General features: G+C 51.6%; 5 protein-coding genes across 7 annotated transcripts; 1 reads left to right on the top strand and 4 right to left on the bottom strand.

Moving 5' to 3' along the window:
- Nucleotides 1-16440: 16440 nt before the first annotated feature.
- On the bottom strand, nucleotides 16441-33335 carry LOC122386490 (mucin-5AC-like). The gene is made up of 4 exons (XM_043375733.1): nucleotides 33242-33335; nucleotides 27824-30995; nucleotides 20339-20452; nucleotides 16441-17672 (listed from the first exon to the last, which is right to left on the bottom strand). Exons 1-4 carry the CDS (start codon nucleotides 33261-33263, stop codon nucleotides 17486-17488), a joined length of 3495 nt encoding a protein of 1164 aa, XP_043231668.1. The 5' UTR covers nucleotides 33264-33335; the 3' UTR covers nucleotides 16441-17485.
- Nucleotides 33336-64225: 30890 nt separating this feature from the next.
- LOC122386489 (protein roadkill-like) lies at nucleotides 64226-84560 on the top strand. Of its 3 annotated transcripts, none has more exons than XM_043375732.1 (7): nucleotides 64226-64501; nucleotides 65750-65882; nucleotides 79006-79127; nucleotides 82105-82256; nucleotides 82524-82651; nucleotides 82881-83237; nucleotides 83535-84560. In XM_043375732.1, exons 2-7 carry the CDS (start codon nucleotides 65757-65759, stop codon nucleotides 83823-83825), a joined length of 1176 nt encoding a protein of 391 aa, XP_043231667.1. In that variant the 5' UTR covers nucleotides 64226-64501; nucleotides 65750-65756; the 3' UTR covers nucleotides 83826-84560. The 3 variants fall into 3 exon arrangements, with proteins under 3 accessions (XP_043231667.1, XP_043231665.1, XP_043231666.1); XM_043375730.1 differs by lacking the exon at nucleotides 64226-64501 and adding an exon at nucleotides 64622-64852; XM_043375731.1 differs by lacking the exon at nucleotides 64226-64501 and adding an exon at nucleotides 64693-65052.
- A 175-nt stretch (nucleotides 84561-84735) lies between these two features.
- LOC122386488 lies at nucleotides 84736-95594 on the bottom strand. The gene is made up of 3 exons (XM_043375729.1): nucleotides 95488-95594; nucleotides 86355-87632; nucleotides 84736-85677 (listed from the first exon to the last, which is right to left on the bottom strand). Exons 1-3 carry the CDS (start codon nucleotides 95555-95557, stop codon nucleotides 85466-85468), a joined length of 1560 nt encoding a protein of 519 aa, XP_043231664.1. The 5' UTR covers nucleotides 95558-95594; the 3' UTR covers nucleotides 84736-85465.
- An 805-nt stretch (nucleotides 95595-96399) lies between these two features.
- Nucleotides 96400-117252, bottom strand: LOC122386487 (serine proteinase stubble-like). Its single transcript, XM_043375727.1, has 7 exons — nucleotides 116958-117252; nucleotides 108167-108376; nucleotides 104952-106481; nucleotides 104441-104645; nucleotides 103900-104197; nucleotides 102365-102490; nucleotides 96400-97426 (listed from the first exon to the last, which is right to left on the bottom strand). The coding sequence occupies exons 1-7, from the start codon at nucleotides 116983-116985 to the stop codon at nucleotides 97262-97264; spliced, it is 2562 nt and encodes an 853-aa protein (XP_043231662.1). The 5' UTR covers nucleotides 116986-117252; the 3' UTR covers nucleotides 96400-97261.
- A 6897-nt stretch (nucleotides 117253-124149) lies between these two features.
- On the bottom strand, nucleotides 124150-260674 carry LOC122386486 (neural-cadherin-like). The gene is made up of 33 exons (XM_043375726.1): nucleotides 260315-260674; nucleotides 219647-219762; nucleotides 202249-202402; nucleotides 200180-200287; nucleotides 188082-188185; nucleotides 185685-185835; nucleotides 180643-180734; nucleotides 178074-178199; nucleotides 163630-163779; nucleotides 158199-158390; nucleotides 155499-155701; nucleotides 151080-151266; nucleotides 148622-148798; nucleotides 146310-146502; nucleotides 145244-145390; nucleotides 143483-143598; nucleotides 141335-141493; nucleotides 139301-139435; nucleotides 135036-135185; nucleotides 134306-134477; nucleotides 133309-133511; nucleotides 131380-131565; nucleotides 130826-130972; nucleotides 130204-130392; nucleotides 129735-129882; nucleotides 128865-128964; nucleotides 128508-128704; nucleotides 128051-128187; nucleotides 126868-127086; nucleotides 126422-126557; nucleotides 125979-126149; nucleotides 125552-125722; nucleotides 124150-125394 (listed from the first exon to the last, which is right to left on the bottom strand). Exons 1-33 carry the CDS (start codon nucleotides 260394-260396, stop codon nucleotides 125225-125227), a joined length of 5088 nt encoding a protein of 1695 aa, XP_043231661.1. The 5' UTR covers nucleotides 260397-260674; the 3' UTR covers nucleotides 124150-125224.
- Nucleotides 260675-288358: the final 27684 nt, after the last annotated feature.

Below are 288358 nucleotides of genomic sequence, written 5' to 3'. Positions count from 1 at the left end.
TGGTACAGAGGTCAGGAACGGTACCAGTGAGCGTTGTGCACGTCTCAGTCTGGTGCAGGTGGGCGCTGATAAGAGGCAGAGACGAGCGTGAAGTCAGTCACTATAACATGTGATGAATAATTATTTAGGCTTTCTCAACCTCTGGGCAGTGTCTAAGAGATCATAGAAGAGGCTACTTTACTGACCCTCGCCGCATCAAGAGGGTTGATGCAGTCCCCCTCTCCTACAGTTTTCGCAGATATCGTAAACACGGCTTCGGACTTTTAGTCAACCACACATAAAGACAGTCTTTACTCGTATGTGACAGAAGACAAGGTTTATTAGTCCGGATGAGTACCGGTCAATGCCATGTCAGGTCAGGTCAGGTAAGAACAGCCAAAAAGAGCCACCAATGTGCATACAATCACATGAAGCGTTTTTACCGCGATGACATACTCAGTGCACACTCCGTACACTCCGTAAAAAACAAAAATACTTATAAGAAATCTTAGCATAAAGATGTAAAAAAAAAACAAGAGCTCATATCAACAGATGACCTGAGTGGTCATTTCACAGAGCCAAAAAATGAGTTCCTAGTTTTTCACAACTAACTTCTGAAAAACGCTCGTTCGTTCGTAGCACTGAGATGATGATACCAACATGATTGTTGCGTCAAGGCGCGTAGAATGATTGATTATTATGCCCTCGAATGACCTTAGATATGAATGGTTATGATCCGTCATATGACATTAAGTAGCCATGGTTGTTGATAACGAATCTGGCATCCATTCCATTTTGCTGAACTTGGTAATATTTCAAAACATGTGGAAATCGGTACCTAGATATATAACCCGAGCACCGACGACGTGGGTCCGCGCCAACTTAGAACCGACGGGGGAGGGGGGATATCTTCTCCCCATGAGGGTAGGCAGACAACTGAACCAGTGATAACTGAACCAGGGACAACTGAACCAGTGAAACTGAACCAGGGACAACTGAACCAGTGACAACTGAACCAGCGACAACTGAACCAGCGACAACTGAACCAGTGACAACTGAACCACTGACAACTGAACCAGCGACAACTGAACCAGTGACAACTGAACCAGGGACAACTGAACCAGTATGACAACTGAACCAGTGGACAACTGAACCAGTAGACAACTGAACCAGTGACAACTGAACCAGTGACAACTGAACCAGTGACAACTGAGCCAGTGACAACTGAGCCAGTGACAACTGAGCCAGTGACAACTGAACCAGTGACAACTGAACCAGTGACAACTGAACCAGTGGACAACTGAACCAGTAGACAACTGAACCAGTGACAACTGAACCAGTGACAACTGAACCAGTGGACAACTGAACCAGTGGACAACTGAACCAGTGGACAACTGAACCAGTGACGACTGAACCAGCGATCAACTGAACCAGTGGACAACTGAACCAGTGACAACTGAGCCAGTGGACATGACTGAACCAGTGGACAACTGAACCAGTGGACAACTGAACCAGTGGACATGACTGAACCAGTGGACAACTGAACCAGTGGACAGCTGAACCAGTGGACAACTGAACCAGAAACAGTTCTAATGTCGAACTGCACTGTATAGGTATAAGGTAGCGCGTGGCTGGACGGACGGACTGTACCAATCTGCCGGTCTGCCAATTGATCTGTGTCCGATCTATTTAACCCGCGCACCGACGGGGGGGCGGATATCCGCCCCCCTGAGGTTTTTCGCGAATAGCGGGAAAACCGCGGCGCGTAGCGCCGCGAAATTTGGTATGACTATAACTTCATCAATTTTACACATGGTGTGCAAGTTTGAACCTCCTACCTTTTAAGGTCAGGTCACCAGGTCACTTTGAATGACCCAACCTCAAGTCACTTTTTTGCAACTTTGTCACCGTGCCAGAGCTACAGTAGATGTCGGAGGCCTTTGAAAGTCGCAGGATATTATTAGGTCATTAGTAGCTACAATTTGTATATCTCGGAATTTTGATATCGGTGACCTAAGGTCAGGTCAATTTCGCGACCTCCCCATTATAAGTCAATGGGGGAAAAATCAACTCCCTGTTTTTACCACTAAAACGGGTCGGAATGGCCCCATATACCATACATGACTTCATATACGATCAACCTTCACTATCTTGAGGTCTGTTTTGCTGTTGGGCAGCTGTGAGGTCATGTGACGTCATCAAAGGTCACCAAAGGTTTTTGGCCAATAACTCCGTACAGGAACAAGATACAGACGCGTGGATGGTCTCATTGTGTTCAGCTCGTCAAGACGCATCGAATGATATACATGATGACCTCGAGGTCACGTGACCTGAGGTCAACCTTTGACCTTGACCTTTCGAGGTGAACATATATATCATTCGATGCGAATTGATGAGAGGATCACGATGATGCCCTTAGTTTGTTCCTATCTTGACTAATTCGAACGTTATTCGAGAAAAACTCTCCATATGTAGCGCCGCCATTTTGACTTTTTCGACCCCTGTGACGTCATCTTTGACCTGACCTGAAAATGACCTTTGCAAAAATTGTAGATTTTGGCCGTGCGTATCCGATGCCGTTTACCGCTTGTCGCTATCTTGCTTCGTTCTCGAGATCTCAGGGGGGGGGGGGTCATCCGCCCCCCCCCCGTCGGTGCGAAGTTGGCGCAGACCCCCGTCGGTGCGCGGGTTAAGTGTCCGTCCGAGAGCCGTACCACCAACGATGGCTGACAGGGCTGACAGAGCCTGGTGTTCGCGAGCTGGTGTGGTAGCCGTTACGCCCACCTGGGACGCCGAATAGTTAGCAACGTATAAATAATATTGACTTTGATGGCGTAACTCGGGACAGACAGGGCATGTAGCGTGGGCTTGGCAGAGTTCAGCCAGCCTGGGCCCAGAGGAATCTCCGGTATTTAAATGGATTGACTGCTCGGGCTTACATCGGGCTTGCGCCAAACGTCGCACAACTAGGGCGTAACTACGGCTGTCCTGAGCTCGCCGAGCGCACATACCTCCGGCGGAGCATTGGCTTTAGTCAGCGTTTTTGAGTCATACGCCGACTGCCCAAACGCGGGCAAGCCTCACTTCAGCCTGTTAGGGCCCGGAGTAAAATTGCTGGCTGGGCTATTGGTTCAGTTGTCACTGGTTCAGATGTCTCTGGTTCAGATGTCTCTGGTTCAGTTGTCACTGGTTCAGTTGTCACTGGTTCAGTTGTCACTGGTTCAGTTGTCACTGGTTCAGTTGTCACTGGTTCAGTTGTCACTGGTTCAGTTGTCCACTGGTTCAGTTGTCACTGGTTCAGTTGACACTGGTTCAGTTGTCACTGGTTCAGTTGTCACTGGTTCAGTTGTCTACTGGTTCAGTTGTCTACTGGTTCAGTTGTCCACTGGTTCGGTTGTCCACTGGTTCAGTTGTCACTGGTTCAGTTGTCCTGGTTCAGTTGTCACTGGTTCAGTTGTCATGGAACCCCCCCATGAGATCTCGAGAACGAAGCAAGATAGCGACAAGCGATAAACGGCACGAGGTACACACGGACAAGCTCTACAATTTTCACAAAGGTCATCTTCAGGTCAGTTCAAAAATGAAGCCACAGGGGTCTAACAAGTCAAAATGGCGGTAGGTACTAGATATGAAGAGAGTTTCTCTCGAACTACGTTCGAAATAGCCAAGTTAGGAAAAATCAGTAGCACCATCGTGATCCTCTCGTCGATCTGCATCGAAACATATTCATGGTGACCTCGAAAGGTCAAGGTCAAAGATTGACATTTTGTCACGTGATCTTAAGGTAATTATGTATATCATTCGATGCGCCTTGAGGAGCTGAACACAATGAGACCATCTCCGCGGCTGCATCTCATTCCTGTAAGGAGTTATAAGCAAAAAACTATTGTTGACCTGTGATGACGTCAGACGTCACATGATCTTACAGCTGCCCAACAGCAAAACAGGCCTCAAGGTAGTGAAGGCTTATCGTGTATGAAGTCATTCACGGTATATTAGGCTAGACGCGTTTTAGTGGAAATAAAGCAGCTGATTTTTCCCCGATTGGCTTAAATGGGGAGGTCAAGAAATTGACCTGACCTTAGGTCATCGATATCAAAATTCCGAGGCGAAGAAACTGTAGCTACCAATGGCCTCATTACATCCTGCGACTTTCAAAGGCCTCCGTCATTTACTGCTCTGACACGGTGACAAAGTTGCAAAAAAGTGATTTGAAGCTGGGTCATTCGAAGTAACCTGGTGACCTGACCTTGGAGGGTAGTAGGTTCAGACTTGCACGCCATATGTAAAGTTGATGAGGAAATAGTCATACTAAATTTCGCGGCGCTACGTGCCGCGGTTTTTCGCTATTCATGAAAAACCTCGGGAGGGGGAGGGGCGGATATCCGCCCCCGTCGCGTCGGTACGCGGGATAAGATACACGAAAAAGCGCAAAGTTCATGGTAAACTTTGACCATGAGCTTGATCATTACCTTTACCTTTGAGCGCAGTCCACCATTACATTCCTCAGGATGCCTTCTTAATTTCTTATGCTACCAACCAGTTTTGCCAATTTTGTACACCCTGTTATATGCGCATAGAGCACATAGGTTCAAATCGCCACACGTCTGCTGGTTGTAATCTTTGACCTTGACTCCTTGTAACTTGAGCTGAGATTTAATATTTAAACTTTTTGGAGTCGCCGCTTTATGACCCCTTGATTTGGTATCGCTTTCAGTTCCGTAGCTTCCTTATTTATGGAGTTAGACGGGGAGAGGGAGGGGCTAAAGTTGTTCCTCGGGCGCGGGTGCTCGTGATTATCCCCGGATCCGGCAAAGGAAAGAGCCATACTATCTCAGAAACGGTGAACTGTCATTGGAAAGTCATCGTCAGTCCTCAGTCCTTTCCACTGTTTGCGGGAGTGGTGGGTCCGGTCCACCTACACCCAGTGCTGAGTGGCTAGTTATAGTGCGTCACCACGTCACCACGTCACACCTGCAGCCCCGACCTTGTCTTCAATGTGACCCGCCGACAGCCGAGGTGACGTTTCAACATGGCGTCCCCGAGCCGCGCCCGGTCCAGTGGGATATCGGCCGACAGAATTACGCGAGCTACCGTTATTTCACACGACGGGTTGGAGCAGCCCGCGGCCAAACCTACTGACCCAGTGGCAATAGGGTGGCTGTGGTGCGCCAGCCATAAGCCAATGGGAAGTTTAGACCAGAAAAAGTAGCCGCACCGATTTAAATCGTCCTTTGGCTGCAATGGCCTGTAAAACTCCCAGCGGTCGGTTAGGCGGTAACCGCTGAGATGGGGTGGGAGCTGAGCTGTGGAGTGTGTGGGCGGCTCTACTACAAGCTGGTTTGGACTGAGCCCTCCGAGAGCGGCCTCTCCTGGCCACTGATCCCTGCGAGAGCGGGCCTCTCCGGGCCACGTCAGAAGCTGCGTCACGCGTCACGCAGACGACCAGTCCGTATCAGCTGGTGCCTGGCGCGGCAGCTGCGAATCTTGACTCGCGCTGCAAACGCGGTACCTATGTTGAATATTGGGTATCTTAGATACGGCGCATATTTTACTGAGTCAGAGAGCCTGAGGCGTATTTTATTACTTCTAGATGCTTCAGCGATGCATGATAAACATGCCAGTGAAAGTTTAATTTCAAATATAGATTTCGGAGTCTTACTTCCCTTTGTGCTTTTTGTTGTTCCATCTTTGTGCTTTTTGTTGTTCCATCTTCAGGTATACCATCTCAACATGCAAATGCACATTTATCGATAAAAGCACCAAAACAATAAAATAAAGGTAGGTAGTGACAACCTCCACTGGTACACTTTGTTGACCCATGGGTAGAGTTTCTACCCATGGATACCCATATCTACCGTAGAGATATTGGTACAGGAGTGCATTTAATGGACTGGAACATCGTGCCAACATGTCACATTCTTTCCAAGATGTATGGTGAAGACGGCAGAGAGCTGCACGCTGCACAGTGCATGCAGGTATTGTATGCTTTGCCGCATTTTGGTCAGTGAAAGGCCATTTGTTTTCATTTGACATCCGACACATGAGCCACGCGCTATTACCGGGCTTTGCTAATTTGTCGTCTTTGCGGTGTTTGATAAATCGTTCCGCTCATGAAGTATGACGAACAAAGTTGTGTCTTTTCCGTCTACAATTATTACTGGTTTGCCAGAATGTTGGTTGGAGAGTCGTGTGCAAAGGAGACACATAACCCAGCCATCACATGCTACGTTAACCCTCGCCGGCCGAGGGGGTGGGGTGGGTGCCGCCCCCCCCCCCATAGGGTTTTTTTCGCGATAGCTCCGAACACGCTGGCGATAGAGAGCTGAAACTTGGCATACCTGACCTTTGATCCAAGCCGGATCTTTTGACACCAACCGTATTTTTGGGTCAGGTCAGGTCACTGACCTATGACGTCATAAGTGAACCTCTGCACGGTCTTCAGATGTCGCAACTTCGCAACGCCCTCACTGCCAGAGGAGATGTCACAGGGAAATGAAACTTGCAGGATCTAGTATCCATTATGAGTCCCACAACTTTTATATCTCGGATTTTTCCTAAAGGTCATATGAGGTCAGGTCATTTTCGTGACCTCACCATTATAAGTCAATGGGGAAAAATGAAAACTGCTATTCTGGCGCCGGGAACGATCTCCAACTATCTCAAGCACACAGAATCGTGATTTGATGCACTCCTTGCAAGGTTAGATGCGTCACTTTTGCAATGTTGACCTTGCGTGACGTCATTTATGACGTCATCAAGGTCATATTAGTTTTTCGTCAATAACTCTTGATCAAATTGAGCTAGCGAGTCGGGAAAGCCACCAATGGACTCAGGAAGACCTGCCGAATCGAATGATATGCGACATGACCTCTTTCGACCAACTTCGTGACCTGGGGGTGCTGACCTGACCTTGACCTGAGGTCAACACCCAAAGTTGACCTGACCCGGACAAAAAGTATATCATTCGACGCGCCTGAGCGAGACGAACACGATGCTGCCAAAATCGGCGCTCTGCGGCCGTTTTTTGCGAAGTTATTCACCAAAAACTGACCGTACCTTGGGGCACTTGACCTGACCTCAGAGGCCACCGGTTGACCTAGGACCTTAAAATCGGGTGCCAATCTCTGCGTCTCGTAACGGCGCACACGCTCGTTTTTTCGGCGACGCGCTAGCTCCACCAGGGGCGAAACGGCGAGGGGGGTCGTACCCGCCCCCCCCCCGGCCGGCGCGTATGTAGAAAACCAATAGGTCCGGCGAGGGTTAAAGTAAAATTTAAGCTGAAGTATACGTGCGTAACAATCTGCAACTTTTTCTACATAGAATGATGGATTTGTGCGACTTAATGTTAAGAAAGAAAATGATTTAGGAAATAATCATTTAGAAGAGAGGAATAAACTTTTTTTATAATTTGGACTTTTCTGTATATTGAACATTTGCCATTTTCACATAACACTTCCATCTCTGAAATGGAATGACGTATCAAAATGATGTCAAAATCCATATCGAAGTGGTACAATATACAGTTTATTTTTGCGTTGCAGTGTAACTATCACTTCTTAGTTCTGCTCCCTGGATACTTTTTATCATGCTCTGGCTCGGATTCATTTGTCGGCTGAGGTATTCGTGTTTAGCCTTCATCACTTATTCATTAATGACAGTTGGAACGTTTGCAGAATTTCTCATGAGCGTGTTATTTTATGCAGCGATCTGGTTCCCCTTCCATTAGTGTGGTTCACACCGTCACTCTGTCGACGTCCGTCGTCACGGGTCGACGAACGTCCTTCAGTAATTGTGACTGCGGCCTCATATCACCACTACCGCGGCAAACCAACACATAAATCATCATCCCAAGTAGACGCCCGGACCATAAATTCACAAATATCTCTGCATTCTGCAATCTCGCATAGATAATGGCCGCGCACAGCCGGTGTTATTCAATAGTCAGCTCCACCCCATCTCAATGGCGCACCTGGCCTGAATTTTCCCCGCGACCGCACCTCGGCGTGAGAAGGCCTCTGGGTCTGCCACTCAACGCCAATTCAAATAACCGACCTTCACAGAGTCGAGCTATAATGGACGCACGCATTTGGTCACATTATCCATGTGTGTTGTGCAGTGTGCACACAATCACATGCAATGAAGACCGAGAAGAATGCATTCCCGGATAATTCTGGAAGCAGCTGACGATTTTCGCTATAATCTCCACGCACCAAAACTAAGCGTGCAGACTATGCACATGCGGCTTCTCGGTATTCCGATCTGAGTGGAATGTTCTGCGGTGGTAAAAACCATCCAGTGAACCACTTAATCCTCTGTAATCCTGTTTATTCTCATTCATGTATGCGAACTCCGCTGTCATTGAACCTACGCCGCCAGCCGCAAAGATTACTTTACTATAGCGCATCTGCAGAATCCGGCACTGATCCGGCACACATGTGTGCCTTGTATTTAGGCGCCTACAATGCTACACTTGTATGTTGTAACTACAATGCTGCTGTAAAACAATGCATAATTTTTATCAGTGAGCGGAGGAACGCACCGAACACTTTTACCGGTCACGTTGAAATACGATAGTGAGCGCTGTGTACCTAATGTACAATGTCCATGCTTATGGCGCCGAACGGCGTTCGAAATTGAATTGCATTTCAACATAAATATGACAGATGGGTTGTAATAAAAAACAAAGGAGCGATTAGCATTGGAAAACTTCTGAAACAAAAGAAATTGATAAATTTTACAGATGTTTAGGTGTGTTATACGATTTGTTCCTATAGGAACTCGTCAATCAACATGCGATTCACATTCAATAAATGCTTATCCAATATCCATGTACCTAATTGGTATGTATGTACTATGTATAGCATATGCTTACGCATAACATATGTTCGTTCCTGTTCTTTTGGTACCTACAGGTAAATGAACAAGTATTTGAGGTCTACAAGGAGGAAGCATGTGCCGTAAGCGTGCGTTTATGTTTGTAAACGTACATATTTGCACATTTTTAAGATGCCTGCAATGCAACATGCAATTGCCAATAAGTTATCCTATTAAACATCTGAGGATGAATACCAAAAGCTCGCAGTCTGCGCTCGGCACCACATGCATTCAAACATGTACACTGCACACACAAACATTCATGCGCACTGCGCGGCGCCCTCATTGTGACATAATGCTCGCTCATGCACCGCTGATGACAAAGCCGCCTCCTCGCTCCAATAAGCTGTCTATAGCCAGCTGAGAAATCCCGTCCGCGATATCACCAGCCGATTACGCTCGCGTGCCGCCCTCTTCCTCCCCCCTCCCGCCGGGATCGGCTCTCTGCTCTCGGCTCTCTGCCGAGCCCCGGGCGGCAGATGCCGCTCTCAGGCCAGTGCGCAGAGGCCGCCATAAATTGCGTTGGGACACCAGTGTCCGGCCGAGTGGCCATTCGCCTCACGTGGGGCCACTGCGGCCAGCCCATCGTCCGGTGACCAATGCAGATCGCTCGCCGCTGGGCCCGGCGCAAGGTCGCGACACTTTCACGCGCGGGCGCCGGCCGATGGACGCCCGGGCGCGTCCGGGTCTGCCAGGACGGTGATGGGTGGACTGGAGGGTCAGGGGTGATTCGGGACCGGGTCCGACCAGGTGTGAGAGCTGGTCCCGTGGGAATTGCAGCCAGTGAACAGCATCACAGCCTCGTGGGTTTGAATGGTAAGGATGAGAATTAGCGCCCAATTGCTCTAATCTCATCAGTGCTTTCGGCAGAGAGAAAGTCTAAGGCTGAGCTTTCAACTCGTGGCATTCTAGCACCTTTCAGATGCTTCCCACAGGTGTACTCGAACACAAGGAAGCTGAAATCGGATTTGGTCGGCGCCCATTTTAGGGAACTATCGGCATCTTTAATAAAGGCATTCTTAACAGCTTAGACATATTCTTTTTGGTCACTGCAGCCCATAAAGTTGAAATAACATATCATTTGCCAATCAGGAAAACAAATGAAACTTTTTCCCTAACCCGCGCGGGGCTGGGGGGGGGGGGGTAAATTTTACCCCCCCTCGCGAATTTTTGCGATATCTCAAAAACGGCGGCGCGCAGCGCCGCCAAACTTTCGGTACCTTTTCTTACATCAATTTGACACGTTCCCTGACAATTTGAGCGAAATCCGTCGGAAATTTTTTGAGAAATTGCCGTTTTAGTGACGTCATGTTCGCCATTTTCGCCTCAAAAACGGCAAAAGTTCAAACGCCGCTAACATCTTCATTTTTAAAGGAATCAAGACGTAACAAAAAAGGTTATACGTAATTTTACTTTGTCTATCAAATGGCTATCTCGGTTTTTTGAAAATTTTGGATTTTGGCCTAAATTTTTTCAAAAAACTGACTTTTTTGGGAAAATCATTATAAAATCCAAAATTTTGAGTCTATCGAAAAAACCGGAATATATGTCAGAGAAGTGGTCTATGTGCACCTACATACCAAATTCTAGAAGAAATCGGTTCAAAAATGTGGGAGTTATTCAAAATTTTATGACGTCACGACACACAAAGTTTTTGAAAAATGACTTTTTTGGAAGTTCTAGAACTCGTACGGAAACAAAAATAGCACCATTCGATTCGCCGTGAAAAACTGCATCAGATAGACACCTTTCTAGGCCTTAACCCTCGCCCGCACATGCCATTTTCCCATCCTAGAACGCACATGTATGTATGTATGTATGTATGTATTGACGATCAAGAGCAATCCACAATGGTGGTTGCCACCCCCCCCCGCGCCATTTCGTTCCTGTTGGAGATAGAGCTTAGCAGTAAGACCAAAAAGATTCTTTGGGAAGAGACGAATCCAATGATACCCAGTTTTACCTTCTCAGGTCAGTCATTGACCTTCCAGGTCAGGTCAAACTAAAAAATGTTGCTGTTTTGGGTCACCGTTGGATATCAAGTGCGCTGCTTATCAAATACCGATGACGATGCTGTTTTCTGGTGCCAAGCCAGCTAGAACCTCTTTGTCACACTATCCGACCAGAATTTTGCTGCTGAGGTCATTTCAGGTCAAGTTAGGTCAAGGTCAATCATATGTGTTTGTATGTCTGTGTGTGTCTGTGTGTATACTGATGTGTGCATCGATTGTTTTTGGGTCCATATCACATGAAATCATGATCTGAGAAGCTTTTACCAAAAATGCAGTCAAAAAACTTCACAAAAAGTAAATTCAGCTTGCCTAAAACGCAATTATCTTAGATGACCTAGGTTGACCTTGACCCTGACCTTGACCCCTGTACATCGTCGAACAACATGTTCCATGATAGGTGGGAGGTAAGACTGGCAAAAAAGGCCGAAATCAGGGTGTCAAAAGCTCACAAGGCCCATGGCAAACGCAAGATGTTGAGAATTGGCCATTTGGGTCATGACATGACCTGAAAAACAAGGTCATGTCTCCGAAACCAAAAATCACAGAAACTTGAAATTTTCAGTGGACATCAAGAAAGGATAGACGAGCAGCTATACGAAAAATCAGCCTTCTAGCTCTAAAAATGTTGAGTGCAGAGCAGAAAGACTGCCTGGGGGGGTGGCAACCACCCCCCCCATGTGCGGGCGAGGGTTAACAACCAACTTCAAAATTTGACCTCACTTGACCTGACCTTGACCTGACCTCGACCTGAAATTCATCCAGAGGTGGTCCATATCACTTATTGAGTGTGCCTGTTGAATTCTATGAGTAAAATGACCCATAAAACATGTGTCGCACATGCCCTTTTCTATATTTTGTTTTTTGGTGACCTGACCTGGCCTGACCTGACCTTGACCTTGACCTCTGAATGATATTGTATGCAACGAATATTGTCTTGGTAGCCTAAGAACACGTTTTGGGCGATCAGTCTCAGTCCATGACTCCATTCTTCGGCAACTACGGTGCAAGGCCGATACTGTAGAAACTTGCAAATTGTACCCTTGACCTGACCTTGACCTTGACCTCAAACTTTAGCTTAAGTACATGTTTTTAGTAGTTCGTGATGAGAGCTTTCGATTGGCGCTTGAATTTTCCAAATCGGACCATTAGTTCGGGAGATAACAGGGGGGGGGGGGTAAAATTTACCCCCCCAGCCCCGCGCGTTCGGCTGGAGACCCCAGCCCCGCGCGGGCTAAATAAGCACATTTGAATATAAGGAGTAGAGGCTCACCAGTTAGAGAGCATAGTCCAACATAAGTAATACCTATTTCCACCATAATTGCAATCAATCAGTTTTATTCTGCGCGACTCGTGGCACCGAGGCCCATTGACTCTCGTTCCTACTCTCTGCTGTCACGTGCTTTAAACCAGGGCTTTTAACATCTTTCTACTCAAACATCCGTTTTTGACATTTTTATGATTTTAGTCTGTTGTGATCCGCTCGTACTTATTCCTTCTATCATCTAGCTTTGTACCTATAATTGTTTTTGAGCAAACAACAACGATATTTTATATAGATCTTTGATGCTTTGTGTGGTGTCGCGAGCTGCTCCCCCCCCTGCCCGGGGGCCTGGCGACGCCACTTGCTCCCCCCTGCCCGGGGGCCCGGCGACGCCACTGGCGGCGCAGACGCGGGGTTCGAGAGGAGTCCAGGCCCATGTCGTCCCCTATCTCCGCGTGTGTCCACTAACACGAATGACGTCACGCATGTGGGCGGAGCTATGGGCGGAGCCTAACGCACGCGGCAGTCCAAGCCGCCATATTTGAATTTATATTTTAAAAGAATCTTGCCGATATTTTGGGTGAAGTCAATTTATATGGATAGCTTGGTGACAGTTTAGCTATACGAATAATAATTTATTATGGATGTGCGTATATTCAGCTTGGAATTGCAATTAAAGTTCCGCACCGCATAGATTCGAACTCGGGACCTTTGGAATACTGCGCGGGCACGCTAACCACTACACTACCGCGACCGCGCGGCGGCCGGCGGCAGGGAGGCTGCGGAGACATAGGGGGACATTTTACGCTTTTGTGAAAAAAGCAAAAGATTTAGCGAAAAACACGTAATAGATAACTTGCAGAAAATTGTCTGCTCTTTCAGATAAGATACTTAGGTTTGATATATCTTGTGCAGACTTCATTCTACAGTGTTTCGAAAATCGCTCATTTACATGGGGATTGAACGGGGCTTCGAGACTTGACTCCAAATGACGTCACGAGCTGACGTCACGAAAAGGTAGAATCGCCGGACGACCCTACCTGGTATATAGGGCCTTGGGCCGGCGGCCGACTCCTCCAAGGAGGAGTCGGCCGCCGGCCCGCGCGGAGTGCGGTTGCTGCAGGAGCGATCGGTGTTTGGCGCTCTGGGAAGTTTCACGCTATGCGGCTTTGGTTGTGAATAAAGAACTCACGTTACAACATCCTGGCGACAAGGATGACATGCAGCGGACATGCCAGACGTCAGTTGTGACTGTGAGTCGCGCGGTGGTGATGGCCGGGATTCGGGCGCGAGCGAGTGGGCACTGAGGACGGACGGTAAGATGCGGAGCGAAACGGTTGCTAAATTGAAATGCTTAGTGCGGCTTAGTGCTTAGTTTTTTTTTTCGCTGCTGCATGTGTTCGTTGGTTTGCCCGTCGCCCGGCGGCGATACGCGTGCGGCGCACTGGCGGATCCAGGGGGGGGCCACGGGGGCCATGGCCCCCCCAAAGGCCTAAAGTGGCCGGTTTGGCCCCCCCCAAAACGTCCGAAAAAATGCTAAGAAAATATACCTTGATGGAGGTTTTTAGCCACTTGGTGAAGTAAAGCTTTCCACAGCATAATATGGAAGCAATATGGTAGCAGTGAGGGTCAGTCAAAAGTTGCGCGAGAGGAGTCGACCTTAAAAAAAGACTGTTGTTGGCACGTGTTTATGGCGCGGCAGCTGGTAGTTGGCGGTGTTTCGCGTGGTGTGGCATCACTGGCCGATCCAGGGGGGGGGGGGGGGGGCACGGGAGCCTGAGGTGCCCCTGACAGGTCCATGGTGCCCTTGCTAGGCCTGTGGTGCCCCTGGACCCTGGCAGGCCTGTGGTGGCTCTGGCGGGCCTAGGGTGCCCCTGCTAGGCTGCTGATGCCCCTGGGACCTGACAGGACTGCGGTGCCCCTGACAAGCCTAAAGCGCCCCCAACAGGCCCGTGATGTCCCCGACAGGCCCAAGGTGCCCCTGCGTGATGCCGTGATGCCTGCGAGGCCGGCAGGGCCCCTGACAGGACCATGGTGCCCCTGCGAGGCCGGTGGTGCCCCTGGCAGGTCTCTGGTGTCCCTGACAGACCTGGGGTGCCCCTGACAAGCCTGTGGGCCCCTCACAGGCCCGTGGTGCCCTTGCTAGGCCTGTGGTGCCCCTGGCGGGCTGGTGGTGCCCCTGCTAGGCCGGTGGTGCCCCTGACAGGCACCACCCGGGCACCAAGGGGGGTCATGACCCATGTGGCCCCCCTTGGATCTGCCACTGATACATAATATATTGATTTGTAAAGGCTAGACCGGTGGTGCCCCTGGCAGGCCTGTGGTGCCCCTGCTAGGCCCCTGGTGCCCCTGGGCCCTGACAGGACTGTGGTGCCCCTGCTAGGCCTCTGGTGCCCCTGCAAGGCCGGTGGTGCCCCTGTAAGGCCTGTGGTACCCCTGCTAGGCCTCTGGTGCCCCTAACAGGCCCATGGTGCCCCTGCGAGGCCGGTGGTGCCCCTGGCAGGTCTCTGGTGTCCCTGACAGACCTGGGGTGTCCCTGACAAGCCTGTGGGACCTGTCACAGGCCCGTGGTGCCCTTGCTAGGCCTGTGGTGCCCCTGGCGGGCTGGTGGTGCCCCTGCTAGGCCGGTGGTGCCCCTGCTTGGCCGGTGGTGCCCCCGGGCACCAAGGGGGGTCATGACCCATGTGGCCCCCCTTGTATCTGCCACTGATACATAATATATTGATTTGTAAAGGCGTTATGGCTTATGCAATATGCAATTGCAGGCACTTGGTATCCCTCACTTATCCCTCATTGGGGGCTCTGGCGGGCTCCTGAGGGCCCACGTCTATCTCCATTCTCCGGGAGCCCTAGACGGGCTCCTTTGGGTCCTTTCAGTCCACTACAGCATAAGAGGTCTCCACGCAAGTCCTATACATCTGAGGGCGTACCCTGACGTCTGAGGTACCCAACTGCAGCTCCAATGGTGTCTTACACTGGCGGATCCAGGGAGGGGGCATTTAGGGCCATGCCCCTTTCCCAGAGGCCTAAAGTGGCCCGTTTGCCCCTCCCCCAATCGATAATGAAACATAGTTCAATCAGTGCGTGGCCCAGGAGCCGAGTTAGACTGGGGGTGTTTTACCACCTCCCGGCCCGCAAAGGGACCCAAGAACTGACTCGAAGCGGGTTAACTGGTCGACAAAAGCAATGGTAAGTGTTCACAAAGTAATATAAAGGCATGGGTCGGGTGGACTACCATTTATATATTTTTCTTTTTAGTTAAAAAAAATATTAATAGTGTCAGAGCTGTGACGAAAAATAAGTGGCCTAAATCCGATGAGAAAACAGGATTTGGGGGTACCCTAGGTTTGGCTCCGCATGAGTTGGCCCCCCCCAAAACGCAAGCCTGGATCCGCCAGTGGTGCGGCGTGCCAGTTTTTTGCCCGATGGCCGATCGTGGTGGCAGCCATGTTGCGCAGCGGACGGCGGCGCTGGCGTTGGCGGGCCGCACTGTGATTGGACCGGCCGGTGGTGACGTCAGACGGGCACGGCGCGGTGATTGGCCGGGACTCTCCACTCGGTGACGTGATTGTGGCGTCACAGTCACGTGACTCCCCCGCTCGGGAAAGCGCGGGAAACCGTTGCGGCGGCCCCGGCGGCGGCAGTAGTGCCGGTGACCTCAGCGGCGGCGGTGATGTCGTCAGCGGCGGCGGTAGTGCCGGTGACCTCGGCGGCGGCGGTGATACCGGTGACCTCAGCGGCTACAGTCACACCGGCGGTGGCGGTGATGGCGGTGACGGCGGCGGAAGGGGCGGCGGGGACACTGAGGGCCCCTCGCAACGCCGTTCCGCTCGGCGCCGGAGGTGCCCGAGGCGACTGATCGCCGAGGTTTAAAATGTGTTTGTTTCCACGTTCCGGTTTAAAATGTGTTCCGTTTTAAGGGCGGCAGGGTGTGGTGTCGCGAGCTGCTCCCCCCTGCCCGGGGGCCTGGCGACGCCACTTGCTCCCCCCTGCCCGGGGGCCCGGCGACGCCACTGGCGGCGCAGACGCGGGGTTCGAGAGGAGTCGGCCGCCGGCCCGCGCGGAGTGCGGTTGCTGCAGGAGCGATCGGTGTTTGGCGCTCTGGGAAGTTTCACGCTATGCGGCTTTGGTTGTGAATAAAGAACTCACGTTACAACACTTTGCGTTTCATGACCTCTACACTTCGTAGTTTGTATGTGAATTGTGTGCCTCTGTAATCGGTAGTCAGAGGTTCAGCAATGTGAAGCGGCGTCCTGCATTGCTCCATCAGGCTCAGAAGACAAAGCCAGTCATCAAAATGCAAACACACGGTTCATGCAGCTATATTTATTGAACATGCCTCTTGATGCGGAGCGATCACTCATCCATATCCATTATCCATACGTTTACGCAATACGGACAGCATACACATGAAGCGCGCACATTGCAGCAAAACGGAGTGGGTTCTGGGGCAAGCATTCAATTATATTACATTTGATCTTACAAGTGAAGCACACATCCAAGACATGAACCAATTGGACACGCTTTGTCTGTACGAGGTCACTTTACAGGAAGTCTAATTTTCAACGGTTTGAAGCGTCCTGCAATATGTCAACAAAATTTATAGGTGTAGCTTTATGTAGCTTCACTGTAGCCATTCCATTACAAAATGAAAAACCGGTCCAAAATTGTGACTTCCACGACAGTCGTCACTCGTTGCATCTATAATAGTTTCATCTGCCTCCTCGATGCATGGTTCAATAGCACACACATTACAACGCACACCGCTCGAATATCACATCCCACTCGCGTCCATGGCATGTAGCGCACCCAAGCGCACCACAGTCACGGCTGTCCCATTCCGTGTGAGCTCGTGCTCGGACGCTCTCCGTCACCACACACTCTGTCCAACACAGTCACCTGTCCCACTCCGTGTGAGCTCGTGCTCGGACGCTCTCCGTCCCCACACAATCAGTCCAACACAGTCACGCGGATCATATTGCCCGTCTGACTCTGCTTACGGACGCGCTATTTGCCAGTGTTGCCTCTGCCGTTCACGCTCCCTGACAGGCAGTGTTATCATCACATCTGATGAGTCAAACGTCACACATGTGACGGCACCGGTGAGCCATACGTCACATACGTCACATGCGATAAGTCCAGCACGTCACACATCACGCGGGTCACGGGGCCTGTGAGTCACGTCACACCGTTCGCCTAATGGTCCTGTCGCGTGGCGTGACGACCCCTGGTGACCTCTGTTCACCTCCGGTGACCTCTGTGACCTGAGGTGACCCCGTTGACGTCAGGTGATCTCTGGCGATCTCGGGCGAATCCCTGTGACCCTCGGCGACCTCAGATGACCGCTGTGGGGCCATCAGACGACGGCCGGCGTGCCCTGCACCTCATCCTTGAACCTCTGCTCGTTCGAGCGCTTCTCCTGAATTCCGAACTCGTCGTTACGGAAAAGCCAGCTGGCCGACTCTGAGCACGGCATGGCGTCGTCCTTGTGTAGACACGAGAGCTTGGACTGGTCGAAACGGGTCTCCGCGCCGCAGAAGAAGCTGCGGGACACACAGAAAGAGCGTTACACACACACACAGTGTTTTAGGGGGGAAATGTCTGCTAGATGTCCGACACCGCGTATATGCGCTGCAGTGGACGAGTACCTGCCAAAACAATTGTAATGCTGACACTCTCAGGAGAATAACAGAATGAAGTCGAACCTGTGTAAAACTGCCGACCGTACCCACAGATCACGTATACTATCTATGTAGAATGTAGATGTTAGCTTGGCGTTCGTGATGTGACTTGATTTTTTTTTCGAAGCAAATATGCAGGCACAGGGCGATAGTATTTCCAGAATGCATTGAGACGTGCCACGTTGTTTATTGTTTACGGTCGGAAACACCTTCACACACCAAGACAATACTGGTTATTCGCCTACTGACAATGGAACTTCTGTTGGATTCGCCCACACCTATCAGCGCAATAACAAATCCGGTTTCTAGACGAACAAAACCTATTCATGGGGCGTTCCGAAGGTTGTGCTATGATGGTGTGGGTGTCAGCTCCCGGTGCCACCCTGGGCGTAAAAAGGTCAAACACCTGGGATAAACACCCGGAAAACAATTTACAGTCTGGGAACAAATGAGGTAATTGGCAGGCCCCTCCCATTTCAGTCCTCCGCGAGCAGCTTGCCGAACAGCAATGGTTGTAACACAGCTCGAACGGAAGCCTCTGGCTTCCCGCCGCGCTGCGCGCTCTGACGGATTGACGTTCCTCTGCGCAGCCGTGAGATCATCCTGTTATGGGCACGGCTCGGGGGCTGGGGAGGGATCTCGGCGGGCTGCGCAGACCGGTTCCGCAGGGACGACCCATCACGCGAGTGAGCGGCCCGGCGCCGCGGCGAACCGCGCCCCCAGCCGGCATCGTGATCAGCCCTGTTGCACGTTGGCTCCGAGTTAGCATCCCGACAGACCCCCCTCACTTCTGTCGCAAGCCACACGGCAGCTCCGTATGCACTGTGGTGACCGGGGAGCGGGAGACAGCCGCCGAGACTGTCCCAGACGCCGCGGGCGGGCTCCTACGATGGTGATCCATTGCAGACTGCTGACAGGGATGCCAGGTGGACAGTCTCTCTGGAACATTCTTCGCTGATTCAGACGTGCTCCTGCCGTCACAGTCAACGCCCAATGTCCATCTCAATCAAAAGCTGCGCCTGTTTCTGTGAATTACGTCACGCACTGCTGGGGAGCGGAGAGCGCAGTGAGCCGCTCCCCCGTAATCTCCAGTGTCATAGGTGCGTTCCGCCCACGCAGCAGTGGCCCGACCAGAGCGTATCTGCAGAACCCTCAGCCGCCGGGTCCATGGCTGCAGTAGCTGCCGGCGGCGGCCGGAGTGGGGCGGCTCCCGCTCTGACCCAGTTGGGTGGGACAGCCGGCCCGCGTCAGCCACCAAACGCACCGATCCGAGCCGTGCGTATTAGTCCGACTGCAGAGCCGTAAAATCACCGGCTGGGCCGCTGCCGACGACGGCCGAGTGGCGTAACACAGACGTCCGCTTGGGTGTGTGCGCAGCACGGCGGGCCGACCGCCCCTGAGACCCACCGCGTGACCCTGACCGTGAGCCGAGGTACAGTGTCGTGTCAGCCCCCAGGGCCGAACGACCGTGGCCGTGACTGGGCCTCGGGCGGTCACTGGGTCGGTATCCCCAGAGAACCCGGGCTGTCTCTGGGTCAGGTCAGGCCGCGGGAGCCGGTCAGACCGCGGTCGGCCGCTGACCGCCGCCCCGGGGCCGGTCAGTCTCAGCGGTCAGCCCTGACCGGCCGCTGACCGCCAGTCTGCACCGGACGTGTCGGCCCAGTGGCCGCGGTGAGGCAACACAAATCGACACAATTCAGCCGGGCGTGGCTGCCTCCGGTGGAATCTGTGCCGGCTCGGTGGGGTGTGGTTTGGCCAGACAACAGCGCTGCAGAATAGCGCTCTCTGCCAGCGAGCGGCGGCAGGGAAGACCGTCAGCCCTGGGAAAGAATATCCACCGCAAGTGGGTATTTCATGCTGCCGCCACGGTTATGCTCCATGAAGAGTGAAAACAGCAGGTGAGGAGCCAACTCCATGTGAAACAAATCATCTTGCTGTAACGGTACGACGTGAAAGGAAAAGTCCGGCGGCGCAAGGGAGATAATTGGACGTTTGCTCGATGCGTACTCAATAGCGCACCGCATAATTATACACGTGAGCAGGCCTATGCGTGGGAATCGCCGCTGGGCAGACGCACCACGCCATTACTGTCCTTGCAGCGTGATTTACCTATTTGCACATCGCAGATGGTAATGCCGGGAGATGACATGATGGATGCAAAATCTGCTGGAAGGGCTAGGCATCTGGTATTTCAATCGAATTACAAGAAAACCACTAGCTTTTTTGCTGGTTTGTAGGTCTTGGGCTTGGAAGTTGGAAACATTGACATCAATCGCTTCTCCTCCACAGAATATACATATCATAGCATCGGAAAAATACGGGCCATAGCTAATAGGAATTCCAGAATGTTGCGGTTTAGATACACATTCCTTTGTCAGGTGCACAGCTGGATTCTTTTCCATATTTTGGTCCGTATTTCTGTCTCGGTTGTCGGACATGGACACATTTCTATACCGGCTAGGTCTTCTTATCATATTAATTTTGCGGCTTGCCTGAATTTTGTGAGATTTTTGCCCACATTGACATACCTGTAACGAGTGTAGAACTTGCTGACGCTGGAGACGTCCACGGGCTGGCAGATGTGGAAGATGCTGCAGTCGTTGGCCTCGTCGGCGTAGTACCCGTACGGCCTGCCCTCACACCTGCAGTACGGAGACGGGCGGCGGGGTCAGCCAGATGCCGCCAGCAGGTGCAGGGACTGGGAGGACTAAGGAGTGCGCACGGGATTACGGGGTACTTGGGGGCCTACCTACGGGGTATTGTTGACCGTGCGGTGATGGGGTGCCACAGGAGCTGAACTTATCGGTCGTGTGGAAAGTTAGAGGACAGATCTTGTTTATGTCGAGGCTAAACTTTTGTTCGACATTTAATATATAACGCGGGGGCTAGGCAACAGATATAGTGAAAGGAGAAGGGAAGAAAGTTCCAAAGCCGGTGATGAGTTTTGGGCAGGGTGTTGATCTACGTCAGCTAATAAAACACGCAATTCGTGCACTCCCGTATGGCTAAAGTCTCATCATAATTATACCTGTCCATTGGTATTCCGAGGACTGCCGAACGGCAGTGTATGGACGCCGTACCCGAGCCGAATCATGGCGCAAGAGGCACATCACTGGCCTTACATCTCACGTTGATGATGCACACCTCTGCTATTATCATAGTGAGCAGCCATTCACGCTCTGCGATGGCAAATGAATGCTGAAACGAAGACGGATGCGCCGGGTATATTCTTTGGAAAGGACGTCAGTACCTGTCAACGCCCGCTAATAAAGCTTACATTCATGACCATCACTGTTCGCTAGGACACGCGTCCTGTATGTACACAGACCACGTTTTACGGCGTTCGAACGTTCATAGCCTGAGGCTGATGATGCTCTCGAGCCTAGTGATTAGCAACTCTGCCTGACGGTGGGCATCATCAACTACCCAGCGGAACACTGACTCGGCGCGGGCATCTTGACACTTTACACTCACTGACCATCAATTTGTATTCATTTCCCTTTCCCTACTCGTATAAAGCCGGCTTGAGCAACAGCAGGAACCGGCCCAGGCGGCCAAGCCCTATGCTATAACGTGTCTGTCGCAATGGGCGACCCCCAGCGCCGCTGTCAGAGATAGACAGTGATGCGGCATCGCAGTCTCCTTTCCGTCTGTCCACTCCCGTCCCTGCCCGTCCCTTCCGAGCCATCCGGCTCTGTCGCACTGTGTCCCATCCCGTCTCGTCCCTCTTGACTTGTCCCTGCCAGTGGAATGGTGTGGGCTATCTGATACAACGCGCCTCCACCGGCAGACGGCCAGATCCTGTGCCATGTCTTATACATCTGCTGCACTGCAAAGCCAACCTCTTCTCTGATTTGCATGGAACGCACCAAATCTGATGGCTGCTGAATGGAAGGGCTTCTCTTGCAATATGTGTGAAGGTGTTTTGTAACTCAATTTGGTAGTCAAATTTGGGAATAGGATTGTGACGAAACTTGTCTGGTACTCAAGCATGAATTTATTGTTCGTTGGCGAGACGAAGTAAATTGAACAAGCATTTGATCCCCCGCTATATAAATAGGTAGAGAACACCGCGCCAAACAGAAGCGAGAAATGTCATTTATAGAAGTGGAAATGTCAAAAGAATTATTGCATTTTATCCCATATTCGCTCAAATCGTATTCTCATATAAAGTCAGGCACATTCCTTGACGATATTTCTCATTTCAATTAAACTTCACTTCAAGGTTCAAAACAGTTATTCTATAAAACATGCATCATGCAAGGTATGAACAAATATGATGTTTGAAATGGCAAGTGCAATCTTCAAAATTCTAGATTGGCAACTATGCTAAAGCCGATGACTTCAACCAGCAAATTAGAGATTAATCAGCTCATAGAATTCATGATTTGGCCATTAACTGAGAGCACAGCCCACCAGATACCGTAAAACCAATTAGTCGCCTCCTTTCTCAGTCAGATTTTGATCTTATGACGTCACAGGATCCACGACCGGCATCACGGTACCGCACTGAGGGAGTTCGTGTCCCATAAAGGAACAGGCAGTGGAACGGAGGGTTCGGCTGAAGGCCACTGCTCGGCTGGGTTCTGTGAGAGAGCCAAGGGCAACAGCTTGTCTTTAGCCTAGAGGCGAGCACGAATATTCACAATGGGACTGTCCTAGAAGGTAAAATCAGCAATTATAGTAAAGCTTGCATGATTTTCATTCTCTTTAACGATAGCTGTGCTTTGACCTGCTTTCATGACAAACTAGGCTAACAGGAACCGACAAATGTGTTAAATTACCGCACGCAAGAGCGAAGAGAGGCCGTCATAGCGTGTGGCCGCCAGACGCAATAAGTCTTATCTGACCTGTGATTTCATCTTGGAGCATGATTTGTATAATTCTACAGTTTCCGCCGGCTGCGTTACGCAACCAGTGTGCCGCGTGGTTCGATGTGCATGCCAGTCTCATGGTAATCGACTGCCCCCCGCCGCCATACCGACGAACGCAAAACGGAAACTGACGCACGTGAGCGACTGTGTTTCGACACCACTCTGTGGTTACACATTATCTGTAAGATTAGTGGCTGCGTGTCCACCTACAGGCTCGTGCCGTCAAATCCAGCCGTGAAGAGTCCCCACCGCACGGCAGGGGCCTTCCAGCGACAAGCCCTCTCTAAGACCGGGACCTCACGAACAATGTGTCGGCATTCAGCTACTGCCGAGTGACTGGAGCTTCAGGACAAGCAACGACCCAGGATTTATCTGATGAGATATGTGAATAGCGTGCCGCGGTTTTACTCAGTGAAATATGTAAGGAGTGCGGCGTGCGCTGTCGAGTGGCTCTCTTCATCACACAGGCTCGTGAATGCACATATTCGCTCAAAGGGCTAAAGGCGGTGAATCGATTCATGTGGGAGTGGTGGAGATGACTCAGCCTTTGACAGAGCCCATGGAACCCGGCTTCCGAGGGCATTGAGGCACACCTTTTTAGACAACGCAGATAACTTCAACCCGCTACTTTGGCGATAAGATGTTCGAGAGGCAACTGTTGGAGCGGACTGTTCGAACCAGTCTTCATAGATAAGGATGGGCCTTCGGAAAGTCGGGACACCGATAACTGATCGATGCACCGTTTGTTCTGTCCTCAACAATGCCGATTACCATTTAAGGCCACCTCTCAGGGCTGATGGGAGCCTTCTCACGAGACCGGAGACGGACGGACAACCGATCACCCCCGGCCTGAGTCGTGACCGATTGCTTGAAGAAAGCACTACAGATGTCACGATAATTAACGGTCACGAATGATAGATTCAGCCCCAGGTTGACCAATCGATAAATAACGCCGCCAAGGGTCCTCACACATTCTTAATTAGGAGACAGGATCACACCCAGACACACGTCACCAATTCCTGAGCCTCCGTCATAGCTCGGCGCTGTTCTGATATACAGGCCGTTGTCTCGCGACTATAGGAGCGGCGCGAGCCAGTGAAAGTGCTGTCTGCAAGAAGAGGTCGGCAGTGGGCATGGCTCGGTGTCAACCCGCGCCCCTTATGCAGCCGTCCACCCACACGGACGTCGCTGTCGGGGTGGCCAGTTTGGCAATGGCGGGGAATTGCACATAGATATGAAAGGTAGAATTTCCGGCAATGTTGGCAAAAAACGCACGCTCAAATAAACATTCACATCATAACATGGGCATGATAAAAGAAACAGCCTTAGATATATTTAAACAGAATGCTTTGTTTTCTCTGTCATGTTTTCATATGGCTAAAAACACATGGATATTAAGATCATATTGATATCAATATTTTTTTTCGAAGCATTGTTCTAGAAAGTATTTCTAAAAAGTTTTTTTTTTTAAATGTCATGAACCACAAAATAAGCAAATTATCATATAAATGCTCAGACTGCGGCCGACCTGGACACTGGGTCAGGTCAGGCCAGCCGTCACAGCCCGTTATGGGCCGGCCGTCACGGGTAGTGACGCTCCCACGTCTGCCGCGTGTCACAGTGCAGGTGCCGGTGTGACACGCCAGTGACGAAATCTGCCCTCCGGCCCTGCAGTGTGGCCAGCCTGCCATGGCTAATGATCAGGGCAGCGCGGACGCCAGCGCGTTTAATCACGCCCGCCATATGCAGATAGGTGCATTATGCGGCAAGTATTTTTTAGCGGTTCTTGCGCTGAATGTGACACTATGTTACAGGCACCAATAAAACAGAGCTTAATGCATTGTGTGAGACTAATGAAATTGCTTGTTCAGGAATTGAAGTTGAATGGAGCTGCGTTTGGAGAGTGGCAAAGACGCGCACCTGGGGACCTTCGTTTGTCATGTTACGACATCCGGCAAAGGACAACCTGTCCGTACCACCTCCATAATCAGCCTGTGGGCTTTGCTCGCTGGCCAGCCGATCAAAGAAGTATAATCAGCAGCGAATTACTGGCCTCAAGAAGCTCCGGCATTAATAAATGGGCATCCGCAGACAGCCAGCCATTTACGGACTAATGGTGTTAGGGAAAATAAACAGTCGAGTAGAGGTGCGTTATGAAATACCGAAACGGTTCTCTTAGAGTGCACACGAATGCCTGTTTCTTTGGAAACGTATTATTTACCTTTACAAGACTAAACATTACCCACTTATAATTCTGCACAAGACATAACGTATGGCAACAAGGGAAGACAAAGTCCGTTCTAGGTTAGCAACGATTTTTAAAGTGATGAAACAAATACTATTATTTGCTCACCTTGGTAAATGTTGCGCACTCGATCGCCTATGTGTTACAGCCACCAAGCATAAAAGGCCTTTAACTTCCATGGAGGTTAACCACGAATTCGGTGCAAGCAGCGTTGATTTCATGTGTAGTTCGTACCTACGACTAATGCGTACCTTTTTGTGAACGTTGACATTAATAAAACAATAATCATCATCATCAATTAATTATTCGTCATTATCAGTCGAAAGTTAATAAGGCCAATTATTAGGAAGCAATACATAACCAGAAAAGTTCAGCATCTGCTAAAATCTTGCTTATATCAACTGAGGCGCTGACGTCTTCTGACTCATTTTACCGCGAGGTAGAAACCCGCCGATGACACCGACTCCCACCAGCCCCCAGTCGTTCCGGGTGATTTGCAGACCGCGCCGCGGGCAAACGGCGCGGCCGCGGCGTTTGGCGGTCGGCACCCAGTGTGACGTTACCAACTCACACCCCGTCGCCGCCGGTCGGAGATGACGGCGTGCGAAACTCGCCTAACCACACTGTGGTGACACGGACTCTGCCACAAAGTGTTCGTCGCCCGAGCGGGACCGAACTGCCGGCGAAACCGTCCCCAGCCGTCACAGAGCGACCCCGCAGCTGCACCGCGCGTGCCGCGTGCCGCCGTCCGACGCTCGAGAAAGACATGTCAACGGGTGACAGCGAGAGGGACAGCGAGCGACAGGGCGGTGTGCACTGTGTCGAGGACGATGCCGCAACAGCTGACTTGTTTGTTTCTCTTCCGTCGCCGGTTTCGCTCGTAATTAAGAGGTCTGATGCAAAGCTGTCCACGAGCGTCAGTGTGAAATGCATTGCAGATGGTATTGTCTGCGACGCTAAGAGGTGACAGCAACCATGCATCTCACTTGGATTATGTATGTTCGTGGTCAGAACCGAGACGACGCACGCAATAGGAACAACGCAGCGCGAAAGAAAGCAGCCCTTCGCGACTGTCAGCACACCGTGTTAGCAAGTGGAAGGGGCGGAAACGACGCAGGGCCGCTGACGTGGCCTTTTCGCCCACGAGGAGAGAGAAGGGTGGCATCAGTAACGCCGTGACACACCCCTGGTGACGTCATATGGAAGGTGACGTCACCAGTCGGAACCGGATGGGCCGCGGGCCGCGGCGCCCTTGTGTCCAGGCTGACCTGTGACCCAGCGACCTTCACCAATGGTGAGCTGGTGTCGGTCCGACCAGGTCTGAGTCTGAGCTACTGCCCCTGCCCCCCGGTACCGACAGAGCTCCCAACTGGGCTCGCCGCTCACCGGACCGGGCCCTTACCGGATCTGACTCATATGGACCGTCCCGACCGTCTTACAGGGTAGGTAAAAACTGCCCTCGCCTTCCACCGCGCCAGTCCGCCTCCTTCCCTTCTGACCAGAGCACTCATGGCAAGACCGAGCCGACCTCCTCGACCGGGTCCGTCAGACCAAGGTCGGGCCGCCGGTGCCATCCCCAGCGCGCACCTGGCGTCCGCCGGCGGGCAGAGATGCCGGCTCCATGAGCGGCGGAGATAAACGGCAGACGGTCAGACGCGGCCTCTCGGCAGTTTCCGCCGCTCCCCAGGCCCGTCTGGGACGGGGGCTGGCTGCTCTGAAGGCCGCCGTACCATCCGGAGCCTCCCTCGGACTGTTCCGCGAGGACCGGTATCACAAGCGGCCTCGGTCCGCGCCAGCCGAGAGGGACCGCAGCGGGACCCTCCGGCAGACCACCAGCGCAGCTCATGTGCATGCGCTTCCGCCGAGAGGGGAGGTCAGCCAGACCATGACTCACTCGAACGTCGGAACCGTCTATAAAACAATATGTTTAACATTTGCTCGAATGTGGAAAATAAAACAAAACTAGCATCAATCAATTTTTAAAAGGAAATTTTAGTGAAAATAATGCACTGTATCCTTTCTGGCCTAGAATAGCAACAGACACAGATAACAGTAGTACTACTGTTATCTGTGCAACAGAGATTTGATATGTTCTCATTTTGCCATTACATCTGTTCATTTATTCCCCAGCTCGCTCCCAGGGTATGCTCCATTGGACCTCAGCCAGCCGTTCCGATTGGAAGGCCTCGATGACAATACCGATGAATCCTGCGGTGGGGGTAATTGGGATGCCGTCCTCGCCTCGCAGGCACAGGGTCGCGCAGTGCCGAGTGCTGAAAACTATTGTGGTGAACGTAATGGGCTGCTGATATGGAGGGAGGAATCCGTTGAATGTAAGAAAGAATGTTTCGATAGCGGAACGACGATAAAGCTAATAATAAATGATTTAATTGACATCCCACTTCATTACCAAAACCGCCAAGGCTAGGACCAACGTGAGCGTTGTGCATCATCTTGTCAATATTCGGAACGAGGCTTGCATATTCCAATCATTGTTTAGTTCCTATAGTTTCCGGAAACATACACAGGTAATATTGAGGGATGGGGATTTCACAACGAGACTAAACAATTAAGCATTTACCCAATCCTACAAATACCTATCTACGATAAATCCATGGAACAATCTAAACGGACTTAGGTGGTATCTTAGTGGCGGCTCAAGATTCGGTCACTTTCAGCAGCAGTAGACGAGCGCAGCCACGTCTACGATGATAATTACCTAACTAACATGTTGACGAAAATAACCGTTAAACAATCACTTAACACTAGTAATGAATAAAACAAACCAGTTTGATAAATGATCAGCCGCCCACCACCAAAGGTCCCAGCCACCCATCACCAAAGTTCAGCTATAACGACACGGACTGGTGCGTCCATGATCGATGTGTACTCACGTGAATCCAGGCTTGATGTCCTTGCTGCTGAACACCGGGTCGCTGATGACCACGTTCTCGTGGAACGCCGGCAGCCGGGTGTCGAAGCCACGCAGGTGTGACGAGCGTGTGATGACGCCGCCCTCCTGCTGGAACTCGAAGCCTCTCACACCGCCGGTGCGGAAGAAGGTGTTGGTGCCCGAGGAGGAGCCGAAGCTGCGGCCAGAGCCTGCCGAACGGCCCGAGTCCAAACTGTTCTGGGAGGAGGATGACGAGAAAGTTGAGGAGGATGAGGACTTTTTGGAGGAAGGCTGCTTTTGCGGGACCCGGGATTTTTCCTGAAGGCTGTTACCGACGGGGCCCTGCTGTTGGCTGTGGGAGAAGGTTTGTCCGCCGCTCAGAGATGTGTGGCTGGTTGGCGGCTCGGCAGCAGGACTGGTCTGCGGCCACTCGGTGACAGAGGCGAAGCTCTTCGGCCACTCGGTGACAGAGGGGAAACTCTGGGGCCACTCGGTGGCCGGCGGCAGCGTCTCCGGCCGGCTGGTGGTGGTGGTGGCCGGCGGGGCCGGACTGGTGGCCACAGACTGGACCAGCGTGCTCGCGCCCGTCACTGCCCTGCCAAACGAGAAGCTGCCGGAGCTGGAGGCGGGAGCCGGGTGATCTACAGTCTGACTGAACGTCGATACCGAGCCTCCGGACGAGCTGGCCGGCCCGAAGTTGGTCTGGACTGTCGGACCCGTCTGCAATCCAAAGAAGCGGGCCGCCTCAGTGAGGACAGCTGGCACCCGCGCCTGAGAGGATGGGCGTGTAACTCCGAAGGAGCTTGTGAACGGCCTGCCCGTCGGTAGCTCGGGTCGCGGTGTGGTGACCCGCTGACTGAAGTCGGAACCGGGGACTGAAGGGTTAGCCACTCCAGTACCGAAACTGAAGGCGCCGTTGGAAGAGATACGCACGTTGGTGTCGGTGTTGAAAGCCGGTGCAGGGTGGCGTGTGGTGAAAGAAATGGGTCTGAAGCCACCTGTGGTGACACTTGACTGGGAGCCGAATCTTCCTTCATTAGAGAAGCCGAATGTGGTAGTATCAGGCTCCGCCGTTGTAGTCCGGAACGTGGGTCGTGCAGTGACAGGGACGCTGTTGAAGGAAGGAGTACGGCCGAAGCTGCTACTGCTGACAGAGTTGGCTCCAAAGGAGAAGCTTCCAAAGCCAGGTCGTCCCGAACCTGCGCCCTGCGAGTTCGCTGAGGAGAAGAACGTCACCGGCTCTGACGCGGGCGTGGGACGGAAGTCGTTCTCACTGATGGTGTTGCCAAACACAGTAGTGGTCACGGGTGTAGTCTGACCAAAGTTCCTGTTTCCGAAACTGCCATCGAAGAACTGGGCGGGAACAGCCGGGGTCGTTGGACCGAATGCAGGTGCAAACGTGGTTGACGATACCGGCCGCGGGGTGACGCCGAACCGTGTAGCCTCTCCTGACCCGAACCGGAAGCTGCTAGATGACGTTACGGGCTGGAATCTACCGAATGAGGTCACCGGCGACACCGTCGGGAATGGCGTGCCAGTCACAGACCCAGAATTAAACGCAACCTGGCCTGGTCCTGGTGGAGAGCTTTCCAGACTGTTGGGGAACGCTAGACCATCTTTTCCATACGTTAGCTGGGTAGTCGGACTATCGATGCCTGTTGTGGTGGCGTCGTTGTTGGTGATGGTTGTGGCAGCGGTAGTGGTCGTGGTAGTAGCTGCAGTGCTCGTAGTGATGGCGTTGGCGGCCGCGCTGGCGGATGGACGCCGGCGTCGGGCGAACTGGCGCCTAGAGGTGCTGCTGCTGCTACTCGTGGCACTGCTGCTAGACACTCTCTGACGCCCAGAGCCTCGTGCGCGTCCTCGGCCAGATCCTCGCGAGACGCCCTGGCTGCCGCGGGTTCGGGTGAAGGCGGAACTGGCGCGGACCGATCCGCGAGATATCGGCCTGCGAACAGTCTTGGTCACAACCGCTCCTTCAGAACGCACTTCGTTCTCTGTTGATGATGACTCTACTTCGTTTGTAGAGCTGTCACCATTTAGGCTAGAGCCAGAAGACGACTGAGAGCTTGATGCGACTGCAGTTTCGGACTCGGACGTCGAAACTGAAGCAGAAGAAGATGACGACGAAGAAGTGTTAGATAACTTTCCTCCCGCTGTAGAGGTAATTCTGGTAAACGCAGTACCGGGACTTGCTTCACTGTTAACCTCCTTGTCGTCTGCTGTCTTGGTATCGTCCACCTCATTGTCATCCAGCGGGAAGGGCTCAAACGGACTGCTGGTCTGGATGATCACGGTGGGGACAGTGGTCGGGTCGGGGGTGGTCGCCTCAGTCGGGGGTTGAGCGGCCGGGGTTACAACACGGCGCCTGCTGGCGAACTGACGCCTGGAGCCGCTGCCTCGGCGGGGACTGCCCTGGCGGAAGATCTTCTTCTGCCGCCTCAGAATGATAGGACTCAGTGTGGTGGTGCTTGTCGCTTCAGGTGAGGCTTCAGTAGACTCAGATGGCTTCTCGGTCACTGTTTCGGACTTCTGCAGCTCATTTGCCGCTTCATCCTCCTCATCCTCATCCTCGTCTTTATCTTCATCTTCACCGGGGTGGATAATCCTTCTGATCTTCTTAACACGACGGCCTCTAAAGCGCCTCTTCGGCTGTTGTGCCTGTTTCTTCAGCTCCTCCACCTGCTGTCGCAGCAGTGACAGGGTGGTCGTTTCGGTCGCCCTCGACGTAGTGCGACGCCTGGCCGGTCTGGCCGTGGTGGAAGTGCCAGCCTCGGCCACCTCGGGGACCTTCGCCACGTCGGGCACCGTGACCTCCGCCGCCTGGACGCGAGTGGGCCTGCGTCGCCGGACAGAGGTGCGTGTCCTCTGAGGCTGGCGTCTAGGTGCCGCCGGTGCCTTCGGAGTCTGTGCCTGTTCCTCCTTGGCAGCCGAGACGGCGCCGAAGCCGTCGTCGATGTCATTCTCTCCGAGTCGCGGCTGCGGCGTGGTGCGTCGCCGGCTGGTGCCACGTCGGCCAGCAGAGAGCGGCCAGGCGGCCGGCTGGCCGGACCACGGCTGAGGCGTCGTACGGCTGGACGGTACGAACCCCCAGTCCTGACCCTCCAGGAATGGGGATGGTGTGAAGCGGCGCGAGCCGCGGTTCTGGCCGTGCGCCACGGCCAGAGCGCAGAGGACTGAAACACAGGCGACACAATTGTCAGATCGCGTGCATAGGCATTAGGTGCCTAGTTGTCATGATAGGAAGCAATACCAGCAAGCAAATCAAAGGCTTTGTCTGTCCTAATATACTTGTACCGTGTCTATACTTCACGCATTTTTATTATAAGTTCTAAATTTGAAGTCAACGGACTGCTTTGACCCTAAAGTGATAACAACATACTTTTGGCTAGTGGTGCTCGTTCATGTTCTTAGAATAAGTAGTGCGTTCACCCCAACATTCCTAGTTTCTTCTGTTTAAGTCCCCAATCGGCTAACAAAGGTTAAGAACTCATTATGAAAATCGGCTTAGCGGGGGAACTGACTTGAAGTGGTGCTGCGAAGCCATCGCCTCATTGCATAAAAAACGAGCAGATAGGCAACTTTCTTCTACACCGAATATTTTTAAGGTTATGCGTGGGTCACATGCGGAAACAGCGCATATGTGAACGAACTCTACCGACACCTTACAGCTCTCATCTAGAGGTTCATTAATTAAGAAGCTACGGATGTAAGCACGCAAGCAGAATCCGGTCACGACAGGTTCGTAAGGTTGTTAATTTTTAAACTTTCGTGCCAGTGGCAGTGAAGTGCATTTTGACCCATTAAAGAAATTGCTGATGCGAAACTAAATTCGTAGTTAAGTCGATTCTGCTTAGCGATATATGAGACGCCGGCGTCAAACCGAGACTTGTTCCCGCTCCACCGCGTCTCACACCAATAAAGTGCCCGGTAAAGCCACCGCTCCCTCCATCCGAGAAGAGACGTTTCAGGCATGGTTTGAGACAGCCGCACCGGGAAAGTGATAACGCGTGAGTTACTTTTGGTTCCATCTTTCAATGTTTTTTTTTCTAATTTTGTTTACTTACATAATTGTGGTAGGCAAGTGAATCAAACCGCCAAACTCACATTCAGGTGAGTGCATGCATGCATTGGCATATTTGAAATATGTACATACATATCTTATGCGAATTGTTACCGTAAACTGTCAAGTTCTTGCAACAATATATCCCGGTGACAAACTGCTCCGGTTGTTTTCCAATAGTGAAAACACAATTCTAACGAATAGTGTTTGTCTTTTCAAACAACCTGTGGTTAAATCAGGATCACTGAATCTAAGCGTCACCAAATCAGAAATCAGTTAAAGATGTTCCTAATGTTACAACTGAACCATAACAGTTGAACTGTTTTAAGCTCAGACGCCAGCTTTAACCGAAGGTTTGTCTCTTATGGTTTAAAACACTTCTCATTAGAATTGTGTTTGTCTATTAAAAAAAAACTATGCTTCCGGATAATTTTGCAGAACCTGCCTGAAATCAATTTCTTCATATCGACTGGGAGAAAGCCGCAATTTATTCAGCATAGGTTTGTTGCATACGTGTAATTTTGACGATTTTTCGAATATTTTACGTTTATTTCATTTTCATATCAATGTATATACTGACAACTGACAAGTGTACATTTTGACAGGAAAAAGGGCACTATATACAGCTTATAGCATTATTGCAATACGCGAAATTCGCGTAATGTTCGACGATTACGCGTAGATTCGACTTTTTCACGAATTCTCGTCAAACAACGGTGCAATCGTTCTCACAGCGCTGGCAAGCGTATGGCAAAGAAAATACACATCAATATGACAGTTGCAGCTGATGCTCCATTCAAAAACCACTGGTGCCTTATGCACATCCGTTTTGTCGGACATATGATGAGCATAAATGCATACGATATACATAGTCCAATCTTACGTGCATCGCACTAATGTAAACATTAGTGTTATCCAATTAAGTATCATAATTGTTATGGGAGTCGAAGATTTCGGGGGTTTATCAAGTGTTACGGTTTATCAAAACTCGCTATTCCAAAAACTGACGAATGCATTGCAACCAATCATATGAATTTCGGGTTCTTTCATCGATCGATTTACATAAAGAGGCATTCACCGTTCTGATTTTGCTCGCGCGAATTCCCTAAACCAAGATCTGTCGATAACTATTAACCGTAAATTATACCTAAAGCGCATCGTGAACCGGCGAGTGATATACATATGATAGATGTTATCCGAAATGCGGACTAAATGCCTTCAAATATTCGTAAACTTGGTGATTAATAAATAACGGAAAATGAATACTTTATTTTCACTATCTTTGAACTTTGTTCTTGCATAATCGATCTCATGTTACCCCAGATAGCCCACACAAGGCAATGCCTGAGTCGTACTCACCGACGAGCAGTATCCTCCTCATGTTTGAGCTCAAGTGTCTCCGACACTAGGCACCTGAACACTCGGCGGGGCGGCGGGCCGACGCGCCGTATATGAAACCTCGGTATCCGCCGTCAGCAGCGTGCACCGGAGCAGCCGCCGGGCGTCGGCGAAGTGCACCGGGACGGCCGTGAGTGAGAGTGGTTTATGGATCAAGCGGTTTGGGGCTCAGCTATCGGCGCGCCTACAAATGTCTCATTGTGGCACATTACCGGCGGGAGTTTGCTCTGTCCGCCACTTGTCTGTGTGAACTTCCCAGCGAATTGGACGATATTGTGCGAGATACATACCTGTGTATGGCGCAATGCCTGCTAACGGTGTCAGGCGCACTTTTGGGAGCATTAGCTGCCCTGCACCAGGGCGTCTATTCAGTTCGATGCAGGTATGAGTGATAATGTAGGGGAAGTTGGGGGAACGCCGAAGACTTTTTTTCTGACGCCCGTAGCACGCAAGGTAGACAACATACGCTATTCTTGTTGGCGTCAGTCGAGAGGCCAGTCTTTTGCCTTTCAAACATACCAGGCGCATTTGATGAATTCGCATACCGTTAAGCGCACAAACTAAAAATATCAAAGAAGTGACTTTTTCGGCGTTGCCCCGGACTGCGGGGAAAGCCGAAAATGGGAGAAATGATCTACGGGGAATGCCGACATTGATGTTTTGCCATTTTATCTCAAACTTTATCCAGAATTCATCAAAGCTGACACACGTTTCAAGAGCTTGAGGACGCGGTGCACACTGGAAGTTATAATTGTGTGATATAATAAGAAAATGCCAGGTAAATCGTTCCTTATAGGTAACAGGCCGTTGTGTCGGTTGAAAGTGTAATTTGTGTGACTAAAAATACGCGTTGCTATTCTACAGCAGTAAAGTCCACGTAGCGTGCTTTTAACACGTGCGTAATCGCACGTTTTCGGCATTACCCCAGCCAGCCATTCTTTCATTTGCAGGCCCATAACTTTTCAACGTGCTGTATAAATTTCAAATAGGCAGCACACTTATGCAAAGACATGCTAAAGATTACTTGACCGAATTGGCCAGACAAACGGTAGCATAATGAGTAAAAAATGCAGCTTCAAAGGCGCATGTAGTACAAGGGAAACGTACCTTGAAAACGCTCTTGGCGCCCTCACAGTCGAAGTATTCCGAATGACGACTCGTAACAAACATGCGATAATTGTAGTCACTTAAGCTTCAGAGCATCACTGACAGGTGGCATCCATGTCTTACGGTTTTCGAAATATCTCGAATTTCGGCTTTGCCCCTACTCCGGCATTGCCCCAACTTCCCCTAATGATGCAAACACATTGCAAGCAGAGCGCACTCTTTCACATAACTTTGCCCGTCACTTAGCTTGATAATGATTATCGGATTAATCGGTTGAATGATTATTAGCTTTGGTCAATGATGACGTATTTAGTATTTACCCTCGCCCGGCGAGGGGGGTTGATGAGACCCCCTAAGGTTTTTCGCAGGCCGCCAAATTTGGCATACCCTCTTGGGCAGCCTTTTGGTATTTATCCTGAAAATGTCAGGTCTCAGACTTACAGGTCAGGTCACCAGGTCACAAATACCGGAACAAGGTCAGGGGGAAATTGGACTACATATGTAGTTTATCGGCAACGGTGTGACAGAGTATTTCGTCGATAGCGTGAGTGCAATGGCACGTAGCCCTACCAAATTTCAGACGCGGCTTGGGGCATCTATGTGTCCCATGACCTGCCAGTTTTAAGTTCCAGTGACTTTAGGTCAGGTCACAAGGTTACAAAACCGGTGCCTTGTCAAAATGGCACTTAACCCTATTCCTGGCGGGGGGGGGGGGGGGCTCAGGAGCCCCCCCCCTGAGGTTTTTTGGTTATTTCTCCCAAACGCGTTGAGCTAGGAAGCTCAAATTTTCTGACTTTTCCTTAAAGGCTTCTACGCAACATGTCTGAAAATTTTGAGTTGATCTGACCTCAGGTCAGGTCACCAGAGGCGGTTTGGTGACCCTACCTCAGAAAAGTTTGCAATCACGCCAGAGCTAGAGTTTTTGACCGATCAATTTCTTCTCTTCAGGCTTTAGTTAGGGTACCAGTATGTGCAATTTGTATGTCTCGGAATTTTGATATCGGTGACCTAAGGTCAGGTCAGTTTCGCGACCTCCCCATTATAAGTCAATGGGGGAAAAATCAACTCCCTGTTTTTACCACTAAAACGGGTCGGAATAGCCCCATATACCATACATGACTTCATATACGATCAACCTTCACTACCTTGAGGTCTGTTTTGCTGTTGGGCAGCTGTGAGGTCATGTGACGTCATCAAAGGTCACCAAAGGGTTTTGGCCAATAACTCCGTACAGGAACAAGATACAGACGCATGGATGGTCTCATTGTGTTCAGCTCGTCAAGACGCATCGAATGATATGCATGATGACCTCGAGGTCACGTGACCTGAGGTCAACCTTTGACCTTGACCTTTCGAGGTCAACATATATATCATTCGATGCGGATTGACGAGAGGATCACGATGATGCCCTTAGTTTGTTCCTATCTTGACTAATTCGAAAGTTATTCGAGAAAAACTCTCTCCATATCTAGCGCCGCCATTTTGACTTTTTCGACCCCTGTGACGTCATCTTTGACCTGACCTGAAAATGACCTTTGTAAAAGTTGTAGATCTTGACCGTGCGTATCCGATGCCGTTTACCGTTTGTCGCTGCGATGTGTAGTTTTTGAGATCTGAAGGGGGGGCCGAATCGGCCCCCCCCCCCCCGCCAGTTTCTTGTCCCGGCGGAGCCCGCCAGGAATAGGGTTAAAACGCATTATTCAGTTCATGAAAACTACAGGTCTTCATCGATTTGATTCAAGCTTGCAGATTATACTTAGCTCATCGAGTGCCATCATCTGCATCACAGTTTTTTTTTTCAAATTCGGTTGACCTGAGTTCATCTAAAGGCCATGACAAATGTTAAGAAAACTTGCGCGAATGGGTTTAAATATGTATAGATGACATATTGGTGCTCCATTTCAAAGTTTTTGTGTTTTATTACCTTGATTTACATCTATTTGGTGTTTGCAAGCTACAAGAACGCTAGTGTCGTCGGGTCAACTTAGGTCATCTACGGTCAAACTACTTTTTTGCTAATAACTTGGCACACAATGAGGCTAGAGCTTCACAAATAGTGTCATTATAGTTCTGGTGATGAGCCGATTCGAATGATATGCGATATTATGCACTTTGATTAACTTGAACTTAATTACTTAGGTACTTAACCCGGCAGGCGGTGGGCCTCCCGGCTTCCTTCCGCGCGGTGGGGAGGGAGGGGGGGGGGGCACTTTTTGCCCCCCCCCCCGTATCTTCGAAACTACTGGACGGATCCTTAAAATTCGAGCGGCGTTCGATAGTCCTGCCAAATTTGTTGAGGGAAATCAAATTTTATTGACCTCAGGGTCACCAATGACGTCACAGGTCAGGTCAAAGATAAAATGTTTAACCGTTTACGGGTCTTATAGGGAATGCGCTATAATATCGAGTAAAACGCATTTTCTCGAAAATCAGGGATAGGGCGTAAGCTGCCTAGTACATAAGTTGCTATTAGAGGTCACTGATAATACCAGGTCAGGTCACAGGTCAGGTCACCAAGGCTCAGCACATGAACCGAACTTTTTCGTCGTGACCTCTAGATGACCTCAGGTCATCCGAAATTTAAAAACCTGAATGAATGTTATACAGCTCGGTGAGCTTAGAATATCCTGCTAGTTTTAATCAAATCGATGAGCAACTCTAGATTTAATTGACAAAAGAGCACATTTTCAATGCCATTTTGACCATGTACCGGTTTTTGTGACCTTGTGACCTGACCTGAGGTCACTGGAATACAAAACTCCTAGGACACGTGTCAAATGGCTGCCCCAAGTTGTGTCTGAAATTAAGTGCTCCCAAGTCTCACGGTTCTTACGCAATTAACGATAGGTAAACTTAGCGATTCCGTTGCCGCTAATATAGTTCAATTTACCCTGGCATTGTACCGGTTTTGGTGACCTGGTGACCTGACCTGAAATGGCAGAAACCTTAGGGAAGGTGCCAAAAGGCTGCTCCAGAGGGTGTGCCAAATTTGGTGGCGTTACACGCCGCCGTTTTTACGTTATTTGTGAAAAACCTTAGGGGGTTGCATCAAACTCCCTGGCCCGGCGAGGCTTAATTCACTTAATTTTTTTTTCAGAACATTAAACCCTCGCCCTGGCAGGGGGTCCGGATGCGACCCCCCCCCCCTAAGGTTTTTCGAAGATAGCGTAAAAACGGCGGCGCGCAGCGCCGCCAACTTTGCAGTATCATTAGGAGTTTGGATGACATGGATGTCATCGGAGTCAAACCAGGGCGGGAACTTAGCTTTCAATGTCACTGTCGGAACAAAATCAGCAACAGCTGCCTCTACCCAGGAGTTTGATTTAGGAGTTTGGAGTTTAGGAGTTTGATTAGGAGTTTGGATTAAAAGTATCGTCATTAGGAGTATCATTAGTGCCATGGACAACTTGTGTGTCGGCAATCGTCCTCTGCTGTTGTTGGGCGATTTTAATTTGCCCGAGATTGTATGGACAGGCGCCAACAACTACCCTGTATTCCAGCGTAGGACAGCCCGTGCTTTGTCATTTTGTGATATGCTTGCCCACCATGGATTGAGGCAACATGTTTGTGAGCCGACTCGTGATGATGCAATGCTCGATTTAGTGATCTCAAATTTGAATCACTGTGAGTGCGAGGTGGATGCTGGTCTGTTTGAGTCAGACCACATGCAGACCGTAGTATCACTCTCTATCCCACGTCAGATTCCTGTACGTGTTACCCGTAGCACGGCGCTCAACTATCGCCGAGCGGACTTCCCTGGACTAAAGGAGTGTTTGCGTCTTTTACCATGGAACGTGTTGGATGACATGGATGTGGATGACGCTGCAGGGCTATTTTATCAGTGGGTAGAGGCAGCTGTTGCTGATTTTGTTCCGACAGTGACATTGAAAGCTAAGTTCCCGCCCTGGTTTGACTCCGATGTTAAACGTGCTCTGCGTGAGAAGGAGTCCGCCCACCGCCAGAAGAAAAGGGCGCCCACAGCGGACAATTTAGCACTTTTTTCCGATCGCAGGGCGCGCTTCAAAAGTATCGTCTCGTCGAAGTACAGGCAGTATATTTTACACTTAGTGGACGATTTTAAAAGTAACTCGAAACGTTTTTGGTCGCTTCTTAAGTCCATCAAGTCCGCGGGGCGTGGTGTACCGGCCTTGAAATGTGACGGTCGCATCGTGACTGACGACACTGAGCGTGCTGAATGTTTTAGCCGGTCATTCGCTGCCAAATTTTCTGACCCGCGTGTGCATGTATTCCCCGACTGTGTATCGTATGACATTGACAATCTCGATCGTTTTACTGTGATGCATGAGACGGTGCGCGGTATTCTTTTATCATTAGACGTACACAAGGCATGCGGGCCGGACGGTCTTAGTGCACGAATTTTATCAGAGTGTGCAGACGAATTTTCAGTGCCATTAACCAAGCTCTGTACTTTGTCTTTTGCCCAGGGAAAGTTCCCCTTGGTCTGGAAACGGGCTAATGTGGTGCCGATTTTTAAGAAAGGTGACAGGAAAGACCCGGCCAATTACCGCCCTGTGTCACTTTTGTCAATTTGCTCCAAACTTCTCGAGCGAGTAGTGTGTGACCAGTTACTTGTGCACGTGGCCCCTGTGTTGTCTCCGGCTCAGCACGGGTTCCTGGCCGGACGCTCCTGTGAGACCAACCTGACCTGCCTCGTCAAGCAGTTGTGGGACGCTATCGCCTCGGGCCATCAGACTGATGTTATTTACACCGATTACTCCTCTGCCTTTACCAGCGTTAACCATTCTCTTCTCCTGCACAAACTTCGTCACTCCTATCATCTTTCCGGTTCTGCCCTGCGGTGGTTCGAGTCTTACCTCTGTGGGAGAGAGCAGCGAGTGGTGGTCAACGGGAAGACGTCTGGCTGGGCCCGTGTTGGGTCGGGCGTGCCGGAAGGCAGCATATGTGGGCCGATCTTGTTTATTTTATTCTGCAACGATTTACCATCTTACCTGAACTCGTCGTGCCTCATGTATGCTGATGACATGAAACTGCTCCGCCCGGTTCGCACGCTTGATGACGCTGTCGCCCTTCAAAACGATATAGGTACATAAATTCTGTACATGGTCAACTACTTGGAAGCTGCAATTGAATCCCACAAAATGTAAACAGATTACATTCACTCTCCGCACTAAACCAGTCCATTTCGACTACTCCATCCATGGGATCACCTTAGATCGTGTATCTGTGATGCGCGATCTGGGTGTGCTCATGGACTCAAAATTAACTTTTGGGCCTCACGTCGACGGAGTCGTCAGGAGTGCGAACCGGGCGCTTGGCGTGTACTTGCGCTCGCTGCAGACCTCTCGTGCTGCGAGGGGGAGACGGTTTCGACCTGAGCCTCTTATCACTGCTTTTAATGCCCACGTTCGCTCTGTGATAGAATTCGGTAGCATAGTATGGGCTGGGGCCTCAAAAACACATATACAGCGTCTGGAACGGATCCAGCATAAGATGCTCATCTGGCTGGCAACTCATTCCACACGGCCCTCTCAGTCTCTCGATTACCATCAGCTTCTGTCTCATTTTGGTGTGAGTTGTATTCGGGCAAGGTTGGTGCAGCGCGATCTCACTTTTCTTCATTCGGTGTTCTCTGGTCGCATTAGGTCCACCGATATTGTTGGGATGTTTGGATTGTGTGTTCCATGTAGGCGGACTCGAGGACGGGCGATACTGCACGAACCCACCGCAAGGGTGGAAACGATAAGGGCCGGAATGTTTTGTCGCTTACCGAGACAAGTGAACGGCATGTACGAACATGTGGCATCTGCGGACCTATTCGCCAGTCGAGGAACTTTTATGAAGTCTCTTAGAGCCTTCTTAATCCCTCTGACATGACTATACGTACCTATATTTGACAACCCATGAGCACATGTATTTATAGGTTTTAGTATCGGACTGCGTCTGTAAATGGGTGTCATACCTGTGGGCGTTCAAATAAATACATACATACATACACAGCCTTTGGGGCAGCCTTTTTACATATGACCTAAAATTTCAGGTCTGGGTGACTTTGGGTAAGGTCACCAGGTCAGAAAAACCGGTACAAGGTGATGGTCAAATTTGAATTTTTTATGCACCTGTGCAACTCACAGTTTTAGACTGATTTCCTTCAAACTTTCAGGATGTGCTAGGTTCACCGAGTTGTATAGCATATAGTTCTGTTTTTTTTTTATGCCACTGGCCTGAGGTTACTTAGAGGTCATTACGTCGTAATGTTAACCCGCGCCCCAGTGGCGGTCTCAGCCAACTTCGCCCTAGTACTAGTGGGGGGAGGGGCATATGTATGTTACCACCCACCTCTAACTCATAAACTAAGAGGGCTAGAAAGACGCGGTAAAAAAACAGTCGATAGCTCTTGATGCGTACGTTTGAAAGTATTTCGGTCATTTTTCATCTTAGAGCAATATTAGGGGAAGTTGGGGCAATGCCGGAGTTGGGGGAAAGCCGAAATTCGAGATATTTCGAAAACCGTACGACATGGATGCCACCTGTCAGTGATGCTCTGAAGCTTAAGTGACTACCAATTATCCCATGTTTGTTACCAGTCGTCATTCGGAATACTTCGGCTGTGAGGGCGCCAAGAGCGTTTTCAAGGTACGTTTCCTTTGTACTACATGCGTCTTCGAAGCTGCATTTCCTACTCATTATGCTACCGTTTGTCTGGCCAATTCGGTCAAGTAATCTTCAGCACGTCTTTGCATAAGTGTGCTGCCTATTTGAAATTTATACAGCACGTTAAAAAGTTATGGGCCTGCAAATGAAAGTATGGCTGGCTGGGGTAATGCCGAAAACGTGCAATTACGCGCGTTAAAGCACGCTACGTGAACTTTACCGCTGTAGAATAGCAACGCGTATTTTTAGTCACACAAATTACACTTTTAACCGACACAACGGCCTGTTACCATAAGGAATGATTTACCTGGCCTTTTCTTATTATATCACACAATTATAACTTCCAGTGTGCACCAAGCGTCCTCAAGCTCTTAAAACGCGTGTCAGCTTTGACGAATTCTGGGTAAAATTTGAGATAAAATAGCAAAACATCCATTTCGGCATTCCCGTAGATCATTTCTCCCATTTTCGGCTTTCCCCGCAGTCCGGGGCAACGCCGAAAAAGTCACTTCTTTGATATTTTTAGTTTGTGCGCTTAACGGTATGCGAATTCATCAAATGCGCCTGGTGTGTTTGAAAGGCAAAAGACTGGCCTCTCGAATGACGCAAACAAGAATAGCTTATGTTGTCTACCTTGCGTGCTACGGGCGTCAGAAAAAAAGTATTCGGCGTTCCCCCAACTTCCCCTAGGGTCACCAGAGGTCATCAAAGCCAAAATTTGCGAATTGTCATTATATTTTTTTCAGAAAACATGCCATTATCTCAGGAACTATGATAGCTAGAATATTTTTGGGAAAAGCAATCGATAGCTTTTGAACTCTTCTTTTGATAAGGTCATCATCAAAAATGACCTCAGGTCAACGGTTTAGCCTCCAGAGGGCAAAAACTCCAAAAATAGCTGTTTTTAAGAAAAGTGTTTTTCGACAATAAATTTTGACTAAAAAAGCTAGGTCATATCTAATGCCACAATCGTGTTCCTCTCGCCGAGACGCGTCGAATGAACTATAATTTGACCTTGAAAGGTCAACTTGAAAATTTGACCTCAGGTCAAGGTCATGACCTGACCGGAAAAGGTCATGTTGCATATCAGTCGATGCGTCTCGGCAAGACAAACACAATGAGGCTAACCCCAGTGTTCTATCTTTTTCCAATCGAGAGTTATTGGCAAAAAACTGTTTGTAGCCTCAAATGACCTCGGATGACCTTTCAAGAGGCTATCAGCAAAAAAGACACCTTGGTGGTCACGGCTGGTCCAAATCATTGTTATCCTGAAATATTTGGACTGTTCCTATGCGTACACAAGGATCTCGAGGCATTTTCGTTTTTCTCCATTGACTTATAATGGAAAGGTCACGCCACTGACCTGACCTTAGGTCACGCATATAAAAAATCCGAGATATACAAATTGTAAGCACCCATATTATCATGTAATCCACCAAGTTTAAAACCTCTCAGGCTGGACATGATTGCAAACTTTTTTAGGGTTGGTCAGTTAACTTGACCTGGTGACCTGACCTGACATGACCTGGGGTCAAAAATTTCACACATTGTCTAAAATTGAAGTACCAAAAGCTACCCCAAACGGCGCGGCGCTATGCGCCGCGGTTTTTTATTTATACGAAAAAAACGCGTAGGGTGATAACATATGCTCCCCCCCCCCCCACTGCACTGGGGCGAAGGCTTAGCCTACGGGAAAATATTCAATTCGGAAAATACTGGAGATATCCGCTTGATTCTATCACTTTTGTGCTTTGAAACATCAGTACTTAACATGATGTCACTTCGTGCTTCTTTGTTTGGTGTACTTATCCGTGGGTCAGGTCAAATGAGGTCAACTCAGGTCAAATGACGTTTGTGCCAAGAACTTGTCACATAATAAAGATACAGCTTTCAAAATGGTATCGTTCTGTTCCTCTTGAAGAGCCGAGTCGAACGATATGCAACATTAAGCATTTCGACCATTCTTAAGACTTAAGTTCAACTTAAGATGTGCTTAACTTTTCAAGTACACTTAAGCAAGCAAAAAAGTATATCATTCGACGCGCCTTGACGTGCTGAGTTCACTGGTGCTTTACGTTTTGCTCTATCTTATTTAGATCAAAAGTTATCAGCGAAAAACTTATGACATGTTTTTAGCGAAATTTTTAAATTTATACCACCAAAGCCCCCTTAATATTGACCTAGAGCAACCAAATTTGCACAGGGGCGAGAAATCCAGAGGGCCCACCGACCTACTAAATTTGGTGTTTCTAGGTGCCATAGGAGCCAATCGCGAGGGGGGGTCCCATCGACCCACCCCCCTGCCAGACCGTGTTATGAAAAATACCATGCCAGGGCGAGGGTTAACCCGCGCCAGGCCGATACTCAGACTTCCGCGCCGGGCCGGGGGGAGGGAGTCTGAACACCCCTTCTAACTCGGCTCCTGGGTCACATAGCGATACTCGGTAAGCGGCAATCGAAAGAACGTCCAAAGTAAGGACGATAACACGTCGGTCATTTGTTTGGGTCAGTTCAAAGGTTAGGTCACCAGAGTTCACCAAAGGTAAAATGTTGGCTAGTTCAACATTTTGGTAACTGCCAACGGCTAACTCGGGAACCAACGTTTGACTCAAATAAGACACGACATTATTTTTGTCAGCATCGTGTTCATCTCGTCAAGACGCTTCAAATGAACTATAATTTAACGTTAACCCTCGCCCGGACTTGGGAGGGGGGGCTGCCATCCCCCAGGTAGTCTTTCTGCTCTGCACTCAACATTTTTAGAGCTAGAAGCCTGATTTTTCGTATAGCTGCTCCTCTGCCCTTTCTTGATGTCCACTGAAAACTTCAAGTTTCTGTGGTTTTTGGTTTCGGAGATATGACCTTGTTTTTCAGGTCATGTCATGACCCAAATGACCAATTCTCAATATCTTGCGTTGGCTATGGGCCTTGTGAGCTTTTGACACCTAGATTTCGGCCTTTTTTGCCAGTCTTACCTCCCACCTATCATGGAACATGTTGTTCGACGATATACAGATGTCAAGGTCAGGGTCAAGGTCAACCTAGGTCATCGAAAATAATTGCGTTTTAAGCAAGCTGAATTAACTTTTCGTGAATTTTTTTGACTGCATTTTTGGTAAAAGCTTCTCAGATCATGGTTTCATGTAATAAGGACACATAAACAATCGATGCACACATCAGTATACACACAGACACACACAGACATACAAACACATATCATTGACCTTGACCTAACTTGACCTGAAATGACCTCAGCAGCAAAAACCTGGTCGGGTAGTGTGACAAAGAGGTTCTAGCTGGCTTGGCACCAAAAAACGGCATCGTCATCGGTTTATGATAAGCAGCGCACTTGATATCCAACGGTGACCAAAAACAGCAACATTTTTTAGTTTGACCTGACCTGGAAGGTCAATGACTGACCTGAGAAGGTAAAACTGGGTATCATTGGATTCGTCTCTTCCCAAATAATCTTTTTGGTCTTACCGCGAAGCTCTATCTCCAACAGGAACGAAATGGCGCGGGGGTGGCACCCCCCCCCCCCTTTTGCGTTCTAGGATGGGAAAATGGCATGTGCGGGCGAGGGTTAAAAGGTCAGCTAAAAAATTTGACCTCAGGTCAAGGTTATGACCTGACCGGAAAAGATCATGCTGCATATCAGTCGATCCGCATCGTCGAGCCGAACACATCTAAGGTGTTTTCATCGCTGTAGCGTGCCTCTATCAGAAGTTATTAGCGAAAAACTGTTAGATACTATTCGTGACTTGAGATGACCTCGGGGACATAACGAGGGTTCACAGGTGCCATTTTCCGGTTCATTGTGTCAATCTTACCTGCATCCCGATGTTTGAGAGAGTCCAGAATGGCGTTCGTGCAGAAGAGACGCTTTTCAATTTTCTTCCATTGACTTATAATGGAGAGGCCGCAAAATTGACCTGACCTAAGGTCACCGATATCAAAATTCCGAGATAGACGTTTTATATAGAGACTGTTACTCTAATCAATCGCTGAAAGTTTCAAGGCAATCGTTCAGTCGGTGTAGCTATGACGAGTGTTCTATTTTTTTCTGAGGTGAAGTCATTTGGAGTGACCTGGTAACCTGAGCTTGATAAACCTGGGTCTGAAATTTTAACCTGCGCCGGGTCGGTGCTCTGAGATTCCGCGCCGGGTCGGGGGGGGGGGTGTCTGAACACCCCATCTTCTAACTCGGCTCCTGGGTCACGTAGCGACACGCGGTAAGCGGCAATCGAAAGAACGTCCAAAATGAGGACGAAAACACTCGGGTCATTTTTTGGGTCAGGTCAAAGGTCAGGTCACCAGAGATCACCAAAGGAAAATTATTGACTATTTCAACACTTTGGAAACTGCCGACGGCTATCTCGGGAACCGATAGAGCTCCAGCGCCGCGGAAAAGCGCATTTGATAGCCCTTTTACAGACCTTTCTGAGTGATGTTCTCAGATTTGACCTCAGGTCAACGGTTTAGCCTCCAGAGGGCAAAAACTCCAAAATAGCCGTTTTTATGAAAAACATTTTTTTTTGGCAATAACTTTTGACTTAACCCTATTAGTGGCAGGCTCCTGGCTACCCCTATTAGTGGCAGGGGGGGGCTGTTTACGACCCCCCTTAACCCTCGCCCGCACATGGGGGGGGTGGTTGCCACCCCCCCCAGGCAGTCTTTCTGCTCTGCACTCAACATTTTTAGAGCTAGAAGGCTGATTTTTCGTATAGCTGCTCGTCTATCCTTTCTTGATGTCCACTGAAAATTTCAAGTTTCTGTGATTTTTCGTTTCGGAGATATGACCTTGTTTTTCAGGTCATGTCATGACCCAAATGGCCAATTCTCAACATCTTGCGTTTGCCATGGGCCTTGTGAGCTTTTGACACCCTGATTTCGGCCTTTTTTGCCAGTCTTACCTCCAACCTATCATGGAACATGTTGTTCGACGATGTACAGGGGTCAAGGTCAGGGTCAAGGTCAACCTAGGTCATCTAAGATAATTGCGTTTTAGGCAAGCTGAATTTACTTTTTGTGAAGTTTTTTTACTGCATTTTTGGTAAAAGCCTCTCAGATCATGATTTCATGTGATATGGACCCAAAAACAATCGGTGCACACATCAGTATACACACAGACACACACAGACATACAAACACATATAATTGACCTTGACCTAACTTGACCTGAAATGACCTCAGCAGCAAAATTCTGGTCGGATAGTGTGACAAAGAGGTTCTAGCTGGCTTGGCACCAGAAAACAGCATCGTCATCGGTATTTGATAAGCAGCGCACTTGATATCCAACGGTGACCCAAAACAGCAACATTTTTTAGTTTGACCTGACCTGGAAGGTCAATGACTGACCTGAGAAGGTAAAACTGGGTATCATTGGATTCGTCTCTTCCCAAAGAATCTTTTTGGTCTTTACTGCTAAGCTCTATCTCCAACAGGAACGAAATGGCGCGGGGGGGGGGGGTGGCAACCACCCCCCCCCCCATGTGCGTTCTAGGATGGGAAAATGGCATGTGCGGGCGAGGGTTAACCCTCGCATGTGTGCGGCGTTTGCCAGCTTCTAATGTGTAGGGGGGGGGGTCGGTTGGACCCCCCCCCCCCCTTGCCGTTTGGCCCCTGATCGAGCTAGAGCTTCGCGGAAAAAACGAGCGTGCTGCCCGTGACGAGAGGAAGCCGATGATACCCAATTTTAAGGTCCTAGGTCATTGGTTGACCTTCCAGGTCAGGTCAATGACCCAAAGTCGGGAAAATCGGGACCTGTTAAAAAGTCGTAAAGTGTGGCTGCTAAGGGGTTTTTCGGGGTGCTGATCACGAATATCGTGTTCGTTTTGATCACAGATTGAGATGATGTCTTTAAGCATTTAGACCAGGTCGGGTCAGGTCAGGTCAGGTCAACCAGTAGACATCGTGACGGGTATTCGTAGTACGTGTCAACCGCCTCTGACAGCTTCGTAACATGTTACAAAGGCACCAAAACTACTTCGTAAATGTTCAAATGGTTGCTAAATTCGAATTCAGCTCCAAAAACTAGCCTAGAAACATGTACAGCTCGAAAAAGTGAACCGAGGTCACCCGAGGTCACCAAAGGTCAATGACCTGACCTGACCTTCAGGTGACCTTGACACCCACCCTAATGCATGGAAGCAACATCAAATCACATGTTTGAACGTTTGAAACCACGAAAAGCTTGCAAACGCGCGGCTAATGCGAGCCGACATACGCAGAATCGCGATTCCGGCCAAACATGGTCTCGGAAAAGAGGTCACAGGTCAAAGGTCATTTGGGTCAGGGTCATGAAATTTTCAGGGTAGGTGTAAAATTGATCAATGTGAGGGTACTGAAAGTTTTGTTGCGATCGGCCGCTTTTTACGCGAGTTATTTGCGAAAAACCTTGGGGGGGGGGGGGTCCATCCGACCCCCCCCTACACATGCGAGGGTTAATATCTCGAGATCTAACGGGCCGATTTTCAAAATTCAAACGGCATTCGATTTCGCTCAACGTGATCTACATTTCTAAAAAATAAAAATTAAAAATGTCAATAGGGGGGTAGAAGTGGGTAAAAACGGTCAAATTGCAGATACATTTTAGACTGTTTATCACGGCCAGGTTTCTGAACCAATCTTAACGCAACTTTTGCCGATCGATATAGAATGAACCAGGAATTCACATGGATCCTAAAAATATGCATTTTCAAAAATCATAGGCGGATACAGATCATTGAGATTGGGGGTACACAAAAAGTATAGTAAATAAGGTTTTTGTTGGTACTGTTTCTAAAAAGGGTGGTAATGGTCTTGTTATGTTACAATTTTCTTATGAGAGAACGACTACAATTGTATTGGTCATGCATAGGCGGTGTCAGGGCACCTATGTTGGGAGGTAAAACATAACCCCCCTTTTTGGACGCCTGGATCCGCCTATTATAGCAAAAACCTGTCAAAAGAGGATGCACAATAACTTTGTATATGTTATCACATGATACCTCTCATTCACTGTTCGTAAAACTGGTGCATACAGTCAGCATCGTGATCTTCGCCCAAATGACTCGCTTCACGAATAGGACCCCCAATTCCCAGTGCTCTGGAGCCGCCCCTGGTAAAGGTATGAACTTGAAATTTTCAGGGAATGTGCCCAATTTAGTTTTAGGAAAAGTCAGAAAATTTCAGCATCGTAGCTTCAGCGGTTTCGGAGATATTCTCGAAAAACCTGAGGGGTGGATGAAAACAACCCCCCTGCCACTAATAGGGTTAAAAGAGCCATGACATTACTTTTGCCAGCATCGTGTTCCTCTCGTCGAGACGCGTCGAATAAAAACTATCATTTGACCTTGAAAGGTCAACTTGAAAATCTGACCTCAGGTCAAGGTCATGACCTGACCGGAAAAGGTCATGTTGCATATCAGTCGATCCGCAACGTCGAGCCGAACACATCTAAGGCGTTTTCAGCGCTCTAGCACGCCTCTATCAGAAGTTATTAGGGAAAAACTGTTAGATTCTGTTCGTGACCTGAGATGACCTTGGGGACATAACGAGGGGTCACAGTTGCCATTTTCCGGCTCAGTGTGTCAATCTTACCTACATCTCGATGTTTGAGAGTGTCTAGAATAGCGTTCGTGCAAAACAGACGCTTTTCAATTGTCTCCCATTGACTTATAATGGAGAGGCCGCAAATTTGACCTGACCTTAGGTCACCAAGGGCTATGCTATCAGTCCGTCAGAACTCATCGCACATAGTCGCGCCATGCTCCAATCCTTCGATTGGGTGCACCACTGAACAAAGTATACGCCTAGTGTGGCAGCAAAATGCAAAAGTGTGTTTCGGAGACAAATATAAATTTTTGTGTGTTGTTGCTAAACTGGATGGAAAATGTATAGGTACAATGATACCAGTCAAAGGTGCGGAGTCTCACGCATCTTGCTGTTACGAATGTCGAGTGACAACATATAGTATTCGAGTTATTCTCAGACCCAGGGGCGGATCCAGGAAAACTCCAAGGGGAGGGTCATGAATCGAAGTGGTGCCCCTACCTATACCCAAAATTAAAAACTCAACGGATTTCGTCCACTTCATTTTGGTGGTGCCCCCATTTTCAGTTTTTTTCTTTTTATTTTTTATTTTTAGTCAGTATCTTAACTCTTAGCCACAACCACATTTACCAATTGTAAGCAAGTATATATGAATGTGCTATGTGCATAGATGCTATGTGTATATATGTTGTGGACGCTGAGTAGTGAGTACTTACCAGGAAAGTTATCAGGTAAGCAAATCGTTGTCAGTCCGACGAACTTGACCCTGGCGTCTAAAGGGTCTGTCCTTGACACTTCAGGCTTGTCAGGGGCACCAAAGTCCTTCCAGGGACACCACAAACCTTTCAGGGGCACCTACGGCCTTGTAGGGGCGCCACAGGCCCGCCAGGGGCACCACAGGCCTGCCAGGAAGTAGGGGCACCACAGGTCTAGCAAGTATACACGACAGGCCTGTCAGGGGCACAACGGACCTGTTGGGCCCATGAGCACCCCTAGGGGCAGGGGCACCACAGTCCTTCTAGGGGCACCGCAGGCCTGTGAGGGGCACCAGCGGCCTAGCAGGGGCACCAGTCAACACAGGCCTGCCAGGGGCACCACAGACCTGCAAGGGGCACCAGAGGTCTGCCAGGAGCACCACCGACCTCGCAGGGGTAACTTGGGCCTGTCAGGGGCCAGGGGCACCACGGGCCTGTCGAGAGGCACTTCAGGCTTTTCAGGGGCACCATAGTCCTCTCCGGGCGCAGGGGTAGCAGGGGCACCAGAGGCCTGCCAGGGGCACTACAGACCTAGCAAGGGCACCACTGGTCTATCAGGGGCACCACGAGCCTGTCATAGCCAGGCATCTCAGGCTTGTCAAGGCCCAGGGGCACCACAGGTCTGTGAGGGGCACCAGCGACCTAGCAGGGGCACCAGTCAACACAGGTCTGCCAGGGGCGCCACAGACCTGCCAGGGGCACCACAGACCTGCCAGGGGCACCAGAGGTCTGCCAGGGGCACCACCGGCCTCGCAGGGGCACCTTGGGCCTGTCAGGGGCACCACGGGCCTGCCGAGGGGCACTTCAGACTTTTCAGGGGCACCAGTCCTCTCCGGGCGCAGGGGTACCAGCAGCCTAGCAAGGGCACCAGAGGCCTGCCAGGGGCACCAGCGGCCTAGCAAGGGCACCAGAGGCCTGCCAGGGGCACCACAGGCCTAACAAGGGCACCACGGGCCTGTCAGGGGCACCTCAGGCTTGTCAGGGCCCAGGGACACCACAGTCCTTCCAAGGGCACCGCAAGCCTGTCAGGGGCACCAGAGGCCTGCCAGGGGCACCACAGGCCTAGCAAGGGCACCACTGGCCTGTCAGGGGCACCTCAGGCTTGTCAGGGCCCAGGGGCACCACAGTCCTTCCAGGGGCATTACAAGCCTGTCAGGGGCACCAGAGGCCTAGCAAGGGCACCGCAGGCCTGTCATGGACACCACAGGCCTGCCAGGGGCACCACCGCCCTTGCAGGGGCGCCTCAGGCCTGTCAGGGGCACCACGTGCCTACCGGGGACACTTCAGGCTTGTCAGGGGCGTTACAGTCCTGTCAGGGCCCAGGGGCACCAGGCCCGTGGTGTCCCTGCTAGGCCTGTGGTGCCCCTGGCGGTCCTGTGGTGCCCCTGTCAGGACTGTGATACCCCTGATAGGCCGGTGGTGCCCCTGGCAGGTCTTTGGGCCCCCGGGCCTCAAGGGGGGGCCATGACCCATGTGACCCCCCCCCCTTGGATCCGCCCCTGCTCAGACCAGTGTCGAAAAAAAGAATACCTACCACGCAGTGTGCAGAGGGCTGTACAGTGCTGCCCTCTACGTACCATTCTTATAGCATAGCTCCTGCCCTGCGCTCAAAACCGTAAAGCCTGAGCGCCGTAAGATGGCAGCATAGTGCCGGCAGCCACTGCCTGAGCGGAGTTCTATAGCCTTGGCCTGAGCCTCAGTGACGCGGGCTAGTGGAGTGGCGTTTTCGGCTAGGTGGTCCCACAATATGTTTTTTTTAACAGCCCTATTGGATGCTAATGAGAATGCAGTGTGTAGGTATATCATTTTCAATACAATCCTCACAACACTTCTTCTCTAAAACCTTGATAGATACCTAGATCCTGGACCGCCGATGACCTCTATGGTAAAGAGTCAAAGACTGAAATTTCGATATATACATAGATGACTGAAATATACTTTTGGCGATAGCAATTTTATGCAAATAATTTCGGCTTATGATCTGTAAGCTATCACTGCTTAGCCCAGACCTCGGTGAAAAGGTTGTGACGGTCGTAGCTTTGTTTCCGCACCAATCCATGAGGATGCTTTCTTTGCATTGCACACCGAGCGTCTCTTCCGGGTTTCAGTCAAGTCTTATGACGCTCATGTATTTGTGTGTCTGTGACCCATTTTGCTGCTGAGACCTTTACGTCAAAATTTATTTCGATTGTGTGCACCTGATCAGAAATGTGCTGGTCTGAGTACAGCGATCTTGCTGGACCTCACCTGAGCCGTCCCTCCTGCCACCTACCGGAGTCGGTAGGAACCATCCTCTTATAGTTCTGCCTGTCTCCGCCAGGGTGCAGTAATGAGAGCACTCACCCCGGCCGGTGACCGTTCACGCAGCCGACCGGCAGCCTTGGTCGCGGCGGCGGCGCGCCGGTGTGAACGCCCCGACTCGAGCGGTCGGCTACACACGGTCACCTCAGCTGCCACGCGCCGTCAGGAGAGCGCTGGCCCTCAGCGAGTGCAGCGCGAGCGATTTTTGAGCTCGGCTTACCTCGGCGACCGTCCGGCGGCGGCGCAGTTCCGGGTGGTGCATGTCTGCACAGACGGATCAGACCAGCATACACATCAGCCGCGGAAGGCGGCAGGAAAATTCCTCGAGCTGTCTTCGGTTGCCTTGATGCTAAGCACACCAAATAAGTTCCGTCATGGCCAAACTGCCGGAGCCTTCTGTTCCTACGTAATCCTAACCGAGATGGCCTTGGGCTGAACGGATGCTCACGGCCACGCGTCCGAAATTTAAATTTCTGATTCGGTGCCTGGAAACTTAGAAGGAGCCTTCTGTCATTGATGCCAATGTCGAAAAATCTACGTGCGTTGTAATCCTATATGGATAAGTCTCGCTCAGTACAAAATTGACAGACAATGAGAATAATAAAAAGGTATGCATCTGTGGTATGGCTGCAAAACGGCTGCTTCTTCACATAAAAATGCACTCCGATGCAAGGTCAGGCCTCTGGGAAAATTTCACGGTTGGTTGGTTTCAACTGCTCGATTAGCATTGTGTTCTTACAAGACATGTTTTCAAATTCATTTTCCCAAAGTCGGTATTGATCAGTGTTAACCACATAGATTATCTATGTGGTGGTAGTCCTGAAGCCTTCAACCGTTATTGTGTCCCTGTTGCGCGGCGTTTGCTGCGCGGGCTGCGGCCCACCATCCTGGTAAAGGCCGCTTTATGTTAGCCGTTATCAGAAATGGGTATCTGCTTTAACAGCACAACACGCCTCGTACCTACGTGACATGCCATTTTTACCGCCCCTTCGAAATTGTCTCAAGTATTTGGGTCATGGGATCATGTGATGCATGCATTGCCAGGTCCGGGTGTGTGTGCAGGAAGATCTGTGCCAAGGCTATACTTATGTTGACTGGAAATATACAGTGCAGCTGTCAGTTTGTGCTTTTTTCGCCGCTTTAGAAATGGCCTCATGGCTGAATGGCGTTTTACGATGAATACCTACATTTAAATTTGAATCATCGTTAACAGTATCTGAACATTATTTATCGTAGCACCAAATAGCCCGTTTTAAAAGAGTTGCAATAGCCATTTTGATACAACTCATCGTAATCTGCAACTTTTACGCCTGTAAGAACTAACTCGATGACGGCATGTGCCGCGAGTGAACGACACTAAAGATGAACGAGAGCAGCAGGCCAGTTTGGCAGGCGACGCAACACACAAATAAGTTCAGTCCCCTAGAACAGTGACTGAGGTGCCTTCTGTCACCCTCCCGCCATGTCGTCGACAGGCTGCCACAGAGCTGACAGCTGTAAGTAGCGTGCGGCGCGTGTCCTGAATTGGACAGTGATCGACCGGGCTGGATCTGCAGGCCGACCCGCGCAACTGAGCGCCGTGCAGGTCGGCTCCCACCGGCGGCAGCTGTGTATATGTGTGTGGCGCTAGAGCGGCTTGTGTTGAAGGATGGCCTCAGGCAGTAACCAGGTCAAGGATGACCGGGTCGGTCCGCGTGGGTCGCCCTACTGAAAACGTAATGGTCAGTCTCATCGGCGATTCAGAGCCATGACAGCTGGCGATGGGCCTGAGTAATGCCCGGGTCACATGGTGATTCACGACACGGGTGCACGGACCACCGCGCCGCGGGGTATTGGTCAAAACGGCCACCGGGCTGACAGGACAGGTCACGGCAACACATTGTCAGCTGCTCAATGCTTTGCAGCCTTCATTGCTATAGAAGCTCCGAAAGAAAACTCAGAATAAATGATATGCCACTAGCGAAGTTAGTTCAATGTTCGCCGATCGGGACACCTATGCCTTTTCCACAACAACATCGATGTCAAAAAGTTTTAACGCTTAAAATTCAAACCATTTATTAGATGTACCTGTATATTTGAATTTATGAGTACCTACAACTAGTTCATTTATTATGTAAATTCCCTAAGTCAATGTTCACCATGACCAGTGTCCAGCAGCCAATCCAAGTTGACGGTTGAATCAAAGGTTACTTTTATGGGTATAGTGTCCAAGGTCTGCATGATGTGATCATGAGAAATGCCAGACGGATGTTAGCCTTCCAGAGCCATTCAGGATTCCTTTAAAATAAAGGGTGGATGGCTAAATATGATAAAAAAAGGTGATTTAACAGTGGACTGCTGTAGCAGCCACCAAGCACCTGGTTTGGATGAAAGATATTGTCTGTTCCATATCAAGCTTGCAGTCGGAGTTTCTTCGGCAGATCGCTCTTCCATGGCTCTTCCGCTCAAGAATTTGTGTCTTAAAATGCAAGAGCTGTATATGCAGAAATCACGCACTGCTTTCAGCAGGGCACTTCGGCTGCAAACTTGAAACGGAACAGAGTATAGCCGTTTTCACGACAGTTTTCTGGTACACATTTGGTGCACATCTGGTGCAGATTAGGTGCAGATTTGGTCAAATTAGGTTCAGTGTGTCTCTTAGTAGTGATCAGCTAGGGTTGCACTAATTGCTTATATGCCTGCTTTGTTATATTATCTGAGAGTATCGTCGTTAAAAACACGGAAATAAATTCATAACATAAAGATATTTGCTGTAAAAGAGATTACATAGGTGCAGATTTGGTCAAATTAGGTGCACTTGCCGGATAGCCCGTCGTGAAAACGGCTTTTATCAATGATATAGTCGGCCTCGGTACGCGGGACTCAGTCGCGTCAGTTCCCGTGCCCAGTTTTCCTCTCCGTCATAATTGAAGCCACTTGATGAGGTATCATCAGGTGGAGTGCAATGCCGAGCATACATTGGTGGGCGTTGACTTGAATATTCGTGGGCTTAATTGAAATTAGCGTTCGTTGAAATTAATTTGCTGCAAATTTACGGGCATTATAAATCGCTCAGCTGGCCGCGCCCCGGTCTGATCTGTGTATCACACCGGTCCATCAGAGAATGGTGGATCCAGGACTGAACGAGGTGCCGCTCCAAGACGACGGCTCCTTTCTGGGACGGCGCCGACCAAGGACGGCCGCGCCTGCCGGCCGGGGGCGAGTCCTGCACCAGCGCCGGGCGACAGGACGGCCGCGACGGGTCGACCTTCGTCGTATCGACACGGCCCGGGCCCGTCCCCCGGGCCCGGCGCCGCCGCTGCCCTGGTGAGCGGCCAGAGCCGATGGTGCAGTATTGAGCTGCATGACCAGCCCAAAGTGGGCCAGTCCGGGGCACATGAGCCCAGTGGCGGAAAAACGCGCGGCCCATGGCGGCCAGGAATTGGCACGGCCTGTTGAAATTGGCGGACATGGGCGCCTGACGTCAGGAGGCCGAGCCGTATGTAGGTCTGCCATCGGCGCGCCTGCGCCTGATTGGTCTCCATGGACCACTAATGGGGTCAGCCGGCAGAAAACGTAAATACCGGCGTCAACTGGAGCGGTTTCGCCGAACCAATGCCGTGTCATGCGAATCGGGCGCGGATCTGCCAGCACGCCACTGGAGCCGATGGGTTTGGAGTCGGTCCGCGGGGCCGTCTCGGCGGCCGGTGCCGTGCCAGCACGGCCGCTCTGGCATCCGGCAGCCGTGCTGCGCCGTGCTGGCGCTGCAGGAGGCTGCCGGCGGCGCGCCGACCCTGAGGCTGACCTTCTGGTGTCCCCGGTGGCCGAGCGGCCGGCTGCCGACCTTTGGACGCCGGTCGGCAGCCGGCCGCGCGCCGCGCCCCAAGGCTGTGTACCGGGCTGCCATGGGGTGCTCCTCTGTCGATCGGGGCCGGCTCCGGGCCGCCGCCGGACGCCATGAGGCGAAGGTCAGCCCCCTGCCCCCCACCCCGACCCCCGGGCGCCGGCGGCGGCAGAGCGCCACCGAAATAGTCGCCCGAGGCCAGCGGCCGGCGCCCCGGGCCGGGCGGCGCCCCCCCCCCCCCCGCGCGCCGTGTCGGGAGGTTCAGAGCAGCCCGCCGCGGGCCGGGAGGATGGGGTGGTCCGGGACAGGAAAACCAGCACTCGACCCCGCTAACAGAGACGTGACGATATGCAAACAGCTGAGAGGAAACGTCAACTCCCCCCCCCCCCCTCGGCCGCCAACGACGGGCACTACCGAAATCGGTCGTCTCATTAGATCATCACTCAGCTTATGGATAATGAAACTAGCATGCACATTCCCATGCCAATGGTTTGCGTTCGCTCCAGATCCCCACGTGGTTGAGGGAGCCTTAGGAATTCAGCGCGCCAGCCCAACTACAAAGGTGACCTCGCTCACATGCTAAGAAGTGGGAGCCTCTCTCTGAAGCCTTGCACGCAACCGTCCTCCTTGAGAAATATCAGATAGCATGGGCTCAGGGAGTTCGCGTACACATCACACGCCATTGAACCGACCTTTCGATGTCTGTGCAGTTTTTCCTGCTCTTGGCTGAAATATAATATACTAGTACAAGCTGGACTAATATACTAGTACCTACATTAGTCCAGCTTGCCCTCACCGTTCCGTGCTTCTATCCTCAGGATGCTGAAATCCTTCTCCTCCACGCCGCAACCCCCTCCGGGCTGGACAGGCAACTTTATCTCATGCGGGCTGCTCCCTTGGAGCGGCACCGCTGCTCCTGAGGGAGCGCACCCCGTAGCCGGGTGCAGTGAGTGCCTTGGGGCTGGGTGGCCTGTCCTCTGGACGGGCTCAGCCCCGGCGACTCACTAGGGTGCCTGCCCAGACCAATGTCTCCCCCTATATCCTATCATCCTTCCGGCTCTGAAATGGTCTCATTAGACCGAAAGGGCCTAACCCAACAAAACAAAAAAGAAGCAAAAGCTTGCCCTAAAATGGAGGATTATGAATATGTGAACTGCTTCTGCTACATCTGAAGGCCATATACCTTGTTTTAATTTGCAAGAAAATATTAGGTACTGAGGGTTGAAAGCCTCAGCAAAGCTGAAATAGCACGGCTGAACATTGAACAACGGATGTATGGGTTATAAGCTATTCAACTGAGCGCAGGCAAGTTGTTTCCGGGTTAACACATGCAAAGGAATTCCCGGCAATACCACAAATAAGTAGGCACCTTACCCAGAAAAGCTCAAACGGATGAACTCGCGAAACGTAGGCTGATCGGTGACGTAGGTATATTGAAATATCGTAACACGCCCTAGTTCCTGTACTGAGAAACGTAATTGATTGCACGAAGAAGCCAGAAAAAAATCCTTCCTGACACCACATCTCACATGCCAAGTAATGTTTAATTTTTTTTTTAACCCGCGCCCCCATGGGGCCTGTGGGGGCGGGGGGGGGGGTATTCATACACGCCCTACTGGGGGGGGGGGGTATTCATAGCCCCCTCCTAACTCCGAAACTCCTGGGCCGATTGTCAAAATTTTAACGGCGTCTGATAGCCCCGGAAAAACTGTCGAGCGAAACCTAATCTTGTTGACCTCGAGATCACCGATGACGTCACTCTTCAGGTCAAATTAAAAATCATCGATGTTTGGCTTGTTTACATTTTGGGCTCTGTCCGCCGGCTTACAAGTCAGATAAGGCCAGCTCCAGCTCTGCTGGTCGGTGAAAGAAGCTGGGCGTCTTACCCCACCCATGTGTCCGTTTTACCCCATGGGGTGGGACAAGACGTTTTTTTTGCAATGTTTACATCTACAAAAATAGCTACAGTTTATTTGTTGTCTACAGTCTAAGTTCGGCCTCTTCAGGCAAATGGAAGTAAAATGTCTAAAACAAATTCTCTCAGTTTCGCGTCGCTGTTGTTTCTAAGCGGCCGAAAAGTGGTTCCATAGTTAGGGTGCCCGTATTACCCCGCTTTCCCCTACCTGGCAAATGCATCGAACTTGAGGCCAAATGTAGCCGAATCTCTTTTGCAGTAAATATCTTATCATTAATTTATTTCAATGTCTTAATAAGAAATGATGTCTGCTTATTCGATAAATCAGTTATACAAGCACCTACCGTACCGACAAACTCAGAAACTACTAAGAAGCAGCTAGGAACTTAAGTTGGCCAAATCGTACCAAATGTGACCAAATGTGCAGTCGTAAAACGGCTATCTGATAGCCGTTAGGCTATTTTTTGTAAGAGGTTTAGCAACTTTTATTAACCCTCGCCCCGCTGGGGGGGGGGGGGCAATTTGCCCCCCTGTGGTTTTTCCTGAATAGCAAGAAAACAGCGGGACGCAGCGCCGCCAAATTTTCAGTACCATCCCGGAAATCAATTTGACACCTTCACACCAAATTTCAAGTATTAGGTCACCTTAGGTCAGGAGTTATTGAGGTCAAACTGAGGTCATGTTCGAGCAAAAATGAGCAAAAAAACATGCAATCTTATGTAGTAAAGAGCAAGTAGCATACGAAGATATTCAAGTAGCAATTACATATAAACCCATGTAAACCCGCGTATTTATATGTAATTGCTACTTGAATATATTCGTATGCTACTTGCTCTTTACTACATACCTGTCCAATATATCTATACATGCAATCTTGAAACGCTCACCAAATCTACAATTACCAAGCAATTTCAAAGTTCTTTATATGGTCTAGTAGACAAAAAGCGGTGCTACAAAACTGCCATCTCGGATTGTCAAAATGTTGGGTTTTTGACCCCCAAAAATTCAAAAAATATTTTTTTAGAAAAAAAAAAATCCAAACAAATTTCCGAATTTCGAAAAAAACAGAATATATGCGATAGTCTCTGCGCTCTTTTATATATATATATATATATATATATATATATATATATATATATATATATATATATATATATATATATGTACCAAATTTTAGATCGATATCTCGTTTTTTGGCCAAATTATTGCGGAAAAAAAAGCTCAAAAACGTCAAATTTTTTAACTCAATTTTTAGCGATTCTAGACCACGTAGGGCAAAACAAAGACCACCATTGAACTCCCCGTGACGAGCTGCATCGAATCGAATTTGATATCCATTTTATGCAAAAATATCAACTTTGAAATTTGACCTTATTTGACCTGACCTTGACCTGACCTTGACCTGACCTTCACCAGAACATAATCTAAACTGACCCCCCAAAGGCTGCCTGACCCACATAATCGTATTTGACATATAAAATGGACCATAATACATGCATCACATGATATTTTCATATTGTGACCCTCAGTGACCTGACATCTGTGACCTGACCTGGTATCAGTGACCTCAAATAGCAAAATATCTGTTTGAAGAACATTTCCCCATCGATGATTTTCAATGAAATGCATTTAACTCGATTTTACAACGCATTTCTTGAAATGCCTGTAAACGGTGAAAATTCGACCTTTGACCTGACTTGTGACGTCATCGGTTTGACCTAGGGGGTCGCAAAAAATTGGGTCGCATAAAATTGGGTCGCAAGGTAGTTCACTGATAGGGCTATCCAACACCGTTTGCCGTTTTTACCGTTTTTACCGTTTACCGTTTTGCCGCTTGTCGCTATGTTGCGTGGTTCTCGAGATCTTAGGGGGGGGGCAAATTGCCCCCCCCCCCCGACAGGGCGTGTTGCTCGGCAGAGCCCAACGGGGCGCGGGTTAAGTACCATATATATCATTAGGCTAGTTTCATTTTATTAGGCTAGTTTTACTATTGTATGTTTCAAGCCTCTAGCTACTGAGCATAGAGCTAGCGGACATCAGAACAGAGCTACGTAATTAGGTATAGGTACCTTTGCTTTTATTGTGTCGACATCGGAATGCTGATCGTGCCCTCGCCATAGAAAACAGCTTATTCGTTATAGGTGACTCACCCGTTGGGTATAGCTGCAATAAGGTACGGAGCGATGACGAGGGATGAGTGCGTTCCCATCCCTTTGGGTGATGCCACAGTAACCAGGCGCTGGCTCACAGGCGTCGCCGCGCCGCCCGACAGAGCTGCCGTGCGGCACAGCCTACCTCCTCGGGCGCCGGCCCGCCTCGGCCGTCCGCCTCGCCGATCAGCCGTCAGGGCCGGCCCGACAGACGCGCTGAGCCGTCACATGCTGGGATATTGATCGGAAACAAACACCGGGTGACAGATCCCTCTCTGTGGTCCCTCGATACGCCACTCGACCGGCAGACGGTATACAGCAGACGCCGAGCCCCGAATAAAACTGCACCTAGTGGGTCTTGATGGATAAGAAATCGTCAAACTATCAAATCATTTGTAGTGTACATATACTTTTTAGGTAATTATAAACGGCTAATATCCCACATAAATGCTACCTTTCTTCTGGCTTTTGGAGTGGTGATGGTGGGCGTGACCTCCTTGACACCTTTAGGCACTCTCAGGCTTCAGATTCCTAACTACATTACATATTATAATTTAATTTATATGGGCATTATAATTTAACATGGGCATCAAGTATGCGAGAAGAATTGTCACACGTTTTAGTTTCATGAGATAGTATTTTGATGCAGGAGCTTCAGAACATAAATTTACTTAACCAGCTATGTAGATCCTTGATTACTAACTAGACTCCTTACAACCATATAGCGACACTCAGCAGGCGTCGTTCGAAAGAGCAAAATTATGATGATTTTTTTTCCGTCAGTTCTTTCTTTTTCGGGGGGTCATGTCAAAGGTCGGGCCGCCAGAAGGAAATCAGAGATTAACTTTCGCCTATTTCGACAAATTGGCGCATAACCAGAGAAGCAACAGAGCTACAGCACCGCGAAAAAGCACATTCGCTAGCTCTTTTAACCCTCGCATGTGTGCGGCGTTTTCCAGCTTCTAATGTGTAGGGGGGGGGGGTCGGTTGGACCCCCCCCTTGCCGTTTGGCCCCTGATCGAGCTAGAGCTTCGCGGAAAAAACGAGCGTGTTGCCCGTGACGAGAGGAAGCCGATGACACCCAATTTTAGGGTCCTAGGTCATTGGTTGACCTTCCAGGTCAGGTCAATGACCCAAAGTCGGGAAAATCGGGACCTGTTAGAAAGTCGTAAAGTGTGGCTGCTAAGGGGTTTTTCGGGGTGCTGATCACGAATATCGTGTTAGTTTTGATCACAGATGATGTCTTGAAGCATTTAGACCAGGTCGGGTCAGGTCAGGTCAGGTCAACCAGTAGGCGTCGTGACGGGTATTCGTAGTACGTGTCAACCACCTCTGACAGCTTCGTAACATGTTACGAAGTCACCAAAACTACTTCGTAAATGTTCAAATGGTTGCTAAATTCGAATTCAGCTCCAAAAACTAGCCTAGAAACATGTAAAACTCGAAAAAGTGAACCGAGGTCACCCGAGGTCACCAAAGGTCAATGACCTGACCTGACCTTCAGGTGACCTTGACACCCACGGGAGTAACATCAAATCACATGTTTGAACGTTTGAAACCACGAAAAGCTTGCAAACGCGCGGCTAGTGCGAGCCGACATACGCGAAATCGCGATTCCGGCCAAACATGGTCTCGGAAAAGAGGTCACAGGTCAAAGGTCATTTAGGTCAGGGTCATGAAATTTTCAGGGTAGGTGTAAAATTGATCAATGCGAGGGTACTGAAAGTTTCGTCGCGATCGGCCGCTTTTTACGCGAGTTATTCGCGAAAAACCATGGGGGGGGTCCATCCGACCCCCCCCTACACATGCGAGGGTTAACCCGCGCGGGGCTGGGGTCTCCAGCCGAACGCGCGGGGCTGGGGGGGGGGGGAAATTTTACCACCCCTGTTATCTCCCGAACTAATGGTCCGATTTGGAAAATTCAAACGCCAATCGAAAGATCTCATCACGAACAACTAAAAACATGTACTTAACTTAAAGTTTGAGGTCAAGGTTAAGGTCAGGTCAAGGGTTCAAATTGCAAGTTTCTACAGTATCGGCCTTGCACCGTAGTTGCCGAAGAATGGAGTCATGGACTGAGACTGATTGCCCAAAACGTGTTCTTAGGCTACCAAGACAATATTCGTTGCATACAATATCATTCAGAGGTCAATGTCAAGGTCAGGTCAGGTCAGGTCAGGTCACCAAAAACAAAATACATATAGAAAAGGGCATGTGCGACACATGTTTTATGGGTCAGTTTAGACTCATTTTACTCATAGAATTCAAAAGGCACACTCAATAAGTGATATGGACTACCTCTTGATGAATTTTAGGTCAAGGTCAGGTCAAGGTCAGGTCAAGTGAGGTCAAATTTTGAAGTTGGTTGTGAAGGCCCAAAAAGGTGTCTATCTGATGCAGTTTTTCACGGCGAATCGAACGGTGCTATTTTTGTTTTCGTACGAGGTCTAGAACTTCCAACAAAATCATTTTTTCAAAATTTTGTGTGTCGTGACGTCATAAATTTTTAAATAACTCCCACATTTTTGAACCGATTCTTCTAAAATTTGGTATGTAGGTGCACATAGACCACTTCTGTGACATTTATTCTGGTTTTTCGATACACTCAAAATTTTGGATTTTATAATTATTTTCCCAAAAAAATCAGTTTTTTTGAAGAAAAAAAAATTCGGCCAATATCCAAAATTTTCAAAAACCGAGATAGCCATTTGATAGACAAAGTAGAATTACGTATAACCTTTATTGTTACGTCTTGATTCCTTTAAAAATGAAGATGTTAGCGGCGTTTGAAATTTTGCCGTTTTTGAGGCGAAAATGGCGAACATGACGTCACTAAAACGTCAATTTCTCAAAAATTTCCGACGGATTTCGCTCAACTTTTCAGGGAACGTGTCAAATTGATGTAAGAAAAGGTACTAAAAGTTTAACGGCGCTGCGCGCCGCCGTTTTTGAGATATTGCAAAAATTCGCGAGGGGGGGGGGGTAAAATTTACCCCCCCAGCCCCGCGCGGGTTAAAGCTCACTCTGAATAATGCTCTCAGGACTCAGATTTGACCTGGTGGTGAATAATTCAGAATCCAGGAGGCGTAGGGTCCAGGACTCTCAAAACTTTACATTTTACGATGCACGTTTTTCTGCAATGATTTTTTTGACATAATTCAAGCTTGCTTTACATTGATTTTACCGGCATTGCGTTTCTCTCGTTGAGACGCGTCGAACTAACTGATAAGCTGACATAGAGATGAGCCTAAAAATTGAAAATTTGACCACAGGTCAAGGTCACGGAAAAGTCATGCTGCTTATAAGTTGATTTGTTTTGTTCAGACGAACCCATCTAGGGTGCTTTCATCGCTCAAGCGTGTTTCTAAATTCTATCTATATTTATTGTAAAAAAAGCTGTTGGCGACCTTTCATGACCTGAGATGACTTCAGGGACATAAAGAGAGGCCACGGGTGTAATTTTCCGATTTAGTGTGTCACGTTTACCTAGCTGTATCCTGGTGTTTAAGTGTTTTCCTCCAAAAGAAAAGGATATTTTTATTTCCTCCCATTGACTGCCGGAATGGAGACTGGAGAGGTCGCAATTAATGACCTGAACTTAGGTCATTGACATCGTAATTCCGAGGCATACAAATTATTGGTACTGATTCTCTCACGCAATAGACGAGTTTTAAACTTCTGTGTAGGATGGCAGTATCACAATTCACAAATGTTTTATTTTTTATTTTTTAGAGGCATGGTCCCTCTACTTGACCTGGTGACCTGACGTTATGTGACCTGGGATCAACAATTTCACACATGATGCGAAATCGATGCTATACCAATCGATGCTATATGTATGTACTATGTATGTACATAAGCTATAGATATGAGCATAAGCTGTAAGTTTCCCGGCGCGGCGCGCCGCAGTTTTCTTTACACACGCATAAAAACTGGCAGGTGTGGCCAAAAATACCCCCCCCCCCCCCCACCACCACCCGGACGAATGTTATTGTTCATCCAATGTAAAAGCCCCCTACATTATGAACACCTTATCTACTTATCTATCTATTGATCATATCGACCACAATCACAAAGCGGCATGCAGGCTGCGGGTGAGGTTCCCTAATTTGTCTGTCTTCTTCTACCTACCTATTAGGCCTCCCTGATGTAGGGGACACCGGACGTCAGTACCTACCTATAGCAGTATAGCTGAAGCATTTGACCTATCCTAAAGTGACATGATCTGACCCAGCCCGAGCTCCGAGTCCACGACTTCAAACTTCGGTCGTTGTCCATTTAGTCGCAATTCCAAAGCCCTCTGAAAGTCTGAAGTCTGAATTAAACGATAACCCCAATAACGGTTTCTCATCTATACCCTATACCTATATTTTTAGGATAATCTGCAGTGCAATGAAACCAAGAAAACTAAGAACTTACGTTTGTAGCATCGTGCTAAATGTAGGTATAACGTCAAATATCCTGCAGGAGGCAGGCAGAGCACGAGTGTTGGTCTTAGCTCCCGAGCCATCACCTATAGTGTTAGTTACATACTTACCTTACCTGATAGTAGTGGGTACCTAAATCACTTGTTGAAAGCAAAGAGAGAATCACAAACCGTGTTCGTTGCTTTCAACGCAACACTTCCTCGTTTCCCGTGGTTCACTGTGCCCCCGCAGTACCGTCTTGCTGAGCAACTTTCCTCCGTGGCGCCGGTGAATGCCCAGATCTGGGACCTCCACGCTCAAAATATCCGAGCGCCGCCAGAGATCCGCTGGAGGCCGCCGGGTGAGGACTGTCGGCGGCTCGCGGAGTCTGCTCAGTTCTCGTGGTTCGGCCAGTGCGAGGGGTGCGCCGACTCTTGTGGAAAACTTCTTGAATCAAAGTTAAAAGCAATCGTAAAACGACTTAGGCTCCTGTGTTTCACGTTGTGGCGAATTGGCCACTATCTATATTATAAATTTTAAGTGCTGGGTGACAAGAAACTGAAACACTGGATTCCATTCCGACTAGTTTCTTTTCGGGGTGAGTATTTGCAGATAAATGTTGTTGGGGCCATGCGTCTAACATGCGTAAGCATGGGCTCTCCATGATTTACTTGCGGTATTCACAAACTGCTTTTGACTCAACCGCGCCAAAAATGTCGTTGCTTGTATTTGACGCTGTGCATTGCAATCAATTGCAAGTTCTCGCATTGCTGTGTGTCGTTTTGTGTCTGTGGAGTGCTTATAGTTGAATGTACTTTTTTTGCTAATTTAGTAGGATTCATCCAGTCCTAGTGAAACTTACAAAACCTGCTAAGATTGTGATGGCTGACCTCCCTGATCAGAGTTTTAATAGCGATTTTCCAACTTCACCTTGGGGACTTGCATCGAGGTTAGTTGAAAGCAATCTGCATTGTTTTTTATTGTAGATTCTTAGGTATCCACCTAGGTACCTATTTGTGGGATAACTTTTTTATAATATGTATTAGCAAAATGTGCTCAAGATCGTTCTCAGTGCAGCGAGATTGAGATTGAGATATGAGATGGGAATGATAAGGGATTTGTTGTGTAATTACCTACCATAATTCATAGGTAGGTATCTTGCTATCATATGCATTATTTTGCCCTTTAACTGGGCACAACTTCCACATCATTGTTAATGACATCAGAGGTTCCTGTTTGATAACTTTGTACGCACACATGTATATGATTGGTTGATAGATCCCCTGCAAGCTTGAGTAAAATCATTTGTCATCTGTCAAAATTGGAAAATTTAGTTTAGTAGAAGCCTATAAACTTGCCCAGTTATTTTGAAATTTTATGTTGCCCAAGCAAATAAGTGTGAATAACAACCACACAATGCCGATGCACAGTTTCTTATCAACTTCTGCCCATAGATTAATGAGGCTGACGGAGCAGCTTTCTGTTTGTGGGCGATTTGCGAAGTCAGTATCTGACTTTGCAAATGCTGCTGAAATGCTGCTGATCATTGTTTGAATGCAACACTGGTCCTGAATGCTGCTGGCCATTGTTTGAATGCAACACTGGTCTATAATTTTCAGCTTTTATAGGTGCTAAACAACTGAGTATCATTTTACCATTTGTTAAACATGTTTGCACACTGCACAGTCAGTACTTTGGTCTCTGCAGACCTCTGTAGATCTACCCAGGGGTCTATGGTCTCTCACATTCCTTTGTTACCCTGATGCCTGACTGGCTCATGGCTGCGGTGGTTCATTTCCGTCACTGTGACTTGTGATGTGACTCTTTATGCCCTGTTTGATCACAGGCGGGCCATGGTTAGCGAGGCCTGCGCTCAGCCTCGCGGCTCGTCAGCCATGGCGGTGTCCCGCGTCTCCAGCCCGCCGCCGACCTCCAACGAGAACTCTCAGCCCACGGCAGAAAACTGGTGCTTCACACAGGTGAGTCGAACGGGTGATGAGTTCTAGCAGCCTGGAGAGCAGTACCTACGCCGTGTGATCGGCTGCAAGTGGCGGACCAGCCCGCTGCAGTAGCTGGGATCCCGAGACCCGAGCCCTCTCCGGTGCCGGGTGTATCTGTGCATTGATTATGCGCCGCGTCTGGATCCCAGCGGGACGGCAGCGGCGGCGGCAGCAGCATCGATTGTGTGTGAGCGAGCGGCGGTCGGTCATTGCGCGCCGTCCGCCAACGTCGATACGCTGAGAGGGAGGCGGCGGGCGGCGACTCCCCGCCCACAGTCGGCCTGCTCCCTCCCGGCACGCATTGATCGCCCCAGTTGTGCGTGGTTCCCCTCCAGTGTGCGCCGCGCCGCCCAAACAGAAATAGGTCAGCTGGGCCGGACGGCTGGGCGCCGGCGGCCTATTTAGCGCGTGCCGAGCGGGCGTGTGTCGCCGCGCCGGTGACCGGGCGGGCCGCGGCCGCGCAGCTGGCCTGCCGACCGCACAGGTGCGCGGCGTCGGCAGCTGGCGGCGCTGCCCCGGCCACCACCGCCCGCACCCCGGTCTGGAGAGAGAGGGAGAGAGAGCGCCCCGCGCCACGATCTTACCCGGGTGAAACGGGAGGGAAAAGTAGGGCCGCCGGTTTCACCATCCTTTGTGTGGGGGCGCATGTGCGGCCGCCCGGCCGACCACGTGCTCGGATGTCGTGAGGAGCGGCCCAGGATATGGCACTGTTTGGGACGTACCGCCGCTCCTCGCCGCCCACCCGTCCGCGCCGGGTGTCGATATCACAGGGAAACTGCGCCACCCCAGCCGCCGTGCGGGGAGTGCAGAACGGCGCCGTCGGCGTGAGCGGCGAGCTCGCGGGGAGGAAACCGCGCCGCGGACGGAGAGCGCCGAGAGCCGGGGTCACGGGGAGGGATGGCGGCGTGTGGTGAGCACGACAATGTCGCTGCCTATTGCCGTCGGCCGAGCGCGAACGCGCGGCGATTAGGCAACGTCGATTGCCCCATATGAGCGTGCGTTCGACCGGGGCTGTTTGCACCGCGTCGTGCCGTACTTACGAGCCCGCAGCTGAATGGCAGGCTGATAAAGTCATCGAGATCGGCCCTCTGCCAACCGATCAGTATTGTGATCTGTTGGATGCTCGTGACATGTCGATTGAGACGTTAAGGCACTTATCTACCACAGGTCATCCATACTGAATGGCTCTTTGTCGTTAGAACTGCCACTTTCAACGGCCAGCATTGTTAAGCACACCGATCACAATTATTGGCTCCTTCGTGTCGAAATTAATTGCTCATTCAAGTGACAAACTTTGAAGAGAACCACGTGGTGTTCCTCCATCGTTCAGCTCAAGTTTGTCGATATATCTTAGCCGGTCTGCCGGCTAAGTGCCTGGGCCGATACCGGGAGCGTTGCCACGCCGGCGTCGGCGTCGGCGTGGCACGTCGCCCTCCAAGGCTGGCCGTTGCCGAGCCGGGGCCGGCGACCCCTGCGGGCCGGTGGACGCCGCGTGGTACTGGTGGCCTCCCCTTCCCACTGGCCGGCCACAAAGCGCCGGCGCGCCGGTCGCTTGGGGACGCTCGCGGACAATGCACCTGGAGCGGCGCGCCGGCCAGCTGATGGGAGCTGCCGCCCCTCCGTCCCCGCGCCCGGCTGACAGGGCCGCACGTCCGGCCCGGCCCGTCGGCGCGGTGTGTGCTCCAACACTGAGCTCTGCTCCACTTCCCGCGGCGCCGGTTACGCTGCCGTGATGCTATCTGGAGGACCTTTTTTAGACTCCGATGTGCCAGATTTCCTCCGTGTCAAGGCTGCTGAGTACCGGAGACTGAGCTGTTGAACAAGACGCTTATTTCGAAACATGTCCGACATTGGACCGAAATACGCCCGAAGGCTTTGTTCTCGGTAATCGATTTTTGGCTTGGCGTCGGCCCAGTCACCTGATTGTGGAGTGTGTCGTTCGTAAAAATGCGACTTCTGTGCATTTTGATGACAGCATTCTTGTGCCTTGGATTAGAAGTGTTTGTTGTCAAGCAGTCGGTAGACTATTGTCAGTGTCGTACATTGCTGAACTGGCGGTGGCGACCAGCCTTCTCCTGCGCCATACGGCCGCTCGCGCAACAATGCGGAAGCCTCTCGCTCATGTGCCGCCTCGCCTGCCCCGCAACACTTTTACATTTCGAAAGGTTGCGGCCGCGGCAGCGCACTGTTGCCTTTCCCCACGTCTGAAACCGGCGCAGACGCGATCTACATGAGGTGGTGGACCTCATTAAATCACAACGGGTTTAAATCACAATTGTTTGGTAACATTTTTTTGATGGCCCTAAGCTGTCTGAATTCCCCTTTCTCCGGAAGGGGAGGGATAGACTCTAAGCGTGTCACACGCCTGTTCGTGCGCTACGTTTGTGTGTTGGCAACAGCCGGTCGCTCGGCGAAAGGGGGGCGTTTCACCGAACGGGGGCGTATCAGTGCCGCTGGTGACATTCCGATGCGGACAACTCAATATCAGCAGCCCCTCCCCCCCGCCTGCTGCGGAGGACGGTGGGGAGGGGTGGCAGGGATGCCGTGCTGCTGTTTCGACACCGCGGGGCGCGACCTCGGCCGGCCGTGCTCGACAGCACGCCACCGGCGGGCGCGCGGCGCCGAACTTTGGACCGGGATCGCCGGTAACCTTCAGCCGCGATCGTCAGCGCCGCTCGGCCAGCCAGCCCACGGGGACGCGCAGATGGCATTGGCGATAGCGTCAGCGGTGGCTGCTGCAGGCCGGCGGGATGCTGCCGTGCGCCGCCCACCCCTCGGCGGCCGTGCTGTGTCGTGATGCGCCGGCCCGGATCGCGGCCGGCGTGGGCCGGGACCTGTTGCCGAGCCGGCGGCAGCGTCACGGCGCGTCGGGCCGACCCGCGTGGTGACCCGGCGCTGCTCCGCCGCTTTCCTTCAGATACCGTCCGCTGGTGCGCCGCGCGCGAGAAACGGCGCGCTCTGCACAGTTTCCCCGATAACGGGTGTGACACACTTCCCCGCAGCGGCGGCGCGGCCCGGCTGGGCGCCGCCCCGGTCGGCCGGCCTCAGACACGGTCACCAAACGGTGTCTGTCGTCCGAGCGAGCCGCCGCACCGGTCCGACTAGCGGCGCGACCGCCGCCGCTGACGGATTTCCGCGCTGAGCCAGCACGGCGACAGCGCGCCACAGCGACAAAGGACACCGCAGCGCCGATAGACCGGACCAGTTGGTGCGAAAGCGGCGCCGAGCGAGGCCATGGGTGGCGTGCAGCGTGCGGCGCCGCTCAGGGCCGGCCGGCGTGCACGGCGCCGGTCCTTGGCGGCTGGCCTTCGGACGGCGGCGCTGCGTCCGGCCGCGTCCGTGTCCGCGTCCTCCGCCGCCGGCGGCGCACCTCCGGGTGGGTCCGAGTCGAGTGGAGCCGGCCGGCACGACGGCCGCTCCTCCCCGGCACCGCCCGGGGTTACCGGGCACCGGCGGGCGCCGTCACCCGCCCCCCCCCCCAAACCGAATGAGATCCGATGTGTTTTTTTCCTTTATCGCACTGTGAGGTCAGATTGAGATAGGCTATCGTTCGAGCCTAGACGGCCCGACGGCTGACCTCTGGCTGGATCGTCTCGGCTCACTCGTTGTGTACTTGTGCCCGCTGTCTATGTTTGCCGTTCAGATAAACACACGGACGTGCGAGAAAATCGTCGATGGCGCGGCCAAAAAGCTCCATGTGACCCGAATTCCTGGCGTTTGGGAGGTGATTCAGGCCTCTGGTGTTTTTGCGGCGTGGCCGGGCGTGCTGTCGGCCGACCTGAGCTGCTCTCTTTTTGCACGCGCCGGCCGGCCGGGACCAGTGGAGCGGCCGACTGAATGGGGTCGACCGCCGCGCCGGGAGGTGCTTCACCCGACCGAACCCTCATTGTCGCGGCGCCGGCCGGCCGGGAAATCAATCGGAGTACCGGGCCGCCGCGCCGGGCGGGGCGTTGACCGCCGTCGTCAGGAGGGTGGCGAGCCGGGAGGGAGGGAGCGCCGCCCGCAGCTCCGGGGCCGGTCACCCGGTGACGGCGCGCAGACGCGTGACGCCGCGCCTCCCTCCACTCGGCCGCAAAAAGACACCGCTCGACGCGCGTCCGGTCGTTTACCCATGCCGTGGCAAAAAGCGCACGCCGTTTTTCGGCCGGGTTCAGGCGGCGGCGCGCTCGGTGGGCCGCTCCGGCCGGCCGCTCCGCGCGCGCTGCTTCCGGCAGGCGGCGGAGGTGACACTCCGGCGGGCCGCTCCGCCTCGCCGCGCCGCTCGGAGAAAGGTGGCGAGCGCACCCCGTCGCCCAGCGCCGGCTGCTTTCTCTGGACGACCGCCGGTTACGGCATCGACGGCGAGCGGCGCTGACGGGCGGCATCTCACCGGCGCGCGCGCCGATCGCGCCACATCGGCCGCAGCGCGCCGTGTCGCGTGCTGCCAGCTGATGTCAGATTACCGCGGCCCCGCGCGCAACCGGGACAAGGCCTGGGAGGTGGGCTGGCGGGCCGGCCGCGCTGCTGTCCTTGCTTGACGGAGCCGGCGCCGGCCAAGGCCCGCTGTCGGAGGACGACAGGGCACGCTGCTCTGTGCAGCACGTGAAAAATGACCAGCGCTGAGGGACAGTCTCAGCACGACGGAGACGGCGCCGGCCGGCTGGGAACGGCCACGCCGGATTAGGAGCAGGCTGCTCTGGTGTGTAACGGGCCGACGGGCGGTAACTGGGACAGACACTGGCGCTGCAGGTCGGCCGGCCGGCCGGCGGTCGGGTGACACGATTGTACCGGACCCGGGGATGATATGCCGCCGGTTTCCGGGAACACAAGGACCCGGACCGCGTCAGCGGCCGTGTGATACGGCGCCGCGCTATTGACGTCAGAGAAGGAAATTGTGTGAAAGCTTAGTTTCACTCCATGTCCGTTGGCTTTTGCCCTGATCCCATCCTAGTGTATGATGCCATCACTAGAGGGATAAGTTCGACCGGCGTTGACACAACAGAGGAAGTTATCCCTATGTGTGGTGGATATCGGATGTTGGATATCGCTTTGTCACCATGTCATTCGCTCATGGTCATGATTCATGGGACTCTGAGGGCGCCGGGACCGTGGTTATCTGTTTCGTCATAGGTGAGGTGGGGAGTTTTATTGAACTCAGATTATGTTATAAGCACTGCTGACGCCTCTGAGGGTCTATTCTATGATCGCCGGAAGCACTATTGAGTATTGGACGCATCTCACAACAAGCAACATTGAGCCATCACGTGGCTTCTTTATTTTTACCGACGCATGATATGGTATGGAGGCTGTCTCTCAATATACTCTGGGTTTATCTGCTCGAACGGCCGGGGGAGTGGCAGGGACGCCAGCCGGGGTCCTGCCGCGGGCTCCGTCTCTGTCTGCGCGCTCCAGATGGCGAGCCGCGCGGCTCCCACCCGTGCGGCGGCTGCCATTGTCGGCGCGGCCGGACGGGTTTCAAGGGCGTCTGCTGACGGCCGCCCTCGCAGGTGCGGCCGTCCCCTTCCCGCGTCCCTGTCTGAACGCCGGACTCCCCTCGACGAACCGTGTCCCCTTGGCGGACGCTCGTCAATCGATGTCGACACTGCGAGGATGAGCGAAACGCGCCCTCCGGCTCCGCGCGACAAACGTGAAACGCGCGCGCCCGGCGGCCGCTCTCGCCAGCCGGCGCCGTATCTGACAGCTCTTTGTGCGGCCGCCGAGAGAGATATCGGTGCGCTCTTCCCTCCCACTGTTTTCCGACGCCCTATTGTGTTGGACATTCAAAATTCCCAATCGGAACTCGGTGAAACGCCCAATTTTTTTCAGGGCGCCCGGCCGCGGTGACGCGGCTCCGGAGAAATTCGAGAAGAAATTCGTCGCCACACGCTGGCTGTCTGTGTGTCTGCATGCGCGCCGACCGTCTCTGTGGACGGCGGCGGCGGTGGGTTGCGATATGGGCGGCTGGGTGACCCGCGCCGCGGCCGGTCCGCCTCTCTCCGAGCACCGTCACCGGCGCGGCCAGCCGGCCCACCGTCCGGGTCGGTTACGCAAAGTAAAAGTGGGTAAGAGAGCTGCGGCGCGCGTTCGGCCAGCGCCGTGTCGTGAATGTGCCGTGGCGAGCGCGCGGGCTGCCGCCCGCTGGAAAGTGCGGCCCACAGCCAGGGAGGGGACCGGGCCTGGCGGCTGACCCGGCCCGGCCCGGCCCGGCCGGCGTTGCAGAGCCACTCTCCGGCTCGGTGAAAGGGCGGTGCCGCCGCCAGACGCGACTCGCAGCGCATTTTCACCATCTCTCTTGCCGCAATCCGTGGTTTATCAACCACGATTCAATGCCCAGTGTTTACCAACACTCGGGTGCTAAAGCGTTTTATCGCTGATATCTCACTGTTGCACTTCAAAGTATCGCGCCTGAAAAGGGAGCTCGAATCTGGATGCGCGCATTGGCGGTCAAGTAAAGGTGCGGTTAAGAGTCACGCTCACTGTGGTGCCTGACCCGGACCCGGTCGCTGCCGGAGGCGGTCGGCGCCGCTCATCTCCGCAGGTGTCTGTCCCCGGGCCGCTGTGACGATCGCCGGCTCCGTGCTGACCCCGGTCGGCTATCGCGCCTGACCCTCGTGGGAGCGATCTGGACTCGAGCGCCGGGCAGATATGGGCCGGGGATGCGGCCGGTCCCGTTGTGACTGCTCGACCCGCACGGGTCACGCGTGGCCCGCTTCCTGACAACGGTCTGGCTGCGCGCGCTGGCGCGGGCGACGTGTCCCGGCGGCGGTCAGCGGCCTCTCATGGGCGGCCGCCCGTCTCCTCCCGGGCCGGCCGGCGTGACCGGTGCACGGCGGTCGTCACCCGCCGCGCCGCCGCGCCGCGCCGCGGTGACCGACCTTGTACGCCGGGCGGCCGGTCAACGCACCGCCCAGCGCCGCCGCCGCCGCCCGGGCGGTCGGCCGGCCGACCGGACGCAACGGTGTAATACCGCTAACAGGTCCCGGTCACCGGCGGCGGCCGAGGTGAACGCGCCGTGCGCAGTTAGCGCAGATACCGGAGCATGCCGTGCTCTATTCAGATGACAGCGGCGGACCGCAAGAGATTCGGGTGCCGCCGCCGCCCGGTGACAGTGCCCATCTATGGGGTGTCGGACGGACTGGTTCCTGGTGTGGCTCGGCCGCTGGCTGTTTGGGAGGCCCGGCCGTCTGGGTGGGTGGGCTCCGGCGCTATTTCCGACCGTGTGCTCTGCGCGGCCGGGCTGACTCAGCTCCCCAGGCGTGTCGGGACCGCCCCGGGGCTCGGGGACGGTGCAGCGCAGCCTCCCGGGCGACTGCGGGGGCGGCGGCCGCTCTCTGCTCTGCTGCCGCCAGGTGAGCTGGCTGCGATCAATACCAGCTGGTCGGCCCAGCTCGGCGCTGCCGCCTGCCGGGTCCGAGGGTGCGTTGAACCGGCGCGCCACACGCACGGTCGAGCTGAGGGAGACGCGCCGGCGCCGGCGCCGGAGCCGCTGCCGGTCGACGGCCCCGGGTGGTGACCGGCCGTCCGTCCGGCGGCCGAACCCGAGGCCGTTCACTGGCCGGCCGGCGCGGACACCGCCCTCCGTCGGACCGTGCGCTCCGCCGACGCGGCGCTATGAGGTGATGACGGCGTGCGGTCAGCGCCGACCGGCCGCTGACGGCGGCCAGATGCCGGCGTTCCGGGCCGGCCGGCAGCGTGACGAGCCGGTGGGAGCGGCGTCCGCTGCTGCCGGGCGGCTGACCTTCACATGGACGGTGCGCGGCCGGCGGCTGCTGGCCGGCAGAACCCTTTGTTCGCCGGACAGCCGCGGCGCCGGCGGCCGGCCAGCGGCGCTCATCAGGGCCGTTCCTTAGGATGGCGTGTCGGAATGGCAGCGCTGACCGGTCAAAGACCACCCATTGCGAGGGATATGCGTCTGCGCTGCCCCGGAATACTGTGGGGGCGAGGGAGACGGACAGGCCGGCTGCAGCGGGCTGGGCCGTGCAGCGGGGCTGCCCCCGACTGCGCCCCGGACACCCCGCAGGATGTGTCGCCACGGGGCGGACGGCGGTGGCCACACACCGGACGATCCGCTCACCAGCCGCCCCGTGACCCCCGCTCCCGCCCGCTGCCCCCGCCCGCGCCGTCGCCGCCGCCGCCAGCCGCAGACAAAGTAGATCAAGGAGAGTGGGCCGGCGGTGGCGCGCGGCTCCGTGTGACTGTCTGTCGGCGGCCGGCGTGCGTCTCGGCCTGGGCCGGCCGTCCTCCGGCGGCTTCCGGCTGTGACGGCCCAGTTAGCGGGCCGGCCGGCGCCGCTGACCCCGCTCTCACCCCTCGACAGGCGGCCGGCGCGCCGGGTCATCCCCACCGACCAGCCGACTGATTGGAGAGCGCCCGGCGATGTTGACCACCGCAGAGCCGCGCCGTGCCCCACTTGAGGCCGTGCCGCGTGCGTGACTCGCGAATCGGGACTAGCGGATGAGGGACCGGCTGCCGGCCATCGGTGGACTGCCGGCCGGACCGGGACGACCCAATTGCTCCGGGGTCGGTCGGACGCCGCCCGTGCGACCTCCGACCCTCGGCCGGTGCCGCAGCCCGTGATGTAACCCCCGCCCTCCCAATGCACCGTCACCGCGCCGGACCGACCACAGATGAGACCGCTTCCCACCCCCTCTGCCGCCGTTCATCTCTCTGAACCTGGCCTACCGACAGCAGACGGCGCCGGTTGGGTGACCTCCGGCCGGCGCCGAGCCGCCTCACCCTGACCTGACCCGGCGCGCGTGTGCGTGGGCCGGGACCTCGCCGCCGGCCGGCCGGCCCCGTGCGTACGGCGCCGTGTCGGCCACAGGGACGACCGGGTCGCCGGGACGCGGCCGGGGTCGCCACCGCTGCCGCCGCGCCGCGGCCTCCATGCCGTATTGGGAACAAGGGCGACGCAGAGAAAGTGGCCGCAAGAGGGGACGGCGCCGAGGTTTGAATGTCCCTGGAGACGGGGATGGAGGACAGCCGTTGGGAGCGCTCTGTGGTCGGCTACCGGATGGAGGACGGACGTCCTTTGGCCAGCCGTTGGACGGGTGATGAGTAGGGTGGCTCCGTGCGGCCCCGGCTCGGGTATGTGTCGCGGTGTGATGCGGGGGCGGCGGGCCGCGTGGGGCCGTCCCCCGCGCCGCTCGCCGCCGGGGAGGCCGTGTCGGTACCGGCGCGGCCTGCTGCGCTGTTGCCGGGCCGTCGGCTCGGCCCTGTCTCCGTCGACAGCTCCCGTAATAGCCGAGCCGGATCCCGGCGGGCCGGAGCGCAGCCATCACAACTGGGTTAATCTGGTCGGAGCCGGCGGCGCCGCTCGTCCGCGACCGTCGATTGACGGCCGGGTCAATGTTAACGGGCGGCGCCGGGTCGGCGGGTGGGCGCCTGTCACTGACGCCGCCGCCGCCGGTACCGTCCAGTGAAACGGAGCACGCCGACCAGCCCGCGCCGCCAAAGAGAAAGAGAGAAACGCGCCGGGGACGTGCCACTTCGGCGGCACCGAGAGGGACTTTCACGCGGTGAAAAACACTGTTGCATATAGAAAGTGAAGAGAGAGGGCCGTATTACGCACCGTCGTGTCACCTGGTGACCCGGACTGGGCCAATAATGGCCGCCTTTCGACAGGGGGCGGCGAGCAGCGCCCGGCGCCTTTGTTCGCATGCTAATGACGCGGGGCGATGCAGGTTGTCTGTGTTGACGCAGTGGACGCGCCGTGCGTAGTCGGACCCGCCAGTGTCGGCCCGCTCCTGTGGCAGGATACCGTACAGCGGCAGCGGCCGGCTTCTGTTATTGTTCTCGGCCGCGATCCGTCTGATGGTATAGCTGCTGCTGGTGCGCTGCTGTTGGCGGTGGCCTTGTCAGCGGGGCGCGACACATGTATATCGGGCCGCGGCCGGAGAGGAGCCGGCGCGTGCGGTGAGCGGCGCCGCGCCGCCCTTGTGCCCGTTGCCGGCCGGGTCACGGACGCCGGCCGGGGGCGCTGGGCGGCGGGCGCAGCCGTCACTCGACCCGCCGCTGACAACTGGTACGCCGCGTGCGTGTCCGAGGCAGCGCGCGGCTTTCCCGGCCGGCTGACCCGTGGCCCGCTGCAGCGATCGAGGAGCCAGTTTCACCGCCGCCCGGTGAAACGGCGGCTTTCACGGAGTGTCGCGCCGATACCGCCGCGCGCTGCGTCTCCCCACGTGGCGGGCCGTCTCTCCCGGCGAGGTGCGACGCTCCCCGAGCGACGGTGGCCTGACCCGGGCGGCCGCTCCCCTGCCGTCGTGCCGGCAGTGCAACGCCCTCGGCCGTTGGCCCGCGCCGTCTGGGACCGGGAAGAAGTGGAGGGCGAGGGACGCACGAGACGGCTCCGGCCGAGAAGCGCTCGGCAGCGCGCACCAGCAAGGGTTGCATAATTGTGGCGGGGGTGCGCGCTGCAGGGAAGGCCGTCGAGCCGCTGACAGGGGCGAGGTGCGTCCGACTCGACTGGAGAGGGAGAGGGGCCGGTAAAAATGATAGGGGAACCGAGCGAGGGTCGGTGGCCCGCCAGCAGGGGACGCCGGCCTGCGCCCCAGCTCGGCAGACGCACCCCACGGACAAAGCAACGGCGGCGGCGGGGCGGAGGTAATTAGACGGGAGGGTGACGGTTCGAGGGGCGAGGGTAGCTCCCTAGAGGGTAGCTCACGGCACCGGCATCCCGTCAGCGCGATATCCGACCGGCCGGACTGGCGGCACCGTGACGCCCCAGTTCGCGTGGCCTCCCGATGACAGGTGTCTCTGCTCGGCACGGCCGGCGCGTGGTCGACCCCACCCCACCACCCCCGCCTCGCCACCCCCACACCGACTGGCAGACAGGGCGCCGATTGCTCGGGTCGTTCACCCCGCGCTCGCTGCCGTATTTTTGGCCGACGGCTGCAGCAGCCCGGCCGGGGCTGAAGCACTGCCGCTCTCTCTCCGCTCCTGCCCCGGCTGAATTATCTGTATATGTGCGGGGCATTCCACGTCAAATCGAACAAAAATCGGCTGTTTTGCACCTTACCATCAGCGATTTCATTATAAATTTGTGAGCGAGTTCCTGTGTGGCCCCGGACATTACATTGATGTTTTTTGCACATTCTGACCACAGGTCTTCTAAATATAGGGCATCAAATTTTTACAACATGTTGCATCTGTATACTTTTGAACGGCCATAACTTTGGTTGTACTTGTTTGATTTGAATGAAATAAACCTTACTGTTTAGGTAATTTCTTAAGCATTTGTTTAGAATTGCACCTACTTAAATATATGACCTTGAAATTTGCTTAACTCTGTTCTTAAGCACAAATATTGAAATAGCAAAAAACACGTCACCTTCGATTTGGCTCATTTTCATATATTTTATTGCCTACCATATTCTTAACAACCTGTGAAAAAATTAGAGTGGGCCATTCATAAGTTTTGAAGAAAATTGCACATATGCAAACGTATGTTAGCACGCGCAGTGGAGGGGGAAGAGCGAATTTCGCCCACTTCTCCTGTTTTTCGCCAATATCTCATAAGATTAATGCGAAATTAATTGTGGCTACCTGTCAAGAATTGAATTGGACATCTCATCGTGCAAGCAATAAGAAAATCGGTTCACAACTGTTCTAGTAATAGCGGTGTAAAGTGAACATCCTGTCGCCGCAGCGACGCGGCGATTCGGCAGCCGGCGCCGACCGCTACGCGCCGCCTGAATTGTAGACTGTGCCGGGACGGAACGGAACGGTTCCATCTTTACATCGCGCTCTCTACCGCTGATTACGTTCGATTCGCGTCAAATTTTGTGAGAAGACTAAGAAATGTACAGGCAATCTTATGGTGAAAGAATTTTGAAAATCAGTTGATAAACAATTGAAATATGAACGTGTAAACACAAAATTGTGATTGCTGCGTTTCCCGCATCGGCCGAGCCCGCCTCAGTCGGCGACATGTTACTCTTAGCAGGCCTCTAACTGCCATATTTATTATTGGATTAACTAGAAATTCCCCATACATACTAGAAAATGTATGTTCTTTCGTATAGTGAAGATCAAAAGACGTGAAGATATCGTTGCGTGATAATGTTTTCGTTGAATTTACTTCATGATGCATTTCCACACGGCTCAAAATTCACCGCAAAATACCGTTTGCCTGAGACACTTTTACTATAGAACGTGAATGCTTGACTACGATGAATATGCAATCCCATTCTCGCAGAGTTTGGGATATCACTAATCAGCTATCATTCATTTCAGAAAGTGTACACAAGCAAGCATGTCTTGACTCTGTCTTTCAAGGTCACGCGCGGTTGCGTGATGTTGATGCATGAAAACGGCGTTTGCCGCGAAAGTTATGAATGGCCCACTCCAATTTTTTCACAGATGGTTAGGAACATTGTGACGGACATAATATGTAAAAATTACCCAAATCGAAGGTGACGTGTTTTTTGCTATTTAAATTTTTCTGTTTTAATTCAAGGTCAAATGCATTTCAAGGTCACTTCAATTTAATTTTATAATTAAAAATCAAAGCCTTATCAATTGCCTATAAGACCCTGTTAATATTATTTTGATACCAGAAAAGGAACCAGAGTTATAGCCATTTAAAAAATTGATGTGTGGCATTTTTCGCTATATTTGATGACCTATATCTCAGCGATACGTTATCAAATTTCGAAAATATTATACGTAACTCAGTTTTGAACCATGCCCAGTCTGCCTACAAATTTTCAGAAAAATCGAAGGGGATGACGGATTTCGGTGTTTGAGTTGACGTGGAATGCCCCGTGCGGCCAACCGGCTGGGGAGTACGGCACGCGCCTGCAGCCGGGCGGCGCCGGCTGTGCGTGGCACCTGGGCCGGCCGGCTACCGGTGAAACACGTGTGACTGCTCCCTGCAGGCCGGCTCGCTATGTAATCACGCTGTACGCCCTACCTGCCACGTGTCTATCTATTCGTTTGCGTGTCTGCATTTGCGTGTGTCTTGCCTCTGTGTGTGGCGTGCTGAGGTCGGTGTCCCAGACTATGTGCCACTCTCCGGTGTCACTTTTACCGGCCGATCTGGGACCGCCCGCGGCTGTGTTGCCTCACGCCCGCCGGCGCCGCCGCGACCCGCCGCTCACACAGGCCCACTCTCTGTCCTCAGGTGAAAGTGGTCAAATTCAGCTACATGTGGACCATCAACAACTTCAGCTTCTGCAGAGAGGAGATGGGCGAGGTGCTCAAATCGTCCACCTTCTCGGCCGGCGCCAACGACAAACTCAAATGGTGAGAACTGAGAAGGGTGCAACTCCGCGGGGCCTGGCGGGTACGGCGCCGGTGAATGCTCGCCGCCGCCGCGTGCGAGCGCCGCTCTCCGTGTGGTAATCTCCCGACACTTTCGCTCCGATCTGGAGCGGTCCTTTCGGTCCCGTCGCCGGTGGTGCAACAAACGATGGCCGTGATGCCCTCCGCACGAGAGCGTGAGGTCGTGGCCGGGTGTATGGGGTTGGGTCGGTCCCGGGATGGAGAGAGGCGGCTGCAGTGCGGCAACTGATCAGATGCAGGGTTCACGGGTCATAGGTCACAGATCTGTAGCCTGATGCAGTGGGGGCGTTCCACGACAAATCGACAAATAAAAAATTAAATTTGCACCCTCATATTTTATTCTTCGTTGAAAACTGGTGTAAGGGGTTGTGATGGGCGGGGAAGCCAGCTGCGGCAAGGATTTTTTTCTTCGAACAACGGTTTCCGAGATATAGCCTCGGGCAATTCCGGGAGTTCGCGCTGCAGCCCTATGTTTGGCGGCCTATAACTCAGAAACTATTGTTTTTTTACGATAAAAACTTTATATGGTTCAACACACAATCAACCAACAAACATTTTGGCTATCTCGGATTTTCAATTTTTGAAAATTTTGATCACGTGACCTTTTGTCCTATTTTTCGAAGAGTGACCTTGATATTTTCCCCACTGAAAGTTGCAATTTTGTCTGATGACGATTAAAGCCTTATCAATTGTCATTCATATGCGATAATAAAAAAAGTGGTTATCGCCCTGCGTTGACCTCAGGTCAGGTCATTTTTATGACCTGTCCATTATTACGAGCGGGAGCGACAGCGAGATCTCGAGAATAAAGCAAGATAGCGACAAGCGGTAAACGGTAAAGGGTACACACGGATAAGGTCTATAATTTTTACTGAGGTCATTTTCAGGTCAGGTCAAAGATGACGTCACAGGAGCTAAAAGGAAGTCAAAATAGCGGCACTATACATATATATGAAGTTTTTCTCGAATAACTTTCAAGGTATCCCAACTAGGAACAAACTAATAGCACCATCGTGATCCTCTCGTCGATCCGCATCGAAACATATGTATTTTGACCTCGAAAGGTCGAAAGGTCAAAAGTTGACCTTAGGTCACGTGATCTAAGGTCAACTTTTGACCTTTCGACCTTTCGAGGTCAACATACATATGTTTCGATGCGGATCGACGAGAGGATCACGATGGTGCTATTAGTTTGTTCCTAGGTGGGATACCTTGAAAGTTATTCGAGAAAAACTTCATATACATGTATAGTGCCACTATTTTGACTTCCTTTTAGCTCCTGCGACGTCATCTTTGACCTGACCTGAAAATGACCTCAGTAAAAATTATAGACCTTATCCGTGTGTACACTTTACCGTTTACCGCTTGTCGCTATCTTGCTTTATTCTCGAGATTTCGCTGTCGCTCCCGCTCGTAATAATGGACAGGTCATAAAAATGACCTGACCTGAGGTCAACACAGGGCGATAACCACTTTTTTTATTATCGCATATGAATGACAATTGATAAGGCTTTAATCGTCATCAGACAAAATTGCAACTTTCAGTGGGGAAAATATCAAGGTCACTCTTCGAAAAATAGGACAAAAGGTCACGTGATCAAAATTTTCAAAAATTGAAAATCCGAGATAGCCAAAATGTTAGTTGGTTGATTGTGAGTTGAACCATATAAAGTTTTTATCGTAAAAAACTAATAGTTTCTTAGTTATAGGCCGCCAAACATAGGGCTGCAGCGCAAACTCCAGGAATTGCCCGAGGCTATATCTCGGAAACCGTTGTTCGAAGAAAAAAATCCTTGCCACAGCTGGCTTCCCCGCCCATCACAACCCATTAGACCAATTTTAGGCAAAAAATAAAATATGAGGGTGCAGGGCACTTGTCGATTTGTCGTGGAACGCCCCAGTGGTGGTGTGTAATCCCCCCTGTTGGATACCCTTTTCTGGCGGTATCCCTCCACTTCCCACTCTTCGTATCCCGGCTGCACTGCGTCTGACCTACCCGGCGCCCGGCGCCGTCTCCCGGAGCTGCGGCGGTCGGCGGCGACAGTCGGGATCGATCGTCCGCCGCGCCGCCGGCCGGTGTGCCGTGCCGTGTTACCGGCGTCCCGGAGCGCGCCGGCCGGTGGCGATCGAAGCTCCCGGCCGGCCGGTGAGCTGTGTGCCGCCGCTGCAGCTGCGGCAGCTCGGCAGCGTGGGCGGCGGCCACCGGCCGCGCTGATCAATGCCCAGCGGCCGGCGGCGAAGGTCAGTCGGCGGCCGACAGAGGACAGCCGCCGGCCGCCGGTCGCCGGTCGGCTGACCTCCCTGACCTGGGCGCGGCGGCCAGTGCCCCTGTCGCGGCCGGCCGCCAGCCGCGCCGGCCCGGCCTCCCCACGGGCCGTTAGTGGGATTTATTTGTTTGGATGCGTCGGAGCTGTCTGCGGTGCCACGCAGCCGTCTCGCCAGCGGCGGCCATGCATCACGCATTGATGGCACCGTGTGCAGGGGCGGCGGGGAGCGGCCGGCGCTGTTCCGGGTGGTATTTTTGGCCGTGTGTCCTCGCGAACGGATCGGCGCGCGGTGGCGGACCAAGCCGGCCTTGTGGCGCGCCGCCGCTGGCGCCGGTTGGGAAGCACCCAAGGATACACCGGTCCGCCGCCGGCCGGAGGACACCGCCCGCCGCCGCCCCCGCCCGGTGGTCCGTCCTTTGTGTCCGCCGCCGCCGCCGCCGCCGCCGGCCGGTGTCGGGCGGCACGCCGATGATGATGGGTTCGCGCTACTCGTTGCGAATGGTTTCGATGGCCAGCCTGTCCAAGAACCGCCGCTGGGAACGGGTGGTGGCAGCGGGCGCCGCGGCGCAGCCAGTTCTTTGTGCTGGGCCCACGTGGGACTCAGGTGGCGCGGGTGGGCTCCTCGACACCGGGAGCTGTGAGGGCTGACGAACTCTTTCCTTTGTTCACAGGTGTTTGAGAGTCAATCCCAAGGGTCTAGATGAAGAGAGCAAAGACTACCTATCATTATATCTTCTTCTAGTAGCATGCAACAAACAAGAAGTTAGGGCGAAATTCAAGTTTTCTATACTCAACGCGAAACGAGAAGAAACGAAGGCTATGGGTGAGTACTTTTATCCGAAATGCTTGTGTATTTCTGTCGTTTGCTTTAACTGTCATGAACTTTGATCGTCACCTTGACAGACCGTAAGTAATTAGGTGTAATTGAGCTGGATTGGTGCGTCATAAGCCACATTATCGCCGAGCGCTCGCCAAGGTCGGCTGTGGACCGATCCGGCCACCGCTCCGTCTGCCGGCTGGGCCGGGCCGCTGACATGATCCGGTTACCGTCCGCCCGGCGTCTGACACGATCCGCTCCGATCCCTTCCAGAGAGCCAGCGGGCCTACCGGTTCGTGCAGGGCAAGGACTGGGGCTTCAAAAAGTTCATCCGACGAGACTTCCTGCTGGACGAGGCCAACGGCCTGCTGCCTGAGGACAAGCTGACGCTCTTCTGCGAGGTGGGTGCCGCCGCTCCCCGCCGCGAACGGTGCCACGTGCCGCCGGCCGCGTATTTACGCCGGCTACATTTAAAGAGCCTGCACGCCAGCACACCGGTCGCTATCGCGTGACGATGACCTCATGAATGGCTAATGCCAGCCGACCTTGAAAATATCCGGCTTCCCTGAGCCCCTCGCTGCGCCACCTGCTGACTTGTCCACTAACTACAGTTTTCCGTTCCGTCCGCAGGTAAGTGTGGTGGCGGACAGCGTCAACATCTACGGCCAGTCGAACCAGGTGCAGTTCAAGGTGCCCGACTGTCGGCTCTCGGACGACCTGGGTCAGCTGTTCGAGAGCCAGCGGTTCAGCGACGTCACCCTCTCGGTGGGCGGCCGAGAGTTCCAGGCGCACAAAGCCATCCTGGCGGCTCGCTCGCCCGTGTTCGCCGCCATGTTCGAGCACGAGATGGAGGAGCGAAAACACAACCGTGTCGACATCACTGACGTCGACCATGAGGTGCTGCGCGAGATGCTGCGCTTCATCTACACGGGCAAGACGAATAACCTGGAGAAGATGGCCGATGACCTGCTCTCGGCCGCCGATAAGGTAGGTGTTTGTGGCGGAGCAGGATAGGAGAGGGGTGGAAGTGTGCTTAGGCTGAGAGTGCCGAGTCATTTCTGTTATGGGGAACTACTTATTCATATTTCTTGACTGTTATCCCGGTATCCCGGCACAGGGATTGATTATGAGCAGAGTGCCCATTAGACACAAGTAAAGGTACCGTTTTACTGTTACGAATGCCCTGGTCTCTCCGCCCCGTTGCTGGCTCTAACGTTTGTTGCCGAGCGGCAGATGTGATCACCCGTCGCCACACGTGTCTAACCCGCCTCTGTCTGCCTACAGTACGCCATGGAGCGACTCAAGGTGATGTGCGAGGAGGCGCTCTGCAACAACCTGAGCATCGAGAACGCGGCCGAGGCGCTGATCCTGGCCGACCTACACTCGGCCGAGCAGCTCAAGGCGCAGGCCATCGACTACATCAACATCCACGCCACGGATGTGATGGAGACGCCGGCCTGGAAGTCGATGATCACCTCGCACCCGCACCTGATTGCCGAGGCGTTCCGCGCGCTGGCCACCCAGCAGGTGCCGCCTATCAACACCACGCGCAAACGCATCAAGACCTCTCAATGATGCGCGGCCCGCGGCGCGGCGGCCGCCGTGGCCGTCGTGCCCGCCGCTGCCGCCTCATCCCACCAATCATAGTGTTCAAACGGCGCGCGCCCCGCGGCTCGCGGCGAACTGATGTTTGTGTTGCCATAGTGATATGTTGTTGACGCTCGTGCGCTGCGCTGCGCGCGCGCGGGCGCCGGCGCCCTGTGCGCGCCCTCAGTCAAGAGTATATGGTCTCCTTCTTGTTGGACTTGCGTCTCGGGTGGTTAAGTAGCTGTAGTGTGTGGGCGGGCTGAGCCGCGTGTGGTGTGCGCGGTGGCGGCCGGCCGCTCCGCCCCTACCTCAGCGTCCGCGGCGCCCGCCGCCCCGCCGGGAGATCTCACGCGGCGATGGATGTGAACCGCTCTGGATGTCGCCGCTCTGCCACGCCGGCGGCCGCGCGCCCCGCCGCCCCCACCGTGTGGGGCTGGCCGGCGGCGGCGCGCCGGCCGCCCTTTGGAACACCTGTATGTGATAGGCGGGCGCCGCCGCGGCGCGTTGTCCGGCCGGCCGACTCGGCGCCTGGCCGGCCCTTCTCTGCGCGCCGCTCGCGAGTACTCCGGCTAGAGGCGCTCTCGGTTCCCGGTCACCAGCCCAGAGTCTATTTTGTTAATTTGTGCATATGTGTTGTGTCTCTTTGAAGCAATCTTGTACAAGCCGACGCGAAATATTGGTTACAGTGTTTTAGCACCAATAAAGATAAAACTTGTCGGAAAACACTGTTTGCCAAGGCTGGCTCTTTTAAAAGACTGAATCGATTTGAGTGGAGAGCTTCATTCTGCGATGTGCTGACGCTAGAACTGATGAACGAAGTCTTGCGAAGCTCACGCTATTGTTTGCATGAAATGACAGTGTTATGAAACAGGCTGTAGGGACGGGACGGCAAGCGATGGACGGAATTAGAGTTTATTTCATAATGAATACAGCGCCTGGGCGAATACATAGACGGCGTCATGCTTCTGACAGCCGGATACCTATACTTACAGAACAGCAGTGACAGATACCTATGGAATGGATTACATTGCACTACATCACAGCGAGATGGTACGCGAATGAGTTGACCAGACAGCCCCATAACCCTTACACCGGGATCATCTTAGGTTAGTTGACGTAACTGCTTGGTTATTACGTAATTCAACAAGTGTTCGTGCATGCTTTGTGACGTTTAGTTCCTTGGGCAAGTCCGCCTAGCGCTCGAATGCTTCTTGGACACAAGTGAGTCATGAGGCTTAAATGACTTGTTCCCACAGCAGCATAGCATGCATGTACAATCGCTTAAGAAAAATCTTACAATTCACATCGAACGTAACGCCCAAGAAAAAACAGCCCGCTACACATACGAGTAGATACGGTAGGCATCAACGGAGTCCTAACAAAAAGCAGGCACCGCCCTTGTCAATCGCTGATCGTAAGTTGCCTGCGCTTTCTGACTAGCCCTCGATCCTGTCCACGTACTGCCCGAGAGTCAGACATTATCAATATGGAGAGCTAGACTGACCATACTAAGGTCTTCCCGAGACACACCCCGAACAGCAAGCCCCCTGTCTTGTATCCGACCCCTCCTAGCTATGGCACCTGGTCAAACCAATAACCATCCCTCAGAGGGCAGCACTCGTCACCACCTACTCGAAGGAGTTGTAGTAGCGCCACGTATCTTCCGGGCCCTCTATGGTGCCGTAGCCCCTGATGCCGCTGTCCGCGAGGAGGGCCGCGTTGCGCCGGTTGCTGCGGATCAAAGTCGCAACGATTGCCGCCAGCAGCACGAACCCGGCGCAGACAGCCAGCACGATCAGGATGGTCGACAGCGCCACCCCACCCGAGGTGTCGGCCGCGTCTGAAACGACACAGGGGGCGCTCGTGTGAAAAGGTACACCGATGGATGACGTGCATGCAGGGCTGCGGAGTCGGAGTCGGAGTCGGAGTCGGAGTCGGTCGGAGTCGACAGTTGTGACCGGAGTCGGAGTCGGAGTCGGAGTCGATTTTTGAAACCCGAGCCGGAGTCGGAGTCGGAGTCACCGAAAATCTGTCGACTCCGCAGCCCTGCTAGGTCTGCGGAGTCGGAGTCGGGAGTTGGAGTCGGTCGGAGTCGACAATTCTGCCCGGAGTCGGAGTCGGAGTCGGAGCTGGTTTTTGAAAGCCGGAGTCGGAGTCGGAGTCGGAGTCGCCGAAAATCCATCGACTCCGCAGCCCTGCGTGCATGTGTCAACGTCAGCCCCTATACTCGTGCTATGTGAAGAGAGTCAACTCGCCAGATAGCGGTCGAATGGCTAAGCTACTGGACAGTGGACATGCAACCGCAATTAGGCTGAATTTACCTGGCAGCCCTACTTCACTGATTCACAATACGCTACGCAGCAAGATTCAGTGGCAGCCAAACGATTCTTATACCGGAGACTAGCAAGACTTAGAGTTAGACGACACTCGATTTCCCATTACCCGTCCGGACCTCCCGGCTCCCGATTCCCCATCCGTGGTGCGACAAGTCAGCCGATGCTGCCTGGGCCAGCTCACCTGCGCTCTCTGCCAGCAGGCCGACCATCCTCTCCGGCGGCGAGGTCGAGATCAGCTGGGTGATGATGACGGTCGTGGTGCGCGCCGACATTGTCCGGTTCAGCTGGAACACCCCGGACACGTTGAATGCGATGTTGCACAGCTGGTTTCCGCTCAGTGCCGTGCCGTTGATGTAGATGGGGTGGCCGCCCCGGCGCCGAGCGGCGCGACGGCGACCCTTTGGCCACCGGGAGCGGCTCCTGCCCCGCCGCGATCGTCCCTGCAGCCAGCCGCGGCGGGCTCCCATCGGTCCATCCACGATGACGACGTTGTCTCCTCCGTCCTTGTCTTCACTCATCATATCGTCAACTTCGTTAACATCATCATCATCCTCGTCATCATACATCTCCAACGCATACTGGTCATCGACTTCAGCATCATGATCATCCGCGTCCGGTCCATCGATGTCGGTGATGCTGGGTCCCCTGATGACCAGATCCACGGTCTGCGGCGGCTCCTCCATGGCCAGCAGGTCGTCCTCCAGACGGGTGAGCGTCACCTCCACCGAGCGATCCGTCCTGTTGACCAGCACCTCGTACACGCCGCCGAAGCCGAACGTGGTGACACTGCTGTTGAAGATAGAGCCGTTCGAGGAGAAGACCTCCAGCGTGGCGACGTCAGGGATGACGATTTCGTTCGTCGGGTACACGGTGGATGTGTCCTCGTCGGCTGGAGGGGTGGTGGTCTCGAGGTCTGTGTCCGTTGTGGTCGTGGTGTCGTCGTCGTCTCCGGTAACCGTGGTGTCTTCTGGTGCTGCGGTGGTGGTAGGGGTTGTGGTAGTGGTTGTGGTTGTGGTTGTGGTTGTGGTTGTGGTTGTGGTGGTTGTTGTGGTGATGGTTGAGTTGGGAACGCATCCGCCACCGCCTAGCTGACGGATCAGGGCTCCAGGACCACCATTGCCATTGCCTCCCCTGCCACCGCCGCCCTTTTTGCCGCTTCCGTTGCCACCACCTCCCTTGCCTCCTTGGTCACCGCCTCCACCACCGCCCTGGCCGCCTCCGCCCTGGCCTCCGCCGCCCTGGCCTCCGCCGCCGCCGCCGCCGCCGCCGCCGCCATTGCCAGCTCCAGCAGCGCTCAGGCTCTCCAGAACCATGCCCGCGGGGCACCCCTGCCCTGGCGACGGGCACAGTGGGCCGTTGCGGTCCCGCGATCTCAGGGGCATGTGGATCCTGATGAGCTGGACGTCCTCGAGGTAAGGCTTGTCCTGGTCGGCCTCAGTGACAACCTCCTGAGCCGCCGCTGTCGGAAAACCGGGGGGGGGGGAGGGATGACTGAGCGACACTGGTACGTACAGACGGTCAACTTTCTGCGGTAGGTATATATATATACATATATATATATATATATATATATATATATATATATATATATATATATATATATATATATATATATATATATATATAGATTCTCTTTCTCCCTCTTCCTCTTTCAGTCTATCTCACCCTCTCCCTTTCCCTTTCTATCTCCCTATCTAACTCTCTCACTTCTCTCGCTCAGGAGCCCTTCCCATGGCTCCTTACATTTACTATCTTGCATGCGTTTAATGTTTCACTTGATAATTCATGTAGGATATGTAGGAAATTGCGTAAGTGGCCTCCGATCACCCTGATGGCGCAAATAAACAATGCAATGATGCATGGGTACGTACCTACAAAAGAAGTCATGCATTATCAATGAGCATATTATGTAAACTCTGCAAGTCATGGGTAAAACCGGTTCAGAGCTTTGGTGAATGACGTTATCAACCTATGCCATGGTCAAAGAATGCTCCCTGCCTAAGTTGCAGCTGACGTTGTTTGCGATGGAGCTTAGTGTATTTACAATCACGCTACCACGCGACCATTTCCAGCTTTACGTAACGACACGACAAAGGAACATCCAAACTGTCACTGTGTGCCTATTTTTGAACATAGGTATAGGATATAAGAAATGCAGCTGTATAGATAGCGGCAGAATGCAGCAATGGCACGACACACTTATACAACCAGTACCTACAGAGCTACTTAATTATTAGACGGTGGCGTACTTTTGCAGATTTATCATTACTTCTGCTTACCATGCGCATTGAACACGCATTTTTCGTAATTCCCAATATGACAGCCGTTCTCGTCCTACCCTCCTTGCCTCCCAGTCCGGGGGAATCTGTTCGCCGCGGTCGTCCTTTGTCCAGGCGCTGTGTGACGAAATGTCTAACCAAATCGTATATCAACATATCTACTGCCGATCGATTGTTTGCGATCGGAGGTAGTGGGGTGGGTGGGGGGAGGGGAGGGGAGGTCAGCGAAGGTTACTGCTGCACCGCTCGCGACGCCGCCGAGTCCCGTGTGGTTGCGGTCGCTGTCGCTATACAGAAGCAGGCATTACATAACCATCCTGTTCCGTGCATGTATGTGGGGCCGGCGATGTGACTTGAACACAGCCGCGAGGGACAGTAGCAGGCAGTGCAGGAATAGGAGTGCTCCTCACGACGCTTCAAGGTCCTCTCTGCAGAGCTAGATGACTCCGCAAGCTCTGCTGCAAGCACGGGGCTGGGCCATGGGTTGTTTCCTTGATGTGGCTAAAATAGCGCACGGCCACAGCGGTATGACTATATGGTGGCCTTGTAGGTCGGCTACCCCTGTCCATGCCTCCTATCCTATCCGTCTTATCGCCTGACGGCTAACGTCTCGGCCTTGGGTTTTGTCCGGGCATCTCAGCTACCATGGCTTCACAGGTAGGTAGACATGGAGCGAGGGATACCAATAGTTTTATATGAGCGCTAACAGCTCCGTGGCTGTATGAATTGGTCATGGGCTAAGGCAGCTGCATAGGTCTTTAATCGACTTTAGTGACCGTCGCCCAGCTGACGTAAATTCGTTGAAACAAAAGCAAAAGGTTGACGGGAAGACCGCATTCCGTAACCAATGGCCACCCATTGACGGGCATTCGCTGCATCCAAACTGTTGGTCATTGAAACCTTTATCTTGAGGCCGAACCACTAGCGCATAACGCATTCATATAAATGCAAACGACAAACACACCAAGGTTACAAATATTCATACCCTGATATGCTTTGTAAAATATTGGACACATTTTAACAAGCGGAACCCATTACCTAGTACTTTGACTTTGTTATACCTTCCTGACAGGAGGGGACAACAGTGAATAATGCCTACCTACATCACATAGGATAGCTCGCTGATATAGGTAACAGCATACTGCGGCCAGGATCCGGTTTCTGCGGCATACGGCGAAGGCTTCATTTACAGCTTAGGCTTATATTTTTCTGCAAACATCCCCAATCGCGTGTCATCGACAATCAACCAACACACAATAAGACATTTGGACATCAAAAAATGCAGCTGACATGAACATTGAACAGTCCTTGCGCTATTGAATGTCAGCGCAGGGGCGAGGAATCTCTGGATTCCTTTCAAAAATATTACTTTCAATCATCCCTAAATAAAAACAAGCATAGCAGTAAGAAGTATGTGTGCCATATAAATAATACTGTTCATTTATAGTTTATAGCTATTAACCCGCGCCCCACTGGGGTCTGCGTAGGTATAACACGCCCTACTGGGGGGGGGGGCTCTCCATAGCCCCCCCTCCTAACTCCAAAACTACTGGGCCGATCGTCAAAATTCAAACGGCGTCTGATAGCCCCGGAAAAACTGTCGAATAAAAATTTCATTTTCCTAGAGGTCGCCGATGACGTCACAGGTCAGGTCAAAGTAAAAATTATTAGCATTTTGGCTTGTTCACATTTTGGGCTCTGGCAGCCGTCTTACAAGTCAGATCAGGCTCATTTTTGGTTTACACACTCGTAAACAGATGCTCTAGAAACCCTGAGGGTACCAAACTTGTACTTTGATTTTCAGATCAGGGTCAAGCAGGGCTGCGGAGTCGGAGTCGGAGTCGGAGTCGGAGTCGGTCGGAGTCGACAGTTGTGACCGGAGTCGGAGTCGGAGTCGGAGTCGATATTGGAAACCTCAGCCGGAGTCGGAGTCGGAGTCACCGAAAATCTGTCGACTCCGCAGCCCTGCCAGGTGTGCGGAGTCGGAGTCGGGAGTTGGAGTCGATCGGAGTCGACATTTCTGCCCGGAGTCGGAGTCGGAGTCGGAGTTGGTTTTTGAAAGCCGGAGTCGGAGTCGGAGTCGGAGTCGCCGTAAATCCATCGACTCCGCAGCCCTGGGGTCAAGTCATCACAGATCACGGAAATATTATATCATGCGTCGGTCACGTGACACATGTTTTATGGTCCATTTAGGCCATAGATTTCGAATTTGATGTCGTCTGTGTCATTTGAGGTCATTTTGAGTCGGATTTAGCTTAGGTCAGGTCACTTTCAGGTCAAAAATGTCAAATTTTGAAGTTAAAATTTTTCAACAAAAAGGTGTCTATTGGATGCAGTATGAGCTCAGGAACACGATGGTGCTATTTATATTGGTGTACAATGTCAAATACGTGCTGAAAAAATTGATTTGAAAAATTAATAATTGTGATTTTTTTTTGCAATAATGCGTATAACTTGGCCGTTTTTTGAAAATATTTAGCTAAAACATGGTAGAGTTAGTCATAAGCATGCGTTCTATCACATATATTCCGGTTTTTCGAAAAGTCAAAAACATTTTGAAAAAATAAAAAATATAAATTTTAAGTTGTATTATATAAAATTTTCGAAATTTTCAAAATTTTGAAAATCTGAGAAAGCAGTTCGATAGCGCAGTCTATTCTGAGTCCTTTCATGCAAAAAAATTGGATCTAGCTTAAAAACTGAGCTCTTGGGAGCGATTGCCGTGGCTCAATGTTTTGCGTCGAAATCGGCCGAACATGACGTCACTCTGACGTCATTTCTGGCCGACCAATGGTAGCTACGAAGTTCATATTTTGACACAAGGTGTCAAATTGATACAGCCGAAGGTACTGAAAGTTTGGCGTCGATATATTGAACGGTTTGGAAGTCATTGCACAAAAACGGGAGAGGGGCTATGAATAGCCCCCCTCCCCCGTGGGGCGCGGGTTAAATGATATCGTTTATTTGAAGATTATTCGTAAATTTAAATGAAATATACATTGCATCGGTGTTAGACTAATGTCTCGCATTTGTCTATTGCATTTGCAAAATGTCAAGGCCCTATATACCAGGCCCTATGTCAAGGTAAAATGTATGGATCAGTATGCCTTAACCCTCGCCAGCCGAGGGGGGGGGGGGCGGGTGCCGCCCCCCATAGGGTTTTTTCGCGATAGCTCCGAACACGCTGGCGATAGAGAGCTGAAACTTGGCATACGACCTTTGATTCAAGCCGGATCTTTTGACACCAGCCGCATTTTTTGTTCAGGTCAGGTCACTGACCTATGACGTCATAAGTGAGCCTCTGCACGGTCTTCAGATGTCGCAACTTCGCAACGCCCTGATTGCCAGAGGAGATGACACAGGGAAATGAAACTTGCAGGACCTAGTATCCATTATGAGTCTCACAACTTGCATATCTCAGATTTTTCCTAAAGGTTATATGAGGTCAGGTCATTTTCGTGACCTCACCATTACCAAAGGGGGGGGGGGGGTCAAAGGGGGAAAATGAAAACTGCTATTGTGGCGCCGGGAACGACCTCCAACTATCTCAAGCACACAGAATCGTGATTTGATGCACTCCTTGCAAGGTTAGATGCGCCACTTTTGCAATGTTGACCTTGCGTGACGTCATTTATGACGTCATCAAAGTCATATTAGTTTTTCGTCAATAACTATTGATCAAATTGAGCTAGCGAGTCGGGAAAGCCACCAATGGAGTCAGGAAGCCCTGCCGAATCGAATGCTATGCGACATGACCTCTTTCGACCAACTTCGTGACCTGGGGATGCTGACCTGACCTTGACCTGAGGTCAACACCCTAAGTTGACCTGACCCGAACAAGAAGTATATCATTCGAAGCGCCTGAGCAGGGCTGCGGAGTCGGAGTCGGTCGGAGTCGACAGTTGTGACCGGAGTCGGAGTCGGAGTCGGAGTCGATTTTAGAAACCCGAGCCGGAGTCGGAGTCGGAGTCACCGAAAATCTGTCGACTCCGCAGCCCTGCTAGGTCTGCGGAGTCGGAGTCGGGAGTTGGAGTCGGACGGAGTCGACAATTCTGCCCGGAGTCGGAGTCGGAGTCGGAGCTGGTTTTTGAAAGCCGGAGTCGGAGTCGGAGTCGGAGTCGCCGAAAATCCATCGACTCCGCAGCCCTGCGCCTGAGCGAGGCGAACACGATGCTGCCAAAATCGCGGCTCTGCGGCCGTTTTTGCGAAGTTATTTACCAAAAACTGAACCGTACCTTGGGGCACTTGACCTGACCTCAGAGGTCACCAGTTGACCTAGGACCTTAAAATCGGATACCATTCTCTGCGTCTCGTAACGGCGCACACGCTCGTTTTTTTCCGCGACGCGCTAGCTCCACAGGGGCGAAGCGGCGAGGGGGTCGTACCCGTTCCCCCCCCCCCCTCGGCCGGCGCGTATGTAGAAAACCAATAGGTCCGACGAGGGTTAATTGAGGGTGTTCCGCCGCCACTGCGGACAATGCATGTCAATGTGTCATGGTTAGATTGCTACTGTATGCACGTGCAGCGGCCGCCACTACATTTCTTGCACACAAATTTGGCCCGCCGTTGGTGACCGGAGAGCCGTGCTCGGTGCAGCTCAGTTGGGGGTCTCACTTTGAAAGCGCGTTCCTACCTATGTGCACACGTGGCCGCGCCTTCTACATCTCGACGACAGGGCTGGGCTGATTGCGCTGAAATACATACGCTCTTAGGGACCGATTATGTATGGATGGTTGACCCACACTAAGCAGTAACAATGGGAGCCCGGAGATCTCAAGTTCCGCTTGTGCTTTCCCCAAAAGACGTTTTGCAGATATATCATGACATTACGTATTATACGATCGAATGCTTTGCATGAAATGACTGTCAGTGTCCATGCCATGAGGCATGAGCAGAATGGGTGCGTATTATTTAGGCCAGGGTTCATAATGTCCAGGGCATGATGTGTCCAGTGCTCGAAATGGCCAGTGCCTTGAATTGGCCAGTGTTCATATTGTCCAGGGATTACATGGTCCAAATGTGGCCAACTGGCTGCAGATAGGGTAAATTCAAAGAGACCAGGGTTCATAATGTCCAGGGCGCGATGTGTCCAGTGCTCGAAATGGCCAGGGTTCATAATGTCCAGGGCACGATGTGTCCAGTGTTCGAAATGGCCAGGGTTCATAATGTCCAGGGCACGATATGTCCAGTGTTCAAAATGGCCAGTGCCTTGAATGGGCCAGAGTTCATAGTGTCCAGGGTCCAGGGATTACATAGTCCACCCAACCCAACCAAACCAAACCTAACCTATCCTATCCTAACCTAACCTAACCTAACCTAACCTAACCTAACCTAACCTAACCTAACCTAACCTAACCTAACCTAACCTAACCTAACCTAACCTAACCTAGCCTAACCTAACCTAACCTAACCTAACCTAACCTAACCTAACCTAACCTAAGAATCCCTGGACATTATGAACTCTGGCCCATTTAAGGCACTGGCCATTTCGACACTGGGCATAACGTACCCAGGACATTATGAACCCTGGCCAGAATGAATGCTCCCCGAGCAGAATTATCTCCATATAAAAAGTGCTACCGTAGAACGTGTAGGTATACCGAATTGTGCGTCACAATGCACGGCGACCCGGGCACGGCTTAACCCTCGCACGACCAGGCCATTTCTCATAACACGAACGACCAGGGGGGGGGGGTTGTTACGAACCCCCCCCCTGGCGTTTCGAAACGGAAGGTCGTAGAGCTTAGCGGAAAAAACCAACGGATTGCTCTCAACGAGATCTCGCGATTGGTGGTATATTTTTTGGTCCTAGGTCAACATTTAACCTACTTTTGACCGGTCAAAGGTCAAATTTTCGGAAAAATAGACTTTTTTCAACTTTCGGCGGCGATTGCGGCAAAACGGTGGGAGATATCGACTTGAAACCTTCACTATCGTGTTCCTTGATCAATTCTCCATCGTTTGGTATGTATTTCGTTTCCCTAGCTCTAAAAATGGCGCGTTGGGAGCGCCGGAAGTCGGCAAGGTCACAGTCGGCGGCAGAAATTCGAAAAATCAAAATTTAAATTTTTGAAATCTGATTGTATTTTTGGATTTGGGAGGTCCATTTGCTCCCTATAGAAGCTAACATTGCTGCATATTCCCATTGAGGTGACAAGAATTAGCAAAATAGTGGTTCGGGCGCTTTTCAAAAATAGTACCGGACGCTGTTCCTCTTGTGACGTCATAGCTCCGTGACCTGACCTGACCCGGTCAAATTTCTTATACCATATGATAGCCAATACTTGCCCCAACATGCATGGGAAGTTTCATCACGATCCATCAACCGATGTCCGTACCACCGGCAGGAAACCTCGGGCGTTGGCACTCAGTTTGTGAAAATCCGGCCGGAGGCTGTACCTCTTATGACGTCATAACTCCGTGACCTGACATGACCCGATCAATTTTTTTTCGGCAAAAGATGCGCAAAGGTTGCCCCAAAGGGTATTGAAAATTTCAGCCCGCTACGACAAGCCGTTTAGCGTGCACTTCGAAAAAACCTCAGGGGGGGGGTTGATACAACCCCCCCCCCCTAGGCGTTCTAGGGTTAATTAATGGGCCTCTCTGGAAACAGAGAGCGCACTAAGCCGTCTTCCATATAGGTATCTCCACATCGTCAGCGATATATCACTGATAGGGAGGATGGGAAGGCAGGTGAACAAAAACACACTCGCCATGCTGGCGGGAAGACCGCCCTCTGCAGCCATTGAACCTTCCCACCAATGTCGGCTTGTTAACCTACTTAAATCCTATACCTACGACCTTTCCGGCCGATGATCCTAATACACCACATACATGGACAATACTACACACATCCACATTTCTTGCCTGCTCAGTTACGCTCTTATCACCCTTCTGTAAAGCTTAAATCGTCAAACGCTTTGCCGTCACAAGGCGTAGCAACGAGGATACAGAGCCACTTGGGACACACAAGAGCCACGATCACGCAACAGATCCAGTGCTTGCCAAAACAGCAATCCTCTCTCCGGCACATACCTTGGAGCCCATTGTGGACGGTGGCCAGCAGTAGCAGCAGTAGGGGAGCGGGCCGTCGCAGGGCGGCCATCGTTGGGGCTTCGCTGTGCCGTCTGCGCGACTCGGCTACTGCCGGTTCTGCCGCGGGGCTTCTGCCGGCCGATGGCAGAGACATCTAGTAGCGGCGGTCAGAACTAGTCGAGGTCTTACCTCCCCGGCCGGTGGCAGAGACGGGCGAGGTGTGACTATTGTAAAGACTGGCCGGAAATATAAACTTTTGGTCGGTATTTCATGTTTCTTTCGCTTCCGTTCTAGACCGTGTGACGTGTCGCCTGATAACGATACCTCCGTTTCCGCTGTTATTCAAACTCGAGGTAGCTCGATGTCAAATGCCTGTTCCGGGACGGAACTATCGCAAAAGCTTGGTATTGTTCCAGATGTAACTGTTACAGATGTGATTCTCCCGATATGATAAGATAAAAATTTATGCATTTAGATATAGTTCGAAGCTTTTGTACCATAGCGATTAGTCAACTCCTTGTGGTGCCGACTCGTAGGTATACGACTCAGTACCTACTGCACATTTCGAGGTGCAGTTGTGCACTGCAGCACTGAGTACCTGTATTATGCCCGGCTACTTGACAGTTCCAGCCCCCTGTGGTAGCGGACGTCTGCCTGTCTTGTAAGTACTGAGCAGGTGCGGTGCCATCTGACGGTACCAGCCATGCAGCCATCTACGGTACCGAGCGACTGCCCGCGAGCGACTGCCCGTTTAGTACTGAGCGGCTGCCAGTGGCGCCACCTGTCGGTACGCTCTCTGGTACATACTGCCTAGTGCCTGCCTAGTGCCTGCCTAGTGCCTGGTATAATGTACCGACTACCGAGTAACTACCTATGGCGCCACCTGACGGTACATGCACGCTACCAGAGGTATACGGTCATGCTCATATATTTCGGACGGGTAATCGTGTTTGATTCATATATTATGACTGAAAAGAAGCTGTTCCGCATTTCAAATAAACACATCTGTGCATTAAGCACGCAGATGCCAGCCATGCTCGCGGAACTGGCAAGTTGTAACAGCTTAGTGCATCGGTAACATGTAAAGAATCAACAACCTCACAAACACACGAACACTGCACCAAGACAGCTCACACAGACTCTTCAACTGGAACAGTGATAGTAGGTAATTTCTCTCCGTGAACGTTCTTCTTTAGTCATTTGCCACTCGCTCTCGCTCTTGTACATGACACAGACGGTTCGAAACGCTCGTGAGTGGTCGGTGCCGAGTGCCAATCATTGAGCCTGCAGTAACGTATTATATGGCTATTAACTTCCGTCCTGCACACAGCTCAACACTCAACAGCAAACAAAACTTAAACGCTCGCGACACAATAGTCACATCAGTCACCACTCGCACCATTAGCCAGTTAGCCGGTGGTCACACTCCCTCAATGAAACTCAGACAGTGGTGTCTCCCCTCACTTACAGCTCCACTCTTTGACATTTATCATTCGCCGAGAGTTTGAGTATCAACAGCTGTTACCGCCGCGTCACTGCGCCGTTCAATGACGTCACACTGACGTCACAGCTATTCCACGGGCACGTCAGGGAGTCACAATCAGGATATGGTCCTGACGTTGTATATAACGTGCATTGTCCTCGCCCCGTGTCCCGCCAGCTCAACAGAGCGCGGCAGCCCGACCGACGCTGATTGTCCGAAGCTCCTGAGTTGGGCCGTTTGGCGAAAGGAGTTGGCAGAGTTATCCACTCTGCCTCTAACAGCCACTCCTCCTCACTCTGTCGCCACCTTTTTGAGCACCCAGTCGGTGAATTTTGAGATGCGCGTGCAGACTCCGGGCAGGTTGGGCTCGGCACAGCCGATACCCCAGCTGATGATTCCCGCCAGGAACCATCTGCCGTCCTTGCCACGCACCTGCAGCGGACCGCCAGAGTCGCCCTGGGGACAGACACACAGGTCAGAATAGGTCAGTTTGGATGATTGAAGAGAATAGTGACCCGACTAGCCGTTCTGAGAGCAGACGCACAGCTCAGGTCAGATTATTGTCAGTTTGGAGGGACGGTAGACGTAATTGTCGCCCGAGTCGCTCTGAGGACAGACATGCAGGTCAGATCAGGTCATGGTTTGTTGCGAGAGCATCGAGCTAGAGATTCATGGCTCACCACAACAAGCGGGCCAAACAGCCAGAGGTTTGGCGAGAGTATAGAACCCTGTAGACATCACCCGAAACGCCTGAAGATTGAAGAGAAATGTCACTTGTTCAGGGACCTAAAGAGTTTTCCAAAAAAAAACCTTTTCATTCAAATTTTTTTGTAACAATAATTTTCGAACTGACATACAGCTTTGCTACCGGTGAATGTGTGAAAGACTGGACGCCCGTTTGTTGTGATGTCACAAGACGAGCCATTTAACCCTAGAACGCCTAGGGGGGGGGGGGGTTGTATCAACCTGAGGTTTTTTCGAAGTGCACGCTAAACGGCTTGTTGTAGCGGGCTGAAATTTTCAATACCCTCTGGGGCAGCCTTTGCGCATCTTTTGCCGAAAAAAATTGATCGGGTCATGTCAGGTCACGGAGTTATGACGTCATAAGAGGTACAGCCTCCGGCCGACAGTTACCAAACGTGTGCGCCGAATCCCTAGGTTTTCTGCCAGTGATACCCACATTGTTTGATGGATCATGATGAAACTTCCCATGCATGTTGGGGCAAGCATTGGCTATCGTGTGGTGCAAGAAAATTGACCGGGTCAGGTCAGGTCACGGAGCTATGACGTCACAAGAGGAACAGCGTCCGGTACTATTTTTGAAAAGCGCCCGAACCACTATTTTGCTAATTCTTGTCACCTCAATGGGAATATGCAGCAATATTAGCTTCTATAGGGAGCAAATGGACCTCCCAAATTCAAAAATACAATCAGATTTCAAAAATTTAAATTTTGATTTTTCGAATTTCTGCCGCCGACTGTGACCTTGCCGACTTCCGGCGCTCCCAACGCGCCATTTTTAGAGCTAGGGAAACGAAATACATACCAAACGATAGAGAATTGATCAAGGAACACGATAGTGAAGGTTTCAAGTCGATATCTCCCACCGTTTTGCCGCAATCGCCGCGGAAAGTTGAAAAAGTTTGATTTTTTCGGAAAATTTGACCTTTGACCGGCCATAAGTAGGTCAAATGTTGACCTAGGACCAAAAAATATACCACCAATCGCGAGATCTCGTTGAGAGCAATCCGTTGGTTTTTTCCGCTAAGCTCTACGACCTTCCGTTTCGAAACGCCAGGGGGGGGGGTCGTAACACCCCCCCCCCCCCTGGTCGTTCGTGTTATGAGAAATGGCCTGGTCGTGCGAGGGTTAATCTTGACTGAACTCAGCCGGCACTTTCGGCCATATGTCGCCACTGGTGGTGACACGCTAACCCCGTCTGGTTGCCTCGACAGCTACCTACGGCTCGTTTAACTTTATTGCGACGATCATCACAGACGCTTCATCATCATTGAAGCGGCTCAATTACTGAGCTAAAATCAAGCCCAGCCCGCTGTGGCGTTCGTCTTTGACCACATGCCATCATGACACCAAGTCCCCCTATCCCTATCGGTCTGCTGTCGACCGTATCGGCCTGTGAGAGGGCCCACTCAATGTGCCACGTTCACTGTCACTACCGACAGCGGTACACACCCCCGAAAACGAAAGTGGCCACGCTTGCCCAAATCATAATGAGCGCCGCTGGGTCGCCGCGCGCCCGGCTCCATTGTTCACGAGGGCTGCGCGGCGAGGGAGCGCGCTTGACAAGCCATGTCTGGCGGCGGCGACGTGCTGTCGCCTCTCACCCATGGGCACGAGCGCTCCGCGCTGACATGGTGTTCCGAGCCCTCCCGCACGTCTGGGCTTCCATGAGCTTAAACATCACCGGTGAGAAATGCAACCATGACAATCTTATGATTGCCGGGTTAGATGACGACTTTTATGTGAATACTGCTTGTTTCTTGAGTAGATCTATTAGCGAGCTACATGATCTCGAGTTTTGATTTCTCGTATGCTTTATTATAGCATTCTTAATAATGCTCATCAATTGACTATTGAATTAATGTGATTTGTAATTATCTTTTAGGTTTGGTTGGTGCTTGATCAGAGAATTCAAGAACGGTGACTTTAATTGATGAATTTTCTTGGCAAACGTGACACAAGCCCGTTTCGGTGTAAATAAGTGCAGGATGCGTTGCAGTCACCATTCTGCAAAGCGTTGATAACAGGCTGGCTGACTTGCGGCTACCGAGGGCACCGTTTGCGGGCGGCTGAAGAAATCTGATTGACACCATATACCAATGTTGTTCCGCTGCACGGTGACAGGGCCGCGTGGGGTCGTGAAAGCGTGTCCCGCACCACGGTAACCGGATTGCAAGACCGGGCGCCCCGCTCGGTTTGATAGTCGGTCGGCGTGTCGGACCCAGCACAGTCGGCAGTCGACGACGGCTTTACGCGACATATGTTCCAGATAGGCCGCCACGGTGCAGGAGGGCGATAGACACTTCCCGGAGTGAGCGGAGGCAATGAGGAACTGGGTGTAAATATCATTCATCGCGCTGTTAACGCTACAAAAGCATAGACCGGCTGAATTATAAGTTGCATTGCATCAACATATTTTAGTCTTTTTTTGCAACTTGCGTTCTGCACTTCTGCAGTCTATTGCAAATAATGACGAAATTAATGAAACATCACTGCTATCACCCAGTCCATCCCGGTAGACCTCCAGAACTTCGGTTGACTTTGTTTACGAGATCAATAATACACGTTGAGGTCGCACTAAGTTATAGCCGTTTTCACGACGGCCATCTGGAACACATTTGGTGCACATCTGGTACAGATTAGGTGCAGATTTGGTCAAATCAGGTTCAGTGTGTCTCTTAGCATCTATCAGCTAGGGTTGCACTAATTGCTTATATGCCTGCTTTGTCATATTATCACAGAGCATCATCGATAAAAAAACACTGAAATAAATTCATAAAATGAAGATATTTGCTGTAAAAGAAATTAGGTGCAGATTTGGTCAAATCAGGTGCATTCGCCAGATAGCCCGTCGTGAAACGGCTAGTATCTACTGTCGCTATGATTTTCTATAAAACTGCAGCGCTGGTCGAAGACGTGAGCTCCATTGGGGTCTATCGCATGGCACGGTCCCACCCATTCCGTACGCCGGTCGCTGTTACCATTGTTCGTCTGGTACGTTCCACGGACCACCGGCAGTCACTCGCACTTTTTGCACCAATGGTCTGTAACGTGTCACACTTTCTCGCCCGGTCAACCAGCGGCTGAGGCGGTGGCGGCGATGGCGGTTACCGGCGGCGGCGGTGGTGGGGACGCAAGTGGCGGTGGCAGCGGTGGCGATGGCGGTGGCGGTGATGCTGGTGGGCGGTGGCAGCGGGGTGGTAGCGGTGGTAGCGGTGGTAGTGGTGGCGGTGGCAGAGGCTAGAGACGGTGGCGGTGGTGGCGGTGATGCAGGTGGGCGGTGGCAGCGGGGTGGCAGCGGGGTGGTAGCGGTGGTAGCGGTGGTAGTGGTGGTGGTGGTGGCGGTGGCGGTGGGTGGTGGCAGCGGGGTGGTGGCGGTGGTAGTGGTGGTAGTGGTGGCGGTGGTGGCGGTGGCAGAGGCTAGAGACGGTGGCGGTGTCCGTGTCCGTGAGAACCTCCACTGGCCCCGATCAGCTCAGGCGGCAAATGGGCCAGGCTGACCCGGCTGACGGTGTGTGCGGTGGGCTAATGCTAGAGGTGCAAGTGTGCGCTTCTACACAAAAAGATGCGCTTAAGGCCATCGGTCAGGACTGATATACCTATACTTACTTGATAACTGGCGTGGCATCAATACCGCATCCGGTATTCATATTGATGATTCATGCGATATTTCCGCAAATTTTGCCATCGATCAGGTCAGACGCGTGCATGGAACAGCATGTAGAGCTCTTACAGCCTTAACACGCGCAGTGGAAGGGTTGCGAGTACTACGCCCAGTGGAAGGGGGGGGCGGATGTCGCCCCCCCTAAGATCTCAGCTCCCACTGGAGCTAGAAAGACGAAATTTGGAGGGTAGGTGGAGGCTATAGGGAACTCTGTTGTGTGTGAATTTCATGACCCTAGGTCAATATCTTCAAGGTCAAATGAGGTCAAATGTGGTCAAATTTGCCATATTTGCGACTTTTTTGCGTTTACACGCCGATAACTCGAAAAGTTACCGGCCGATTTTCTTTTTTCTTTCACTATACGAAAGACCAAACCTTTGTGAGTATGTATGGTGAATTTCAAGTTAATCCAACAATGAATATGGCAGTTAGAAGCCTGCTAAGGGTAAGATGTCGCCGGCTGAAGCGGGATCGGCCGACGCGGGAAACGCGGCAATCACAATTTTGTGTTTACACACTCATAACTCAAGTTACTACCGGCCGATTTTCAAAATTCTTTGACCATACGATTGCCTGTACATTTCTCAGTCTTCTCACCAAATTTGACGCGAATCTAATTTAATCAGCGGTAAGGAGCGCGATGTAAAGACGGAACCGTCCCGCCCCGGCACAGTCTACAATTCAGGCGGCGCGTAATGGCTAGCGCCGGCCACCGCGCCGCCGCGCCGCCGCCGCGGCAGGATGTTTGACTTTACACCGCTATTACTAGAAAAGTTGTGAACCGATTTTCTTATTTCTTGCACGAGAAGATCCGCAATTCAATTCTAGACAGGTAGCCGAAATTGCACATTAATATTATGTTTGCGGCGCGAGTTATTGGCGAAAAACAGGAGGGGTGGGCGAAATCCGCCCCCCCCCCTTCCACTGCGCGTGTTAAAAAGGATGAGGGATAACAGCCGAATATTGGCTACAGCGCAGCCTTTTCTTACCTGGCACGAGTCAGTTCCTCCTTTTTCAAAGCCAGCGCAAAGGAATATTTCCGGGATATATTCTTTCCGCCCAGCTTTCTTGAATAGCTTCTTGCACTTGCTGTTTTCCATAATTGGAACAGTTGCCTGGGAAATAAAGTTTTGCATTAGTGTCAAATAAATGCATATTAGTAAGCGTAGTTCTTTTTCCTTCAGTTTTTGTCAGTTTTCAAGTACACAGTTATTTAGATTTAGATTATGAAAGCTAGACGTTATTCATTTACAAATCAACAGCGTACCTAAAGCTAAAAGATGATCAGCAGCATCTGCAGTTGGTCACTCCTCAATGGCTAAATAAATGAAAGTCAGCTGTTGGAAGCCATTATCGCACACCCGGCAATTGGAGCGTTGTACTATATTGTGCAATGCCGGTTTGTCCTTCTCCCACTGAACGCTGCGGCGCTCGGCGAGCCGCGGAGACCGTGGCAGCCACAGTCTCCATCCAGAGCCGGTCAACTTTCATTCCGTAACGTACCAGCAGGACCATAAACCGCCCCCGGAGGCTGGCCGTCACTCGGCGCGTCACGCCCAGTCCGTGACGTCACAGAGCGTGACGCCGCGGCCGTGACGTGACGCCGCCGCCGGCCGCCCATTCGGAGCAGTACGTGACAGTGCCACGGGACCCGTCTAAAAGCGACTTCGAGCTCGACACACTTGTCACACAATCTCAGACGGGTGAAAATTGAGGCCAGACAAACACCAATCAAGCGCCGGTCTCACGCACTCCGCTAAACGGATAGACACAGTCTGTACCGTCTTTGTTTGTAAGTACATACTGGCATCGCTTGTTTTATGCGATCGGAGTGAGATGCTGTGCAATGTATGTATGATCGCACGTCTATTCCCGTCACCTTTTTACGTCTTTTCTGAAGCCTCATCGATCAGTGACCAGTGACGTCACAGATCAGTGACGTGACGTGCATACGTCACAGCTGGCGGGCGGCTAGGTATATGAATGGTTTCGGCTCGGTCGCTCCGTCTGCCGCCGCTGGGATCGCGGCGCAACTGGGGCGTGCACAGACGGCCAATCTCCCTCCCTCCCTTCCTCCCGTCCCCCTCTCTCCGTCGGCAGGAAACGTAGTCGGCCCCGCAAATGGTTTATAGGTCAGAGGGTGGTGTAAATGGTGGAAGAGGACACGCCAAAGCGGCCGTGTCGGGTGGAAAATTGGACGACGGGTGAGATCAGGTCAGAGAGATGCTGCAGAGGGTGTGAAGTCCGCACGGTTTCCGGTACTGTCGCTACAGACATGAGACAATGTCAATGCATTGTCAGGACGGATGCAGCAGGGCAGAGGGAAGATAATTGCTTCACTTCGAATGGAATTATCCGATGTCATTTTGGAGCATTTTTACCTCTTATGTTGAGGACCTTGTTGCCCCTTGTAAGCCCCGTGCTGTATCCGTCCCGTCATATGCCTCTGTAAATACACTGATGATTTACATTCGTGTAGGTGTGCAAAGATTTGCAAATTTTGCAGTTGCATGAGTTCGCTCACCTGTTGCAGTATGCTGGGCAGCGTGCCTCCCTCGCTGAGCCGACCCCAGCCGGTGACAGTGGCGTTCTCCCCCACCAGCCGGTCGTCATTCCCCGGCAGACAGATGGGGTGCACGTTCGGCGCCAGGTCCACCGGGCGCTCCAGCTTCACCAGCGCCAGGTCGTACTCGAACGAGTAAAAGTTGTACTTGGGATGCACAAACTTGCCAGCCGCGTTCCGCTCCTGGTACGGGAACGGCTCCTGCACCGAGCCAAAGTCGTACTCGCCGACACGGATGCGGATCTGGCTCAGCACCAGACTGTGGAGGAAGGAAACGCGCGGTCAAATATGTGATGCCGGTACAATCAATCATAGGTTTTCATGCTTCACGGTCTTTATATTACATACATTCACTGCAAAGACTTGCTAAAATGACGTAATTACTGGACTAAGTTATCATTTCATATACTGCCTTATATTGATACGTACATCAGAAAGTCAACGAGATATTGTTTAATACAGAAATGACTTAATCCCTGGTGCAACTCCAGACGCCACTCACTCGTCGACGCAGTGTCCGGCGGTGGCGACCCACTGCTCATTGAGCAGTGCCCCGCCGCACCGGTGAGTGGTGCTCAGACCGAAGAAGGAGGTGCGCCGCACGGACACCTGCCACGGGAAGCTGCCGAACGGCGCGTTCTTGCCGCCTACGATCCTGGTCTCCGGGGAGGCTCCGGGCCCGGAGAACAGCGGCGGCACGCCGCACTCTGAGCAGGCGTAAGAGAGGGGGAGGGGTCAGAGACGGACATTTAGCTGAAAGCAAGGTGATGCAGAAAGAAAGTAATGACTTAGAATTTAGAAATTAAAATTGCCAGCAAAGTCAATAAACGAGAAGATTGGTGCATTACTGCCAGTAACCATGAAGAACTTGAAGCAAAAAAAAAAAAATCCATCTTACCCGACATCTGCTAAAATCGCCTTTCAAACGAAAGTCAAGCTTTTCTAAGCCAGCATTGTGAGCCATTCCCGATTGCCGTCTGAGCCATGCGGATGCGCCATCGGCTTCGTCTTACCTGCGGCTCTTGCGGCTCCGGCGGGTGGCGTGGCCTGCGTCGCCGGCCGACTGGTGGTGGTGGTCCGAGCGGTGGTTGTCCGAGTGGTGGTGGTCGCTCTGGTGGTGGTGGTTGTTGTTGTTGTGGTGGTGGTGGTCGGCGGCCGGGAGGTCGCCCCCAGGCTGGACCAGTGGGGTCGGGTGGGTCGCGTCGGCCGCGGCCAGGGCGTCGCCACGTCCGGCAGTGTGTCCTGCACGTTCACCCACTGGACGGAGGGCGCCGACGACTGACTGGCGGCCGTCTCCAGTAGCGCTGCCGCCGTGGACGTGGACGTCTGTGTGGTGGACGGCACTGCCTCGGTGGTCGTGGAGGGGAAGGTGATGGAGGCGGGTGGCGGGCGGGTGGGTCGCGTCGGCCGCGTCGGTCGCGGCCACGGCTTGGTGAGCGCCACCGGGCCGGAGCCCACCTCGTTCTCCTGGACCGAGGGCCTCTCCGGGATGACCTGCGGCAGCTCTGGCCAGTCGAGCGGCGCCGTCGCCGGTTCCTCTGTCGGCCGACGTGTCGGTGTCGACGACCAGCGGTCGGTGATCGTCGACGGACGGTCGTAGGGGCGGACCGGCTCGACGGCGAGCGAAGAGGGGCGGGAGGGGTAGGTGGAGGGGCGGGAGGGCGACGGTCTGCCCTTATACGGGCTGTACCGGTCTACTGAGGGCGAGCTGTCGTCCGGATAACGGTCGATGTAGCTTGTTGGTTTATTCTGATGTGGCTTGGCCTTGTCAAAATAAGGTTTGTCTCTATCCAGATAACTTGATGGTTTATTTTTATGTGAATATGAGGATGGTTTGTCTCTGTTTATATACGATGCAAATGGTTTGTCTCTATCCGGATATAATGAAGGTTTGTCTCTATCTGGATAAGACGACGGCCTTTCGAAGTAACTGGACGGCCTGTCAGGATATCTATCTTGGTAAATATGAGGTCGATCCTTGAACCTATCTGAATAGGATGGCTTATCCGGATATCTCTCCTCATATAGCGCGGGTTCTTCTGGATATCGGTCTGGAAGTGTTGATGGCCTATCTGGATATGTTGATGGCCTATCTGGATATGTTGACGGCCTATCCGGATAAGTTGACGGCCTATCCGGATATGTTGACGGCCTATCCGGATAAGTTGATGGCCTGTCCGGATAGGTGGACCCGACTGTCGGGGGCTGTGTGTACTCCGCTGGTCCGGAGCTCCAGTGCGTCCCGGGACCGGCGCTGGTCCCCGCTCCAGCCGTCTCCAGCAGTGACGTCCAGCCGTCGACATCAGCGTGAGCCGTGCTAGCGGCGGCCGTCATCAGCTCCTGCGGCCCGGCGGTCGGCGTCATCGCCAGCTCGTCCGGCATCTCGCAGCAGCCGCCGAACATGAAGCGGTCCGTGCAGATGCCGACCGGCTCGCCGCCCTTCTTGACGCACTCCCAGACGAACATACAGACACCGCGCCGGCCGGAGCGGCTCGAGATGCAGGGCGAGGGCCGGATCTGACTCTGACTGGAGTGACTCGAGTCTGCCGGCAGACGGGAAGCAGGGGAGTCAGAGAAGCTGGGGGGACCTATGCAAATCTATTTTACAATGCCACCTATTGGATGAATTACGCATTTCACCAACACAAAATGTTCTCAACTATCTCCAGTTTCATATTTTGATTAACGACAGACGCTGGCATGACGTCCATCCAGCTGCTGGTCTACTGCTGCACCAGGCCAACCTGGCTTTGGCAAGGTGATGTTCTGTTGGTATTTGGTAACCTATTGAATCATCATTACTGAACAGTTGTCGACACCTTACTCTCAAATGAGCTTTCATTGAATAAAAAGTCACTCTGATGAGGCATGTCATACAGTTTGCATGCTTCATGTCACCAATGACCTCTCGGCTCTACTGGAATCAGCTCTGCCCCGCTCCCTGCCAGTGATATATGGCGCTGTTGCGCGTCTGTCCCAGCTCCAGGTGGTGATCTACTGTCCCCGTCCCGGCCCGCGCCGCCCGGTCCGGGCCGGCGCCGTGGCTCAGTCGCGTGCCGAAAGGAGGCCAGTTTTCACGGCTCGTTTGACCGGGGAACGACGCCAGGCCCGGCGGCACGGACCAGGACGGACCAGAGACCATACTGTGGTCGGGGGTAAGGGAGGGGCGGCACGGACCAGGACGGACCAGAGACCACTGAGGCCGGGGGTAAGGGAGGGGCGTGCCGCCCCTCCCAGTGGTCTCTGGTGCCGCCAGGACGGACCAGAGACCACTGAGGATGGGGTTAGGGAGGGCGGCACGGGCCAGGGCGGACCAGAGACCACTGAGGCCGGGGTAAGGGAGGGCGGCACGGACCAGGACGGACCAGAGACCACTGAGAATGGGGGTGAGGGAGGGCGGCACGGGCCAGGAGTGCCAGGACAGACCAGGGATCACCCTGTTTACCGCTGTGGGTTTATGGAAGGCCGGCACGGACTAGAACGGACCAGAGACCACTTGATATGCCGGGGGCTGCGGAGAGGCGGCGCGGACCGGGACGGACTAGAGGCGACTGAGGCTGGGGTCTGTGGAGAGGCGGCTGACTGCTGAGGAATATTGCATTTTTTTTTTTTGCAATTTGATGCATTATCAACTAAATGCACCTATGGAATCTGCATGGATCAGTTACCAACATATCAACGCATGTAACGTTATGCTGAATGGTTGTCACCGTCTCTTTTTCCTCTCAGATGCTGCGGATGGACGGTTTGAAGGCTCTGTACGGCCACTTAGTTCGCACTGGGTGTTTTCTTTTCATAAATCCTCGACTCGAGCTGGCCTTTGTAAGAAGACAATGTCCCAGGCAAAATGTCGATCAGCCAGCGAAAGTAACAGTTCATGACATGCAAAACTGAGAAAGCTTGTAAGAAATGTGACAAAACATCTATCGTGCTTTCAACTTAGGAAAGAAACAATAGACTCTCAGGTGATCATTCAAAAATTATTTGGTAGGTATGCAGTATGTTTCTTCCCGTGTTTATCCCTTCAGGTAATTGCTGTGCTTATTCTCAGGGCTGGATATTCAATTGGAGAGTCTATTTTTTAACGAATTTTGCTTGTTTTGTTTGAAAATAAACATGATTGTATTACACACGTACTTGAATGCATACCATATATGCTTCTGGATATAAAGTGGCAATTACCGCAACGCTGCGCTCGGCGTATTACCGACGCCTCTTTAGTACTCACATATACTTCTGCCATCGCGGGCATTGTTGATGAGGTGCTGGAGATATGGCAATGTGAGGTTGGGAGAGATTTGAGCGAGCTCCTGCTGTCCAGATCCATCGGCGCTGGTGAGCAGCGGTAGGAGTAGGAGCGGCAGCAGCAGAACAGAGACAGCAGGAGCAGGCGCACACCGCCCGCCGTCGGCCGAACTGTCGGGTCTCTTCCGTCGTCCTGAAAACAGACAGACGTACATGGTAACATGAGGCATATGCCGAAATTTGTCTATTTTAAACATTGACTGTGCACGGAACGGCGAACGCCAAACTCATTTCGCAACTAAAGACACGTGCTTAAATGCATGTTAAACAAAGGTGAATTTTATGTTAACTTTTATCATGAAGCTCCGCTGTTTGTGGCTCAGTGCCTTGCTCTCTGTGTACATACTCTCTGGCACTGACGTGTGCCGTCACAGTGTGAGTAGCGTGCGTCACGGGCGGCGTCACGCTGGGCGTCACACTGCACCGTCACGCGTGCAGTTTTACTTTCCGAAAAATGGGTTAGACCAAGTGGGTCGGGGCTGGCGGGCGGCGCGGCGGCCAGCTGTGACCAGATGGTCGGCTCGCAGAGAGACCGGACAGACGGGCGAGCAGAGACGAGACCGACGCGAGACCGACCGACCGCAACCGCAGCCGCCGCGCCGACCGCAGCCGGCACCGGCGCGTGCAGGGGGCTTCTGAGACTGGAGGGAATCGCGCGAAATGCGGATTCGCAATAGACGATGTGACTTCGCCAATTAGTTAGATTCATAGAATATAGAATCAATCTCCGTTACGTTGCGGAGATGCGGTGTAGACTTCTCAGTACATCCTTCGGTCGAGGAGACAAGTGCCAACGACATGACCGACATGAGAAGCACAGAGAGACGTGATTTGCTGAAAACAACGACCACATAGCAACGTGATTCGTGCGTGATCTGAGCCCCAAAACACCAACGAAATTTGACCAGTGATCTGGGCACTGCACGTATGACCACAATGGACGTGTTTGTAACCTGAACACGAGTATAATGAGGACATGTGACCTGTGTGGTCTGAACTCTGAACCGCTCGGAAATGTGCGTCGTGTGCGCATATCGGTCTATCTTAGACAGAACGCAGAACGGACTGGGGTGAAGGAACGGGGTGACCCAGAAACGACCACCGACACCGGCGCGGCGGTCGGTGAGACTGGCAATCAGCGGTAAAGATCGGGTCTGGGACTCCTCAGACCCAGCCGGTCCCATCCAGACTGCCGGGGCGCGGAGTAGGGTGAGATAGTCACGGTAGAGTGAGCAGCGCTGTGTCCTTGAGCAAGATCATGGCCTTGTTGTAGGTACTTGCATAAGGCTAATGAGTACGCAATGAAGCCATGCCAAATGTCGGATTGAATATTTGATCCTCATGCTAGTTATAGGGGTGGCTTGATAACAATAGGTATGACGCAGGAGATCAATAGATTAGATAGGCGAGTCATACCATAATGAAAAGATTAGTGCTAGTGCTGGCAACTTCAAAATTTGTATTTAGCATCACTACAATATCTAAGCAGTCCAATGCAAACTAAATCAGAAAATATCTGGCTTCGCAACAACAGTTGACACTGCTTTGAGCACGCTTTCTCATGGAGACTGCATTTCATCACATAACAATAGCACCACTCGAGACGGCAGGCAAGAGACTGCATTCGCTCACACAACAGCAGCACCAAAGATTCCATGGTACAGGAGACTGCATCAGGCGCTAGGTAGCTAGCACCATATCTCTGATCGTAGATATATCGAAATGTTTGAATATAAAAACTTATCGAGCTCATTGCAGCTCAGTGACCATACATATATATTTGAACAGATATCAGCTGACCGCGTTGAACTTCAGCCCAGCTCGTCCCCTCCCCAAACGACACTCCCCCCCCCACGACCACTGTCGTCGAATCATTACCATCGCATGCAATGTAAATACCAGGAACAGTTGAACCGGAGAAGTGGGCCATCTGCCACGGGTATATTATTCTCAGAACACCATTGTTATATCCATCCTTTGTAATAACTGTCACTGCAATAGCTTAGGAACAGCGAGATTGTGGGATATTATCTGTGCAAAGCGGCATGCCAAAAATCTTACTGCGAGCTCGCGAAGCAAAACACATCGAAGGAGCAGTTAAGACAGCTGACAAAGTTTGAACTGTTTTCAATATTTTGCTGCATACTTGCGTAGGCATAAAGCACGCGTTTATCTTGTGCGACTGTTACATAACTATCCGAGCCTCACCAAGATAGCAACGTGTGGGAAACTGGCTAGTTTTGTCGCATTAGCACATCATCAGAAAGCTCTCGAATCACCGTTCCACTAATGCAGAGAACGCTGACCACCAAATGTCCTGGCCATCTCCCGGTGGTGAGCTATGAGCCGAGGAGGGCCGGCTCGCCACCCGCGGCCGGAGCGCGTGGAAACTGCCGTGCCGCTCCGGCGCATTCTACGACTCCGTTCCAGATGAATCTCACGCTGAGCTGCAGCGTCTGGCGTCCATTACGAGCTGGATAGAGAATCAGAACCACAGCCGTTCGGGGACGAGCCAAGTGCTTTCGTAGCGCGTTCTCTCTGCCAGTCGTGCGAGGCAGAACATGCCGAATGCATTTCCTGGTTGACAGCTGAGGATGTCCGTCTTTGCTGGAAACTAATCAATGTTCAGCCGGCAACAGGACGTGGAACCCAATGTTGCGACATGGAGGAAGAAGAGACGCAATTATAAGCGGATGCCATTCTTGCAGCTAAAGCCGACAATATTCGGCGCAGTGATTGCTGGATCAATTGATCGTAAAGAAAGAAGCTAATCGTGCATGGGAACAGTCCAAATTCACAAGTTGATCCGTGGCTATTCTGTTTTTTTTTTGTTTATCGATTAACGATTTACACCATCAATGGCATTTTTGCATTTTTACATTGAACGCATACTAGCACAGCCGCTTCAGTATGATTTATATAGTTTCACTTTTCCTGACTGTATGAGCATCGTGAGCGAAGACAAGAAAACACGACAGCACGCCGATGGCACGCTTCTAACCGCGCTCGGGGGAGTTAGTACAAGGCGTGGCACGGCGGTGTCACGAACACCCCGTCACGTTTTGTGACGCTGGGAGAGAGGAGGGAGGCGGGAGAGAGGGGAGGCGTTTTGATAGCGCGCAGCCTCGGGCTGACCTTACGGGAGAAACCGGCGCTGAAACGGTTTGCTGCCTGCTCACCGGGTGTGGAGATATGCATTGTTTCCGTGGCGACGGATTTCTAATACCCACATACACGGCGCCAGTGTTGTGTGGTGTAAGGAGACTGGAGGATGCCTCTCAACAGAGCTGTGCTTGATATTTCCATACGGCCTTTGTAAATTAGAGATGCAAAGCCGAATACTGGAAATGACCCTTGATGACAATGTGCCTCCTGCGAAATTATCTACCAGTTTGCTCTAGCATGTGAACGAGAATCTTATTGGAAGGTTATCCCAACGGTTATTCAGGATGATAATGATTTCACAATCACTCAATTTTATTAATTTTTGAACATCTTACCAGGGTAATGATTTATAACTTTCATCATCAGATAATTCTACAACCAGCGTCTGAGACGCCTTTTGAGACGGCAAACGAAGGGTCGCAATAAAGGCCCTGCATGGGTGCGCACGTATCGTAACATCTCAAACATGAAACCATAGCCTCTTATCTGCAAGCACACATATTTCATGTATTTTCCAGTAATTGTTACCTCATTTCATCTCACCACGTAAGCGTAATAAAATGCTTATCTTACTCGTCAAATTGGCATTTCAGCTCATCCTGAGAGCATTTTACACACACAATGTAGGTATTGGATAGAGGAACAACTCAACACCTTATCCGCGTGGGAACCACGCATACGTTCGAAAAAAACGTCTCTGGCTTCATTTTGCTGAAAGAAGCAGACAGAACGCGACACACCAAAGCGGTAACAACGTCACCAGATGAAGACGGGAAAGGACGAGACGCATGAATAGAACGGGCAGGGACAGGATGAGACGGTATTGTATGGGAAGAGGTGGGACAAGGCATCCATCCATACCTCCACTGTTCAATTTGACATATGAAAACAGTGCCCGTTGGTAACGGGCTGTCTCTCGGGACACCTGTGGTGACTCGGTGCAGTATTGAAGATAGATGCCATCTGTTACGTTGTGAGGCTAACTAACGAGCACTACCTATTATTGTTGTTTGTTGTAGGAGAGAAGATCTTGGACACTTTTTACCAAGACAAAGCCATGTTTGACGACTTGAGAAGCTTTGATTACGGCATCACGCAAGATATAAAAACGTTTAAATATTTATGATACCATTGATGTTTTTTCTTTGAATAGTGAAAATAAGCTTGACTTTTTTTATTAATGTGATTTAATGAAATTATGTTAAGCTGTACTAATTTAAATGAATTTTTGTTTATAGGGAATTTTTGGACTTGCCTTCACTGGTCCCGGAGACCGCTGCTGTTTTAGCCACTTACAAACCAGAAAACACTTCAACTAAATGCTTCCATTCACTAATCAGAACTTTCCACTACTGTCCAGCACAAAGCTTCACTTTCCACTCTCCCAGTAAGAGGTTTTATCAACCTTACAACAACACATGGCAAAGTCATTTCGACAACCGTCCAATCCAGTCTTGTTTGAATGGTATCCCCACCCACGCGGAACAGTGAGAATCTCTTCACTCTCCACCAAACAATTGAACTGCCGAGACCGATTGTATGTCGCCGACCGGAAAGTTTGCAGTCTGGGCACGCTTTATCTGGGCCTGGGTGACAGCGTGGCGTGCTGCGCGTCTATTGAGGCCATCGAACCGAGCTCAGTAGAGCCAATCCAAGCCATCTGATGCTCGGATCGACCACCTGTTACGCGCCTCTCTCCGCGTCTGTGGCGGCACACACGAATCGGAGAGGATTTCCCGCTGTTCTGAGGCGATCGTCGTGACTCTCAGTTCAACAAGAGAGATCTGTTGAAATCATTCAGGTGAATTGCTGCGGAATTATGCTTCAAAGAAGGACGTTGAATTGATAAGTGAGCACAAACAACCACCAAAAGTGACGCTAACATGAAAAACGTTATCCATGTATGAATGTGGACCTGCGCTTCAAGCGTTTCATCACAATTTTTGAATAATGCTGGATTATTTTATGAACGTCCAGCTTTGTACAGTATATCTAAAAAGTATGTCCCCTGGTTTGGCTCTCCCACAGGAGGCGAATCGGTAACTTGGCTGAATCCCAGTTGCGGCATCCGGCCGCCAGGGTCGCTGCCGCTCGAGCGGCCTTGACCGCTCGCATGTCATTGGCAGTTCGGTCCCTCCCCATCTATACCGAGGTGGAGAGGGGAGAAGAGGGGAAGAGAGGGGAGGGAGCGGCATCCGCTCGGCACTTGGCGATACCTGGCTGACCCCGCGCTCCCTCGCTGACCTTTGTCCTGCCCTCAGGCGAAGACCGACTTCCTGGCCTGTAGCGGCCCAGCGGAAAACCGAGCTCGCGGGGCGCGACTCCATTGGCCCAATCTTATAAATGGAATGCTGTCGTATTCACGGCATTAGATAATATTAATAGTGATACCAGCAGTGGATGTGGTAAAATACAGTCCAAAATAAACGAAAGCACTCGATTCGTGCATAATGCGCCCTCCCATTCAAATAAGCCCGCCCACTTCGATAGATGGTGTAGTTTCTTAGGGCGTAAAAGATGCAAAACACTACCGATTTTTTTTTTAGCTCGGCCACTGGGACCGACAATATACAATTGACTGAAATGCATGAAAACCATTTTGCATTTATGTAATAGCCGTTTTCTGCACCCAAACTTCAGCCAGTGACGCCCTGTCCATTTTAAAGCGTTTATAAGATTGGTCCCAGCACCCGATTTTATATGAGGAAGTCGTTTAAAAAGCATCTTATTTCTAACGAATTTATTATTATGGCCACTTTTACAGGACGTCTATAGAGCTTTGGCTTTTTCATTTCTTCCTCGTTCAGGAGAAACGTTTTAACCCTCACCGGACCTTCAGGTTTTCTGAATACCGAGGGACGTTGGGGGTTGGAAGTGAGGAAACAACCCCCTTCGCCGATTCGCCCCTAATTGAGCTAGAGCCTCACGAAAGAAACAATCGTGTGCGTCGTTACGAAATGCAGCGATTGGTCTCCGATTTAAGGACCAGGGTCAGCCGATGACTTCGGAGGTCAGGTCAAGTGGCCCAAGGCACAGGTTCGGTTTTTGGTAAATAACTTCGCTAAAAATGATCGCAGATCCGCGATTTTAGCAGCATCGTGTTTGTCTAGCTCAGGCGTGTCGAATGGTATACTTTTTCTTCGGGTGAGATCAACTTAACCCTCGCCCGTATAGAGGGGGGGGGGTCGAACGGACCCCCCTCCCTCGGTTTTTCGCGAATAACTCGCGTAAAAAGCGGCCGATCGCGACGAAACTTTCGTTACCCTCGCTTTAATCAATTTTACACCCACCCTGAAATTGTCATGACCCTGACCTTAATGACCTTTGACCTGCGACCTACTTTTCGAGACCATGTTTGGCCGGAATCGCGATTCGGCGTATGTCGGCTCGCATTAGCGGCGCGTTTGCAGTCTTTTCGTGGTTTTAAGCGTTCAAACATGGGATATGATGCTGCTTCCATGCATTAGGGTGGGTGTCAAGGTCACCGGAAAGTCAGGTCAGGTCATTGACCTTTGATGACCTCGGTTCACTTTTCGAGTTTTACATGTTTCTAGGCCAGTTTTAGGAGCTGAATTCGAATTTAGCAGCCATATGAACATTTACGAAGTAGTTTTGGTGCCCTCGTAACATGTTGCGAAGCTGTCAGAGGCGGTTGCCACCTACTACGAATACCCTTACTGGTTGACCTGACCTGACCTGACCCAACCTGGCCTAAATGCATGAAGACATCATCTGTGATCAAAACTAACATGATATTCGTGATCAGCACCCCGAAAACCCCATAGCAGCCACGCTTTACGACTTTCTAACAGGCCCGATTTTCCCGACTTTTGGGTCATTGACCTGACCTGGAAAGTCAACCGATGACCTAGGACCTTAAAATTGGGTATCATCGACTTCCTTTCGTCACGGCCAACACGCTCGTTTTTTCCGCGAAGCTCTAGCTCGATCAGGGGCGAAACGGCAAGGGAGGGTCCAACGGACCCCCCCCCCCCTTATACGTTTGCAGCTGGAAAAACACCAATATGGGCGAGAGTTAAGGTGTTAACCTCGGGTCAAGGTCAGGTCACAGCCCGTCAGGTCACGAAGCTGGTCAAAGGAGGTCATATTGCATATCAATCGATTCGGCAGGTCTTTTCATGTCCATTAGTGGCTTTATCGACTCGGTAGCTTTAGTTGATCGGGAGTTATTGACGAAAAACTGATACCCTTGGTTACGTGATAAATGACGTCACGCAAGATCAACAAAGCAAAATTAAAGCATCAGACCTTGCAAGGAGCGCATGAAATCACGATTCCGTGTGCTTGAGAATTTGAGATAGTTGTATATCATTTCCGGACCAAACTAGCAATTCCCATATTCCCCTGACTTTTAATGGTGAGAGACTGACCTGATCTCAGGCGACCCTTCAGAAAATCCGAGATATACATTTATACAAGTTGTGAGACTCTCGATCATACTATAAGATCCTGTAAGTTTCATCTCCCTATGAAAGCTCTGCACTGAGGGTGTAGCGAAGTTGAACATTTTAGGAGTGTGCACACAGTCCTAAAATGTTGAGGACAGTTTAGGACAGTTTCACACAGTTCATTTTAGGACTGCTCATTTATGACGTCATAGATCAGTGACCTGACTTGACTTAAAAATGCGGTTGGCGTAAAAAAATCTGACTTATCAAATCCCGACTAAAAAAATCGGCTTATAATCCGGTTAATCAAATCCCGACCATGTTTTTACCTGGCCATTAATGTTCTAGCCTTAACAGGTGATTTTTTGAATGCGGAAGATGCTGAATCTTGGTTAACCCCATACTTATCGTATGATAAAGAACGTCAGTGTTAGAAAGTTAATTAACAATTTTATTTAGGATAGTTTAATTCGAGTGGGTATAATCCGACTTGACAATTTACTAGGAGGGTTTTGCAGCGCTATTAGTTCGGCATTTAATTATAAATCATTGCTAATTTCGATCCGGATATCGTTATTCAATGCTGGCCTTTGCGTCCTCAGAAAGTTGTTTATAGTCATGAATGCTTGCATTGACCCATACTTTCCATTTTTCAGCACTATTATTCGCCGTAGTTGACCAGGTGTTTTCTTCAGCTCTCCCCTGAATCCTTTGGCTTAGACCTGGCGTATCACCCGTGCATCGCAATACGCACCTACCACACACAAGTTCATGATCCCCACGAACCCACATCAGCGTTCGTTCGCTTGGTGCGTGACCCCTTGACCTTTGGCCGCGACTACTGCCAGCTTGCTGTGGAGCACCCCTCCCTACACGCGCTGCCCCGCCCGCTCCCCTCCCTCCCCCCCCCCCGGGGTCGTGTCACGAAGGTTCGGGCTTACGCTACTACCGGCCGCTGCGCAGCTGTCACCTAGCGCCTGGGAATGTGTGGTCTGGTGCGGATTCAGCCAACTACCGGCTCGCGACACCAGCGCCACGTAGTGGCGACGGTACATTCTTTTTAGACACACTGTACACTTATGTTCCGAATCGGAACCTCTTTGTCAATCATCAAATTCTTCCCACCGGACACTAACTAACCTGGGCCGTTGAGCAAGGCGTGAATCATATCGTCACGAGGCTGGTGTTCCGTGCACCCAGTCGCATGTCTGTCGTCTATCACTCCCGGACACTACCGGTGACGCACATTGTCACACACAGCCACTTGTTACCCCGCCCCGCGCCCTGCACTGTCCGCGCACAGTGACCCGCGCTGTCTGACCGCTCAGCTCGCACTGCGTCCGATCGTCTCCGGTCGTCAGTTGGGAGTCGTGGAGCCCCGCTCGGTGGGCGAGAGACGCGCGGCCCGACCGGCGAGACGCTCCGTCAGCGACTGACGCGGCGGCAACGGCGGCGGCGGCGGCGGGGTATCCAGGTCAGCCGCCGCCGCTGCCGGGCCGTCACACCGTCACATTACCGTCACACCGTCATCACAGCGCTCTGTCACACCGTCATCACAGCGCTCCGTCTCACCGTCACATCGTCACCGATCCCACATCGCACCATCAGGCCTCATTTTTAGCAATCAATTCACACGTTCGCACCTCCGTTTTCAAAACTCTTTTCACACAGTAACAGCTTGCAGCATCACCAGTCTTGTAAAAAATGTAAATGAAAAATAAACATAAGCTTCTTAGCGCATTTGAAGAGCTGGTGATGGGATTTCTTATTTCTAAATCACACTTCAACAACACACCAAACTAAATAGAGGCTCAACAGGCGATATCTGAATACAGTTACATCATAACAACATAAAAATGTGTGAATTCATGAATAATTTCTGACCAAGTTTAACTTCTAGCAGCCCTGCATCTTTTCATTGAAACAGCTGAGATAAGTGGAGCGTTTAAAATTGATTAACAAATCTAGTTCAAGTTTATCTCAGCGGAATATCCACCTCTATTGCATACCTGGTTAGGGCTAGAGAAATAATTACCGAAAGTATGGCCGACCGAAAGCGAGTAAATGGCTCAATAATTACACTCCGCGTCTCATTAGCCAGCGGTCTGTAATTGGCTCAGTGTCGCAGCTGGACGGGGCGACACCACCTTCCTTTTCAGCGGCCTCCTCAGCGAACAAAGGCAGCCGCCCTGTGGGCTGGACGGCATGCCGCTGGAAAGTTCTGCTGCAGAGAAAAGTGTACCGCCCTGCCGCATTGACGGCTGGAAAAGAACAGCCAACAGTCGCAGCCCGTGGCTGGTCGACTGTGAAATCCGACACGGCGCTGAAAGGGCCCACATTTTCAGACAGCCGGTCGGCCTGTCATGCATCTGTAACCCGAAATTACATTGCAGAACGAAAAGACGACGGTTTCATCTGGCCGAATGTCTCGATTGCGAGCAAATGCAGCGTAACTATTGATACTTACGTGCCCGAGATCTGGCAAAATTAGTTATAAAACCACAGCAAACTAAATAAAGTGTTGCCTTTTCTATTACTTTTTTCGTTTTACAAGTTTCCTTTGATTCGGCTATACCTATAGCATTGGTACTCGTACGTGGTATTCCTTGTTCTCGTCGCGTCCCACAACATTCTTCACCTTATTCGACCTGTGCCATTTCGGCCCAGGAATGCCCCAGTTCTCTGTGTGCGTAAATGTGCGCTACTTTGTTAGCAGCCGCTGTGCAAACAGTCGCACGCACACACACACATATGCCCAACGCACCGGACGGGTGGAACTTACGCTGCATACTGATAGGCAGCGTGAGCGCTCGTGTCGCATACCTACTGATTCATTTTAAAAGCTAACGGATTTACAAAGGCGCTATTTGTTACGGTCTTACCTGTCTTACATATTTTCTAAATGACCCCGCTACAATGTCATTTCAATGATCACAGATCCAGCAGCCAAGACTTATCTTTGTGTGTGGGTACATTTACTATGCATCTATAGTTACTTGTTGTCGGAAATCATGCAAAGAAGCGCTGTTGCTTGCGAGTATAAAACGTCGGGTATTTTGCATTTTGTGTTCTGTACTTGTATAGATTGGCCTGAATTCATACATAGCAAACTCTCGTTTCCAGGCTACAGTGCTACATTAACACCAAGTCTACCGCACTACCAGCCTTTCGGACTAGCAGACTTCCAGACTTACGCTGCGGCTCTTTTCAGTCCCGATGTATAGTGCTGTCCACCGACAGTGTCTGACAACCCAGGCCGACAGCAGTGGTCGGCCTCAGGCCCGACCCGTGACCCGTGCCGTGAACCAAACCGTGACCCACCCGGTGACCCGCCGGTGACCCGCCGCCGCTCGGGTCACCGGGTGTAACGGTGACCTGGTGACGCGAACTCGGTCATCGGAGCGTCCACTTCGCGCGGCTCCCAGGCCGGCGGTCATTAGTGGTGGCAACGTCACCCAGATCCGGCCCGGCCGGCAGGCCGGATCCGGCCCGGCACCGGAAACGACAGAGCGGCGGAGGGTGGGGAGAGTGAGGAGGGTGGGGAGAGAGGGAGAGGGTGGCCGGCGACCTGACATATCGCCACATCAGCCGTCACGGACCACTTCAGTGGCGATAGGGGCCGACGCCCTGTGTTTGTGTGTATGTGAGCGTGTGTATGTAATGTATGCGTGTGAGTGGTATGTATGTGTGTCTCTGTGGCGAGATATACGCACACACAGCACGCTTGCAGACTGCGTGTGGCCGGTTCATTAGTTCTGGTGAGGCGCGACGGTAGCGATGGCGGAGGTAAACACCGGGAAAGCGATGTCGGGCCGGTCACCCAGATAGACATCACACGGCGGCGCCCGGAGCACCTGTGAATGGTGTCAGCTCCGCCGCCACCGCCACTGCCACTGCCAGGGCAGGCGACGTACCGTGCCGATTCGACGCACAGCGAGAAGGCCCCTACACCATACAATGAGGTGTCGTTTCGCCAGCAGTGGTGTGGTGTCACTTGACCTTGCCCCGAGGCTGTCGGCAGGGTCCCGTGCATCATGATACTATTGTCACCCCCTGCACGACCTCTGTGAAGCGGGATGCAATTGCGGCACTGTTGCAGGGACGTTTGTCTGGACAATTTTTGAAATCTTCCACTGGAGAATGAATGTGAAGTTGAAACTTGAAAGAGCTGCAGTTGCGTGACCTGATTTCTTAAAAAGAAACACCATAGCTTGATTGTCCAAAACTACCCTTATTTTACGTTCATGTCGCGCTACAGCCCTTTACGATGCTTCATATTCAATAGAAAAACACGCAGTTCTAACGAATAATGTTTGTCTAATTTTCAAACAACCTGCGGTTACTAATTGAAAAACACGTTTTTTTTTTAGGTGAATGAGCATTTGTTTTCCATGAGAATGAAACATAGAGACCAAGACTGGAAACCAGGAACCAAAAATACAAGAGCACAGCTCATAATCGCTCAAGATGTTATAGGCCACTTTTAAAGGGAGATAATGAGCTTTCTTTTTTCTTTAATAAAAATTACTCGACATCTACATATACTATTTCTACTGTAGTTTCTATAAAATATGAAAATTTCCTAGCACATTTTCGTATGTGAAAAAGGTTTTTATTTTTGCAAAAAAGAAGCAGTACTTGCAGTACTTGTAACACCCACCGAAATGCGTTGTCCTTCTTGTCCTTCTCTATAAAAAAGTCGCAGTATATGGCGCTTTTGTTTCAAACAGCGACGCTTGGGTTTTTGTTTATGTTATCGCCTTGTCGTTTCTTGGTTGTAAGGATTCTAATTTGAATTAGAGTTAATTCGGTTTAGAATTAATTAGATTCGTACATAGTGCCTACTCTTCTTTGTTTCCAAGTATTATTTTGCGCCACAAATGAACGGCATGCGCCAGAAACGCAGCCAAATCTTGCGATTGCGACTACGAAATTCATTATTTTGGCCTCAGAGCCTGAAGCGAAAAATACAAGCATATTTATTTCAAAAAGACTTCAGGTTTGTCGAACGGTGTTATGAGAATTTTGATAACAGTACTGCATAAGTTTTTCAGTGATGCCGCAAAAGTGTTGTATCTATCTTCTTTTATTGTGCAGTCGGCGGGACCGATTCAAAATTGAGTCGTTGCTACTAAAATAGCAGCATATGGCCTCAGATGATGAACAGGAAAAATAGTTGCGTAAATTTAGACATAAACCACCCCCAAACCATGAATATCTTTTGAAGGCACTATAGACGACCATTAACTAACTACAGGGTGTTTCACTAAAAGTGTCAAAAAGTAAAAGGTCATAATGCACATAAGAACAATGTTTTCTTAGGAAATTTGCATATCATTTCATCCGCAATTGTTGGACATTTGAATATATAACAGCGATATCACCGTCACTCAAACCTATTCCACATATCCGCCCCTTCTTTTGATGCACCGTTTCCGCACGTGTCCGGAGGTGGCTCACAGCCCGTTTTCATATTCACCGTCCAGACTGTCGGCAAAGCCTTGAATTGTGCTCTTCAGCTCCCGAAATGATGCGACTTGAGTCTTCTCAGCTCTGCGAGAGCTACTGAGTCACTGACCAAAACCAGAAGTCTAGCGGTGACAGATCGGGGCTTCGCGCTGGCCATGGGGGCGGGCGGTGAGGCAGCTGATTATTTGGCCCAGGAGCTTCTGGTCCAGCCAGTTTCTGGTGGCTACAGCCGTCATAGTGGTTGTTTTTGATAACTTGTAAGGCCTTGGCTATATTTGATGTTAAAATTAGCTTCTTGTTATCTTCAAAGGCCCTTAAAAAGACCCTGACCTTTTCAACGGTTTCCGCCGAGAGGTGGGGGCGACCCCGCCTTTTTTTGGACTGGAACTGGCATCGAAGGAGCCCTTTTAAACCTCTTAAGAAGCTCTTTTAAACTTTTATAATCTGGAACGTAGCGAGGTGAGAGAGTAAAACGTTTCCTGAAAAGTCGGCATACCGTTTCAATGTTTCTGATGGCACCAAATGTAAGTGTAATTCACCCCTCCTGTTGAGGTGTAAATAACCTGTCCTTGGTCTGCATACGGAAAAAAACGACTAGTAACTTTGGCCTCCTGCCCTCGCTCCGTATGGGTGTAAAATACATCTTAAATGGACAAAGCATAAATGTCCAAAAATTTGCCACAAAGCCACATGCGCAACCACGTGATATGCATATTTTATATATCTTTAACAAGCATTTACTTTTTGACATTTTTAGTGAAACACCCTGTAGATGTGATGAAGATCAAATGTAAGGAATACGCTCATTTTACAAAATTACATGCAAGTACCAAAAAGTGATGTAAGTACTTATTCAACGGTCATTTTCAGCGCTCCCCGCTAACGTGACTTCAAGTTGAGATATTTGCGGCAAGGTACCGCATTGAGCAAAATGGTTTTAATTTACATTATAACTTGTTGTGTTTTGTCAGAAAATGATCCTAACTCAGATTTTGTGGAAAAAGGTCATTATCTCCCTTTAAGGGAACAAAAGCCGTGCCGTAATGCTGATGATCGAATACCTGAAAAATGCGGCATATATTGAAATACCACCGTATTACCACGCAACGAAGCAGCAGGAACGCTATAGTCGTGTTTGGCGTATAGCTGACGATTTAGCTAAATTTGTTATAACTCGCATGATACAAATAGTTCTTTTCCTTTTGCAGGATATCACATTGCGCACTGTGGTTCGCATTATGCTGACGGTTGGGTTGGACTGTACGGAATCCAATATGAGACGGGCTGGGGGTCTTCTCTCCACCGGACCCATATGCAAGTATTTGTGGCGGTCCGTAGGCCGTTAGCCGAACTCAATATTTTCAAGAACCTCGACTCCGGCGTAGAGCGGTTGCAGCTCGTTAGCTGGGACCAATGTGTCTTGACCGGTTGCGTGGCCGGCCGATTAGGGCACACACACACACACAGACACACACTTAGAGACACGCACTGGGCCCAGCTAACCAGGCGCGGCGGCGAGCGTGTGACGTTGTCACACCGGTTGTGTCAGCCGCCGGTCACGGCCTGTGACGGGTGAAAGGCCACGGTCTGCGCCGCTGGTGCCGCTGGTGCCGCTGGTGCCGCTGGTGCCGGTGCAGTGGTGACATGAACACTGTGTCGGCGGGTCAGCCGAGCTGTGTCACACCCGGCCTGTCCTTTCGCCAGGGCCGGCCGGCCGACATGCCGAGCGAGTCGTTTGCACAATGTGACGCTCTGTTAACGACGACACACAGCCACCGCCGCTGCTACTATGGTGTTGCGAGCAATTTCAGAGGGCGGAGGCCGACACACAATGAAAACGGCGACCTTGTCTTCAAGACACGCAACAAGAGTACCTGCGTGTGAGGGATTTCACCACTCGTTGCTATGTCTCTGAAATAACTTGGCCTTGGAAGACATCTTGGAAACTTTTCGTAGCTTGTGATTACGTTGTTCTTTTACTGGTAGGTAGTTGTTGCATAAAATGAGCTTCTCAAATTACGTGCTTTTTGCTTGAATTGCAGGGCTTACAAAATAGCTTCTACAAAGATGTTGTTGAAACATCTGTATCTAAACATCTGTAAACAAACATTGCTGTTTTGTGGTATATGTTATGGTATGCTGAGTGCTACAATTGATTTACCATTTCTCTTTGATATGAAATATTATTAATTGTAAAAAAAAAAAATCATTCAGAATTCTTGTCCAAAGCGAAGTCGAGCTGAGTTGTCGAGTATCTAGCAGCGTCCGAGCCCATCCTTTTGGAAAGGAAGCTTTCCAATGACCACGTCGCCCTGACCCAGCACCTCAAATGGTCACCCGAAGGAGTATCTTCAGATTTGCCCTTCATCGGTTTTCTGGTCAGGTGGGGTGATTGTCAGCCCAAACAATGTGATGTGCTTTCGGGATGCGGATGGGCTTAGTCAGGAGGATAAAAAGAATGAGGTAGACAATTTCAGAAAGCATGCTACTCATGAACTACTGACACATAAAGTGTGCTGTTACAATAACATTTGGTACACGATTTACGCCAGAAGATAATAAAGTCCATATTTATCGAGCTAAATTCAATTAAATACAGCTTGTATCTTCACGCTGTTAGAATGACCTTGTGTAGGATGCGTAAACGATGCAGGAAAATAGTCGCCATGATAATATGGCTATATGGATGCTGATTAAAGCGTCATTCTTACATTTTGGGCCTATTTTTGATTTCCTAAGTACACATTTGTAGACATCGAATTAGGAATGTAAAAGCAGATGTGACCAGCCGCCCGTTGTACCATTCAACAAGTGGAATTCAACGCTGAGTGTTATGGATTCAATGGAACATAAAACACTATTATTATACAATAAGCCACTGTATTGTCAAACACCAAGCTATGTATTACATCGGTGCGTTAGCAGTGCTCACAGCCTTCAGATCCAGACCAGCCCGGCGCGGAGGCAGCGCCACCTACACACAGGCACACTAGCGCCACCTGCACCAGGTGTGCTGGCTGGTCATGGTGCTACCGAACGCTAGGGAGAATACATGGATGACGGGTGCTGACCGCACGCGGAGAGGGCGGGCGACGGGTGACATCGGGCAGATATGGTGACGCGGTGTGCGGTCATGATGATGAGAATGACAATGGGTGCAGGCGGGTGGCGCACAGCATTGAGCGAGATAAGATACTTAAGTAATGTTAGGCAGTCGCCAGGGACGTGGTCCGCAGCAGTCAGGAACAAATGGAAACAAAACGCAGAGTTCATGTTACGCACAATACGAGATATGCTTGCGTACAAATAACGTCAGTTTTCGTCACATATACGCATGTATCACACAAACATAAAACACTCCTTGACTTTGGACAATAAAGCGACACACATGAACACTCAGCGTTTAGCGAACATTCACACACCCATACACATAAACACACGTGGAAACCCAGCACTCCCCGCACATTTCCCCAGTAGGACGCGTCCCTCTCCACCGGACGCTGCTCGGAGATCCGTGTCTCACACACGATCTTTGGTTTGACGGCTGGCTGTCGATCTCAGTCCGCCATCTGAGCGTTTCTCTTCACGTCCGTCTCCAGAGCGGACCCACTGCGCTCCGCTGACTAGGCCTCCACGGGACGGTGCCGCCCACCGAGGGCTGACCTGACACAGAGGGGGTCCTGGGGAGGGCCCGCTCACTGGCAGCTCCGCCGGACAGCCACTCTCTCAGAGACTTCCACCGGACCTGCGGCTCCCTCCGGGGGCAGACGACACGCTGACGACAGTCCCCGTCTTCCCCCACAGGACTTCGCCACTGGTGCACACACTATTACAGGTGGCAGCACTGCTCCCTGCGGCTCCGCACGAGCCCTCTCCCAGCCGGGAGACGCCGCCGGCCGCGCCCCGGTCTCTGAGGGGCCGGGCCCGCCGCGCCTCTGTCAACACCAGGACTCGCCGGCCACCGAGGAGGGCCGCACGGCCGGCGGTCGCGGCGGCCGCTCCCCCTCTCCCTCCTCCTCCTCCCCTCCCCCGTACATGTCCGCCAGCTTCCGGAACCGAGGACCGAACTCGTTCAGGTAGTCGTAGTTTTGGTCGTTGTCGTCGGTACCTGGTGGATGATAAATAAGCTAGGTTAGATAAACCTGTGCCGATGGACACGCATTAAGTCACAAGTTTATCAAAACAGTCTGAGCCACATCCAGTCCGTTGGACCAGCCCTGCCACCCCCCCCCCCCTCGCCCCGAGTCCTCCCCGCCGCCCCGTACCTGAGTTGATAGAGGACAGGGAGCCGGCCGAGCTGCCGCCGCCCTCGTACGCGTAGTTTCGCACATCGTCCGGCGGCCACACGCTGTCGTCGCTGTCAATCTTCTGTCGGTTGTCGTCGATAAAATCTCGTACCGAGACGGGAGGCGCCCTGCCCACCTGACCATTGCTCTCTGTAATGAGGAGACAAGTTAGCACCGATTCGCCACGCCGTCAAAACAAGGGTCAAGTCAAAACTAAGGTACATAAAAATGTATCGGTCTCAAATACGTACACGATAAAAGCCACTAGGCCAGGACGTCTACCATGTTCTTAGCAATAGGTAAGCATAACGTACAAATGACAAACCAAATATGCATACTATATCAGTCGTCAATAACGTCCATTCTTCTCAGTTCTCAGCCAGTTATTATGTGCGCTGATACTCACTGCTTGGCCCGTTGGCGACCTGCAGGACACTGAGGTCGTAGGCAGTCTGGTCCTTCTCGCCACCGCCCTCGTCGTCATAGTTGATGATGGTGTCCCGCATCTCGTCCGTCGGCTCCTTGTACAGCGTTCGCACGTTGCGTCGCCGGAACATGATGACGGCCAGCACCAGGACTGTTTAGGAGATAAAAAACGGCGATCAAACGATGCTTTAGGCATCGAAGGCCTTCATTAACTCTGCTAAAACATCAGAACTGGTGAGATTATCAATATTGAATGAAAGAGGAGTCCTGGCTGACTGACACTGACTGACATTGAAATTACTCAACAACTCCGATGCTGCTGCTGTACCTTCATGGCTATGTTTTATGTTGTAATAAAGCATAGGTCATTCTGTAAGTTACAGCGGGAGAGTGGTATGTGTCGAAGTAAGGAGCGACACTCACGCAGCAGGCAGACGAGGCAGCAGAGAAAGGCGATGAGGAAACTGGGCGTCGTCTCGATCACCGGCTGAGGCTTCACGTTCTCCACACAGTAGTTGCTGTAGTCCTTGCCGTAGGACGGGTGGCTCAGGTCGAACACCTGAGGAAGGAAAGTGGTGAACTCGTTAGGCAATGGCAGGCATTGAACGCGACCCTTTCATGGGGAAGGATTGGGAATGATAAACACGCTCTTCCTTACACTAACAAACTAACGAAGTGAAAATTATCTAACAGCAGAGTCGTTTGAGTACCAAGAAGGTATTCTTTTTAGTCAAAAACGCCACGTAACTCGAAAATTGAATGTCGAAGGACTACCAAGTATCAACAGAAACGCACACCATGTTTAAAAATGGCCGGAATTTGTGAACTAGCCCTACATAACCCCTCCTCTCGTGTCTCCGCCTTCTTACCCGGTCGAGGAAGGTCATGTTCTGGATACAGCCGGTGAAGCCGCCCCAGCCGGGCAGTCGATCCCAGGAGACGGCCGACTGCACCCGGTCCAGGGGCACCGCCGAACCCCCCAGCTGCAGCGGCGCCGCCACGTTCAGAAACCGCGAGCTGCCGGGCACGGCCGCCGCCGCCTGGCACTCGGGTACTCCGACACAGCTGTCCACCAGGACCGTCACAGTCTGGGGAGGGAGGGAGGGGTCAGTACATGACAGTACACAGCTGTCCACCAGGACAGTCACAGTCTGGGGAGGGAGGGAGGGAGGGAGGGGGAGTCAGTAGTCAGTACACTATGAGGGGACAGCACATTGGGTGCTCCAATACAGCTGGCTTCTAAAATAGTGATAGTCTGGGGAGGGAGGGAGGAGTCAGTACACTCTGGGTAGTCAGAAAACTCGTGTACTACGACACAGCTATCCACCAGGACACTCACAGTCTTCTGAGGAAGGTGAGGTGTTATATGTATAAGGACACTTTGGTTATATGTATAGAATATCATCGACAGCCTTTCGATGGTTGAGGTCCAATATACTTCAATACACTGTATGAACACTACTCGACCATGTATTGAGGTCTATCAGCAGGACTAATCGCCCCAGGTAAGCCCGTCTCCGGTGTGCCCCAATAAGCACGGCTAAGCTGGCGTATTCAATAACCAGACACATTGATCCATCTAGTCAATAGACGGTAACGGTGGCAAACAACCCTTCTGCTCCGTCTGACGGGCCGCGCCGGGCGGGGGCGGGGCCGCGGGGGCAGGGGCGGGTCTCGTCAGTCTGAAGTGTTAATCACTATCCATCACGAGGTGCCGAGTGGCCAGTCGTGACCGGGCAGTATTAGTCACACCCGCAGCCTAAGCGGTCCGCGCCACCGGCTAAACGCCCGACAACAGCGGTAGTCAACGAGACCTGGATACAACCACCGCAGGCAGCGTCCAGCCGAGGTAGGCGTGGCGACAGACCATAAACCACTGACATTTCATACTGTAGTGTAGTACTGCACCATGGGTAATTTTCATTATTATTGTTGGGTTAGCTTGATCGCCACGGGCTGACCTACAGAGCCGGCGCAGTGAGAACGTACATACCACCTCCTTCTTCCACCCTCATCTTACTCCTCACCCAAGCCTCATCCGCTCTCACCGACCTGGGTGTCCCATGTGATGTCCACGTGATGACGCTTCCCATCGTTGACAGCAGTTTGGGGACTGGCCACGGCCGTGGCGGCGCCGAAATTGAGAAACACCCTCAGCCGACCCTCGTGAAGGTCGATGGCGAAATAATCTGAAAAAGCCGACAGATAGTCAGGATTAATGGAAAGAGCGACGATCGTGACAAACAAGCATAAATGATCAATGAAAAGGCGACATCGTGACAAACAAGTATGTGCAAAATATGTGCAATGAAACAAAAATCTATAACTGATTATCATGATCTAAAAAGTGAGCAGCCCGCTCGTTCAGAGTTGCTAGAAACTCGTGTCCCTTGGTATCAAAGCATACGAAACCCAGTTCATCGTGTACCTCGGCTTATTAGTTGAATATACATGACGATACCCTGCGCGGCGCGATTCCCTTTCCCAGCGAATTCTATCCATTCCTCACCGTGCACGTTGCCGGTGGGCTCCAGAAGCGGTCCGTTGTAGAGGATCAGACCCTCGTCGGTGCTGGTGGTGAGGTCAAAGCCCAGGTGGGAGGCGTTGCAGGCCGTCAGCCGCGGGAACCAGGCGTATCCGGTTCCCTCAAAGTGAATGGTGAGCCCCTCGCAGTTGGGGCCGGGGTAGCCCTCTGGACACTCACACCTACGAGACACAGCGGAGGTCTTAGAAGCCGCCCTTGCATGTACCAATAAACAAATAACGCGGTTTATTTACAAATACAAATAAGCACACATTCTAATCGATAAACCATGAGTGCCCTCGATGTTTGAAGTACGCATGGCAGCGCCAGTGATTGACCTACTTGTTTTGAGTTTCGTCCCATCTGCCGTCGTTGAGGCAGACCTCCCGTGGCATCGGTGGCTCGCACTGACCACAGGTGTACTGCAGTTGGGTCCGGACTCCTGTGGGGACAGTCACGGTCACAGTCAGTCACAGTCACAGAGTACAGGTGTCCTACAGATCGGTCCGGACTCCTAGGCGCACAGTCGCAGTCACAGTTACTGACCACAGGTGTACTGTAGCTGGGACCGCACTCCTGTGGAGACAGTACACAGTTGCAGTTACGGTCACACACAGTCACAGTTACTGACCACATGTGTACTGCAGTTGGGTCCGAACTCCTAGGAGCGTAGGCACAGCGCTCTATTCTATTTCATTTCATTCATCCTCTTCTCAAGTCACTTCCTAAAAATCATCTGTAACATGTCATTGATCTGTTTCGCCTTCCCTCTTCAGAGCATCTTGCAATGAAGCCGTTTGGGCATCCTTTCACTGCTCTGAGATGAGATATATTCAGTCTAGGAGCCCCATCCCTCTCCTAGCCGAAGGAAGGCGTTATTGGACGCCGACTGTCACAGCGTGGATATTGAGCCCAGAGTACGGCAGCTCCGTCTGTGAATAACAACCCCCCGCCCTATGTGGCTCCTACTCAAGCCCACGCGTGCCCCGATTCAGACAGACTCGCCACCGACTCGTTACCCAGAAGCCATCGCGGCATAAACGACGTAAACCGTGCTTTAGCGCAATCACCGACACATATCGCCTTCTGGGTAACCGTTAGAGTTACGGGCGATCGACACCGGCTGCCGTGATTCCAGTCGATGTCGTGTCACGGTCGGGTGATTTAGAGCCCACTGATAATGTCCGGCGAATTTAGCGCGCTGGCACCTACCGATGATACTGGAGGTGTTGGTCTGCACGCGGTACACCTCGTTGTCGAAGATCTTGAGGTGTGAATGGCAGCTGCCCCGGCAGGTGGACTCGAAGAGGCAGTCGTCGATGCCGACCTGGTCGATCTCCACCTTCAGCATCTCCTCGAGCTGGCGGGACATCATCGGCGGTGTCATCGGGACAACATCGGCAGTGTCAGCGGGATAACATCGGCATTCGGCAGTGTCATCAGGACAACGTCGGCACCGTCATCGACTGTCGTTACTCGCCCCGTCCGACGTAACGACACACAGCGGAACGTCGTGGAAATGAGCCACTGGAGAGGCTTATACTGCGCAGTGCGCAATGACTTGCCACCAACTGTTAGTAGAAAGTAATTAACAGCTTTGATTTTCCATCTTTGTTCTCTTATCACTGTCCTCTCCTCTCTTCCCATCATACTAGCCACCTCCCCCCTACCCCTCACCCACCTGTTTTTTGTTCTGCGACACGATGCCGTCCATCCTCTCTGCGCGGTAGTAGGGCGAGCCGTGGGCGGCGTACCGCACGTCCACGCCACCCGCCCCGTTGTCCTGTACCCCGAACAGGTCGACGTTCTCTGGGGCGGTGCTGAACAGGCGGGCCAGCTCGGCAATCAGACGCCGGTACATGGACGGCGTCTGCCGGAGGGCGGGTGAGAGGTCAGTGGTTCGTAAGAGCTCATAAAACATGATTATTCTGCGATAAGAGGAGAAGAAATGCAGGGGATTTCCACTTCGCAAAAGCAGGGTTAATTATGAGCTAAGCGTCTAGTTACAGAGACTTGTATTGCAGATTAGGTATACGCATAGCAAGAACAGACCCAAGTGAAATGGAACTGGCAATCCGATCAAAGAAGATGATTGTACGATTTCTACGGAAAAGATTACATCGAACGATGCCCGCGAATCGAGATCAGTGGGGACTGGATGCCTCACCATCATCGCACAAGCTCCTAGTCGACAACAGGAAAACGACGCAGACGAATATTGAATGTCATTCGCTGACTGATCCCTCCGCTATGTATTCTCACATCTGCACCTTACATAATTGGTACGAAGTCAGCCCACTCACATTTTTGTCCGGGTCTGTGATGAACCTCTCAGCAGAGACGCCGGCGAAGCGCAGCGATCCCGACTGCGTAACGGCCTCCCGCGGCAGCAGTCGTACCGTCACAGTCACATCCGCCGTCACGGTCGACTGGAACTTCTTGTCGTACACCTGAGGACACGTGACGTGACGGCGTGTGACGGGGCGGGAGGGACATGACGTCACGGCGGGGTCAGCGGGTCCGCGGTATCTGGACAGCGCGGCGGGATTAACGTCAGAGTCATTGGGCAAGTAGCCGGGCGACGCGCAGAATGAAACGTCTCGAGGTAATTTAAGCCGGTGCAGAAGTTGGACAGGAGTTGAGAGGGACACTACGTCACTGGACAGCGGGGAGTTTAAAGAACTTGTAATTACCGGAGCCAGGCGATGTAAAGACCGCCGAACCGGAGGCCGGCCAAGTAATGAGTCTGTTTGATCACGCTCGGACAAAGTTCAGATGAGTTCAGGGTGTCACAAGTCCCATGGCCGCCTTGACGTCACAGATGGCTGCGACGGCTTTAAGAATAAAGTGCACGTACCTGGAACTGGAGCGGGTAGCTGCCGTTGGGCGTGCCGTAGCGCATGGTGATGTTTCCCGTGTCTCTGTCCAGCTCAAAGTGGCGGTACTCCTGGCCAGCCAGCCACGAGAAGGTCTTGTCGGGCAGATCCCAGTCGTCCGGGTCATCCACGTACACCCGGCCCACCACCGTGTCGGGCATCTTACCCTGAGGGAGAGAAGAGGGCCATGATCGGTCAGAGGCGCACACGGTGAAAGCATTCGTCAGTGGAGCTGCGGGCTCGGCAGGCCGCGTGAGGAGTCACACGATCTCGGCTGAGCAGGGTAGAGGGCTAGGGACAAAAGATTATATCCGGGAGCCAGTGCGGACTATGGGGTGTCGATTACGCTAGCACTTGAGGCTTAGTGCGCAGGGATAAAAATAGGCGTCTGTTTTACACACTTTCACAAGCCGTTAAAAAGTATATTTCTGACACGTAACTCTTTGTTATGTCGATTATTCAGCGCAAAGATGTTTATTACTTCCACAAAGTGACGAAATACCGCTGCAACTATGAACTGCTAGCCGGCAGATCCAGTCATTCTCATTCAACGCTTGACAGAAAACAAGTCAGCTGTAACATATAAATTAACAGTTGATCGGGAGCATTTGCAGAGGGAAACAGAAAAGGCGAACTAAGTTTCAGCTTAGCAGCAAACAGACTTTAATTTACGGTGACGTGTATGATCATGCGGTTCAATAAAGTCACGCATGTGACCATTTAAATGTTCAGAATGTGCAAAGAAAGCAACAATCGGTAAATAAAATTGCGAAATCGTCATCATGTCTTAAAGTTATATCAAATAAGATAACAATAAAAGATAACCTACAAAGCTGTAAAAGAGAACAAAATGAGTGAGCGGCATAGATAGGTATCTACTACATGGAATGATCGAACTCATATGTATAAAAAGACGTTGAAATATATTTGCGGAAGCGCACCAAAAATAACCTAAATGGGTAATGGGTGATAGTTTTCTTTCCGCTCACTTATTTCCAACCCCACGCTCCGCGGCGAACGGAAAATAAGCCAACTGAGCGTGCTTAATTAACGCAATAATCGCGATTAAATCAGTAGCAATTCACGCGAACTGAACCGGAATCCACGTCCCAAATCAGGAGCGATCCATGCAGAGGAGCCGCCAGCTGTGGGGGCTCAGCAGAGCGCCTGGTGGGACGGGTCGGTCAGCGCGGGCTGGGCTGTGCTGAAAACAAGCACACGGCGCCGGCCGGCCGGCTGGTGCGCGCTGGTGCCGGTCAGTGAGGGAGTCAGACGGGAGTGGGCGGGTGCCAGTGCGGGCGGGGGCGGGGGCGGGGGCGGGGGCGGGGGCGGTACCCACTTGCCGCCGATTATAGGCATTGCCGGTCACATACTCGGCAGTCAGCCACTGCGGGTCGGTGGCCTGGCGCACAAGCGCCGCTCCCGGCTCAGCCTGGCACACGGGCTTAGGTCAGATCACGGGTCATAGGTCACGGATCACAGGTCACGGATCACAGGTCACGGATCACAGGTCACGGATCACAGGTCACGGATCACAGGTCACGGATCACAGGTCACGGATTACATGTCATGGGTCAAAGGTCACAGATTACAGGTCATGGGTCAAAGGTCACGGCTAGCGGGTCACAAGTCACGGGTCATAGGTCACTGGTGAGAGGTTAGAGGTTACATGTCGCACTCCACAGTCCACAGGCGTCCAGTGTCATCGGGATTTTCAAGCCAAGTAAGTCCAAATCAACCTTTATCAATCCCATTAATGCATTAGTGCAGGCAATCCAACCAATATCCCATCAGCAACCGCCACCAGAAGCCAGCCAGTGCCTGTACCCCGATCTTCTCAGTCTGCCAAGCCGCACCCGAGTCCACCCTCCTACCCCTGTCAAATACCACCTCACAGATCCGCCACCCACCTCGAAGTTGAAGACCTGGATGGCGCTCGAGCCGGGCCTCATGTCATTGTCGTTCTCGTCGCCGATGATAACCGTGAAGAGGCTGGTGCCGGTCAGGGCGCGCGGGTCGGCCAGCTCGTTGTCGCTCACCACCACGGGGATGGCGTACTGCTTCTGCTTCTCGCGGTCAAACTTCACCAGAGGGCGGATCTCGGCACGGTTCGCTGGTGATAGAGCGGGTGGGGGCGAATGTAAGACAGTGTGATTGAGAACTTGCTGAAAATGCAACTAAACTATGGTCGGTGGCCAGTGCTAAATGCGATGCGATGTTGCAGCTGGTAGATAATCCATCCAAGACCGGCTAAGCCTTTTAATTTTGAACTATCTCCAACCACCAACACCATCGTGGTTTACAAATTAAACGAGACCAACGGACTTCTCCCGTTGCCATAGCCGCAAAACACCACAAATCACCAAGTACCACAAGTTCCTTCATAATCATGAATCAAAACCTCACACCACTGTATCTCCACACTTAAGTCTACCAATCGAATCGCACCACAAAGCCACCCAATCTCCCGACCTACGAGCCACGAGCGGGCGGTCGGGTGTGGCGGGCTCAATCATTCAGCTCGCGTCTGAGCCGGCCCATGCGCTCATTCGTCTCGTGCATAATTTGCGCGACTACGTCACACCTGGCGGCCGTACCAGGGTAACTGTCTGGTCGGTTAGATTCGGACAGGGTCGGAGATCGCCTCAGCTGGCGGATGGGTATATAGTGAGAACGACGGGCCGCTCGTGCTAAGGCTCATGTAGAGGGGGAAAGCCTTTACAAGGCGTAGTAGTGTCCATGTGGGGGAATCATAAATTAGCTATGTATCTTAGATTCATAAACTGACCAATGCCCCTCTCTTGTAGTCCTTTGTGAGCGTCCAGTATTTTGCAAGTCACTGCCACTACCCTCAGCACCATCAGCACCATTTATCCAGTCACCATCACCACCGTCACCATCACGTACCGACAGTGGTGACGGAGAACTGGCGCCGCAGCTCGGCCGGAGCCGCCGGATCCAGGAGGAACGAGTAGGGCGGCCCGTTCCGAGTCTGGTCGTCAAAGTCCTCCGCCTCCACCGGGATGACCACGCCCTCGGGCGATTTGTTCTCCATGATTACCGGCGGGGTAGAGTTACTCTGCGGATGGTGAACACAGTCAGCGGGAGGTACTGAACACGTCGCTATTGGCAGCGCGTCAGGTGTGCGCACGGTGAACAACAGTCAGCGGACGGCACTGAACACGTCGCTATTGGCAGCGCGTCAAGTCACAGTGGGGCGCGGAAGTAAATAAACACCTCCGAAGAAGATCGATAGAGACAAACAGTGACTGAAAAGTGAGAGCGTCGATGAAGGGTTTATTAAATAACAAATACCAGACACGTCAATCTGCGAGAGCTTCTCATCGTAAGCTTTGGGTGTAAGATTGTATACGCCGGTAGTTCGACTATAAAACTCCGGGGCTAAATTGTGAATATCGAATAGTAGTGTTGCCAGTGTCAGTCCGAAACTGGAAAAGTATGCGGACATTTCATCAGCCCCTAGATGACAGCCTAAACTGGCCCGTAACTAATAATCTAACTGTGACTTATCACAGGACCATGGCTCACGGTTGGACCGTGACTCACAGTGACTCACAGGCAAACTGTGACTCACAGCAGGGCTCACAGTCAGACATTGGCTCAGATCTCAACTCACCTGGATCAGGTAAGGCGCATTGTCGTTGATATCGGTGAGCGTCAGTTTAAACGGTACCGACGAGCCCAGGCCGTTTCCGTCATCATCCCAGGCGAGAACGGAGAGGTCCCAGACCTCCCGGCCACCGGTGCCCTCGTCCCGGTCCAGGGCCTGAAACACGGCGCCAGAGGTCAGCCTGAGGCGGGGTGGGGGAGCGTATCACACCTGAGGGCATGGTCCCCGGCCAAACCCGAGATACTCGTACATAAGGTAGGAAACATGATTGTAGGCAAGACATAAGATGTTCAGGGTTAGGTTATATCAATTATTTGTCCCAGTATTAACTATTACTATTAGTTGGGCTTCGTTACGTGAAGTGAGCGGGAGTACAGGTGAGTCAAACCTGATATAAAAGAGTGGAGACCGGCCGGGTCAGTAGCGGCGGAACACCTTCAATTAAGGGGGGGGGGGGCACTGCCGACTTTTGGTCCCATTCTTTCCATGCAACGCCCATAGCGCTAATGTTAAAATGCCAAAATCAAATAGGGGCACGGTGCCGCGGTGCCCTCCCCGTTCCGCCGCCATGGGCCGGGTCTCAGTCAACATCGGCTATCCCTGCAGCACTAGACAACCACGACATATCGGCAAATCCAATAGACCGGAGACGGCGAGCCACTTCTTCCTGCACAGAAGAGCGACGGTGACAGGCTAACCATGTTTCCGAATCGAGAATCGATCCTGGTTGAGAGAGCACTTCCGTATTGGCTCCATCGACAGCCGGTGAGGCCTATTGCACTCGGCGCGATCGAGTGAGCGGACGGACCCCATCCTTTCCCGGAGCGGCCGTCCCTATTGACACACACCATCTCCCGGGACCGTCCATCTTTGTCCCTGGCCAGCCACCGGAGTGACCCGCGCGGCCGACCACTATGCGTGTGTACCGACGCTCTCTGCATCCCGCAGGGAGCTCACTCTGCCGCTTTTCTACCGCACTCCGCCCGCTTTTCTGGCGCGCGCTGCCTCCATTCCCTTCGGGCTGCATCGCGTTTTTCTCGTTACCACGAAACAGCCTGTGCCTCCCCGGTGATCTTTCTCACAGCGAAGGCCATTCCACACCACTCTGCCAGCCTCGCGCCTCGCTCCTCCCCTCTCTCTCTCCCTCTGTCTCGCTCTGGGTACCTGGAGAGGTTTCCCAGGCCCGCTGCCGTTCCTCCGATCGGACGGTAGCTATAGTGGTCGCGTCGGCCGTCCATCTATAATTCACCACAAGCCAGCTGTAATTCACCGGTCGTCTGTTTACGGCGCTGCCTGGACTGACCATTGAGAGAGAGAGGGAAGAGGGGTTGAACAGAGGGACAGTGAGTGGGAGACATCGTAGAGGATTGAAAAGAATAGATAATGCTATTTCTATGCATTCGAATAATTAAAATAAAACCATCGACAACAATGCATAAGTACCAACGAAGGTCACGGAAACATACTTAAAACCAAGATTAACCCGCGCGGGGCTGGGGTCTCCAGCCGAACGCGCGGGGCTGGGGGGGGGGGGGTAAATTTTACCCCCCCCCCCCCCTGTTATCTCCCGAACTAATGATCCGATTTGGAAAATTCAAACGCCAATCGAAAGCTCTCATCACGAACTACTAAAAACATGTACTTAATTTAAAGTTCGAGGTCAAGGTCAAGGTCAGGTCAAGGGTACAAATTGCAAGTTTCTACAGTATCGGCCTTGCACCGTAGTTGCCAAAGAATGGAGTCATGGACTGAGACTGATCGCCCAAAACGTGTTCTTAGGCTACCAAGACAATATTAGTTGCATACAATATCATTCAGAGGTCAAGGTCAAGGTCAGGTCAGGTCAGGTCAGGTCACCAAAAAACAAAATATAGAAAAGGGCATGTGCGACACATGTTTTATGGGTCATTTTACTCATAGAATTCAATAGGCACACTCAATGAGTGATATGGACCACCTCTGGATGAATTTCAGGTCGAGGTCAGGTCAAGTGAGGTCAAATTTTGAAGCTGGTTGTTAAGGCCTAAAAAGGTGTCTATCTGATGCAGTTTTTCACGGCGAATCGAATGGTGCTATTTTTGTTTCCGTACGAGGTCTAGAACTTCCAAAAAAGTCATTTTTCAAAAAATTTGTGTGTCGTGACGTCATAAAATTTTGAATAACTCCCACATTTATGAACCGATTCTTCTAAAATTTGGTATGTAGGTGCACATAGACCACTTCTCTGACATATATTCCGGTTTTTTCGATAGACTCAAAATTTTGGATTTTATAATGATTTTCCCAAAAAAATCAGTTTTTTGAAAAAATTTAGGCCAAAATCCAAAATTTTCAAAAACCCGAGATAGCCATTTGATAGACAAAGTAAAATTACGTATATCCTTTTTTGTTACGTCTTGATTCCTTTAAAAATGAAGATGTTAGCGGCGTTTGAACTTTTGCCGTTTTTGAGGCGAAAATGGCGAACATGACGTCACTAAAACGTCAATTTCTCAAAAATTTTCCGACGGATTTCGCTCAAATTTTCAGGGAAGGTGTCAAATTGATGTAAGAAAAGGTACGGAAAGTTTGGCGGCGCTGCGCGCCGCCGTTTTTGAGATATCGTAAAAATTCGCGAGGGGGGGGGGGGGTAAAATTTACCCCCCCCCAGCCCCGCGCGGGTTAATTTGAGAAATGTAGAGAACAAAGCAAATTACCTAATGCCGAATCCAGCACATTCAATAGACACAGCAGTTAGAAGCAAAAAAGGCATAAAAACAGCAATATACCAACTATCTAGGTTTAAAACGTCAATTACCTGCCTGACAAATAGACATCAGTTTGACGTTTGCGTAGATACCAAACTTCGGTATTCAATTGATATTTCTTATTGGGGCTCTAAGTAACAAAGTAATATTGGATTGGAGCAGCAGACAGCCAGTGGGCGGGTTCCGGGACGGCCGTAAAACCTCGCTGGAAAGGGGATCAGTGTCGACGTGCTCTCTAGATCGGCACAGACGAGCCATTCCGAGAGCCGCCCTCAGAACAAAGCTAACCCAGCAGTCAACACGGCTTCAGGGAACATCCAGCCAAGTGAATCGCTCTCGGTAGTCGGCCCTCCACGCCCTCTTAGAGTCTGGAGGCCGTCGTAAGCAAACTCAGCTCAGCGGCTGTAAAACACTCGACCGCGGGCTGTGTAGCACGCCCGAACTAGCACCCGAATCGCTATCCCACCCACAAATACGATCTAAACAAGCAATCTAGCCGGATCCCATATTGAGCCGCCCGAGGGGATAGAACCTCTCATAGGGCCAGAACCTCACGTGAACACCACTCATGTAGCCCACATCGACCATATGACTCCGTAACTCGGCTATGGGCTGTGAGCAAGGAGTGCTTAGAAAACCGCCTGATACCTGGCAACCCCACCACGTATCTTGACAACAGTCACCCAGCCAGGGTGACATACTGTCTCCAGTACACCATTTGATGCTAAGAGATCGGACCTAGCACAGCAGACGGTTCCATTAGCCCGGACTTTCATCGTGCAGATAAAAGGTTAGACACACAGCCTTAGGTTAAACGCTCTTACAGGTAGGACGAGATAATCCATCCTTGCATTGCAGTTTAACAATAAATGAAATGAAATGGAGCGACGCTCTCTGATGCATATGACAATTCAATAAGAAATGCACTAGGAGCCAAGAATAAAACTATACTAACTAGATTCAAATGTGCATTATCAACCTCCTTTATACAGCGCAGCTCGTCATGTGCGTTTTCCTTCGGAATGCTTTTACAAATGCCTGTGTACGCTTTTCAGTGGAAAAGGCGTGGAGGAGAGAGAGAGAGGAGAGAGAGAGAGAGAGAGAGAGAGAGAGAGAGAGAGAGAGAGAGAGAGAGACAGACAGACAGACAGAGACAGAGAGAGAGACAGAGAGAGAGACAGAGAGACAGAGAGACAGAGAGACAGACAGACAGAGAGACAGAGAGACAGAGAGACAGAGAGACAGAGAGACAGAGAGACAAAGAGACAAAGAGACAAAGAGACAAAGAGACAAAGAGACAAAGAGACAAAGAGACAAAGAGACAGAGACGCAGAGGCAGAGGCAGCCGGCCGCCCGGATGAGTCGCGGTTGTGCGCTGTTACGCCGAGCGGTGAGCGCGGGTCACCCGTGGGCGGCCGGCCGGTGGCCAGCTGACCGCTCTCACAGAATCAATCAGTGGCTCTGAGCCGGCTGCCGACACCCGTCCCAGAGCGAGCCTCCCATACAGCGCCGGCGGGGACGCACCTTGAGGACGACCACCTCGCCGCGACTGTTGATACTGAACACGTCATCCTCCGGCCGGTTCGGGTAAATTCCCGGCCCAGAGAGCTTGTAGACGATGGCCGCTCTGCCCACCGGGTCGGGGTCGATCGCCGTCACCTGGAACGGGCGGGTCACGGCAGGTCATTCTGGGGTCACTATTAGGGAAGGGATTTGCTGGCGGAGGAGTAAAATTACTCTGCAAAAAAAAAGCTTAAGAGGGAGAGGGTGGTAGGTTAAAGTGTTGCTCTCTGTCACGTCTACACGGCGAAACTTTTGGCTTGCATTTCGCAGATTTCATTTCGTGAGTTCTTCGTTTCGGTTCGTTCTCAGAGGTCGTGCTGGTCTAAGTTGGGCGTATATCGCGCCGGCGACAGGCGGTAAACGTCGAGTGAGCCGGCTTTCGAGCTCGTACGTTCCCCGGCGGACAATATTAGTCGCCAACTGGAGAAGTGGACCGCCGCCGGCCCGGCGGCCACACCAGCCGACTGTAACGGCCCATCGTCACCAGAACTGCACTGGATCGGCATGGATTAACACTCAATCGCAGACCGCTCGAGCGATATAGCACACGTTAGCTCTTTTATAGATGTGATTTATCGGCATGTTCACCGATTTAACTCGATTTAACTAAGGACGTCAGCCATTTGACGCGACACATTCACAGCGGTTGGTATGCCCGCGTTGCCCGACAGCGGCACACCATATCGCACAACGCGTCACGCGTGAGGACCACGCGTTATACTGCCCGCACCTGCATTCCTGAGTGCATGTGTGTACCCCGATTGATTCCACATGGACTCTGGCAGCCACAATCGATGGTAGACCCCACTACAAGGCCCGGGCGGAGTGGCCCGCGCCATTTGAGGCGGTTTTATTACTGCTCCAAGCCGCAGCTCAGGCCACAATGGGACATCCCACTCCCTGCTAAACGTAACTATGTGTGTGGGTTAACGGGTCACACACTCGGCCGTACACTTAACGGTCTGGGGAAAGACACACTCGTGTGTCTCTCCCCAGTCACCACCGTGTCCTCTATACATTGCCAGCGTCGGAGGGCTCACCGCCGGACCGCAGTCCAGTGTCACCGGATTCTGCACAGGTACGCTCGGACAGAGCCGGCGCCCACTGACGGCCAGTGTAGGACCCTGGCCATGCCGGTGGACGGTAACTCAGCCGGGCGACTCATTACAGCGCCCTCGGCGGCTAATTAAGGCCGCACGCCGCCCACCGGAACACATCGGAAGTGGGAACACACCGGGCCGTTTACCGAGGGCCGTCAACAGCCGCGTGACACGCCGACTCGCCAGCGGGGGGAGGGGGGGGGGCGACGACAGCAGGGAGACGGGGACGTATTACTGGGCACGGCGCAGCTGCCACACGGACCCAGCCGGATGGCACGGAGACGATATAGTGCCGCTCTGACATTTTGCAGCCCAGGCGCGCCCTCTCAGCCTTTAACTAAATGAATCGATCCTTCTTGGGAGCACTTCATTCAGCACTGCAGTGCTTGTGCGCTCCAACTTTTAACCGTACATAATCAACCATTAGAATGAATAAAAACAAATTATGCTTTGACAAGTGATTAAAGCAGAGTAATTCATAGTTATTGATTTCTATGTGGCGGTTTTAACACAGCAATTATCTAAAACAAAATTAAAAACTAATCTTCGAAAGACATCGGACATCACTATGTCAATACCGATCAATAGACAATAACGGTCCTCTTTATTTCAGCATTTCACAGCACAGGGAGAAGCTAATCAATATATACGCTATTATTTTCTCCAATAATGCTTGAATACGTCCTTTTATATATGCATCATCTTACGAGCAATATATATTATAAGCACGTATTAGATTCAATTCATATGAGAGGCAGCGATGAAATGACTCCGAGTGTCTGAGCCAGACAATTCAATGAGCCACATCTAACGAAACAAGCTGATGAGTTGGCGTTCAAAAGTCAACACCTCGACACAACTCCCACCTGCCCTGACGGCTGGCTCTGCAGCTCACCTTGATAATGGGCTCTGGCGAGATGTAGCCCTCGCGCAGCTGCAGCTCGTAGCCGGGCTGATCGAACACGGGCGCCACATCGTTAACGTTCATTACCTCGATCAGCACCGTCTGGGTGGCCTCGAACTTGCCGTCAGACGCCGTCACGGTGATGGAGTACTGCCGGGGCACGGAGGACGGCACGGGGAGGTCAGACAGGTGCGCAGTCAGGTCACGGAGGACGGCACGGGGAGGTCAAAGAGGTGTGCGGTGGGGGCGCGGGGCGACGGCACGGGGAGGTCAGACAGCAGCCCGCGGGCGCACGATGAGGTCAGGGAAGACGGTACGGGATGGTTAGGCAGGCGCACGCTGGAACTGGGGTCATGGAAGACGGCTCGGCTGAGATAGATCGCCGCGGTAATAGATTCACCGCGAGGGATCGATGAGAGCGGTGGAACAGCGGAGTAAAAGGTACAGCCCACCGCTAAAGTAATGTAGGGTTTTACCAATCTCAACGGTTGGCTTTGACTGGCGATTGTTTAATGCGGAGTGATCGAAAAGAAGATGTCAATAGCTAAAGTTGCAGCTGCAAGGGTGACGATACATAGGGGAGACCGGGGAGAAGTGGGACATTATTTTGACGTCAACTTCGAAAAATCGTAAAAAATAGAATATTTAAGATTTAAGTAAATTGATTGCATTTACTGGTAAACGGTTCATTTCTACTTCATTCGTTACTGTTTTTATGCGTGTTTGTTCACGTGTTACTTCTCAAATTTAATTTTTAGGAAAGGTTGACAATGGGGTGAACTAGGACACGTCCAGGAGAAGTGGGACAAATGATGGGGAGAACTGGGACTGATTAAGAAATGTGATTTAAATGGAATACAATTAAAATTTGATGACCCATCACGAAGAAAAAGGTGTTTTAAAAATTGACACTAAAAGAAATCACCTCGATTGCCTTTTTTGAACTGCACTGACAGCACTGAGTATCCTGGAAAATTGTCCCATGCATTTGCATGCGGGAGAACTGGGACAAGGTTTAGGCACGTTGTCCCAGTTCTCCCCAAGTCGACATTTTTATTTCAACTGCTCTCCCACACAAAAAGTATAACAGATACATAAAAAAATGTTTCTGCATAATTAAAATGACTTCACTGATATTCGAAGTTAAACGGCCTGAACATTTCACATCGCTGAATAAACGGCAAATTGAATTAGAGTACAATGCCAAAAATACGTATTTTAGACCCCAACTCAATATCTCAGAGACAGGCAACCGGAAAAGTAAACCGCTTGGTTTTGACGTGCCCCGACTAAATTCATGAGAAAATATGCAAAAACAAAATTGTTTGTCCAATCGGTCACCCAGATATTGAAGGTGTCCCACTTCTCCCGCGTCCCAGTTATCCCCACTCTCCCCTATAAGCTACATTCAAAGTTTCACTGTAGTCTGGCTAATCGTTCCTAAGCTTCAGAAGCAGAACATACCCATGACTGAAACCCCACATTACTTCTGCTGTGGACTGTACGATGTATGTATTTACTACTCGGGTCACTTGACATGCTGCCGTTAGATGTCACACGGTTCACTGGCCACAAGTAAATGGTACTGTCCCTGCCAGTTACATTGCAGGGCGTTGTTCATAGAATTGTGTTGGCTGAACGTGATCGGCGGGATTTCCTTAGCCACCTCTAAGAACCTCCGGCAGCCGGGGTGATAAAGGTCACGAAACACGGAACAAGAATTCGTGATGTTATTATCAAAGAGCCGTGAGGTCAAGGGTCACGGGGTTATGCGGTCACGGGCCACGCGCCAAGGAGTCGTGCTACCAGATACGTACTGTAAGGATGTAAAACAGAACTAGCTGCTTGGTTTCAAACAACCATGCCTACATCAATATTATCGGCAATCCCAGTCACATACGTCAGGACAGAGTGCAGATGGCGGTTGACGTTTCTCTTTCACACCGTAACCCGAACTGCAGACACCACTGCTCAGTCAGGGAGAGCTCCCACACTCGGTCAGCAAGCCACACACACCGCCTCCCGAGCGGCCCCGAATCACGATCCACACCGTTCCCCGGGCCCCATCCCACCAGAGCGACCGCAGTGCAGTTCGCACGGCCCAGTCCCGAGCGGCGGCCGCTGCCGCGTGCCACGTACGTTTCTCACGTTCTCGTAGTCGAGTTTGTTTTTGACCTTGACGGTGCCGGTGTCTGGGTCAATGTCGAACACGGCCCCATAATTGCCGGCGGTGATCTGGTATTTGATTCGCGAGTCTGCCGGAATGAGGGACGGTCGTCAGTCAGCGACAAACAAGCAATCTTACCAGAGTGACATACTTCAACCTTCGGAATGAACAAAACTGTACACACACCCGATTCGGATATACAGAAACACGCCATCCAAAGGTATCGTTTCATTTCACCATTTCGTACCAGTGCACATTAAACAGAGTACACATTACATATAACGCATTGCACAATAATGACGAATGCCCGTTAAAACTGTACTAGCTCGGTTCCGAAGTTACACGAGAATGCAGCATGCAAAACACCGAATGAAATTGTAGGCGGGCAATAAATACGAATTGACACGCTCCTGTGATTGCTGTATTTCATGATTGCCACGGTACAGGCGTCATAACGATGTTATTAGCGTAATCGGTGTGCTATGTCCCTAAAACGACAACGCGTCACGCTAGGATTAAACAAGGACCGTGATAGGATGTTCCATAGGCGTCAACTAAACCCAATGGAATAACGTTATCAAAGACACAAATAGGTTTGAAACACACGACACCACAAACACCAGGACATTTCATCGCCGTTAACCCATCCTGTCAGCCATGTTATCTCGCCATCTGTCAGCCATCTGCTCGCCAGGTCAGAACGATATGTAGCGCGGAGTGTGTATGTATATGATGCTCCAGCGGCTAGTCTCTGCAGTTCTGCGTCAACCCACTGGATCCCTGTTTCTGCCTGTGCTCCCAGAACTGTCCATCGACATTGAGAAGGCGGTCCCTACACGGGCGGGTTGACAGGGTACCGGTCTCCGACTGGTTTAGACTCAGCTGAAATATGCCAGGAACTGGCAACCGAGCTTCCGTTGCCAACTCTTGATCATAGAGTCCCAATCCCAGCATTGTTGAATATGTTGAGCTCAAGACTTCCTAGGCCATATATGTCATATAGGTATGTCACTTCCTGGGCCGTTTTAGGCCGGATTGTTAAATTTGATTGGAATGAATACCTATTTAAATTGGCGATTAGTAAAAGATCGTTAAATAATGCAATGTGCTTAATATGGCACACCAAACACAATCAAGTGGAACAAATGGCCTACACTAACAGAAAGATGAACCATGAAGCATTTGTATGCTTTAGTACTTTTCAAAAGTATATTTGTCTTGCATTAACTTTGCACAAGTTTGGTCAGGAAACATATAGGGATAATACATGAATTGTACAAGTGCGTCAACATTCCCATAATAATTCAGGCAGCCCGCAGGCATGCACGTACTATGCTGAAAACGGCTCTCCACTACACCGCAAGTAATTAAAGTTCATGAGGTAACTGAAAATCTGGCGCAAAGACCAGTAAAATTATGTGGTGATGGGCCCGGTTGGCCAGGAAAGCGAACCGAAGGTAGAATGGTTGACAGCCCATGACAGGTTGACTAAAGCTTGACTGGGTGGCGAGTGAAATGTTGAAATACGATATAAAATAATCAGCTATCCTTAGCTTCAAGCATCTCTGTGAGCCTGCATCGTCATATATGAACGTCACGTCTTCCCTCCGGTGTCAAATGTTAAACTTACCAACGCCGATGTTCAGGGCGATGACGCCAAATCTACCGCCATGCATGTCCCGTCGTGACGTCACACTTGCCGTTATGCATGTCCGCTGTGACGTCACACTTACCGTCGTCGATATCCTTGGCGGTGACGTCAATCACTTTGGCGCCGACATCGGCGTTCTCGTCGACCGAGGCGCGGTAGATGCCATTGGTGTCGAAGTACGGGCCGTTGTCGTTCTCGTCGCCGATTTCGATCGTCACCCGCTGTTTGGCTGCGTGACGGCAGGGGAGCGGAGGGGAGGGGTGAGGTCATTCACCAGAAGAGGCTATTATAGTGAGGGAGCGATGGAACTTTTCTGAACAAACATCATAAAATAGACGCCCTCTATTTGAAAGAAGCGCGATCAAAGACTGTTTACGCAGTAGTGAAGCACTCCGCAAACACATCAGTACCTCCACTGCAAACAATCCTATAACAAAAGTGTTCCTTGGGGAATGGAATTGAATGACGTAGTACACATTTTCCAAGCATCCCGATTCATGATAAACAGTCCAGTGACATAAGATATGTCCCAAAATGGAATTGAAATGAAAAGGCTCGTTAAATATTGATCAATCGGCAACATTCCGCGGGCTCCGGCCGTGTGAAATATTCACCGACAGCAAAGCGACGTCCAGACCGCAATTCAAAAATAGTGGACTACGTCAAATGTTGACGCACATGTTGACCGCTTACGTAAGACATAATTGCCGTGGTTCACTCCTAATAGCACCCTAAGTTATGGAGCGATATCACGCCCCAACAAAGCAGTCAGCCCAAGCATTGGTCAGATACTCGCAGCCACGACAAACCAATGAAAGTGACAGTGCTAAAAATGAAGTCTAGCCTGTTGTGTCATATGTGTCACCGTTGGTAGATTAGGATGGATAACGGATATTTTTTCCAGAGCCTTTTGGGTGCTATTCCATGTTTTAAGGTACAGTGTATTATTTAGTGCTGATAACAGTTTGTGTTTCAAAGTCACAGTCTCTATAGAGACATCATCACCTCTGACAAAACACCATATACAGCCTAACTCTGCGTGTCCGCTGCCTGGCTCCGAGTGTCCGCCGCTTACCCCTAGCCACTGTCTCACTTCGTTTATACGATGCCTACAGCCCAGGACAAAATGTCCGCTGCCTTCTGCCTACCCTGGTTGGGCTCGGAGGTCTGCCGGATGTCCGAGGGCGCTCCATCCTTGGCGATGACCACGATGGTGTAGAACGGTGAGTCCCGGGAGCGGTCCTCGCGGTCGAACCGGATCCGAGTCGAGATCTTGCCGGTGATGGAGTCGATGCTGAACATGCGGTCCTCCTCCGAGCCCGGAGCGAAGCTGTAGAACACCTGGGAGGGCCAGCGGGCCGGTGAGACAGCGTCGGGGACGAAAGGACACGGGACAGGACGGTTCTGCGACACTTGAGCGAACGTCATTTCAGCGAACGACATTTGAGCGAAACATTTTCAGCGATTATCAATTTAAGCGATTGGCTTTTTCAACGATTGTCAAGTCGGCGAATTCAATCACAGCGATTATCAACTTTAGCGAGGACCAGAATCAGCGAAACCAGATTGAGCGAACATATGGTGGTCAGTGGGAGACCAGTTGAGCGATGCAGTTACAGCGAATGACCGAACGTGACGAAAGTCAATCATTTGCTACTTTTCGGAAATTATTGCACCTCTTTACGTATCATTTGAATTTTGAAGAAACATATGTACATCGGATGACCAACAAGGGGTGCATGGGAGGGGAAGGAGGCGGGCAAAATTTGAATTGAAAATGTGGAACGTGAGAGATAGGGCGACGGAAGGAATGCCAAGGACCAATAACAAACTAGAGAGATGGCACAGGGGAATCCAGTCTATGTTTCAGGGACCTTACCCAAATATCTGGAAATTCGTACGGCGCTTGGGGCAAGAACAAATTTTACAACATGGGGAACTGATCCAACTTCAAGCGGGGCAATTTCGCGAAAAAAAGCACAAGCAATATTGATCTCTGAACAAACGTTTGGTCACCATTATTGACAAAGATCAGGGTGGGTTAGGGGGGGGGGTGAAATTGAACCGTTGGAATTTTTGACAAATGTAGCATTAAAATTGGAGCTCAATGCCTGACCTTTGAACGCGCGACATCCGCCATCCAGTACCGGATAACCATGAGAAATTCCGGAAACATTCGTACGCATACGCTCGCAAAAGAAAAAAATCCACCGTTACAGGACGATGAAATGTTTCGCTGAACTGACAGTCGCTCAAATTGTAGTCGACGAAATATATGTCGCTGAAACATAGCTTTCGCTAAAATTGATAATCGCTATATTTGATAATCGATGAACTTGATAATCGCTGAATTGCCATTCGCTGAAAATGGTTCGCTCAAATGACGTTCGCTCAAATGACACTCGCTAAAGTCGCTCGCACCGGGACAGGACGATATGTGGGAGGCGGGAGCCGGAGCGATTATGCTTTATGCACCGGATCAATAAAATAATAATAATTAGTATTTTCTCAGGTAGCAATCCCCCAAGAAGTTAACTTCCACAACGTGACGGTTTAGAGTGCGACTTGATCACATCAGAACAAATCTGCCTGTGTGCGATCTACCAAACGCTGGTTGCACGACAATTATTGTGACTGCCGAATGGTAAGCACATTGCCTAATAATATCGGACAATAAACATGGACAATGATCATGGGACATGGATATTGGATATAAATGATATATTCCCAATCATAATAACCATTTGTGTCACAGGTAAAAAAGTAATAACAATGGTCACCGGTCGCGTAGAGCCAATCTACATACATACATAAGGTAATAATCAATAGAGGATAGAGGAGCTTCTGGCGGCGTGCATATGTTTGCCGAAACAACACTATTCATCAGTGTATTCAGGCAGACACTCACCACTTGATGGGACACCGGGACGCTCAATAAGCGTCGGGCTCAACCGGATCTGGCATCCGTTATAGCATTAACCGACACATCATAAACAACTCACGTAGCACGGTGATGATTGCTGGCAGACACGAGGCCACCAAATTTATGGTGATACGCCCCCGCTGAGACACAAAAGGCTTTGTTGACCGGCCCACAATAGAGCGGGGAGCTGTAACCAGCCGTTCGCCACGAAACCGTCCGAACTTCAATCAAGAAACCAAATATTGGTGGGTGGGTGGATTTATCGATCACAGGATTACAGCGACAGTGATACAGACAGCTGTCTAAACAGCTACTGACCATAAACTACAGTAGTGTTATCACATATGACATAGGATCATGCAAATGTCCCTCATCATATTCCGCAATGCCCTATACTGAGCTAACAACCTGACTTAAAAACGTCGTATCGATTACAGCAAATAAACCTCGCAGGTAGGTTGCTACTTGCTACCACACCAATGGTTACCTGACCAGGGGGCGCCTGTTCACTCTCGCCCCTCGGAGACCCAGCCTAACCTTGTTGTTGGGCGGCGTTCCGTCGGCGTCGACGGCCGTGGTGACGGTGACGTAGGTGCCCGGCGGCGAGTTCTCCGTCACCGTCACCCGGTCCGTGTCGTAGAAAATGGGTACCTCGTCGTTACGGTCCTCCAGCGCCACCCGGAACGTCACCTCGGCGCCCGTCTGCTGCTCCGTCTGCCGGCAGAGGTCACACAGGTCACTCAGTGGCCAGAGAGGGGTCATACAGAGGTCACACAGGGGTCATACAGAGGTCACACAGAGGTCAGGGGTCACTCAGTGGCCAGAGAGGGGTCATACAGAGGTCACACAGATGTCAGAGGTCACATGGGGGCCAGAGGTTACATAGGGGTCACCCAGAGGTCACACATTGGTCACTCAGTAGTCACACAGAGGTCACAGAGGTCGCAGAGGGGTCAGAGGTTAACCCCGCCAGGTGATCACTTCTCGCTCGCATAGGTACGTGTGTCGGCATCGACATCGCCCGGTGTGGCGTTCCGACGAGTAAAAAACGTCCCTGACGTTCTGCGGGGGTCACGGCCGGTCACGGAAGGTCATTACAGATCGCTCCCCGGGCGCTGTGGCATGTCGCCGTCCGCCGGGGTAAGTTGGACACGTGTCGGGTGACGGGACGCCGCTGACGACGCGGCGCGATGGTGTCGGACGATGGAAAGGTGGCACCTGGACTGTCCGCCAGTCCGCGGGAGGATACGGGTGGATACGAACGGACCCGGACGGACCCGGAGCACAGGCGGATACCAACGAGCATGGGAGGACACAGACTAATCAGGACGAAATCGGAGAGGCACAGACGGGCATGGAACAGACGTAAACGGACGAACATCCATGGGATGCAAGACGACTACGAACGCGGTGGCGACATGAATAAGGCTAGAGGCTAGATGTAAGACTGTTTAGGTCACTTATTTCGATTTAACATAGTGTCCTTAATGGAAGCAGCCATGATGGTCCGACGGTTATGGATTAGCGTGGATGTTGAGCGGAGTTAATTTCACGCTGTGAATTATACCCATAGCCACCGGAACTGAAGACAAATAGGCACTTTAATGGAAATTATAGCAAAGGTTATGCAGCACTAATTATGTCGTGATTAATACAGCCACGGTGGAAGGAAGGTGTTAGCGCAGTGGATTTCATAGCACAGTCCGCCCACGCATTCATATCCATTTTCTTTTTCGTCTGTTCCCTCCCACGCTGACTTCAAGACGGGTCTGGAACAATTCATTTAGGGCGTCTGATGTCGTACTATTGGCAGGCGGAGGCTGCTCCTGAGAGGATATTCCGCACGCCTGGCGCGCTGAAATTGCCACCTTCGGGCGACTTGACCGGGCCGCCGGCGGCCGCTGTCATGACAGAACTTGCCGCCGGGAGAGCCGATAGTTTGAAGACTCCCAGAAGTAATGGGTCGTCTCGGAGCGCAGTGGGTCGGCGGGACCGCGGACATCATGTCAGGGATGGGGATAGGACTTTGTGCACGGGGAAATGCAGTGCGGCAGAGACATCTCGTGTAACCTAGGGCACAAGCCAAAGAGAGGGTTTTGGATAAGGATTTCACGCAGCTGGTTTGAAATGATGCTGCTTTGGAGTGGAGTGTCTTGCTTGAACCGTGTTCACTGGGGCTGCGACAGGCACCGATGCAAGTTAACACCTGTACTTCGCTGCTGCTGGTATTTGTTAGCGGGATAATGCCACCACGGCTTTTATATCTAAGCAGAACACGGAAAATAATGCGTCGCATCGTTTTTCCTTATGCAGAAATTGTCCCAATATATTTTTGCCAGTTGACTGCACTGCCATGCTGCGGAGAAGTTGAAGCGGGTCCAGTGATAGCTAACATCTCCTTGCATTATTTCAACTCTGGGGAACGCTAAATTCTTGAGTTCGTATTCTCTAGCTTGCATCCAGTTGCATGTTTCAGAACGGTCATCAAATCAGCTGAATCCTACAAGTAAGGACCAGAAAACTACAGCTGCCGTTGCATGTAACACGGAAACAACTCAGCTTCTGGGAATTTACAAAAGTAAGTCACAAATTCTGATTGATTGCGGATCGGGCAGCAGCAGGCCGCGCGATGTCAATCTATGATCAACGACCAGCGCAGTGGCATACACCGGACCGGCGCCGCGGCCGACCAACTTTGATCGCCATTAATATGCATCGAGCGGCGAGCGGACGGCCAACTTCCCGAGCGCGCAATTAATTGTTGGCCGATCACCGGCCGGCGGCAACAACAGCCATCGCGCGCCCGCGGCCAAGTTGCCGGCGGCCGAATAGTCGGCCCTATCGCCAATACCGGGGACCGTGCCGGTGCCCCGCGACCCGCGGCTCACCATCCACACTCATCATAGCGCGCACCGACCCGCTGCTCACGGAGAACCATCCACACTCACCATAGCGCGCACCGACCCGCGGCTCACGGAGAACCATCCACACTCACCATTGCGCGCACGGTCAGCGTGTACTCTTTGATCTTCTCGTAGTCGAGCGGACGGCTGCCGCCGTACTTGATGATGGCCCCGCCGGCGCCGTCGTCATCGATGACGAACGTCCGGAACTTGTTGGCCTGCTCCTGGGAGCCATGCACGATGTCGTAGTAGACGTTGGGGTTGGTGGGTGAGCTGGACCTGCAAGAACGTACACAGAGCGGTCAGAAACGGGAGTGGTAGAGAGCGGTGAGAACAAGACGTCATCAGGCGGTTGCTGACACTTTGGCTGGGATAAATATATACCTAATACGACGCGAAGCCGTTGACATATTTAAATGATTCGCACTGGAGTAACTTCGTGGCGCAGTATGATCCTTCAGTCATGCAGTTCGCACGTTATACCGACTGCTTTTAATAACGCATTGCCGGCGCCGTGTGGTGCTTGCAGCGGCACGTAACCTACACTATACATAAATGAAGACGCGCTCACACCGAGCCCGAAGGAGCACTCAATAAAACGCGTCTGTTGTGGCAAAAACATCGGCCTCACACTTCATAAAGGCTTCAGACGACTACACACGACAGTAAACACCTCGCACTAATTGCATGACTCAATAAATCAGTCGAAACACATAGCCGACACCACAGGCCTTAACCCGCGAGTTGCTGGGGGGGGGGGGGGGGGGCGTTAAACGCCCCCACTTTTTTCGCCGGGCCATAGCATAAAAACGGCGCACCGCAGGCGCGCCAAATTTTGGGTACCTGTAGGGAATTGATTGAAGTTTATTGTCACAGAGTTTCAAAAACATCGGTCGGAAAAATTTTGAGATATCGAGGTTTTAGTGACGTCATGATTTCTGAGTTTTCGACCAAAAACGGCATATGTTCAAAAAATCATATAAAATCACAGAATAGACATACAGACATGCCGTAAACGCCATTAGACTGCCAACACCATGAACAATCAAATGGCTATCTTCGATTATTGATTATCTTTCCGCATTTTCCAAATTCTTGAACTGAAACTTGGCAATTTCTCGTGACTACTTGGCGACCATGATACATGCATTTCTTAAATTTAGACATTGTTCATTGAACCGTAGTGCGAATTCTGCTTTTATGAGCTTCCGATTTGTGTGTTCGTATTTTCGGATCGTTTTCTTGAGAGATGTTGATAATTGTCCGATTATATTGGCAAAGGTTTCAGACATAACATGTTACAAAATTAAATTCCTTAAGCTTTCGAAGACATCTACATCTTCATGATCACAAGGTTAAATTGTAAAAGCACAGAGCCTAAGTTTGCTATTAGAATGGAAGGGAGAAAAACTAAATACATATTGTGCGTGATAAATTGCTAAGGCCTCTTGCAGTCGTCACATTCAGTAAACACACTAACTAATATACCTACATCGTTCCACACTTGGATGCATGACACATGACACATTTTGGTAATATGACACCCTTCTATGCACAGATACATAGATACCCTAAACGTCATATAGCCCTCCTAAATCCGATATCACTAATACCCATCGCATTGTTCAGCTCCAAAGCGTGAGTGTCGTGCACCCCGACTTGTAGAGCTGCTTGTTGATGTGAGGCGAGTACTCACGGATGTACAGCGCCTCCAACACCCACAGTCTTCGCTGGTCATGGGTAGAGCACAGTATTTCGGTATTGTCCACCAAAATTTGTCGTGTGATGTCCTTGTCATGTTCTTTGTGCATGTGATTCTTCAGTGCGCCTTGTTGTTTATGCATTGTAAGTCGTCTGGACAGGGATGTGGTAGTCGCGCCAATGTATTTATCTTTGTAAGCTAAATACAGTCCCAGCCCAGCCCCATACAGTCTGAAGTCCACTGAAGAATTTCTCGACATCCTGCGTGGTCGCAAGCTGCAAGGCTCGCTGGCTTCGCTAGATGTAGAGAGTTTGTTTACCAACGTGCCTGTTCTGGAGACAATCGATATCATCCTCGATGTCGTCTACAGTGGGACGACTCTGCCACCGCTGAAGCTATCGAAGAGCATACTGAAGAAGTTGCTCTTGATGTGCACCACCGAGGCAGCGTTCAGGGGACCTGACGGCAAGCTGTATAGTCAGAAGGACGGCATAGCCATGGGGTCGCCGCTCGGACCATTGTTCGCGAACTTTTACATGGCCCGTCTCGAGAACACTGTGCTACAGGACATGGACGGACCACCAGAGCTGTACGCTCGATACGTAGACGACATATTCGTCTGCGTCCGTGATGAGGAGCATCTGAAGACGCTGAAGACGGCATTCGAAGAGGCTTCCGTCTTAAGGTTCACCTACGAGGTCGGCGGCAACAAGATTGCATTCCTCGACACCATGGTCGAGAAGCTGGATGACGGCATGTGCAGTACCTCGGTCTACAGGAAGACAACGGACGAAGGACATTGTCTCAGCGCTCAGAGCGAGTGCCCTGAGCGGTACAAGCTGAGTGTGATCAAGGCATTTGTCAGGCGGGCTGTTAACAACAGTTCATCTTGGCAACATGTCCATGCAGAGCTCACCAGATCTCGTCAAATCCTCGTCAACAATGGATACAGCAATCACCTCGTCGATAATGAAATCAAAAGACAACTTGATGCCTGCCATCAGAGGAGCGAGAAAGGTGAGCAGAGTGAGCAGCAAGAGTGCGAGGAAAGTGGACAGAAGAACGATGAGAAAAGTCAAGACAAAACGGAGAAAACGGAGAAAATCAAACTGTTCTACCGCAGTCAAATGAACACAGCCTACAAAACGGAAGAGAGGGTCATCCGAGATCTCATCTTGACTAACGTCAAGCCGACAGACCAGGCGAAGAAAGTGACACTCATCATATATTACAACACGAGGAAAACCGCAGATCTCGTCATGGTCAACAACATGTTCAAGAAGAAGACACGAGACAAGGACAACAGACACTTACAGCAAGCCAATGTAATTTATCAATTCAGTTGCCCCGAAGAAGGTTGTAGACTTCTCAACAAAGATAAATACATTGGCGCGACTACCACATCCCTGTCCAGACGACTTACAATGCATAAACAACAAGGCGCACTGAAGAATCACATGCACAAAGAACATGACAAGGACATCACACGACAAATTTTGGTGGACAATACCGAAATACTGTGCTCTACCCATGACCAGCGAAGACTGTGGGTGTTGGAGGCGCTGTACATCCGTGAGTACTCGCCTCACATCAACAAGCAGCTCTACAAGTCGGGGTGCACGACACTCACGCTTTGGAGCTGAACAATGCGATGGGTATTAGTGATATCGGATTTAGGAGGGCTATATGACGTTTAGGGTATCTATGTATCTGTGCATAGAAGGGTGTCATATTACCAAAATGTGTCATGTGTCATGCATCCAAGTGTGGAACGATGTAGGTATATTAGTTAGTGTGTTTACTGAATGTGACGACTGCAAGAGGCCTTAGCAATTTATCACGCACAATATGTATTTAGTTTTTCTCCCTTCCATTCTAATAGCAAACTTAGGCTCTGTGCTTTTACAATTTAACCTTGTGATCATGAAGATGTAGATGTCTTCGAAAGCTTAAGGAATTTAATTTTGTAACATGTTATGTCTGAAACCTTTGCCAATATAATCGGACAATTATCAACATCTCTCAAGAAAACGATCCGAAAATACGAACACACAAATCGGAAGCTCATAAAAGCAGAATTCGCACTACGGTTCAATGAACAATGTCTAAATGAAGATACTCTGCCTATCTACACAAGCATTTCTTAAATTGAACTTTTTGAGCCAAACACGTACACATATGATAAAATGAATGTCACCATCGTGTTCTACGCCCCAAATTACCCATAAAACATGTGTCACGGGCTGCGAATATCAGTTTTGATTTTCGGGGATATGTGCCTACCCGGTTGACCTGACCTTGACCCTGACCTATGCTTGACTGATCCCTACATGGAGCTGACACTCTTGTAGGCCTTATATGATGAATTGTGCACCGTTTTGACAGAGTTTATGACGAGAGGCGCCCATTGCGAAGTCCTGAAGTCCATGCTACTGAAAGCTCGATTTCAGGTGTTTGACCCGACCTTGACCCGACCTGTGACTTCAAAATTCAACTTTAAAGTACTCATCTGAAGCGTCTCGTCGCGTTCTTTCGTTTGCCGCCTCGTGCGTTTCGCTGCGCCTATTGGTTCTCGAGTTATCGGCTGGGGGCGTTTAACGCCCCCCCCCCCCCCCAGCAAACGGTGGGTGGCGAAATACCCCAGCAACTGCCGGGTTAAATTCCAGACCACAGCTCAGCAGTCAGTACCTCCATCCACCGCACGTAAAACGGTGCACCTTAGACTTTCCACCGCCATTGAAGCGTATCCATCCAACTGAGTGAGTATACACACATGAACTGTTACTGCGAAGGACGGCGGACCACTCACACTGCGCGGAGTCGGGCGATCGGCGTCTCGGTGTCTCGGTAGTTCTCCGGCAGGTAGTAGGTGTCGTTAGGCAGCACGGTAAACGTCGGGGGACGCGTGTTCGAGTCCTTGACGGTGATGATGACGGGCGCTGACGCTGACCGCGGCACGGTGCCCCTGTCCCGAGCGATCGCCCGCAGCTGGAACTCGTAGTCAATCGCGATCTGTGGAAACAAACTCAGTGTCAGGACAAACCCGGGCGTGATTCGGACGCTGGTAAACGGCACAAGGTAGGTACAAAAGAACTTATTGTATAGTAAGCTTTGTTTTCAGAGGACATGATTAGAAAATAAGAGGGCATGAGGGAGCTAAAAGTTGTAGGTAAGTATACATAGCTCTTGTACTGACATCTGATGAGACGCCTATCTCGGCGGGGCACGGGATTTATGAGAAACCAACTTACTGCACTCTAATTAAGCGTTTCAAACTCATTAAAGATACTCTGGAAACACCACGCAATATTTAAGCATTTCAAAAGTTGAGACGAATTCGCCTTCGTCCTTAATCTTGTATGCAGATTAGAGGTAGTTCAAAGGAAAATATTTCATTCAGCAGCAGTTGTTATACTAACTTCTACAGTCTACACCAACATCAAAACTTATGAAATCATATGATATGGCGCAGGAAAAGGCACATACAGTGACAGGTCTAGCATATAAGCCTCGGAAACTTAAATCCACAACAGACCTTCCCAGGCTACAGCACTCACATATCACAGCCATGCATCACATAATAGACGTCCAGCTGATCTGTCCTATTCCAAACATTTGTCCCATTCCCATGGACGGCAGGCCACAAGGACCACCAAAGACACCACTCTGTCCCGATTGCAGAAATAACGTGACGACGTGTCGACGACACCCAGCCTGACTAACGTCTGTGGACCGGTGACCTTTCCGCCCCAGGAGCAGGACACCGCTAAACCTATGGTGACCTCCCAAATCCCAAATCCCTGGCGACACCTTATACACACACACGGTTCGGGGCGCCGGTGAAAGTTCCCAACGTGTGGCCGGGTGACACGTCAGGACCGCGCGGAGGGCCGCTGTGTACCGCGCTGTCGCCACACGTACGGCTTACGGATCTGTCGCGCGGTGTGCGATGTGTACCGTGCTGTCGCCACACATGCGACCAGCGACTGACCCAGACGGTGACAGCCGTGACCTCTCACGGCAGAGGCAGGCGATACGTCGCGAGGACCCCCTCACGGCAATAGAGCACGGCACGAGAACAGGGGACGCCCGACAGCTGTGGTACGGCACGATACGGCACGGTACGACTACGACATTACGGCACGGCATGACGAGAAAGGCACGGAGCAACAAACGACAGCATATACGTTTCGTGAATTTCCCGCGACATAAGCGCCTACACATTAAGAGTAAAGAAGAACTAGCTAGCTATTGTCCCTTCATTCCATCTCATACAGCATGACCTTCGTGTGTAACGCAAATGAGGATATATTGTTCGTAAATAAACGCGCCAATACTCATTACTCAGCGATAAATTACCATCAGCGTTTATAGGGCATTGCTACTTTTGTAGATGACTTTTTTATTTGCATTTTAGGCAAATAAAAATATCAGTTTTCTGTCTCGAAAAGGGCTACGTTTACAGGTGTATGTATGTTACAACATATATTTTGAATGCGCGCGACCGAGTCTAACGTTTAGTAAGTGCGTCCAATTGTGAGGAAATTTATAACTGGTATTAAAAAAGCGGTTCATGAAATTCAAATTATTCTGGGCATTTTAAGCCCAAAAAGGGGATCTTATTTTTCTTTTTTAAGATAATGTTTTCTGCCATGGGCCTCGTTACAGAATAAAGCTAAGCGTGCCGGCCATGGCGATCGGGTTCCATTAGGCCTATTTTAGTCAGCTGTGTCTGCTCCGATGCACAGTGGCGTCCGGTGTCCATCATTAAGGGGATAATACGGATAACATGGAAATTTTGTGACACGACTAGTACGGATTAGTGGGGTCACGAGGCACAGTCACGACAGTGTTTCGCATGTCTTCATAACAAAATGGCATAAAACGATAGACACCGGACCATTTTCAACCAGTTAAGTCCCTAAATCAATAGACAGCAACGGTGTCCGGAGCAATGCTAACAGAGCTAGCTCGCAGTTATAACGGATAAAACTGAACAAACAGTGTAATTGCTACGCAAATATAATGCATCGCTGGAGCTGTAAACACATGCTGCTAAACTGTGACCTCCTACTTATACAGCACCTGTATGTATAGGTACAGCAGTTATGCCATCTCTCAAATGAGTTTTCTGACTTCGGTTGCCTGCTTTTGCTGCCTGCAGCGTTTAAAATGTAAAGTAAAATTACAACTATGGAGTACTTCAATAAATTTACCATATGACGGCCTATGCACGACACCTGACCTTCATCGTTCGAAACCAGCCGATCTCTGTCAGCCTTTGACCTTCAACCGGCCTTGCTTCGTATCGGTGTCCCGCATTCATTTGAGTCTTGCATTCCACTACTACGAATTTCGACTCCCTCCCGCCTATCTAACATCTTCACACGCTGACCTTTGACCTCGCGTCACATGACCCACTTGGTAAGCTGACTACGGGTGATGACCCAACGTCACGTGGCCTACCTGGTAAACTGACCAGGTAATGACGCACTGTCACGTGACCCACCTGGGTGAGCGGCTGGGCCAGAGTGATGACGCCGGTGCGTGGCTCGATGCTGAAGTAGCTGGCGTCCGTCGGGTGGCTGGCGTTGAGAAAGTACTCGATGGCTCCGTTGGCGTCACTGTCCGCGTCCGTGGCCGAGATGCGCAGCACCACCGACTCCGGGTCCGTGTCCTTGGCTATAGTCTCCTGGTAGTTCTGCAGGGAGAGATGGGGTCCAGGTCAGGGCACCATGGCAACTTTAACATGTCACCACAGGTCAATAGGTAGTCAATAGAATGGCTGGAAGGGCCGAACGAGTAACTATGGGGTAAAACAAAAACAGGAACGGTAGGCGAGTCGGGGTAACGGTGGAGACCAGAAAGCGAAGACGGGTAAACGGTTACACGCGTTCTAAAAGTGACCGGTCACGGGAGGACAAGGGGGTCAGGAGGCCTCGCGACATGTCACCATAAGTCACGGCGACCTGTGTGCAGACAGGACACGAAAGGTTACGGCAGGCCACCTGTATAATGGCGGACCTTTGTCACCGGCCGGCTCTAAGTCTCGGTGAGGACCGGGCTGATGTCCGACAATGAATCGTCCCGCGTGCGACACGGATGGCCACTTTGCGCCGCCGACAGCAGGCCGGGCCGCCTCCCCGACGATAAATACCTGCCATCGGACGAGACGTCCGGCGGAGCCGATACCACGCCAGAAATCTCTTCTCAATGTCGATCCATTCGAACAGAAATGAAGACCGAGAAAAGATCACGCAGCTTCGCATATTCTGAGCTGAAGTTTTCCATCATTGATTTCGATGTGCTGATAAACAGGCCAGCAAGCAAGACAATGCGAGTAGCGAGAAGTACGTAAGTACTACATACATACTAATGACTTCATTTGACGAGAGTTCAGACAAAGTTAACACAATATGTAAGCCGTCTGCACCTCAAGAACTGCTCACCGTATGCCACTCACAATTGTGAAGCATCTGTGTAATGTCAAAATCGTGATCACATCCGTCAATTACAATCATTTGATGCTGTACCTACTTTATCTATTCTCTTATTGTCCTCGGTTCCTTCTTTTGATCCCGCAACACCCCTCCCCATGAGCTGTTTGATCGCCGGCGCCACCGTCAAATGAGCCACCGGCGCCCGTGGCGGTCCCAGCTGGCCGGCCCGAGGACCGGCTGCAGGGCGCCGCGGCGCACTCGATAATTCAGCAGAGCCACCGCAGCACGGCCGCGCTGCGCCGGTTGCCGTTTCATGGCCGTCACGTGACCGGCAGACCGAGCTCTTCCATCGGTCCCCGCCAACGCCACAGTCGCCAAACCAAAGAGACCGCGAGTAATCAGTCTGAGTGGGCCACGGCGACAACTTGACCAGTAGTGAGAATCCAATATCCATCTTTGTTTTGAGTCCGACTTGCCGCGAAATACTTTGTCTGAGGCTTCAGCCACTGACTTAGTATCAAACTGGTGGTGTTTTGTCATTACTCTTGGATGACAGTCAGGCAGGAGGCCAGGCAGACTGCAGCCCAACAGACTGGCCACTGGTCAGTCAGACGGACTGAAGTTCGACCCTGACAAACACACATACAGCAGCCCGACCTTACCAGACAGACATGTTCGACCTCACCTGGTAGGACCAATAGACTGCAGTCCTGGTCAGACATACAGACTGCAGTCCCACCCTGACCAGACAGACAGCCTGTGAAGTTCAGCCCTGAGTCTGACAGATATGCAGATTGCAGTTCAACCCTGGTCAGACGGTCAGACTGCAGTCCGACCTTGCTCATACAGACTGCAGTCAGACCTCACCAGGTCTGACTGACTGCCGTCCGACCCTGGCCAGACAGACAGCCTACAGTCATACCCTGGACAGACGAAAAGACTGCAGTTCGACCTTGCCTGGCCAGACAGACAGACTGCCGTCTAACCTTACCTGCAGACAAAACAGACTGCCGTTCGACCCTGATCAGACGGACAGACTGCAGTTCGACCCTGCCAGACAGACTACAGTCCGACCTTACTAGACGAAAAGACTGCAGTACGACCTTGCCTGCCAGACAGACAGACAGACAGACTGCCGTCTAACCTTACCAGACAAGACAGACTGCCGTCCGACCTGACCAGACAGACAGACTAGAGTTCGACCCTGCTCAGACAGACTGCAGTCCGACCCTGCTCAGACAGACTACGGCCAGACCTTGCTCAGACAGACCGGACAGCGTGTAAATCTCCGTGGCCGCGGCGCTGGCCACCGATCACTGTCCACAGGGCCCGGGGCTCAGGCGGACAGCACCGGCTCGGTAGCACCTGCTCGCCGCCAGCCGTCCGTCTACATTATACAGCCGGGAGCGTCCACCAGCTCAGAGCGAGCAGCGCGCGCCGACCGGTCACCAGATGGATGGCTGGGAACCGGCCGAGGAACCGGGCTAGAGGGTGACCATATCGAACCGCGCTGAGTAACCAGGCTAGAGTGTGACCACACGAACCGCGCTAAGTAACCAGGCTAGAGGGTGACCATACGAACCGCGCTGAGTAACCAGACTAGAGTGTGACCATACGAACCGCGCTGAGTAACCAGGATAGAGTGTAATACCAATACGAACCGGTACAGTAACCAGGCTAGAGTGTAATCGTGCGAACCGGGCGAGCAGCCAGGCTAGAGTGTATAACCAATACGAATCGGCCGAGTAACGAGGCTAGAGTGCAACCCTGCGACTCACAGCGCCGATTCTGGAAGCCGCAGTGAAAAATAAGACATTGTGCTCGAGCGGTCTAGTTAGATATTCTGTGAACGAATGGTGGAATAGAGAAAGAGATGTCTTGACATTTACTGGTAATGCCTTACAATGCAATACATAATGCATATTGCATATAGGTATCTCAGATTCAGCAGTGTACCGCATGACCTCAAAGTCCGCATAAGTCACCCGCTGTACCTGAAATCACTGCCTGCGTGACGAAGAGTAAGGTTGTCCAACTTAAAATGTCAAAGGGCAAGGGCAAATTAGCGTCGTTAAGTCGCATGTCTTGCTGGCACGCCGCTCTAGGCGACCTTCACCATGGGCTGGCATGTAGGCCAGTCAATAGTCTGTCACGGCTGTCGACTAACGAGACCTACGCCTGATATAGGCGGCTCAAAATGTAGCAACATATCCGAGTCTGAAATGGAACGCCAATGGGATATCGATTCAGATGAGATTAAACGGATCATGTATCGTTGATTACTTCATCCTATACGAATCCTATTTTTGTAGTCACGCCAGTGTAGGGAATGCACCGCAAACGTTGACGGTGAGCATGTCCCCGTAGTCAAGTGCCCATAGACCGCAGATGCTGGAGTTTTCACACTTTCGCCTCCATCGCCACTTCAGCGAGGAAGCATTTAGGAGGTGGCTGCTTTAACCGATCTTTTGGAAAAGCCAAGCGCGGCACCATTCTCGGGTCATGACTCAATATCACTTCCCGGTGATATTGACTGTAACCAGCGTTTCCTCTCGTTCTGCTTTAGCGATGGAAAATTGCTCCACATTTCCGTTTATCTTTCTGCATTCCAGGTATACCAATTCTGGCCGCGTTTGTGATAGGTATGTGACCCCATTGCCATCGTCACGACCATCCTGGCCCACAGGGTGTAACGAATTCACCGTGACACCCCGCCAGGAAGTAACTACGTCCCAGCGGAACCTTTAGCAGGAGGTCACGTACCCTAGCGAGCACGAGAGCGTACGCTTGCGACCCATTTGAGCACCTCATTTCACATACACGACATGCTGCATTCAATTTAATTCTCAAAAGCGAATCAGATGCATATGGGCGGTGACAACGTAAGGCCGCTGCGCCGAGCTGCGCGCAATGCGCATTGCTGGCGGCGTTGGAGATGCAAACGGCGGCTGATCGGCGTTCCTTCTGAATGATCTGCCGCCGCGGTCTCTGGGCAGATGACAACCTTTACACTGACCTTTCCACGTCACTTCCCTGGCTCTGTCCTCAGTCAGCTCCAAAGCTCTCGACTCCCATTCTATCCGATCGAGTCCCCAGTCTGCCCACTTCCTTATGTCGGCCGCATAGATGCACTGGAGCAGTCGGTCGAGCGGCACGGGAAAATGGCCATGCGGCTGTCAAGTAGCGCGCATAATGACAAATGTCCAGCCGGGAGAGACGGCGGGCAGACGGCCGGTCGTGTATATGCGCACTATGAGAAACGTCAGAGTCTGGTCGTCGGGCGGCGAATCGTCGTCCCTCGACCGGCCGGTAGGCCGGTACGGTTCGACTAAAACTGCGATACAGGATATTTGCTGTGAGCGCAAGCAGAAGATGATGGAGCGTTCTCAAGCTACATAGTGGTCCCTACATTATTGTTCCCATTACTTCGTGTATGGATGGTATTCGGCTATGAACTTTGAGCTGGCTGGTAAAATGAGGATAATGGGAGGTCTTCGGACCAGGGATGAGTCGTATTTTCAGAAGAATCCGGAGGTTTTGCAAGGCTGAGACCATATAGGTATGTCCGGTAATCGGAGTGGTGAGGAAACATTGCGCCCGACGTCATACATATGGTCAACTCCTTCTCGAGCGTTACTCGAGTCAATTTTCTATTCGGCTAATGACAGTGCAGGTAGCTAAGGCAGGTAAGGCGGTTCTGATGATACCTTACAATGTACATTATCAGTTTCCGGCGACTGTCTCGCGGACTGCAGCAGCTTAAGTTGTAGGTATAGGTTTGTATAGTGAAGCAGTTTCTATGACGACTGAGCCAGACGTAAGAAAACACACCATCAGGACTAGCACACGGTTCATCAAATGTGCCATCTGTCATTTGTCTCGCTGGAGATTAGGTCGCTGGGGAAGGGATCCACCCGTATCTCGGCGGCTTTCCAGGCCGTGCCGTTGATCCGACTAATGTCTGCGGTGGCCGGCCTGGTGGCAGCCTCCGGTCCGCGATGATACACTGTCGGGAGACGGTCGTGGTTCCACCGTCTCGCAGCGGTGGCCGTGAGAGCGGCCCAGGTGTGCGCGAGCCAGCGGCCGCAGCCGTCGTCGAGACCGCCACAGAGCGATCAATACTATCAAAACAGTTCACCTTTGGCGGCCGGCCGGCGCCGCCGCCGCCGATGGAAATGACACACACAAATCGATGCACTTCATTAAAGCTTTGGAAAGCAATGACCCAACAGGTCCAATCAGCAAACAATATGTGCGGATTGCGGCGCGGCCCGGTCCTAGCTGGTGATCTGGTGGTCCCTTCATCAGCTCTCGATCGATGCGAGCAACTGCACATTTTTGGTCGGGACTGAGTCCATGGCCATTCTGCTATAACCAACGACAGTGCTCCATCGTCCGAGACTCACCGATTTGTCGAACATGGGCCGACAATGCGCCAGCGTCCGAGACTCACCGATTTGTCGAACATGGGCCGACAGTGCGCCAGCGTCCGCGACTCACCGATTTGTCGAACATGGGAGCGTTGTCGTTGACATCGAGCACGTTGACGACGAAGGCGCAGGTTCCCTCCAGCGAGGGCACGCCCTTGTCGTTGGCCTTGACAATGACACGCAGCTCCTTTTCATGGTCCGGCTCGTCGCGGTTGAACACCTGAAACAGACGATTATTGCATGAAAATAAACATTCTATCCTATCCTAATTCTATCCTATTCTATCATTCTATCCTAAACATATGAACCAACTAGTTATATCGTGTCGTCATGCATAATCAACGATTCATGTGCAGATGAACAGATAAGTAAAGACCTACCAGTGCAATACCGCGGCTAAATAAAAGCTTTCACGAAAATAACAATCAGGCCGACTTTCGCCTACTGCCTGCAGCCCTTTTGCTTACTTCGCCACTCCAAACTCGCATGGTTCGTTACACTGCAGCTCCGGGTAGTTAGCTAAACTACGATCGGCACAGTTGGCAATGCCTCCATTTTCGGACAATGGATAACAGTCACCCCGATTCGCGCCGGGTCCCTGAATACGCAGTAGGTCATCTCTTTAATCGTCACATGTCTGTCAGGCCCGCGAGCTGCGCGGGCCCCGTTCGGCCGGCAATAGGAACCTCTTTATACAGCCGGTTCGACCAGGCACAATGCTATGGAAATTGCCGGGAACCGGGACTGCTCGCCGGAGATTGCTCGCCCATGTCGGGACCGATTCACAGTCGATCACAGTCGATTACAGCAGGCTACACGCCGAGCTGTGTGGCGATATACACCCTGCAGGACTTCAGGGATTGGCACTTGACAGCGTTCGTTGCACGGTTCGAGTCTTCACTGAAGCCAGGCTGTCTGAAGAGCTGGACCAGCGCATGGAGCGGTCTGCACACCGAAAGGTGAACGTTCTCGCCGGAGCCAGACAGTGCATCCACTCTGCTGGCTCGGTGAAGTTCTAACCAGTGCCAGATAAGCTGCACTTGACAACAAGCACTCAGCACTCAGCACTCCGCAGGATTCCGAGTTCCGACCACAGCTGCCAGCCGCTGTTGCTAGTAGACGAGTGGAGGATTGCCCGGAGAGCAGCGTGCGAGCGCATGGTGAGCCCGTTTATATCACAAGCCGGGAGGGCAGAAGCCAAGTTTACTCCATATAACCGGCCGTAATCAAAGAGTATGACTCGCAGACATGCATGCGTTAACGTCAGGAAGCCATTCGCCACCGCCTAATGAATGGTTAATGCGTGATTACGAGTCTGGCTGGTGTAGCCAGTAGAAACACTGTAATATACAGATATCTCTTGTATTTCGCCACAAAATCGAGACATATATAGTTTTACATACGAACTTACTTATCTAGTATTGCACACATGTTGGCGAGAACATCGAATGTAATAAACGAATACATATGGTTTTTAATATACACATAGCCAATGAAGTTGTCCAAACAATACAGCAGTTTAAGCGAACGGAACGTTAAAAGGGGGACGCACAACTTAATCGAAGGCTTTAGCAATTTAGAGACTGGTAAAAGCGACACCTGTTAACAAAACTGTAACTCGCGGTTCACAGCATCTAGCGGCGACCGGTGGAAGTAAACGCGCCTAGCGGTGACCGGCGGTACATGCAGGGGCTACATCACTCCCCCGCCCTAGTTAAACACCATAAAAAGAAGTTTGGCGGCGAGTACGCGACGAACGGCGGAGAGGGGGTGGCGAAGCAGGCGGCGGGTCCGGCGGCACGCGGCGAGCCGGGCGAGAGCCGCCGGGGGCACCTGAGCGGCTGGGTGCAGGCGATGCAGCAGGCGGGCGGTCCACCGAGCTGTCTGTCGCTGTAGTAGGCGTGTCGTTCACCAGGACGTCCGGTGCTGCAGGCGGCGTTGCGGCAGGCATGTTGTCCGTGAAGGCCGGTTTACACCGAGCCAGGGTGACGGTGTCGCGTCGCCCGAGACGGTCGATGGTGACGGTGTGCTGGTCGCGGGATAGGACACGATAAGGACCGTCATAGACGTATTGGAAAGGAGAGCGATGCGAATCGCGTCGGATGAAGACGTGGGAGCAGGTTTGCATGTCTTGAGAGATGAAGATTTGGCGGGAGCCAGGACGAGGAGGAGTTGGACGGAGCTCCGACATGGCGGCACGGAGACGAGAGGCTAGGGAAGCCGGATCAGAAGAAGTGTCCGACGACATGGGGGAGAGGAAGTCACCAGGAAGTCGGAGACTGCAACCATAGACTAGGTCTGCAGCGGTGCATCCGAGATCCTCCTTGAGGGTCGTGCGCACTCCGAGTAGCACCAGAGGAAGTCGTTCCGACCAGGAGACGGCGTCGTCATCGGTCCGCAGAGCTGACTTCAGTTGGCGGTGGAAGCGCTCTACCATCCCGTTTGCTTCTGGGTGGTAGGCGCAGGTCCGGATCCGAGAGGTGCCGAGAAGCTTGGAGACTTCTGTCCAGAGGCGGGACTCGAACTGGGATCCTCTGTCGGTGGTGATGAGTTCGGGTACTCCGAAGCGGGCGATCCAGCCGCTGACGAGATGCCGAGCCACCGTGACGGCGTCCATGGTGGGCAGAGGAATTGCCTCGGGCCATCGGGTGAAGCGGTCGACGACAGTCAGGAGATAGGAGTTGCCATGGGACGGAGGAAGTGGTCCGACAAGGTCGATGTGGATGTGCAGGAAGCGAGAGTCAGGTGGCTGGAAGCTGCCCATGGGTGGCTTCGTGTGGCGCTGGATCTTGGCACGCTGACAGTGCTGGCAGCTCCGGACGAAGGCACGGATGTCCGCATTGATGTGGGGCCAGATGAACCTCGATGAGATGAGATGACGCGTAGCGTTGATGCCAGGATGAGACAAGTCGTGGAAGCTCTTGATGATGGAAGGGCGGAGTCTGGCTGGGACTACAGGTCTAGGTGTGGCCGTTGAGGTGTCGCACCAGAGACGTAGATGCGGATGATCAGGGACTGGGAAGTCACGGATGATCAGAGATGAGGATTGTTGCAGCTTCGGCAGGTCAGGATCGTTGGCTTGGTGTAGGGCGATGTCGGCCAAGCTCAGAAGGCCGGGTGAAGGTGTAGCTGCGGCAGAAGCTGGCGCAGACACTGAGCTGATCCGTGAGATGGCGTCAGCTACCGGGTTGAGATGTCCAGGAACATGTCCGATCTTGCTGGTGTGCTGCAGAATCAGGTCCATGTGACGTTGTTCACGGAGAGAATGGTTGGCGTTGCCGTTGGCCTTGAGAGCAAAGACGAGCGGCTTGTGGTCCGTGAGGATCTCGAAGTCGCGTCCTTCCAGATAGGGCAGGAAATGTCGCACGGCGAGGTACATGGCGAGCAATTCCCGTCCAAAGGTGCTGTAGCGGCGTTGGGTGGGCGTGAACTTGCGCGAGAAGAAGGCGAGAGGCTGAAGAGAACCACCAACTCGCTGGTGGAGCACGGCGCCGGCTGCCGTGCTGCTGGCGTCAGTGCTGAGGCTCAGAGCTGCATCTTTGACGGGATGAGCGAGCTGGGTGACGTCAGCGAGGGCGGCTTTGGCTGCAGAGAAGGCGGCGTCTGCCTCTGGGGTCCACGTGACTGAAGCAGCTCGGTCGTCTGAGGCAGTCAGGCCGTGGAGAGGTGCCAGAAGAGCAGCAGCGTGTGGGATGAAGCGATGGTAGAAGTTGATCATCCCCAGGAACTTCTTGAGGCTCTTCTTTGACTCTGGACGGTCGAAGTTCTTGATCGCACTGACTCGATCGTCGAGAGGAGTGATGCCTCCGCTGGAGATCTGGTGGCCGAGGTAGGAGATGCTTTCCATGCCGAAGGCGCACTTCGATGGGTTGAGGAGCACACCGTTGCGGGAAAGACGGCTGAAGACCTCTCGGAGGTGTGTGAGATGTTCCGAGATGCTGCTGCTGGCGATGAGGATGTCGTCTACATAGACGAAGGCGAAGTCCAGGCCACGGAGGATGTGATCCATGAACCTTTGGAAGGTCTGAGCGCAGTTCCGGAGACCGTACGGCATACGGAGGAACTCGAAGGCGCCGAAGGGCGTTGTGATCGCTGTCTTGGCGATGTCTTCTGGGGCCATCGGTATCTGGTTGAAGGCCCTGACGAGGTCGAGCCGAGAGTAGATCGATGTCCCAGCGAGGCAGGCAGTGAAGTCGTGGAGATGTGGTAGTGGGTACCGGTCAGGCACTGTGATGCGGTTCAGTGCACGGTAATCACCACAGGGTCTCCAATCTCCAGACGACTTGGGCACCATGTGCAGCGGTGATGCATACCGACTGCTGCTGGGTCGGATGACTCCGAGACTGAGGAGGCGCTGGAACTCTGCCTTGGCAGTGGCGAGTCGAGCTGGATCCAGACGGCGTGGGCGGCAGAAGACCGGATGGCCGGTAGTCTCGATGTGATGTCGGACTGAGTGCTGTGGCTCCGGATGGTGTGACGGCTGGGTGAGGCTGGGGAATTCTCGAAGGAGGGTAAGGAATGCTGGGTTGTCGGTTCCGACGACGGCTGTCAGTCCGGTGGATGGCACTGAAGAGTGGGAAGCATGTGAAGACAACTCAGTTAGGTGGTCGATGAGACGGCCTCTCTTGGTGTCGACGAGGAGATCATACGAGGAGAGGAAGTCGGCTCCTAGGAGAGGATGGGAGACGTCCGCGATGATGAAGATCCAGTTGAAATCTCTTCAAATCACGCGAAATGGCACTCCCGGCAAACAGTGTCAGTTATGCTACTCCTGACCGAATAAGAGTAAGGCACTCGGTCTCCGGTAGGTAAGTCATAGATGAAGAGCAGGACAGTGGCCGCCTGAATGTTTCAACTATTTATTACCGTAACGAAATTAAAAAGAAAAATGTTGTATACAAACATCAAACGGAAGTTACACATACTCGCTCGTTATATGGCCGCTCTCGCGATAGTGCTAACTTTGAAACTGTAATACGCGCTTGCTTTCAGCAACAGTTGCCTGCATGGGTGCCTCCAGGCCACTCGCCAAAAAACATCGCTCATTGAAGTTCGACATTTCTTCTTGCTGAGCATTACGGCTGGTTGTAGAAAGCTTGCATTGTTGTGAGCTGTAAAGAAGGCTTCAAAGGGCCTTTTCCTGTGCGGCAACACAGCTACTTTTCTTGTGAGTTTGGTTGTCAAACAGGCATGAAGATGGCTGTAACAGTTAAATAGTAGCATCGTGTCTCTGAGTTGTCAGTCACATTATTCAGCAAATTCTGTCTCCCGTCTCCAGGCGAAGGAATCAGTGATCTTCGCAAAAGTCCAATAACGTACGCTTAAAATTGCCAGTGCACTACCTGAACTATATAAGTATATAGAGCACTGTGTCAGTCTAAAAAGAATTTTGATGACAAATGAGCAAAATCGAAAGTACGCAAAGCACTGTACAATTAACTATAACTATGTCTATACTACGTAGTAATTGTGATTGCCTCACTTATTAGCAGTTATGTAACAGATATGTTAAATAACAATACTAAATATTTCTGCACATCGCCTGAGTGATGATCCGTTTAGGCGCTGCAAATGTCAGGGGCAGAGGACGGTTGCAGGGACCGCGGATTCCGGGGGGCAGGGTGTGCAATTGCACACCCTGAAAATCCTGAGGGTGTGCAAACACCTATTTTTGCACACCCACAGATCGTTGTGGGGGCCCATGCGGCCCTGGCGCTTGAGTGTCCCAAGCCGATTCTCGAGGGCCCCAGCGCGAGCCTGATGGTCCCGCACCGGTGCCTGAAGGCGTGAACACTGAACAGGTTCTAGTGTTATCTCAGGGGTTATCTCAGAACCCCACCCACGCCATTTTTTAGCGCTCCCACCGGCTCTTGAGGGCCCAGGCCGATGCCCGAGGGCCCCAAGTCGATGTCTAAAGGTCCCACGCCGGTGTCTGAGTACCTACATGGCTAGCTCAGGGATCCACGCCAGTTTCTGAGGGCCCTAACCGGCTCTTGAGGGCCCCTGCCCCCTGCCCTCCTTAACACCCTCTTGGGGCCGATGCCTAAGGGTCCCGCATCAGCACCTGAAAGCCCACAGAGTTATCTCAGGGCCCCATACCAGTTTCTGAAGGCCCTCACCGCCCACCGGCTCTTGAGGGCCCCCAGACCGATATCCAAGGACCTCTGGCCAATGCCCGGGGGCGCAGGCCGATGCCCGAGGGCCCCAAGCCGTTACCCGAGGGCCTTACACAGCTATCTCAGGGTATAATGCCACTTTCCGAGGGCCCTAACCGGCTCTTGAGGGCCCCAGGCCGATCCCTGAGATCCCCAGGCTGATGTGAGAGGGCCGACCGACTGAGGCAGCCCCTACGTCAGTTTCTAAGGGCGTCCACGACCGCCGTCTGGTCAAAGCTGCTCTCTGAGGGCCCTAGGCAGGTTTTTAAGTGCACTCAGCTCTTGTTTAGGATCTCACACCAGCCTCTGAGATCGGATGGCTTATGCAATATGCATGCCGCAGAGGAGCCCTTACCGGCTCCTGAGGGCTCCGTGCTGATAGCTGAGGGCCCCATGCCAATACTCGAGAGTACCATTCAGTAATCTCAGCGCCCTACACCAGTTTGAGGAACGCCGTTCGGCCAAGGCCGACCTCCGAGGAAAAGCCCTTTGCCAAGCCTCGGAGTGCCCTCACTTTCTTTTTTAGGATCTCAAACCAACCTCTAAAGTCGCAGGGCTAAAGGATGCTTCTGATAACCCTCACTAGCTCGGACCCAAGTCGATGCATGATGACCCGACAAAAGTGCCTGAGTAGCCCACACAGTAATCTCAGGGCTCACACCAGTTTCTGAGGGCCTACACGAACGCTTTTTGGCCAAGGTCGATGTCTCGGGGGCCCTATTCAGGCATCGAGGCTACTCGGGCGCCAAGAGACGGTGGGGGACCTCCAGGCGAGCTTGCTTGGTAGTCACAGGCGGCGGAACGGGGAGGGCACCGGGGCACCGTGCCCCCCTTTGATTTGGGCATTTTAACATTAGTCCTATGGGCGTTGCATGGAAAGAATGGGACCAAAAGTCGGCAGTGCCCCCCCCCCCCCTTAATTGAAGGTGTTCCGCCGCTACTGTTGGTAGTTGGTACCCCATGGAGCCGGCGAACGGTGTCAAAGAGCCCGGTGTGGGGGCCCAAGAAGCGGCATGGGCATCCATATTTTTATGTACAGCCCACCGCTAAAGTAATGTAGGGTTTTACCAATCTCAACGGTTGGCTTTGACTGGCGATTCCTGACGATTCCTGACGGAGTGATCGAAAAGAAGATGTCAATAGCTTAAGTTGCAGCTGCAAGGGTGACGATACATATAAGCTACATTCAAAATTTCATTGTAGTCTGGTCAATCGTTCCTAAGCTTCAGAAGCAGAACATACCCATGACTGAAACCCCACATTACTTCTGCTGTGGACTGTACATGAGGTATTCCAGAGGCCGTTATGGGACCTTCAAAGACCGTGTGCGGTGCGCCGGTGACCCTTAGAATTGCCGGCGTTGGGTCTCAGGAGCTGGCGTGCGGCCTTTATGGGGCCGTAGAGCAATGGGGAAGCTAAGGGGGCCGGAGGCCAGACCCCCATAGGTCATAGGGGCCAAATCGATGGGCCCAAACATCCCGCCGGCCGTGTTTTATTGTTGTTTATTTAAGTTTTATTTTTAAACTAATTCATGTAATCCATGATAAAAAGAAGTGTGCCAACATCAACTGTGCAAAAGGGCTTTCTGAGACCCTTTGCACCTTTTCTGAGACCCTTGTATTTGTCGCTGTAAAAGCGGTGCATAATAAAGAATGATGATGATGATGATGAGACCCGTAGGGGCTCTTGAAGGTCACTGTAAGCCTTTAGGGGGCCTGCTTGGGAAAATCGGAGATCGATTTGGATCACGTTGCATGCATGCATGTGCATTTACTCTGCTCATGCATCTCCTGACCGTAAGATGCTCGCTCAGTCATCTTACGACCGTCAATTTTGAAGGTTTTCCCGCCCCGCTTCTTTAGAATCGGCTTATTCCGGAGCAGTGGCGGCGCTGACTTTTTGGAAGGGGCCCGGCGTGAGATGGGGGGCCCAATCGCCACATCTTGCACACCCTACGAGAATTTGAATCCGCGGTCCCTGGACGGCTGTAACTAACAAGGCGCCTGGTTCTCTCCGAATATGGCCGATAAAACAGTTCACTACCTGTGCCGATTGCGGTGGCATTGGCACCTCAGCAGACTGGATGGGAGGCCGGCGCACCGGGTTGCAGCCTGCACCCCCTACCCACCCCAAGCATAAAAACAGGACCTATTTCGTACCTTGCACCTATAACAGCATAGCGCGCCAGCCCAGGACTTCGCTCTGCAGTAGAGGTGGCAAAATGTGGACCCGAGGACCCGGTCCAAAGAACCAGTCTGGACCCGTATGGGTCCAGACCGGTTCCTGGGTATTTTCTGACGGGTCCAATCGGGTCCTACCATAAACTATACATCTTGCACACTACACATTATTGCAAAATATGAAGTGAATGTTTCTTTGCACACAGTAGCTCATGAGTATTCCCAGTGGGAAATAGGCTGTTTTACATGATGCAACTAATGATTCCTTAAGTAGTTTGTATTAATTGACTTTTGGGGAACGGTTCCAACTGGTTCCGGTTCCAACTAAGACTGGGTCCGACTGGTTCCAGAAATGTCCAGCCGGGTCTGGTTCGAGTCTGGTTCCCAAAATTTTCATCTTTTGCCACCTCTACTCTGTAGGCTACCGGTCGGAATCAGTGTGGGCCGGCCTACCAGCCAGCACTGGCCTGGATAAATTAACAGCAATTAGACAACTGAAGTAGGAAAATGGTGTCATTTGTAAGGCACGAAATGACCCGACCACTGGTTTATTTGTCTCCCAAGACAATAAAATTGCACTTGCCAGCCTTATGAGCCATCTCACACTCACTCAAAACTTTTTTACTACCTCCTGGAGAGTTCATTTTCATCAAACCCGCAAGATAATAGTATATTGAAAGGGTAACTCGCTGCTACCATTATGTGCATAGTAACGGTACGTGGTTAATATGAACTTATTCGCCAGCGAAGAGTATTATTACCATGTAAATATCAATATTACTCTCGCGATCCAGAACATCACGAAAACTCTTTCCTCCTGGGTATCGTGACTCGGGTACAGATAGTCGTTTCATGCGTGGATCTTGTTTACCCTCGTGAAGATGATATTTGAAATGGAAACAATCAGCCAATCAGAAACGAGATCGGCCGTTTGCGGTTTGAAGGCCGCGCGCATCTGTCAGTTTTCGGCAAGGCCCTAAAACATAAGGTTGGACGAAGTTTTCTACCAAAAATGTACTAGAATAGCGTACGAGTCAAAGCTATTTCCGTTGTTTCTTTACAAATATGTCGCAAACAAGCTTTTTCTGTAATAAATCATTATTTCGATGTTAAGCAACCAGTTACTATAAATTCGATAAGCAAACACTTAATTTTTATATAAAAGCCTAGCTTATATAGTCCAATTCTAGTTGAATAATCAAGTAGCTACTAAATTTTCCAGATGTGACACATATTGCGCACTTCAGACAAATGCGTTGCTAAGGCGTTGCTAAGGACTCTTTCGCATGTTTTGCTGCGTGGTTTGTGTTTTTGTTATGAAGTGAGGGGAGTGAGATGGACAGGCTGTTTGATATTTTTTCTGGTTTTCTAGGACCGTCGCAATTATTTAACTTGGCATACTTTTCTTGCTTTTTTATCCGAGGCTTTTTCAATAATTGGTAGATTCTATCGTGGAAATAAAAGGGCCAGCAGGCCACAGGGGTAAATGCAAGTCGACTGATAGTGAAATAAAAGGTAGAAGTGTCTGTTCCATTATAAATTTAATGTGATATGCTGGAACATGAAGCAACAGGATCAGACGCAAGAACCACAAATGAAGAGCCCAGAACCAGCAAGCGCCATGCCATCAAGAGCAGCCATGATAACGTTTGGTTAGCTTTCAGAAAACCTTGAAACTATACGCCAGACGGTGAGCAATCAAGAGATCTTACAAGACCAGTAGTTACTTGAAAACGAGAGCCGCCAGGAAAATCAGCAGATTCTTCAATGGCAACACATTTCAACATCTATCTAGCAATGATTTGCACCAGCGAGGTGGCTATCATTGTGTTTTGTGTCTGTATCCCTAACTGCTCAAAAATATTTGTCAATAAATAAACAAACAAATAATGCGTCTTTTTCTACTGAAAGTAAGTTCTCCAAGTGGCAAGGGATGAATAATAGCAGGTACCTAATTAATTGCCATCTATTCATTCAATTCATAAATCATAGGCAATTTAGGGCATCGATCGGCAGCGCCCTTACTGCATGGTACTGCGGATCGTCCATGGATTTCTTGATGACTCCGACTCTGACTCAGACTTTCAAAAATAAACTCTGACTTTGATTTCAAATGTCGGCTCTGACCGACTCCGACTCCACAGCCCTAGCAGGTCTGCAGAGGCAATGAATTTTTGGTGACTCCGACTCCGACTCTGGCTTTCAAAATCGACTCTGACTCTGACTCTGGTCAGAACTGTCGACTCCGACCGACTACAACTCCGACTACGGAACCCTGAAAGGTCTGCGGAGGGGATCGAATTTCGGTGACTGACTCAGACTCCAGCTTTTAAAATCGACTCTGACTCCGACTCGACGACTCAGGTCAGAACTGTCAACTCCGACCGACTTCATGACTCCGACTCCGGAGCCCTACTGGCAGCTATCACGCCAGGGAGCTGCAAATCATATGTTCCGTGGCGGTTTATGGCATTAAAGTCGATAATGCGGCTGAATCGCACTATGAAACACCCTTATTGGCTGCAAGAGCCACGAAAGTTAGCGCATCACCACTGGAAAACGTGACAAGATATCGATTAATTGGCCCTGGATTTGGATAAATAACATGTTGATGATCATATCAGCACACATTTACATTATCATCTATCTCAAGGTTGCCCTCCAGGCGGCTCTAAACTATGGCAATTTCCCTATCTTCAACATGTAAATGCCCTCGGGCGTCCTCGTGGTGACGTAGGCATGGGAGTGCCAGGTTGGTAGGAACTAGACTTCGACGCCCCCTGGTTTTCGGCCGTTGGTCTCCGAGAGCGGATGTGAGCAGTGTCGGTGCCGCGCGGCGTGGCCGTTGGTGATTGTGCTTGTGTGTTGTTCATCGCCTATAGAGCCTCTGTGGACATTTTATGTAAGTACCGATGTGCTAGAGCATTGCGTGCCGTTGAGTGGTGCTAATTTGACCTGGTTAACAGGACCCCGTGCACGGCCACGTGGCCTAGTGTTGTGAGTACGTACATTAATTTTGTTGTGATGCTACAAGTTTATGCATTTTGTTGGTGACTTTGAAAAAGCCTTGCACTGTAGTGATCCAGTCTCATTATCTCACGCAGACGGGCGACCACCCAGGAACGCCGTCGCTCACTTCAAATATTGTGCGCTCTGCCTAATCCAATATGAGGGCGCTGAATGTCTTGTATTCATATTCAAATTGCATTCAAGTTGTATCGTGGTGTTTATTTACCGCTTGTGCATTGCTGAACGCTTTGTATAAATTTGTATGAATAAGTGAAGAGTCTCACAATGTTCATGGTTGGTGTGCCCCTCGTATTGTTTGTACGGAAGCCAAATATACCTACATTGTTGCTCTTGAAACATTTTGTTTTTAGTTGGTGAGCTCCGGTTAACAGAAGCTTCGTAAAGCTTCTGAAGGAAGCGTCTGTGGGTCTGTTACCATCCTCTGGGGGGTTTACACTAAAGGAAAGAGTAAACATTACCATGTGACAAAGGGTAGGTCATAAGAATATACTCTCTGTAGGAGGGTAAAGCACAGAGTAGATGATGCGTTAAGCTCCCTAAAAAAGGGTTCCGTTAAAGATTTACCCTTTCAAAGAGTGTAACCCAAAAAATGTTACACTCTAGACAAGAGTAAATCAAAAGAGTTTACCATTCAGAAGATGGTAAAAAACGTCTGTGTGTCATGTTACCCCTCCCTGGCGAGTTTACTGTTCATGAAAGAGTAAAATTTACCATCTGGAAGGTGGTAAAAAACGTCTGTGTGTCAAGCTACCATGCTATGGCGGGTTTACCCTTCAGGAAATGGTAAAAAAGTTTTCAGTGCTATTATATGCCAGTGACATAGCTAATAAATTCCTAATTGGTGGTGTGGATAGCCCAACAATGCCGCGTGAACCGTCAATGAGCTGGTTCTAATAATTTCACTAGTAGAAAACAAAATGAGCTGCAGCCTTTTGCCGGCAAGTTGATCGTCTCTGGTTCAGCTTCCGGCGTAGTTCGCTTCATCCATCCGTCTCAGACACCTCCTACCCCGCCTCTCCGGCGACCTCTCCTGTCTGTCTGTGACCTCTTGTCAAGTCACCCAGGACGACGCTCCGCCCCTGTAGATGTCTCAGCCGGTGTCACTGCCAAGACGGTACGTTTTTCGGACCGTTTCCTGCCGCGCTGCTCCGTCACATATACAAGTATCGCTGGCAGACAGGTATCCATAAAAACGGGCACAACGCGACACCGCGTCTCAGATCGATCATAGAGCAGAGACGGCAGCGACGGCAGTCGACGCGAGAAAAAACCGTCGAGGAACGCCCTCGACACAGAGGCGGCGCATGACGGATTCGCGTGACGCTGTATCATGACGCGACGGCCGGGAGGCGACACACCGAGCCGCCCGCTGTCACTCGATGATGGAGCGCCGGGTCACGTGGCACGTCGTGTGACGTCACGTGACACAGTGACGCCAGATGACGTCAGGTGACGTCAAATTGTGTTATATATCATTATGGGAACGAGCCGTAGCCACTGCAGACCTACGGTACGACGTCAGGTAGCACCAGGCTATCTGCCGAATTATGTCATAGACCGCACGCCAGAAAACGATGCGCAAAGCCAAGAACAAAACGCAAGATAGGATCATTGACAAAACGTATGGCGTCAGATGACGACAGACTGCGTCAGACGCTCAGTGAAGCGTGGCGGTAAGCAGTGTACCTGAAACGTGCACGCGTGAATCAGTTTGAATGACGCCGGCGCCCACTGAACGGGGTGTTCGGTGGGCGCCGGCGTCACCCCTGCTCGGCGGTCGGCCGCGCGGGGCCCGGAGACATCTGAATAGCTCGGCTGGCCTTGGCCGTTCCCAGTCCACTCGGAGACGAATACAGCCGGCGACAAAAGCCATCAGCCAGCTGTTGCAGCACTGCGGCACTGGCTGCCGGGGCGGCGGTTATTGGTTCCGCCGCCCAGCGCCGGCCCGCCGGCCGACCGAATTCATGCTGGGATTGCGCCGGGCTCCCTGCGTCGGCAATCGGGAGCGTTTCTATTCAGAGATGCATGGTGCATGTATGGGAGCGCGCTTCGTCAGACAGACGCCACATTCCCCAAGTGTCACAGGTGATTGGGAAATATGAAACAGATGAAAATCAAGCGAAATGAGAGGAAAACGAAAATGTTAGCAAACAAAATATCTGAACTGTATTTCGCAAGACGCTCATTTGCAGAGTTTAAACCCACATGACTATATGTAACTTTGCTCGAAGGCACGTTGTACCGTCGCAAAATGAATTCCATCATTTCGAGTTGTTGGAAACAATCAACTGCTTGAGCTATTTTCATACCCAATCCCTTAAGTGTTTTCCTGATTAAGACATCATTCGGCACTTTTTATTGACTATATAAAGCGCTGCAAAGCCGACGTGTGCAGGTGTTTCACAATACGAGTCATCGCGAAACATAAAACAAGTTGAGGAGGTCACAAAGCGCTGCGTCTTTCACCACCGTTTGTCGGCAGCTACGTTTGATTGTTACGACGGACATCAGGCGTTTTCAGCACGATAGTCGCACAGTGAACTTGAATTAGTGCGTAGTAGTAAGACAGAGTGATTCCGAAGAATTTTCTCATATTGTTTTTAATGGTTCATTCGCTGAACCTGTTTCACCTGCTAACAGTGCCACAACTTCGTCCTATAAAGTCTTCGCATTTCGCTTTCATAGAATTGTAGTGGCATCCTTCAGCTCTACATTAGCTTTATACTCGTCCTCTCAGCTGCATGCATTTTCAAAGCATCTACGCTTTTTGCGCTGATGAAAATAGGCATGCATGTCGGCCCGCAAAAAATAATAATGCGAGCATGGGGCTGTAGACAAATTTTGCTATAGCCACGGAGGCGGCATGGAAAGTTTCGTGCTGGAGCTTATCATTAAAAATATTCCTGAAATCGTGCATAACCTCTTGGAAACGACACGTTTAATAAATACTGGCACACAAGACGGCTATTAGTGACATCCCGCATATTGTAAAAATACAACCGGGTTGCTGTGCTTGCCGTGCTAAAACGTACACAAGTAAAGCTTTTGAATCCGCCAAACAAACTGACGACTGATAAATGCGGACATTTGATAGTGACATGAATTTTTCAGGCTCTCTTCACATAGGAGTGGGGAAGGAGCGGGCTTACCTTGACCGTTGTCAGCTGTCCGGAGACGGGGTCGATGGCGAAAAACGACTCTGGCGAGCTGGGACTGTTGACCAGCGAGTAGACCAGCTCGGCGTTCTGGCCCTTGTCCGCGTCCGTGGCCTCCAGCTGCCGGCAAAACGGACACGGGTTGGGAGAGTTAGCTATACATGGCGGTAGATGCTTGCTCAGAATCATGGTTGATTGACATGCTTGATTGACACATGTTGACTAACAAAGGTCAGTTCGTAGCATATTCATAACAGTTTATGCCATGAACAGTGAACACTTGTGCAATAGCTAAAAAACGAGTTGCAGATAAGATACACAAACAAAATTGAAGTATCATACTCGTAGGTAATGCATACTGAAAGTACAATACATGTACAGAAAGTAGGTACAGTATGATCCTATATTGAGTCATTTACTTAGCGCCCAACGAGTTGTCATCATACACAGTTCAAGCCAAATGGACGCTGTACACAATGCAATATCATCCTGACTGACAGCACATTTGCTGGTGTGCTGACTCTTATTTGTGTTTTGTCAATGGAGCAAAAACGAACGGTAACTGACAAAGAAATCGTCAATATAGCATGAGCGCTCACCCTTCCATTAGCCAATGGAATATTATGTGGCGCTTTTTGCGTCAGTCACGACACAATGACATTTGTTGTAGTTGTAGGCATGCATTATCGTGTCGACTGATCATGTCTCTGAAAGTCCCTATGTCCTGATTCCAGTAACGCACATTGCAGCTTTAGCTACGTAGAAACACTTTGATTCTCGTGGACCCAACGGGGTGTACGTAAAAGGTGCACCATTGGAAAGTGACAAAGACATTTATCCGTCCAGTGTTATATAGGAAGCCCGCTAAATGACCGATATTGTCCGCAAGGTCATTTCGTTGCGGCCACTTTCCATTTTGGTGGAAAAGTGCTGAAGACCTACCGACAGTGATTTGGTGGAAACGGGCCGTCACCCCCCCCCCCCCGCCCCGACGATGTCGGTCACGCCACACACTAATCACCGGGGGGGGGGGCATGGGGCGACTAACCCTACCCTGACCGCCCACCCGCCGCGCAGCCGAGCTGTATGTACTTATACTACCTACTGCGTGACTTTCCTGCAATGTGTCTCCGCAACAAACCGAATGGCCGCTACAATCAGGTTATTTTATATACATGATCCCAGCGGGATTCGACGCTAAATGCGCTGAACTAAATATATGTACAGCTAAATATGAGCTGGCCGTTCGCCACTTATGATAAGGCATCATAAGCAGTCAAACAAATATAAGGCCGCGACCTGCAGTGCATCATGTGTGTATGTATCAGAGGCAATGAAATTCATCCCTTTACAATTGAACATACATGGTCCATGGACGAATTCTTCAACTGCGTAAAATGCATCGTTTAATTGGCATGCCTAACGACGACCCGACGCGACGCCTCCTTGGTGGGCGATTCGGCTAGTCCATGAGCTCCAGACAGGCGGAAGAAGTCATCTTTTGAAGTTTCCAAGAGCGGGACCCGCTATGACAGGTGGCAGAAGTCATCCAGTTAAGTCGGCTCAGGACCGGGAAACTCCCGGGACTCTTGCTAACCAGCGCGACCTCGCACGGCCCACGGCTAGCGATGGATTCATTACTGTAACACCGGGCTTCAGAAGCGCAGTAAAGTGACGCCCGGCCCCTGAGGATGACCAGATGTTTGAGTGGACGTGTCTGCAGAATATAGAGACGCCGGCGGCGCTCACAAGGCTCGCCGGTTCCCCGGTGGCAGGTCACGCAACGGCACCTGCATGTAGTGTGAGCAGCCTGCCACGAGGGTCATCAAAGAGAACCGCTTGAGGAGTGGTTCTTGATTAGACGAGAAAATATAGTGTCAGGGAGAGAAAGAATGCGGGAGATCCGTTAACAATGGTATAAAGGTGATGCATGATGAAAGAATGTAAAAGCAGGAATTTAAGACAACAAAAGACATCGATAAGACTTTTAAGCTATTGAAATATTTCCGTAAAAGAAGTCGTGCTTATCGATCACATCGGTTACGTAAAAAGCGAGAGGATGCCTGAAGAAAGTAACGTTAAGGGAGCCGGCGAATGCCCGGCGCGGAGGTGTCGGGGCCAGCGGGCGGCCGGCGCGGGGCGACATGCCGCGCACAAGTCCCCCGGGTCACCGGCGACGCTCGGGCTATCACAGCGCTGTCAGGACCCGCTCAATGCGATCGCCGGCCGATTAATTATTCGTTCGCCGGCGACATGCGGCCCGATCGAACGCAGCGTCGGAACGAACACCCCTGACGACCCTCCTCCCCGGGGCCCCTCCCACAGGTGCGCGCACACCTGCGTGTCAAACCGACCTCACCCTCCCCACTCGGCGCACGGCGGCTCAGAGCCACTTGTCACTGAATTACATGCAGCTTTGGCACCAGCTAGAGATAGTGCGACAGAAAACCTGGCGGCGTGGAAACGCAGGACGCCGCCACGGTCTGAATGCAGAGAGACGTTGCTCTCTCCATCACGGTGAATCGTCTGAGGTCCGTGCAGATGAGTTGATTAGCGGACTTACCCTGAGAACGGCAGTGCCAACTCCCTTGTTCTCCTCGACTTCGGGACGGTACTGGGCGCACAGTGGAAACACAGGCCGGTTGTTGTTCACATCTGTGGACAGAAGTGGGTGAACAAGGTCAGATGCGGTCTCAAGGAGTTAATCTTGCTCACAGTCACCCATTTCCGTAACACAATTAAAACATTCCATCAAACATTTCTTCTCCTAGCCCTGGAACACTACGGAAAACACAATCGGCAACTCCGATATGCGCTGGGCAACACACTTCTCTATATATAGAGAAGTCTGTGGCTGGGTGGGTTAGCGATACATAATATGATTTCTCTTTTGGCTATGTCACGTCGCTTTAATTTATTCCGTATCAAGGGGCATCCATCCAATTAATCCTCATGAGCGGCACAGACCAGCATCTATGTAGAAATGAACGACCCTGTTCAGTCTGGGGAGGAATGGTAAGACACGAGGATAAACGGAAAAAGGTACGGCTGGACCCAGACAGCACGGTAGAGCGAGCGAGGCCAGGCGGTATATGAGGTTGGTGTGCGGCTCTCCATCTCCGCTCCGGGCCAATGAGTGCCAGAGACCAGAGTGATGGTACCGGCTGGGACAATCCTGTGCCCTGCCTTCCACGCTGATCACCGCCTCTCTGCAACCACCGCCGCCGCTGCCGCCCTTGTTTGTATGTAAGGCGTCGTTTCGACCCGAGTTCGACGCCGGACGATGCAGCGTCGAGTGGTTGGCTGCTGCCGCGGAGCAAGCGGCAGGGACGAATTTCCGGTGGCGATGGTTGGCCGGCGATCCGCCAAAGTTACAGACGCTCAGAAGACGTCTACAACAGGTGGGTGAGTGCAGAAGCGCGGACCGGCGGCGCGGCGCCGACTGGAGAGAGATGAGCGCTCGGAGTTGGATGGACGCCGCCCGAAGAACGGCGCCGCACGTCCCGGCCCAATGGCCAAACTTGGTCGGCAGGCGGGCAGCCGAGTTTTTTCTTGTTCCGAGAGAGAAGACGGCGGCTGTATTATTCAGCGATCACTGTTCGTGTGGCGAAGAGCGAGTCGGCCGCGCTCGGAACAAATGGCACTCAGTTTGATTGTCGGAGCTGCCCGTGCTTTTACGCCGCTCGGGTTCGGCACACCACCACCGGTCGCCATCGGTGGCCATCGCTCGCCATCGGTGGCCATCGCTCGCCATCGGTGGCCATCGCTCGCCATCGGTGTCCACCGGTGCCCCGCTCCGGACCACCGGCGCCGACCACACCCACCGCCGCCCGAATTTCACCTGCCGATCGGTGCGCTGACAAAAACACTGCTCGCTCGGCCGAAACCACACAGAGCGATGATACCCTGAGAACGCGCCCGGGGGCCAAAGTAGGCCGCGCGCTGCTCTGTTTTGTTCCCCGCCGCCAGACAGCCGTCGAAAGGCAGCGCGCACCGTATGCAAAACACGCACCCGGCCATGCATTTGGTGCGCGGCCGCAGCGCCGATGATGGCATTCGGTGTCCCCGAGGCGGACGGATCCGGGCAAAACCAACAGACCTCGGCAAATAATGCCCAACATAGATATTCCGAATGGGACGCTATAGTGCCAGCAGAAGCACGACGCCAGTTCCAACAGAGTACGACGGTGTTTGAACAAACAAAACATTTAGGAAATGAAATCAAAAATAAAAGAGCGGTAGCCATTGGAGTACCAGCCAATATGAGAGTTTATAATACCGCTATAGATCAATAGGGTAGACCGGGGCAAGTCGCCCCGCCGAGGTAAAACGCCTCACCGATGTTTCTCGGAATTGGCAGGGTTCTGGGGAAACATCATCTCTTCTATAAAACGTGCACTATATGATCATTATATTTAGCATATGCCGAAGTATGCCTTTAGCATTAGCGCGAGCGTGCGGTAAAAGCTTTTTGGATTAAACCCACGGTCATAGATTAAACCGCATAATGTTGAAGGCAATTGGACAAAGGTTTTGCCCATGGGCAAAACATTTTATCAGCGAACTTTTGAAGCATTTCCTGAGACGGAGGAAGGCGCTGGAAAAGAGCTTAACTGATAGAAATCTAACGTGAACTTACGTGTTGCATTTGGTCGCTTTGAACTATTGAACAGATTGCAAATGTTGGTTTTCAATAACATTATATTTTAAATCCTAATGTATATACAGACATATTAGTTAATCACCTACATTTATGGCGTCAATTTCATGCCTTTTACAACTGCAATGAATTGACAAAAAACGCATTTCACATTGATCAGTAAAAACTTTATTCATACTGACATGGGTAAAAAACCAAGCGCTCACTTCACAGGATGGTATACCTTCCACTCTTCTCTAACATTGAAAACGAACGTTACTATAGCTTCTCATATGACATATGAAATAGATGTTCTTGGTTTGATATGAATCCAACTCAGAGCCAGACACAAGGATGGAACACAGTGATCTTGAGTCGGCTTGGTTTATTATCTTAAGGTCAGGGAATATGTACATTTTTTAGTTCTTGATATTCGTTCTTGTTTTTTTTTCACTTCTTTCAAGCATGTACAATTGTTAAAGAAGCTTAAAGGTAGTGTGCCACCTTTGAAAGATTTCCCATTTTATTTTTCCTAGGATAAGAAGCTTCTGTTTTTACCTAATATCGCAAAAAAAAATCAAAAATGGGCCTGGAATAGTGCCTTTTTCGCCTAAAAGTTTTTCGGTTTTTAGATATGTATAACAACTGTAGTGGGCTCACCTGCAAACAGGCGTCGGGCAACAATCGCGAATGCGGCGCACTTGTGACAATAAGCAAAGGTCATTATAGTGTTACGACCATACGACGTACGGGAATGAGTTATCAGCTGTCTAATCGTAGACAACACAATGTCGAGCCTTAAACTGTAAGCCCGTATTGGTATTGTTTCTTTTATTTGGCTGTCGAACATTATTTATGGTTTGAAATATGATTTTATGTAAAATAATTGATATGAAAAAGCCGTCTTATAAGTTATGACCCCATTTCACCACACGCAAGTGGCAGAACTGACAATGATCAGCTGACGCATTTTTCTTGGCCGAAGTCAGAGCGCGCGGCCCGACGCACCACGCGTATTTGGAAATTCCGACCTCGACGAGCATCAGAAGCCACCTAACAGGCGTGTTCGAAACCGCAGGAGATGATGATGAACGGGTTTATCGAAACTTGATTGGATGAGCATATCGGTAATAGCGATTTCAGTGTGTGCATTTATTGTTCATAGTGGTGTGAAATGTGGTTGGGGTACGACCGACAACCCGTCGGGGCGAATTTCGCACTGGGGTACTCAAAATTTGAAGAATTTAAGACGTTTCCATGAGTTTTGAAGGTATGGATAAGTTCTAAAAATCCGGTTCTCCTTATCTGGTCCATTAACTCCATACGGTCCAAGAAAGCTGGCACACTACCTTTAAATATGGAAATTAAACGGCATATGCTAAAATAAATATCACACTTGGGCCGGAATCAGCCGGAATGTTTCATTCGACCTCGGGCTTTGTTGAATTTTCCGCCCTCGACCTTCGGTCTCGTGCGGAAAACTCAACAAATCCCTCGGTCCTGAATGAAACATTTTACCGGCCCCGTGTGATATTATATAGAGCAGACTGGAAAGAAATTGTGATGACTCTTTCGGGAGATATAGCCAAAAATGTGTTTTTTGAGTGATTTTTATGTTTTGTTGTCAGATTATGAATCATGGCGTTCTTTTATGGTCCACATTAGGTTAACGACTTTTATGTATTTTGAACAACTATTGTCTAACGCTTATCATGCCGGGTTGGTTCGTGTTAAATTATGTCTTACTGGAGTGCAAGGCGTTGTTCTCTGACCGAACTACGTGATGGGGTAAAACGCCCCAGTAGGTCGCGGGGCAAAAAGCCCCTGGGGCGTTTTACCTCTTGTGTTGTTGGGGCTACCCACTTTCTAATGTTCGGTAGCTGGCGAACAGTAAGTTTCTGTGCCTCTATGTGTATTTTTTTCAGCAACTGGATGGCAAAGGAAGTATTTTATTAACATTTGCATTGCAATAATTTATTATTTGGTCTTATGAGGTAGGTGAAAAACCTGCTCATACAACAGTGTCATATGCTGAGCACCTGACAGGATGGAATGTGCTAACTTCAGTGCCGTGCCTCCAGAGGTCTAACGGACCTCTCACATAAGATTTAGCCAACTACCATGTTAAATCTTTAATCTAAGGTATGGGGCTACTTGCCCCAGGCCGTGGGGCGTTTTGCCCTGGGGTTGGGGCAAAATGCCCCATTTGCAGTTGCTTCACAAATCACTTCCTAGCTTGGAGTCCGATCATAAGTGAATCAATTTGAGGGGTGCAATTTAAAGTAAAATGTCCAAAGAACGCATTGAGCACAAATTTGGCCTTTCAGGTGATGTGGGACAAAATTTATGTAGCAAAATAAATTATCTGGGGCGTCTTGCCCCAGGCTACCCTATACAAATTTCAGAATTAAGTAAAAAAAAAATTGAAGATATGACATTAATTGTCTATTTAAAAATCACAAATGCCTATTGGAAATCACTTGCTAAAAATTTAACTTGTGATTAATCATTTGTAGTTGCATTTGTGGGTACTGTTAAAATTAAGTTCAACAAATGAAGCTAATCTGAATAGTTTTCTCGCAATGTAAGTCTAGTAATGCAAGGCAAACATTTCTTACTTGACAAGCTCTCATTACAGCAAGCCCCTTTATTTAATCAATATCTAACCATAATGTTTTCCGCCACCTTTTTACATGTTTCAGTGGCAGCATGACATTCAGCGCGGCCCCGGGCGTCGTTTGTTTCTGTTCCCCTGGTACGGCGTAGCCCACCCTGCAGCACCGCCCTTCCCCTAATATAGGAATTAGGATCACCCAGGAGGCATACGCCGATAATGCTAAAACAACACCCAGCGTGCAATGATGGCCGGATATATCCACAACGTCTAGAGATGGCCTCATACCTTGACCTCTGACCAGGGAACAGCGAACATTCCCAGAGGTCAGAGGTCACCCGTGTGCACTGACCTATGACGTGCACGTGCACGGTAGCGGTGTCGTTGAGATTGTGCGTATCGCGGGCCACCACTGTGAACGTGAAGTTCTCCTCCGAGTGCTGCGCCAGCGGGCTGGCCGGCCCCACCAGACGGATCACGCCCGTCTGACGGTTGATGCTGAACTGTGGGTCACACAGAGACGAGGCGGGGTCAGCGGGGGAGTGGGTCTCATACAGGGCTCAGTGCTCACACACTCAGCTGGGGTGGCACGTGCCGCCCCACCACCGGCGGTCGATGATGGCCGCTCGCTCATCGTTTCTGTGAAATTGCCGTTGACAGTGGGTAATGGCCGTGGCGGTCGGGCGCCGGTTAGACCGACCGACCGTACAGTGACCAGGTAGGCCGCCTCACTGCGGCCGGCTGTGACACTGCAGAGTGCCACCGTCACCCGACCCGTGGGCCCAATCAGACAGCACGCGCTCTACATGGCTGATGGCCGTAAATACTGCAGCGAGCCCGTGAAAAATGCAGACCAATTTTCACAGCAGTGCTGACCAGAATGGCGCTGCCAATGGCTCGCCGTCACCGGCAGGCACTGGTCAAGAATGCGAGCGGCACCGGTCAAAGGTCACACGGGAGTCGCTCACTGACCGCCTGGGGGCCGCCGGTGGCGACATTATGTCACCCGTGGGGATAGACAGCCGTCCATGCAAGGCAACTCCAGTGTCAGGTCAGTTATTTGTGCAGTATTTATCACTTCCGAACTACCATACCATTGTGTTAGTCTGATTCAGACAAACATAAAAATGAGTTACAGCTTACAGAAATGTAAGCATGCAAACCATAAATTCCTACGTCATTCACCGCCGAAATGGAACTCGCTCGAGCAGCCTCTAGAATGAAGATTGAATGGTGTAAATGCGCATGTCTGTTCTATACTGGCAGTCAGTACAGACGGCGCCTGCCGAACATTACGTGTTATTTGTGAGCCAATTCATGAATCAAAAATGAGGAGCAAAGATATGAAGTAGCTTCAGTTGTATAGCAGTATCCACATTTGAGGAACGCGTCTGTTTTATGTGTTGCCCAAGGCATTATTGAAAATGGCAAACAAAGTTAAAGCGCACACAAGCCGTGGAAGGCATGTGAAAGGTCTAAAAAGTCATATGGGGCAAAGCCATCATAATAATTAAATATTTAGGGAAATGCTAAAACTAATTAGATATGTAAGCCAAAATATGCAATGAAAAAGTTTTTAAATAATGTCGTCAGCCCGGTCAGTAATGCCTATAGGTAGATATAATTCTACCTTTCCCTGTGCCGCAAGTATCCATCAGTTGTAGGTAGGTACTAACGACGTTGACCAAATGGTTTCGTGAGCAATCAAGGGCCATCATCATGAAACAATGGCATTCCTCCGCAAAACAATGCCAATAATTGATCAAAGACGGGAGTAAAAACACAAACTGAAATCATCTCCTATATCGTTTTTGTCTCGCCAAATAACAGGGCATTGACACATGACGAGAGAGCGATTAAACATATTCCTATTGCGCCGTGCTGCAAAAACAATCCGGCATTCCGAGATGAGCATCTCACGTCTGAAAGCAATCACACGTCGGAGAAAATAAATCTCAAATAGGACGGCGAGTCATCAGCAGGGGATCGGCTCATCGGGCTGCTTCAGCCGTGCGCTGATTTTGCCGGTGAAAAATGGTGGTAATGCGGCGCGGAGCCGTTCTGCGACGTTCGCGGCGCGCCGTGATGGCTCAATCGCCGCCGCCGCCGATCGGATCACGGGCCGGCCGCCTGGGTTCGACCGGAGCCGCCGAAATAGCGCCGGTAATTACGTGTCGCGGGTTAATCACCATGCGAGCCGGCGCTGCAGATGAATGGGTCAGTTCTCGGCTCATCAGCGCGGCCGTCCGGGATGCCGGCGGCGGCAGTTCTTCACAGCTAATAAAGACGCCGAAAGGCGCTCCTCCTAATGGTCACGAAATGTATTGCACGAAGCAATATCAGCGACCGCGGCGCATCATCCGTTCGTGTGTTAATGCCGCGACGGTGATCCATCACTTAGGTGGAATCCGACCCGTGACCGAGCGAGATTGGCCGTCGGCGCCTGTGGGACTCTGCCGGCCGGCAACGCACCAACACACTGCAGGCGGGAGCTGAGCGCTCTATAGGCAGGAATGCGGCGAGTGCCTATTGCGTCCAGTGCGCAGATAGACGGGAGCTGAGCGCTCAATAGACAGGAATGCAGTGCGACTTTCGGCACACTTCGCGCCCCGTTCAAAAAGCCAGATGTCTAGTGCGTCAATATAGGCCAATGCCTTCCTCTAGACGGACCATCTCTAATCTCTAGGCATCTACCCGGTTATATCAACAACCAGGCGACGTACCAGCCCGCTCTCCAGCCAAAGCTCACCATTTTGTAGACTTCTGCGTCCTGCGTGCTGCCAGGGGCGCGGATGAAGTAGCTGATGGGATCCGTGTCGGGATCCTGGGCCACCACGGCGCTCACCAGCGACCCTGTCGAGAGGAGGCACTCGTCAGTTCACATCTACAGGTGAGGCAGACTTGCTGGAGGCATGGAGGGATGCTGGAGGCATGTTAAATCACATCAAATATCTACAGCACCCGTAGGTAACAAGTGGGCTACATTCCTAAGTTAGAATAACAGTGGCAGCAAGAAATGGTATTTAATTAGAGGCTGCTCCTCTTTATCATACTGAAAAAAACTGTACCCATTGGAGAGAAACACCTCGGAATAATTATTTCCCTATGATAAAGGCATTGCGGCGCCAATTGAACCAAAAGTCCTGTGACGGTTGAATAATGTAATTTGGTACGTCCAAATACGTCCATTGATTGCACAGGGATTTGACAGTTTTCACCGCGTGTAACTGCACACTGTTCAAACCAGACTAAGCGTCTTAGCATCCAGCGATGGCCACCGCCGATTACATACTGGTCCTAGGGAGTGTAACGGAATTACGTCCAATTACGCTGTGTCAGCCCCATGGGACGGGCGGTGCACGGCTGGCAGCCGCGAGGGGCGGGGCGGGGGAGGGCGCGCCACTAACTTCGGTGATCCCACACCTGCAGGTCAATCCACAAATGGGATGGGCATCAATGACGCACACCTCACATGTTAGTGACCACCGTCAACGCAGGACGCACTGTGCAAATAAACCCAGCTTGATATAATGAGGTGGCAGCTGTTAAGTAGCATGCTAATACAACAGTAAATCATCAGGCCGATTACGAACAGCGCGCCCGGCAATAAGACATGACACATAGCTAATGAAGAGCAAGCGAAGCGTTACATAAACGGCACACGTCAGTTGAAATACTAATCTGAAATACAATTTTGCAAATCCCCATTTAATCTTTCCGCTCGATTCATCATCTGCTCGGCCTGTTAACCGGTCATCAATTTCGGTGTCAAGGTCAGGCGGTGGGCGCCGGCGATGTGATATATTACACTTACAGGACATTCGGCGACTAGGCTCCGACGGGTGCGGACGTGTTCTGCCACGGTCCGCATTAGTTAGGTTGCTCCGATCCGAATTGTGCGCTGGTTGGTTTGTTTCAGACAACAGACCGGTGCATTTCCCTCCCTTCTCCGTCATCTTGTTTTATTCAAGTCTATATTTCACTTTGTCTTCTAAATTATAACATTAATATTCACATTCTCGTTCTCCCTCCATCGGTTTCCGGCTCCACTCCATTCCTCGTCGGTTGCGGCCGGCCGCGGTGATTGGCCGACGCCGGTCACGTGATCGTGACGTCAGCCCGCCGGCCAGCGGCGTTCGCGCGGTTTCTTGGCGCGGTTTGTTGGCGCGCTTTTTTCTAACCGCAGGCGCGCGTGGGCACATCTTCGCGGGTAATTCCAGTTCTGTTTTGGCCGTAATAATTTGTCAAGCCCTCTATTTTTGCCACTGAATTTGATCATTCTAATTTCTGTTTCTAAGAAAACAAGGATGGCACCCACGCTGTCTCGCCCCCGCCCACCTCTTGTCCTCCCTCTCATGGGCCCCTATCCATCTGAGCCTACCCCCGAACCCTTCCCTGACCCGATGATGGACCAAGTTCCAGAGGGCCAGTCCTTCATCCATTTGACTCCGGATGGCTCGTTCCGCCGCCTCTCCCCATTTAAATTGCAGAGGGAGATGGACCTACTAATCGGCCCGCGCGTAAACGCAAAAGTGATCCGGTCAGGCAACATATTGATCCGGGTTTTTAACAAGGACCAGGCTCGACTCGCCCTGAGCATCACCACCTTCTGTGGCACGGCCGTTACGGCCGCCCCGGCTACCCGCCTAAACACCGTGGCGGGCACTTGCTACTCCCCAGCACTCCAGTACATCGAGGAGGCCGAGATTCAGGCGGAGCTCCGCTCACAAGGAGTAGTAGAGGTGACGCGCCTCCGATCTAAGGGGCCTAACCCAAGCCCGCTGCTTAAGCTGAGGTTCCTTGGCCTCGAGTGTCCCCCTGCCGTGTACGCCGGCTACGAGGTCCTGACTGTGAGCCCGTGGGAGGTGAACCCGCGACTCTGCCGGCGCTGCGGACGTTACGGGCACCTCCAATCGACCTGCCGTTCCAAAAAGGCAAACTGTCTCCGCTGTGCCACACTGGGACACAGTTCGGATGAGTGCCAGAGTGAGGAGGTCCAGTGCGCCCACTGTGGCGGCCCTCATCCCGCCTGGGATAAGAAGTGCCCGGCGTGGCACTACCACAAGGAGAAACTGAACCGGAAGTCGCCCTCCGCCCCTCCACCCCGCCCGGCCGGGCACTCTATCCCGAGCGAGCGTCGATACGCCGACGCCGTCCGGGGGACTAACCCCCGCTGCTCGGGACCTCAGGCTGGACCAGGGCAGCGCTCCGACCCGAATCTGACCCCGCCGCTCAGTACGGCAGTGGAGCTCCCTCGTCCGTCGCACACAGAGTCGACGGAAACTGTCACGGCACCAGTCCCCCAGACTGTCCCCACCCTCGACGAGACGGACACGGTCACAGAGACTCCGAAGGGAGCAGCTCAGCCTCTGGCCGAGGTGCCAACTGAGACCCAGCCAGACCACGTCCACATGACCCCTGCAGCAGAACAAACTGACGCGGTCGCTGTAGCCAAGGCATCTCTCGACGGCTCAGAGTCGGTGACCCCTGTCAAGGAGATGCCCATTGAAACCCCTCAGACTCCGCTTCCCGCAGGCTCCGCGGTCCCAGAGACCCCAGACGTTGCCAGCACGTCTGTTGACTCCGCAGAATCTCTAGATTCTCTTGACCAGGGTTGTGCTCGACTCAAAAAAATTTGCCGACTCGACTCATCATTCAACTTCAGAAAGCCCTGACTCAACTCTGACTCAAACAAGGAGCTGATTTTTTTCCTTGACTCGACTCATGACTCAAGCGGCTCAATGAAAATATGAGTCGACTCAAACTTGACTCAAATTTTTTGTTGAGTCAAGTAAGTTGACTTAAAATTGACTCAGATAAAAAAGTTGTTGAGCGGGGCGGGGGTGAAAAAATTCCGGCAGCAGGGCCAGGGCAAAGTTGTTAAGCGGGGTGTGGGGATGAAAAGCTTGTTTCTAGAAAGTTGAGTCAGCTGACTCATTGTTTGACTCAACTCGATGTCAAAATTATTTTACTGACTCAACTCTGACTCAACTCAACGCCTTAATGTTTTTGTCCGACTCAACTCCGACTCAACTCAACAGTTCAACATTTTATCCGACTCGACTCAAATCTGACTCATTTGAGTCAGAGTTGAGTCAAATTTCTGACTCGACTCATGAGTCAAGCACAACCCTGCTCTTGACTCGCCCAACGATACTGTCATTGAAGCACAGTTCACACAGGAACTTTTCGAAAGCCTCGTCTCCGCCGACCACCCAAAACCCAGGCCCATGTCTTCTCGAGCACCCTCTCCCGCTCGTATTCGAGAAAGGTCTTCATCTCGCTCCAGCTCTCGCTCCATTTCGACGGGAAGACGACTTACTCGTTCGCACGCTTATACCCAAGAACACCAGTAAACAAACACACACACGGTAAATGACTCAATTTTCTGAATTCTTTCTCCAATGGAATACGAACTCGTTGGTATCCCATTGGGGGGAATTCAAGAACTATATGTTAAATAAAAAACCGTTACTAGCCGCCATCCAAGAGACCCATTTTAAAGATTCAGATACATATAATTACAATTTCAACATTCGTGATTTCTCTTTATATACAAATAACGTAAATGAAACCCACCGCCGGGGCGGCTCGGCTCTTTACGTTTCAAATAAACTTTTGCATCATGAAATTTTCCTCCGAACTACGCTTAACGCAGTCGGAGTAAAAGTTAAAATTGCACAACTAGACCTCACTGTCCTTTCGATCTACCTTTCACCTAGCCTCCCACTTTCCTGTCCTCTACTCCAAGACCTTTTCTCCCAACTTTCTCCGCCTTTTATAATCATGGGGGACTTCAATGCACACCACCGCACATGGGGGTGCACAGAAACAAACTCGCGCGGAACACAACTTCTTAACGTAATTAACTCACTCGATTTAATACTCATTAACAATCTCACGCCCACATTCACACGCACACGCAATGGAGAGGTCGTACACTCCGTCCTAGATCTCGCCATTACAGACACAAACACCGCGACACTTTTTACACAACACGTTGAAGATGACTCTCTTTTCAGTGACCACTACCCCATACATTATTTACTCAACGTCCCTTCAGGACAGACAAACTTTAATTTTTTGCCAAGGTGGAACTTTAAGAAGGCCGACTGGGCGTCTTTCCAAAAGTATATTGACGAATCATTGTCTACACCTCCACCAGATATAAACACATTTCTTAACGTCATTCTTGCCGCTGCGCATCAAAACATCCCCCATACTGGCCCCCCAAAAGAACATAGAAGAGCTCCCTGGTGGAATGCAGACTGCCAACGCGCCGTAGCCCTTCGGAAACGCGCACTCCGCCAGTTCCACCGCCGCGTTTGCGAAGCAAATGCGGAAGCCTATCGCAAAGCAAAACATGAAGCCTCTTTGATAATTAACCATGCTAAAACCACCGGCTGGCAAAACTTTTCAAATAACTTTAATCGTTTTACTCCTTTGTCCAAAATTTGGTCACTAATAAAATGTTTCTCGGCAAGACGCAGCAACCCTTACAAAATCCCTCATCTTCACATTAACAACACCCACTACACTATCCCTTCAGACGTTGCAACACTCTTCGCACAGCATTACGCGAACATCTCCTCAGCACAACAATACACACCGCAGCTCACCGAAACACTCGCACACGAACTGTCTACACTGAACTTTCACTCAAGCAACCGTGAACTGTACAACACACCATTTACGAACCACGAACTTACACATGCCATCTCGCGGTGTGGCAACACATCAGTAGGACCGGATCAGATTTCTTACTCCTTTTTCAAAAATTTGACTGAATCCGGTCTCAATACCTTTTTGTCTTGCCTAAACTCTCTATGGGAGAACAACAGCTACCCAGAACCCTGGCGCACCAGCACCCTTATACCTATCCTAAAGCCTAGGAAACCACCTTCTAACCCATCTAGCTATCGTCCTATCTCTCTAATTAGTTGTGCCTCTAAAATAATGGAACGTATGGTCAATGGGCGAATTAGGGCTTACCTAGAAACGAACTCCCTTCTCTCTCCGTTTCAAAATGGCTTTCGTCACGGCCGATCAACTGCAGACAATATAACATACATTGTAGATGATATCCAACGTGGTTTTCAAACAAGAAAATATACCCTTGCTGTCTTTATTGATCTCCAAAACGCATTCGATAAAGTAAATAAAATTGCCCTCCAAATAAAACTTCATAAAAAAGGATTGCGGGGCAGAATGGCCTCATACATTACGAACTTTCTGAGCAATCGAACTTTTAACGTAAGATGCGGCAACACATATTCACCTCCTTTCCGACAGGAGCACGGGCTACCACAAGGCAGTGTGTTGTCCCCGACCCTTTTCCTTGTAATGATTGATGACATAATAGAAACACATAATGCTAAACTTAAATTTTCAATATATGCCGATGACATAGCCGTCTGGGTTACTGATTCATCTGTACAAACGGCGTATGCTTACATGAACACAGCACTTGATGATATTAGAAAGTGGTGCGACAAATGGGGACTTACCGTGTCCCCAACTAAAACAGTGGCAATGATATTCGCTCCCCCTAGAAGCCGTTTTACTAACCCCCCTAGACTACAGATAAACAACATACCTATTGAATATGTAAACCAATTTAAATATTTGGGAGTCACCCTAGACAATAAACTCACATTCAATAAACACTTCGAAGATATAGCCCAACGCTGCGAAAGACGTATAAACATACTTAAATGTATAGCTGGTAAGAAGTGGGGCGCAGATAGAAGCACACTTCTCAGACTATACATTTCCCTAATTCGCCCTATCTTGGACTATAATGCTTTTCTATTTGATGATATAGCTTCTAAGAAAATTGAGTCATTGCAAATAATCCAGAACAAAGCACTCCGCATAGTTGCGGGCGCGATGTCCACGACAAACATAATATGTCTCCATATTGAACTAAATCTGCCTCTACTTGTACAGCGTCGGAAATACCAGCTCCTTCGGTTCTTCGCTCGGTCGTGTTCCTTCCCCACTCACCACACATATAAAATACTAAATAACCGTTACACTGAAGATCTGCAGCCGACTGCTCCTCAAAGACGCTTCCTGGTTATCGCCTCTCGAATTCAAATGGTACTCAACGTCTTTCGAATATCCCATCCGAACATCATGCCCTCACCTTCACTTTCCTCTTTCTTCTTACAACAAATCAAGCATATCGATTTCCTATTTACCGATAAAAAGACAAAAATTACAAAAGAGGAAGCACAACAGCTGTTCTTTGAATACAAAGAAGAACATCAGGCAGACGCATATATTTATACCGATGGTTCACGGAAAGACGGACACTCTGCCGCAGCTATAACTTCGCAAAATTATGAAAAAACAAACAGACTTCACGACAGCCACAGCATATTCAGCGCTGAATTGATAGCGATTAGTTCAGCTCTTAAATATATTGCAAGCAAACATTTTCAGAAAGCAGTGATATGCACAGACTCGGCTTCCTCTGTTAGGACTTTGACGACAAGAAAAACGGAAACACATCCTTTGGTATACAAAATAAAAAAGCAGCTGATTGCTCTACAGAAAGAAAAGAAAGAAGTAAGAATCCTCTGGATCCCCGCACATATGGGGATCCAAGGTAACGAACGGGCAGATAACCTTGCCAAAACTGGACTCCTCTTCTCGTCTCGAAATCATCTTCCTCTTCCAGTTATAGATTTCATCAACCATATTTACGTCTCCTTTATGCAACTTCGACAAAGAGACTGGGACACAATCAAACATCCACATCTCTATCCGATTAAACCATCAATTTCCCATTTCTCTTCTTCAAATCAACCTACAAGACAAAAAGAAACCGTGCTGGCCAGACTGAGGCTAGGACACACGTATCTTACACACTCGCATATATACGACCGTGTACCACCTCCAATATGTCACTATTGCCCCACACATCCAAGATACACAATACAACACTTCATACTCCACTGCCCACGCCTACAGCACCACAGAAGACACATTATAAGACACATTACCACACATGGCCTCAGTCTGGATTTGCCAACTATCCTTGGCGACCATCATCCAGAGCTTCATGATTTGCTTTTTATCTTTCTCCAGGAGGCACGTCTTATTAACAGCATATAGAAACCACCTCACTGAGACAAAAGGAACCCCGAGCACGGGCATGAGTGGGCGCCGTGGGGACGATAGTAACGCGGCGCCCAGTTCCTTACTCGTACAACCTAAATCCCGGTCGTTTATTTACATTCTCCTTTTGATTGCATCGTGTGCTCGCGCTCTAGCCATTGATGTTTCTTGCACTGTGTAACTGGCATGTGTAACTGGCGGCCCCCTATTGCGCTCTCCGACCCGCTAAGGCGGAGTCGTTGAGAGCCAACGCCGACTGGCAGCCAAGGTGTATACGCCTGTGGTCGCCGGGCGCCCCTCCCCAGCACGGGGCCGTCATTATCCCTTCCCTTTTACCTCCTACACATTAGATTAAACAACTGTAGGGGTTTTTTCCCCGCGCTCTTTGGCTTCAGCGCGGGGTTTTCCCCTTTGCAATAGGCGTCAGGTTTTTTGTTATTTAGGACTTTTTCCCTGACCAATACACCCCACACCAGTACACTGACACCTTACACAAGTGTATGAATATGTGATGTAAATAAATGTTACCGTTTCTTCATCTGTGTTTTGTTCCGGCTTTTTCGGCACTTCGGCAAAAGTAAGTTCCCCCATTAGATTTGCTCACACACACTAAGGATAGGCTCCCACGTTGCTATTGCTTCCGGGTTCACATAAACCGGCTTAACGTAAAACTTTGTTCCTGGCCAAAATTGCCAGATGTAATGACCCCCGGCTCCAGACTGGCTTAAGGCTGACGGAGCAAAAAAAAAAAACACTTACAGGAAGGTGAGCCTGCGCCACTGGGCGCTCCCAAACAGACGGGTCTGGAACATTGCAGTATCCAAGGTGTGATGGCATGGGGATCAGACGGACCACCAGGTGACTTGTATGTTGGATTAACTTTTTGCCAGGTATGTACGCGATAATTGCTTGATAGGTTATAATGGGTGAGCAATGCATTTATGGGTAGAATCACAAGACAAACAGCATTCGCCTTCCCTGAATAGTGGCACGTAGCTATATGAATAGTGCTGTACCGTGCTGAGGCACCCTATATCTAACATATTTGGGCATACATTTGCAAATTTCATTGTGTTTTCAATGCAATTTTGAAACAGCCAGCGTTTCGCAGAAATGCCAAGCAGCAAGTAGGTACAGAGGACATTCCTAAAATAGCACGGACAAGTTGGATATGAGACACCATATGCACTCAACTGCAACACTTTAAGTCAAGTGCTCGACTTGATTCGTCTGCAAGCAGCAAGCACGATATGGATTAGCAATAGCCTACGAAAAAAAAAAACGATCAGACATATAGAATCATTAGAGGAATCAACCGGGCATACGATCGGTATTTCACCATGGACCTGCGGCAGCGGCCCGGCGGTCCCAGCCGATCGGTTATCGGCGTCATTGCGGCCATTCAACTGCCCGTCCAGCCGAGCACGGCCGGCGTGGCTACGGCCGCGGGCGTGCCGCGTCGCCCCGCGCGCGGCGTAGGCGCCCGGCGGCCCAACGGCCGTCGGTCACGCACGCCCGGAATGCCCGGGGGCGGCGGTCTCGGCCGACCGGCGCCGGCCTGTCGGCCGCCGTCGCGGTCGACGCGGCTCACGGCAACGTCCAGCGGAGCTGTTTTTTTTTCTCAAGCAAACCCCGACTGATAGAGGATGCGGCATGTGAGGTATCGGAGATTTAGTGGAGACTCAAAGTTTTTTTTCTTGAACCATAATCCAACAACTGCGTCTTAGAGGATTGCATTGTCATGCCAAAACAATGTGCAGTATATCATGTACATGCCGCATCTTTGGTAACAGTACATCGCGGCAGGTAAATTAAATGTGAAAATGTTGGATCTCGGTTTCGTAACAAAGTTCTAAAATCTTTCGCAAGCTAGAAACTTCGAAAAGGTCACCTGAAGTTCAGAAATGTCAGCCGGGTCCGGCGTTAATCAGCCACGTAGGTCATGTCTACCTGTCCGTTTCCTCATCCGGAGGAATGCAGGTCTGACGTGGATGTGGAGTTGGGACCGATGTCCGACACAACGGAACCCCAAGCGCACTCCATGCAGTATGCACACCAGTGCATGTATGTACTCGTATACAGTTGGGAATGAGGATGCAGGAAAGTTAAGAGATAATCAATATGCCGGCGGTGTGAGCAGGCTTCTAGCTCCAAAGAAGAAACGCTCTGACTCCTGCTGTCTTGATAAGTGACAAAATTCACAGCGACACTGGAGTGCTGGATTACGGAAAGCACTGGTGTATCCAGGGCAGACTGGTGTTTGATTCATCTGTGATTGAATCGATTGGATTGAATCAAACAAAATTTGTTGAATCAAAAAGGTTTGATTCACCGTCAGGATTGTTTGATTCACAAGCCATGATTGAATCAAACGCATTGGGAATCAGGGCTGATTGAATCAAAAAAATTAATGATTCATGAACTTAAAAAAAAAGTTGAAGTGAACGAAATCAACAAATATTAACACTACTGCCATTACATGACAATAAAAAAGAACACAACAAATACAATACTATCCCTGATATTTTGTATATTTTATTTTTTAATTGAATCAAAAAAGAATCATTCAAAAAAAATTGGCTGAATCAAACGTGAATCGTTCCTTTTATTGTTTTTTTTTTTGATTCTCTGAATCAAAAGGAATCGATTCACCAAATTTTTTGAAGGAATCAAACGGTGATTGAATCAAACAAAAATCAAATGAATCAATGATTGAATCGATCCAAAAAAGGTGAATCAAAAATCAGTCTGATCCAGGGAACACTTAACAGTTTTTATTTAAAACAACGAAACTTGCATATGTGCACAGGTATGAATAACGAAACTTGCATATGTGCACAGGTATGAATGAGGGAGCAGACTCCGACGACTTCGTGAAAAAACTGTTTTGGAAAGTTCGGCTCCACTGCAGCGTTCAAAAAAAAAGTTTTCTGAACCTCTCCCTATCTTAGAATAAATGCATAGGCTTAAACAGCAGGCACACAAATGAATGTTGTTTATGAGGCCTTGCGCGGCTGATCGAAGCGTCCTTGCGTACATTTGGTGGATTGATAGCTTCTGTCAGACGCAAATTGAAAGCACAGCTCACTCCGTTTGATTCACTTGAAGAATCCATCGAGCCCGGTCATTATGGGCCTGTCCGGTATAAATGACATATCGACCAGACCTAGCCCAGGTGCTGTGCGCTCCGCTCACCGACAAACGTTCGATCGGGGAGCGCGACCGCTCCCGGCTCACCCAGCCGATAAGCCCTCATCCGCACACAAGCCGCCGGCGAGCGGCCCTGCAGCCTGACATTTGTCTGGGTTTCACTCAGTGCAGCTTAGCATTTTACGTCAGCACGGTGGACCGTGTTTCCAATCGATTTACTTGGCATTGTGACGCGTTTCACGGCAGAGCGGTCCAGCGAACCCTTGCATAACCGGCATACTAGCGCTTGTCATTCAATTTTCCACGACGGAACGTTTATATGAAAACTGGTCCATATGCGTCCTTACCGACGAGGTCCATGTTACGCTTACAGCATTACCAGCTTGAGCAGAATTTTAAGATTGAACACAGTGGAAGTGGTTGTGGCGTCAACGAAAGATCGTTAAACAATTGAAATGCAAGTTGAAGGGGGCAGGGATACATGCTCGAGACGCCACCCAGCCCCTTGGATTCGCCAGTCTCCGTCTCATGTAAGCATCTGAATTGTGTCTAGTCCTTGGTAGCAAATAACGCCACAGAGGCGCGCTTCGAGCTGAAAACACCAACTAAATCATTTCAGTCTCGAAACACATACGCGCTGTAATTTTCTCCCGGAAACACTATTCTCGAGCGCGGCCGCTACAATTATGTATGCTAAGCCTCTCGCACGGCTGACTTTCAACAGGCTGTATCAGCTGTTTAGCGCGACAATCCGCTAACTGGCTAGCAGACACTGAAAGAGCCGGCTGAGACGCCACTGGCTGTGACCCGGCCGTGCGGTCCGCTGGTCACCGAGCACGCCGGGGGTTCCCCGTACTGTCAGCGACCCAGGTCACCGGCGGGCGCCGCGTGCATCTTCCCGTAGGAATCGCAGTTTTCAGCAGAAAAGCCAGCCTTCTAGCAGCAAACACTCTCGTCTCTCAGTGACAAAAGCAATGACGTAGCCTTGTCTGGTGAGTACTCACACCAGAGCGGAGCGGGGAGAGGCGGCGGTGGCCCGGCGTGGCGGCCGGTGCCTCCCCCGCCGCACAGACGCGCCTGATAATCGATGGGTGCCGGTATCGGCCGGTCGGCCGGCCGCTCGCTCGTCCCTGCGGGAGCAGCGCTCCGGCGCGGACCGGGGCCGCCTAAACCCCGGCTACGGCCACTAATGCGGCGCGGAAATGGGCGGCTACGGCGGCACGGCCGGCCGCTCTCGGCGCGGCGTGCCTACGGCCGGCGGTCGGCGGCGCAGGATGTGGTCGGCGGACGTGAGCCGGCCGCTGCGCTCGGCTGGTCATGGACTGGTGGGTGACTCAGAGTTCGGCGCGACAGGTGCACAATGCGGCCGGTCCACCGCAGGCTTCACCGTCCTCGAGCATCGTCGTTAGCTCCGTGTTAAGGCTTTTCTTCCATCAGCCGAACTGACAGCCCTCTTCGCAAAAGATTCTTGCCATTGGATTGACACATACCTGAGCCTTTCTGTTCTATTAAAGTGTGCACGGTGTCCTGAGCGCAATGGACAGACAGCCCGTAACGAACAATCGAACTCACCGGTGCCGGCGTTTTCGTAGACGTTGGCCTGGTAGCGCTGGTCGGAGAACTGGGGAGGCTGGTTGCCGGCCACAACCACCGTGGCAGAGGCTACACGATGGGAGTGGTCTGAAACGCGGAGGGAATTCAGGTCAGACACCGTGGCAGAGACTACAGGATGGGAGCAATCTGAAACGCGGGCAGCAGCTTGGGCTCGATGCCTTAGTATAGAACCTGAAACTAAAGCTGCCGGCTTTCAAATTATGCAGCAAGTCCAAAACCACCCACTGCTACCACATGTTCTGTTAATATATCCAGGCAGAAAAAGTAAATGTAAATAAAAAATACGGCAAAATGAGAGTATGTCAGCGACAGACAAATTTCGGAACACTCAACGTTTTTACCTTTTCAAAACAAAGCGAACATATTGCGTTGCGGAAATATTGCTTTGTTTTCTGCACTTTGAGTGCACTTCATTTTAATGTCATTGTAAGAATCTGCTTTGATCGTCTACTCAGGCCGGCGGCGCCCGCTCCGCATAGGGGCGCCGCATTAAAAATGTTTTCGCTTTTCAGTCCGTCGCGGGCCGACGGCCGAAGGGCGGATGGTGAGGAGGCGCTGGCAGTTTCATTTTCAGTCGGGTTAAAGTGAAGCAGCTGAGGACCAGCAGCGGTGGACGGGGGGAAATATGACTAAAGTCAGTGGCTCACTTGCTACAGGGAACGTATAATGAATCGGTAGCGGAGCAGGCATGTGGCCCAAGTGACCAGAAGTTGAGAAGAAAAGCACCCGAAATGTAATAAGGATGTTATTTTGGTCATTATTAGAGTTGCCGGGTATTCATTCGCCACATGGATGGATTGGTGATGTATAACTGTTGTAACTGTGCGCTCATTCTCCCTCGATGGAATCGAAAGTGACCGTTGCGATTTTGCAAGATACATCAAGCCTTAGCTAATCCAGCGCTGCAATGTATACTGCAGTTCTCTTCTTTCAAAGAGACCCAAAGTTCGATCGTACTTAGTGAGAATACGTCAAAGTTCGCGTATTTACCAGCAGTAATAGGCAATTCAATATCATTTTCTTGTCGCTGAACGCCGTTATCATACTATACAAATTCATTTGAGAGTTCAGTGAAGACAACAATACAGCTGAAACGGCAATCTTTTCGCAAAAAATCGACATCAATCTCCGTGCGATTGTGTATGGAAGGAGAAAGCCTTTACGCGCCGTCGCGCCATATAAGCTATCCGGTACAGCATAACTTCAGGCGTTTACCACTAGCGCCATCTTTTGGCAGGCGCACAAGATGCGCACGCTAGGCGAGCTGTGATATGGGTTACACGTTGTTGGCGTTTTTTTATTGATTTATTAAAACAATTCACCTGAGCTCTTTACAACCACTGAGCCACTTCACCTCATCACGAACCACTGCTGATTGTGAAATAATTTGGGTTCAACTCATCGCTATTACCAAGCGTGTCTTGTTGGTGTATCGTTCGACCCTCGATGTTGGTCAGTGTTCTTCAGTCCACGTAATCCCGTGGAAATACCCCTGGGCAGCCTAGTCGTTCCTTCTTAGCGTATCAGACGAAACCAGACGGTATGGGACGAAACCAGGGTGGAAGTGTTCCGGTCGACGCCGGTCTAATTAGAAATCACAAGTTTAAAGTTGTTCCAGAGGAATTTCCCCTGCGGAAGTCGCCAGCTTCAGTTCCCGGCATAATTAGACGGCGTGTCCTGAATTAATTGCTCGGTATCGGTATGGCGCCATATTCATTCAGCTTTTCAGCTTATGGCTATTCCGGTATCTAAATTATTTGAATTTTGTAAAACCTGAACTATAAGCCCAGCCGTTCTCGGCTGCGATAAGCCTGAACTAAAACTGAAGGTAAGCATCCCTTATTTCATAATTCTAAAGACGCGTTGAAATTTCACATAATATACATAAATGTAGCATGTCCCCCTACGATTTCTGATCTATGCTTATATTCTTTGGAGATTATCCGGTGGTTTACCTACTTCGCAACTAGCGCTCTCTCCTAGCCTCATCCATCCACTACTCTCGGCGGGCACCGAGGACAACTCACCAGGGTTGACGGCGAACACGGTGAAGTTGAGCCCGCCGCTGGCCACCAGCCGGTGGCCGTTGGCGTTGCTGAAGATGTTGCCGTTGCTGTCGATACGGAACAGGCGCGGGTTGTCCAGACTGAAGCGGACGTTGTTCGCGCCGGGTGCTGCCACCTGTGGACAGATGCGGGAGTTAGTGCGGAGCCGGTCGAAGAGGCGGGGTCCAATCGCCCATATAGGATGGCATCGTTCGAGTGACTCACGCATTCAATGTGCAGCCACGCCCCTGGTTCATTATTAGTTGCGCTATGGCACGTCAACTGAAGTGACGATGCTTCCTTATGACGAATAGCTAGGTGGCCATGAATCATATAGAGTTAAGGTCGTGCTTTGGGAGCGGAGCCGTTTCTTATTTACGCTGGGTTCTTCAAGGAGATGTTGACGTTTTATACAAATTAACCTCACAGCTGTCAAGCAGTACCTGCTAAACAACAAGAAACAAATCTGAGCATCGAAATTCGAAAGCATCTATCGGCCTGAACAGTCAGGTGATACCGTTCCGCAATACAGGCAGACAACGCAGCACCTTCCAGAAGTGGGCTTTCACTTGCACTGAGAACCAAACAACCAAACAACCGAGAATAGCCTGGGTGTGCGCATCGCGCCGCCAGAAGTTCCAGCAGACAACAGCAAGGTCACCGGCACACAATACCAGCCGGTGACATAACCCACATGAAAGCATGGACAATGCCGCCGGCCGGCGAGTGAATGGAGACAGTGCTGAGAACGTGGCAGCGTTTTTTTCGTCCCGGTCTGAGCAGAATGCCTTTCCCTGGCGGGCAGAGTGACAATGACATTCTGCCGGACGGCAGGCCCGGACGAACGGCACCCGCTACGACACTGCACGGTGGCGACGACAGCCGTCTGCCGCCTGTCTCAGAGCATCTGATCAGCGGGAGTTATCGATTCAATCGACGCTCGTTCGCTGCTGTTCCGGCGGGGTCGTCTGAGTGGATATCGGCTGAGACCGCAGCTGCAGCACCAACTGTGATTCAGACAAACAGCAACCCCGGGCCCCGGCGTCGCGTCGACCCGCCCCGCCTCCGTCGGACAATGGCTGACCCTGCACGCCTCCTGTTGCACGTGCAACAAGGGGCGGGTGAGGGTGGTGTGAGGGGAAGGCACATCCGGCGCCGGCAGCGGCCTGCAGGCGCACGGAGTGGTGGACAGGCACGTTCCCTGGCCGGGTTTACTGCACCCAGCTCACTTCCCCGTCAGTGAGTTATATTCACTCGCCTCGGCGAGCTCCGGGCGCAGTCAGGGACAGCCATCAGTACAGTCGTTTATCTGAGTCCAGCACGTCGCCGCTCGACGCCGACGGCTCGTCCCAGTGGAATGTCGCCGCTCGCACGGCAGCCGGCCGGGGCTGAGACGATGCAGACAAGGGAGCCGACCCGCTCCCGACAGACGCACCACGTCCTGGTCATACCGGGCGTGTTGATTGCGCACGCGCGGCGGCAGAGCGGCGGTAAATCGCGTGCCTCAGATGCTCCCCGGCGGCTGCACAATGTGCCTGTCAGAGTCGGCGAGCACCGAGCACCTCTGCAGCAGAGCTCCGGCCAGGAAATTGGACAGAAGCTGTACGGCCTCGGTCAGGTGGTGTCGCGATCGAAGCCAGCAAACTCCGGTCGGAAACTGATCGCCTTTCGGCAGCACCAGGCCATGGCCGCCACACGGGTACGGTGAATACCTGATACCACCCGGCCACACCGCGCTGTCACCAATGGGGCTGGTTTACAGCACGGCGACATTGGCGAGTGGGGGCTCAGAGTGAAACCGACATCATGACGAGGTCACGACAGAGAAACCCGTCCGTGAATAGACAATCTGCTTAAGCTGCCAGCCGAGCCGTGCAGGGTCGAGGACCGTCTGCGCTCGCAGGAAGCCCCGTTCTGGCGACGTCCGGCCGGGCTGCAGGGCCGTTGCGGGACACGCACCGGCGCGGCCACGGCTCGGACGGAGGGTCGGAGTGGCGGACAAAGGCGCCTTCAGACCGCGCCGTCCGCGTTTCCAGTCGGTCCGACGGCGCCTCAGACCGACTCGCCGCGCGTCACGCGTCGTGACGTCGTAACGGTGGCGCGCGCAGCCCGTGACGCCGCCTCCGCCGCTGCCGTGACGGCTCCGTGAGTTCGGCGTCGGGACTGTCCGACAGCATGGCATGGCGTGAGGGCGGTGTTACTGCAGGGAGGAGAAACAGACGTGCGCGGGTGAAGCTGTCGCACGACCGGGGAGGGGAGGGAGCCGCCAGCCGCCGCAGCGGTATCGATGCCGCAGCGCACCCCTGTCGGCCGCGCCGGCCCCTGCCCGACCCGCGCGCCGGCCGGCACAAGGTAATCTACACCGAAGCCAAGCATGTGTGGCCACGTGCGCGCTACGCCGACCACGCGCACCGTGCGGCCGCCGTGCCAGGGCCATTTTTCACGTGCCTCCGCCCGCGGCAAAAACGGCAGTCGCACACGCGGCGGGACACTGGCTCCACCGGAACCCTCAGCTCGCGGGGACAATGGAGCCGGCGGGGACCGACCGGCGGCCGGCGTCCAGGTACGCACCCACCCCCGCCACCGCCCCCGCCGGCGGCGTCACACAGGGCTTCACACGCAGCCGTGCTGAATGCACCGCGCACGCAGCGAGGGTTGGCGCGGTCGATTCTCGATATTTTGGTCGTGCAGCCCTCTCTCCCCAATCGACCAGTGATGACTAGTCGCAGTCAGAAGGGTAGACAAAGGCTAATGCAGTTACGCATGTTCGGGTCCCGCACTCGACTCATTCACTCAACATCGCTCGCCTAACTCCGAAACATAACGGGGTCTACGCAACAAGCTTTGCGTAGCGTGGGCTCCGGCTGTGTCAATCCGTCCATTCAAATATTAGAGCTCAATTATAAAAAGAAAAAAACAAGCACACAAAACTCTGGTAAAAGTTCGTTAGAAACGACAAATAAGGACATCCACATTGGTGTATAAAACCGGCCAACTCCAGGTTTTGTGGCTCCGTTAGTTGTGTCTGTTTTCTGTAATCACTCAAAGTTCATGCAGCGTCGAGGCCGCGGCCGTGGTCGATTTTTCGGCCGGCGGGCGCGTCGGTGGTCACGCGCTCATGTCGCGTCATCGCTCGATGGCTGGGCTCGTCGGGCAGAATGTCGCCGCCGAAAGGGGCGGGCACCTGGGCAGTCAAACACGACCGACGACCGTCGGGTTCGACGAACGAGCACGGCGCGCGCGCTGCCAATGCGTTCTGGGGACGGGGGGCGCAGCGCCGGTCAGGACCGGACGGCCCCAGGGAAATGGCCCCCCGACTTAATGGCTGTGGACATCCTCCCAGGCGTGTGATCGTCCGGCGGCCAATGCCGCGCCGTACCGAGAAGTGCTAACGGGTACGGCGCGGCTCGGGCGATCGCCACCCACTCGCCATGGATCGGCGTACAGGCAGTTTATGTCGAACGCATCGATCCACTGCCCCGAACTGCAGAGTGCAGCCCAATTAGACTGACCCGAAATCATTGGAAATCACGGATTTACAACTTAACCTTCGCCCTGGTGGGGGGGGGGCCATTTTGGCCCCCCCCTGTGGTTTTTCAGCGATAACTCAGAAACCACTTGAGTTAGCGCCCTGAAACTTTGTATAGCTGTTTATTCAACATTTTTACATCATGTCCTTTTTTGGGGGGTTCGGGTCAGGTCAGGTCAGGTCACAAGGTCACCAAAACTGACACCACCTCTAAAAAAGTTCAAAGCTCTCTCAAAGGCACAGCTTTTATCCGATCGATGTAAAATTTACAGTACTTGAAGATGTCACCCAGCTCTACAAAATGGCTATCTCGGATTTTTTATAAATGTGACCTAAGGTCAGGTCAGGTCATCGCTGCTCCCCATTATAAGTCAATGGGAGAATCGAAAAGTAGTTGTTTTTCAGCTAAATCGGGCGTGATTGTTCCTATATTTCGTTATTGAAGTGTCTTGGGTCAGCAAATCACAGCCCATGTGAAACCATTTGCTTGTGACCTCGCTGAGGTCACGCTAGGTCATCTCCCTGGTCACCAGAGGTCACCAGCGGTTTTTCTGCACTTACTTGTTATTGAATAGAGATAGAGACTCCGTTCGACGTTTATCGTGTTTGTCTCGTCAATGCGGATCGAATGATATGCAGCATGACCTATTTCGGTAAGGTCATGACCTTGACCTGAGGTCAAATTTTCAAAATGACCTTTCGAGGTCAAACTATATATCATTCGACGCGTCTCGACGAGCCAAGCACGATGGTGCATGAATCGTTTCTCTATTTTCTCGTGAATGCATGCTATAGTTAAAAACATTTTCAACGAAATTTGCCAAGTTGACCTTGCATGACCTCTGTGGGCCAAACCGTTGAGCTGAGGTCAAATCTGACGAACCTTGGCGAAAGAGCTTGAAAAGAGCTATCGATTGCTTTTTTCCGCGGCTCTCTAGCTCTTCTAGTTTCCGAGCTACAGCGGAATATGTCCGGCAACACCGAAAACACTGAAATTTGACCTATGATGACCTCTAGCGACCTCAATATTGACCTTAGCGAAAAAATGACTGAAATACTTTCGAACGTACTTGTTATGGGCTTTCGTTTGCTTTTTTCCGCGTCTTCCTAGCCCTCTTCGTTTTCGAGTTAGACGGGGGGGGTCATTTTGGCCCCCCCCCACCAGGGCGAAGGTGGCTCAGACCCACACCAGGGCGCGGGTTAATAGTAGGCTTCTAAGGTGTAAGCCAGTTCATAAAGTGAGCAAATCACGTGTCGACGAGCATAGCCATCGCTGATATAGGTGTGCATATATCAGCCATAATTGATAAAAACGTCGCTGCGATAGGGTCTGCAGGTCTGCAGCACCGCTCCGGCCCGCTAGGCGAAGCCCCACTGCTCCTCCAAATCCCCGCTGACCCGTTCAGCTCGGCGACCGGGGCAGTGACGGCACTCGACCATTGTGGTCCCCGTGCGGCGATAAAACGCCCCGGGCGTTAATAGCACGGTGCGCCGCCCAGTGGCCTTGGCGCACCTCCCCTCCCCTCCCCACCGGCGGCCACATCGGTGAACAATGCACAGTTTGAATGACGCTACTGGCTGCAATCATGACCGATGTATTTTACCGCATGTGTCTTACATTAGGGACCAATGGTTGCCTGTTACCACCAATGGTTAACTGTGACTAACGATGGTTACCGCTGGTCACCAATTGTTACCACTGGCTGCCAATGGTTACATGTGACTACCGATGGCTAACACTGGCTACCGATGGCGCCCGGTGGCCAGACGATCACCGGACACAGCTAAGAACCGCATATGGCTGCAACTACAGCCGTGCACACTGCAGTGCCGTGATGGCTGCCGTGATTGCAGTCGAGGTCATCTGCCCCGCCCGACTGAATTGCGGCTCCGTGCGCGAACAATGCACACCGCGAGCACAATGCAGCACTGGCACGAACCCGCGGCACATAAACATGTTCTCACCTCCGCCTGGATCTGGCGTAACGTATAATATAGCGCACGCATTAGTCATCTGGCTTTGTGCGCCGCCCCGCCTCGCTCGGGACCATCGCTCTGCCATGTTTGTCGCAAATATCGTCGCATAATGCCGCGTTTCAGTCGAGTCAGCCGCTCGGAACGCCATGGGGGCTATCCGGGGACCATCAATACCGACCGGCCAGTCACGGGTCGTCAGTGGCAGTGCCACCCTCCCCCACCGGCGCACGGGGCGGCAGAGCCCGTTACGTGTGTATATCAGTGGCCCGGTACCCCTGCACTGTCCGGCGGCCGGACGACAAAGGGACCTCAGCGATGGACGAATGTGACCGTCGACTGCAGGTCGGCGGCGCTCCATCAAATCTCCGACAGCCGATCGGTGGCTGACGACACCGCTGAAAGGACACACGCCACTCGCGGGACATCGGAAACGAGGCGACGATTGATGAACAGACATCATCCGCCGGACCCTTCTCCTGCCCGCGGGCGGCCGTCCCTCCGAGCGACCCTTTACGTCCGGCGGTGACGACCGGCCGCGAGCCCGCGACTCCGCGACTCCGCGACCTGCGGATACTCGCCGCCAGGGACAAACTGGGCCCAGCCTCGGGATGCTGGATGAGCACGGTGGATCTGTGACGTGGGTGGATGGTTCTCACGGCTAAAATGTCAGCGGCTCATCACTGACACCAGACCTGCGTCCCCTCGGACCACTGAAGGCCACCTCGGGCATCCCCCGGCCCGACCTCGATATCTAACGAGATCTTACTATTTCGAGATCTAACGAGACATGCAAATAGTATTTAGCATTATTCCTTGCCTAATCTACAGACTGTTGGAGCGACAGCTATTCCCGTTAATCGGAATGATCCGGCGGAATATCGGGACATTTGTCTAATCAATCACAGTGGGTAGTGCAATGTGTAGGCGTAGGAGCATGCATCCAGAGGAGGGCCAAAGGGACCAGAGGAAACCATTGCAAGCAGCGTACTATACTGGAAATGAGATCAGGACAACTAACAAACAGCCCGAGGCTCACTGCCTCTGAAATGCTGGCATGCCGGACGGCTGGTATCGGAACTACAATGTTATTAATTGTTATCCGCTGAACGATTTAGGTACTTAGTAGAGTTTTGCAGCACAAATGGAACAAGATTTCAACAACATTTGTGAGAATCATCACATCTGCCGTCTAAATCACATAAGCCTACCACCGATAACGATAATGTATCCGGTTGCCATGGGAATCAATACGTCGAGTCATGTGAGGACAATATACCTACTATAGTAGGTATATTGCAACAAATGAAATGCCCAAAAATGTGGCAAATGCAAATAAAAAATAGACTTATCAAAAGATGAGTGACCTAATAAGGGTTAAATGGCATTTAACTGAAGAGCTTATTCCAGTAGATATTCACCCAGTTAAGAATTTTTGCAATTACTCAAGAAATTAATTTCACACGCTCGATAGCCACTAGCCAGTAGGCTCGCTCACGACTCGAATTTCGTCGGCGCAAGTGACCACTGTGACCAGCCGTGCCCGATATCAGGGCTGCACCAATCTCGCGAGGGCTCAGTCCAGCGCTGCGCTCGGAGAACCGGATGCCGTCTCGCTGTTCAGAGTCAGGGGGGGCTTAGGAAGCTCGGCGCGAGCTGTCTGAGCTCCAGTCGGCTCGGATGAGTCCGCGGTGACGCCGGCGGCTACAGACGGGGCCTCTGGAGGGATCAGTGGGCTCGACAGGCAGCGGGAACGGTGAACGAGTCGACCGTATAGGGCCGCCAGTACCGGGCAGTCACAGGAACACTGCAGCCCACACAGGGAGGGGGGAGCGATTGGGGTGATATAATTTATAAGAAACTAGATGGCCATGTTTGCGCGATAACTGTATGGTATTTAATTGATTTTACGGTTTCTGTAGTGTGTACCAAGTTTGAGAGAAATTGGCCCAGCCGTTCTTGAGATAGGAAACTGCTCCTTTCCAGGTGTGCACGTGCATTAACATTTAGCACCCTACATATGGTAATGTGTCGTTCGATATGTGCCCGTTGACAGTCCCAAAATTCAGCACAATCGGCCCGGTAGCGGCTGAGTTATTGCAAGAATAAATTTATTTTATTTACTGGCGAATTCCCCTGGCGAGAGGTGCCTTCCGCTACCGTTTGTTGTCAAAGGTTCAATGGCCTGCCTGGGCCTGCCTGCCGAAGCCGCCGATCCGATTTCGTCGGAAAATACGCGTAACGTTATCAAAACACGGTCGCATGCTTGAGTCATTTTCACAAAAGTTTATTGACTTTTTGATAATATTTTGGGTGGATATTGGTCAGAAAAGAATGCTCTTTCCGAATATGTAGGTTTCATAACGATTGATCATCGTTTTCAATACGTTTTGATGTTGTAAAGGAAATAGCGCTCCGCGCGAAATAAATTTTCAAATTAATTTTTCATTATTAAGGAAATGGTACGGATCATCAGTTTTTGTTTGCTATTCTCTGATTAAACATCCATTTGTCTGTAAAATGGCACCACACCAATTTCATTCCGTCAAGCCGTTTTCCAGCGGCATCGATTTTCCCGTCACAATGCACGAAATCGGTCATTTTTTCACAACCGGGGGTGCTGTCTTGCACGTGGCGCGTGCTATACTATGAAACCATGTCAATACGCTAGGCCCATCTCTCCTCTATCGAGTGGTGTAAACCGCTTCTCGCTGCGACCCTCCGTTGCCGATTTATACAGCCGGGAAGCAGGCGCCGCAGACCGGTTTTCGCCCGATCTTCGATTTGACCGTTTCCCGTGTTAACCCTATGGCGCACGCGAGCGCGTGCTGACGGCGCACCCCTGGTCCGATCACTCCCAAATTTTAATACAAAGGCCGCCCACGCCCACAGATTCGGCATGCCAAATTTTACGTCGATACGCGGCGCCTTTCAGGCGCAATAAGACACATAAGTCATGACGGATTACGCACGCACGCACGCACGGACGACTTATAAATCATAATATAGATTGAGGTTGGGGAAAAATGATCAGAGGACGGCACCATCAGAGCATGTAAATTGTAAAGCATTACAGTGAAATGATTCATTGCAAACATACATAGGAGCTCAGTATGTAGAAATAACGCACATGTGGAGGACAATCAAGCGCACAGCCCAGTGTGTAACTGCGTAGTGGCCATATGTGCGTCACAGGACGCCCACCTTCCTCTCAACCTTCCACTTCCCCCAATCCGGGGGTCCCAGCCGGCGTCTGAGGATCACAAAGCGAGCTGTTCTGTACTCCTTCGGCACCAAAGGCCGCCCGTTCGTCGTCAGCCCGGCGCCGGCGAAAGGTCAGTGCGTTGGAGACGGCCCTTCAGATGCTTACCGGCGCAGTGCTGATCTAATTGGTGGCACCTTCACAGATGTGACCCGCTATACGTCAGAATAGAGTGGCGACTAGAAAAGAAAAGAAAAAAAATGCACATGTAGGCGTAAGCATACTTCTAACTTTCTAAGGGCTGTTGGAAATCAAATCCGCTTTTTGCGGGGTTGATAGTCTGAGTGATCCTTTCTGGCTGCCCTAAATATAACAATTTGGCGATTGGTGAGGGTTAATGAATACCATGCACGAAACACGCTTTACGCATCTGTCAAATTGAGGTTAAACGCGCATCAAATAATCAAGCCGTCCAGAACAGATGCTCAACCAAATTTTGCTCATCACATGGACGTACTGTAAAATTTCTGCTGGAGAAAAATCACTTGGTGGCCAGCTACAGCCTTATTAAAACATCAAGTCCAACGTTTTATATTAGGGCATCATTCACGAACATGTGTTCAGCTGGCTCGCGCCGATGAGCCTATTTCGTGATTTATTTTCCCGGACAGCAAATTAAGAACATCATTTGTCTTGCTGCGAAAATTTGAGCCAAATTGTAAAATGTGCAGTCATGCGAGACAAAAACACTTTGTCAGACTTCCCATATACACGCTAAGTACAAATGAAAAAGTCCCACAATTGGCAGCCGGGTGGAAATATTTCCCGACAGTAAATAAACTCACACCACCAGTTGAAATGTTATCTCAGAAATCAGCAATAGTTCGTCTCAAAGAATACCATGAATGCTTTAAAATATCCACAGACCACATGTAGTAATTGTCCCCAAGTCACGTATTAGAAGATCGCTTGCAAACGTGCAAATAGGCCGTTCCGCCGAAACGCACGGATTTTGAGAACTGCGAGAAAGAGACCTCCCATTAACCGCCAATAAAACGGACCTCATAAACTAAAAAGCCTACCCAGGACGTCGCACGTTAATCAGTGACTGTGGCTAGCACGGCTCGGCACGACAGGAGCTCGCCAGTGCGTGGTCACACGCCCACCGCCAGACTCGTGAAATCGGCCGGGAAATACCGCAAATCGGTGGAAAGTCGGCCCCGTGGCGAAACCGCCGCGGTCGTCACAGCTCTGCGTCTAACGGTCCACTCACGACGGCGACAAGACAGACTGGCCGCCTGTGTCCCCGCGTGTGTGTGTTTGTCTGCGTGTCTGGGTGTGTGTCGCCGGGTTGGGCGCGCTAACTGCGTCAGGCGGCGCGCGGCGTGTCAGGTGATAAATGACACCAGGCGGCGCTGTCACACACCACCTCACAAAGTGTCACCACCGCCGTCTGGAATCGTGTCGCCCACCGAATTACAGACAAATGGTCGTGTAAGTGGCGCCTGCTGCGGCCAATGCGGAAACGGCAGGTGGTAAACGAAATGGATCTAGTTGCCGGCACTCCGTATCGGAAGTCGAAAGGAGCGTTCAACGACCACGTAGTAGGCGAGTATTGTCCCTTCAGTAAACATAAATATTTTGTATAAATATTTATGACACGCTCTGACGATATTTAGGTAGCACTTATCATGTTTGCATTATCTAGTTGTGGATATACCGACAAACACACTTAGATAAATCCAATGTTAGCTGCCGCTACTTCCGTGACCGTCTCTGTAACCAGTTAAGACTTCAGATCTATTACCGCCAAAAGCCCAGATGTCAACTTTCGCAATCCATCAATCATTATAGCTGAGCCATGGGCTCGACAACAGAATTACAGTTGCCCACTCCTCTGTATTGTCTCCGTCTTCTCTGTCCCTGTACTCTGTACTTCTACTTCATCCCTTTCTTCATCCCACCTACACACAAATCAAACAGCCTTCAGTCGGCGCTGGCTCAGCGGGCCTGGAAGGGACGGAAGTCACCACAGATCCACTCCCCATCGCTCACCGGTACAATCGAGCGTCGAGCAGCGGCACGCGCCGGGCGGTGCGTCGGCGTCGACCCTCTCCCCTCCCCCTCTTCCCGTCGTCGTCGACAGCGACCGAGCCGGGTTTGACAGTCGGTCGGTCGCGGATGAGATGGCCCGAGGGTCGCCGCGGGACCGCCCATCGAGGAGGGGAGGACGCGAGCTGAGCGGGAGCTAATGAGGACTGATGAGGACTCCACGCCAGGCGACGACGTGGGAAGTCATCTGACTGTACAAACACAGATGTCGGAGGTTGTTTGCCGAGACAGGCTCCCAGACAGATTTAATCTCGCACAATTTAAAATGATACTTGGAAATATATAGAAGTATGCCAGCGGATCTCTTGCTTTAGTTTTTAGTCTACCCTTTGATCTAACTCGCACAGTCAAAAATACGTTCCACTCGCCAACTTCACAGCAACTAGTCGTCCTGTCATCTTTCAGTGAGACGATTCATCAGACTGTTTGAGCTCTGTGGCGTCACTAGCCGAGTTGAGCTGCGAGCTGTAGGAGACAAGGGCTCTGTGAGCTATGCCACAACTGGATAAAGTCTTCCCGGAAACGCCACCTGACACACGGGCTGGGCCAGCGCCACACGTGGCCTCTGCCGACCTCAGAGAGCTTAGAAAGCTCTATGAATCGGAGGCCGGCGCGAACAAAATCGGCGGCTGTCGCGGGCAGAAGTTCAGCGATGGCCGGCAGCGGATCCTGTCGCCGCCACGGTCCGACTCATTTGTCGGCCGCGCTGCCCGGCTCGTGGTGTGGAGCGCCGGCGGCGACGGCCGCCCGGCTCTGCCGGCAGCACACCGGCTCACACCCGGAGCTGCTAACTGCCGCCATCATCGTCAGCGACAGCCCGTGACCGGCGGCCGACGGCGACTGACCGGCGGCCGACGGCGACTGACCAAGCACGGCAAACGGCTGCTGGACCGAGCTTAGTACGTCCCACGCCATCAGACGGATTTATTCCCGTCACAGTCGTCATGCTTAGTGTCACAGAACCCAATTGCAATAGTTCTTCATCAAGCTACAATACGTCTTCCTTTGCGATTCGATCAAAATGAAAGATGCATCTTAAAAATGAAGCATCGTCCGTTGCTGGCGCGCGGACGGCAGGACTGGTAGTGGAAGGTCGTTCGGCGGTGGGGGCGGCTCAGGCGGCACACCAGGTGGGAGCCGCCACAGATCGGAAACGGCCTCCACCGCGCCGGTCACTCACCGCTGCGCTGGGCCGAGCGGGGCGGAAACGCGTCTCGGGCGGGGCCATCCGGTCTGCGCCGCCACGGCTCGCCACCGCCGCCGCCGCCGCCGCCGCCGCTACGGCCCAGTGCCGGTCGGCCGGCCTCAGTTTGAACGTTTCCGAACGGCCAAACTGAGGGGGAGGGAGGGACAGGTGGCGGTCCGTCCGGCAGTACCTACTCAGCCGCGAGTGTCGAGCCCACCTGGCGTGTGCCGGGGATGGGGGCAGGGCCACCGGAAGGATGACCTGGGGGACGCCAGCCGACACGGTCAAACGGACAGCGGCAGGGAGGGGGATTAAATATATGAGCTAACGAGCTCCGACACAGGGAACTGGAAAGGCGAGGTGCACTAGCTCTGCGAAACTGTTAACGAAAGGCCGTTTGAAGCTCAGCTTTTCAGCGATTACTTTTGGACGTGCTGGCCGATATTGGTGAACTTTTCGACACGAGCCATTGCGCGAGCCGTGTCCATAATGTCGACGTCTGCTGCTTTACGGGCCTATTTATTCCAAGGACACTTCTCATTGACCCAGCCGCTGAGGTAAAATCAATTCAGTCGCCATATATTGACAGGTCAATGTAACGGACAAGTCAATGTGCACTCAAAACTTTTTTACTACCTCCTGGAGGGTTCATTTTCATCAAACCAGCAAGATAAGAGTATATTGAAAGGGTAACTCTTTGCTACCATTATGTGCATGGTAACGGTACGTGGTTAATATGAACTTATTCGCCAGCGAAGAGTATTATTACCATGCAAATATCAATATTACTCTCGCGATCCAGAACATCACGAAAACTCTTTCCTTCTGGGTATCGTGACTCGTGTACAGATAGTCGTTTCATGCGTGGATCTTGTTTACCCTCGTGAAGATGATATTTGAAATGGAATCACTCAGCCAATCAGAAACGAGATCGGCCGTTTGCGGTTTGATGGCCGCGCGCATCTGTCAGTTTTCGGCCGTTGGTCTCCGAGAGCGGATGTGAGCAGTGTCGGTGCCGCGCGGCGTGGCCGTTGGTGATTGTGCTCGCGTGTTGTTCATCGCCTATAGAGCCTCTGTGGACATTTTACTGTAAGTACCGATGTGCTAGAGCATTGCATGCCGTTGAGTGGTGCTAATTTGACCTGGTTAACAGGACCCCGTGCACGGCCACGTGGCCTAGGTTGTGAGTACGTACATTAATTTTGTTGTGATGCTACCAGTTTATGCATTTTGTTGGTGACTTTGAAAAAGCCTTGCACTGTAGTGATCCAGTCTCATTATCTCACGCAGACGGGCTACCACCCAGGAACGCCGTCGCTCTCTTCAAATATTGTGTGCTGTGCCTTATCCAATATGAGGGCGCTGAATGTCTTGTATTCACATTCAAAGTGCATTCCAGTTGTATCGTGGTGTTTATTTACCGCTTGTGCATTGCTGAACGCTTCGTATAAATTCGTATGCATAAGTGAAGAGTCTCACAATGTTCATGGCTGGTGTGCCCCTCGTATTGTTTGTACGGAAGCCAAATATACATTGTTGCTCTTGAAGCATGTTTTTTTAGTTGGTGAGCTCCGGTTAACAGAAGCTTCGTGAAGCTTCTGAAGCAAGCGTCTGTGAGTCTCTTACCATCCTCTGGGGGGTTTACACTAAAGGAAAGAGTAAACATTACCATGTGAAAAAGGGTAGGCCAGAAGAAAATGCTCTCTGTAGGAGGGTAAAGCACAGAGTAGATGATGCGTTACTCCCTAGAAAAGGGTTCCGTTTAAGATTTACCCTTTCAAAGAGTGTAACCCAAAAAATGTTACACTCTAGACAAGAGTAAATCAAAAGAGTTTACCATTCAGAAGATGGTAAAAAACGTCTGTGTGTCATGTTACCCCTCCCTGGCGAGTTTACTCTTCATGAAAGAGTAAAATTTACCATCTGGAAGGTGGTAAAAAACGTCTGTGTGTCAAGCTACCATGCTATGGCGGATTTACCCTTCAGGAAATGGTAAAAAAGTTTTCAGTGTGACGGGCGCTGAACAGCAGTCTTCTCGTCTTGCAGGTCAATCATCAATCTATGGAACGGCGAGCAGAACGAATTCAAAAGGTCATGGTTCAGTAAACACGTCATCATTCAGCAAAAACAACGTATCTAAAATACCTGCCGAGAGAAAAATCCAACATACTGGACCCTGTAACACACAAAACGACACACTGACAGGATGGCACGTCCGGCGGGTGACGGCACCGCAGTGACAGGCCTCACAGCGGGAAATCAGCGCTTCCGTCGTTGCACAAACAGCCTGACCCCACCGCTGGAGTCGCCGGTCAGGTCGCCGGTCTGTGGTCGTCGGACACCGATCACCCCGTCGGCTGCGGACCGACAGCCGGCACGCCCACTCGGCGTCCAGCTCACGCACCTCGGCCGCATTATTGGCCGGCCCGGTGATCAAATCAGGACCAATCACTGAGGCGGCGACGCCAAGCAGGCTGACCAAAGGCGAGAAGGTGAGAGGAGAGACGGCAGACCGCGGCCAGCGCTGAGAACTCGGAGAGCGTGTCTCGCGATTGATGGATCAGTAACGAGCTGAAGCATTCCTAATCGCAGGCAGAGTTTTTATGGAATTCGCGAACGCTTTCTTCAAGGGGTAACGATTCAGTAATCATATGAAAAACAACCACGCGAGGGCGTTCGAATAAATCAGCTGGCGTAAATTAAGGCCACGCTTACCGGCCGTGAAAAACAGAATTCATCAATAACGCCCAAGAAAAACGGACTTCAAAAGTAAAGCGGCGCCACAGAAAAACGTGCGCCAATATCTGGGTGGCATAAGTCACCGGCCTCTCCCTGTAAACGACTGCCGGCCGTTGGCGGAACTGGCCGAGTCCATGGCCGCGACTGCTCGCTGCTGTATCGATAAACCCGGCCCGCCACGCCATCCCCCGAGCTCCCGCAGTCGGTCGCTTGGACCGACGCGACGGTCGGGCGGCCGGCCGATCGGCGCTCGGCGCTCAGCAGATACGATGACGGATGATGACGGCGCCGGTCCGACTGCTCTCACCCATCGCCCTAAAATGGTGACAAATCACCGATGATGCCACCAGCTGTCGCCACTAGGAGGCCGGCCGAGCGGGCAGCCGTCGTAGCAATCGACGCACGCCGACCGCGAAAAGCTATATCCTCCGCCTGGCGAAGCACCCCGCCGTCACGCAGATTGAAGCCGGAGCAGGCGGGGTGTCTCTCCAGCCCGGGAGCATCTCGCGGAGCGCTCCGTATCTGATCTGGCCGAGCAGCTGGCGGGTGTGGTGGGTATCCGCCGCCAGCGTGTAGTTTGTGTCCCGCTGACGGCAGCCGCGGACCCCTGCAGACCGCTGACGGACGGCGCCCGGTCGGCCCGCGTTCCTTCGAGCCCTCTACGGCGCCGGGTTTTGTGCCGCCCGGCGGTGTTAACAAGACCAGTACGGCGCCACGGCGGCCGACGAAACGGCCAGGTGTGGGGCCGGCTGGTGCGAGCCCCACGTCGACGGCCCGCGCCGCGTGTCGGGCGACATATACACACTTTTTGCCGGCAGTTAAACAAGCAGACGCTGGCCGCACACAAACCTCGCCGCGCGCCAATATTGATCCCCAGACACCGCGGTGCAAGAGCGCGGCACAAGGCACTACAAGCTGGGGCATATTGAGCTGTCCAGGGAACACGCCTCCAGACCACAATGCCCGGCAAAACATCCGAGCTATGTTGACTGGAGCCGCTGTGTACATACATACATACAATGCGACAAAGCACGGGCGTGGCGCCATCGGAAGGGCCCAGACACCGCAGCCCCCTACGGACATCAGTCGGGCACCAGGCGTCAGACAGCCACCTTCCTTGATACAGCGGGACCAGTGGATGGGGGGAGGAGGCAGCACCCCCCCCCCCCCCCCCAGTCCGGCCGGTGGAACAGACGGGCCGCCCGCCTCATAGCCCCGTCCCGCCTGTCAACGCGGATCATTACCACCGGTATAATGGCATTACGGACCGGATAATGGCCAGCCCGGCGTGATCGACCTAATGGAGGCCACTCGAGAGCGGCCCCGGCGGCGCACAATGCCCACTCCGTTTTCAATGATGCAGCGGTAAAAACGCCGACCCATGTTTCGTTTACATGACAAAGAGGCGTGTTGCGACCCTGGTCGCGGGGCTGAGGGCGGTGACAGAGGCCGAGGGAGGAGAACAAGCTGCCTGGACAGACCCAAAGGCCGGCCGGACCGACAGATGGACGTGGATTAACGTCAAACAATCGGCGCAGGGTCGGATTTGGCAGTGTGGAGTGTCGCTGCAGGGGGGACGCCCGGTGGAGGGAGGCAGCACATCAGCCACTGATGAGCCCGCCCTCAGAAGCAGCTTTGTAAAATGAAAAAGACAAACACCAACCCATGACATAAGCCTGATACCGTGATTCAGCTCTTCTGCGGGCGGGTCAGCTAGCTCATACACCCCAGGCCTAAATCTAACACCCCGGTCCTGGCCTCACCCTCCGCGGCCGCTCAGTCTCCCGTCGCATCAGCGCATCAACCGAGCTCTCAATTACGGCTAACTAAGGCGATAGACGCCCGATCTCGGTCGGCACAAAGGAGTCTGATTACGCCGACAAAAACCCTCCGCCACCCCTCGGCCGTCATCTCGCGGCGTGAGAGAGAGCCGCGCCCCGGCACAGCTCGGATCCAGAGACGGCGCCGGCGCCGAGGGCGTGAGGTTCCGGCGGAACTCAGATGGGAACAGCAGACTCCAAGGCGCACCCGTCCGTCTGGCTGCTGACACTCCCCACTCCCCTCTGAAACAAAACTGACAGCGGTGGGTGGAACAGCCCACACTGAATATCCGTCAGAAGGCCTACGCAGCGCATTTTCGCTCTATGCAGAAGACGGCACCGCAGACAAGGCTGTGTCTCTCGAGCCCGACCGAAGAGGATGACCATGTCTTACAGGTCACCACCCGTGCCCTGGAGTCCTCTCAGACCCGACGGCGCGGCGGAGAGGACCATCTCCTGCTGCAGTCTCTGGCCCACCCAGTCTGCCTCCAGGTACTCGCACCTGAGCCGCCCACCACTAACTGGCTCTACTCTCCCCGGTTCCGCGGTCCCGCTCGGTCCCCGTCCGGCCCGACAGGCGCCCGGCGAATTGGCCGTCGTTGGCCGGTTTATCTGCGCTGTTTTTGCCGGCCTCTCTCTCGGCCGATGGTCGGCTCCCACAGATGTTTACACATCGATTCCAGCCCGCCTCGGGGGCCCGGCCGGCCTCAGAAGCTACCCACGGCCCTCGTCCGATCACCGCGCGGAAAGCTGGCCGGCGCGGCGCGCTGCCGTCTGACGGGGTCCCGGCGGTGTGCTCCCCGCCCCTAACGACATACCCGGATCAGGAAGGTGTTGTTCTTCGTGTCACCGGTGACGCTTCGGATGGTGTAGAGCTTCTGCTCGAAGCTCGGGATGTTTTCATTCCTTCGCCGCCGCCTCCGAGCATCGCCACCTGCGGAGACAAACAGATCAGAGGTCAGCGGTCGGTGATCGGTCAGCGATCAGCGGTCAGCGATCAGCGGTCAGCGATCAGCGGTCAGCGGTGGTCAGTGGGTCAGGGATGGACCGACAGTCGGCGGTCGGTGGTTAACGTTCGGTGATGGGAGGTCGACACTTGCGGTCGCCGGTCACCCAAACAACAGACTACTCGGAGACCTGCGGTCGGAACAGGAAGGCTGTGAAAGCCAACATGTTCGATGCCTGAGAAGTAAGAGAGTTCCATTGAAAATAGCTCACTTTTTGTCTGGAAATTCAGGCTACCTGGCAGCCAGGTACATTGTAAAGACAGTCAGCATAGGCCCATTTCCATCACGTTAACATTAAAGGGACAGTATCACCATTTTGATGAAATTTGACATTGCATAGGCCCCACCTTTCTGGTCCGGGAACTGAAGACCGATCCTCGAAGCTCCACACCGTTATCCCGCTATCGCCGCTCAAAGTACGAAAAGTGTACCACACTTTGAATCGTGCTTCACTATCTTCACTGTTTAAATGTTTGCGCCGCTTTGAATTGACCGCCAGTAATAAAACTTTTACCCTGGTCATTTCATCAAATTTTATAAAGCCAAAACGTTTTTCGCACTTATTCATCACCGTTAAATTCATTAAATAGTCGTAGGCAATTTCCGCTGTTTCCTTCGGATTCTAGCGGCTCAACAAAGGAATTCCTCCAGCTTGAATCACAATCTCCCTCCAATGTATGACGTTTATCACGTGATTGTCACGTGATATTTTCTCCCATTGTCAATTGTCACGTCCAATTTTCACTCCCTCCAATTGTCACGTGATATTTTTATAGGCAATACCTAAGGCTACCTCCCCCTAAGGACAACTCAATCAGAAGAACGACCGCGTAAGCGTAGCGTCAATAATGTATTATCTGCGCCAGTTCTGTAGTAATTTTGCATGCTTCCAAACTGGCGGCCATGCTTGTATAGTGGTGGTTCGCTCATGAAAATGAATCATGAAAATGAAATGTGGTTGCAATATTTTTCACCGAGTTCGGTCCTCAAACTATGTTTTTCTGATTCAGAAAAATAAGAAATGCTAGTAAATAAAAAATCAGCTCAATACATTGATTTTTTTTTCGATGATACTGTCCCTTTAACCGGTTGCATTTCGTTGCTTTTAATACAAGTCGAGATGATTTGTCGTCTCGTAGCGAATATGAAATTTGTTCAAAATATTATGGCAACTCCCTTCAGATACTCCCCGAAGGATGGAAGCCAGCTCTACGTGGTACCTAATAGACTGATAAGATATTCCCTATATCGGCAATTCCAGCAGTGAACAGACTTGCCAGAAGCCTGTTAATGGTCGTTGGGTAAATAATGTGCATTAAAACTGTCGCTAAATGTGCAGTTTGTGTTCATTGAAAGCAGCAAACGAATAAAAAAGCGTCTCGTCTCAGCCTCCCCGTCGCTCCAACGCTACCTTCTATATCTGGCCGGATCATCACCAGCTTACCCGCCCCATCGCGGCAGCGCAGATTGTCAATAACTGGCCAAGTCGCTTATGAATGTCGATTCACAGAAGATACCTTCCGAATTCACAAACAGGGCCGCTCCCTCAGGCTGGATCATGGAGTGTTAGTCACAGTCTTTACATCCCGTGACGCTGGTTCGTGACGCACAGGCGTGACGCCCGTGACGGGTCAGGCGTGACGCTGGCGGCATCCCGCGGAGCCGAGACCGCAGCTCGACCGGCCCGGTCCCACGCGCCCGTTCCGCTCACCAAACCGTGCGCGCTCCATCGTTCTGAGACTAACGTCCCAGACGACGACGAACACGACGGACGATGACGAGGACGAGGACGAGGACGAGGACGTGGCAGACGGAGACGTACAGAGGAGGGAGGCAGCACCTGGCCGGAGACGACCGCCGGGCTAGAGCGCATACGTGGTCTAGGAGAAGCAGCGCAACAGCCGTGAAACGACGAGGCGATCCTACTCCCTCTGCACACACAGGTCGCTGCGATGGTGACAGCAAAAGCGCGAGCTCGCTCGAATATGTCTAACAAACCAGAATTAGAGATCATCAGCTCGGGATCGGCCCATGCGGTCAAGTTGGACACAGATGGGTGTTCCTGTGAATGACACATGCTCATACGTCAATTATCTGAAAGAGTTGAAGACAAATTGTGAAACAGCAAACTTCAAGCAAAGTTTAAAATCAATACCGGCTTTAGAAGCGACTATCCCAAAGTGGTCGACGTTTCCAGTTCAGCGCTGGCCGGGCCGCCGGCGGCGGACGGTCCCCTGGGAAAGGCGGCCGTTCCGGGTGCCCGCCTTTCAGCGCCTGCCTCAGCCCGTCAAGGTGCGCAGGTACGCCACATCAGCGGGCACCAGCGGGCCGCAGCGTGAGAGCAGCGCGCACGGTGGGCGTCTCCGACAGCGGGAACGACGCGCACTGACGGATCGACCACAGTCACGCGTCCGTCTCTCTCCTGGCAGCGGGGGCGTTCCACGACAAATCGACAAATAAAAAATTAAATTTGCACCCTCATATTTTATTTTTCGTTGAAAACTGGTGTAAGGGGTTGTGATGGGCGGGGAAGCCAGCTGTGGCAAGGATTTTTTTCTTCGAACAACGGTTTCCGAGATATAGCCTCGGGCAATTCCAGCAGGTCGCGCTGCAGCCCTATGTTTGGCGGCCTATAACTCAGAAACTATTGGTTTTCTACGATAAAAACTTTACATGGTTCAACTCACAATCAGCCAACAAACATTTTGGCTATCTCGGATTTTCAATTTTTGAAAATTTTGATCACGTGACCTTTTGACCTATTTTTCGAAGAGTGACCTTGATATTTTCCCCACTGAAAGTTGCAATTTTGTCTGATGACGATTAAAGCCTTATCAATTGTCATTCATATGCGAAAATAAAAAAAGTGGATATCGCCCTGCGTTGACCTCAGGTCAGGTCATTTTTATGACCTGTCCATTATTACGAGCGGGAGCGACAGTGAGATCTCGAGAATAAAGCAAGATAGCGACAAGCGGTAAACGGTGCAGGGTACAAATGGATAAGGTCTATAATTTTTACTGAGGTCATTTTCAGGTCAGGTCAAAGATGACGTCACAGGAGCAAAAAGGAAGTCAAAATTGCGGCACTAAATATATATGAAGTTTTTCTCGAATAACTTTCAAGGTATCCCAGCTAGGAACAAACCAATAGCACCATCGTGATCCTCTCGTCGATCCGCATCGAAATATATGTATGTTGACCTCGAAAGGTCGAAAGGTCAAAAGTTGACCTTAGGTCACGTGACGAGCGGGAGCGACAGCGAGATCTCGAGAATAAAGCAAGATAGCGACAAGCGGTAAACGGTGCAGGGTACAAATGGATAAGGTCTATAATTTTTACTAAGGTCATTTTCAGGTCAGGTCAAAGATGACGTCACAGGAGCAAAAAGGAAGTCAAAATTGCGGCACTACATACATATGAAGTTTTTCTCGAATAACTTTCAAGGTATCCCAGCTAGGAACAAACTAATATCACCATCGTGATCCTCTCGTCGATCCGCATCGAAACATATGTACGTTGACCTCGAAAGGTCGAAAGGTCAAAAGTTGACCTTAGGTCACGTGACCCAAGGTCAACTTTTGACCTTTCTACCTTTCGAGGTCAACATACATATGTTTCGATGCGGATCGACGAGAGGATCACGATGGTGATATTAGTTTGTTCCTAGCTGGGATACCTTGAAAGTTATTCGAGAAAAACTTCATATATATGTAGTGCCGCAATTTTGACTTCCTTTTTGCTCCTGTGACGTCATCTTCGACCTGACCTGAAAATGACCTCAGTAAAAATTATAGACCTTATCCATTTGTACCCTGCACCGTTTACCGCTTGTCGCTATCTTGCTTTATTCTCGAGATCTCACTGTCGCTTTCGCTCGTAATAATGGACAGGTCATAAAAATGACCTGACCTGAGGTCAACGCAGGGCGATATCCACTTTTTTTATTTTCTCATATGAATGACAATTGATAAGGCTTTAATCGTCATCAGACAAAATTGCAACTTTCAGTGGGGAAAATATCAAGGTCACTCTTCGAAAAATAGGTCAAAAGGTCACGTGATCAAAATTTTCAAAAATTGGAAATCCGAGATAGCCAAAATGTTTGTTGGTTGATTGTAATTTGAACCGTATAAAGTTTTTATAGTAGAAAACCAATAGTTTTTGAGTTATAGGCCGCCAAACATAGGGCTGCAGCGCGACATCCAGGAATTGCCCGAGGCTATATCTCGGAAACCGTTGTTCGAAGCAAAAAATCCTTGCCACGGCTGGCTTCCCCGCCCATCACAACCCATTAGACCAATTTTAAGCAAAAAATAAAATATGAGGGTGCAGGGCACTTGTCGATTTGTCGTGGAACGCCCCAGCGGCGACCGGCCGGCACGACACGGGCCGTGCGGCCGTGCTGGAGCACCGGCACCGACCGCGCTCCCGTGACGGGCCGGAACAAATGCAGATGGATGGCGCGCCCGCCGCCGCCGTGTGTTTGTTCACGTAGCCAACTTGTCTGCTCCTCTGACAGAGCAGCCTTGCTGCGCGCTCGCTGTCGCGGTGGTTGGTGAATGGCCGTGTTCAAGCGGTGTGTGGACAACTGGTTGAGATCTATATCAAGCCCGCGCAACGCGCACTCGGTGTCCTTTGTCCACTGAACAACTCACTGAACTGAACATAGTGACAGGCGGTGGCGGCCGGACTGAACTCGATAGGCTATGTATACTTTACATTCATTCAGTCCGCTGAGTGAACGTACATGACGGCAGCAGGACAGCGTGGCAACTGAGCGTGTCTCTGTTCCGTCCAGGACGGTCATTACAGCGACAGCCTGGGAGGGGCGCCACACTGGAGCGGCCTCCTAGACACGATGGCCCTGATTCAGGCACGCCTGCCCCCACTTCCTCTTCGCTGCGCATCAATAGGTGTAATGTGATATTAGCTGATTTCTCATGACACAAAGTACCGCTTTGGCCATTCAGTTTCACAAATTCCGCCCTATTCAGTCTAACTGCCGTCTAAGCGAACGCATTTTATATTTTTTCCTAGTTTGTAGCCGAGTGGAACGTCAAAAGAAAGGTCTGCAGGCGCACGCTTTTATCAGGGCCACGGGATGAATGCAAATTTGCAAGTGAAAACCCCTATTAGATCGGAGTGGCGCCTATGGTACAATTGATGACAAAGCGGCAACCTTGTGGGCTCGGCTGAAACGCAAGTCAAGCAGGCTGGCCGGCTGCGCGCTAGTTGGCCGGCTAACACAGCTGACAGGGGTTTTCACGGACCTCGAGAGCCTTTGTGGGGCTCAGGCAGATCGGGTTATCCGTGTACAATATGTCAAGGACGTGGGCGTCTTCGAAGATTGGTTCTTCACCGCTAGGAAGAAACGCCGGCGATTTATTGGGGCGAGGGGAGCGATCTGACAAGTCAATTGGTCCTTAGCGTGGCTACTCGAGGAGTCTAAAATTTATTTCCCTTCAAATAATTTACGCATCCAACCAAAACGGAAATGATCAAGGAATGTAATAAGAATGTCCATGTGAATAAAATAATTGAAGAGTATGTACGTGAAGTTTGGAACATACTACCAAAAAAAAATAAAAAAAATAAAAGAAGTATATAGGTATTACAATTGATCGTGATGTGTCTCAGTTGCGCATGGTATATATAAACTACCAACAAAATTATCGGTAGGTATAAAAAGTGTGTTAACATGTGGTAGGCATACTGTTGTAAGATATCATGAAAAACCTGTTTCCAATATCCCGCTGAGTAAATTCATTTCGGGATCGGACGATAAGCCAATATTTTGCGATATTTGAACTTTGAACTATGAGCTTGAGCAGCCCTGCCAACAATTGACTCATCAAGCTTGCAGTGCCGCGTTATTGGTTCGAACAAGAGTCAATCAACATCAGCGCTGATAAAGTACGGACTGTCGGCGCGGCAAAGGAAAACGTTCTTCAGCGGACGAGCCGGGTCCGCCAGTCGAGGTCCGTTGGAGACCCTGACTGAGGCCGCAGGTCAGGGGAGGTCACTGCCGGCGGGGGGTTGTGAGGGGCCAGGGGATGAGTCAGCCGCGGGACAGCCGAGCTGCTGCTGACCGGCGGACCGTCGCGCTGATAACAGGGCCCGACCCGCGGCGGCTATACGGTCCGACCCTCGTCAGCTCCCAGCCGGGCCCGCCGTGATACACAGCACGCAATCTGTCACAGCGGAGACACGGAGGAGGCGGCAAACAACTCACTGACCACGCATTCGCACACCCGGGAACTATGGCGGGATCACAGAGACGCCGGAGCCGAGCAAACAACCCACTGCCTGCACACCCGGCCCAGAGCTACGCAGGAGCAGCTGAAGCTAAAACGGCCTCACAGGCGAGCTAAACAGCTTAGCCATCATGCAACACATCCGCGAGCTAAGGGCGCTCCCGGAGCACTCACGTAAGTGAAACATTTCATTGACCACATAGGCTCACGCATAGCCAGCATGTCACTGCCACTACATGTAGGCATAACATTACAGCTGAATGTCTTGAAGACGCTATTCTTCCTCGCGCACGTCATATTTACGCCGACCATTGGCACCCGCTCCGGAAGTTGCGTCTTTTCGGTACAGGGTCATGGACGTTTCACCGGGCCTACGTGAGTCCACAGCGTGAGAACTCTCTCCGCCGCCGAGCCGAGCCGCACCGGATGTTCAGGATCCTCTCACTTCCTGTGCGTCCCACGTAATCCGGCCCCGCGACTGTCGCGACAAACACACGTCACACGGGCCCGCACGCGCCGGCCACCGGTCCGGTCCGCCCCCGGGTCAGCCAGGTCACCGGGTCGGCTGGGGGCGGGGCCGGGTCACGACCCGTCACGTGCCGGACCGACCCGTCACGGCGTCACGGGCGAGCGGCGCTGATTAAACGGTGCCGTGCTGTCGGCGTCACGAGGACGATACCCGACACCGCACGCGGGCGGCCCTCGCGGCACGAGCGGGCCCGATCGTCGGCTCAGCGCTGGGGCCACCAGTGTCGGCGGGCCGACGAGAGGCTCGAGAGGGTGAGATAGCGCCGCCGCGGGGTTGACTCGGCAGCTGGGTCGGAACAGGACGTGTCGAGTGCTGCGGGAGCGGCGCTGTTTCCGCGGCGACTAGGGTGGCAGCTGCGCCGCGCGGACGCACCCATGTTCTGAGTTCCGTTCCACAGCGCGATGCGCCGCGCATCGCCAGGCAGCCGGAACGCTCGGGTCGAGACGCCGCTTCTGCCAGTCATTTCCGCGGCTCCCATGGGACTGGTGCGGCACAACGGGACCCTGTGGGCGTCCCGATGTCAGCGGAAAGGTCGCGAGCCGGTGGCGTGTCGCGCGAGGGTGCCCTTTACGAGCGCAGAATGTGGAACGGACCGCCTAGCCGGCGGGACTCCGCCCGTCCTAATGCTACCTGGGCCTGTGCACCGGCACTTGACAGTGACAAATTACCAGACATTAGTCACCGCGCAAGTCAGGTCGCTGGTCAAATGACGAATTTCCGCGAAGAAACAGCCCGTTTGATGCAGTCAAATTGCATCGCGAAATCGAGCAATGCATTGCACAAGGCACCGCTTGTGACTGCGCGGTGGAGCCGTTTAATGGCTTCCTCGACACTTTGAGTGGGGAGACATCACCAAAACTCCCACCCAGTGTCGCCAGACTCCCAGAACGCCCCATCCATCCCCACCGCCACCGGCAGCGGGCCATTACCAGCTCGGCGGCTTAATTGGCGTCACGTGTTGGGTGCCGTCGCGGTGCGGCTGAATGCTCCGGCCGAGATAACTCACCATCTCGGGGCGGCGCGGCGCTGTTTTTGCAGAGCGCCGTTTACTCCGGTCGCCATTGGAGGCCATTGAGCGCCGGTGACGGCTGCCGATTTATGGCGGCGGCGCCGGCGACACGGCCGACAACAGCGCCATTCCGGACGCCAGAGAACGACGCCACGCCGGACGCCCGGTCAAAAGGCGGCCGGCCGACGGGCCCATTCAGCGGCGCACCCCGGAGCCGGCCGGGTGCCGCCGGGTGCCGCTGGGTGCCACCGTCGGGTGCCGCTGTGCGCCGGGCCGGCCGCGGGATGTGCGCCTGGAATTTGCCCTTTGTACCGCCGGAGAGCCGCGTCAAAGGCCGTGAAAATGGATCTGAATGCGGCGAAATCGACGAAAATACATGTCTGAATGCGCCGGCCGGTGAACTCTCTCGACCGGCCGGCTGGCGTGTTTCGTAAGCGGATGGCCCGGCTGCGGTGGCGGCGGCAGAGGCACGGCTGAATGCGCCATTGACCTGCGCCGGGCCGGGTCACGGCCGGGGTTCTATGGGCCGCCGGGCTGCAGTACGCGTCAGCTGCCCGTCCCGTTCCGGCGCCGGCCCGACTCCGTGCAGTCACGGTCCGACGGTACGGCACAGCCGGAGCCACGGCGGAGCACGGGCTCGGAGGCTGACGGGCGGACACAATGTTTCTGCATGCCGTGACCCGGCCAGTGTGCCCTGCCGGCTGACGAGCACGCCACGCCACGGAGCGGCACACGGCACCACGCCACGCCGTGCCGTGCCACGTCGCGCCACGGAGCAGCACCCTATACGCCGTGCCCGTGCCGCGCCGTGCTGCATTGCACGGAGCCATGTTGGGGACGTGTCTGTCCATGGAGCTGACGCGTTAAAGCGTGGGCTTCACCTGGAACTTTATGCTAGTGCAGAGCGTTACGAGCTATAACACTAAATGTGCGACGAGCTGTGAGGTCAACCTTTCATCATGGGCAACGGCAGACACTCAGCAACGACGAAGATAGTAGCATATGTGAGCTTATGAGCAGGCTCAACAAAAACTGGTGCGCTGTTGATTTTCATCATCAAGGAGATGTGCGGTACAGCGAATATTTCAATACAAAAAGAATTTTCACTCTGAAAATGAAACCTAAGCATTCCTGAGAGCATGAATAAATAATGGCGTCACAAGACACTCTTGAAATGCGTTTGTGTATAAGACGAGCATGCACTTGCTTACGAACACTGGCTTGTTTTATTATAGAATGAACTTCTGATACACGAAGGCTGCGATTGGCCGAATCAATTCACACTGATCCTGTGCACTGTGTTATCACTTTTTCAGCATATTGAGTAGACAAGATTCAGTATCATAAAAGCAAAAAGACCTTACCATGGCAATATTTACGGGTACCAACATGATTAATGATGCTTTGTAGATTATACACAGAAGCCTTGAACGGCCCGTTTCGTGAACCAAGATCAATGCATCTCGGGGAACTTAGATTCTGGGCGATTAAAGCTGCATAATCTCAACACTCCGCGAGAAAACACTTCGACATAATGTCACCAAGAAGCCATAAAGCTGGCGCTGTTGTGCTGTTTGCATTTATCAAATCACCGAAGTCGTAGAGCCGTCTACTCTGTATCATGACAGGACCGACGATGACGACATTCGACCTCAGGTCACGGGCTGCCGGATTTGAACGGATCACTCGCTGAGTCCTGCCCATTAGGCTCTGCACTCCGGCTCCGATGGCCCCGCTCGTGAGGGGGAACCCAAATGCCTCCATCTGAGTATACGGGGGTCCCCGGTCGACCCCCAGTTGTTTATAGGGCTGCGGTCGGCCCGGAGTCATATCATAACCGGCAGAGGACGTCTGACTCACTGCAGCGCGCCGCGGCCCGGCCGCGTCCGTCCGGTCCCGGCCGTGATTTGTGCCGCCGCGACTCGGCGGGACGGCCGTGAGCGACGGCGGCGCCGATGGAAATTGGAGGCAGCCGGAGACAGAGGAGGCACGGACCCGCCTCCATCCAGATGGACACCGGCACGAAATTGCGACCCGCCGCTATATTTAGGAGAAACGGAGGCCATTTCACGTTTCCCAGGAACGACATGATTCTCAGTCGTGCGTCTCCTGAACGGGTAATAATAGAAACGGTTAGCGGCGGGTCGCCTACGCCACGGGCAGCTGTGCTAGACAGGGACGTGTCCCTTGACGGCGTGGGTGTTGCAGATTCCTGCATCATACCGAATTCAGAGCCTGCCGACCAGCACACTAACCCTCCCCCCCCCCGCCTCCATCCCCCTCAGGCCGTCCCACGGCTCCGGCCCACCCGTCCCGACCCGACCCACCTCGGTCCACCCTGGACGGCTGACGGATGGCCGAATTAAGCCGTGACGCGGTAGCGCCGGTGGTTACCGTCCGACGCCGGGTCTGATTATAGTCGGCACGCAGCCCCCTCCCCCCCCCGCCAGCACATCCACTAGGCCCGGCACTCGGAAAACAACCGCACAACTTCCCCAGTGGCTAGTTCAACTCGACATATGAAAACAGCGCAGCGCGCTGGGTTTTCGCTGAGCGAGCCCGACAGCTCCATCGAGGCCAAAGTTTTAATAAAGCCTCCGATTGCAAACAAACTCCACTGTGTCATTGTCTTCATTACCGGCGGCAGTTGCGGGCAATATTCAGCCTGAGTGGGCCTATATCGCTGCTCGGCCGCTGAACATCCACCCACCCCCACGAGTTTCTGCGGTGAGTGTGTTGTTTTGCAGCGCGTAATGGTACGCGCAGGAATACCACTCGGTTGAGGTCGGGCCGTGGGCTCCACTGTGGTCCACAGGTAACTGTGGCCACTGTGGCGTTCTACTGTGACCTGACACTGTGTCACTGTGACCTGCACTGTGGAGTCGAACTGTGCCCGCCGCAGCTCTGTCATGTGTCACCGGTGATCCACTTTCCAGTGGTCCCCGCTGTGGGTTTTGCCACCGCCCACCATGACACGTTCCAAAGGCAAGGGCCGTGACCACTGCGGGGCACCGGGCCGCGACACATGAGGTGTAGGTATTTACGGAGTGCACGAGACAAATGTGCAGCCATTGTGCTGGTAATGCGCAAAAGCGAAAGTATGGTGCATGTAGGTGTACTACTAAGTACTAAGTACTATACACGTAACTTTTCTACTGCTCATATTTTTCTATAACATTCTTTGTTTTGATTCTATATATGATCAGCGTGTGTGGTTAGTTCATGGTGGAACACATAAATATCAACCACACAGCGAAATATGTAACTAAAACTAGCAGTAAAATGATGCAAACGAAAGTCAAAAAAATAAATCGTTTCAAAATGCTGACATGAAGGTATACTTCTTAAGTGACAGAGCATGTATTGGCTTTCTGGAAATTGCATAATTTATCTTGGACTCCATTCGTGTTAATTATTTACACGAATGCCCTTTTAACACACGATGATAGCGAACGATTTATGGAGCGGCGGTGTGGCTTTTCATGGGGCCGCCTGTTTGACACGGCTTTCACGCGGTGCAGGCCGGGCTCGAATCGATGACACCTCCTGTGACCGAGCTATGGACCGGTCGGACCTCTGCGTGGGCCGAACACCGCCACCGCGGGTCGATTTTAGACGGGACCGCCGGACTTTCCAGCGAGGGCTAAGGCACGGAGGCACAGGGGCAGGACATTGAGGAGGTGAGTTATAGAGGCAGTCAGCTGTCGAGACATTGAGGCAGTCAGCTATCGGGGCTGACGCACCGCGAACACACATGCGGTTTATGATGCGTGTATAGCGTGTAGACACAGCAGTAGCGAGTTGGTAGCCGTTGTTTACTAGTGCGCCACTGACATCAGTTGTGAAGCGCCGGCGCGCGGCTGTGCCTGCGGCGGCGTAATTATTGCTGTCCCGACCGGCGTGCCCGCTGCCCGGTGCCCATCTGTGCTGTCTCAGCGGTCCGCCCGACCACAGTCGGTGAGAACCGAACCTCGGGACCGGCGACTGGCGGCCGCCGAGCCATTTCCGGCCGGCGGCAGTCGTCATTAATGACATTACAGCGGTCTCATTATTCGGCAGACGGAGCGGCGGCGGGCGGCGGGCGGCATTCTCCGCTGAGGCCGGCTTTCGGCCCAGGTCTGTTTCCGCGCGCTCGTCGGTCGTCGAGCCGTCGGTCTGTCGTGGGAGGTATGCCGTGAGATGCACGCGCCGCGCCACCGACGCCGGGAGTAAACATTCGTCGGTGTCGGCGGTCCGCTCCGTCTGCTAAAGCCGTCGGCTTCGGCGGCGTCGCGGTGTGGATGGCAGGGCGCCGGCCTTTGAATGAGTATGGAGAGCGAATGGTGGATTCCGTGAGATAGAGGCTCATGGTCCAGGAGGTGGATCTGTTCACCATGATCAGTGTCATGTCATGATCTCGCGGTAAATGTTACAGCTGAACTCGCCGATTTAAGGAAGCTTTCAGCAGCAACCAGCCGGGTCAATCCAATTGCGGTCAGAAATAGAGTTGCAAAATTTCCCTACCGCACTACCGGCATGCCGGTAATTTTTCACTACCGCAGGTTTATTCGTGGTATCTGGCATGTCTTGCCGGTAGCATGCCGGTATTTTTGATTTTGTGTAAAAAAAAAATCAGCAAATGATTCAAACTTTGGACACTAAGAGGCTCTCAAATTGTAGTAACAGCAATATTAGCCACTGCAAGATACATTTTGTGGTAGAAGTTCCATTGCTAAGTGTAGGGGTAACACATAGACCTCAGCATTTCACACAATTCACAGGCTTGGTTATAATTAGAATTGTCAAGAATCTACTGTGGTCTATAAAAGGAAGAATACTCATTCATGTTGCAAAAGCACGATAAACTGGTAAGTCTAATGGTAGGTAATACGTATAGCACAATAAAATAAATAAATGTGCATGACAACATTCCCTAGGGGAAAAGGCAGAATCACAACACCAAAAAAAAAACACAATGTTTGGAAACTGGCCTTGAGTCCTGAGATCCTGAGATGTGGTCTGAGAAACTCTACAAAGAATTTGACACTGAAAATCCAGCTGAAAAGGCAGGTGTTAGGTACCTAGCCCTGAGCCTGACTTTGGTCCCATAATTAAATGAAAATGGATTTGAACTGGCATTTTGTCTTATCTTTACAAGAGACAAAATGCACATCATCATGCAGGCAAAATTGACACAAAGTGGCGCACACAATTAGACAACCAAGGATTTACTTTTAAGATTCTCTCTCCCCTAATGAATGGATGTAATCTGATGACGTAATATTTATTCATTTACCCTTTTGGTTGAATAACTGAAGAGAAATAATTTTATTTGTAGTGAATTACACTTTAATGTCGATTTCATTATAATTTAATATTGTGTTGGATAATTTTTATTAATATAATCATTCACGAGGCAGTGGCTTGCAGTCGTTAAACATTTTTTTGCAGTGTTTTAATCAGCTAGTGAAAAGCCTCTGTTATGGCGCATCTGTTTCGAATTCGATAACCTTGTGTTTGTTCCCGCTTGAGGTTGGAGAGGATGGAAGGTATCGTTTTTATACATATTATTTGGTGACTATTCTCAGGACCAGTGAGTTATTAACACATTTTTTACATGATGCGTATCTTATTCACGAACCAGCAAGCCATAAGTGGATAGGAAAAAGTATATGTTGATCTTGCTTCCTCAGTTAGGAAGATGGCCGAATCTGTACTTGTTTACCTATGTTTTGACCATCTAGATTTTAAACATTTGCTGGTGCCTGCAACATTTTAGGAGAATATGGAAAAGAAGAACACCTGTGAAATGTAAATGTGATTACTGCTCACTGTCCAGTCTTCAAAAACACATTTCAGTAATTCAAGTTGAAGTCCTTTTTGGCACCTTTTTGATGAATGTAATAGTTTTTTGTAGGCAATACCTACTTCTTTGATTACAGGTGATATTTTAACAGTTATAGACTGGAATTGAGTTTCAAAATTGTGGGTATTTGTGGGGCCAACTCAGCCAAAATCAGCCTGCTGGTATTTGTGGTTGGACAATGGATGGCTGTTGGGTGGGAGGGGCACTGAATCTGCCAAAATGTGGCACTCTTGAAGGGGTAAGCTAGAATCAAGAATGCAGGTTTTTTAGTATGCCGGTAATTTGGCGGGTTTTTTGCTTGGGGCGTGGTAGCATGTCGGTATCCAAGAAAATTTTTGTGGGGCGGGGCGGTGCCGGTAGCAGCCTTTGGGGAAAACTTTGCAACTCTAGTCAGAAACTCAACCAGCAATCATTAACCATGCAGGCTTTCAAGGCCGACTCGCTGGCATTTGCTCTGCTGAAGCCTTCCTTCCGCAACTCATCCGCCTTCAACTTGGGCCCATTTCGTTCAAAGGCCGCACATTCTGGGCACTTTCGGCGGTTACCATTCGAGCACCGGACCTCAGCCTCGCTCAGCGCAGCAGCCTCCTGTGGCTGAACTGCTCGTCAGCCGGCCGCCGGCGCACCGTGAACACCGGCTCGTAAACCGGCCCAGGCGTCGGTAAAGTTGGCCCGGTGTAAAGAGGCACGCGGCGCGGCGGCGCAGCGGCCGGCCGACTCGGCGGCACTTTACCGTCGGCAGAGACGAGGTGCTGAGCACCTCACAGCCGGTCGGCGCTCTCCGTCGGCGTTTACAGCCCGGGGCGCCGACTGGAGAGGGTCTGCGCCCCGAGCGACCGGCAGCCGACCGGCCACCGACCGGGAGGGGCAGGAGACGACGGTAAAGACCGGAGGCGTAAAGGCAACGGGATTCGCACGCGCCAAGCCACGGGCGTCGTTTGGACGTGTGGAAAATACTACTTTACAGCCGGTAACGCACTTCGCAATTAGAATGAAACGCTAACCTGCTGGCGCTGGCTGAGGTCAGACTTACAAACGCCGCACAGTGTGCATAGCAGAATAAGTCAGCTGGCAGCTGATGTTAAAATAACTGCTAAAAGATAGACGGCATTCATCAAGATCAATAAAATAACGTTCCCAATTGAAATTAAAAGCCGTCATAACTGACTTTATTGGATTTACATTTCCTTTGATACATCAATATGGAGTTCATTGACCGATCGGAGTCTCAGGTATTGCCCCCTCCCCCTCCCCCTCCAGGTTCAATTTCCTGCTCCGACCGCCGCGACGCCTCGGCTGCCACCTGTTTATTTGCTCACCGGTCGAATGTCAGCGGGCTGCCGACCGCGGCGTGCACCGCCGCCCTGTTTGGCGGCGCGCCGCGTGACCGGACAAACCACGTCTGAGCGGCACACCGGCCGGGGACTGCGGCGGTCTCGAACAGCACAGAGTCAACACACCGCCAGGTAAACGGCGGCCAGATAATCCACGGCACGAGTCAGGTGCCGCTCTCGAGTGGGGATCCGTGTCAACCGGCGTCTGAACGGAGCCGTTTGTGTGCTGTGTGGGCCCGAGAGACAGAGCGGCGAGAGCGGGAGGGAACAGGCAGAGTGCCGGGAGCCGCCGAGACCAGTGACCAGGAAATCGACCGCGGAAGGCGGCGTGGAAATGTTCCGCCACCATCAGTCGTGTGGTGTCGTGCCTATTGCCTAAGGAAAACATCGAGTTATCGTTGGACGAGAGAGGCGTACCCTGGGGTAGCGACCTTCTGCCCTCCGGTGGTGACCTCCTGCCCTCTGGCGGTGACCTCCTGCCCTCTGGCGATGACCTTCTGACCTCCAGCAGTGACCTGGCCCCTGGCGGCGGCCTGCCGATCCCGCGCACCGCACGGGCACCAGCTCGAATCGGGCCCATTCCAATCGAACATGCACGGCGGCCATTCCATCCGCCGACCGCGTTTGACATGCATTCAGGGGCCCGTCACCGGGGACGCATTGTACCGTGTCACGATTCACGAGCCAAACGGGGCAGCGGAGCACGGCTTCACGTGATGACAGGCCGCCACCAGCACGGCTCGCACGTCCAGTCCACGGGGTTAGCACGCGGTACGTGCTCGCTGCACAACTGTCCATGATTGACAGGCTGACACTCCCGCTGTGGCTGTCACGTCTGACATTCCTGACAGTCCCCGCAGCCGTCAATAGAAACGGACATGTCCCGCAGCGGGGGCAGATTTCAAACCCGCAATAGCTGGGGCACACCTCACGCGCAGACCTGAAGCCATGTTCCCTTCGTTACCATCACCTTAGAAACATCTCCCACATCAATTCATGAAGCTTAATCCCGTCACGTCGAGACGTTTTGAGAATCCTCTGGAGCGCTGAGCCTCTTCCTTCCTCCGTGGCGACGCCATCCGTTTCATCAGCGACCCCAGGGAGGCGCTGCTCGTCGCTCTGACCCGCTCCGGAGCCGGACACTGGGCGGTTTCCACAGGTGCGGCCGACGATCCGGCGCCGACCGCGACGTGACCGACATAAGGAGCCGTGTCGGTACCGACAGGACCGGCGTCGTCAGCGACGAGATGGTGGTCAGTCGGAGCCGACAGTCGGACCCGACGGACCACGAGGGAGGCTGATCCGGTCAGTTTCAGTTCGTGGGCTTAGATGACGCCCTTTAGAGCTCATTGAGTGTATTAATCACATCCGCTCGGGGTACAGTCGCCAGTTGGACTCGTTTCTACCGCTCCCACCTTTTGGCGCAATGAGGCCCAACGCTCGTGCTCCACCGCGCCGGCACCAATCAGTGAGCGCTGGCCGGCCGCCCCCAGGCACATCGGTGTCGGTATATTACTGTCGCCGTTCCGAGCTCGGCCGGCCGGACTCTGCCAGCCGGGGGGACGTGATTTGACAGCCGAGCGGCGGCCGCTGAACGGCTTCCGTGACCGGCCGGGCCACCGACGCGATCGATAATTGCCGTCTGTCGTGTGCGCCAGTATTGCCGCCGTGTGTCGATATATCGTCTCGGTGCGCCGATAGTGCCGCTGCCGTTGTAATAGCGCGCGGCGCGCTCAAAGGCTGACCGGGGGCCATCCTGTACGGTGAGTAATGGCTGCGGGACGGAGGTGAGCGGCTAAGGCCCCAGTGTAGCGGCGGAGGGGCGGTCCCACCCCGGCCCGGCGGTCGGGACGGCGTGGACGGGGCCATTACGGCGGCATTACCTGCCCGCCGTGCACTGAATACACAGCCCCAACTGTGGTCACCAGCCATCAGCTAACAGTCATGACAGATGACAGTTATTGCACACGTCCTGGGTCTCTGTCAGCTGCGGCAGGTGTAGGCAGCTCCTCCGATATGACTGGGAAATCACCGCGGCGCTCCTGCTGTGGTCAGCGGCCGGCAAATCGAAACAGATCACGCGCTGTAACGAGCAGCCCTGTTTCATCAGCGGTCCGAGGAGCGATCGGTGCCGGCCGACGCCGATTGCAATTCCTCGGCACGGCGATGCACCTGTGGCCGGCGGGGAGGGGAGAAGGGAGCGGTATGTGGCGAGTGTGCGGACTGACGCGCAAAGCAGCGAGACAACGGAGCCGAGAGGCGGATAATTACGATGGAGGATAGGAATAACTGTCAGCGATGTAAAAATATGATAATGTTAAGTTCCTGAGGACAGTCTATTTGTGAAAATAATGTTAGCAGCTCCGCATGTATCCGTTAAACAAAGGAACAGTTAGCACCGATGTTAGGCGCGGTGTTTAAAGTTATGACGAAACTATGATGATTAGCGACACATTGAATTAAACTGTTCACATAACTCAACGTGCGACTGGCCTGCGGCAGCTGCCCGCCGTGACAGGGACACTCTTTGTGGTCATGTTGAATGCTGATACATGCATCATGGAGGCAGTTCACCGTGAATATAAAGCACCTTTTCAGTCGCACTGCGACCAGGTGCTCAAACGTCCGGCCCGTTATGTATTTTACCATTAGGATAATGAACACTTACGCAAAATAGAAGTATAAGTTACGCATACCTAAATATGATAAGTCTGACGTAAGCATTAATCACCATATGTGCGCACTGCGCTAATGCTGTAGGACATCGGTATAATAGCATCGTTGTCATGCCCCAAGCTGACAGCATATATGTAGTTATCAACAGGATAAAGTTCTCAACGTTGCATCACAATGTGATACGGTAAAACGATCGCTTTTCTTAAAAATATATGATGTAGAAAGCGATGTTATTTAACGCTGCCATGACCTTTACCAGCTCGGTGCACATGTACTTTCTCGGAGCATGGTGACCCAGGATTTCGCATAATGTATAGGATCAGTTTCGTTGAACCCACCCAAGTTTGACCGTGGTAGTTATACCCATCCACATTTTATATAAAACGGCGATACGCGTTAGCATCGGGGGCTGATAAGAGCGTCACTTCAGCCAGTATAGGCAGCTATTTTTGGTGAGATGGTGTCCGATTTAAGCCGTAACCCATTCTTACTCGAGCATTCTTATTCCCTAAATGACCGGTTGGATTATCACCTGGCCAACTTTTCCGAGCGCACACAATGCGGGAGTTGGGCGGCGCTCTTCTATTCAGGACAATCCTAAGTTTAAAGTCTTTGCATTTTTGTCGCGGTGACCGCCGGAAGGCAGATATTCCGGCCAGTGAAGTAGCGCTGCAGAGAGCCTCTCAGGCCTGCCACAACTCGGCGAGGCTGCTGCGATGGAGGAGGATCAGGCGTCTGCTCAGTGAGCCCGGTTTATGAGCTCGCCCACACCGCCCACACAGCGGTCGACGGAGCACGGCCATGGCTCACGGCACAGCGGCGCGGCCGAGCTTGCATGGTGAGGGGCGGTGTGTATATGCAACTGTGCAACACCGGTGGTACGCCGCCAGCACGGCCGGGGGGTGTACGGGAGCTGTCGGACGGGGCCGGTACGAGGGGCTACCCTCCGGCAGAGGCGCGGCACCGGTCACCTGACCACCTCAGCAGACCGTCCGAGCTCAGCAGGCCCACTTTTACTCGCCCCCAGGCCTGGGAAACGACGTGGGAAACAGGCGAGAATGGCTTTCTTATTGTGCGCCATGGGGGAGGCCGGGAGCAAATACCCTTCAGGTGAATGAGTCACTTTATCTGCAGATTGCAGAAGCAATGCCACTCCACATATGCGCATTTGACCAAAAGCAAACATCGCTAAGGTGATTAAAAGATGGATACCTATCTAAATATCCTCCTGCAACTCAGATGTTGAAGCTTAATACTGTGATGCGGATGACCAGGCTCTATTTATGGAGAGTCTGTGGGATAATAAAAAGTTAGAATGTGACAGACGCACGCTTTGAAGAACGCAGGTTGCAAATGGAAGTGAAACAGTTCTTCTTATCAACAAGTTCAAATACTACTGTATTACCTCAAGTATTTATTCTTTTACGTTTCAAATACAACATAGTTTTAGTTTCTCTGCAATAGTTTTATTCGTACGTAAATTATGAGCAACCGATAAGCATCAACAGTCAATACTCTGGCCCGAGTATAAGCTTCAGGCCCCACAGAAATCCAAAATTCATGAGCTCAATAAACAAATTGCAAAGCATCAAGTTGATTGCGAAGTTGGCTAGCCACGTTATCGCAAACAATAACGAGTGACAGGTCCTTCAGTCATGGCCTCATGGGCAAATGTCAGCCAGTTGACTCTCATTCTCAATGTGTAATGTATGCATATATATTCACTGAGAACGCGGCGTCAGGTGGCGGACTCGGTCTCTTTGCGCGCGACGCGAATATCAACTTTGGGGCCATAAGCTGTCCCATTAGGCCATGAACCAATCAAATACGGCTCGGGCTGCAGCGGCGCCGGTCACCGCGGGGCTCCGGTACGTCGAACTGCAGCGGCGGGCAGTGGCGCCCGGCGGCACGGCAGCCGACACTGCCGGGGCAGTTAAACGCCCGTAATGGCTCACACCCACAGTGCACGGCCGACCCATCACCCGTCACAACCACATCGCTCGGCGACCCATCAGCCATAATATCCACATCGCTCGGCGACCCATCAGCCCAACACCGAAACTGTTTCACATTCCACGAAGCGGCCGCGGTGGGTGCGTGAAGCGATGCACCGTGCGGCGTGTCCTGTTACAAACGCGCTGTCCGCGGCGAGAAGGCCATTTATCACTCCTCGTTTGGTAAGAACATCCAACAAGTAAACAGATTGCAACCAAACAGTCCCGGAATAACAAACGCGGCGGCGGCGCGGCGCTGGCGGCGTTAGCGGCGCAGCTGCGGCCGGTGCGGCGCACCAGACCGCGGCGCCTGCCGCAATCTGTCGACGTCGATAGATTGCGACACGTTTCGGCGGTGCAGCGCCAAGGGGCCGGTTAGCGCTCCGACGCTCCGACACCCGCACCTTCGACCCCAGCTCAACAGCTGCCGATCTGCATGCACTCGACGCGGACCGAAGCGTGTGCTGCGCCCCACGAGCTGCACCTGCGGCTGCGTGCACCGCTCACCACCGCATGCACAGCGCAGCAGGGACAGAACAGGCGGCAGGCAGTCCTGAGGAGATAGGGTACAGGCTTCTGAGACGAATGATAGGTACTTGATTTGAGTGACAGGGCGCAGGGGACGCCATTAAGTCGCTCCATGAAGTGCATGCAATTTCCTTTGTTATTGTCCAGCTTGCTAAATAATTATTTTCAAATGATCGTAACAAAGCACCAATTCAAACTTCTATGGAGTGCCCTGAATCAAGTTTGATTAGTTTGTCCCTCGATGTCAACATTGGTCAGATTCGAATCTAACTTGATTACCGAGCAGTCTACATCGAACAACTTACAGTGTGAAAAGCCCACGTCGTGAGTTTCTCGACCCCATCACATTCAATGCTTTTACCTGTAGCACCTGAACCGAAGCCGTTCGGAAGTAGTGCCGCCAAAGCACGCCCAGCCCGGCAAACTTTGGCCATTGTTCTCGGGCGGTCGAGCCGGGACACAAGTTGGCTATCGGAATTCCTCTGCAGGACGGCGCCCCGAGGTTGAGCTGCGTCCTGAGGCACCAACCCGGTGTTCTGACGGCCTGTCCTCCGGCGATATCTCACGATAGGACGAGGACAAAGGAGTCCTCGCTGCCGTCCGAACAGCTGCTGCTGCACCGCCGGCCTGTCACAGTTGTCGCATATGTGGATTGTTGCATTGTCCACAGGTCTGGCCGCCAGCCATGCACCAGCCGCAGGCGAGGCCGTAAAAATAATTGGACGTGCGCCGCTGAGCCCCTTGATGCCAACGCTCCACTTTCACTGGCGTTACTCCGTCCGCTGTTTACCTGTTGTCCAAATAACTTTTTGTCCGCTGCTGACGATGGACGAAGACTTAAACATAAACAGTTTTAGTGAATAGGCCATCGGGCTGACGTGAAAAGTGAATGGTCCCATTCATCAATAGGTGATGTGTATTGCAAGGACTGACGACACTGCTGCAAGAAGATGAAGAGGGAACGTGCAGTCATATTGTATGCTAATCAAACCGTAGTTGCTGTAAGATTGTTCGCTGCTCGGCACTCCTTACTGCACTGTGTTCCTCCCTGCTGACACGTGCTGACAAATGCTGACCGCACAAAGCTCAGCGCTGAGCTGACCACCGTGACCGAGCTGACTGGCCACAGTAGCGCGCTCAGCTGCTTCGTCAGCAGATATGCAAGAGGCAGACGCCTCGCTGGCAACATGAGCAATTAAACATCCATCTCACATGACGCCGCCGGCCGCGAGAGGTGACCGTATATAGAGTGAACTTCTTGGACACGGTTATCTTGGCTACCTTAGCAAGAAAAAGCAACACCGACAGCAAGTAGGTCCTATCTCTGCGAACCAGGGAACAACATCATTCAATCTGACTTGACTTAAAACCTGTGCTGAAAATGTATGTAATAGCATGACCTGCATAACTGGTATCGTGTTACATGCGTGATATTTCATGAAATAATGACCGATCCTTAGGTCAGTACTCTAAGGTTTCCATGGTCCTTGTGGCACCAGTCCCGGACTCCCGACAGAGGGACCTGAACTGCCGTTCCCTCCCCATCCGTCACCCGGGTGACCCCATCCGTCAGGCCTGACCCGAGCGGCGACCGGGCCGTAAACCGGCCGTAAGGGAGGGCCATTAATTAGCTAATGAGCCGGTACGACGCCGGACGCATACACGGACGTACGCGCACTGACGGCAGCGATCCCCACAGGACAGATTAACCGGGGAACGAGCCGGCGCTTCAGCCGGCCGGCCCGGAGGCGCGCGCTCCGGCAAAGGCAGGGCTGAATATTCAGATTAGACGAAGATACATTAGGAGAATTCAGCAATGAAAAGGTAAAGGAAATTCGTTCAGAGAATGAATTGCAGTATGGGTCACTGAGAAGCCTTGGAAATATAAAGCCGCCGAACAGTCGGCATGGCTTTTCAAACGATTCGACCTTACATCTACAAGGCGTTTGATTGGTGCCACCTGATCAAAGGTACCGAGGCTCTAGAACGGACGTCAGCGCACGGTTACCCTGTCGGCTGTAGCAGAACCGTCTGGTTGGAGCCGGGTGAGGCGGGGCGAACCGTGACCGGCTCAGAGACGGCCCATTCTCCCTGCGCCACAATGCACGCCGCGGTGATAGGCGCGCCACAATCGCCGCCGACGCCGATTGTTGCGGTCGTCGGGCGGCGAACCGCGGCGAATCCGGTTGACCGCCGCGCCACGACCGCCGCCGCGGTGCGCCACAGACGGCGCCGGCGCGTCACGCAGAGCCGGTGATGATAGGTGCTGAGGCAGAGGAGAGCGTGTGAGGTGCACCATCGGATGGCCGGGTTTTATACAGTTGCCCGGCAGTGTGAATATCGCCACAGCTGCCGGTGGTGCTCCGAGCGCCCATCTGTTATACAGGAGCAGTCTGGCGGCGCCCACGTGCCGTGCCCTGGCGGCGCCGGTCACAGGCGCGCCGGAAGCAGCTATCCCGACGGGACCATCAGTGACCACCTCTGACAGAGCGAGTTATACCGCGCGGGCGGCGAGTCTGCCGACCGGCACCCCACGCAGCCGGCCGGCCGGGCCATCGCTCATCGGCGCCGGCCCACTCGACGGCCGCCGGAACCCCCAGCCACCCGCTGCAATATCAGCGCGCTAAATGCGGCCTCTGCGCGGTTGCGGACAGTCAGCAGTCAGCACCCAGTCAGTCAGACGCCCCTGCAGCAGCGCCAGACCACAACATCGGCGAACTTGGGGCACAGCCCGGCGAGTCGCCGGCCTCCCGTGCAGCTGCCCCACGAGCGGCTCAAATCCTCCGACTGCTGCAGCTGGTGCCCCGGGGGCTGGCTGCGGGAGCGGGGACCGGGCGCTGACACACACGGACCGAACGCGGCGCCCGTGCCGCGGTCCGGTCAGGTCCGATTTGCCTGACCGGCTCTGTGTTCGAGCGGCGTGTAATGGCCGGCGGCTGTGCCCGAGGGCGCGGCCCACCGACCTTCGCCAGCCCGAGCCTGCCGGTGACGGCCGCAAAATTGGCCATCGGGCACAGGGCCGGATGGCCGCGGCCGAGCGTCCTAGCGCGTCACGCCAGCCGTGACTCAGAGCCGCGCCGGGGCCGTGACGGTCCGTGACGGTGCCGTGGTGATGCCGCGGTAAAAACGGTGCCGCACGGCGGTGGCTGGGTCCGCTCCGCTCGCCGCTGGCCCCAGCTCGGTGTCGGCAGTTAGCAGCGTTACCGGCAGATCGCAGCGGCACGGCGCGGCGGGTCGGCTGTCTAACGCCGACCCCCGGGACGGCAGGCGACAGCTCTGCCAGCGGGCGGCGGCAGCGGCCCCGGCTCGACTCCGACAGACAGTGGCACAGGCCGCCATCCGACCGGCCGCCACCGTCACCGGTCAGACAGCACGCCCTCAAAGAGATGCCGCCCGATACGCGACATCGATCGCCGCCACGCACCCCGATAAATAAGCCATCAATTCAAAGGGGACAGCGGCGGCAGATGATATCATCTGATACGCATCCGACAGATAAACGAGCCGGGAGCCGGGCGCCGGCTGCTGGCGGCCGCGGCCCCTCAGGGCCTCATTAATATCGTCCCGGCCGACCGGGGACGCAGGTGGGCGCCTGCCGGGCCGCAGACACGCACACAAACCGCCAGCTCCCCGCGCTCTGATTTGATCGGAAATCGCCCGTCCGTCGGCCTGCCTCGCCAGGTAAAAACCGACGGCGGCACGTGATTTCAGGGCACCTGGGGGAGCGCAGGGACCGTGGACAGGCCGCGCGGGGCGGTGGCGCCGCTCAGTTGGTAACGAGGCCAAAGTGACGCAGCGGTGGCCGTCGCGGCGCAGCGCAGAGGACGCCGGTCGCTTCACAGAGGACAGCCAATCAGACTCGCCGGAAACGGTCGACCGTGGGAGGGAGCCAGCCGCGGGTTCCGCCATCGCCGCCGGCGCCGACACACAATGTCCGGATGAGCGTCCGTCGATCAAACTCATCTCCGTCACCGGCTTGGCTCCGCTAATAAATGGCCGTGGAGAATGGGAACCGGCGACGGCGGCTGTCGGTCGCCGCTCCATCTCTAAAACATGCCCGTCCCCGTCCTCAGCCCCGCAGCCACCGACCGACCACCGCGCCGCTCGAGCGCCGGGCACCAGGACCAGCAGCATTTCCGAAGCTGCACATCAGTATTTACGAGAGCAGCGGCAGTCGTAAAAACGGCCGGTGAGTGTTGTGACGTCAGAGCTCAGCGACAGGGCCGGACGGAGCTGCGCCCGGGGTCCGATAAATGCCCTGAGCGAACCGATACAGAAGGGACGCCGGCTGAGGCACCGGACGTCGCGCCGGCTCACGACGCTCCGTGTGCCGTCATCAATCGTCTGCCGGCGCGTGTGAGAAGGTAAAAACCGTCACAGGGCCGCTGAGAGACGGCGGCTGAGTTACGTCTGGGACTGTCGGCCGGCCGGCTGTCTAGCCGGCTCCCTTCCCACCTGCTAGCGGGTGCGGAACAAACAGCTGTACCTGGGCATCCGGTCCGCGCCGCTCTGCCGCCGCCGGCGCGGCGCAGACGCCGCGCCACAGCCGCACCACGTCGTGAGGAAGGCAGCTTCGCACAGTACGTCAAGGTGCGGCGCTAAAGTGCGACGCCCCCTCGTCGGACTGTATCCGTAGGCTATCTCTACCGAGGTCTGCCCATGGAGCAAAAAGAAACATCTGTGGGTTCTCTGACCTGCCTTGCAGTAACGGCGCGGCTCGGGTCCTGTAACTCGTTAGAATGTTTAGTCGAGGTTCGAGTTTCATCTCACATAACAGAGCACAAACACGTTTCATGCTTTCTTCGTCCCGCGCCCGTCCGCGTCACCGTTGTTCCTGAGCGTCACTCACCTGGCGCGCACGAGGTGTCGGTTTTCAACCGCCTCGGGGTGAGTAACCCCGGCCTGAGAGGTGCGCAGGCACGACCCCAGAGGTGAGTAACCGTTGATCCGGGCCTCTGTGCAGCGACACGGGGCTCGTTTGAACCTGGCCAAAGTGCCCGGACGTACCCAGCGCCGGGCCGAGAGGGGCTGAGCCAGCGCACCCACCCTCCACCACCGGCCGTTCGGTCAGACACACGGCCTAACCAGCCAGCTGTGACGCCCACCTGTCAGTTCCCCCTCCCCCTCCACCGGGCGTCAGACTGACTCACCGGACAGAGAGCGTGTCCGAGCGGACAGAGAGCGCGCCCGAACGGACAACGCCGCACAACTCAGAGCGCCACCGAAAGGTCACATGCAGAATGTCCAATATAGCGCAGAGCCGCAGCAGACGTCTGGGCGTGTGAGCCTACCACGCTTAGCGATATATGTTCGCCGTTCGAGTTATTTCAGTAGATCACAGAAAATGGCTGAACTTTACTGTAACAGATGAGCACAGCTCACCAGAAATCGTGCTGCCGTCGCTGCATGTTATGCATCCTAGGCATCAAAAATGTAACATCTGCGATGTTAAGCCACGAGCGACGTATCGTTCCATACAAGTGTAACTAAGCCATTTCGTACACGTCCATAATAACCCCGATTTCAGTCCGGCTCCAGCCACATGCGCGTCCAGCTTGTGGTAGCAATTGAGACGGATTACATAGCTATCCGGCTCCGATGACCGGACCAGGAAGCAATTAGATTCGATTCGGCCGGTACCGAAAGCGAGCCCGCTCGGGGAAGCGGGATAATGGCTGTGTCGTCTGAGGGCAGTGCTGGCGCTGCGGTGGCAGCCACCGTCATCAGTGCTCGAGCGTGGTGGTAAAAAGAAGACTGCTCGAACGACCAACCTACTCAACAGCGGAACAAACGCAGGACTGAACGTCGGGTGGTCATAGGACAGAGCACCCGAGGGATTAGACCGGATCGGACCATATCAGGCCACTCATTGTAGTGGACCGGACAGCGCTGGAGCGTTAAACTGTGTCACGGACACGGCCATCAGCCCTATACGCGGCGGTTCAATTTTGTTTACAACTGGGTCAGTTTCACTCGCGCGTTCGCCTACAAACGGTCAGGCAGTGACCCGCTTAGCTCACTCATTGATAAAGTTGAAAAGTATTTGGGATTTATTTTATTAAAAATATTCAATGCACCAGCAGGCAGATTCTGTGTTGACCTGTTATATTGTCTCGAAATTAACTTCACGAGAACGTCTCTACCATTCCGAACCGCGGTCAAGTAAAGCAGCATGCCTTTCGTCCTAACCAAGCCCTCGGCGCACCTGCACACGTCGTCTGTACAGTCTACGGCTGATCTGATGAACATAGTCTGCCTCCGGAGGTAGATGACGCATACCTCCGGTGACATCGACAGAAGAGAATCCGATTCCGTCGGCACGTGCCGCAACTAATGACCACCTTCTGTTGTCCACAAACTCCCTTCGGCTTGCCGCTCCTCGGGTGGATCGTATGATCGATTCCCACATGCACTAAAGGTCTGCACATCCCTGTTGGTAACTGGCTGGCTGCGGCGGCGGAGATGGTGGCGATTGCCGTTATCAGAGATGAATGGTAACCCAGTAAAACTGCATGAACAACGAGCGTGATCGACGAACGTCCCCTCATTCCAAAGTCCTCCTTCACTTCACTCATTCACTCCACTTTTTCCTCCACTGCACTCATCGTCATTTTCCACGACGTCTACCTCAAGCTCAGCAGCCACACCTGATCCGCCCACTACTTAACAGTTATGCTAGCCCGACAGAACATCAGACGACGAGAGCGGTCGGCCGGGAGCTGGATGGAGCCCGCTGGACGGCACTAATGGTCAGCCCCGGAGCGTCATCGGTAGTGCTGATGGTCCGCACACACGCACAGATAGTGGAGCGCGGCCCTCCGGGCCTCAGCGACGATAGAATGGACGGGAGGATGGGACGGAACGGGAAGTATGATCGGGCGAGACGGTAGGACGAGAAGAGGCGACAGGCTGGGACGACACCGCAGGGCAGAACGATCGCCTGCGGCGGTTGTCCGTTAGACATGGTCTAACAAACAGCAGTTGCGATATAGACGAGCTCCGTGCGTGTGCAGGGGACACGCAGCGCCGGTGGTATCAGCCGCTGCCAGCCTGTCATCCCCTGTCAGTCGCTCTGTCGCCAATGATGACAGATGGCTGCTGACGGTCGCGTGTCAGTGCGGGCGGCGGGAGGACCCTGGACCCCAACCGTGATCTTGTGACCATCCGCTCACCCTCCTCCCTAACTATGGGGCACCGAGTCAGGAAGGATGACCCCTGCCCCGGTCGCAGGGGTCCCGGTGAGGCGAGGTATTTAGCGGCGGCTAATTAGACGGGCTTTGATCCGTGCGGGAGGGCGGCGGGGCCGGACCGGGGGGGAGGGGGCCGGAGGGATCAAACGGACCACGTCGCGCCTGGTCGCGGCCCCACGGACGCAGGTAAACAGCTGTGGTGAGGGCCGGGAGATGACAAAGGGTTCTCCCCACTGTCCCTCAATGCTATCAGCCGGAACTGGGGGCTGCGGGCCGCGGAACGAGGGATTGTAATTAACTATTTCTTTTGACGAGCAGTGAGCTCATCATGATCAGAGCAAACCGAACGCCGCAGTCGTTTACTTACGGGAGGAGAAAGAAAGGTAAATATGGTAGGTAATGAACTGGCATCAAGATGAACAGACGCCACAAGGAGAGATCAATAGCGTATTCGTCTCCAGTAAAAGGAATCGCTCCCAACCGCCAGCGAGCAGGCAGACATGTGCTCTATAACTATGAGTTACTGGGTCCGCTGGGACGCGGTAAACGCTGGGACAAGATAGACGTCTCATGCCGGTATGAAATGGCCGGTCTGTGTTTTTGGCCGCGGACGAAGACTTCATGGAACTCGGCCCTGGGCCATCGCTCAGCCGGACAGTTTACCAAGTGATACCCATCTGCGAGCCGCCCCTTTAGGCCAACTGGAGACAAATTCACGCTGATTCGGACCAGTTCCGAGAACACCAGCAATGGATGAGCCATCAGTCATGAGTCGATGGCAGCTTGAGTCGAGCTGGAGATCCTGTATACGACAGTCTTTTTGTGAGAGGCCCGCACCAGATTTATCCCGCCCAAATGAGATGGTGGCTCCGGGCGGGATTTGAATCCATGACAGACACCAAAGCCACAGGTGTAGGTAGGTATGCCTCTCCACTGCACCGAGTCAGCAAGTCGCAATGAAGTCCTCCGAATTGTGCGCCATCTGCAGTTGGCGTCATCCTGACGTCACTCTGACGTCATTGTTGCTACAGCTCGTGACCCATGAAAGCCTGACGTGACACCGTATGGGTTCCAATCACGTGCTGTTTCCACTAACCGCTGAAAATTCAGCAATTGACAACCTGAATCATCGCGCATCGGCGACCACCGTTCGTAGTTTGTGACAATGGATGGTCACCGCCCCGTCCAGCCGCTCTCAAAGCGACCGATGACGGGTGACGTCACGGTCAGTTATCCCGCTGTCCAATCAGCGGAGTGGGTCTGATCGGCCCCGAGCTACCATGGAGCCGGAAGCGGACGATGAGGGATACGGTCCAGCCCGTGAGAACACGGCGACACAGAGCCGGCCACCGCCGCCGGCGACAGGTGAAAAACAACTGCTAACGACTGGCTGCCGGTGCTGTGGATCCTGGGAGACCTGCTTCATGGCGCTGGACAGCGAGCAGTGGACAGTGGACACTACAGACAGACCAGCCAGCAGCAGACACGACATTGCATTTTGAGGGCTTGCCGCGTGCATAAACGCCGTCGCGTGTCACGACTGTTGTGTCCCGTGCCCAGAGACTCAGTCCTCGGGCTCAGGCCTCAAATAACCACCACGGACACGGTGGTCGGGAGATGATGACTCCGGAGTCCATCCACCGGTCCGCGGGAGTCACGTCCCCTCCATCAGCCGCACTGATTGGGTATACCGGCTCCAGAATGACCACACCATAAACAGCATCATAAAGCGCTCAGGCGGGGCCGAGCCGTGAGCAGCGTGCGCCGCGGCGCCTCGCCGGAAGGGACCGACACCATCACACACGCACCGCACGGAAGCGCGCGCACATACAAATGGACGCACGCAAACACGGCACACAAACACATCGGCATTCCTACATGTAGGTCAGCCGACGCTGGCGCACCTCTGGGTGGGCTGCGTACACCTTACGTCCATCACGCTCAGGTGTCGGTTGTTGGCGACGCTTTCGTTCGAATCTCCTTTCATGGTGTGGACTGTATTTAATCGCGCATCGCACAACATTTGGTTGTTTGGTGACCGAGATCCAGGAGGAAAATGGTTTAATTGGAAAATTGGAAAAATAAATGTTATAACCTATCACGTTAGCCTAGTTAAGATACAACTAAATATTGGATACAGGATAGAGCGCCGGATGCCGACGACTAAGGAACCTCCTTCTTAGGAAGTATATTTGGACCTAATAAAAGAGCGCCGGATACCGACGGCAAAGGAACCCCCTTCTTAGGGCGTATGTTAGGGCCTAAATAAGAGAGCGCCGGATACCGACGTCAAAGGAACCCCCTTCTTAGGGAGTATGTTAGGGCCTAAAATAAGAGAGCGCCGGATACCGACGACAAAGGAACCCCCTTCTCTGGGCGTATGTTAGGGCCTAAATATAGAGCGCCGGATGCCGACGACAAAGGAACCCCCTTCTTAGAGAGTTTTAGGAATGTTTTAGGATAAAAAAGGATAGTCAGTAGACCTGGTCACCGGAACCGATACGCCTGCCGCATCTCCGTCGAATATCTCATCTGTGTGTAGACCGCGCACTGTTTCACTTCTCACTCGGGCTTCTCACACACTTTGTCTTCTAGTTCACTATATTTGGCGGACAAGGCAGCGAAACGTACCGGGAAGAGAGCTAGGGGCAGCGCAGTGTCCCCGTCGAAGTCGAAAGGTGAAGTGAGGGCCGGGGGTGTTTACAACTAGTTTATATACGGCGACAGGGGGTGAAACAAGACGCGTTGAGGACGGTCAGAGCACACAGAAAAGGCTAAAAATGGCCCTGGCGTCCAGCGCTCCACCCGGAAGACACACAAGCTGGGCGCGCACGTGCGTGCCCCACACAATGGCCCGGACCTGGGCCGGTCCTACGCAAATAGGGAGCCGCCCTGCTGCGCCGGCCGGCCAGCCGGGTCAGAGGGGACGCCAGCGTCCCGCGACCGCGGACGGCGCTCGGCTCGGCGGCGCGGCGGCGGTTCGGCTCAGCAGCGCTGAGTCTCTCGCCCGTACCGCCTTGCATAGGTGCAATTTGTCGGCAACATCACTCCCCCCTGTGTTCGGCTTCACGACGAACGTCGAACACATACATTTGACCGACAAATTGAACAGCACAAACGAACAGTCAAGAAAGGTGATAACCGAAACGGGCGCGGGTAACTATCATTTCCAAGCTCCATACAAAGAAAAAAAACACGCAAAGCATACCAGTAAGGTGCGGACAGCGGAACGAGATAAAGCAGCCCTTACACTTGCGCGTGGAAACGGGTTTCCTTTGCACAGCCCTGAACTGAGACTCAGGTGCCTGTCAGGAAGGCGCAAAACTACCAGTGCTGCCGGGAGCGGTCAGTGGGCGGGGGGGCTGTCAAGCCATACGCACAATGCAAATGACGCACCACCGTTGGATACCCTCGCCGAGAAAACACAGATGAGCTTGGTATCACTGGCCATGAGGGGGGGGGGAGGCTGGACAGCTGGTACCTCGGGCATACGACCGCAGCAGGCAGTGATCAGTTGTCCACGGGACGCAGCCATGAGCGCTGCGTGTTCTGCTCCTCCCGGGCGGCGGTCAGTTCGCGCACCACGAACAGCAGCTTCTGGTTGCGCGCCTGGAGCCCCTCTTTGCCCCGGAAGGTGACCAGACGCTGGGCGATCAGCCTTCCGGCGGAGAAGGTGTCCAGCTTGAGCTCGTACCGGGGTGTGGCGACGAACCCGCCGCGCGCCTCCTCTACCTTCTTCAGCGGCACAAAAAACTGCATTGCCATGTCCGCTGTCTGGGCGGCCAGCCGAGCCCTCTCGTGTTGTACGATACGCAGTCGCCGGCGGGCGCCGTCAGGCTTGGCGCGTGCTGTCTCCAGCTCCCGTAATGCCTCGTCATTGTTGCCTGTGGGAGAGTCGATCGTCTGCACCGCCGCCTCATAATCCTCGCGCTGTCTCTGGATGGCCGGCGTCCACTTATCAATGTCCTTCAGGATCTGGTCGAGGCACAGTTTGAACTGCTTGCTCTCGACCTCTGTGGCCGTCAGCTGCTCCTTGGCCTGACTGAACCCGGTGAAGATCTGTGTGAGCGTTATGCCCCGCCACAGGAGCCTGCTGACGTTGGCGGCGGACGGTGACATGGCCTCCACCGCCTCGTCTGACAGGTTACATTTGCGGGTGATCGCCTGCAGCTGCTCCTCGCAAGTCTCCAGCTGGTTGCGCAGCTGGAGGATCACCTTGTCGCGCTCTACCAGGTGCTGGCCGTGCTGGGTGTGCGTCTCGTCTAGCTGCGCCTCCAACTGGCTTTGCTGCTTGCTGGTCGAGCTCAGCAGTGACCGCAGGTCGTCCATCGAGCGCAGCATCTCATTCGACTTGGCCTCCGCCTTCTCAACGCCCTCTTTGTAGGGCTGCGCCAGCCGCTCCTGTGACCGCAGCTGCTGTCGATAGTTTTCCTCCTGCTCGATCTCGGCCTCACGCTGCAGCCGGGGCTTCTCCACCAGTTCGGTGAACCGCTGCTCCAGGTCGACCGCCTGCTGCGTCAGCCGTTCTTTTTCCGCTTGCTCCGTCCCCAGCTGGTCCATCTTGTTGGCAAGGTCGGCCTGCAGCTGGAGGATCCTCGAGCTGTGCTGGCGGCGCAGCGTGGACAGCTCCTCTGCTTGCGACTTCAGGCTCTCCAGCAGCAGAGACATCTGCTTCTCCAGCACCTCCTTCTCACTCGCCATCTTCCTCTCTCTGTACTGGAAACTGATCTCCTTGGCGACAATTTCCCCCACCTGTGCCAACGCCTGACACTTGGCCGCATTAGCTGCAGCCAGTTCAGCTCCCCGGTCTTCAAGCTCAGCCGTCAGCCGGGCCACCTCAGCAGCGCGCCGCTCCAGCTGCTGTACCAGGCTTGCCTTGTCCGAGAGCACCTGGTCGCGCTCCCGACAGGCGGCCAGCTCAGCGGTCAACGCCCTGGTGAGGCCGGCATCTGCCTTCCTGTAGTCTGCGGTGGCCGTGGTCCGCTGCTCCTGGAGTCTGGCAGCTGCCTGCTGCTGCTCCTCCAGCTGGCTGGACTGCTTCTGCAGCTCCTGCTGAGCCTCCTGTAGCTGCTGGCCCAGCTCAAACTCATTCTGTTCTGTGAGTGCGTCTGCTGAGACAGCAGCGACCGATACATGTCTCTCGGCGACGTAGGAGTTGATGATGACCTGGTACTTCCCTGCGACCTCTGGAAGCTTCTCGAGCTTTCTCTCCGTTGCCTGTAGTCGCTGAATAGCCTGTCGCTTGTTGTTGGGAAGTGTAGGACTTGTCTCCTTCCACAGCAGACCGGTCTCGTATCGCTCTCCACTTTTGGTCGTGTTTCTTTCCAGCATCTGGAGTACTTTCTTATCCATCTCCGATCGTGACGTCGTTTCACTGTACTTTGCTCCAGATGCTTCCGTAGACCACCATTCGTTGACGGCAGCGCACAGCTCCACTTCGCTCTCACTCGATTGACGTCTCAGAAACATGACCCGGCGCATGCTGCTGGGCACGATGTCAGACACGCAGCCCGTCAGGGTCCACCCTAGGTCTGTCTTCACAGCGGCCGGCTGATTCGGACGTCCCACACGCACCTCCTTCTGCAGCACTGCTTCAAGGACGTTTGCACCAATCAACAGCTTCACCTGCCCGCCATTATATTGCGGGAACTCCAGATCACGAATGTGTTCAAATCTCTGAAGCTGACTCTTCGTCATCGTATTCGCAGTCACATTCAGCGCTGGCACAGACCACACTTCAGGAATGTTGATGCACTTCTTTGCCCCTGTGCCAAGGGGGCTGATCTTCAGTTTCACTCTCTCAGACGGACGCTGAGTGCCACTGGTCTCCACGTTTTGTATGCAGAGCGGGTGTCGCTCCCCGGCAACGCCCAGCTCCTCCAGAACATCCTCACGACACAGTGATGTCTGAGCTCCAGCATCCAGGAGTGCCAGAACGTCTGTCGAACCACGGGGCCCGTGAACCCGCACAGCAACAATCTGTAGCAGTGTGTCTGTGTCCGTTTTTACCGAGGCTGCTACAAACGGCTGGTTCCCGGAACGACCTTCGGCTGAAGATTCAGGCGCTCCCGTGGTTGTCCCTGCTGACGACTGATCCCTCCTCGAGTTGCTCTGATCGGTTCCTGACCGACTTGATCCGCGATGGAGAAGCGGATGGTGCGTGAGCTTGCATCCCTTCACATTGCACCGCCGAGACACTTTGCAGCTTCTGCTCCAGTGGCCCTTCCTGAGGCATGAGAAGCAAATGCCTTCTTCATAGGCAACAGCGCTTCTTGCGTCTGGGGTCTTGGCCTTGAATTCCGAGCAGTCGCTCAGCTGCTGGTTACTGCTGCACACCACGCACACTGGCATAGAGCGGGCCTCTGGTTCGGTTTCACCATTGGCTCCTGTCGCCAGCGCTGTTCGCCGAACAGGGCCGTCCCTTGAAGAAACTGTTGCGCGTTTCCGTTCCGATGTGGAAGTCCCGGACTGGACAGCAGAGAAGCTCAGGATGCTGACTTGGACTTGGAGCCACTCGGTGAACGTCTCCAGAGTCGGTCGCGTCGGTCGCAGCCGGAACACTTCACGGCCCCACTCTCGGGCTAGCTCGCTCGGCAGCTTTTCCACCACTCTTCTCAAGTTTTCACTGCTTGACAGGTCACTCGCATAGCCGAGATTTCGCAGGACGGTGACTGTGTTGTGGACGACCGCATAAAACTTCTCCATCGCTGGGAGGTCCATTAGTGACGGTGGCGAGGTCATGAACACATTTCGCAGGTGGGCCTGGATGATGTCTTCCTCTCGTCCGAACCTATCTTGCAAGGTTTTCAAGGCCTCGTGATACAAGTCACCGTTGAATAACATGCCGTCAATGGCCTGGGCCGCGGCCCCTTCCACCGCGTTTTGAAGGTGAGCCATGCGCTCAGCATCCGACAGGGACGGCTGATCATGCACCAAGGCTTTGAAAAGACCAATCCAGCGCGGCCACTCACGTGCATTTCCACGGAACGTTGGCAGAGTCAGTCGCGGTATGCTCTTTACGAACGCTGATGGTCCTGCCAGGTCATTCCTTCGGGGTGAGGCCGGCGTTGCGATCCAGCTGGCACGAGCCAGTCCGTCATTCTCGTGCAACCCATTCTCGCCTTGAGGAACACCGACAGCTCTGGGTGATGACGAGATGCAGCGGGAAACTTCGCCACCATTGGATGCCGGCCGCTGCTCACCTGACGTATCACGGACGGCTCTCGATATATCGCATTGCTCAGGCTCCACCTCCACTGGGATTTCGTCATCAAAGTCGTTTCTCCGCTCCCATTCAAGCTCATTTTCTGCAGCCCTCAGAAGTCTTGCCCTCTGCTGCGCTCGTTCCACCTCCTCTTCTAACTCCTTTTCCTCCATCATCCTCTTCTCCTCTAACTCCTTTTCCTCCATCATCCTCTTCTCTTCTTCCATCCTGTCTTCTTCTCTTCTCCTCTGAGCTGTTCTTTCTGCTTCCTGGTTTCTCAGCTGCCTTTCTCTGTCTTGCCTGGCTTTCAAATGCTTCAGCTCCAGGCTTTTCATCTCTGCCGTTATTACAGCTTCCCTGGACGCCGCTCTGGAGACTCCTGAAACACGGGATCCGTTCGCTCTACTCCCCCCGTGATGCAACTTTGATGGTGGTGGTCTGTCATCTGCTTGCGACGCCGCGCAGCAGCTCACTGGTCGGTGCGTAGTCGCCTCTTCAATTCTTTTCACCGTCTCGGCGTGCCGTGCCGTCAGTCGGGTGGCGTACTCTTCCGCTTCTTCCAGTTCGCAGACCTCCTGCACCTTCTCAACATAGGCGTCATTGGCTTCCATGAAACCATCCAGTGTCGCATTCAGGGTTTCGAGCCGCTTCTTTAGTTCTTCCTCGCTAGCTCGGCGCGCGATCTGAGCCTCCGCCGTGTTACAGGCACGAGTAAACGCGGCGGCCTTGCGCCCGCGCTGAAGTTTCAGGTGCTTCAACACGCATGCAGTGTCTCCAGCTTCCTCGCCGGCAGTGTCCTGACTCACCGTCGCCGTCTCTGTGTTCTCCGCCTGAGTCGAATCTTCCATCATCGGAATTTTCTTCTCGATCCGACTAGCACACACGAGGCACAGCTTGTAACCTACAATCAATCACTAAGTCGGCGACGGGCAGCCACGAAGGTCATCAGTTCTCACTTCAGGCCAGGACCATCCGGCCCGGAGGACCAGAAAATGTTGGCGACGCTTTCGTTCGAATCTCCTTTCATGGTGTGGACTGTATTTAATCGCGCATCGCACAACATTTGGTTGTTTGGTGACCGAGATCCAGGAGGAAAATGGTTTAATTGGAAAATTGGAAAAATAAATGTTATAACCTATCACGTTAGCCTAGTTAAGATACAACTAAATATTGGATACAGGATAGAGCGCCGGATGCCGACGACTAAGGAACCTCCTTCTTAGGAAGTATATTTGGACCTAATAAAAGAGCGCCGGATACCGACGGCAAAGGAACCCCCTTCTTAGGGCGTATGTTAGGGCCTAAATAAGAGAGCGCCGGATACCGACGTCAAAGGAACCCCCTTCTTAGGGAGTATGTTAGGGCCTAAAATAAGAGAGCGCCGGATACCGACGACAAAGGAACCCCCTTCTCTGGGCGTATGTTAGGGCCTAAATATAGAGCGCCGGATGCCGACGACAAAGGAACCCCCTTCTTAGAGAGTTTTAGGAATGTTTTAGGATAAAAAAGGATAGTCAGTAGACCTGGTCACCGGAACCGATACGCCTGCCGCATCTCCGTCGAATATCTCATCTGTGTGTAGACCGCGCACTGTTTCACTTCTCACTCGGGCTTCTCACACACTTTGTCTTCTAGTTCACTATATTTGGCGGACAAGGCAGCGAAACGTACCGGGAAGAGAGCTAGGGGCAGCGCAGTGTCCCCGTCGAAGTCGAAAGGTGAAGTGAGGGCCGGGGGTGTTTACAACTAGTTTATATACGGCGACAGGGGGTGAAACAAGACGCGTTGAGGACGGTCAGAGCACACAGAAAAGGCTAAAAATGGCCCTGGCGTCCAGCGCTCCACCCGGAAGACACACAAGCTGGGCGCGCACGTGCGTGCCCCACACAATGGCCCGGACCTGGGCCGGTCCTACGCAAATAGGGAGCCGCCCTGCTGCGCCGGCCGGCCAGCCGGGTCAGAGGGGACGCCAGCGTCCCGCGACCGCGGACGGCGCTCGGCTCGGCGGCGCGGCGGCGGTTCGGCTCAGCAGCGCTGAGTCTCTCGCCCGTACCGCCTTGCATAGGTGCAATTTGTCGGCAACATCGGTGTTAGATCGGAGGCGGCACGGGGGCGGCTCGGAGATGGCACCGTGGCGGCCCGGAGGCGTCTCGGTACTCCTCACATCCGCCGAGAGGGAGCCCGCTCTCCTGGCGCCGATGGGAGAGCGCCACTACTGGGGAGAGGAGACCTTGACCCCGGGGACCGGCGCGGCCCGTCCGGCCGTCCGTCCCACCGGCAGCCCTAATGGCCCGTATTGTGCACGCACCGGCTGTGATTAATGTCGCTGATAGCGGGCCGGCGCGGCGGCCGACTCTCCGCCGCAACAATCCGGCCGGATTAGGGGCGCACGGGACCCATCGCGATCATCTGCCGCCGTTCCCGCCGGCCCGGGACGGCGCCGGTTCCCGGGCCACAATGCGGCGACACGCGCTCACAATGCTGCCCGCCGGGCGGCCGCTGCTCCCCGTCGGCAGCCGGTTCACGGTCCGGCGGAGTGATGATGGTTTCAGATGTGGCTAAAAACACGGCTGTCCGAGGCTCCCGATCAGACTACCGAGCCGAGAAGCACCAGGGAACGCGCGCTGCTCCGGTCCAGAGTACAGACAGGCAGCGGCATCGCCTGGAGCCGTTTTGACCTGGACACCGACAGGAATTCTCACATCAAGCTGCTCGCATTCCTTACCCGGGTATACGACCTTTGACCTCGATCGCCTCAGGGCACAGACCGTGCAGCGTTCGCTGCAGGAACACCTGGCCCGAGCGTTACCTGCGCGCCGGCAGACGAGACGCGGCACCACCGGAAACAGCCACTTCCGGTCCGTCAAAATGGCCGCAATTAGCGGTGTGACGGCGGCCGGCGGTGGCGTCCGCCGGTGTGAAGAAGCGTTCCCACGAGTGCCGCCTCAAGGACGGTCGTCCTCCACTCGGCTGGAAACAGCCGCAGGTTCGGCCAGCTGCCGCGTCCTGCCACAGCCCAGGGGCGGCGTATGGCATACCTTTGAGAATGCACGGGGGAACTGGTAGGCGAGGACATGCCTGACTGGTGGTACTGAGTCCAGCCGCTCATTCAGCCGTCCACAGTGAGGTTAGATAACTAAGACGAACAACAAGGCTCTTCATCAATAATATGTCCCCGCTAGTGGATTGCAGGTAATCGATAAAGGACAAAAGCAGGCCGCTATCTATTCCTCTATGACATTCCCATCACAGGTAGGAGACGCGTCTGACCTCTGTGAAATATAGATACGGTTCCACTGTCCGGACAGGACCGGCATTCGATATGAATACGATGCAGACGATAGACGCCTCGGCTATGAATAACGGATGATAGGGGCGAGCAAGACGTAATTAAACTGCTGGCCAGGCCAGTCAGGATATTCGGTCTGGAATGCACTCGGGTTACCTATACCTACCTACGACAGTACAAAGTGAAAAAGGGCAGATTGAAATACGCACTGGTGCCTTTGTAAGGAAGGGTTTAAGAAGTAAGAACATTCGGGAAATTGCATTATTAATTTCGTAGACTTGTGAGTTTTGTAAAGGAGAAACACGCTATGGGTCAGTACATAAACGTCATAAAGGTATCATGACGCTCCTTGAATTCAGTATAACTATTTAGATCAATGTCTTTCAAGCACTTCGCACACAAACATGTCACATAACTGATTATCTCATTATGTACGGCCAATGAGTGTTTATTTTACTTATTGACTTCTGTTCAGCAGGATGCTTCATATATTAAATGAAATTACAATGGTGGGCTGAAACTCGCTACTCACAGTCCACAAGTGCATGTGGACGTGTGGGCATTAGTTTGCCGTGAGATCCGTTTGTCACTCCACAATAAACTGTCGTGGTTATAAAGCGAGTCACACGGCAATGTCGCCACTCAATGTATGACTCGTTGGTCAACAGAACAGCTCGGTGACAATTAGAGCCGTCATCGTATACATCAGTGCCCCAACGGGTGCGGCCGCTGCAAGCAGCTTTCGGCATGCCATTGCAGCGCACTTGCATGTCAACGGCGTGCAAATCTAAGAGTTTATGAAAGCGCGGGTACTCGCGTTTGGCATTATTTGTGCATGCATGTCATTGTTTATTGATATAACACATGATCCTTATGTGTGTTGAGGTGACCACTAGGTAGTGTTCTCAATTAACCTTTTCAAAATAAACGTCAACTGTTAACCCTCGCCCATGTAGGGGGGGGTTGGTGCAACCCCCCCCCCCCTGAGGCTTTTCGGAAATAGTGTAAAAACGGCGGCGCGCAGCGCCGCCAAATTTTGGGTACCTTATGGGGCAAACCTTGCGCATCTTTTGATAAAAAAAAATTGACCGGGTCATGTCAGGTCACGGAGTTATGACATCACAAAGGGAACAGCCTCCGGCCGGATTTTCACAAACTGAGTGCCAACGCCCGAGGTTTCCTGCCGGTGGTACGGACATCGGTTGATGGATCGTGATGAAACTTCCCATGCATGTTGGGGCAAGTATTGGCTATCATATGGTATAAGAAACTTGACCGGGTCAGGTCAGGTCACGGAGCTATGACGTCACAAGAGGAACAGCGTCCGGTACCATTTTTGAAAAGCGCCCGAACCACTATTTTCCTAATTCTTGTCACCTCAATGGGAATATGCAGCAATATTAGCTTCTATAGGGAGCAAATGGACCTCCCAAATCCAAAAATACAATCAGATTTCAAAAATTTAAATTCTGATTTTTCGAGTTTCTGCCGCCGACTGTGACCTTGCCGACTTCCGGCGCTCCCAACGCGCCATTTTTAGAGCTAGGGAAACGAAATACATACCAAACGATAGAGAATTGATCAAGGAACACGATAGTGAAGATTTCAAGTCGATATCTCCCACCGTTTTGCCGCAATCGCCGCGGAAAGTTGAAAAAGTCTATTTTTCCGAAAATTTGACCTTTGACCGGTCAAAAGTAGGTCAAATGTTGACCTAGGACCAAAAAATATACCACCAATCGCGAGATCTCGGCGAGAGCAGCAATCCGTTGGTCTTTTCCGCTAAGCTCTACGACGCTCCGTTTTCAAACGCCAAGGGGGGGGGTCGCACCAACCCCCCCCCCCCCCTGCATGGGCGAAGGTGGCAGATCGCCGTTTACGGGCGAGGGTTAAAAGGAAAGTCGTGTCGTTGCACTTTGAATATGCACCCAGAAGCCTGGTTCGTGTACCTATGCATATTCAAATATCGGTTACGTCAAGACGTATGAGCAGGAAAACGTTTCACGGCGGAGCACATTGCAAGTGGGCTACCGGCTAATGAATCTCGACTTCCGCCACACAATAAGCGCAATACTAAGTAGGTACACTACATGCCTAAAGCAAATTGTGAATAGTTAGAGGGTAAACAGCTCGTAGAGGCGTAGTCAATAAAGTGAAAACTGGCTTTCTATAGTCGACATGAACATTGAAGAGGGCTGGTTTCCGCACATGAAAAATTTGCTCGAGAGTTATCTGCACCCATGAGCTATTGACAGGAAATTCGCAAAACCCCTGATCAATAGTGACAGCTACCGAAACTATGTTGAAAGCGTCTATGATTTCTTGTAGCACTTCACAGAACTGAACGGGAAATTGAGCGTCAACATATTGCCATTTTTTCAGCCCTCAATCTCCTGAATGTCCCGTTATCGACGGTATTTGTTTCCGAAACGAGCGAATGATAATGCAGCCCTCCATCGTTTTCAATTTAACCGCGTCGTTCCAAAAGCGGAGCGATGTGGTGCGCCGTGAGCGATATGGTATGAATATGTCACAACACGGTCACATTGCCTGGGTATAGTATGGCGGTTCGCACTTCCCTCACTGGGTGCGACAGCTCTCGGGTCGTGTGAACCGGGCCTTACCTCGAGCGTGGTCCGCCGCCAGCAGCAGTACGATCAGGATCCACAGGCAGCTCCCTGACAGGGCCGCCGCCCGCCGCCCCATCAGTCCTCCCACAGGGTTTTCGGTCAGTCCGACCACCGGCGGGCACACTGGCAATGTGACGGTCCCAGTCCGGCGCACCAGCTGTCAAACTGCCGAACACGGCCCGCGCCGTGACCCGCTCTCACAGCCGTTCGTACCGCAGTACCGCAGCCGCAGGGATCATACGCCACAGTCCGCGGGCGAAAGACACACGTGGTTGTGGATCAGAGTTCGGCACGACTAGACTCACCCCCACCACGCGCACGGCCGGCCGCCGACTGCCGCGCTCCACACCGGTCGCTCGCCACACCGGTGCTCGCCGCCGCCTACTGACATCTGGCGGCCAGCTATGAAGCTACTTCTCGTCCGCCAAATGCTTGACGAAGTCTCGGATTACAAGACGGATTACCGATTATGTGATCCGTGACGAAGTCACTGCTTGTGACAGCCTAGTGGTTTGTTTCAATTTTTCAAAGCAATATGTAAGCTGTGACAAATATGCAAATTTCTACCTTATGTGCTGTTAGAAAATTTGGCATACCTACACAGGTAAGTATTATAGGTATGTACAGGGACCCGCAGTTGCTTCTGTACACACTAGTATTTCAGCGTATTCTTGGCCTGTGACACCGTTGCAGGCGAATTGGGAAATGATTGTGTGCTTATTAAAACCACCATCTGAAGGGCTTTAAACTGATGTGCTGCTCTCCTAATTCAGTGAACTTTTTATGGCTATATCAGCAAAACATTGTTTTCAGCGCTTTTTCCTGCCCCATTCCTTCTGAAACCTGGAACCGCCTATTCCATTCACTCCTGCCATCTGACGATGGTCGTGCTGATTACTAGTTCCGGCGCTAGTAACTGCTCCAGCTTTGCACCCGGCACAAACTCAGGCGGCACCGGGCCGTGGCTCGACCAGTGAGGGTCGGACCGAGCCGACTGCCTGGGGCGCGGTTAGATCGGACGCCCTGTTGGGGAAGGGGACGGGAGTGAGGGGGAGGGGAGGAGGTGGTCACGTGGTCCGTCCAAGCTCGCAGACGACCTGTCCCGCGCCCAGCCATGTTCCGTGATCCAAAATCGCACGAGAGCTGTAGAATGCTTGGAGTAGACGCTTCGAAAGCGAACTTCAGCAGCACTAATTTACCATATTCTGCGGAGATAAATGAATATTATCTTAACGCAGAAAAAATGTATGCCTTAGCTGTATAAGCTGTATCCTTTTAAAAGCCGTAAATAGGATTATATTTAGGGACTTATAGGTTTCGTATACACATTGAATTGTGTTACATTAAGCCGTTTCGCTCTTATGGTTACTAACTGAAGAGTTATCCTTTTTTCTCACAGGGAATGACAATACAATAACAATACGAATAAAACCAGACGTTTCCCACACCAAAAGTGCCTCCGTCAGTGGCAAGAAACTAGGGTTACCCGCGTGCTCCGCAACGCGAAGGGGGGATTTTTTGACCCTTGGGTATTGGGTTGGTCTGTGTCGATTTGGTTGGTAGATATCCATTTCGTTCGATTGCTTTTTGACGGCCAAGCATTTTGTAAGAAACAAAAAGATACATCGCATCGAGGTGCCCGTGTCGTATTATCATGCGTTCTACTTTAGAATGATTCGAAAACTGGCGTGAAGTCTTTTGAGGGCCATCGATGAATTTCGCTAAAAATGACGATGCAATGGTTTGGAAAATTTACGTTTTTAAGAATACTGTTGCTCATCATGCAAAAATGAAGACTTAACCTTGGTCAGAATTGAATGCTCTTTCCAACGGTGCCATTTTTGATTGCCAGATACATCAGATCATGGAGCAAAGCCATTTTGATGAGCAAAGTGACACAAAATTGACAAACACCATTTTCTCCCGTGATTTGTACCACCTTGATTTGGATCAATCAGCTTTTCACAATTTTTATATGATAGGCGGTACATTTCTCTTGCCAACAGGCGTTGTTCCAACTCGCCCTGTTTAACGGTCACCTAAAAATAAAATCAATTCCAAAATCCGCCAAAAACCGCAATTTTTCAACAAAAGTGCCCTCCCCGGTGCACGTGGCGCGTGCTATCCTCTGTATCGCACACGATTCCATTGCCCATTCAATTATCTACACGATGCTGTTTTCCCCGTGCCGGTCGGACCCCTGGTCACCAAGATATTGCACGGGAACTGGACCCGTGTCGGCCAAAATTAGCCGTTTTCGCCCGATTTCGCACGCCGATTTATACATGTAAAGTCTATGACGCGAATTTGCACTTTTTGAGCACGCGCCACGCGCTCCCTATCAATCCGATCAAGCTGAGACCCCTCAAAGGCACGTCGCGCATCCTTGATCTATAAGTTGTGCAAATTTCACCGGGATAGGTGCAACGGTCTGGCCTGTAGTCCACGCAAAGCACGACCAAGTCGGGACCTCGGTAACGGACAGACGCACCCTCCTCAAATAGTAATATAGATTGATGTTAAACCTACACTTATTTTTCTCCACTGACGAAGGCACGTTGTTGTCCGAAACGTTTGGTTTTATTCGCATTGTTTTTATATTGTCATTGTCCGTGAGAAAAACATACTCATATGGACTGGTCTCAGTTCATGTAGAAATTGTTGAACATTCATCAACACAGATAAAATGAACATTAACCCTCACCGCACACAGTGGCGGCGGATTCGATTTTGGCGTGGGGGGGCAAGATCCCAGTCGAGATGATGTCATAGGCGGATCCAGAAAGGCGTTTTCGACGCTGTAAGGGACATACCCCCCCAAAAAAGTGTCCAAAATCCAAAAACTCCTCGGATTTCGATTCCTTACGGACTTACTGCTGAACAGCACAAAGCAAAAAAAAAAAATCCTGATAAAAGTGTTATTATTAGGAAACATATTTGTCTATTTCGGGCGATGCAGGGGCCAGGGGAGGGGGAGTAAATATTTGCTTTAAATGCCCGCTCCCTGGATCCGCCAGTGGACGATGTAACGCTTTTCGTATTGCTGTATTAGAAAAAAGCTCCAATGGGAAAAATTGTGCCATAACCCGATCGCATATCAGATGTTGAAGAACGGTGCCAAACCTTTTGAAGTAGGCGCGCGCTATTCTTTGCAATGAGGTAACTCGTTACCATTTCCTCTGTTCATTTTACGTTCGATTTCCATTTAACCTTCCTTTAAAAAGTATTTTTGAGACAGATATCAACTGAAACTAGCTCACAGCGGGAGGAGACCGCTCAAACATTCAAAGACAGTCGGTCGCATCTAAACATATTGGGACAGCGATCCGCCAGAAACCCTCCCCAAGGCAGTAGTTCACCAAATAAGCTCACCGAGACGGGCTGTCTCGATGGGTTTATACAGTAAGCCTACAGCAAGGCTTAACTAAGGCCCAAACGCTCGTCAAGCTGGGAACGGAGGGTGAGGGAGCGCGGCGGCGGGCTGAGGTGAAGGAACGGTGGACTGGAACGGGAATCCAAAAGCTCTGGGCGGGGCGTTTCTTAATTAGGGCTTTAGGGTGTGCTGACTGCGGTAAGGTCCAAATTATCACACCAAATTTTGCCACGACATCTACCGGTTCAGGCACTCGAGAATCAGTGGCCAGTGATATCTGCAAAGACGAAGCATTTCCAACCCAGCTTCAGCATGGTGTCAGGGCGCCTCAGGTGGCTTTAATTACAGTTGCACATACCAAACGACCTTAGTGCAGCCAGTCTGTGGCCGAAACCATTCGGAACAGACTTCAACGAAAAGTGAGACAAGGTTAGTGCTATCGTTAAGTGCCATTATAGACTTGGGCCCTGTTGGCTTGACCCACTGGAAGGTGGTAGCTATCCGACGCTGCGGGGCATACTCATTTTTCCAAAATGCCTTAGATTTTGCTTTCGTGTTCATAGGCGGTGGAACGGGGAGGGCACCGGGGCTCCGTGCCCCCTTTGATTTTGGCATTTTAACGTTAGCCCTATGGGCGTTGCATGGAAAGAATGGGACCAAAAGTCGGCAGTGCCCCCCCCCCCCCCAATTGAAGGTGTTCCGCCGCTACTGTTCGTGTTTGATGCTCTTTATTCTATAGCCAGCCTTTAGACAGAGGGGGGAGGGGCACTAATGATCAGTGCCCTAACCCTCAAAAGTTTGCATCATTAATTTTTACTTTTTTAATAGTGAAAACTGAAATAAAGCGGATACTGAACTGTGGACATCCAGTTTTAACACTGGCCCCACACAAGCCTCCGAATACCCAAAGCAGATCTATGATGACTGGCCTTTGGGTGCCATACCATACCATGTATTGGTCAATGTGGTCAATGCGTACGACCGTGGCTTATTATGAGCGCTCATCAGTCCTAACTACCCGCAAGCGAATGGCTAGCCCTTCCGTCTCCGCTCGCTTGCGATTTGGCATTTATGTAGGTACAAAATAGCGGCAAACGACCACTGAAGGTATGAGTTGCGTCTCTTGCACACTTAAAATATCTCTAAATCGAATCTAAAAAGACAAAAAATGATATAAAGCGGAAATGGTTAGCATTTACACATATTCAAAAGGCACCGTTGGACAAACTGTAGGAGCGCATAGCTGCAATATCAGGTTATGGAAATTTTCCCCATGTTTAGGGCACAAATTATGGAGGGGCAAGAATATACGTTTGCCCCTCCTCCAAAAGTTTCTTAGGGGACGATGCCTCCTCTGCCACCCCGTATCTGTCGCCCCTGTAAGCGGTCACTGAAGGCCTGGGTTGCCGCTGCGTCACGTTGACGCTTATAATGCCTCCAAAACTAGGTTGAAGAGAGGAAAACTTCAATTGAACGCGAACGCTTGCCATTTAACCCGCGCGGGGCTGGGGGGTAAATTTTATCCCCTCGCGAATTTTTGCGATATCTCAAAAACGGCGGCGCGCAGCGCCGCCAAACTTTCAGTACCTTTTCTAACATCAATTTGACACGTTCCCTGAAAATTTGAGCGAAATCCGTCGGAACATTTTTGAGAAATTGACGTTTTAGTGACGTCATGTTCGCCATTTTCGCCTCAAAAACGGCAAAAGTTCAAACGCCGCTAACATCTTCATTTTTAAAGGAATCAAGACGTAACAAAAAAAGGTTAGACGTAAGTTTACTTTGTCTATCAAATGGCTATCTCGGTTTTTTGAAAATTTTGGATTTTGGCCTAAATTTTTTCAAAAAACTGACTTTTTGGGAAAATCATTATAAAATCCAAAATGTTGAGTCTATCGAAAAAACCAGAATATATGTCAGAGAAGTGGTCTATGTGCACCTACATAGCAAATTTTAGAAGAATCGGTTCAAAAATGTGGGAGTTATTCAAAATGTTATGACGTCACGACACAAATTTTTTTTGAAAAATGACTTTTTTGGAAGTTCTAGACCTCGTACGGAAACAAAAATAGCACCATTCGATTCGCCGTGAAAAACTGCATCAGATAGACACCTTTTTAGGCCTTAACAACCAACTTCAAAATTTGACCTCACTTGACCTGACCTTGACCTGACCTCGACCTGAAATTCATCCAGAGGTGGTCCATATCACTTATTGAGTGTGCCTATTGAATTCTATGAGTAAAATGACCCATAAAACATGTGTCGCACATGCCCTTTTCTACATTTTGTTTTTTGGTAACCTGACCTGACCTGACCTGACCTTGACCTTGACCTCTGAATGATATTGTATGCAACGAATATTGTCTTGGTAGCCTAAGAACACGTTTTGGGCGATCAGTCTCAGTCCATGACTCCATTCTTCGGCAACTACGGTGCAAGGCCGATACTGTAGAAACTTGCAATTTGTACCCTTGACCTGACCTTGACCTTGACCTCAAACTTTAAATTAAGTACATGTTTTTAGTAGTTCGTGATGAGAGCTTTCGATTGGCGTTTGAATTTTCCATATCGGACCATCAGTTCGGGAGATAACAGGGGGGGTAAAATTTACCCCCCCCCCAGCCCCGCGCGTTCGGCTGGAGACCCCAGCCCCGCGCGGGTTAAGAAAGGCAATGTATGAAAGTATATGGGCATCTGGTTACATCTTCAGATGATCGAACAGAATAATCAGGTATATGGTTTCTTGTCTAAGCTTTGTCACAAATTATGGGGGGGCAAAAAGATACTTTTGCCCCCCACGATTTTGCCAGGGGGGGCAGCTGCCCCCCCCCCCCCTGCCCCCCCCCCCGAATTTGCCGCCCCTGACCGCACATATAAGTAGAGGTAAATAGACCGCGCCCCTGTTTTTCACCAATAAATCGCGGCAAAGCGAAGGATTGCGACGATTCTTTGGTGCCCTGGCGTTAATAAATTTTACAACTTCCCGGAAAATAAAATAGCCCCTATCATTTTTGCATCTTTTCCGAGATTTTTTAATCCCTGAACCAAATTACCTCTAACCTGTGATTATTTTTCTCAAGATCATGTCAGGCCAGAATAGCAATTGAAAGTCAGCGCACATCTTCTGTGTGTTTCCATAGTCGTTTCGTGATTAGGGACGTGTCAACATGTGAAATATACTGTCTTATGTTTGTTTCATTGATTGTTGTAGGTTCCAAGGTCACGTGAAACTCAGGCTAAGGGCATTTACTTGAAATGATCTCGGTTAACTTCCTTAAATTTACACCTTTTTACTGTGGTTTTTAGGAAGTGTTGGTTTGAAATTTAGCACCCATTTTAGTATTTGAAAACTAGGCATACTTAGGTATCAGTTATAGTGCCTATGCAATATGTTGCAAGGCTGTAAGTGCTGGTTAACATTCCATGGATAGCCGGCAGAACGCCTAATGGGTGATCTGGCGTGACCTGTCCTACCCCAAATGCTTTGATGCATCATCTTTGATCAAAGCAAGTGCAAATTCGGAATCAGAAGCAAGCCAAGTCCCAGCAAACCTCACTTGTAGAAATTCAAGCAAGACCCAATTTTCCGTGCCTGGGTTATTAACCTGATCTGGGAGGTCAACATGACCTAGGATCTCAACAGTCAACATTGACCAGGACATAAAAATAATTGGCTTTCTCCTCGTCAGCGATGACCAGGACCCTCTAATCATCGGATTTCTCTCGTCACGAGCAGCTCGCTTTTTTTTGCTTTTTCAGCGAAGCTCTGGCTCTTTTTATCAAGGGCCGAATGGCTGAGGGTTTCTATTCTACGCCCCTCCGCTACATGTAAGACGCTGAAAAGAAATGCCTAAATGGGTGAGGGTTAAATATCGATTGGTTTTTTAAGTGCCGAAGCCTGAAGCACTTTAATTTACTTCGATAGCAGTTTGACCAACTAGCTCGAATACTATAACTTCTTGAACAATGCATGTAAGCACCACATAAAATGAATCGTGAGAGAAGCGGCTCAAGATTTAGGAGCTATGAGACACTTAATAAAAAAACGGCATAGATTCGGAACTGCACCTAACTTGCACTGCTTTTTAAACCTTTTCGTTGCAGACTTGTAGATTAACCCTCGCCCGTATTGGTGTTTTTCCAGCCGCGAACGTATAAGGGGGGGGGTCCGTTGGACCCCCTTGCCGTTTCGCCCCTGATCGAGCTAGAGCTTCGCAGAAAAAAAAACGAGCGTGTTGCCCGTCACGAGAGGAAGCCGATGATACCCAATTTTAAGGTCCTAGGTCATCGGTTGACCTTCCAGGTCAGGTCAATGACCCAAAAGTCGGGGAAAATCGGGACCTGTTAGAAAGTCGTAAAGCGTGGCTGCTGTGGGGTTTTTCTGGGTGCTGATCACGAATATCATGTTATTTTTGATTACAGAGGATGCCTTTATGCATTTCGGCCAGGTCAGGTCAGGTCAGGTCAACCAGTAAGGGTATTCGTAGTAGGTGGCAACCGCCTCTGACAGCTTCGTAACATGTTACGAAGGTGCCAAAACTACTTCGTAAATGTTCATATGGTTGCTAAATTCAAATCCAGCAAAAAAAAAACTGACCTGAAAACATGTAAAACTCGAAAAAGTGAACCGAGATCATCAAAGGTCAATGACCTGACCTGACCTTTCCGGTGACCTTGACACCCACCCTAATGCATGGGAGCAGCATCATATCCCATGTTTGGACGCTTAAAACCACGAAAAGACTGCAAACGCGCGGCTAATGCGAGCCAACATACGCCGAATCGCGATTCCGGCCAAACATGGTCTCGAAAAGTAGGTCACAGGTCAAAGGTCATTAAGGTCAGGGTCATGAAAATTTCAGGGTAGGTGTAAAATTGATAAAAGCGAGGGTACTGAAAGTTTCGTTGCGATCGGCCGTTTTTTACGCGAGTTATTCACGAAAACCCTAGGGGGGTCCGTTCGACCCCCCCCCCCCTATACGGGCGAGGGTTAAATTTTAGGATTGATTTCAGCTGATGCTCAAAGGATGTAGAGCTATTCATTCGTTCATTCATGCGACCATCCATTCATAAAAGAAGCCAGAGATAAAATTGTTCATTTTAGGTAAGTGTGAAATACAAACTCAATAAAAGTTTAATGATACGGCAAATTTGACAGCTTTTGTAATGAATAGACAAATAACTTTAACAAGTCAAAGTTGAGAGCCCCAAATACGTAACACAATTGAGGGCATTTTAGGCCATCACAGTATTTGTCAACAATTGTTGTTGGGGGGACTGGGGAGGGTGGTTGCTGGCTCATAAACTGTCCCCCCCCCCCAAAAAAAAAAACGAAACCGATCATCCGCGAAAAGAACTATTGAGCTCGAACCGAGGTGACGAATCGATTTACAGTTACACGCATGCACGATGACTAACGATGCCACTTTTTGACTTCTTGTGTCAAATTAATTCCATCATCTGGATAGCACGTCAACATTCTTTTTGACATTTTGCAACAACCGTATACTATTTGGCGCGACTAGCCTCAGAAATGTTCTGAAACTAAAACCGTTTCTTCGCAATCAACTTGGACCACGTCATCCCAGCCTATGCACGACAAAAATAAAATAATGCTTCAGGATCACTGGCCTGAATTCCAATGCTTAGTTTACTCAAAACCGGTGTGGCTGAGGCACTAATTATTCGCTACATCCGTGGCGGCCACCATTGTGTTGCATTTTTTTTTTCGGTAAGCTGTAAGCTAATAAGGAAAGGGTTGGTGAGTGGGTTGAAAACAGCCCTCACCCTCCACCCCCTTCTTCTGGAAACATAAGTAACCGAAAGATCTGGCGATGGTTTATCCATCTCCTCTGCCGCCGCGCTGCGAGGCCTCGATTCGTTCGGTATGTGGAGTCCTGAGCGGTCCTCCCCGGAGGCAAGGTGAAAGGTCATGGCCTGTATCATAAATTTATACGTTGCTGAATATGTTTTATAGTTCTTCCAAGGCCTTGGACACCGTTTTATTATATCGGATAAGCATTGCACTTTCTTGTCAATCAATACATTTAAATAAAACTGTATCATAACCTCATACTGCGGCATTGTAGTTCTGCTTACGGTTGCCTCTTTATGATACGGGCCACCACCACCTCCACTGCGCTGGAGCTCTGGCGTTCTACCCCTCCCCGCTACGGACCGGCCCTCGGGCTAGGTGTGTTAGTACTGAGTGCAAACGTGTAGTAGTCACGTGACTTTCATTCACGTAGCGGGAACGGAAGCTATAGGCGATACCAAGGACGGGCTCTGGGGAGGCAACCGGCACGGAAAAATAGCACGATTGTAGTTTTGAAAGAATATATGTTGCGGTAAGCGGAATTATACAAAACATACGTCCTAGGAGGAAACATGTGTTATTCCTCCATACTTTGCGCTACATTTCCTTTCTCCAATGGCCAGCACTTAGCAAATAATAGCACAATTCTAAATTGGTTACGGAGCGAGCGAAGCGAGCGTAGTCTTTCCTTAGATTAACAGAAATTTCTGAGTATGAGCGGCCGGCCGGCCGGCCGGCCGGCCGTGGTCACGCTTTTGCGAGGCTTATATCTCAGCAACCACTTGACCGATTTACACGCGGTAATTTTTGTAGGGTAGCTTCATTCCTTCTACCAAGTATTGGACCATTCCCGATGCATGTGGGTGACCCCTTATGCACGTGCCACGTGCAAAACGAAGAGGTGTCAGTTTTGTAATTGTTGCAATATCTCGGTAACTATTGGGCCGATTGCGCTGAAAGTTGGCATGTAGGTAGGCACCCACTAGGCACTGCATGTCCATGTGCCAGAGTTGGGGTGCTGCTGCACGTGCGCACGTGCAGGGGTCGTTTCCAGATCTCGAGAACGGCTCGACCGATTGCGCTCAAATTTGGTACACAGCTAGAGACCGGTTAGTAAGGTGCCGTGCACAAGTCAGTTGGAGGTACCCCCTCGAAATTTCGCACGTGCAAGGCCCACCCTCTCGCTCGCTCCGTTAGTCGCCCCAAAAGGCGTTATACTGGTAATATATGTGTACAGTAGCAACTGCGGGTCCCTGTACCTTCCTATAGTAGGCACTCGAAAACTTTCGATCTATACCTACCGTTTGACGAACGCTGATTCGGCTTCAGACTGTCCTCCGGAGGCCCTGAAATGAAGACACCGATTTACAAACAGCATCACTTTCGCTAACGGTTACGGGACTTTTAGTGTACTTTACCTCATGCCTCATGGCAACGCCGTTTCCAGCTTTCAGTCAAAGCAAAGGTTGCTCTCAGGTAATGGCTCAAAATGTACTTATCTTTTTTACCTGTAGGCATATAAAAACGTCGTTTTCTTCACACAAATTTTTCTTATAAAACCTTTCCGGCAATGGCTCTTCTCCTCCTGACGGCTCAAGAGGGATTGATAGCCTTGCGTTTGACTGTCCTCATATGCTATGGTTTCTTCGAGAAAAAAAAACGGCGTTTTACACTTCATGACAAGAGGCCAAAAGTGGAACGAAATTTATTTTGAACCCCATGATGCAGATGTGTAGGCAGTAGCATGTGGGACAGCGTTAGCTGGAGCAAGATATAATTTGCATGACATGCTCAAGCGCCTTCACTTTAACATGAAACGTGAATTAAGGAAATTAATCAACTTTCCAGCCGATAAATTATACTTAGTGTGAGTGTTATGGTCTTAATCTACATTCACGTTCGGACCCAGGTCGTTGTGGCCGTGATATACGTATGAATGTTCTATACAGCTGCAACGGCATTTAATCATGCACTTCAGTCGAGGAGCGTCTGTGAAAAGGCAATTCAAATCCACCTTACCCTAAGTGTATATATATACAGATTCCCTCTACTTCAAGATACACTACATAAATTTGCGCTTGACTGGAGGGAGGGACTTTATACAGAGGCCCCCCTCTACTTTTTATGAAAGTCTTGAAATCAAATCATGTTCGGCCAATTTCGCTGCAAAACATTGGTCCGGCAATCAACTCTCGAGAGTTTAGTTTTGAAGCCAATACCGATTCATTCGTATTATTTGCCTTTTACTCGATGCTATAAGCACATTTCTTAGAGGACCTGCACCTAAGCAGTCAAAAGTGCGACCTTCGACCTGACCTATGACGTCATCGGCTGCACCTAGGTCAATGAAATTGGGTCACATGGTACTTCCTCGGTAGGAGTATCGAGAACCTTTGAATTTTAAAAAACCGGTTGGTCACTTTTCGAGATCTTAGGGGGGACCGAATCTGCCCCCCTCTCTATACGGATGTCAGGGTTCCGGTATAGCCCTAAAGGACGTGGGTTAACCCGCGCATGACTGGGGGCGGGGGGGGGGGGCTCTACAGAGCTCTCCTCCCGTTTTTCTGCAATATCTTCTAAACCGCTTGACGTATCAACACGAAACTTTCAGTACCTTCAGCAGCATTAGTTTGACACCTTGTGTTTAAATCACAACATTCTAGCTACCATTGATCGGCCTGCCGATTTTGATGCAAAACATTGAACTACGGTAATCGCTTTCAAATGAGCTAAGATTTTAGGCTAGATCCGATTTATTCATGCATGAATGGACTGATTATAGGTACACCTGGCTATCAAACTGCTATCTCGGATTTTCAAAATTTTGAAAATTTGGGAAAGCATGCACATACATTTAAGAAAAATATATTTTCCTATTTTTTTAACCCGCGCCCCAGTGGCGGTCGGGGCATTCCACGTCAAATCGAACAAAAATCGGCTGTTTTGCACCTTACCATCAGCGATTTCATTATAAATTTGTGAGCGAGTTCCTGTGTCGCCCCGGACATTACATTGATGTTTTTTGCACATTCTGACCACAGGTGTTCTAAATATAGGGCATCAAATTTTTACAAAATGTTGCATCTTTATATTTTTGAACGACCATAACTTTGGTTGTACTTGTTTGATTTGAATGAAATAAACCTTACTGTTTAGGTAATTTCTTAAGCATTTGTTTAGAATTGCATCGACTTAAATATATGACCTTGAAATTTGCTTAACTCTGTTCTTAAGCACAAAAATTGAAATAGCAAAAAACACGCCACCTTCGATTTGGCTCATTTTCATATATTTTATTGCCTACCATATTCTTAACAACCTGTGAAAAAATTAGAGTGGGCCATTCATAAGTTTTGAAGAAAATGGCACATATGCAAACGTATGTTAGCACGCGCAGTGGAGGGGGTAGAGTGAATTTCGCCCCACCCCTCCTGTTTTTCGCCAGTATCTCATAATATTGATGCGAAATTACTTATGGCTACCTGTCCAGAATTGAATTGCACATCTCATCGTGCAAGCAATAAGAAAATCGGTTCACAACTGTTCTAGTAATAGCGGTGTAAAGTGAACATCCTATCGCCGCGGCGACGCGGCGACTCGGCAGCCGGCGCCGACCGCTACGCGCCGCCTGAATTGTAGACTGTGCCGGGACGGAACGGAACGGTTCCGTCTTTACATCGCGCTCCTTACCGCTGATTACGTTCGATTCGCGTCAAATTTTGTGAGAAGACTAAGAAATGTACAGGCAATCTTATGGTGAAAGAATTCTGAAAATAGGTTGGTAAACAATTGAAATATGAACGTGTAAACACAAAATTGTGACTGCTGCGTTTCCCGCGTCGGCCGATCCCACCTCAGCCGGCGACATGTTACTCTTAGCAGGACTCTAACTGCCATATTTATTATCGGATTAACTAGAAATTCCCCATACATACTCAAAAATGTATGTTCTTTCGTATAGTGAAAATCAAAAGACGTGAAGATATCGTTGCGTGATAATGTTTTCGTTGAATTTATTTCATGATGCATTTCCACACGGCTCAAAATTCACCGCAAAATACCGTTTGCCTGAGACACTTTTACAATGGAACGTGAATGCTTGACTACGATGACTATGCATTTCCATTCTCGCAGAGTTTGGGATATCACTAATCAGCAATCATTCATTTCAGAAAGTGTACACAAGCAAGCATGTCTTGACTCTGTCTTTCAAGGTCACGCGCGGTTGCGTGATGTTGATGCATGAAAACGGCGTTTGCCGCGAAAGTTATGAATGGCCCACTCCAATTTTTTCACAGATGGTTAGGAACATTGTGACGGACATAATATGTAAAAATTACTCAAATCGAAGGTGGCGTGTTTTTTGCTATTTAAATTTTTATGTTTTAATTCAAGGTCAAATGCATTTCAAGGTCACTTCAATTTAATTTTATAATTAAAAATCAAAGCCTTATCAATTGCCTACAGGACCCTGTTAATATCATTTTGATAACAGAAAAGGAACCAGAGTTATAAGCATTTAAAAAAAATGATGTGTGGCATTTTGGGCTATATTTGATGACCTATATCTCGGCGATACCTTATCAAATTTCGAAAATATTACACGTAACTCAGTTTTGAACCATGCCCAGTCTGCCTACAAATTTTCAGAAAAATCGAAGGGGATGACGGATTTCGGTGTTTGATTTGACGTGGAATGCCCCGGTCTCAGCCAACTTCGCCCTAGTGGGGGGGGGGGGGCATATGTTACCACCCACCTCTAACTCAAAAACTAAGAGGGCTAGACAGACGCAGTAAAAAGCAGTCGATAGCTCTCAATGCGTACGTTTGAAAGTATTGCAATCATTTTTCACCTTAGAGCAATATTGAGGTCACCAGAGGTCATCAAAGGTCAAAATTTGCCAATTGTCATTAGGTATATTTTTCAGAAAACATGCCGCTATCTCAGGAACTATGGTAGCTAAAAAAACGCATGGAACAGAAAACGATAGCTTTTGAACTCTTCTTTTGAAAAGGTCATTATCAATATTGACCTCAGGTCAACGGTTTAGCCTCCAGAGGGCAAAAACTCCAACAATAGCTGTTTTTACGAAAAGTGTTTTTCGACAATAACTTTCGACTACAAAAAGCCACGACATTTCTATTGCCAGAATCGTGTTCCCCTCGCCGAGACGCGTCGAATGAACCATAATTTGACCTTGAAAGGTCAACTTGAAAATTTGACCTCAGGTCAAGGTCATGACCTTACCGGAAAAGGTCATGTTGCATATCAGTCGATGCGTCTCAACAAGACAAACACAATGAGACCATCCCCAGCGTTCTATCTCTTTCCAATCGCGAGTTATTGGCAAAAAAAACTGTTTGTAGCCTCAAGTGACCTCGGATGACCTGTCTAGAGGCTATCAGCAAAAATGACACCTTGGTCATCACGAGTGGACTACATCATTGTGATTCTGAAATATTTGGACTGTTCTGATGCGTACACACGGATCTAGAGGCATTTTCATTTTTCTCCATTGACTTGTAATGGAAAGGTCACGCCACTGACCTGACCTTAGGTCACGGATAGGTATAAAAAATTCGAGATATACAAATTGTAGGCGCCCATAACAGCATGCAATCCACCAAGTTTAAAACCTTTCTGACAAACACTGCAGGCTGGACATGATTGCAAACTTTTTTAGGCTTGGTCAGTTAACTTGACCTGGTGACCTGACCTGACATGACCTGGGATCAAAAAATTTCACACATTGTCTAAAATTGATGTACCAAAAGCTACCCCGGCTACCCAGCTACCCAAGCGGCGCGGCGCTACGCGCCGCGGTTTTTTATTCACACGCAAAAACGCGACAGGGTGGTAACATATGCCCCCCCCCCCCACTGGGGCGAAGGTTAACTTCTGACTTTTTGAAAAATCCGAATATATGTGATAGAACATTCACCGATTAACTACTGTAGAAAGTTTTAGCTCAATATCTTCAAAAAATGCTGGGTTATACGAATTATAGTTAAAATTTGACAATAGGGTGGGGACCTATCTGCATGCTCTGTATGTTTTGGTAAAATAAGAAAGCTTCGAATTTTTAATGATTTAATTTAAAATCAATTTGTTAAAAAATGCCTAGTTAGCTCAAAAATTAATTAATTGTGACTGAAAACAACTTGCTTCTGATTGGTCGGGCTAATCATGACGTCACATGTAGGTATATAGCTGTCTGTATATTTGGCGCAGTTGAGGCATACATTTTCTATGTATTTCCCTATGGTAAATCGGAGTGATTGGTCGTTTATTCAGTGTCTCTTTATTTTGCGCTGGTATTGCGTGGCTAAGAAGTTTTATCAAGAATGACATATACTAAAATGTTCCTTTAATAGTGGAGCTTCAATATCTGTGAGTTTTATTGGCAAGCGAAAACTGATTTCGCTGTTATTTTATCTGGAAATTACTCATTTTCTAGGTCAATATTCAAAATATTTTACGGGAACAAGTTGGCACTTCTCTTGATTTTTGCACTCAAATCGCGTGCGATTCAACTGTATTGGAACTTGCAAAGAAGCTTGGTGATTAATTAACTGCGTTGTTATGGCACTGTTTGCAAAGCATGGATAACGAAACTGCCAAAGACTTAGCTACATAGCAATGCCTCAAGCATATATCTCGGGAACTAGGTCAGGTACGATGTTACAGTCCTCACTACTGGGCAGCCCTATTCATCAAAATTTAGGGCACACGTGTGTTGAAGCAATACCATGTAATAGGCCACCGTGAGCACGTGGCGCGTGAGGGATGTTTTCGAAAATGGTGCATCAGTATCTCTGGAACGGCTGAACCGATTGGCCTGAAATTTGGTATGTAGTCTGGTACACCACAGTCAACACTACAGGAAGATCGAAACTTGGTATACCAGTGCACGTGCGCACGTGCGTACCCCTTTTTTGTATCTCAGGAACCACTCGACCGTTTGGGATGAAATTTGGTATGTAGCCAGATAACACATAACTGATAATGACGCACACTCGATACTTGGCCTATCGGTGCACGTGCGCACGTGCGTACCCCTTTTTTGTATCTCAGGAACCCCTCGACCGATTGGGATGACATTTGGTATGTAGCCAGATAACACATAACTGATAATGACGCACACTCGATACTTGGCCTATCGGTGCACGTGCGCACGTGCGTACCCCTTTTTTGTATCTCAGGAACCCCTCGACCGTTTGGGATGACATTTGGTATGTAGCCAGATAACACATAACTGATAATGACGCACACTCGATACTTGACCTATCGGTGCACGTGCGCACGTGCGTACCCTATTTTGTATCTCGAATCTATGGACTGATTGAGATGATGTGTTATGTTGCCAAGTATGAATCATTTGCCACAGGCAGACACGTGGAAATCGACATGACGCTTTGCGTACACGCCCGCTTTGTATCTCGGTGAGCACCGCAGTGTTTGTAATGGTTTGTTGCTGTCCCCAGCTACGATTTATTAACAAACTCTGCTACCCAAAGTTGAAACAACGCTAGGTCTACGATAAAATAGAGAACAAAATTAAAGCCTTGCTATTAGATTACGTATGCACAAATCAACAACCATCGCTGTTCACTGAAGAAAAAAGCTCGTTATAAGGTTTTGCGGTACATTCTGTTGCATTTCGATAAAGCATGCTTAAATTGTTGGTTTGAAGACAGGTTGTAAAATGACAACCAACTCATTTTTGTCTTGTTGCCTGCTTTATGTAGATCTTTATCTATAGCAGTGAATATGAGTCTTCTCATTATACAGTATATAACCAATATAAGCACGGTTATGGTTGTAACGACCCACAGGTAGACGTAGATTCATGGCCTAGTCAATATGGGCAAGTAGGCAGTAGACTCACCAACTGAATGTTAATTAGTATGTTAATTACAACATTGTGTTAATTAACATATTTTTCTCTTCGAATACACTGGCGTAGGGGCTGTTTTCTTTCATGTTTTTTTTTTTTCAAAATTAAGTCTTTTTTTTTCAGCCGCGCGGAGGTATTTTGCAAAAATCGCACGATAACTTAAGTGCGTGGCATTGGAAGAAAGTAAATACGCCTTGGTAAATACCGAAAATACCGAAAATACATTTGTGATAAAATCTAGGCAATGCGGGCTTGGACAATGCTTTGTTTATAACCAAGGTCTTATATTAAGTTTACAAGACATTTACCATAGATTTACGGGGTAGGGCGGAATATTGAAGACGTTTAAAGGTGTTCTGGGACACTCTTGCTTATTGCAATCTTCTACGGTCTTGCTTTTTCACTGAGGAAAATGGGTTGAGTTCGATTTTAATTATCAACAGTGTACGAAGTCTTCTAAATGTGTTCTCGCTGGATTGGACTCTGTTTTTCTATAATTATGGTGAAATGTGCGGTTATAGGCTGTAGGTCAGGTTATGCTCCCACCAAAAGCGAACGTAATCTTACTGCTTCCCTGAAAAACGTTTCAGTGTTTACGTTTCCAAAGTATGAAAGGCGTGACATCAGGGAAAAATGGCTCAGCGCTGTAAAAAGAGATGGTCAATGGAATCCAGATCACAGCGGGATTTGCGAGTTACATTTCCGGCAACATGATTTCGTGGAAGACACATTTAGGAAAACCCAACGGCAGCGAAAGTCCCTGAAACCATCAGCGGTGCCGTCAATTTTCAATGACCACACGAGGTAAGAAACAAACTGTTGCATGAGTGAGTCGTGAGTAGTGGAATAGCTTATGTATTGCCTCTTCGCGAGAACTTTTTTATGTTGTAGCATGTTGCTGCTAAAAGTACCAAAATATTGATCTAATCACAAAACTTACACGAAGACGAGATCTCTAACAGTCTCGCATACCGTGAAGGTATTCGTTCTATATGGTTTAAATTGCAGCTGAACGCCAGGAAGTCATACTCCGCTACAAGTAGTCCGTTTAGGTAAAAATGAGGGACGGACCAACGATATGGTTTTTGTTTTACAACATCATAAGTTTAACTTTTGACCTAGGTAGCACTTACTTTTACCTGACTTTTAACCCTCGCCCTGGCAGGGCATTTTTCATAACACGGCCTGGCAGGGGGGGGGTCGATGCGACCCCCCCCCCTCGCGATTGGCTCCTATGGCACCTAGAAACACCAAATTTGGTAGGTAGGTGAACCCCCTGGAGTTCTCGCCCCTGTGCAAATTTGGTTGCTCTAGGTCAATATTTAGGGGGGTTTTGGGGGGTATAAATGTAAAAATTTCGCTAAAAACAGGTCAAAAGTTTTTCGCTTATAACTTTTGATCTAATTAAGATAAAGCAAAAAGAAAAGCACCAGTGAACTCAGCACGTCAAGGCGCGTCGAATGATATACTTTTTAGCTTGCTTAAGTGTACTTAAAGTTTTTCTTAAATTTTATGTAAACTTAAATTTATAAATTAAGTTCAAGTTAACCAAATTGCATCATATCGCATATCATTCGATTCGGCTGATCACCAGGAACACAATGATACCATTTTTTAAGCTCTAGCGTCATTATGTGCCAAGTTATTGGCAAAAACGTCATTTGACCTCAGTTGACCTCATTTGACCTGACCCATGGATAAGTACACCAAACAAAGAAGCACCAAGTGACCTGCTGCTAACTACTGTGGTTTCAAAGCACAAAAGTGATGGAACGAAGCGGATATCTCCAGTATTTTCCGAATTTAGTATTTTCCCATAGGCTTAACATTACGACGTAATGACCTCTAACTGACCTCAGGTCAGTGACCTCAAAAAACCCGAACTATATGTTATACAACTCGGTGAACTTAGCACATCCTGAAAGTTTGAAGGAAATCAGTCCAAAACTGTGAGTTGGACAGGTGCAAAAAGAAAATTGAAATTTGACCATGACCTTGTACCGGTTTTTCTGACCTGGTGACCTGACCCAAGGTCACCCGGACCTGAAATTTTCAGGTCATATGTAAAAAGGTTGCCCCATAGGCTGTGCCAAATTTGGCGGCGCTGCGCGCCGCCGTTTTTACGCTATCTTCGAAAAACCTTAGGGGGGGGGGGTCGCATCGACCCCCCCCCCCTGCCAGGGCGAGGGTTAAGTGAACCTGTTTCTATCTGGTCCAAATTGCGGTTTATGTTCATTCAAACAACATTAAAATTTACTTTAAATCAACCAATGATCCTGTAATTCAAGCCCAGAGTTCATAGTAGCTGTGACCTTTTGTGACATGATGTTTGTGACCGGACTTGAACTTTGAATAAGTGATAGGAATCATGAAAATGGTGATATTAGAGCACAACTATGACCGAAGGAGGCGAATATCTAGCAGTTTCAGACATGATTTATTTGAATATTTCCAGCCCACCAGAGGCCTAACATTACGCGGTCATGATCTCCAACTGATCTTAGGTCAGTATCATCGAAACATCGGAATATATTTGTCATAGAACTAAATAGGCTAAACTCGGCTTTAAAATTTTAAAATAAATCAGTCTAAAACTACTTTGCATATATTCAGAACGCGAATGAAATTTAGATATAACATTCCAACTCTTTCTTTGAGTTGCAGTCACCTGACACGTCACTTAGACCTAAAGTTTTCAGGGAAATTGTATAAAGGTTATATAATAGGCTAGGTATGCCAAATTTGGCGGCGTTGGGCGTCTCCCGTTTTCAATGTATTTTGCGGTACATCATTCCCCAGTCACTCTACATGTGTGCGATCTATGGACTAAAATGGGACGAACATCGTGTCTTGCGGCACAGCATGCATCAGGGGTTCTACACAAGTGCCATCTATGGACGTTGCAGTATGGGTTGCGGCACAGGATGCAGCAGGCGCCGAAAGCGGGTGATTTCAATGGGCTGAAGTAAATATGTAGGTACTGTTCAACATCAGCATGAGGTTAAGCCATGAGCAGCACGCTCGGTGCTCAACAAGTTTTTTTCTTAACTGGCCAGCTAACCGTGAGTGTGAATAACTGAATATTTCCTAAATATTAACCCTCGCCCGGCCAGGCCAGGGGGGGGGGGGGGGGTGGTATGCAACCCTTCCGTAAGGTTTTTCGAAAATAGCGGGAAAACCTGCGCGCCGCTAAATTTGGCCTAACTTATGGGTTACCCTTTTACACATGACCTGAAAATTTTATGTCCCTGTGACCTCAGGTCAGGTCACAGGTTACCGAAAGAGGTACAGTGTTAAGGTCAAATTTCAGTTATCTTCAGGTATTCCATACCAAACACATTTTTTAACCGATTTACTCGACACTTTCATGGTGTATGCTTAGTTTACCGAGTTGGTAAACATATATTCCGTTTTTTTAATGTCACTGGCTTGAGGTGTAGGTCATGACCGCCTAATGTTAATTTAACCCTAGAACGCCTAGGGGGGGGGGGTGTATCAACCCCCCCCCCCTGAGGTTTTTCGAAGTGCACGCTAAACGGCTTGTCGTAGCGGGCTGAAATTTTCAATACCCTCTGGGGCAACCTTTGCGCATCTTTTGCCGAAAAAAAAATTGATCGGGTCATGTCAGGTCACGGAGTTATGACGTCATAAGAGGTACAGCCTCCGGCCGACAGTTACCAAACGTGTGCGCCGAATCCCTAGGTTTTCTGCCGCTGATACCCACATTGTTTGATGGATCATGATGAAACTTCCCATGCATGTTGGGGCAAGCATTGGCTATCGTGTGGTGCAAGAAAATTGACCGGGTCAGGTCAGGTCACGGAGCTATGACGTCACAAGAGGAACAGCGTCCGGTACTATTTTTGAAAAGCGCCCGAACCACTATTTTGCTAATTCTTGTCACCTCAATGGGAATATGCAGCAATATTAGCTTCTATAGGGAGCAAATGGACCTCCCAAATCCAAAAATACAATCAGATTTCAAAAATTTAAATTTTGATTTTTCGAATTTCTGCCGCCGACTGTGACCTTGCCGACTTCCAGCGCTCCCAACGCGCCATTTTTAGAGCTAGGGAAACGAAATACATACCAAACGATAGAGAATTGATCAAGGAACACGATAGTGAAGGTTTCAAGTCGATATCTCCCACCGTTTTGCAGCAATCGCCGCCGAAAGTTGAAAAAAGTCTATTTTTCCGAAAATTTGACTTTTGACCGGTCAAAAGTAGGTCAAATGTTGACCTAGGACCAAAAAATATACCACCAATCGCGAGATCTCGTTGAGAGCAATCCGTTGGTTTTTTCCGCTAAGCTCTACGACCTTCCGTTTCGAAACGCCAGGGGGGGGGGGTCGTAACAACCCCCCCCCTGGTCGTTCGTGTTATGAGAAATGGCCTGGTCGTGCGAGGGTTAAGCCTATGAGAAAAATTTTCATTTTCGGGGGGGGGGGCACCTACCCTACAAATTGTGTGATTCTAGGCCCCATAGGAGCTAAACGCGAGAGAGGGTCGTACCAACTCCCTTCCTGGGTGGTGGCATTATGGAAAAGGACCTGGCCGGGCGACGGTTAATAATGATCGTTAATTTGTGCTGCCTACCACTTTTTCTGTGCGCAATAAACGCCGTTTCAATTATTAAAATCAGATCAATCCGTTCGGAGGTATGGCCCAGTCAGTTCTGTTACGCGTGATATCCAAGTCAGGTTAAGTTTATCTTCTGTACCTACTACTTCAAAGTGAGGTCAAGCATGTGTTCTCGTTCGAAAAAAAAAACATGTTATGAAATTATTGCATTGATTGGTGGAATTGTTTTTGAGTTAGTGTATTAATACATGTCGATGTTATTTTCAGTTACCGATATGAAGTTGCATAGGTAATTCTCGAATATCTAGTCTTAATTACATGCTTTCCGTTTTTCAGCTCGACCAACCGCCCACGGACATCACTAGCAACACCATCATCGAGGCGCCATGCCACGGAACGGCAGCTGCAGCAGCAGTGCGCCGACATGATGAACACGGAGAGATTCGCTACTCTAGAGGAGCTGCACGCCAAGCTGAAGAATGAAAATCTACCCTCAGGCTTCATCATGATCAAGATGCTTCTCTCCAACGCAGCTGGAGTCCTGAGCATCCGGCTTGAGAAACTTGATGAAGCAGTCGGGCTACCTGTGATCGTAAGAAATCTGACCATTTTCGAGGACTTTCGCTTCCGGATGCACGTGGCTGGTGCCGAAGTCCCGCTTCAGCACTCCGCCGGGCTGACGGCCAGGTCTGGGACTTTCCAGAGCACAGCCGAGGTGCTGAATGTCCTAGCTCGTCTGAAGTCAGTGAATCCTACTGGAAAACACTTCATGTCTTCTGCTGCTGATCTCCTGGATCGGGCGGCGGAGACCGGCGGTGGCGATGAACTCACCATCTGCCAGTTCGCCGCGGAGCAGCTGCGCTTGGCCTCAGTTCCTGCCAAGGGACGGCGCTACAGCCAAGCGCTGATGAGTTTGGCCGTAGTTTGGGACAGAACAAGTCCCAGGCTTTACGAAGATATCTGCCGCTCCGCTGTTCTGCTCTTGCCGCACCGAAAGACTCTCCGACGACTCACAACCGCGCTGAGCGTCAGAGAGGGGCTAGAGATCGGCACGGTGAACTACCTGAAGATGAGACTTGCAAAACTGAGCGAAAGAGAACGGCTAGTGAACCTCGCAATGGACGAGGTCTACACGGCCCGAGCGGTGGAACTGGCTGGTGGACGCCTGTACGGCGAGGGAAAGGATGGCGCCACCAGTACCATATTCTGCACTTTCATCTCATCTGTCGCTGGTAGCTATGAGGATATCATATCCATGTCTCCAGTGACCAGCATCACCACATCTGACATCAGAAACATCTTCTTCACGGTTTTGAAAACTTTGACGGAGATCGGATTCACCGTGGTCTCGTGCACAACCGATGGCCACCGAACTAACCAGGGGTTTCACAACTCCCTCGGTGAAGATGGACGTCATCCAGAGTTCATCATCAACCCATACAGCCCAGACGCCAGGGTGTACACGATGTTCGACACTGTGCACCTATACAAAAACTTCTTTTTCAACCTCCTGAACAAGAAAACTCTCATCTGCCAGCTCCCAACTACCGAGACAGTGGTGAAAGCCGAGTACAACCACCTGCAGCAACTGTACAGGATGGAAATGGGACAGGACATCTAAATGGCCTATCGACTGACAGACAGGGTAATTCACCCCACAACTGTCGAGCGTGTCAACGTTCAGCTGGCCGTGGCAGCCACTCATGAAACTACCGTGGCAGCCCTCAGGTTTTATGGCCAGAAGGAGGAACACTGCAACTTCAGACAGACGGCTGATTTCTTGGAGATGCTGAAGAAGTGGTTCAGCATCGTAAATGTAAAAACTCCTTACACACATGTGCGTCTGCGCGACTCCATCAGAGCCCCACCAAGCAGGGAAGAGAAGTGTGGTCTGAAATATCTCGCCGACTTTGGAAAGATGCTCGAAGCCTGGCAAAACAGGACCGGAGCGGGCAAGATGTCAGCTGACACGACACAGGCCCCCATCTACACGTGCAGAGGCTTGATCGGCGTGACCCAATACCTGCTGGAAAAGCACGGCGACCTAGTGCATTATGTTCTGCTGGGCAAAATCCAGTCTGACCGAATCGAGAGCCGGTTCGGTTATCTGAGGAAGCTGGCTGGAGGAAATTTCTGGGCGAGCGTGAGGCAGTTTCTCGAAGGTGAGGCGGTCATTCGTGTGAAGAGTCTCGTCTGGCTCTCTGGCTACAGTCTGGGCACAGTATCTGCCCAGATGGAGGAGGCCCGCAAACAACGGCAACGAGATGACTCCGAGGTGGTTAAGACGCTCGTAGACATCACCTCCTCCGCAGAACATGAGGCCTTATCAGAAGGAGCAGAACAAGCGCTCATGCATGTGGCTGGCTACCTCGCTCGTTCTGCCCTGAAAAGGAGGCCGTGTCACGCCTGTCACGCGCTTCTGGTGAACGAGAGCCCTCGCCAGCTGGAAGAAGTGCGTCTGGACGCTGACCTCGAGCATCACGGGGACGGTGCGGCTGGCCTGGCTGAAGCCATCAAAACATTTACCGACCTCCTGAATCGGGGCAAGCTTCTCTATCCCTCGGAGCTGGCTGTTGAGCTGTCTATGAACATCTGCCATGTGTACAGGTATGATGAATTGCCTATTAAAACTTAGATGTGGTGTATGTGTAGTTATACTGTTAAAGGGGCTGTCCCATCTCGAAAAAAGTTTCCAATGCGAAAATGTTCGATGACAGTCCAAGACCACGTTGACCATTTTCAACGCTCAGCACAGCTAATTGTTTAGAAAATTAGAGTTAAATCCCCTTGATTAAGTCGGGTCTTTGACGTAATAAAGACTCATTCAAATAAAGCAGAAATTGCGCGGCATTTGCGGCATTTTCAGCGCAGTCGCTTGAACAGAAAACGACTGTTTGTCTAATTCACAGGTGGCTCATGCAGGACGACGCTTCGCGGTCTGCTCTGCTCGGTTGCTCCGAGCCACGCTCCTGCTTCGAGAAAGTGATGACCACTATCGGCGAGCAAGACAGTAGCCTTGCAGGCCTTAAGTGCGAGAGCGGCCATGACTTCCTGTTAGTCTACGGAAGGATGGCCAGCGCTCTATTCAACGTCTTTACGTCAAACTATGCTACGGAAATGAATAGTGCTATTCATTCAAGCAAGGGCAGAATGACGTCTCAGATGACGACACGTGAACAAAGTCGAGACAAGATCAGAAAGCTGAACAGCGGAAAGAAATAAGGGAGACGCTAGGGTGCACGCGGCATCGGATCTGATCTGCAGTGACTTACCGTCCCAAGTAACGTCCCGACATAGTAAGATTTATACAGATGTATCTATTGTACATTCGCTTGTATCCTTGAATATTCGCGTGGCGGCTTAATAATTGTGCAGATTATACGTAATGTGTTTCGATATGTCAATAGTCTCATTGTACTATGCCACCATGTTTTGTGGAGTGGTGCACCATTCTGCGTTGTTGTCTATCTTATGTCTTGAGATCGTGGACGCTCAGCTGTCTCGTTTATTTTCAGCTGATGTATCGCCGCGTGTTCGTCTCGCTGACGTTCAGCTGCCTTGGCGGCGCTCGTTTGCCTTGTTCGTGCCAGATGTTTTGTTCTAAATGCCTAATTTTGAGTTCGGAGTGTAAAGTCACTGTCTCGGTCATAAGGATGAAACACTTGTTATTGTGTATGTCCGTGTTTGCACCAGCTCTAGAAATTAATGCAAACATTGCTCAAGTTCTTTGTTTCTTTGTGTGCTGCTGAAGGCTTCAAATGTATAAACCTTAAAAGCTACGCCTTGATTTGCTATTCTTAGCAATCAAGTAGGTACTCAGCCTGCACAACACTATTGTGAAAGAAGAAAACGAAGATATTACAAAATCTGAAAAGCACACACAAAAAAGTACTATTTACAGCTTAGGGCTAGCTACATCATCTACATGTGCGGTTTTGACAGCGGCACAAACGTGGTTTCTTCGACTCATAGGTATCTAAATTTGAATCAATAAACATTGTGCATGCCTTTTGTCGATCGATCGATACAGCTACATGTGCGGTAGGTACCTGGCTACACACCAAATTTCATCCCAGTCGATCCAATGGCTCCTGAGATACAAAAGGGTGCGATAAAAAACGTGCGCACGTGCACAAATATGCCAAGTTTTAAGTTTTTGCCGAAATTTACTGTGTGGTGTACCGTGGTGTGTACCTACTACATGCTCAATTTCATCCCAATCGGTCGAGGGGGTACGCACGTGCGCACGTGCACCGATAGGCCAAGTATCGAGTGTGCGTCATTATCAGTTATGTGTTATCTGGCTACATACCAAATGTCATCCCAATCGGTCGAGGGGTTCCTGAGATACAAAAAAGGGGTACGCACGTGCGCACGTGCACCGATAGGCCAAGTATCGAGTGTGCGTCATTATCAGTTATGTGTTATCTGGCTACATACCAAATGTCATCCCAATCGGTCGAGGGGTTCCTGAGATACAAAAAAGGGGTACGCACGTGCGCACGTGCACCGATAGGCCAAGTATCGAGTGTGCGTCATTATCAGTTATGTGTTATCTGGCTACGTACCAAATGTCATCCCAATCGGTCGAGGGGTTCCTGAGATACAAAAAAGGGGTACGCACGTGGTGCGCACGTGCACCGATAGGCCAAGTATCGAGTGTGCGTCATTATCAGTTATGTGTTATCTGGCTACATACCAAATTTCATCCCAAACGGTCGAGTGGTTCCTGAGATACAAAAAAGGGGCACGCACGTGCGCACGTGCACTGGTATACCAAGTTTCGATCTTCCTGTAGTGTTGACTGTGGTGTACCAGACTACATACCAAATTTCAGGCCAATCGGTTCAGCCGTTCCAGAGATACTGATGCACCATTTTCGAAAACATCCCTCACGCGCCACGTGCTCACGGTGGCCTATTACATGGTATTGCTTCAACACACGTGGCCCTAAATTTTGATGAATAGGGCTGCCCAGTAGTGAGGACTGCAACATCGTACCTGACCTAGTTCCCGAGATATAACGTTTTACTTTTAGGGCCACTATGCAATTCGCCAGATTCGAGTGTCCAGTCCAATGCCTCAAGTAATACGCAGGAGGGACAGAATTCAGAGTCCGATCGAGAAGAATCGGTGCAAATGCTACGAGGACCAGGCAGCTCTGATACGATGGCTAGTCGTCTCACTCCATTAGACCAGCTGATTTCTCACAGCACCGACTCAGATGCAAAGATGGAGCTCATCTTCCAAGCCAGAAACCAGTTCTTTGATGGAAGATGTGATACTGCCTCTGTCTCTGCTTTGTTGGCCACTTTGGACGGGGCGGAGCTCCGCTCCTTGCGTGAGCGGCTATTCGCCTGTCATCCAGAAATAGTCCCTTCGTTTGCTGGCCGTTCCCTGATTAGGTGCAATACGGGGAGCTGTAATCAGGGAAGTAACTTTCCATATGAAAGGAGTGCAGGTGCACCCCCGTCCCCCATCCACTAGAAGTGCACCCCCCTTAGGCTAAGCGGCGCCCCACACGCCGCCCCACACCGATTAGCTCTAGAGCAGATGGCGAGGGTGATTTCCCAGCTACATCCCATCTCGGCGTCGTGATGCTTGTGGGCTTGGAAAATGTCCAGGGGGTAGTGTAGGGGTAGGGTTGAGCTCAATAAGGTCCTTACATTTGAAAGGTTTGAACAACCTGCAATCAGCACAACATGCCACAAGTTAAATAAAAAACTACCAAACTCCGCCCAACTAATATTGATAAACATTACAGCCAAACTAATGGTCTAAATAAAAATAAATCTCAAATCCTAACAGTTCTCGCGGGTGATGGCTCCATGAGTTGCTATTATCCAAAACAGATGCAAATAAACACGTTTGTATGTTATATGTATGTTAATGTACTATGTATGTTTGTTTTAAAAATGTTGCAGCGGCGCTGGGAACTGCAGTCTTAGATCTGGGTATGTTTAGCATCTGCAACTCTTCATATACACATTAACCCTATTTCGGACGGGGGAGGCCTTTCAGGATTTTCTTGTACAATTGTCAAACGCCGCGAGACATTCAGCTCATATTTGGTGACTTTTCCTAAATGCTCATTGCGCACATCTCAGCAAAAAAAAAAAAAAAATGCCGGGTCAGGTCAGGCCAGGTAACCAGAGCGGGTTTGTTGACCCCACCTCAGAAAAGTTTGCAATCACGTCAGAGCTTGAGTTTTTCACGAAGTTATTTCCTCTCATCAAGTCTTCAAAACAGTACCTGCAGTATGTGTCGTTTGTATATCTCAGATTTTTTTATCTGTGACCTGAGGTTAGGTCAGAGTCGTGACCTTTACATTGCAAGCCTATGAAAAAATATTGAAATGCGACCTGC

The sequence above is a fragment of the Amphibalanus amphitrite genome, unplaced genomic scaffold (genome assembly GCF_019059575.1).
Source record: "Amphibalanus amphitrite isolate SeventyFive unplaced genomic scaffold, NRLGWU_Aamphi_draft 000253F_arrow, whole genome shotgun sequence".
Classification (NCBI taxonomy): Eukaryota; Metazoa; Arthropoda; class Thecostraca; order Balanomorpha; family Balanidae; genus Amphibalanus; species Amphibalanus amphitrite.
The sequence above is the reverse complement of the archived record's forward strand: the minus strand, read 5'-3'. Positions and strand labels throughout refer to the sequence as shown.

Coding starts and splice junctions, on each gene's coding strand:
- LOC122386490 (XM_043375733.1), bottom strand. CDS start 33,263: ATGAGGAGGATACTGCTCGTCG. Junction 30,996..33,241: donor GAGGAGGATACTGCTCGTCG/GTGAGTACGACT, acceptor CCTGTGTTTCAG/TCCTCTGCGCTCTGGCCGTG. Junction 20,453..27,823: donor GACATCAAGCCTGGATTCAC/GTGAGTACACAT, acceptor TCCGTACTGCAG/GTGTGAGGGCAGGCCGTACG.
- LOC122386489 (XM_043375730.1), top strand. CDS start 64,785: ATGGCTGACCTCCCTGATCAGAGTTTTAATAGCGATTTTCCAACTTCA. Junction 64,853..65,749: donor CCTTGGGGACTTGCATCGAG/GTTAGTTGAAAG, acceptor GTTTGATCACAG/GCGGGCCATGGTTAGCGAGG. Junction 83,238..83,534: donor TGCTCTCGGCCGCCGATAAG/GTAGGTGTTTGT, acceptor GTCTGCCTACAG/TACGCCATGGAGCGACTCAA.
- LOC122386488 (XM_043375729.1), bottom strand. CDS start 95,557: ATGGCCGCCCTGCGACGGCCCGCTCCCCTACTGCTGCTACTGCTGGCC. Junction 87,633..95,487: donor CGTCCACAATGGGCTCCAAG/GTATGTGCCGGA, acceptor GTTTTCCGACAG/CGGCGGCTCAGGAGGTTGTC. Junction 85,678..86,354: donor CCTGCTGGCAGAGAGCGCAG/GTGAGCTGGCCC, acceptor GTGTCGTTTCAG/ACGCGGCCGACACCTCGGGT.
- LOC122386487 (XM_043375727.1), bottom strand. CDS start 116,985: ATGATTCACGCCTTGCTCAACGGCCCAG. Junction 104,646..104,951: donor CGGAGCCGCAAGAGCCGCAG/GTAAGACGAAGC, acceptor ACGCCTGCTCAG/AGTGCGGCGTGCCGCCGCTG. Junction 97,427..102,364: donor GAGGAACTGACTCGTGCCAG/GTAAGAAAAGGC, acceptor GTCTGTCCCCAG/GGCGACTCTGGCGGTCCGCT.
- LOC122386486 (XM_043375726.1), bottom strand. CDS start 260,396: ATGGGGCGGCGGGCGGCGGCCCTGTCAGGGAGCTGCCTGTGGATCCTG. Junction 163,780..178,073: donor GACAGCTGACAACGGTCAAG/GTAAGCCCGCTC, acceptor CGTCTGTTTCAG/GTGTTCAACCGCGACGAGCC. Junction 135,186..139,300: donor GCGAGGTGGTCGTCCTCAAG/GTGCGTCCCCGC, acceptor GCCGTGTTTCAG/GCCCTGGACCGGGACGAGGG.